This window comes from Sinohyriopsis cumingii, chromosome 6 (assembly GCF_028554795.1).
Source record: "Sinohyriopsis cumingii isolate HCF-2022 chromosome 6, ASM2855479v2, whole genome shotgun sequence".
Taxonomy (NCBI): Eukaryota; Metazoa; Mollusca; class Bivalvia; order Unionida; family Unionidae; genus Sinohyriopsis; species Sinohyriopsis cumingii.
In genome coordinates, this window is record NC_142966.1 from 108,361,242 (window position 1) to 108,649,599 (window position 288,358).

A 288,358-nucleotide genomic window follows, 5' to 3' on the forward strand; every position below is an offset into this window, starting at 1 on the left:
ACCAGTCCTAACACTAACCTCTTAATGCTGAGCGCCAAGCGAGGCAGCTGTTAGTACCATTTTTGTAAGTCTTTGGTATGACTCGGCCGGGGATCGAACCCACGACCTCCCGCATCCGAGGCAGATGCTCTAACCACTAGGCCAACGGAACGGTTTATACAGTGAAACCTCTCAACACCGAAAACCTCTGAGAACCAAACCAAATTTAGGTTTTGAGATGTTCTTCGTTTACTGAGGTTTTCACTTCACAGATTTGACAAAAGGTCATTCTCTCTTAGTCAACAATGACAGTTGTGTTTTCACAACTATTTTATTTTTGTTCTAGGATCTGTTCACAGACCTGTCAGCTGACCTGAGTCTAAACAAGTTGCAAAACTCTTAAACATAAGATATGTACTACCTCCAGAGATGGCACGGTCACTAGTATATTTGCCATGCTCTGGAACTTGGATCGTGACAGCATTGCACACAAGGTCCTGAACCACAAGGAAATTCAGGCAGAAAAGCGTACCATTAATCATCGCTTAATTATTAATGTTATTAAACAAATGAACATTTTATGTTACTAAAAAGGTATTAAATCATTATTGTCGCGGGGCCCTTAAATGGCGTGAGGCCCATAGGCTGGTGCCTACTCTAACAATCTGGTAAGGGACCATCCATTTAGTACGTACGCAAAAGTCTGGCAAAGCTTGACCCCGCCCCCTCCCTGTACACATGCATACTTTTTTGACACCCCCCCCACCGCGTATGTACGCTTGACGCACCCCCACCCCGAATTATATAGAACTGCCTATATTTAATCTACGCAGAAGCGATCAAGGAATGATAATATTAACGTGTTTAATTAAACAGATAGTCCACCGACGTTGAATGTCTGGCTGCATCAAAGCTAGTGTCTGCTAAAATTCAAACGCAGACTGAACCCATTTGAACAGGTTGCATATTAGACAAATTATTATCGAGGTCTCCCCCCCCCCCGTTTCCAATGCATACGTGCATTACTAGTAGATCCCACCCCCATATGCAAAGGTATGCATTTGGGTTAACCCCCACCCCCTCCATGCGTATGTACTAAATTTACGTCCCTTAATCCAGCACTGCTGGGCCGAGAAACCCTAGTAGATGAATAGGGACCCTACAAGAGGCCAGATAAGGATGCACTATGCATTACTCAAACTATATTTAATCAATTAAATTACAATAAAATTCAACAACCTTGTCCATTCAGATAATATATGAATATGACCTGAAACAAACACTATAAAAGCTGTTAGCACTGTATTATGTGAAATTTGTCTACTCTAATGGAAATTTATGGAACAAAAACGGAATAAATTAAGGTAACAACCTCCTCTTTCTATCAAACAAAGATGAAAATTAAGAAAATAAGAACAACACAATTACTCTGAACCTTCTCAGCTGCAAGATTACTATCTAAAGGAGATGGTATCCTTACAAGACATCAAATCTATTTTCTGTCATAAACAAAGAGAGGTAATAATAATTTTACATCTCTGGGAAACCAAACTGAACACATCTAAATGTTTCAAAATCATCTTATTTTAAAGCAGGGTGCTTTCAAATCATGCTAAAGCAAAACATTCATTTCTGCGAAAAGATTCACATGTTGGTCCTTTATTGCTTACTGCAAACTGTTCCCTCATCCAACAATGTCGATAGGAAATAGCATTATCAATCAGAATGTGGCAGTGAGGACCTTGCTATCACATTTTCAATATTGAATTTCAAGGAAAGAATAACATAGAGAGTTGATTTTAAAAGCAAAAGTACAAGAGATGTACCTTGAAATTAAAATTCTGACAAAACCCATTCTTATATAGATGGAAATGATGCTTAAAATGCTGACGTAAATCATTCTTATTTAGTTTAAAATACTGACAGAGGCCATTTTTATATAGTTAGGAATGATTCTCAAAATAATGAGAGCCCAATCTTTTATAGATAGGAATGATGCATTTTAATAATGATAGAGGGTATTCTCATATAGATGGGAACTATGTTTAAAATGTTGACAGAGGGTATCATCATAAAGATGGGAATGATGTTTAAAATGCTGACTGGGTATTCTCATATAGATGGGAACTATGTTTAAAATGCTGACAGAGGGTATTCTCATATAGATGGGAACGATGTTTAAAATGTTGACATAGGGTATCTTTATATAGATATGAACGATGTTTATAATGTTGACAGAGGGTATCCTTATATAGATAGGAATGATGTTTAAAATGCTGACAGGGTATTCTCATAAAGATGGGAACGATGTTTAAAATGCTGACAGAGGGTATTCTCATATAGATGGGAGCAATGTTTAAAATGCTGACAGGGTATTCTCATATAGATCGGAATGATATTTAAAATGTCGACAGAGGGTATTCTCATACAGATGGGAATGATGTTTAAAAGACTGACAGAAAGCCATTTTCTTATAAGACACACTTTTTAGTCAAGATATTAAGGCATACCATATTTCATGAAGATACTTAAAAAGGTTAAGGATATATGAAGCATACATGGTTCCCCACCTTCCCCTCAAATGAGATAAATAGGGAGGTAAAACTATGAGTACTAATCAGACTTAGCAATATTTAAACTCAGTTAAATTCAAATAATGATTAGTCATTTAATGAGAGGCACTAACAATAATTATATGGCATTTTAAAGAACTAAATGACTTTGTACACATCTAGTTGTTAAAAATCATTTAGACCTAAAACAGTATGAGAAAGTCAATCTTAAACAACAGAAAAACAATTCTGCCAACAGGCAAATATTTTTCGTTTTGTTTTTAATGGAAACTAAGGAAAACTCTCTCAGGCATCATTGTATATAGAGAATACCCATGATAACAGTTGGAATTTGGCAGTGATACCATATCCTGCTATTACGCTGTAATTAAGTGTAAAGAACAACACATAGTTTGGTAGCAAAAACATGTATTCATAGAATAACAGAAAGTGGTATAATAATGTATTCAATATAAGTTTCTAAAATTTGTAACAAAGAATCGTAACAGTGTAGGGGACAATTCCAGAACCTCTATCACTGGTACAGAAGTAATACATGTATCTTGTTGTCTGTTAACTCAGATAAAGCTATCAAATCTAGCACCACTTTGTTATCTATATTACACAATTACATTCAAAAAACGTGTTAACCTATTCCTTCTCATAAGGTGAAAGTATGTTATAAACTATTATATAATAATAATGTCTTTCAGTGCAAAGTATCTATATATATATATATGGTGCATTAGAAGTGTGTGGTATACCAGTTTACCATGGTATTTATTTTCTAGTGGTTCATACCATGGTAGCAGCAGGGAGGGCGAACAGACCAAGTTTATTTCTTCGAACGAAGGCTCCTACGAAAAAATCATTTGTAAAAGCCTCTATCTCCCAAATAAAAGGCTTCCTTAGGGTATTAAATTTGCCTCAGCATATATATGAGACATCACTAGGACATGGCCACGCCTGCTGCTGTACATGAAGAATTAATTTAAAATATTTTGTCAAGACCGATTCGATATCGTGTTCGTGGATCATGCAAATTTATCGTTATGAATCCATGCGGAGTTAACTGAGGACGACTAAATAAATTTCTGTATCGTTGAGTTACATAAATAAAATAGTTAAAATATATCTTTAATTGTATTATAATTAAAATTCTATATTTAATTGTATTATATATGACGTCAAAATGCAAATGGCTCCATGAAGGATCCGTCGAAATGTGTGAAAAATTGTGTTTTGATGAATATTGCGGACGGCACAGTAGATTTATCAGAAATGGATCTACCGGACCAAAGCCGTATTTGGGCTGCAAGAAAGGCCTGCGAGGTAAATCTATGATTTATAAAAGCTGCGGCGGAGATAAATACAGGTCATTGTTGATTTATTACTCGAAAAGATCTCCAAATACTCAAATTCCAAAGGTAATTAGAGATAATTTTAATATTTTGCAAACTTTACTTTTCAGAACTTTTATCTGAAGCTATATGAATATTAACAACAACAATAAAACACTATTCTAAAACGAGCAGGTTTCCTCTCTCTCTCTCTCTCTTCGGTGAAATGGCGGGTAAATTATACACTGATTGCACCTTTCCATAGAAACGCATTTTCCTGTCACGATTTGGAAAATATTTAAAAGACCAACTCCGATCTTGACGCTTAAATCACAGATACATTATAATGTATATTCCCGACCCCGGCCATATTCAAAAACTAGTTTATAACATATGTAATGTCTTATAAACAAGCAATGTGGCAACTAAGCCATGAAAGTATTATATATGGATAGTCTTTTTTCAGAAGAACCACTATGGTTCCGCTCTGCAGTTATTATCTACTTCTGAAAGTGACACTAACATAAGGTGTAGCTGTGAGCATATGCGACAGGTATAATGAACAATATGAGGGCAAGCGTCTGTGCTACTTTCATGTACTATGTACTAAAATTTATTTATATGTGGTAATTGGGGGAACAGCTCGCTGCCTATATCAGTCAGCTGATTGAAATGGCTACTTCTGTGCTAAAGAAATTAATTTGAGCTAATCCAAAATATAACTTTAGCTTTTATTGCAATAGGGAACAGGAATGTAGTCAAGATATACAATACAAAATTCTAACATGAAATAAAAATGAAAAATATTTCGGTTATTTTGTTTTCTCTTTAAATTACTCCAAAACTCGAACGCTACGGTGGCCTAATTGGTATATTATAGTTCAAGCTGCTGTTTCGCTCGGCGCTCAGCATTAAGAGGTTAGTGTTAGAACTTGTCGGCTTGGTGTCAGGATAATGTGACTGAGTAGAATAATTATGTATGTGCAAGGTCTTAATTAGGCATATTCTATCAGAAGAAGACCAAACTAGGCGACATTAGCTTTTTGTAATACGTAGCATCAATATTAACGTACCATTTTATCGAGAACATCCTATACAATGACATAAAAAAGAGAAGCAATCGCACAAAATGTCTCAGAGTTCCGTAGTTTTCACAGCGTTTTGATTTTAAAGAAAAACTGAATCGCTTCCGTGTTTTTTTCTCATTGATTATTCTGAACATTTAAATAAGACCTTGCACATATTATTCTGAACATTTATAGCAATATTATGTATGAAATGTCATTAATTATAGGGGAAATTAAGTATACTAACAAAGAAGTAAAAACAAAATCCGTTGGATCAAGTGAATGAAAAATATATCAAAAATATTTATTTTCATTCATAGTAGATTCGCATTGTTCCATATAAAGGTGTTAGCAGAATTAGCAAACTTTTCTTACGGACAAAGTTCAGAAAGCAAGTTACATAAATCCCGACGGCCACGGAACAGTGCTTGGAATAAATTCAAATAAAACTGTTTTTCATACATTTTATATTTCTTTGAACTCGTTGTCTTTTCTTCTCTGACATTCATTATATCGCATTTGTTGATCATTTATGTCTGTAGCAGTATGACTACAACATGGATGGAAAAGATTAATGTATATTTCAATATTGAAAATCGAAGTCAAAACCAATGTGTATGTGCGTGGGGGAGGAGGACTGATAGCTCAATGAACACCAGGGAGTCAATTCTAAATTATGAACATGCAGAGATAAAAAGGCCTACTTGACCTGGATAAATCATAGGCGCACCTGCAGCTCGAGGATTTGTTTTAGGCTCACAAGAAAAGAAAGATGAGGGTAGGAGGATGTAACTTATTTTAAGACTGACTAGCTCTGCTCCACCATGGAATCATGAAAATTAAAGGAAACCAGGTATAAGTGGTGACTGCTCTCCCAACAAAATGAACAATCGAAAGAACATGCCACAGATGGATGAAAATCATATTACTTACCATCAGAAAAGCGGAATAATATAGTTGTCTTAGCAGACAAATATAAACAAGTACACTCTTTTATAGAGTCACCTCCCCCCAAAAACACACTAAATCAATAAGAAGAAAGCAATACCAAAACAAAGGAAAAACAGTAATAAACCAGGACAAACATTGGGGAAAAACAACAAATAATACCACTAGAACAACAAAGACAGGTCAATATGGGTATGTGAGACAACTTGCCAGTAGCTTCTCGTGGGTCGGTGGTTCTTCCCGGGGTTTTCCCAGGTTCTTCCTCCACCATTAATACTGGCAGCCATGCATAGCCTATCATGTGCTGAAAACTGGCGCTAAACCCCACAACAACAACAACAACAACAAGAAAGACAGACCAAACAACAATGCAGATCTCATGGTTGAATATTTAGAGAAATTTGTTTTTATTCCTGTAAATTTAAATGGTTATTATTTTCATAAAGAATTTGGTTAATAAGCCTTTGAATTACTCAGGTGCATTATAAATGTCTCCCTATATTCTAAGTTATCGAATTCGGTATTCAGTAACATTGATACAAGGATTGCTTAATCAGTAAATTAGTTTCTGCTGACCTTATCAGTGAACTACATACACTTCACAGAAATTGCTATGACAGCAAATTTTTCTGTCGTGACGCGTGTAAATCCAAAGAACATGTATCAGGAAGGTTAAAATTGCACAGGTAGGTGATCATATTTGAAAAATGAAGATATAATATTATGGTTCAGAAGTTTTCCTAAACCTCAGGAAAACAAACCTTGTAATTTTTCTAAAGCTGAAATATAAGTTAGGCTCATCACTGAAACGTTTGCATTCCTTTTATTATGTACTATTAATGATATAATACATTATGTATTTGAAGTTAAATTATATTTTTTAAAAATCATATGTATGTGTAATCGTAGTATTGATTTATTCGAAAATCGATTTCGCTACCAACACCGTGCTCAGTAATTATTAACTTGGAAACAAATTACCTTTAACGCTACAGGACATAACATTTTGGCATTAAAGTCAAACATTTAATAATTCGCAACTGCTCCAATTTTGGTGTCACTCTGAAGTATATAAAATCTTAACCATTTTTGTTATTGTTAATAATTGGATATTTAATTATTTACATTATATTCTAAAGTACGATATTCACGAATTGTATGAAATTTGTAAGTTTGAAAGAATATGGTCATTATATATGTAATTTGTATATCTAAAATGTAACACTTTATGTATATATATTTATATGAGGGATTGAAATTTGCTATATCAGGTATTATGTATTTCAATATAAGTTTCTATCAGACTTTTCGCGACGAAAGTTCGCCTTGCTTAGAGTTCAAACCGAGTACCAAACTGCATCCCCAACAATGTGAAATAATATCCCTATCGGTAGGAGTGGCACTGTAGGGAGAATCCTTTTCCTAACACAGAGACTAGATCAACCAAAGCAAGCACAACAAATGGAAGAACTATAAAACCGACTCATTGACTAAATATATCAATAAAGATTTAAATAATAAATTATTCGGAAAGTTCTAACAACGAATGTTACAAAAAATGTTAATAATTTTCTAATTTTTCCAGACGAGGGACTGATTTATTTATTGACGGTTTCATTTTACAGAACTGTGCTCTTTTACAGTTAACAGCGTGCGGGATTGTCGGCAACCAGCAACAACAATTAAATGATCCAGGTCAAATAACATAGCTGCAAGTTAGTGTTTCCGTCATGAGTGAATAGATTTTGTTTTCCTGCAGTTTTATACCACTCACAAATTGCTTTCATTGTACCAGTTTATTCCAAGTGAGACATGTTTCTTTCACTCAGGTACTAAGTTCTCATATTCGTAGTTCTGCCGCCATTGCTATCATTTGGCTTTTATTAACATTAGTGTAATTCTCTCGGCATGTCCATTTCCACCAAAAATATGAAAATAGATTATGTCGACTCATTTTTGCGAATCGAAGCACATTTCTCCACTCGTAAAATTTGCCTACTGAAGCTGTTGTACGTTGAACAAAATCACACATGCTGAAGTAAGAGTGATTATTATCATTATTATTATTATTAGTTTGATTATTATTATTATCATTATTATTGTCATTATTATTATTATGATTATTATTGTTCAACTAAGAGTTAGAGAAAGCTTTGACTAGTGTCATGTATGCACCGTAAAAATAATTTCATTGTTTATTTGCTGAACAATCGCTGGTGGTTAGGTACACATTCAATGTAATATCGGTTTGTTTGCAGTCAGTCCAAGAAGGACTGACTCTAAATAATCTCACTGGCTTCTAACATGTTTAACCATGTCTAGCCATTATATAGTCTGACAGAACAAAAATATTAAAAGGGGAGCATCATGGGGATACATTACACGGAGAAAAGATGCATCCTCCGAGACATTCACGTGTATTTGACGCATTCAGGTCTCTGATAGCCCTTCAGCATTTAAGTTCATGCTGCTTACTATATTGCTCTGGTTTTGTATAGCTTATACAGTGAAGTGTGTGTGTGTGTGTGTGATTTGGATTTTTAACGTAGCTTTAACAAATGTTCAGTCATGTCGCTACGATGTCTACAATGTGGCAGTTTATAGTAATGTCTAACACTGGGGCATCATACCGCAGACATGTAGCATGATGTCCCACCCAGTCACATTATCCTGACAGCAGGCCGACCAGTCCTAACACTAACCTCTTAATGCTGAGCGCCAAGCGAGGCAGCTGTTAGTACCATTTTTGTAAGTCTTTGGTATGACTCGGCCGGGGATCGAACCCACGACCTCCCGCATCCGAGGCGGATGCTCTAACCACTAGGCCAACGGAACGGTTTATACAGTGAAACCTCTCAACACCGAAAACCTCTGAGAACCAAACCAAATTTAGGTTTTGAGATTTCTTCGTTTACTGAGGTTTTCACTTCACAGATTTGACAAAAGGTCATTCTCTCTTAGTCAACAATGACAGTTGTGTTTTCACAACTATTTTATTTTTGTTCTAGGATCTGTTCACAGACCTGTCAGCTGACCTGAGTCTAAACAAGTTGCAAAACTCTTAAACATAAGATATGTACTACCTCCAGAGATGGCACGGTCACTAGTATATTTGCCATGCTCTGGAACTTGGATCGTGACAGCATTGCACACAAGGTCCTGAACCACAAGGAAATTCAGGCAGAAAAGCGTACCATTAATCATCGCTTAATTATTAATGTTATTAAACAAATGAACATTTTATGTTACTAAAAAGGTATTAAATCATTATTGTCGCGGGGCCCTTAAATGGCGTGAGGCCCATAGGCTGGTGCCTACTCTAACAATCTGGTAAGGGACCATCCATTTAGTACGTACGCAAAAGTCTGGCAAAGCTTGACCCCGCCCCCTCCCTGTACACATGCATACTTTTTTGACACCCCCCCCCCCACCGCGTATGTACGCTTGACGCACCCCCACCCCGAATTATATAGAACTGCCTATATTTAATCTACGCAGAAGCGATCAAGGAATGATAATATTAACGTGTTTAATTAAACAGATAGTCCACCGACGTTGAATGTCTGGCTGCATCAAAGCTAGTGTCTGCTAAAATTCAAACGCAGACTGAACCCATTTGAACAGGTTGCATATTAGACAAATTATTATCGAGGTCTCCCCCCCCCCCCGTTTCCAATGCATACGTGCATTACTAGTAGATCCCACCCCCATATGCAAAGGTATGCATTTGGGTTAACCCCCACCCCCTCCATGCGTATGTACTAAATTTACGTCCCTTAATCCAGCACTGCTGGGCCGAGAAACCCTAGTAGATGAATAGGGACCCTACAAGAGGCCAGATAAGGATGCACTATGCATTACTCAAACTATATTTAATCAATTAAATTACAATAAAATTCAACAACCTTGTCCATTCAGATAATATATGAATATGACCTGAAACAAACACTATAAAAGCTGTTAGCACTGTATTATGTGAAATTTGTCTACTCTAATGGAAATTTATGGAACAAAAACGGAATAAATTAAGGTAACAACCTCCTCTTTCTATCAAACAAAGATGAAAATTAAGAAAATAAGAACAACACAATTACTCTGAACCTTCTCAGCTGCAAGATTACTATCTAAAGGAGATGGTATCCTTACAAGACATCAAATCTATTTTCTGTCATAAACAAAGAGAGGTAATAATAATTTTACATCTCTGGGAAACCAAACTGAACACATCTAAATGTTTCAAAATCATCTTATTTTAAAGCAGGGTGCTTTCAAATCATGCTAAAGCAAAACATTCATTTCTGCGAAAAGATTCACATGTTGGTCCTTTATTGCTTACTGCAAACTGTTCCCTCATCCAACAATGTCGATAGGAAATAGCATTATCAATCAGAATGTGGCAGTGAGGACCTTGCTATCACATTTTCAATATTGAATTTCAAGGAAAGAATAACATAGAGAGTTGATTTTAAAAGCAAAAGTACAAGAGATGTACCTTGAAATTAAAATTCTGACAAAACCCATTCTTATATAGATGGAAATGATGCTTAAAATGCTGACGTAAATCATTCTTATTTAGTTTAAAATACTGACAGAGGCCATTTTTATATAAATAGGAATGATTCTCAAAATAATGAGAGCCCAATCTTTTATAGATAGGAATGATGCATTTTAATAATGATAGAGGGTATTCTCATATAGATGGGAACTATGTTTAAAATGTTGACAGAGGGTATCATCATAAAGATGGGAATGATGTTTAAAATGCTGACTGGGTATTCTCATATAGATGGGAACTATGTTTAAAATGCTGACAGAGGGTATTCTCATATAGATGGGAACGATGTTTAAAATGTTGACATAGGGTATCTTTATATAGATATGAACGATGTTTATAATGTTGACAGAGGGTATCCTTATATAGATAGGAATGATGTTTAAAATGCTGACAGGGTATTCTCATAAAGATGGGAACGATGTTTAAAATGCTGACAGAGGGTATTCTCATATAGATGGGAGCAATGTTTAAAATGCTGACAGGGTATTCTCATATAGATCGGAATGATATTTAAAATGTCGACAGAGGGTATTCTCATACAGATGGGAATGATGTTTAAAAGACTGACAGAAAGCCATTTTCTTATAAGACACACTTTTTAGTCAAGATATTACACATACCATATTTCATGAAGATACTTAAAAAGGTTAAGGATATATGAAGCATACATGGTTCCCCACCTTCCCCTCAAATGAGATAAATAGGGAGGTAAAACTATGAGTACTAATCAGACTTAGCAATATTTAAACTCAGTTAAATTCAAATAATGATTAGTCATTTAATGAGAGGCACTAACAATAATTATATGGCATTTTAAAGAACTAAATGACTTTGTACACATCTAGTTGTTAAAAATCATTTAGACCTAAAACAGTATGAGAAAGTCAATCTTAAACAACAGAAAAACAATTCTGCCAACAGGCAAATATTTTTCGTTTTGTTTTTAATGGAAACTAAGGAAAACTCTCTCAGGCATCATTGTATATAGAGAATACCCATGATAACAGTTGGAATTTGGCAGTGATACCATATCCTGCTATTACGCTGTAATTAAGTGTAAAGAACAACACATAGTTTGGTAGCAAAAACATGTATTCATAGAATAACAGAAAGTGGTATAATAATGTATTCAATATAAGTTTCTAAAATTTGTAACAAAGAATCGTAACAGTGTAGGGGACAATTCCAGAACCTCTATCACTGGTACAGAAGTAATACATGTATCTTGTTGTCTGTTAACTCAGATAAAGCTATCAAATCTAGCACCACTTTGTTATCTATATTACACAATTACATTCAAAAAACGTGTTAACCTATTCCTTCTCATAAGGTGAAAGTATGTTATAAACTATTATATAATAATAATGTCTTTCAGTGCAAAGTATCTATATATATATGGTGCATTAGAAGTGTGTGGTATACCAGTTTACCATGGTATTTATTTTCCAGTGGTTCATACCATGATACTTTTTCACTGTTCTGGTAGTTTGGCATATTCTGGTCAGAAACGACTGTATTTAAATACTTAAATAATTTATTACGAATTTAAAGTATGGAAACTCCTTAATAATTTTTTTTACAAATTCAAAGATAATAAAAGCATGTTTTCATTATTTATGATATTTCTATTTACAAAACAGTTGTATTTGGCACAAATTAATTTTCAATATAACAAATATAATTATATGTATCGACATTTAATAACCTATTTGACAAATCCAAACTTTGGAAACATTTTGGATATTTAAAAAAAGCAATTCAAAAAGTAATTACTAGCTTATATTAATGTGTTTGGTACATCTATTCCTTTTCAAGGCCAAGAACCATCCATAGATTTTCAGGAGAGCAATGGTGTTTTGTTTGAATTTAAAATAATTTCTCTAGTCCACAAAACATTTTCTCGTTTGTTGTCGAGTCTGTGTGTATTAGAAGATAATTTGTTTTCTTTGAAAAATATGATGGATACAATATGGTGTTATTTGACTACCAGCTATCTGAGTAGCAAATTTACCCCAAAAATCCAAGGCCCTGCCCAGAATATAAAAGTGTTGCTCCCTGATATAACTTTATTGCAGTATGTTCAGAAATAATGTGGTACAAGACATTTTGTAGGACCCAGCACGAACTATATATACATATGCATACATATATACATACGTGTGTGTGTGTGTGTGTGACAGAATTTCCACAGTTCATTTCCTCTTCTTACAGACTTTAAGTGATACAACAGAATTAACTACTTAATTAGTTGAGTCAATCATCAAGTTCATACACGATGCCCCTATCCCACCCCCACCACCCAGTTATAATCTGCCAAAGCCCATTCATATACAGATTGGGATGCTTACATGATGGAGCTTGTTCAATTACAAGACACTGCCCAGTCTTGATGCATGGACATACCAAGATTCTTCCAAAATGAGGAGGTAACTCTGTAAGTACTCATCTGACAAAGTTGATTCTTATATGGAATACCAAACTCAACTCTTGTCATGAAAAATGCATAATTTCATTAAGAGATCTTAAATGTTCAAGAGAAATTAACCAGAGAGGATTATGACAGGAAAAGATACAATCTGAAACAAAAGCTCGAAAAGTATAAAACTTACAAGGTTGAATCTTAAATGGGTCAAACACGATTATCATGATAAAAATATATGCCAAGTTACCGCGATAAGCATGTGATAGAGAGAGAGGCTGGACAATTTTTCAATCAAAATGGGAATAACTCTTTAAATGGTACTAACAGCTGCCTTGCTTGGTGCTCAGCATTAAGAGGTTTGTGTTAGGACTGGTAGGCCAGGTGTCGGGATAATGTTACTGGGTGGGACATCATGCTACATGTCTGCTGCATGATGCCCAAGTGCTAGACATCACTATAAACTGCCACACTGCAGACATCATAGCGATATGACTGAAAAATTGTTAAAGCTACGTTAAAAATCCAAATCAGGCAAATCATGTAATTGTAGACTGAAAACATTACAAACAACTTCTGTAACCAGTCATATCCCTTAATTCATAAATGCTTTCAGGGATCAAATCAGATTAAAATGTACAAAAGTGAAACATCTAGCTATTTTGGATACAGTATATTTCTTTTTTAAAAATGGAAATGGTTTCCAAGTTCATATAGGTTCATAAGTTTTGACATAACAATGGCAATTTAATACAATCTTTCATTTCTACAATGATATGGGTGGCACGATTTTGATTTATCCTCTATATAAATGCAGAGATATATTCCCATTTCAATGTCAAAAAGGAAAGGAGATTTAAAACATTAAATTCTTAAGATCATAACATTTTATCCAACCATGTATTGTAACGTTTGAGCTCTCTGATTCAACACAAGTTTTGTTGAAAACATGCTTCCTACAGTGTTCTTAAATAACATGTGTAATGGTGAAGTCCATCAGGGAAATACTGCAGTGATGTGCTATTCATGATGTCTTTCTTATTTAGTTTTGAAGTTTTAATGCATACATTTTTTCCCTGAAGTATAATCCTTTTAAGCCACCTTTCATTTCATGATCATTCTTCGCTTTTCTTAGGTATACCAGGACAATAAGCTGAAGTAATTTTTGATTGGTCAATATCCTTATGCTTTTGTGACCAAGCAAACATGTATGTTTTCACAAAGAATAAAATCAGGCATCAAACACACACACACACACACACACACACAATAACAACCATACATACTAAGTACATGTGCTCTCCTTTTAAACTTCTAAACATCTGGTCATCATAATAATTTAATGAACAAGTTTGGTTTCTTTGCTTGCTTTCATGGCATTATTGGTTTTAAGTACATGAGACCTAAGTGCCTTTCCCAACGATATACAACAGGGTTCATACTGAACTCTGAATGATAAATTCAAAGACTTTTCCCAAACTTTCAAAGACCACAAACACAGATTTCCAAGACCTATTTTCACTAACATTTTGTATACAGGTTACATGAGAAAACAAAGAATGCAAATACTACAATATTGTTTAATGAAGAATTCAAACTATAATTAATTTCCTAAATTTGCTTTATAATGATCTGGAAGATAGGTTAACATTCATTGTTATTTCAGAAATATTATAATGTATGCATCACATTTAATACAAAATAAATTGTTCTCTTAATTGACATCAGTAATGCTTTAAATGCATTATTATAGTTGCTGCCTTTTCTCTTCAATCATTTTGGAAAGAGAAACCAAAGTTGTCATCTTTTCATCTGCTCTTCTCCTAAGAGCATTTGACTCTGTGACAAGCACAGTGAGTACTTTTAACTCTGCTTCTTCTGCCTTCTGAACAGAGGAAGCATGTAGGCTGGCAATGTCAGCTTCAAGATGCAGTCTTTTGTCTTTAAGTTCTTCCACTCCATCTATGGCTAACTCCTGTTTCTTTCCTTTTCTGATTTTCTTCTCATGCTCCTCCTCTGCTTTCTTCTTATCCACATAGGCATGGTACGTATGTCTTGCAGAGGAGGCATATGTCATCATTTTATTGCTAATGACGATTTCCAAAGGTCTGCCTGCTTTTCTCATTGTGTCAATGATTAGCCTCTGAGCTGTGAGGCTTTCCTTGCTATGGTTCTCAACATGTACCTGTTTGTTGACAGAAAATCCTCTCTCCACTGTTTCCTGCTCATGTGACAACAACAACATTTTCTGGAGAACATCCCAAAGTTCAACATATTCCTTTCTTTTGGAAAGGATGGAATAAAACACTTCATCATGGCTGTCATATTGTTCTACTGATTAGTATTTCAAGGGATAATTGTCCCATTTGATAACATCGTCCACTAATTTTCCATACAGAATCAATATTAAGTCACATCAGGACTCTACTTCTTCCTGCCTCATACATAATTCTGTGGAAATTAGAAAACAAAAAACATGCTTTAATTAGTTTCGGTGCTGACTTCCTTTGATGAAGGGTGCAGCTGGCTTGCTTTGATGAAGAGTGCACATGTTATTGAAGTCGCTGCCAAGGTTAACAGTGGATGGCCAAACAAATGCTTGTTTGTTTTTGCGGCAGCAATGAAACTGAATGGGTCATCAAAAGAAAGAAACCAGAAAAACTCGACTATGTACACCTGAATCTAACAACCTTGGACAATTTTATTTGTGATTAAAGACCTCAGGGTAATCTGCTCCATTTTCCCAAACTTTCAAGGCCTTGAAAATGCTACCTCATTTTTCCCAAACTTTCAAGGCCTTGAAAATGCTACCTCATTTATCCCAAACTCTCAATGACCTTCAAAGACCATACAAACCCTGTACAAAGATAGTTGTCCTAGTGATACTGAACCTGCAACCACTTTAATGTGAGTCACAGTCTACTGAATCTGCAACCATTGAAATGTGAGTCACAGTCTACTCAATCTGCAACCATTGAAATGTGAGTTACACTCTACTGAATCTGCAACCATTGAAATGTTGAGTCACACTCTACTGAACCTGCAACCATTGAAATGTGAGTCACACTCTACTGAACCTGCAACCATTGAAATGTCAGTCACACTCTACTGAATCTGCAACCATTGAAATGTGAGTCACACTCTACTGAATCTGCAACCACTGAAATGTGAGTCACAGTCTACTGAACCTGCAACCATTGAAATGTGTCACAGTCGACCAACTAAGCTATCATGACTTCTTATATGAATGAACAACTAACTAATGCAGGTACCACTTTGCATGTTGAGTTACACTCTACTGAACCTGCAACCATTGAAATGTGAGTCACACTGTACTGAACCTGCAACCATTGAAATGTGAGTCAGTCTACTGAACCTGCAACCACTGAAATGTGAGTCACACTCTACTGAATCTGCAACCATTGAAATGTGAGTCACACTCTACTGAATCTGCAACCATTGAAATATGAGTCACAGTCTACTGAACCTGCAACCACTGAAATGTGAGTCATAGTCGACCAACTAAGCTATCAAGACTCCTTATATGAATGAACAATTAACTAATGCAGGTACCACTTGAGCCAATCAGTTTTCAGTATAAGGTATATCTATGTAAAAAATTACACAAAAATATGTTCCAACGTTCCTTTATAAAAATGTTATTTTTTTGTGTTCTAAACTGAAAGCATCAGAGCTCAAAGGCTAATATACAAATCAAGAATGGGATCAGAAATAAATCTTACATATATTTTAAAACTGCAGTAAAACCATTTTACTGCTATATAATTGTGATACACTGCAGTTATTGTTCTGGTATCATGAAATGCCTTGAATGAATAAGTTCTTGTTCTTTCTTATATAAGTCCTCTGTCAGACGATCAATTTGATCTAAAAATAGAAAAATATTTACTGCTGTTAATTCTTATTATATGTAACATACTTCATGAAAGGCAAACTTTGAATATTTCAATGTTGAATTTAGTATCACTAAATTAATTGTAATATCCTTTATCATCAACGGAATAATTCAATATTAATTTAAAACTGTTAAGAAGTAGGAATTTTGAAACTGAGGCAGGAACTAATGTTTCTATATTTTACTCTGAAGCTTACAATTCATTTCTATGCAACCAAAATGATGGCTGATTCATAATTAAATGAGAAATCACAACAAAGTCAAGTGGTACTAGTTGTAATTTGAGTCACTACAAAGCTGCAGACGATAACAAGGCTACCACCTGACATGGGGTTAAACAATTCATTTATATATTGATACTTTGCAGTACTGAAAAATATGTCTATACAATAATTGGTGAATCAATACAAAATGATACTGTATACAAGTTAATCTACAGTCATGAATAATTATTAGTCATTTGCCTTGTTATTCTTTAAATTAAACAGATATTGCAGGCACAGAAACTCATTTTTGTTAGCAAAATTTAAAAAAAACCTATTGGCAACAGCCACCTGCCTCCCACAAATTAACACAAAGTGTTAAAGTTTATAATCTCCCCTCCCCCTTGCCAATTCCATCCTAATTATCTAATCCTAACAGCATATTCAGAATAAAAGAGATATTCCAAATGTGTTCTACATATATAATGAAGTACTTTACTTATCATATGATAACAACTTTTATGCTAAGTTTCTTTGTTGATTCATATCTTGTTTACTTGGGTTGAATTCGAAAGCTACACTACAAGTGTGTCATGCAGTGAAATATGTTACACTGAATTCTCATTGGTAGTTATTGTTTGTTTCAGTCCAGGATAAACAAAAACCACCAATCTAAACTTAAAGTAGCTTTTTCCCTGCATGATAAACACTGGATGTATTGGCAAAGCAACAAAGAAACTTCATGCAAAAGTCTTCATTAATTGACCTGTCAAGTACACAAATCATACATGGGGGACAAATTTAGAATCTCTCATTTTATGCCAAGATATCTAATCAGTGATACTAAATTTAGTATAGAAAAGGCAAACGAGGCAGATTTCACACTGCATGAATTGTTATCTCAATTTATTTATATAAAAATGGTCATCAGTTTTGGTATTAGTTTTCCTTTTTCATTAACAAACACAAGTACCACTAGCCACAGCAGTTTTTTTTTTTTATCTCAGCAGGAAGTACAATGCGATAGAATTTGTTGGTATTCATCCCTATTCCCACAGCCTTATTTGTTCAAGATGAGATTTTCCTTTCAAGATGAGACTGAATTATTTCTTCTGTTTTGATTATAACACTGTATTGTCTTCCAAGTTTAAGTGAAACAGGAAATTGGAAATAAGATATTATTAAAGTAACCATGCAGTGCAAAACAAAGGGCATGGTAACCAAAATGAGTCCTGCATCTGACTGAATGGAACAGCCATAAATGGCATAAAACTTTGAATAAAATACACTGACAACTAAGAGGCAATCTGTTTGAAACTGTTTTTGTTATCTTGTCATGGATGAAATATAATGTATGTCTGTAATTTTCATACTGAAAATGCAAGCAGCATTTCAACACAAATAAAAGATCACTACCTACCACTGACAGACCATGAAAAGATGGGAAGACCATTAAGTTCATATATTGATAATGTATCATATCATAGACTGTATTGTCAATGCATGGCATAAGTGTATCATTTCACACCTACATAGGACTATGTTTGCCAAATTACTAGCTAACAGTTTTTTTCTTCTTTACATAATAGATTGTTCAGCAATGACTAATGTTGACCAATAATCATGTTAGGCACGAATTAAACAAGCAAGCATGACAAAAAGTAAATGCATGTAGAATATTTATATTTGGAATAATTTGATCCTTTGTATTAAATATGTATTTAATGCAATATGCAAGTATATGTATGCACCAAATATAATAATTTTACTTAAATTGTTAATCAGACTATTAAAACTGTGAACTAAATGATGCTATTGAAACATTATAGCTAATTTAAAAATAACTTTTATTTATAGAATTTCAGACTGTTCATGGCTAAATTACTCAAACTGAATATGCTGTAACAGTAGGTAAGATGATTTATTGTCATATTCATTACAATATTATATGACTCATACATGGCTTGATGTCATTTGGAAAATGACTGATGCTAGTTGCCAGTAATCTGGCCAATGTACCATGCTGTCAAAAGGATTCAGTGACTGAACTGATCAATGTCAAACATGGCTAGTAACTTGTTGAAATATGCATACCAGTATTATTCTGACTTATATCATGGAAAGGGCTTCCTAATATCAACCTTCACAATAAATTTGGTTTAGATCATGCATAAACATAAATGCTTGAGTTTTCATTAGACAGCAGGATATTCTGGGTCAATCAAGGGTCACTACTCTGATAGCCATGGTCATCATTTAAGACCTGTCCAATATGAAATGTCCACACACATCCCCAGAAATCATACCTTTTTAAGATAATCAAGATGCAATACCTATGAATTATTGTGTCAATGTTTATCACTAAACCAATCCAAGACATTGTTTAGATAAAGCTTCAATCAGACATTGTCCAAAAAAGACAATATAACACAAGCTTTGGAACACCACAACTATGAGTAATTTTAATTATTCCAACCCACAATTAGCTGTTGTTGTTATAGGGTTTAATGTCATTTTTCAGCACAAGATAGGCTATACATGGTAGCCAGAATAAGTGGTGGAGGAAGAACCCAGGAAAATCCCAGAAAGAACCACCGACCCACAAGAAGCTAATGGCAAGCTTTCTCAGGAACCAATATAGGCCGAGTCTGAGTCTCAAACCCATGTAGACAGAGGTGAGATGACAGTGATCCTTAACTGTGAGCACTTTAGACCACTTGGCCCCCCCCCCCACAATTAGTACTGGAGGGCAAGAATTGAAAAGAACTTGATTCAAGTCTGACTCTGTGATTATTGCCAGCATATGCGATACTATCCTATTATCTACTTGGATCCAGAGTAAAGGGAATCTTTGAAACAGCAACATGTATGAAATATTTTAAATTACTTTACTCATCCCCCATATTTTAGTTTTAGTCATCCCCCATTTTAATTTTAGTCATCCCCCACATTTTAATTTTAGTCATCCCCCCACATTTTAATTTTATTCATCCCCCACATTTTAACTTTAGTCATCCCCCACATTTTAATTTTAGTCATCCACATTTTAATTTTAGTCATCCCCCCACATTTTAATTTTAGTCATCCAACACATTTTAATTTTAGTCATCCAACACATTTTAATTTTAGTCATCCACCACATTTTAATAGCAGTAGTATCTAACCTGTTACTGTTACAATGTGTAATTTTCCAGGCAGAAGGGAGGCTATGGCATCAACAACTCGGGGATAACAACCACTGTAGTTTCCCTTATGATAGGAGTCTTCGTTAATGAAAGTTAGCAGAAGGTTGGGCAACTTGTTGTACCAATACAATAGAAACCAATAAAATGATGGTTTCACTCTGTTGCACCAAACAACTAAGACAAAATGAGGAAAGTTAGTGTGAGACCACCATAAAGTGGTGCTCATACCATCATCTCCTCAAAAAGCAGTTCAAATAGACCCAAGACTTTTAACAATAGCCCTAATATCATGGGCTTTAATTCCAATAAAAGAAAGGTTCCTCTCAGTGTGTGACTAATAACCTCACTTGATAGTAAAAACAATCCACCTGGAAAAAGTGCATGCTGAAATATCAGAGGAACCCTTAACAAATAGGAAGAGTTGCTTCTGACCCCCTATACCCTTCAAAACAAGACGAACAGAACATTAAGGCCCTGACTAAGCAAATAAGCACTGATACTGGGGATCTAAAAGGCACAGAGATCACTCCTTCTAATCAATGAGGCTATGTAAATCAGAGGTGACTTCAGGACAAAATTCTTAAAGAAGCTGCACAGAACAGTTCATATGGGTGTTTTGACAATTCCCAAACACAAAGGATTCCATCTGAGCATAAGTGAGCAAGATACTAGTCTTTGGAACTCAAACTACCTGATGACATCAGAAAGATAGAGAACTTGAGTGTGTTAAAAAGGGCTACACTATAGCCATTAATAGCAGATGTCAAAAAGAAAGAGAAGAAAATCTGTAAGTGTCCTCTCACTGCACCAATCACTGAAGATTTTCCTTTTGCACCCAAGACTTTGGAATTGTTGAAAAGGGACTGCCCTATAGCCCCCAACAGTGGACACAAATAATCTCTCCCCATAACTGAAAGATGCAAGTCAACCACTGCAGTTATGAAAGCAGCTAGAATAATGCATTTTCTACTTTCTCAATCAAACAAGATTTTCCACCTTCAATAAAAAACTATAGAAGTGGATGCTTTTATCTCAGAGTGAGGCACACACACACACACACACACACACACACATATATATATACCTTGCTCTAAAACTGGCCTGGTTATATTTCACCAGCAATGAGCCTTATGGAGATGATGATTCTGAGGGATGATGTAAAGCAGAGCTCCCCCTTCCCTCACCTGATTCTGCAATTCTTTTCTCTGTGTTAAACTAAGATCATCGAGAGATTGCTGAACCATAACAATGGAGGCCATAAGGGAGCTATCAAAAGAAGCACTTGCAGAATAGTTGGAGGGTGTAAAGAAATAGATGATCTCCCTTTGGCTGAAGACATTCACTGCCCAGGTCCTCTGAACCTGGACTGAGATGGCATAAAAGGGGAGCCATTTGCCCAACCTCATCATAAGTTCACACACCCAAACAAACTGACTGCTACCTCCTAATGCTGAGAACATTCAGAACTGACCCACTAGACCTTTTCAACAGACTGCACCTCTTGCTGGGAACATAAACTCATCCTTAGCTGCCGTTTCTTAGCACTGATGGGTCAAAACTTTCATGCAAAGTGAAAGGAAGGCTAATACCTATTTAACCTGATGCACGTTACTAATGACATGGTGTATGATTACCGAGACCAAAACAGGGCTATAACAGTGCCCCAGTCACAAGGTGTTTGTATGAAGGAAAATCCCTGCAAAACTATACTTTCTGGTTCCAGATGTGTGCTGCAGCCCCAATCTTATGTAATTGTGCACATAGAGCAGGGCTCAGGTGTGTGGACTGCGACTGTGGTCAAACAGAAGTCATAACTGACCCACCAACACAGCCAGTAATAAAAATCAGATCACAGGGGATTTCTGTATAATGAGGGTCCTTGTGCAGTTCCTGGAAACAGAAACTAGAGAGGGCTATATAAAAGCCTCTCTAAGGGGACCAAGTCTGCTGCAGAGTACAGGATCCCCAGGAGGCAAAGGTAATGCTGGGCCAACAATTATTCTTGTCTACGACAGCCGTTATGAGGAAGGATCTTGTTGAACCTGAAAAGTGGAAATTCAACACTATAAAAAACAAAGGGATGAGATCTGACTTCTCTAAGATGGGAATAAGTCTGAGTTCGGTCACTGTGTTTCAACAAGGGGACAAGTCTTTTAGGAACTGAGCACCAAGCAGGCACTGAAGAATACTGGATGAGAATCACTGAGGACCTCAGGCCAGCTGTGATTTCCTCACCACTCTTGTAAAACTCCACAAACAAGTCCAAACAGAATTGTTCTAAATTAGGATGCCTCTTGGCTCAGGGCCTCAGGTGGAGAAATGGTCTCAGGCACTTGCCTTTAATAGATCACTGTTAGAGAAGAGAGTAATTTATTGTTGTTGTTATGGGGTTTAATGACATTTTTCAGCACAAGATAGACTTTACATGGTGGCCAGTATAAATGGTGGAGGAATAACCCAGGAAGAACCACCAACCCATGAGAAGCTACTGACAAGCTTTTTCAAGTATCCACATTATCTGAGCCCCAGACTCAAACCCAAGAAGACAGACAAGATGGTCGTGATCTGTAACCGTTAGCACCTTAGACCACTCGGGGATAATAACTTCACTTAGACAGGGTACTGCGAATTTGAAAATGTAATCAATTCAGTAGTACAAGGTGTTGTATTACTGCTATTAAATGGTTCATTATAATTATGGCCTGGTACACTTATGATGGCTGCCATATAATTTATCAATATTCTGACACCATGTAACAAAATTTGAAATGATAGACAAAATATTATCATAATTAGGCAAAAATTCTTAATTTCGAATTACAGGTATATTTGTCCTGGAATCAAACTCCACATCACTGGAAAAATATCTTAAACATAGAACAGTTATTTGAGGTTGTATTAGCCATACTTACTCAGCAATGATTTGATATTCTTATGCATCCTCTCTTTACTCTCTGCAATGACAAATAGAAAATATTTTACCAATACATCATAAATTATGCAGGAAATTTAAAGGAAGCTGCCACAATCCAAACCAAAACAAGCACATGTTTCTGATCTGGCACAATAATGCATGATTTATGCATGCATAAAGTTCCACGACTGTACAAGCAATATGTGTCAGAGAAAGATAAGTGTCGAAGAAATGGAGCTAAGAAGACGCTCAGTGTTGTTACTTCAATGTAAAAATAGGTCATATTTGGGTTATACACCACATGCCATGCATACCAAAATTTTGGTTAAAATATTTCAAAATGGTCTACAATTACACACCAGAAATGGAGATACTGGTCAAAAAACACACAACTATATGGACAGATTGCTACCTAGCAATGTATAATTCAAGTCTCTAATGGCATCAGTGGATGATGTCTTTCATGGAGATACCTGACTTGCAAAAACCCTTAACTGAATTATTTATCTTTATGTATGGTAATTATTATGTATCACCAACTCATGCAGTCTCTATTTGATATACACAAGCATTGCTGGTATTAAATGAAACTTGGTTTTGGGAAAATACTGTTGAATAGAGACAATGAATGTGGTTATCTGTAGGAATAACTTACGGTGAAATTAATCAAATTAATGACCTCAAAAAGCGAAACATTTCAATGGATTCCTATTTATGAAATATAGGCTGGCAAACACTGTTTGATGTTTAGGATAGCATAATTTCAATAGGAAAGTAGCTCTCACCTCACCCCCCCAAAAAACTGTCTTGGAATTATGCATACAAAATTGCCACTCATGTTTTACTGTAACTAATGTGGGGATCTTATACAATAGACATTATTACCTATAGTGTATATTTTTCTGTCCAGGTGAATGATACATTTCCATTTTATCTGTCTAACTGCTTTCATTACTAAAGATCTGACAGATTTGTTTTGTTATATAGCACCAGTTCTGCTGGCAGTAAGATGTGTATCCTTCCCCCAATAAGCATCTTACTGTTTAGAACTACAGAGTTGTATTCTGACAACATATAAACACAACTTCATAAAATGAATACAACAAATTAGTATCTGACATGTAAACATAATACTGCAATCCATGCTTGTTACTTGTTGTGGATATAACGTTCTATCCATAAGCAGACATAAAATGCTGTGGCAGCATATTGGATGTCAAATCAGCACCATTTTCATTTAGGACTAACAAGACATGATAACAAAATCTAGTGCAAACCCTAAGCCGGCATGAGCATCCATTTAGGAGGAGTGGTGATATGATTTCAAGATGACCAAAGTGGTGGGCATGTTGGTTGTATGAACATTCATTTAGGAGGAGTGGTGATATGATTTCAAGATGACCAATGTGGTGGGCATAATGGTTTTATGAACATCCATTCAGGAGGAGTGGTGACATGATTTCAAGATGACCAATGTGGTGGGCATAATGGCTGTATGAACATTCATTTAGGAGGAGTGGTGACATGATTTCAAGATGACCAATGTGGTGGGCATAATGGTTGTATGAACATCCATTTAGGAAGAGTGGTGATATGATTTCAAGATGACCAAAGTGGTCCATTCAGGGAGAGTGGTGATATCAAGTTGAACAATGTGGTGGCCATATTGGTTGTATGAACATCCATTCAGGAGGAGTGGTGATATCAAGTTGAACAATGTGGTGGCCATATTAGTTGTATGAACATCCATTCAGAAGGAGTGGTGATATCTTATCAAGATGACAAATGTGGAGGTCATAATAATTGTATAAGCAGCATTATATTTATTCAGGACTAACCTGACCTATTGTAAGTGTGTGTGTCAAGTTTTATGGCAATCCTCCAGTGTAGAAGAGTTGATAAAAATGTGCTGAAAGGACAAAAGAAATTTGACCAGTAGAGCTTAAAATGAAATCTTATTTTTACTGAGAGTTTTGCCAGCTTAACGTTTGATGTATACATTGTACTATCATGTTTTCTCTGGACACATATTATTGTTAAAAACATTTTGTTAAGTGCTCAAATGACCTATAAAAAACAATTCCATGATTTAATATCTTGTTCACCTGTAACTATAATGGAACTAGCTCTAATTTAACTTTAGTCCTCATTGATTATCTGCCAGTATTTAATAAAATAATTCTAAATGACTTGTCTTTGTGCACTAAATAATTTATTAATGAAAAGTCAAACTGTATTTCTGTAGACTGTTCACCTTAACAATAGTCTTGTTTGTCATTAATTTGTCATCAAGAACGGTTTGACTCTAACGACTATCAGCGACGTTACATTACTTGGCGACAAATTAACTCAAAACTTGAATGGTTTTACTGCCAAAAACATTCTAAAGTGAAAACAATTACCAACTAAAATTTATATTACTTTTATTCTTTTGACCAGCACAGAGATGGTGAGACATGCACAAAAGAAATGTAGGCAGACCATTCATCTCTCCTTTCTGAAAATGCCTATCCAGCAGTAAAGAAACATCAAAATTCAGTGGATATATCACAAAGGACTGTCTGAAGCCATCACTATTGTGCTCAAGGTGCAACATTCTGTATGTATGCCAAAGAATGTACATATACAACTATTATAATCTGACAATATAAAATGTAATGCTGAAACAAGTACTTATACAAATATTGGTATGCTGTTTGTTGTTAATTGGATGTAGAGAAATAATTAACACTGAGACTACAAAAGAGTAGCTATACTTGCCCTATGCAAGATACTGAAAAAGAAGCACCCCAAAAGACAAAAATTATTCAAATGTAACAACTGATGAAAAGGGACAAAATTCCCCAGCTAAATAAATGGTACCCTATATTTATCCTGTCACTGAATAAGACAAAAGGGATAATTCATGAGAAGAAAGTTGGGCCTATCCTTTGCACATTATATGTGTGGTTACTTACTGTTAAGTTTTGCAGCCCTCACTTGTGAATTATACACATAAAAGAAACAATTATACAAAGAAATGAGATCAAGAACTAAAATGGGTAGGCCTTACTTACCCAAGCCAGTAATATGAAGGGGCACATAGGCAAATAAGCAGACTGGTATGAGTTTCTTTTCTCATTTATAGAATCTTCCATATAGCTAGGAGAAAGAGTATGATCGTAACATGGAAAGAGATGCAATACAATATTGGCAGGTAATGTATTATTGCATTCATGAAAGAGATTTTCATGCTGGCAACTGTGGTTCGAAGAAAGGTGCTATTTTAATTTAGGACCAACATGATAACAGAAGAAGCCTATTAGTGTGCATGTGTGTGTGTGTGTGTGATTTGGATTTTCAATGTAGCTTTAACAATTTTTCAGTCATATCACTATGATGTCTGCAGTGTGACAGTTTATAATGATGTCTAGCACTGAGGCATCATGCAGCAGACATGAAGCATCACGTCCCACCCAGTCACATTATCCTGACACCAGGCCGACCAGTCCTAACACTAACCTATTAATGCTGAGTGCCAAGCGAGGCAGCTGTTAGTACCATTTTTGTAAGTCTTTGGTATGACTCAGCCAGGGATCGAACCCACAAGCTCCTGTATCCAAGGAGGATGCTCTAACAACCAGTCCACCTGAGCAGTGTGCCTATTAGCGAAAAACCCCACTGCAATATGAATATCTGTCAAAGAGTATTGATAACATTTTCAACATCGCTGCATAGTGGCCATATTGGATGTGAGATAGGCAGCAACCTCATTTAAGGTCAGCCATATATAATACCAAATCTTTTGCTGAATACCCCATGCTTGTATGACCATTCATTAAGGAGAAGTAGTGATAACAAGATTCTGAAAATGGCAGCCATAGTGGCCATACTGGATGGGATATTTTCACCCAGATGAATGTGTGTAACAAGTTTCATGGCCATACTGGACAGGATATTTTCACCAAGATGAATGTGTGTCACAAGTTTCATGGCCATACTGGATAGGATATTTTCACCCAGATGAATGTGTGTAACAAGTTTCATGGCAATCCTCCAGTACTTTAGGATAAGTAGCTATAAAAAACTTTGGCGAACATAAAAGTAAAACTGGGTCACTCAATGGACAACGCATGTGCTTTTCTGGTCTCTGATCATTAGAACTACAAAATATCATGACTAGAGGCAATCTTGCATTACCATTGGCATCTGCTAGCTCCTGCTTTAACTGTGAAACATCAGGCTTGCACCTCATCAATGACCACCACTTGTATTCTGCTACTTGTTTTATTAACTCTTGATTCTCAGATGAAGTTCTGCCTATTTCTCCTGTAAAAGAGATAAAAGGAGTAAGCTTTACAGTAAAATAAAATGGCTGCCTATGACAGTCCTCTGCATAATGTAGGTACGAAAAATGGCCACCTATGACAGTCCTCTGCGTAATGTAGGTACATAAAATCGCCACCTATGACAGTCCTCTGCATAAGGTAGGTACATAAAATGGCCACCTATGACAGTCCTCTGTGTAATGTAGGTACATAAAATCGCCACCTATGACAGTCCTCTGCGTAATGTAGGTACATAAAATGGCCACCTATGACAGTCCTCTGCATAAGGTAGGTACATAAAATGGCCACCTATGACAGTCCTCTGCATAATGTGGGTACATATAATCGCCACCTATGACAGTCCTCTGCATAATGTAGGTACATAAAATGGCCACCTACGACAGTCCTCTGCATAAGGTAGGTAAACAATAATTTGGACCATATTAAGTATCTGCTTAAGGTAGATGATTGCTTACTGGTGGAGACCTTCGCTTCAGACTTCACAAGTCTAGCTAACATCCAAGTAGATGATAAATAATGACATCATCATAAAGGGGACTTGCATAACCAGACAGTAGAGTAAGATGCATTTTTCTAGTACCGAGACAAAAGAACACATCAATGATTGTAAACAAATCAATTTTTCTCTCAGAAAAAAGTGATTTGAATATCATATTCAGGGATATGAAAATCTGAATACTGAAATCTCATATTCATCTTAATGGCCATAATATAAATACAAGTCAATAGGGTGACTCCCAAAATTTCATATACATATATTTCTCTCATACACAATTTTTTACTTGAAGGTACAAAAAGTAACGTGTAAAACATTCATTATTATCTTGTGTTAGAGATCATGGATGAATTTTAAACTAAGATGACTGTGGCTCCTGCAATTTCATAAAAATCTGTTTTTCTCATACAAGAAAATATCTTTTCTGTTAAAAGTATGAAAAATAACATGTAAAAAGTTTATACAAGGATCAAGATGGGTTCCGCCAATGTTGCAAATTGCGATTTATTTTCCTTACTGGGAACAAAATATACCATCTGGCAATTTTATTTTTTGCGACACTGTTGGCTGTATAAACTTGTATATACAACCATGGGTTTGGAGTCGAAGAAATTCAGAGGCACCATGAAAGGAAGCCGCAAACTTGAATATGAAATGCATCAAAATTTATCTATTTTGAAAAAAAAAACAAATTCTATGTTCATATTAACAAACCATCTTAATAGTGCATTATCATAATCTGCTTATTCCAACATTCGGCCTGAGTAATGTATGCTGTGAGATTCCCACATTAGATCATAATAGATCTTTTGAATGAAACAGTGTTGGACTATTTTCCACTCGCCTGTAATTAATATATTTATTTAGACTGACCTTTGTATGTAGATGGTAAGTAAAATACCTCTCCATTTCATTCACAGAATTAAATATGTCAGAACTCACATTTTCTATGGTAATCCCTGTCAGAACAGAACACCTGTATATTCATCATCTGTTGGCCTAATTTTTAAATTTCTGATGTATGTGTGGAAGGCAGCATCATTCTGCTACCAGAAATGTCGAGAATAAAACAATTGAAAAAATTGGAGGTCCACTTGTTGACCTGTCCAATAGTCATCCTACTGGGACTAGCTACAATTTACCAACTTGTGAAGGCAGGAACACTAACTGCTACAATCGACCAAACAACATCTAATTTCACTTGTTTTTAAAATGTACCCAGAAAAAATAGTTTTGACGAAACATAAAAAAAAAAACAACTACCTCTGAAGCACTGAACATTCTGTCTAAATACTAAGCAAATGTAAAACAAATTCAGTTTCAATCAATTTTCTACAATTATTTGATGTTGTTGCCACAATAAGAGACAGACATCTGTTTCATCCTCCAAAGATGTCCTTTAGCAGTAACTTCAATGATACATTCACCCTTCATCAAACTACAATCTTCAATAAAAACAAAGAACCCTTCATCGAAGGAAGTCAGCACCAAACTTAAATAAAAGCAATGGAATCTGATGGATTGTTGCATTTTCAAAAGTGACTGGAAGATAAATTACATGAGGACTAACAATGTTTATATATATATATGTTACTTGTGTTTTCTAATGGGATGCAAGTCATATACGAAGTTTATAACATGTGATCTATACTCAAATTCAGGAATTTACTGAATACATGAAGAGTATTTAATGCATTATGGATTGTATTACACAAATGTAAGTTGTTAATGTACAGGTGTTTTTCAGACTAGTTTGTCTTCATTTATCGGTAGTATGTCTCTTTGTGCCCACTTGTATTACCCCCTGGACATATTTTAGATAAATGCATCATTTTGGTTATAACACGGTTGGTTATAGCAGGGTCACACTGTATGTATATATATATATATATATATATATATATATATATATATATATATATATATATATATATATATGTATAGCATGTATGCTGTGTCAATGATAAACCACGAGATGTATACATTTTTCATTAAAAGGAAACGAGGCAATACAGCGTACATACTATACATATATTTCATTAACATCACATACAAATACACATATTTGCACTTTGAATAGAGTTACAATATGCTCTGGTAACTGTGCATTGACCGAGTGAATGAACTCCTCACATCCCTGCAAATGTGCCCACTACAAAATATAGTTCTACAATTTTTCTTGTCGTTCACAATCACATATGCAAATTGATAAGTTGATTGTTTTCTTTTTGAGTTTCTATTTTTATTCACAATTATTAAATCAACATAAGATACACTCATGATTTATACATGAAATATGGTTTTTATGACGAAAGTAGTGCACTACAAAAATGGTTAGCTTCTTGTAGACTGAACCTGAACTGTCAGGCATTCACGTACTGGCATATGGAAATTAGCGTGGACAAGAAACTAAGTGAAATGAGGGACCAACAAGAGGTCATTAAAATATTTTTTATATATTGACAGTTCATCTAAGTCATTATTCTGCTTTAATTAACATTTCTAAAGATAATAAAATTCTCTCTCTCTATGGTGTCACTAGGGTTCGTGTCACCCAGTACAGTAACTCACAGTGTCACCCCCATGGACCTCCTTCCCTGCACAAAAATTCAAAAATTTTATAGAGTCATTTTAGTGTCACCCCCCTCTGAGGGTGTTATCCGGTGCGGTCCATGCCCACTAGTGACACCACAGCTCTCTCTCTCTCTGTGGATGGTTTGACTAAACTTTACCATCCTTCATGCTCGTACTTTCATGAATTTTCGCCCGTATCTAGCTACAATAATCCAGAGAGAGAGGGGACGGGGTCGACCATTTGGACATTTTGATATTTAATAATTAATAATAGAGTTTTAGAACATTATAATAGGTTTTAGAATCAATAACAAAGCATTAAATATGCTACAGCAAGGGTCTCAAACACGTGACCCGCCAAGCAGTATCCTGTAGCCTGCAAAATGATTGGCATCAGAAGGTGTCACAAGAGATGACAAAGGTATTGCTGCCTTCATGCGGCCCTCAGGGTGCTTTGAGTTTGAGACCCCTGTACTACAGTATGTGTGCCTCATATAAGCTCGTAACCTACAAATTTAACATGTAGGCCTAGTGTTGACTGGCAACTGCAACTATGTATCATTGATATTATCAACACTGTAGATAGATCCCAAGGAAAGCATGAACATACCGTTACGATGAACCAGAATAATGTGGGTTACTTGGTACATGTTCAGTTTTATTGTTTTCGTCCAGCACCATGTTTTTTCTCTCACTCCAGATTTTTTTTTTGTCCCTCATGCATGAGAGAGGAGAGGGGGAATGGGAAAAAAAGGATTCTAATGAAATTGTGTACCATTTTAATTTCATTTAGAAAACAGGGACTATTAATACATTTTTTCTGTTATTTTCATAAGTCATTTATGATTAATGAATGAGCAGAAATTCATCATTGATCTAGAGGCTTGCAGTTGAAAAAATGTTTATATATTCGTATTGTTGTGCCAATGGCAGATCACAATTTGATATACCAACAGTATTGGTATATCAATTTGCTTTATACCAACACTTTATGTTTGTTATGTCATATAAATATAGTAACTAGACATCTAAGACAGTATCACTGAAAATGTTTTATCCTGAATGGCTTGGAATTCTATTTTACAACTATTTTTCCTGAATGACCTAATAGCTCCTAACTTATAGCTGTGTACACAGTGCAATCATTAACTGAAAATATAGATTTATTCAACAAAAATTTGGTCTGAAAAATTTTAAGAAAATTAAGGTTTCTAATTTATCTTGGGCATCAAGATGAGGAGCACACTTCATTTAATGGAGTGTTTCAGTCAATTTATAATGTAAACTGAAAATTTATTCTAAGCATTGAATTAGTTTACACTGGAATTATAATCTTTGTCATCCTCATCAAGCAAGATAAGAAAATGTTATCTTCACATGGCACGATTGCACATGACAATATAGTGCTATTGTACAAAACTGTTCAATATTCAGGCCCAACATTCTGTGTCACACAAGGGTCAAAACGCTGTCAAATTTTGCTGCACAAATGTGAAAATATAAGTTTTATGTCTTCCTAAATAAAACCTCATTTGAAATTTGGTTTAAATCCATGAAGTTCTTCTTGACTAGAAACAAAAATTATGACAGCCAACCAGATAGAATCATAGGATGGGCAGGACTGATGGGACAAGATGTAAATAAAAAATAATACCAATTAACATGACTATAAAAAAAACTTACCAGTGACATGTTTTAAGATATTCATAGTTGTTCATTCAGCTGTCTCTCATAGGGGGTAGCAGGGTTTATGAGAAAAACATACATAATGCATTTTTTGTTTGACATTCACAAAGCTTTTGTCTAACATTTTTGACACAAGACATAATAAGTGCTAATAGAGAAAAAACAAAAGAGACAAAGATTCATGCAGTGTATGTCATACTTTTTCACTATGGCCACCCACACATCAAACTTACCATGTCTGAAATTGAGATAAACCCAAGTTAGGTTTTGCTATGTACTCACTACGTATGTTGCAAGCCTATACATTACATTCCACCTATACATATACAAAGGTATGGCAGGGCCATAAACACATATAATTGTAACAAATGAAGAGTATTTTCAAATATTATATATGTAATTTACAACAGCATAAAAGTTTGCTGTCTACACACTCCCTTGATATTGCTTCCCCTGATAACCTGTGAACCCATTTATAAAAGAGGTCAGGCATGGTTCCCAATTTGTTTCCAGAAAATATCAAAAGAATTATCCCCATTTCACTGAACAATGAAGAAAATTGCATTCATATCTGGTAAATGAAACTTGACATGTCACTCATTTTTTTATATTATTGAAAATGGCATTTAGAGCCCAGAAATTTAAATCTGATCAAGAAATTCACAACTTTTAATAAGAAATCATGTTCAATCTTCTTTACAAACACTATTCTCACTACATTATAAATAACAATATTTTGATCCATGAACATGTTACCAATGCCTACTGGTGGCAGTACTTTAAGAAATAAATACCAAATAAATAAATTTTGTGAACTGAAATTCTTGTTTTAGTAATATCATTGAATTCAGTTTCAGTGTGATCATCACAAATTTATATGCCCTCTTGTATTCAAACATGAAAAGTCCCATGAGTGCTTAAGTGAACCTAATTATCCCAACTGTGTTCTGATCTCTGATTTGCGGAAGTGTTGGTAGCATTTTTACAAGCAATTAAAAGTAGACCTGCTTTGTATCATCACATTAATTATGTCTTTTGTGTCAAATCATGTATAGGGGAGAAAGCAAATTTTTAAGTAAATTCTCTGAGAATACTTACCCAATCACATTATGCTACCTGGTGAATCCAGCCCTTCAAAAAGAGGAAAATTGTCTTTTCCTTCCTATTTCCAATAAACAAAGGGCAATAACTCTTGCCAATTACCTCCCCTTGGCAGTGCCGGTTGTTGCTAGTTTTTAGCTGAGTGAGATATAAACGAGGATGCTCACATGGCAGAATGGTTGGGGCAATAACTCTTCCCAATTACCTCCTCTTGGCAGTGCCAGGTGTTGCTAGTTTTAAGCTGAGTGAGATACAAACGAGAACACTCGCATGGCAGAATGGTTGGAAGGGTTTTTAAGAAATGTGACTGGGTAAGAATTCTCAGAGAAACATAATTTACTTCCAGATTTGTTTTCTCCTTCAAATACATTCCCCAATCACATTATGTTTGGAGAATAAGTAATAGTAGGAGGGGATGCTGAGCATCTGACCTCTACCTTGGCTATTGTTCTAGGGAAGAATAGCTGGATTCTGCATGACAACGATAACCCGTTCTTCTAATCACATCAACAACATAGCCTGGGGTCACTTGATCTGTGGCCCTTATATGTGGTTAAGAAGATGAAGATTAAAATCTTTTTACCTAAAAAATTTCACTGGTGAATCAAATGAAGCTAATAGGCTGTGCTGATTGATTTGGATGGGTTTGGTGGCCGTCTGTGTTGCTGCCACAAGACCTACCCTAATAAAGGTTTGCCTCTGTGACACTAAATCTGACTCAGCCAACAGCCTCTATTATATCTTGGATTGTAATGTTGTTTTTGAACATGAGGTTCACAGCGGGTTGAATTTGCAGTCTCTGTTTTAAATTTCATAGTGACAATACACACAGTTTTCACAGATGTGAGTGTGTTGAAACCTTAATTTTTCTGAGATCACTAAGTAATGTGTGCCCTAGCTTATACTTGAGTTTGTGTTTTTAGACCCCATTACGTGTGAATCATCAATAGAGGTGTATTTGTCATTGAAACTAAAGTATTTTTAACAACTGATAAATGGGCCATATCTCTATTTTCTATATTCATTATAATGTTCAGGCATTAAAATTCATAAAGTTGAGAAATCTCTGTAATTTCTGCAAATTCTGTTTTCAGATAGAGTTCTTTTGTCAGAGACCAAAAGTCCCTATCACAAAGCTACCAACTCTACCACAATATCTTCTAGTACATGACTAAAATAGTAACTGTTTTTAATTTAAATACTTTATATGTATCATATATACCTACCAATCAGAGACCTCCTGTCTTGTTCAATTTCTGTGAATTTTCCTTCTAAAAGTCTACATGTTTTATCAACATGCTGCAGTGATTCCATCTGATCTTCTAGCGTAGCATTTTGACCTAAATAGAACAAAAAATGTTTCTCAGTAGCATTGAACTCTAAATGCTGGTTTCAAGACTAAAGGAAAACAGAAGGATGCTAAGTTAGCTTAAGTGGAAGTGATCTTGTGGTAAAGATATAACCAACCTATTTTAGCTGTCAGAAGGAAAAGCCATCATTTTGTGGTTATAATAGTGGGATTACATTGTGCCAGGTGCATTTCATTCAGAACCCATTAGTACCTTGTTAAACTGTATAATTTCTGATGTGAATATCCATGTGTAAGAAATATAATTTTTTAGGACCAAGTAGATAAATGTCCCTATAACCAGACTACCCCATGTCATGATCAATTCAACAGAATAAGCAGGAATTGGAGGATGGTGGCCTGGACATGGCAATCACAATCAATGTTAGATCAGAACCAAATCGATTTAGGACCATCTATATAGTACAGGGAGCACTTTGTTAAAATCCATGTTAATACAATCTGCCATTAGGGAATGAAACTGAACATTCAAGTAATCTCTTCATCAATTGTTTTCTCTCATTCTGGTCAATGATTATTTCCTAGATTTTGTTCATTTTATTACACTCATTTAGCCAAATGATTCAGTGATATGAACCAAATCAATGTCTTCCATGTTTAACTCATTCACACCATTTATATGCATTAGAATGCTGTAAAAAAGCATTTTTTTCTAAATAGAAACACAATTCTTACCTTTAAGAAACTCCACATATACTTCCAACATTTTGCAACTGTGCTGTGACTTCTGCAGTTCTTCCGTAAGTAGTCTTGTCTGATTCTTTTCATTTTCTGCAAGTAGAAATAATAATATAAATGAAAGGATTTACTATGCAAAAGGTCCGTCAGTCCTCTTTTGTGACTACAAAATTCCTTCACACAAATAACACCCCTACACATCCTGCTCACCTACAGCATGAGTTGCTGTCCTGGGTAACATAAAGTGCATGTTAATAAGTTTAATTATGAGAGAGACAGACAGAGACAGACAGAGAGAGATACATAATGAGGTAGTGAGTTATCTATGCAACTGTTCTCATAACTAGACATACAAAATGTTACGTATTTTTGCAAATCAAAGTTTTTTAACAACAACATAATGTCATTTAGGTATGAATAACCGGGGCCCCGAGTGGCCGAGTGGTCTAAAGCGCTCACCGTTCCGGATCACTGCCATCTCACCTCTGTCTGCGTATGTTCGAGTCCAAGGCTCGGCTAGCGTGGGTACATGGGAGAGCCTGCCAGTAGCTTCTCGTGGGTCGGTGGTTCTTTCCTGGGTTTCCAGGGTTCTTCCTCCACCAGTTATACTGGCCGCCATATATGGCCTATCTTGTGCTGAAAATGGCGTTAAACCCCAGAACAACAACAACAACAGGTATGAATAACCAATAAGTAGTTATGGAAAAACCAGAATTGTGAAATCAAAAGGGGGGTCATGTGATCATGTTTATGTCACATACACCAAAAATGACCCTGACGAGAACCAATCGTTTTTACTCCAAGGAAAAAGAATTAAAAAAATTGTTTACATCTTAAATGTAATCCCATCATGACCACGGAAACAACCAATCATTTTAAAATAAAATAGAACTTTGTTTACTAGTTTTAAATCATGGTCAGAATTTAGATCAACACCTGGTGTTTGTAAACAAACAGTCAGGGTCAAACAATTTTCTGAAAAAGTATCATCTCTAGTGAATAAATTTACATTATAACAGAATAAACAATTTAAAACTGACAAACAATTAAATTAAAAATAAACATGAATTAAATCAGATATACGTAACAAGAGAGAACATACAAATGGCATTATTTTCATTCAGAAGCAACTAGACATCATAAGTTTTCCAGTGAAAACGCCCTTGAAATACAAAGAATTTTAAGATGGAATCTATGGTCACCGTACTGGATGTCTGATCAGCACAATTAATTTTCATTTACAAGCAACTTGACATTATATGAAGTCTTTCAGTGAGATTCACATGTTGAGATAAGCATAACATTGTGTGTAGTATGATAACACGTTCAAGATGGCCACTGCAGAGGCCATAAAGGACATTAGATCAATATAATTTTGTTTTGAAACCAACCAGACAGCATTGGAAGTCTTTTGGTGAAAACCAAATGTCATGATTTTTCATGCAGGAATTGCTGTAATATTTTCAGGATGGCTGCTGAGACACAGATCAGCACTATTTTCATTTAGGAGCAACTAGACATCATAAGAAGTCTTTAGGAGAAAATACCATTTTGCTTGGACCATCCAATTAGAAGACACAGCGAGATGATTTTCAAGATGGCTGCTATGGTGGCCATATTGTATGTCTCAGTAGCACCATTTCACTCAGGATCAGCTAAACCATGACACAAATATGTGTATAGTTTCATGGCATTCCTTCAAGTATTAAGGAGAAGTAACAATAACAAACTTGTGTTAACAGATGGACAGAGGTTATGACCAGTAGAGTAAACAAAATTATATCACTGTATAAAATGAACAATCACGAAAAAATAGAATATGTTATGCATAATTAATTTGTATTGTTTTCTTTCAATGATTATGTTATCATTATTTTGTAACTGCACTTAGTCCAAAATCAGTTTAACGGTCTACCTGATTAGAGACATACATTTTGCACACAAAAAACACATAATAATTAGCTAACATCTCTCAGTGATTATAGATTAAATATTCAGATAATTATAAACTGTAAACATATTTACTTCATTATGAGTTATATAATCTTAATTCTGACCTTAGATGGTTCCAGAAACAAACTTTTTTATTAAGATGATAGAATATTTCCAGATAATAATAACTGTGACCTAGGTCAAGAGGATGGGTATATAAAATTGTTTACTGTAAAATTACTCATTCCTACCAGAACATCTTAAGTGGAATCAGTCTAATTGTTGTTTACAGTTTTTAATTTGGGTGGAGCTATTTATTTATATTGTTCACTGGAACTGAAAAAGCTCATTAATACTTCTTGGACTAAACTCATTTGGAATTGTAGTGAATTCAGTTAAGGACCTATTAGATAATGTTTACACATTGCCACATTACAGGCCATTGGCATATTAGCACATCTAAGACTAAAAGCACACCAGTAGTCAACATTGGAATTTATTTGGAACACCACTGTAATTCAACTGAAACTAGTGATAGAACTTTGAGAACTATTTGAGATTTAATTCACAATAAAGTTAAGATCTTTTTAACATTCCACTTTATATTGTTGGGAAATAAACTATTTGTTGAATTTTACAAAACTCTGATGGTCGATTGACTAGTTTTCATAAATAGCTATCTCACCATTTATATAAAAATCAGAAAGATATTTTTAGCATTATGAACATTTTCTGCAAATCCATCAGTAACAATTAATTTAAAAGTACTTAGTGGCAGACCAGCTTTTTTCACTAGCAGTCTCATCATTAATGTGAAATCAGAAAGATGTTTTTTGCAATGAATGCTTTATATGACTACTTATGTTTGATGCATCTGTTTTGTTTTTGTCTGTGTGTGCATGTGCATGCATGCTATTCCACTGCTCCATCTCAGCAAAAGTGTCCTTCATGTTGTTATCTACCATATACTGCAAGTTTCTAATAATTCTATGCAGTCTATTATATCTCTGTTTTTTTTCTCTCTTGGAATTTCAGAGTCACTGTTTATACCCAATATATCACTACACCAATTATGATATTCACTTCTTATAAAATTAAGCAATTAGGATTAACTTTCAAAATATGCTGTAGTACTAATCATATGTGACTTTTTTAATTAATAACAGGCTGACCTCAAAAAACAATTAGAATTGAAAATTAACAAGACTCCTTCGAAAGGACTGACACTCTACTTCCTAACAGAATTTCCAGGAAATCAAGATAAAACCATTTCTTCCTTTTAACTGTTGAGTGTTAAAACTATCCCTGATATCCTTCAGCGAGAACAAGATTGTCAAAATTAGCTGCTGTTCTGGCTATAGTGAATGTCAGGTTGTCATTTTCATTGAGATCCAATTGTACATCATTACAGATATTCTGGTGAAAATCTCACATCAATATGATCATCAATTTTTTGAGGAGAAGTGACATATAGATTTTCAAACCGGTTGCCATGGCAGCCAATATTGGACACACTGTTGTTATTATTTTCATTTAGGACCAACTAGGTATCATAAGAAATCAATTTCTGAAAATCCCATGCTGACACAGCCATCCATCTGGGAGAAGTAGACATAACAATCTATATACCATAAAATTCTTGTCACAATGACCTTCTATTTAAGATTATCATCAACTACAATATTTTCAAGATGACGGCTTACGATATTTTCAAGATGGCTTCCATATGGATTCTACTGGACACAGATCAGCACCATCTGATTTAAGACCCATACCTCATCTTAAGAAGTCTTCTGGTGAAAACAAAATGCTGACATATAATAAGATTTGCTAAAAGGATGTGATGTGGGCCATATTGGATATCAGATGGAGACCATTTCCATTTTGGAACAACAAAACATCATAAGAAGTCTTTTAATCAAAGCACAATGTTAATATGTCCAGCCATCTTGAAGAAGCTACAATAACATTTTCACAATGGCCATTGTGGTGGCAACACTGGAAATCACATTGGCACTTTTTTTCTTTTATCACCAACTAGATATCATGAGAAGTCCTTCAGTAAAAAATTCATGTTTACTGGAATATGACCATTTATTCAGACGAAGTGATCACAAGATCTTCAAGATGGCAACTGCAGAACCTATATTGAAGGTGCAGATGGTGCCATTTTTATCTATGACCAATTACACATCATAAGAAGTCTTCTGGTGAAAACCCCAGCTAAATGTGACATTTGTTTAGTTGTAATGATAAGATTTTCTAGATGGCTGCTGTGTTGGCCATACTGAATTAGCAGATTGGTACCATTTATAATTTTGACAAACTAGACATCATACAAAGGCTTTAGTAAAAAAACCAAGCTGACACAGCTCTCCATTTAGAATGAATAGCAATAATAATATTTGGAAAATGTCCATTAAAGCATCCATACTCACTTTCCATTCATAAGTACTGGTGAAAAGATGTACAAAATCGCTGCCATGTGCCCAAAATCAGATGACAGATTAGCACCATTTTAATCTAGAACCAACTAGACATGACCGGTCTTCTGGCAAAAACTCTATGATATGACTTTCAATTTATGAATAGTAGCAATGTTTTTTTCAAGCTAGCTGCCACTATGGTTATAATAGTGTCAGATCAGCACAATTTTCATTTAGGAACAACTAGAAATTATAAGATATCTTTCCATGAAAACACATTGTTCATATGACCTTCCATTCAAATGAGTAGGAATAACAACAATGTCAAGACAGTCTTTGTGTCAAGCACACTGGACATCAAGTGAAACCATTTTCACTTAGGAACAACTTGACATCATAAGAAGTCATCTGGTAATAACCTCATGTCGATATGACCATCTGTTAAGAAGGAGTAGTTATAACAATATTTCATATTGTAACTCTGAGCAGCACGATTCTCATTTTGGACCAACTTAAACGGCAATCCTAAAAGTAGTTTAGGAGGAGTGAAGATAGAATAACTTGTGCTATCAGATGGACAGACAATAGATAACACACCATCCCATAAGCTCTTCTGGTCCATGTCCAGTAAAGCTAAAATCCTTAAAACAAATTTGTTATGGCTGTCAAAGGGGCATGAAAGTAGGTCACATAAAGAACTGTCTTTGCTTCATAATAACTCATCACAAGTGTGAAAAAATCCAATACAGTGTTTAGGACAAATACAAAACCTTGACCTTAACTTAAAAGGGGCAAGCAAGTGCATTGCTGAATGAATTACCTTTGATAATCCTTCATGCCACGTATGATGTGAATCAATCAAAGAATTTAGGAAATATATGCTAATGAAAAACTTCAACCAAAATTCCGACCTTGCTGCTCCTCCTGACAGCAGAAAATTGGCTATTTCTCTTGTGGCACTAATTTAGGTTCAATGAAAGCTAGATACATGTGCAAGGAATATTCATGTCCTTCCATGTTAGACAAAACAAGAAATTTAGATAACATATGAACAAAGGTGACACAATATGTCCCTCCCACATTTGAGCATAGAAAGAAAAACATCCTAGTCTGATATAAAAATGGCACTTATCTTGCATCTAGATATTCTACCGTATTTCATATTATTATTTTTTTTTACACGAAAAAATAATTATTAATTTCAGTGTATGAAAAATTATATGTAAAACAAATAATTATCATTTGGTGGTTGAGAAAGCTTGCCAGTAGCTTCTCGTGGGTCGGTGGTTCTTTCCGGGGTTTTCCCGGGTTCTTCCTCCACCATTAATACTGGCCGCCATGTATAGCCTATTGTGTGCTGAAAAATGGCGTTAAACCCTACAACAACAACATCATTTGGTGGTACTGACCGTGTACAAAAAATAAAGGGATCATACTTGAACAAATACTATGGAACACACACTACTTGACAACCTAATGGTACAAACATACAAAGTAAGCATATATTTTCTGTCTCATTCTGCTCTCAACTCAAGAATCTAATTACAATAAAAATAAAAGTACTCAAAAGATTTTTGTTGTTATTAGTGAACAAGAGAGAGACAGAGAGAGAGGATTATGTCTCAGTATGCAAGCTTGTCTGCATTTAGAGCATATGTAGCTGTTATGTTGTGAAATGTTGGCAAAATGATAAGGACGTTTTGAACATGTATTAGTTATGGGTATTATTTATTGGTAAATTCTATGCAATGACATGAGATCACATTGCCAAAAAATTAAGTGTAACTTGTATTTTTACATTACCAATACACGAATAATCTCTTTATCAAATGGCAATAAAAAAATAAAGAACCTGAAATCACATTTTAGTTAATGCACACGAGTGTGAGCGGGTATGTATGTGTGTGTGTGAGGAGAGAGAGAGAGAGAGAGAGAGAGAGAGAGAGAGAGAGATGAAACAAAATTTGTTCAGTGTACAAGACCATATTTATTCAGGGTGGTTTTAAGCTAAAGCGTTTGCAAAGAGAAAAAAAAAGACTGTTACCTGATGATTGTGATAATCCTCATGTATTATGACCCTATTATATTCCATTATCAATAAACACTGATAAATGAACAATTCATTCTTGTTTTAATTATGATGTACACTGTCACAACAACCACATGGCTATGCAGTGTTATTTGCATGACAACTGAACATGCTTAGCGCTTTGGGTTATTCCAGTTGAAACCAGATTGAGTGCAAGAATCGACAGAAGAGGTCAAATCAGCGAGGTTGCCAGTAGGGAAATGAGGCTCTCTTTAGGGAAATGAAAATCTGTCAATGTGCTATTGAAGCCGTTGTCCATACAGCAGATGTTATAAGGACAAGCGATCATATGCATTACTTGTTATTCGAACTTGCCAATAAAGATAATAGTGGGATATATCGTAGATAGATTTGCAATGAAATGTTAATTGTATCCAAGTCAAAACAGAACAAATACTTAAAAGATAGTAAATGTATATGTACGAATTGATTTAACAAGTGACTTTCATATTTATGATAGAAAATGACTAGGTTTTTATATTTAATGTTTGTATGACTATAATGAAACAACAAGACTAGTTGACCAACGGTCTGTGGTCTTCACTTCAGCATGTCCTGAGATGTAATTTTTGTTGGATAAGAAAACATCAAAGGTCTTCCGAACTCATTTTAAAATGCACATTGTGTTTTTTTATGGTGATGGACTTCATAAGGAGAACTAATTAACAATAATATTTAAAGGTATGGTCTGTGAAGTCCTTTGCCCATTTGTTACTAAACACCAGTTGATATTGTAATGACAGTAAGACAGCTTATGCACATGGGTGCCTGCAGGATTTTTTTGCAGAGGTGGGTCAGTCAGTCACGGCCAGGTGAGTTAGTATAGCAAGCAGTCTGAAACTAAAGCTAATATTTACTAAGCATTTTGAACAGAATCTTGTGACATATTTTCAGCTTCATCTGCATGATTAAACTTGCCAGAATTAATATATATATATATATATATATATATATATATATATATATATATATATATATATATATATATATTTGCTGTATGATTTCCGGGAGGGGGTCATGTGACCCCCTTGACCCTTGATTTACGCCGCAGGCACCCATGCTTATGCATCAATCAATGTATTTTCTCACCAACAATTAATTATTAATTTTTGTAAAAACAAAATGGCATTACATTATTTTCAACCTTTTTGCAAATGTAAATCTTCTTAGTAGAAATTTTATGTCTGATAATTTAATGGACGTTTTCAAAAAATACAAAGTGATATCTACGAAAAATTATGATACATTTAAATAATTATTATTTTGATAACTGGATTGTGTATGAAAAATTAAAGGGTATGAAAAAATACATGAAATACGGTATTTGCTGCAATTCATAACAAGGATATACGTTGCCACTTTGTCCATGCACTTCATCATTATTAATGCTGTATTAATCACAGAAATATGTAAGAAATAAAAATATTAGTTTGATTAACAAAAGAGCAAGTGCAAGCATGCCAAGTTCACAATCAACATATTCCTGTGAAACAACTGTAATTCATTCCAAGATCAATAGGTTCAGTGAGTATATCATATTATGAACTGCCTTAGTGATTAATCCAAAATACTGAAGCAATCCATCTGGGAGTTTAGCAAAATATCAGCAAATGAAAAAACTTTTGCAAAAAAATCTTAATACAAATTTGATACGAGTGTGGGCTTGACAAAAGAGAGCAAGTACACATGTCACAAAATAATTTGTCATAGATTCATAATCATCCAACCCAAATATGAAGAAATTCATTAAGGGGTTAAGAAAATGTAAGCCAGAGATAAACTTGAAAAAGGACTTTAGGCAACTTCTGTTATGACCGTAACTCATACGAGGTCAAAGAGGCAAGTGAGTTTGCCAGGAAATGAACCAAGTTTCATAATGATTAATGCCACATGTGACGATAATCTATCAAGGACTGTAGAAATATCAGCTCAATCAAAAGACTAACCAAACTCTAAACACAAATCTTTAATCACCAGGACCTTGACTCCATGATAATAGTGGCAAGTGTGCATGTCAGTGAAATATTTTTTCTAGCTTCATAGTGATTCATACTAAATAGAATGAGAATCTATACAGAGATTTCAGGAAATATATGCAAATGAAAATCTTTAACTGAAACTGTAACAATTTATTGACAATTTCATTTACAGTGCTGGGAAAGTAACTGCTATATCTCTCTTTCCATCAATGTTAGGTACTTGAAATAATTTCCTAAAATATCCTCACAAGTTATCCTCTTCCTGCAGTTTGCCTCACTGTGACAAAACAATATAGGTGACAAGAAAAATAAAATCAGGTTAATCTTTTAACAGTATATACAGACAAATGAAATATGCAAGAAAGGTTTATATTACCAAATTTGTTCTCTGTCTCCCTCCACTGCTGATCCTTCTCTTTGATCTCTGCCTGGGCAACTGAAAGTTTCTGCAACAAGTTGTCTGTTTCTTTCTTGAAACACTGTTCTTTAAAAGCCATTTGATCTGAAAATACAAATTTAGGAAAGATAATTAAAATATACCCATGTGATTGAAAAAATATGCTGCACACTGTGAGAAATGTGGACAAGTTTACAATATGGTAAAATCAGTCGTTAATGACCTTTGCTATGTCATTTATGAAAACAAGTGTCAAGTATGGATACATTTTATTATATAAATTGCACTGTTGTGAGATACCACCTGTAGAACACAACCAGCCAACATGACTTTTAGGCAAAATAAGTTATTTGACACTGCTGAAACAACTACAGTACAAAATCAGAGATATATACACTGACCTTTTTTTAAAATCCTTTGTAGACACACACATCAATATACACACTGACCATTTTATTTAATCTTTATTTAATCCGTTGTAAACACACACCATAATATACATGGACCATATTTTAAATCCTTTCTAAACACACTAACAGGATTTGACCTGAATGGATGCCTAGATTAAATGACAACACAACACAATATGATGAAAGATGGAAGTTTATAAAATGAATTAATAAATATATGTATAGTCCCTACAACATATACAGTGTGATTCTTTCAAGCTCTAAACATACGACTCATTCAATTACTTCACACAAACAATTGTTATATGTGAATGAATTTGTGACTTTATGAAACTCTATGACATAAATAAAAAATATTCATACAATCATCAAAAAATGGGGAGAAAAAAATGTGATTCATATATTCAAAAATTGTAGACAAATGATACAGTAAAAAAAAGATGTGATTCATATAATATCATGTAATAAAGGTAAAGATTCATATAATCTCAAGTAATGAAGTGTAGCAAGGTATCTTTGCTGACTTTGTAAATAGTTCCCAAAGCTAGCATGTTAAGTGATAGAGGTCACACCAGGTCAGTGTATTTGTCTAATGGTGCCATAAAATGGAGAGACGATCTGATAAGGACAGAGGCTGGCTGGTGCGATCTTGGAAAAGATTGTAATATGTCACTGTCAGGAACAGTTATATGGAGGATGGAAAAATCTGAGAAAATCTGGAAGTTAAGTTAGTATAAGAGAGTCCATTGTAAGATCTAGACCGGGTTGCATGCTACACAAATTGGTGGCAGCGATGAGATTATTTTTTCGTAAAGTAGCTGCAAACCCTGGAAAATCTTAAGAATAAATGAAAATGGCGCAATCACAGACAGTCTCGTCAATGATGGATGCACAAAAAAGAAATAATCATGAAATTCGGCAACTGGAGCATGAAATAGAAGAAAGTACACGTAGGACTATCAGAATTGAGCATCAAATAACGTCATCAAGACCCCGAGAAAGAAATCAAGCACCCCAAAGAAGATTAGAATTTTCGGAATAAAATAAACTGAAACGACCACTTGCAATGCCACAAACCTTCGGCGGTTCCACACCACTGATGGACTTTCAAGCACATTTTAGAATGTGTGCCGGGATAAACAAATGGACTCAAGAAGAGAAAGGGCTTTATCTAGCAGTGAGTCTCAGGGGTCAGGCCCAACAGCTACTGGGATCTGGAACTCCAGATTATGACAGGCTCATGGATTCACAAGAAAGAAGGTTTGCGCCAAAAATCCAAACGGTAATTTACAACTAAAAAGCTGCCTTAGAAGGGAACATGAAACACTTCCAGAATTGGGACAAGCGATACACTGACTCGCTTCCCAAGCATATCCAAAGGTGCCAGAAGAATTACTCGAAACACTGTCAAAGGAGCAATTTATCGATTCTTTAACTGACAGCAAACTCAGGTTAAGAATACAACAGGCACGCCCTAAAACCCTTGATGAAGCCATTCAGATTGGAGTAGAACTCAAAGCCTTTAATAGAGCCGAGCTTCAGCAAAACAATTTGGGAAGATATGCACAAACTGTTACAATGTCTGATGCAGGGTTAAGTGATATCCAGGAACTTAAGAAAGAAGTTGCGGAACTCAAGACATTACTAAAGGATTTGAAGGCAAAATCTGCAGGGAAAACCGTAATGAAGGCAAGATCTTGTTACAAGTGTGGAGAAATAGGGCACTTAAAAAAAGACTGTCCAAAAAGCAAGCCCAAACTGTCGGAAAACTAGGGTGGGCCCACCCCAAGGGCCAGGGTGAGACTGTGATTCCAGGCCTAGGAATATAACTGGACAGGCAATGATGAAAGATGCTGGGATGTACCTTCCGGGATCTGTACATGGAATGGGTGTCAGCTTCTTAATAGACACAGGTACTACAGTTACCATGATAGCAAAGGATGTCTATGAGAGGATGGCGCCGGAATATCGACCTCGGTTACATGAGGTTACTGGGCACGTTCTGTGTGCAGATGGGAAACCGCTAGAAGTAGTTGGGAAAGGAAAGTTTACCTTGTCGTTCGGAGGGAAACATCACGAGCATTGCGTTATCGTTGCAACAATGGGCTTGACAGCAGAAGGAGTGTTAGGATTGGATTTCCTAGAAAAAGTAGGAAGCAAAATTGATTTTTTGAATCACAGTTTAACTATTGGGGATGCCATTTTATCATACGATGTGATCAAATCAATTTCGATGGAGTGCGCTAGAGTTGTGTTATCAGAGACAATATCGATCCCTGCAAGGCACAAAATGAACATTCCTTGCAAATTACAAACAGAAGGGGATAACCACGCGCTCGGTTCAATCGGGGTTGTGGAACCAGAGGGACGATTTGTTGAAAATAAGCAACTTCTAGTAGGAAAAGTACTTATTAGGGCTACATCCGACGATGTCATTCCTTTAAGGGTCATGAACATTACCGATGAAACAAAAGTTGTCCATGCTGGAACTATTATGGGTCTTTATGTACCGGTGGATGATGATGATGTTGGTGATGTTTCTGGAGAATTATTGGCTCAAATAGAAACCTTCCAAATGCCTGAACACCTGAAAAAGTTATCTCAAGAAACGAAAAAGGGTCTTACATTGGCCCAATGCAAGAAAGTTGACCAACTTCTATGTACGTTCTCGGGTTTATTTGCTAAATCCAAAGATGATCTTGGCAGAACCAATCAAATACGTCACAAGATAAATACAGGGGATGCAAGACCAGAAAAACAACCGCTATGTAGAATTCCGATTCACTCAAGAGATGAAATTGAAGACCATGTTGAGAGTATGTTAACTCAAGGCATTATAGAGCCATCATTAAGCCCCTGGACTTTGCCTACAGTGCTGGTGCGTAAGAAAGATGGAACGATTCGATTTTGTGTCGACTATAGAGCAGTCAATTAACTGACTGTGAAGGACGCGTATCCTCTACCACGTATAGACGACTCACTGGATCGACTTTCAGGTGTATCGTGGTTTTCTGCCCTTGATTTAATGAGTGGATATTGGCAAGTAGAAATGGAAGAGCAAGATAAACCCAAAACAGCTTTTATAACACCAAATGGCTTATATCAGTTTCGTGTAATGCCTTTTGAATTATGCAATTCAGGTTCCACCTTCGAAAGGTTGATGATGAATATTTTAGCAGGTTTACAATGGAAAACGTGTCTCATATATCTGGACGACAAAATTATTTTCGGCAAAATTTTCGACGAGGAGCTAAGCCGTCTACAGGAAGTTTTCACTCAATTGCAACAGGTGGGCCTTAAACTTAAACCCTCCAAGTGTCACTTGTTTGCACATGAAGTGGCATTCTTTGGGCATATCGTGTCTAAAGAGGGAATTAAAACCGACCCTAAAAAAATCGAGGCGGTGAAATCTTGGACTACGCCAATGAATGTGAAGGAGCCTCACAGCTTCCTGGGGCTTTGTTCCTACTATAGGAGATTCATAAAAGACTCTTCATCAATCGCTAGTTGTTTACATAAACTGACAGAGTCAGGAAGGGCGTTTAAATGGACTAAGGAGTGTGGAGAAGTGTTTGAAATGCTAAAAGCTAAGTTAACAACAGCACCAATACTCACATACCCTGACATTTCAAAACAATTCATTTTGGATACTGATGCTAGTGAAAATGGAATCAGTGCAGTAATTTCCCAGGTTCACGAAAGTTGCGAAAAAGTCGTAGCGTATGAAAGTAGGACACTGTCAAAATCAGAGCGATCCTATTGCATGACGCGGAAAGAATTACTTGCTATAGTGTACTTCGTGAAACATTTCAAGCCATACTTGTATGGAAAATGATTTCTCATTCGGACTGATCACAATGCATTGCGTTGGCTTATGACGTTAAAGGACCCAGAAGGTCAACTGGCTAGATGGTTTGAGATGCTGGCTCAGTATGACTTTGAAATCCAACACTGACCAGGACTGTGTCATGGAAATGCGGATGCATTATCAAGGAAGCCATGCCGACAATGCGGGAGACAAACGCATGTTGCAAACATTGGAAACGACGACGAGAAAAACGCACTACAGTCACTGTAAGTACGTTATGTTCCAGAACTCATAATAACGGTATGTATGCATCGGCAGATATGGTATCAAAGCTGCTGGAATCTCAGCACGCCGATAATGACCTATCCATAGTTAGACAGTGGGTGACTGGTGGCATAAGGCCATGCTGGAATGAAGTATCAGGCCAAAGCAATGAAGTTAAAAGTTTATGGGTTCAATGGGACCAACTTGAGTTTCACAATGGATTAAATGTGCCAGAGATACCAAATGTGTGATGGTAAAGCGGGACGTCATCAAGCTATTGTTCCCTATGAGCTCAGGAAAAGTGTATTAAAATTTTCTCATGATAGTAAAACTGGAGGCCATCTAGGGATTTCAAAAACCCGTAATAAAATCAGGCAAGGATATTATTGGGTTGGACTACAACATGATGTTAGGGACTGGTGTAGTAAAAAGTCGCCAGGCAAGAAGACAAGAGCCCTGATGCAACTCTGCAAATCAGGAAGTCCGATGGATAGAATAGCATTGGATATTATGGGACCGTTGCCAGAAACTTCACTTGGGAATAAATATATTCTGGTAACTGGAGACTATTTTACTAAATGGACAGAGGCATTTGCACTGCCTAATCAGGATGCCGTAGCCATAGCCAGTGTACTTGTTGAAGAGATAATCTGCAGATTTGGCGTGCCCCGACAAATTCATTCGGATAAAGGGACACAATTTGAATCTGAAATTTTCCAAGAAATGTGCAGATTACTGGGTATCGAAAAGATAAGGACAACTGCTTACCCACCCCCAGAGTGATGGAATGGTTGAAAGGTTCAACAGAACGCTCGCTGTGATGCTTTCTGCATATGTCAATGAACATCAGGATAACTGGGATGAATACTTGTCATATTTAACAATGGTGTATCGCGCAGCTGTCCAAGAGTCTACAAATTTCACTCCAAATTTCTTGATGCTTGGTAGGGAAGTGACTGTTCCACTCGATATTCAATTTGGACGGCCACCAGATACATATTCTCGAAATACCTGGGTTGAAAACCTTTTGGAAATGATGCGTTTAGCTCATCAATTTGCAAGGAACCACCTTAACCAAAGTATGTTACGCCAGAAGAGATTCTACGACAGTCGATTGAAATGGGAACAGTTCAAACCAGGTGATTTGGTTTGGGTTTACGCTCCACAAAGGAAAACAGGACTTTCAAGTAAATTGCAGTCTTGGTGGAAGGGACCATTTCAAGCTGTTAAAAAAACTCAGTGATGTGACATACCGCGTAAAGTGTGGATACAGGGGCAAATCGCAAGTGATTCACGTGGACAGGATTAAATCCTGTAAAGTCCGAGATAACAACGATAATGAGGATATGCATCAAAGTGATGATGTTATCGATGAGCATGACAATGCTAGTTAAAATAATCTCTATGATACATCCAGAAATAAGGATGTACCTTGGCTGTACCCTATGGAAAGTACCGCCTCGGAATACCCATTACCAACAATCCAGAGGGGACGCCAAAGGCGCCACCCGAGCTGGTGGAAAGAATATACATTTTAGATAGAAACTTAAATTCCAAAATTCATATGAGTTACTATGAACTTCAGTTGTGGAAATTTAAAAAGTAAAAAAAAAAGTGCTGAAAGTGAATACCATTAGGTTAAAATAGGACTTGTCTGAAATATTCAGCTGGATATACGGTGTGTGACTATACATTTAGAACTCTTGAATTATACAATAGAGCTTGCTTATGCTAAACAAAAGAACTTTAATCACAACGATTTTTCTTTTATAATATCTAGTCTTATTGAATATTTTTTGAAGCTTTAAAAAAAAAAATATATATATATATATATAAACATATTGTGGTTTTAGTGTGAGGACACACTTAATCAGAGGCATGGGTAATTTGTAGCAAGGTATCTTTGCTGACTTTGTAAATAGTTCCCAAAGGTAGCCTGTTAAGTGATAGAGGTCGCACTAGGTCAGTGTGTTTGTCTAATGGTGCCATAAAATGGAGAGACCATCTGATAAGGACAGAGGCTGGCTGGTGCATATTCTCTAGGCAGTGATATTGTTATAGGCTTGAGATGTAAGGTTAATGACCTTGTGATCTTGGAAAAGATTGTAATATGTCACTGTCAGGAACAGTTATATGAAGGATGGAAAAATCTGAGAAAATCTGGAAGTTAAGTTAGTATAAGAGAGTCCATTGTAAGATCTAGACTGGGTTGCATGCTACAGAAGGTAAGATTCATATAATCTCATGTAATGAAGGTAAAGATTCAAATAATCTCATGTAATGAAGGTAAAGATTCATATAATCTCATGTAATGAAGGTAAGATTCATATAATCTCATGTAATGAAGGTAAGATTCATATAATCTCATGTAATGAAGGTAAGATTCAAATAATCTCATGTAATAAAGGTAAAGATTCATATAATCTCATGTAATGAAGGTAAGATTCATATAATCTCATGTAATGAAGGTAAGATTCATATAATCTCATGTAATGAAGGTAAAGATTCATATAATCTCATGCAATGAAGGTAAGATTCATATAATCTCATGTAATGAAGGTAAGAGTCATATAATCTCATGTAATGAAGGTAAAGATTCATATAATCTCATGTAATAAAGGTAAGATTCATATAATCTCATGTAATGAAGGTAAGATTCAAATAATCTCATGTAATAAAGGTAAAGATTCATATAATCTCATGTAATGAAGGTAAGATTCATATAATCTCATGTAATGAAGGTAAGATTCATATAATCTCATGTAATGAAGGTAAGATTGATATAATCTCATGTAATGAAGGTAAGATTCAAATAATCTCATGTAATAAAAGTAAAGATTCATATAATCTCATGTAATGAAGGTAAAGATTTATATAATCTCATGTAATGAAGGTAAGATTGATATAATCTCATGTAATGAAGGTAAGATTCATATAATCTCATGCAAATAGGTGTAACTCAATCGTACTTAAATGTACTCAATTGAAACACAACATAATCAATTGAAACAAACATGATCAATTGTAATAAACATAACAATTGTATCAATGTTACACGGGGGGAGTGATTGTCCCTCCGTATATGGTTTTCGTTATCTAGGGGTTGACCGCCCTTGATGTTATTGCCCGATAGAGATCTGAGCAGGTATATAGAACAAACCAACACGAGCCCCCGTACATGTAAACAAACAATTTAATCAATTACATACAAACACTGTGAAAATATATTACATCAGGAATGTACTCTGCTTTTAGAAATTTAACTTTCACCGAAATACAAAGAAAATGCAAATAGATTTAAATAAAATAGCTGATCTGTTTACTGATAGATTTAGTTCATCATAGGATCGAGTGAACAATAGTAGTCAACGTCTTGTACAATTTCATAACCTGCGCGTCCTCAGTATGTTTTTGCTTCCTCTGTCGCTGCTCAGACCCTTGGATCTCAGGATGATTCTTTCTACCATCCGTCTCAGGATATTCTCAGAATACTTCTTCAGAAATTAATATGTCGCAGGGTTGCGTCATAGGATAATCCGTCTCATATGTCCCAGGAGTTATTTTCTCCCTTTTTAAATAAATATAAATAGAGACAACCCAAATTTCCCGTTATTTATGAAACAGTTAATTCTTCATTATTCTCCCTCGTTATCAGATTTCGCTATCAGTGCTAAACAGACGCGAAGGCTATCAATCGACTCCACATGTCCTATAATGACCCTAGTTAGTTAAATGGCTAATTCGTTACCCCTTGACCTTACACATTAACACATACGCGAGGCCTGGGGTTCTGAGCCAGCCTCAATTTACACAGCGAATAAATAGGATACATCACATCAATCAATTACTAGATCATTTCCGTCAATACACACTTATTCTTAATATTACGTGAAATCTTCTAAATTCGGCGAATTCACATGGATTCTTGTAATCATATTAACTAATATAATGTATTAAATTCTTAGAACATAATTCTTATGCAAACAAGACGACAAATTCAAACAATTCGTCAAACTTATCTAAAGAAGATTAATGTACAACTTCCTATGCATAAACTCAACACAGTTATACTTCATAAAGCAAATTATTACACGAATGTAGAAAAAAGATTCATGCAGATACAAGTAAATAACTTCAGCAAAGCATTATATATGGCATCAACAAATTACATGGAATTGTCACACTACCTTTGCTTTCAATGTTTCTCCCTCTAATCAGTAATTTAGTTCATCGGTTCCTTTCGACAATCGTCCCCTTTTTGGACAACAGTTGTTTTAAGGAAATTTCTTGCAAATTCCCGGAGTCGTACTTTTTTGGGTTTCCACTTGTAGGAAAAGCTTAGCCTGATTAAAATTCGATGCGGGCAATATTAAAACCTATGAAATTTTGTGTTGGAACACGCCCTCTCATTTAACGTACCAATCAGAATCAAATATCTCTGCCGCCTTTTTCCAGAGGCGCCAAAGTCTGGGTCAACTTGACCCTGGTAATTTGAGTAACAGAGTTTCTGTGTTCTCTCAATTGTGACAACTTTACCATGAAAATGAAGTTTTCCTTGTCCCAAATTGTCCGCCTGGCTGCTGTATAAACAAATGTTTAATTAGGAACAGAATTCTCCCTCTAAAGGACATTACCATACACGGTAGTACGGTGATATGATACGCGCTTGTCTCCATAAATCTAATTAATGGTTGTCTGGTCTCAACTAATGTATTCTTGTTGGATCCACATAAAATTTGCCACTTCACAATCAAACATATGACTCATGACTCATATAGTCATTTGTACAGCAGGTACGATTCATAACAATGTATGACGTCCTTGTATGGCCTTGATGGTCGCACAAGCTTCCATCCCCATACAGACAGACATACAAACAGCCAGACCGACAGCCTGATACACTCACACACACAGCCCTTAGGCTGTAGAATGAAATGGAGAGCATACACTCCTTGACAAGATCCCAAAAGACCAATGTGTCGATTAGAACATAGATTTGCCTTAAATCTACAGGAAAATGAGTACATGTATTAGCAAGGGTAAAATACCCGTGCATTCCGTGCTTTTTGTGTCTCTCGCTGCAAGCGATCTACAACGAGATGCATGGTAGCTCAGTCACTTAACTAGAAAAACAATTATCCACCCTAGGTAATGTTGTACGCATGTACGATGAAAATGATCAAATCGTTCTAAGGCGAAACCAAGTTATTTCTTGCCTTATTCTGTGACACACACCCAGAGATATACACACTGACCTTTTATTAAATACTTCTTAACCAAACAGAGATATACACACGGACCTTTTATTTAATCCTTTGCAAAAGCAAATGCACAATAGGGTTTGTTTTAAACGAAATGAAAGTGAGGTCTGGCTGCAAGTTTTCTAAAAATCTACAGGTTATGCAGGCAGTATTTTTTGCTTCTGACTGTAAACCAGACTAAAGTATATGTCATTAGTTGCCACTGTAGTGCACAAGTCAGGGTTATCCTTATCAAGCTTTCCTTCTTTAATGGAAGCAGTCAAGGATGAACACAGTCAATTCATTGGTTCTTATTCATTATTCAACTTTGGTAAAAGCAACCTGCACAATTCCAATAATGTCATAATTAGAAACCTTAAACAGTTAAATGGTCTCACTGTAGTGGATGAGTACATTCTTTGTCACTGGAGTCAATCCATAAAGCTTGGAGTGAATGAGGTAGTTGTCTTAACTATCACTGTGAAAGGTTCATGTTCTTTGCTGCTTTTTCTATGCTAAAGTTATTAAAACACATCCACCAAGATGTCATTTCTAGGTTAAAGTTATTAAAACACACCCACCAAAATGTCATTTCTATGTCAAAGTTATTAAAACACCAAGATGTCATTTCTATGTTAAAGTTATTAAAACACACCCACCAAGATGTCATTTCTATGTCAAAGTTATTAAAACACACCCACCAAGATGTCATTTCTATGTTAAAGCTATTAAAACACCAAGATGTCATTTCTATGTTAAAGTTATTAAAACACGAAGATGTCATTTCTATGTTAAAGTTATTAAAACACCAAGATGTCATTTCTATGTTAAAGTTATTAAAACACACCCATCAAGATGTCATTTCTATGTTAAAGTTATTAAAACACACCCATCAAGATGTCATTTCTATGTTAAAGTTATTAAAACACACCCATCAAGATGTCATTTCTATGTTAAAGTTATTAAAACACACCCATCAAGATGTCATTTCTATGTTAAAGTTATTAAAACACCAAGATGTCATTTCTATGTTAAAGTTATTAAAACACACCCATCAAGATGTCATTTCTATGTTAAAGTTATTAAAACACACCCATCAAGATGTCATTTCTATGTTAAAGTTATTAAAATACCAAGATGTCATTTCTATGTTAAAGTTATTAAAACGCCAAGATGTCATTTCTATGTTAAAGTTATTAAAACACCAAGATGTCATTTCTATGTTAAAGTTATTAAAACACCAAGATGTCATTTCTATGTTAAAGGTATTAAAACACACCCACCAAGATGTCATTTGTTGACCATAAATGCAGCCAGTTACACCCTTTGTTTATGGAGTTAATCTCTTAATGTCAGTGGTGAATTAAGCCTCTGACTTTTGTAGCTGAATCTTGTTTAGGGATGGGTTAATTCCATCTTTTGATGATTTCATTGATGTGTGTGTGTGTGCATATATATATATATATATATATATATATATATATATATATATATATATATATATATATATATATACAAAGACTGATCAAAACTGTTAATTCATTCGCCCAAAGATCAAATGCTATCATAGCTAATTTTAAGCTCTTATGCTACATTTGAAATAACTCTGAAATCTATGAGCATGAGAAGTTAACTTATGAACGGGATTAATAAATATTATCCTTGAGAACTTTAAAACACATATGATAACAAACATACAACTAATCTTCAAATAAAAATACCACTGTTTAATGATAGAAGTAAATCTTCCTGGCTATATAAAATTATTTCGAGATAAAGTAAATGCAATAAATTTACAAGAACTATGAACAAAAAGTAAGATGTACTGTATATAAGTAGTAAAGGGGGATACATTAGCGACAATGGGAATTAGCATTACAGACCCCCCTGGGACAGATTAGCGACAAGGGAAATTTAACATGGAGAAAAATCGTGGGTCAGATTAGCGACAAGGGAAATTAACATGGGAATAAATCGTGGGTCACTCTAGCGACAAGGGGAATTTAACATGGAACTATAGTGTGGGTCTGTCTAGCGACAAGGGGAAATTAACATGGGAATAGGGGACTGTATAGCGTCAAAGGAATTTAAACAGGGTGGGTCTGTCTAGCGACAAGGGGAAATTAACATGGGGAATACAGTTTGGGCTTTTGGGATTTTTTTTTTAAAATTTAAATTTAAATTTAAAAAAAGGGGTAGGCAATGGAAAGGCTATCTCTTTTCGAGAAATATGGGGGCCCTGAAAAGGGCCTTTGGATTTATGTTAATATGCCCTTAACATAAAAGGCATCTGTGGCATCTTCTTGTCCTCAAGCTGCGTCTTACAGCAGGGCCATACATCAGAGTCCTCTTGAGGCAACCTTGTCTCTCTATGTAGACTCTTCGTATCCACAAACTGCTGGTGGTCCTGTGGACAACGGTCCACTTGGATCGGACATACATGAGCATGTCCGTCCTGAACATCATTGAAGACACGAAGGTGGAAGATTCAACGTCAGTCCACAGTCCACATCTTGCGGCTACGAGAATAGCTGAGTGAGTGATTGCACTGAACTGCGCTTATTTATAGGTACAGGTAGGATTGAAACGGATTGAGTTCATTCACCAATCCAAACATGCGTTACAAAATTCAGTCAGCCCGCATCCAATCCGGAGAGAGCAGTCTGTGACGTCACGTAGTCTATATAGATTTGCTAGCGCTTGTGTGCAGTCAATCTATGCGACAGTGATTCAACATGACGGAAACTCAGAAAACGATCCATTGGGGTGCACCAGCAGGGGAGACTGCCCAAGGGAACCCGGACTTACTTTCAGAAGAGGTACATTGGGATTTTGTGGATTTTCTTACCTCGCAAGAATTTGTTCCGGAACCTTCGTTACCATCTTCATTACCGCAAGTGGAGAATTTTAGACAGAGACAGAAAGAAGAATTGGAGAAATTTATGCAACGACAAAAGGAAGCGGAACAAGCTTTTCTCCTACAGCAACAGCAACAGCAACAAGAAGAGGTAAGAAAAAAACAACAGCAACAACAGCAAGAAGAAGTAGCAGCAAAGAAACAAGAGGGTGAAAATCAAACGGCTACGGTACTGTTGGACATTTTAGCGGAGTTAAGAAGTCTGAAACAAATGTATCAGACTTCTTTATCACGACCGAAGAGAATACGACCTTCCCGAGCTAAACACGCCAACCCTGTGACTAAGCCTATCGTACCACCCTTAGTGATTTCAACCCAATCATCAGAAGTAGGCCTTGGCCGTGGCAAAGGCTTAAGGCAGTTAAAGTTGATTGGTTAAACTCACCCCTACACCAAAATAAAAAGGCCCTTTTCAGGGCCACCCACATTTCTCGAAAAGAAATACAATTTCAATTTGCCAATCACTCAAAAATAAACCCCACCCATTTTACCTTATAGTACGTGTCTGTGTATGAGTGCGTGAGTGTAGCTTCTTATTTTAAAATCAAAACTCAAAGACACTTACCTTATATCATTCATGTATTCTTTTATCCATTTTTTTACAATCCAATTCACAATTCACCACAGAACACTTTAATTAAAAGTTCATTGACTTCTTCTTTCTCCTTGTTTAGTCTCTCTGTTTTTTGAATTTCTTCACCGTTTTTTCCTCATTTTCTTCCCTTCTTCTTTTCTTCTCCTGTTTCTTTGCTTCTTTTAAATAGAATTGTCTTCTTTCTTCCTCTTCTTCCTCTGAAGAATCCCTCTCTTCTTTCGAAGAATCCCTCTCTTCTTCTGAAGAATCCTTCTTTTCTTCTGACTCCTCTTGTTTCTTTTTTGGGCAATCTGGAGACCAATGTCCTTTTTCTTGACAATAATAACAGGTATCTTGACTTTTGTCTTTTTTAGCCCCTGTTTTTTTTCTTTTTTGACGGTCTGGACACTCTGAAGACCAATGCCCTTTCTTCTGACAGATATAGCAAGTATCTTGACTTTTATCTCGAAAGGAAGGAGAGTAGTCCGTCGGCTGGTCTGAAGAGAATTTTCTAATGACCCCTCGCAAAGCTCTGACGAAACGTTCCATCTGGGTAGTCTCTTCCATCGTTGTGCTCGGCTTGAGAGTGAAATGAATAGTGAAAGGACAAGACACACACCCTTTTTATATACGCTGGTTTGCCAAGACTATAAATTAGTCTATGGTGTTTAAACTTGAGTCATTTGACGTTTTGCACTCAAGATGAAACGATCCCATTCATTCGAGAAGAAAGAAGAAGAAGAAGAAAGTAAGAGGCAGAAACGTGATCTATCTCCTCGTACCAGGGCTGAAATCTTGGCACAAATTCATGCCAGTGATTTTGAAGAGGACATGAGTGAACCAGAATCCGAACCCTCTAAACCAAGTTCACCACCCTTAGTCAACCCTGAAAAGTACTATTCCATTCGAGAGACGGAAAAGCGCTCCTCTAGAAAATTTAGAACCACCTACACGGTGAAGTTTAAAGATTTCAAGGCCGACGTACCCTTGGAGAAAGCAGAAGGGTTTATCACCGAGATGTGGGATTCTTTGCTCACCGCACTCAAGCGACAACGTCAAGCCAAAGAAGACGATCGCTTGACACTATCGATAGATCACGACGGTTTGAAATCCCCTGTTTGGATCGAGTTTAGCAGACCCGCAGAACTGACCCCTTCCAAAGTCATGGACAAGATTCAACACGTACAACAATCTAATGACCAGTTTGACATCACCGATGGTAAAGCCACAATGAAAATGGCCCACGTCTCTCCTCCTCAAGGAACTGGATGCAAAAAGATGTTATTGGTGGACGACCTTCGCAACACCAAAAAGAGTCTCGTCCGAATTAACAACCCTCAAGACCAGATGTGTTTAGCCCGTGCCATCGTGGTGGGACGAACCTATGCCAACAAGAACGACACGGTAGAATGGAAAAGAACCTGGAAAACTATTCAACGATGCGATCGAGCCAAACAACGAAATGAAGCAGAACTCCTGTTGCAACAAGCCGGACTGTCCAAAGACACACCCTGTGGCATTCCTGAGATGCAAAAATTGCTCCACGCTACACCTTGAAAGTGCACCCTCAAGAAATGCGCGGGTCTCTGTTGTTTCGAGGCCAAGACTTTAAGGACGGAAAATACACTCATGTCTATCATCACGATGACCATTTCGATACCATTACCAGTATCACTGGATTCCTGGGATACGGTTATTACTGTGAGAAATGTGACCATGGTTATAACAATCGAGAGCAACACAAGCATTGTGGATTGAAATGTTCAGGATGTTTGGCCTCTTCACCCTGTCTGAGCGAAGAACCAGTGCCTTGTTCAACTTGTCTGCGCACATTTGTCAGCCCTACCTGTTACCAACAACATCTGAAAACGCAAGGTTCACAGAAGAAATGTGCTTGTCAACTCCTGAGATTGTGCTCTACGTGTGAACAAGTCATACGTACCAATAATACCAAGGCACACATATGTTCAGGAAAGAAAAAATGTCACATTTGTCACCACATCGTGGACTTGGAACACCAATGCTACGTGCAAAAATACCAACCCCCACCAGAGAAAGAGGACGGTCACAAGAAGAAAGGCAATTTCATCTTTTTCGATTTCGAATGCATGCAAGAGACTGGCATTCACATTCCTAATTTCTGCGTGGCTCATCGAGCGTGCGAGAAGTGTATTCAAGAACCTATCTTCAGTCATTGCCCTCACTGCAGCAAGATTCCTGGAGGACGTGAAAAAATCTTTCGGGGACCAAACACGTTAGCCGATTTTGCCCAATGGGTCTTAGACCCCATCGACAAGACGTGGAGCCAAGAGGACATCGAACGTTACGGAGATTGTCATCGTCATGCGACGGTGATGGCTCACAATTTCTCCGGATACGATGGACAGTTTCTTCTCAGATACTATACGGAACAAGGCACCGAACGTCCTAAAGTGACTTTGAACGGAGCCAAAATCATTTTCATGCAAGTGGGACAAGTACAGTTTAAAGATTCGATGAGTTACTTGGCCATGCCTTTGAGCCGAATGCCTAAAACGTTTGGAATGACAGAAATGGCTAAAGGGTACTTTCCACACTTTTTCAATACGGAAGCCAATCAACACGCCGTTCTACCCCATTTGCCTGAGGCTCACTATTACGACCCCGACAACATGCGTACCGAACAACGAGAAGCTTTCTACGCTTGGTACCAGGCTCACGCCTCGGACCCTTTCGACTTTCAGGAAGAAATGCTAAAGTATTGTCGTTCTGACGTGGACATTTTACGGCGTTGCTGTGGAAAATTTCGAGAACTGTTCATGGAACATGGAGGGGTCGATCCTTTGAAAGAAGCTTGCACCATTGCCAAAGCGTGTTCCTTAGTGTACCGCCAACGATTCATGCCTGAAAACACCGTGGCTGTCATCAGTCCTCAAACGACCCACTATGTCAAGCGTCAATACTCGGTCAAAGCCCTACGTTGGTTACATTACTTGTGTGACAAGGAAGACAAATGGATTCAGCATGCCCGCAACGGAGGAGGCGAAAAGACCATTGGAACGTATTCGGTCGATGGCTGGGACTTAGAAAACCCCAAGATCGTGTACGAGTTTAATGGCTGCTTATTTCACGGATGTCCCGTCTGCTACCCTGACCGTGACACTAAAAATCAGTTTTTGCAACGAACCATGGAAGACTTGTACCAGGACACTTGTCAGCGACGCCTAAAGTTAGAACAGCAAGGATACCGAGTGGTGGAAATGTGGGAACACGAGTACGATCACCGTTTGAAAACCGATCCCGAGTTTAAACGCCTCGTGGAAAGTTACCAGTTCATGGACCCGCTGAACCCGAGGGATAGTTTGTACGGAGGAAGGACCAATGCCACCTGTTTGCTGTACCAAGCCAACGAAGAGAAAGGAGAAGAAATCAAATACTTGGACGTGTGTTCGCTGTATCCCTACGTGTGCAAATATTGTCGCTTTCCTGTAGGGCACCCGCAATTGTTGACGGAACATATCGACCTGAAAAACATTCGACAATACGAAGGCTTGATCAAGTGCAAAGTTTTGCCTCCCACGAACCTATACCATCCCGTCTTACCTCACCATTGTCAAGGCAAACTGATGTTTCCCTTGTGCCGTACTTGTGCCGAAACGTGCAACCAGGACCAACCTTGCCATCACAGCCAGGAAGAACGTGCCTTGACGGGAACCTGGGTCAGCGTGGAATTATTCAAAGCTCTGGACATGGGATACCAACGGTTAGAAGTGTACGAAATTTGCCACTCTCCCAAGACACAACAGTACCACAAGGGTGACCCTACTCAGAAAGGCATTTTCGCCGACTACGTGGATGCCTTTTTGAAACTGAAGCAAGAAGCCAGCGGCTATCCTTCCTGGTGTCACACTCCCGAAGACCAAATACAATTCAAAGAGAAATACTATGCACAAGAAGGCATCTCTTTAGACCACATCGAAAAAAACGAAGGCAGGCGATCGTTTGCCAAAGTGATGTTAAATTGCTTGTGGGGTAAAATGGCACAACGACCGTGTTTACCCAAGACGGAATATTTGACAGAACCTTTCCGCTACTTCCAGATGATTCACGACAAAACCAAATACATGAAACACGTGGACGTCGTTCGAGAGGATTTGATCTTGGTCAATTACGAAGAAGATCTGGACTTTGTACAAGACGACCCTTTTGGAAATGTCATCATTGCGGCTTACGTGACAGCTCATGCTCGCTTAAAATTGTACGAAGCTTTAGAACTGTTAGAAGAACGCGTCCTGTACTTTGACACGGACAGTTGCATTTACATCCATCACCCGATTCAACAGCACCCTGACATCGAAGGAGACCGTTTAGGAGCCTGGACAGACGAGCATCCCGACGACAAGATTCTAAGTTTCATCAGTGGCGGTCCCAAAAATTATGGCTACGAATACCGGGACAAACAAGGAGAAGTGCACATGACGTGCAAAGTGAAAGGACTGACTCTGAATCATCGTACCAGTCGAGTGGTCAACTTTGGGGTATTGAAAGAAGCCTTGCAATCGGGAGAGGATGGAAACTTTAAAGTGACCACCTATCAACCGAACAAGATTGTACGTTTACCCACTCACCACATCGTCAGTCGACCCTTGGAAAAAGTCTATCAAATTGTATACCAGAAGCGAGTGCGACTTCCCAATCACTTCACCTTACCGTACGGTCACGTCGGTATTGGTCTGTATATGAAAAGGAACCCTAGGCAAGATCGATAGTTCATTGTTCATTGAAGTAACTTACCATGTCGTTGACGAAGAAGAAACCAGATTGGTTAGGAGTCAAATGTTGGACATCACCGAGACCAGGGTTTTGAGGCTTGGACACAAGAGGTGGCTCAGTATGCACGAGAGTTATTCAAGGAAAAAAGTTACTTTTCAACCTGTGTTAGTGACGGTGCCAGAAGAACCCGTCACCCATGACAGGACTGTCGTGGACAGGCCTGAAAGACCCTTTCGGGAGGACACTTGTGTGACCTTACCCCTACTGTAGAACTGGTTAGAACTTTACCCAAAACATGTTGTACAGACACTTGTGTTTATTCCACGTTCATGGTTATCATGTGCCTTTTATTCTTGTACTTAAGCCTTTGGCTTTTATGCATTTTTGTCTTTCGTATTCATGTTTGAAAAAAAAAATTCAATAAACGTATTCTGAAAAAGTATATAAACTCTTGTCTTGTTTGTTTTTTTCGTGTCACAAGTGACATTTCTCACACCATGGCTACCTCTGCTGTCTCTGCTCCCTCTTCCTCTACTGTCAAAGTCATCGACGAACACTTAGATCGTGCCAGTTGGGAGGCTTTGTATCTTCGCCATCCCTTTAACATGCTCATTGCTGGACCTAGCGGTTCAGGCAAAACCGAATTCGTCAAACGTTTGATCGAACATAAACATCATTTGATCGATCGACCCCCTCAACGAATCGTGTGGTGTTACAAAGAGTGGCAATCGGCGTACAGCCTCTTGCGAGAAAGTCAAGGCGATTCCATCGTGTTTGTGGAAGGCATTCCTAAAGAAGACGACGGCATCGTCTCTGACTCCCGTCAAACCCATTTGGTCATTTTCGACGACATGTTAGGAGAAGACGAAGAAGAAATTAAACTGTGGTTCACGCGCAAAGGGCATCACCGTAATGCCAGTGTCGTTTACATCACCCAAAATTTGTTTCAACAAAGTAAAGCCCATCGCACCATCAGTCTCAATGCGCATTACGTGGTCTTGTTTAAAAGCCCTCGAGATAAATCGCAAGTGCAAGTCTTAGCCAAACAGTTAGGAACGCCTTGGCTGACTCAGGCGTATGATGATGCCACTCAAACACCACACACCTATTTACTCGTCGATTTGAAACCTACGACTCCCGAGGATTTGCGATTTCGTACCCACTTGTTTCACCACTGGTGCCAAGACGGAGGGCCTGTCCTGTACACGTCTCCGTCCTCGACTTCATTTCACTCCCCATAAAAAAATCTATAAAAACCTCAGACCCTTTTTCGTCTGTCTCACTCTCAGTGCGAACATGACGTCCCTTCAGTCGCATCTTCCCGTCAAATTGATTCGTGCCTTGTATGGCATCAGTCGAGAAAAAGATCCACAAGCACGAGCTCGTGTCTTAGAAGCTAGTCTCAAAGAAGTCTTACGATGGTTCACGGTGACGGCACGTCAATTACTCCAAGGAATCATTCAGATTCCTCATCAAACCCAACGCTTTTTCGATCGAAACAAAGTCGCTTTGGTCCAACTGGCCGATCCCCGCATCGACACTCAAACCAAAAAACAAATCATTTTGAAACCTGGAGGGAGCGGTACTCTAGGAGGGGTCATCATTCGCTCACTTTTAAGATGGGATCCTAATGCCCCCAAAGTTATCCCCAAGACAAAAGTCCAAGGAAGCCCCAAGAAGAAAAAGAAAAAGACCAGGTCCCCAAGAAGAATAACTTCTCCAGTGGCAGGACCCTCCTCTGACCAGACACCACCACCCCGGAAAAAGAAAAGAAGCCCCCAGAAAAAGAAACAGACAAAAAGTCCCCAGAAAAAGAAAAGTCCACAGAAGAAAACTAGTCGCAAGAGAGGCACCTCGGCCAGGACGCAACCTTACACTCGCAAACCACGACCTACCACAGCGGTGACTGCGTCTCCGGCATCCTCACGTTTGTCCACTTCTCCGTTAATGACACCAGGAACTAAAGAGTACTTGGAGACGTTGATCACACCAAGAACTTCTCCGTTGATGACCCCCAAAAGAACTTCCCCAGTGGCAGGACCCTCCAATTTAGCGGCAGTGGCTGCTGCTCACAAAGTACCTTCTCCCAAAATCGAAGTCCATGAAAGATTGGGCATGTTACAAAGTTTACTGGATTTGTCCAAACAAGAACTGGCTCGATTTAGTCCGTTGCGTACCCCTGCACGACGTGTCATGCCTGTCCTCAAACTAATACGACGTCAAGACAATCAGTGGCGACGTGTTCCAGTATAAAAAAGACCTGTGACCAAGTCGGATATCAGTGTTTTTTGGTGCTCCTGAAGACTCAAAGATGTCACCCTCCAGAAAACCCCAAGGAAAGAAAAGGAAAGGATTGCCACCACGTTTAGCCAAACATGGGGACATGTTATCTGTCCTGTCCAAAGCTTCTCCACCCCTACGAAAAAAACTCATTCAAACGGCCTCCAAAGAGGTCATCGATACCGTGTGCGAATGTTGTTTGAACGTTTTGAAAGGCACGATCCCTTTGTCCAAACACCAGAAACAATGCTTAAGCAAGCATCGTCACGTTCTTCGCCAAATGGTTCGAAAGAAAATTCCCATTCGTCAAAAAAAGAAGATGTTAGTGCAACGTGGAGGTATTTTACCTCTCTTGTTAGGCCCCATACTGAAAGGAGTCTTGGGAACCATGTTGGGAGGACTGGTGGGAGCAAGATAAAAAGGCCTCGGAAGTTCCAAGATCTCAGAATCGACCCCTGACAACCCCATGGAAGGACGAAAACTAGCTTTAGTACCTTACAAACGATGGATGGAATACCATCGGTGGCAAGAACAACACACCCCGCATTTACCTCCCAATCCCCATTTGAGCGAGATGTCCCAGTTACAACACGAATTGCAGTCCTTGATGGATCGCCAAGATTTGTCCGAAACAGAAAAATCGCAAAAGTACGGTCAACTCTTGCAACGACTGCAACTCTTTCACCAGAAAGCTTTAGACGAAACAGCTCTACCCACTCTGAAAGATTTTAAGACCTTGATGAAAAGTCCAGCACCATCACCAGTACCAGTACCAGTACCAGTACCACCAGTACCCGTGACCAAGACAGAAATAGGAGAAGAAGAGGAAGGGTTTCAAACTCCACCAGAAAAAGTACGCAAGTTAACAACACCACCTACCTCCAGAATTGGATGGATTAAAAAGATGATGGCCACCCCTTCTTCCTCACAAGAGAAAAAGAAAGTGAAGACAGAAGTGAAGAAGAAGTGAAACAAGAACCGATATCCCCCGCTCAGACATCCTTCTCCTCTTCGACACCTATTGCTGGCCGCACACGCAAAGCATTACAATCCAAGAAAATACCCCAAGAGAAAAAGAGTAGCATCCTCCAAGAGTGGGTGTCTTATTAACACACCAACCAACACAAAAAAATGGAAAAAGTCTTAGCCAGCATTTACTACGATCCCTCCCATCCTGCAGGTTACGCAGGAGTTCAAAAATTGTATCGTGCTGCCAAAACGCGACTGAAAAGTCTCTGTTTACCTCAAGTGCAACGATGGTTACAAGAACAAGCTACCTACACTTTACACAAACCCATTCGACGCAAGTTTGCCAGAAGTCGCACCCGAGTGGAAGGCATCGATCATCAATGGCAAGCCGATTTAGCCGATGTCTCTCATTTGGCCAGCTACAATCGTGGCTACAAATATTTGTTTTGTGTCATCGACGTCTTCTCCAAATTTGCCTGGGTCGTGCCCTTGACTTCCAAATCCAGCAGCGAGTTAGTGCGAGCCCTGCAACGGGTGTTGAAACAAAGCGGTCGTCACCCTCTTCGATGGCAAACGGACAAAGGCACCGAATTTCTGAACCAAGCTTTCCAAAAAGAATTAAAGAAACGTGACATTCATTTTTTTACCACCGAGAATCCCGAAACCAAAGCCAGCATCGTGGAACGTTTTCAACGCACTTTGAAAGAACGCATGTGGAAATATTTTACGCATCACCACACTCTGAAGTACATCGACATCTTACCGCACCTGGTGCAAGCGTACAACCAATCTTACCATCGAAGCATCGGACGTGCCCCGCAAGACGTGACTCCCGACAACGAAGTGCTGGTGTTTGAGCATCTGTTTGGTACGTCCCCAACGAGGGCTGTCCCCAAGAAAAGTGGAGAGTTGGCCGTAGGAGATTGGGTGCGCATTGGCAAAACCAAACGCACTTTCGACAAAGGTTACTTACCTAACTGGACGACCGAATTGTTTCGCGTCACTGGATGAGTGCATGGCCGTCATCCTGCCGTCTATAAATTGGAAGACATGAACGGAGAAGTGCTCAAAGGAACGTTCTATTTGCCCGAGTTACAACGTGTCACCAAAAAAGAAGACGACGTGTACGACATCGAAAGCATTCTCGAACGCAGAACCTGTAAAGTGGGCAAACGACGTGTCAAAGAAGTCAAAGTACGTTGGAAAGGATATCCACCCAGTTTCGATTCTTGAATCGACGCTTTGCAAGTCATCAACTATAAAAAGAAGTGACCATCATGCCCTTTCACACAGCAGACGCAGCTACGTCGACCACTCCTCCTTCACCTAGTTCTTCTGTGCAAGATTTACAAAAACAACCCTTGTGGGTGTGGTGTGGAGAACGTGTGCCTAAAACGCAAATCGTCTTTTTCTGCCAAATCTTCGTGGTGTATTGTGTCATCGGGGCAGCCATTGCCAATTTGAGTTTGCAACAAGGAGACAAACAATTGTGGACCATTTTATTGAGCAGTTGCATCGGTTACCTGCTTCCTAATCCCTTCCTGAAATTCACCTCGAACGGGAACCCCGGGAACCTTGTGTCCAGTGCCAGTGCCAGTCACCACTTCAATCACAACCAGAACCCCATTTTGGGCGGAGACACGCCTCTGACGTCCACTAACCCCTCGGACAGCCACAGAACTCTGGAATTATGAGTCACCAAAACCAATTTTACTTAACCTTACCCAGTGACAGTTCCATGGAGGTGTTTCCCAAGAACACGTTGTGCTGTTACACGGTCAAATTACCTCAAGCCATCCAGTTAGATCACGAAGCCCATTGGGAAGCGGCTTTAGTAGAAATGATTCACCCGACCCAAGTCCTCAATGTCCTTCCCAATCAAAATTTTTTTGATGTGGAAGTTCATGACGAGCAAATGCAACAGTGGATGGATAGCAATGTCAAATATGACAAGAAAACCCGTACACAAAAGTACACCACCTATCACTTGTTCATTCCCCCAGGCTATTATTTTAGTGGTCAACATTTGGTCAGCACCATAACCTCCAGGTTTAATGTCGTGTTTCTGAAAGCTTTGGAGCATGTCAACAAAAATGTCACCATGGAGTACCACAAAGCAGCTCGTCGCTTCTTGATGAAATTTGAACGAAGTAAAATCCTGTCCATTTTATTTTGTCCTGAATTGTTTGACATGTTGGGCGGAGACATGGACATGAGAAAGACCATGCTCAAGAAAAATGAATTACCCATCGTTTACGACAACGAGTCTTTTAGCAAGTTATTTCGTGCCCGGTAGAACTGAACCAAGGACTGAATTTGATGTTCGTGTATTCCGATGTGGTGGAGTACAACGTGGTGGGACACACCTCCGTACCGTTACTGCGTGTCATTCCTTTCAAAGTGGATTCTGCCACGAACACTGACGAGGAAGGTGGAAACACTTACCACGTCCACCGCGAATTTGTCCATCCTCACTATTTGCCTGTCAGTAAGTCGTATTTGGACACGGTCAACATTGCTATAAAAGGAGATCTGGGACAAAATATTCCATTCACCAAAGGAAAAGTCACGGTGAAACTCCATTTTCGAAAACGGTTCTCTCACGACTCTTAAGTCATGTATCCAGTGTACCGAGGGGTTGCTCGACAGCGAGGACACGGCTTAGGAGACATGTTAAAATCGGCCTTTCGTTCGGTGGCCCCGGTGTTGAAACCGATGGTGACACGCGGATTGCACGCCTTGAAAGATGCGGCACTGACGCAAGGCAAAGAATTTCTCCAAAATGTCATCATCGACAAACAAAACCCTAAAGAAGCCTTCATGAGGGCAGGCAAAAATGTCTTGCTGCAAACGGGAAAAGACATTTTAGGCCAACGAGAAACACCTATAAATGCCCTGCACGCTACCGAGTCAGGCATTCAGCAAGGACAAGGCAGAAAGAGACGACGAAGAAAACACCCTTTCACCAGACTTCAAGCGAGAAAGGCCAAGAAAAGAAGAACCGTTCGAGACTTAGACGTTTTCGATTATTGAGAAAAGAGACCAAAAAAAAATGATGCACCGAGAATCTTGCGCTTGTTCCAAGACGGAACTGAATCTGTTTGCCATGCCCCCCACGATGATGACGATGCAAGAATCCCAGTGGGTGGAATTTCACCCTGTCTCCTCACTGACCGATTCCGCTCCCATCGAGTTTGAAATCAAAGGACAGCCCGAAGATTACATCGATCTGAATAGCAGTTACTTGTACCTGAAAGTCAAAATTCTAGATAAGACTGGAGGTGCTATAGACGATGAAGCAGTAGCTCCCGTCAACAATTTCATGCATTCCTTGTTCAGTGGAGTGGACTTGTACTTGAATAACAAACTGGTCAGTAGCAGCATGGATACTTACCCTTATCGTGCCTACCTGGAAAATCTCTTGACGTACGGAATAGATGCCAAGAACACTCATCTCAATGCCTGTGTGGTATGGGAAGCTGACGAACCTACCAAGTTTGAAATATTGGAAACTGATGAAAAGAAAGACAACAATGATGGATTTGTAGAACGAAGAAAGAGAATCACGGGAGCCGACACAAGTTTAGAACTGATGGATCGTTTGCATTTGGACATGTGGTTGCAAGAAAAGTATTTGCTGAACGGGGTGGATGTCCGCCTGAGACTGAATCGTAGCAGTGCCGCTTTCCATTTGATGGCTGATAGTGACGGTTACAAAACCAAAATCCTAGAAGCCAGACTCTACGTACGCCGTGTGGAAGTGTTACCTAAAGTGGGAAACGACATCAGTCAGACGTTGAGCAGAACGACTGCCAAGTATCCCATACGACGCGTGGAAGTGAAAACCTTCACCATTCCCAAGGGACAGCGATCCATGATCGAAGATCATCTGTTCCAAGGACAGTTACCCAAACGTTTGATCGTTGGTATCGTCGAGAATACAGCCTTCAACGGAGCTGCCGAAAAAAATCCTTTCTACTTTCAACACTTTGGCGTGTCCAAAATCGAAGTCAGTCGCGATGGCAAGACCTTGTGTACCCGACCTTTCGAACCTGACTTTACCAAGAAGAATTACTTGAGATCGTACTTGTCCTTGTACGAAGCCACCGGACAGTTAGGAACCAATACCAGTCACGGTATTACGTACGAGGATTATGCAGGAGGCTACGCTTTGTGGGCTTTTGATTTCACTCCAGACCAAAGCAGCGACGAGGGACATTTCCACCCTATAAAATCCGGCCAGATTCGTGTGGAAATTCAGTTTAAAGACCGAGACCCTGATGAAACGGTGAACGTCATCCTGTATGCAGAATTCGATAATACCATAGAAATCAACAGTTTGAGAGAAGTCATCCTAGATTACTAGAAACCATGGAAGACTGTTATCCCTCTTTACCTAGTGGAGAAACGTTTAGTGTTGGATTATTGTTAAAAAATGTTAGAGTTCTTGTTGTTTAGTGTTAAGTGATTTTTGAATAAAAAAATGTTGTGTTTTGAAAAAAATTGTTTGATGTTATATTGTTGGATTATTGTTAAAAATGTTAGAGTTGTTGTTTAGTGTTAAGTGATTTTTGAATAAAAAATGTTGTGTTTTGAAAAAAATGCCTTTGTCTTTTGTTTAGCTATAAGAATGTTGGATTGATGCTCTTTCATTTCTTACTATCCCTCTCATGACACTCACTAAACGCTGCGACTCAAAAACCGTATGGGGGATGTTTTCCTTCACGTCCGCGCTTTGACTTTAAGAACCGGGTTGTTTCCAGTCTAACCATCCATTGTCGACTCATCCTCCTAAGAAGATGTGCTCCAAACTAGCTAAACTCAACGAAGCCTACGTAAATTTGCATAGGGTCAGACACAGTCTGATACCGAAGCCAGAAGAAATAGAGAATGTGAGAATGTTAAAAATCACTGAAGACCTGATAGAAGAGCTCTTCAGAGAAGAAATGAACAGGGAAAAAGAAGAATGGACAGAGAAGTACAGACTTCAGAGACAGCAGCAACAACAACAACAACAAGAGCAGCAGCAGCAGCAACCTGAACCTGACAGAGGCTTTGTCGATTGCCGTATCGACACCAAAGAGTTCTTCTTTTCTTTCCGAAGAAGCAGACCTATCGCCAGAAAGTCTATCCTCAGAGGACATCGCATTCTTAGAAACTAAAAAAAGAATGCCATAGCAAACAAAAAAAAAAAAAAACAGCCCTTTTCAGGGCTATCCCAATACTCTAGAAAAGAAATAACGATCGATTTGCCAATGTGTGTAGGTAGAATAGTGTGAAAATAAACACTAACTCTTTTTTAAAAAATGTGAGGGTATGTGTTTGTGTGTTAGTAAGTGCTTAAGTAAGTTGGTATGAATAGTAGATTAAAATCATGTTTTTTTTGGTGTTTGAGGTGTATATTTGGAGTTAGATTGGATTGCTTTGCGTATGTGGATAGTCTAATGAAGTGATTTATAAAAAATTTTAAAATAGTGATGGGTAGCATAAAAAAGTGAGTGAGTGTTTCTTTTAGGTCCGCGCGTTGTTGTTTTTGGTCATGATGTAGGTAACATCAATTTTATGTTTTTTAGGGGGATGTTTTCCTTCACGTCCGCGCTTTCACTATAAATTGAAACTCGCTGGGCAGTCTAGCTACCCTTGTTGATTGATCAACACCAAAAATGAACACGAGACTGTCTAAACTGTTGGAACTTCATGTGCATCTGGAATATGCCAGGCGCCTGTTGAATGAACTGGCCGCGGAAGCCATTGTGGAGGAGGGAAGGATAAGAGAGGAGGAGGAAAGAAGAAAAAAAGAAGAGGAGGAGAGAAGATATAAAGAAGAAGAGGAAAGAAGATACAAAGAGGAGGAGAGAAGAAAAAAAGAAGAGGAGGAGGAGGAGAAGGAAAAGAAGAGAAGAAGAATAAATTTCAGAATCCCAGAGAGCGAAAATTGGGATTCTGAAGCGACATATCCTGCCTCTGCTCTCTCCCCCAAAAAAGTAAAAAGTAACTGGGGGATAAGATGTGTATGTGGCGCCAGGCCTGGAAGGTGCCACCATTAACCAGGTGTCCATGAAGTTCCAAAAAAACAGCCCTTTTCAGGGCTACCCAATACTCTAGAAAAGAAATAACGATCGATTTGCCAATGTGTAGGTAGAGTAGCGTGAATATAAACACTAACTCTTTTCTAAGATAGTGTGAGGGTATGTGTTTGTGTGTTGGTGCTTGTAAGAGCTCAGGTATGTTTGTGTGAATAGTAGATTATGGGTTTCTTTATTGTTTCTTAGCGTATGTGGAGAGTATAGTTTGGGTTTTGTAAGCGCTCATGTACGATTGTGAGGATAGTAGATTATGGATTTTGTTTATTGTTTCTTAGCGTATGTGTTTGTGTGTTTGTGTTTGTGTGTTTGTGTTTGTACCCGCTCACGTAAGATTGTGTGGATAGTAGATTATGGATTTGTTTATTGTTTCTTAGCGTATGTGTTTGTGTGTTTGTGTTTGTGTGTTTGTGTTTGTACCCGCTGACGTAAGATTGTGTGGATAGTAGATTATGGATTTGTTTATTGTTTCTTAGCGTATGTGTTTGTGTGTTTGTGTTTGTGTGTTTGTGTTTGTACCCGCTCACGTACGATTGTGTGGATAGTAGATTATGGATTTGTTTATTGTTTCTTAGCGTATGTGGAGAGTATAGTTTGGGTTTTATTATATGAAATGAAAAAGTAGGGGATGTTTTCCTTCACGTCCGCGCGTTGTTTGGTCATGATCTAGGTAAGATCAATTTTACGTTTTAGGGGGATGTTTTCCTTCACGTACGTGCTTTAAGTATAAGAACCCACAGTATTCGTCGTTCAAACCATTCTGCAAAGAATAAAAAAAGAAGATGGCTTCTAACCAAATGGACAAAATACAAACATTACAAGACGTTTTAGACAACTTAGGAATGATGGAGCAGATGTTGATAAGACTGGTTGAAGACCATTATTCCTATAGTCCCCATTGTGTAAAGATGGAAATTAATAACTTAAAAAAGGTAAAGGACAAGATTAGTGGTGTCATGAAAGAGATAAAGGAGGAGAAGGAGGATGAAGAGGAAAGAATAAGAATAAGCAAATGGAACGAAAAGATTGAAAAAGAAGAAGAAAATGAGAAGAGGAAGAAAGAAGAGGAGGAAAAGAAGAAGAAAGAAGAGCAGGAGAAAAAGAAAGAGAAGAAGAGAAAGAGTGTTGGAGATAAAATAAGAACTTGGTGGAGAAAAAGAAGAAATTAGAAGCAGAAGAAGAAGAAGAAAACCCAAAGGCCCTTTTCAGGGCCAGCCATATTTCTCGAAAAGAGATAGCCTTTCCATTGCCTACCCCTTTTTTTAAATTTAAATTTAAATTTAAATTTAAAAAAAAAATCCCAAAAGCCCAAACTCTATTCCCCATGTTAATTTCCCCTTGTCGCTAGACAGACCCACCCTGTTTAAATTCCTTTGACGCTATACAGTCCCCTATTCCCATGTTAATTTCCCCTTGTCGCTAGACAGACCCACACTATAGTTCCATGTTAAATTCCCCTTGTCGCTAGAGTGACCCACGATTTATTCCCATGTTAATTTCCCTTGTCGCTAATCTGACCCACGATTTTTCTCCATGTTAAATTTCCCTTGTCGCTAATCTGTCCCAGGGGGGTCTGTAATGCTAATTCCCATTGTCGCTAATGTATCCCCCTTTACTACTTATATATAGCATTATTGAGTAATTTTCCTTCTTAAGCACTAAAATGAACCTTGAAAACTGATCATCTTGCACAAACCTGTCATGAGATACCACCGGTCTTGTGAGATAACTTTGTGCTGGCAGAAGAGGTGATTTCTCAAAACAGTTTCTACTGCACAGCAAACCTAATACATAATTAATTTTAAATATGACTAAATTCAACACACACAGATATATATATATATATATATATATATATATATATATATATATATATATATATATATATATATATATATATATATATATATATATATATATATGAGACTGCCCCTTCCACCAACAAAAATGGTCTCTCAAGACAGGTGGTCTCTCATAGCAGGTTTGTTGTTTTTTTTTTTTTTGTTATAGGTGTTATAGAGTTTAATGCCATTTTTCAGCACAAGATAGGATATACATGGCAGTCAGTATTAATGGTGGAGGAAGAACCCGGGAAAACCCCAGAAAGAACCACCTACACATGAGAAGCTACCGGCAAGCTTTCTGTAACGGTGAGAGCTTTAGACCACTTGGTCACTTGGGGCCCCTCATTACATGTTTGTATAAAAAGACCAGTTTCAGAACAATTTAAAGAAAAATAACCACAATCACTGTACATATATTATGTTCTTTATGACTAGTTCTTGCTAAAAATATTTTATGCATTCATTTGAAAACAAAATTATATAGCAATAAAGATATACTTCTCTCATTAAACATGAAATCACATTTATATTTGACAATTACATGTACATGTATTAGCATATGAAATTATTTCTGATTTACTCCTTTTCCTTTATAACACCCTCAATTTGTTTTACCAATGTTTAAACCACTATTTTGTGAGTGGTCTCCTCTTTTTCACTTCTTTCAGTTACAATAATTATTTTCTCCAGCTTTAAAATTTTTCACTTATTAGCTGGAGGTTCATCCATTGTTATTGAAGTACTAGGTGTTAACATTATTAATGCTCAGTTATAATACTGACCGTGAAGATTGTTTTGACTGGGCATTGGGAAAATACAAAAAATCTGTAGTGCATTGCATAACTAACAATAATTGTTAAAATTAATTAAATAAAAAGAAACAATTATCTCATCCAGAAACAGAATAATTTACTCAGAGACAAAAGTCAATAGCTTAATTCAAAGAAGAAATACAGGGATAACTCTATAAACAAAGTATGTAACCCGGTCACACCAACTTGAATAGACAGCTTGGTGATTGGAATGTAATCACTGTAACATCAGGAGAAAACACAACAAACATCACCAGCCTTTTAACACTATCAACTGAATTGCGCAAAAGATTCTCTCTTGCTGGTTTAATAGCTATAGACAAACACCTTATTCACATCCAGGCAATACGGATTAACTCTTAAAGACAAAAAATATGTGACCACTACGTCAATTTTGGCACTTCAATCCCAATTTGAGGCATGTACGTGCCTGTTTGCCAACTATAGCTTCTATCACAGGTAGCCAGAATCCTATTTTTTTGTTTTCTTTTGTTCTTTTTATCTTTGTTTTTTATCAGAAAAATCTTTACTAATCAAGCAGTCAGTGTTGTCTATGTTCTTGCAATACAGTCGTTCATAGAGCTGGATACTGGGTCCTACTTGTACATATGGGCACTAGCAACGATAAAGCCAGGAACCAGGCTAAGTGCTAGAATAATCAACATGTATTTTAGTCTGGTTTACAATAGAAACCATAAAACACTATAAACATACCTACAAAATTTTAAATATTTTATTTTAGAATGGTATAAGTGGTCATTGTTACTGGAATTTAATAAAGGTCGGTGGAGGTTTATCTCCATTTCTGCAATGCAGTCATTCATAGCAGTGCCAAAATGCATATTTTGCCAAGATATCGCGGTCTCTGGTCATGTTCAGCAGGTTCACGACAGAGCGTTTATATAATAAAATCAAACCATGCATTACATTTGTGTTTGGAAATGACAGGTGGTTGCTTATACCAGAGGTCGCTCATAACAGGTTTTACTGTATAAATATGGATGTTAGAAGTACATGCTCTTAGAATAACTAGCAGACAAAAGTGAATGACAAACAAGCTTTTTAAAATTTAACAAATAATTTATTTCCCTAGAATATAAAAGTGAAAATGAGAAAAAAGGGCTCATGGTGCTGGAATTAAATCTCAAAATAATCCAAGAATTATAGACACAAGTCCTAGTAATTTATGTCCTGAATAACTTCAGTAAAAGTCCAGAAAATATCTCAGAACTGAAGCTGATGACATGTCTGTGGTAGCTATTGAAGTGTTATGTATCAACAGTCTTGTGCTGAATCACAGTAATATAATTCCAGGTTTGAATTCAGTATAAATTCCAGTGAATGTGTTTATCCAAGAATTTTATCAGAGCACTTTTGTGTTTCCAGAGAAAATAATAACTTGAATTCAATAATTTGAAGAAAATGAAATTCAGCCCAAACTGGTCACTATATAATACACCGTGAAAGTGCCAGATTTTAAAGCATGAATGGTAAATTCCTCACAGTTACAATGTATATAGTTCTCTACTTGACCTCAGGTCACAAACCTTAGGTCACAATTAGCATTTTCTAAAAAAAAACATTACCTAATGGAAAATAACCTTCTAGAATGATCTAATGAGCCTTGTTTAAATACAACACAATAACCTGTAAAATTCACTTAGCAAACTCCAAAACCCTGATCCAAATCAACATATTTACTTCTTCTTGTTTACGTGAATAAAAATCCTGATATTAAGTTCATAAAGATAGAGAATAATGAAGCTATTATTAGTTGTTTACAAAAAATGAAATAAAAATATTTTTTTTTAAAGTCAAGCAAGTCCAGTAGAAATGAACTCAATTTTGGACAATGGCAAGTCCAGCATACAATGTTACATTACAATAGCATATAATGAAATTTTAAAAAATTTAAACCAACAAACACACAATTAAATAAAATAAAAATAACAATAGAACAGAAGTGAATGTCATAAAATAAGTGGTATGTCAGTAAGAAATGGCAACATTTCCTGAAATAGTCAATAAAACTTAAAGCTGACACTGATATATATTTCATTGACTATTAGTAAAATAAACTGAGAAAGGAAACTTTCAAGCAAAATGCTAAGAACATTCCAAAATCTTGGTAGGGAATTATAGGATTAATTTTCATTAAAGTGTTGATCGTGGTATGGAGTAATGTAAGTGTTCTAAGTGGTTAACAGTTTCATTTCAAAATCATATTAATTCTTAGCAAATCTCTCAAGTTTCTGACGGTGTCTGACCTTGCAAGGAAAGTACATGCAACTAGTCATAAAAAGACTACACCATTCAAATTTCCAGCATTGGAATATTATAAATTTTGGTGTCAGAATGTTACAACTCTGAGTCTTAAGAAATATTGGCAGCAACCGGAAAAAAGACAATATTGTCTACATGAAGTAGTATTCTTTTAACATTCCCATTTATTTTATCACCTATATATGTAGCCCATTTATTTTGCGACATATATGTTGCCCATTTATTTTATGACATGTATATGTTGCCCATCTATGTTATGATATATATATATGATGCACACTTATTTTATGACATATATATGTTACTCGTTTATTTTATGACATGTATATGTTACCCATTTATTTTATGACATGTATATGTTATCCATTTATTTTATGGCATGTATATGCTACCCATCTATTTTGACATGTATATATTACCCATCTATTTTGACATGTATATATTACTCATCTATTTTGACATGTATATATTACCCATTTATGATATGCAATCCATTTTTATGACATATATGCTACCAATCTTTTTATGACATATATGTTACCCATTTATTTTATGACATGTATATGTTACCCATTTATTTTATGACATGTATATGTTATCCATTTATTTTATGGCATGTATATGTTATCCATTTATTTTATGACATGTATATGTTACCCATTTATTTTATGACCTGTATATGTTATCCATTTATTTTATGGCATGTATATGCTACCCATCTATTTTGACATGTATATATTACCCATCTATTTTGACATGTATATATTACCCATTTATGATATGCAATCCATTTTTATGACATATATGCTACCAATCTTTTTATAACATATATGTTACCCATTTATTTTATGACATGTATATGTTACCCATTTATTTTATGACATGTATATGTTATCCATTTATTTTATGGCATGTATATGTTATCCATTTATTTTATGACATGTATATGTTACCCATTTATTTTATGACATGTATATGTTATCCATTTATTTTATGGCATGTATATGCTACCCATCTATTTTGACATGTATATTACCCATCTATTTTGACATGTATATATTACCCATTTATGATATGCAATCCATTTTTATGACATATATGCTACCAATCTTTTTATGACATATATGTTTACCCATCTATTTCATGACATCTATATGTCACCCATTTATTTTACAATATCTGTGTGCTAACCAATGATGAAAATATAACATCATACAAAAGTCACGCTACCAGTCTAAGTGGGTGAATAAGTAGCCTAAAAAATGTAAACTTTGCCTTTTTCTGTTAGGAAAGAAAAATGACTCCCCCTGTGATTTTTTTTTTGAGGTACATTGACTGACCATACTTTTTTAAATGCCCCCTTGTCTTAGCCAGGTTAATTCTAGTATTGTGTTGTAGCGAAATGTATTTCATCAAGCCATCAGTATCTAGGCCTAGTTTTGATATCAATCAAACTCTTGCACATTCATAGGCATGTGCTTTGATAGCTGATTGACCATTAACCCTTTCCTGAGTAAGTTAGCAACTATCACTGCCCGATTTCCGCATGTTATCCTTTGATGATCAAAACATACATCTTGTGTTATGAAACTCTGACAATAGTATGTAAATAGCAATTTGTGTTGTCAGACCAGAATTGGTGATCTGGATATTTTAACTGCCTCTTGTGCACTATTTCGTCATAAAATTAGTTTGAAACTGTAAGTGAACCAGTAATGGGGAAATAATGGCAGACATTGCTATGTCTGGGAAGTACCAGATTATTAGATTGTCTGTTTTTGTAAATCATCGAGCAAATATATTCAGAATAATATACAATTTATTCATAGAAAGCAAAGCCTCCTTGATTTATCTGCAGCATTTGACACAATAGACCATGATATATTACTTCGCTGTCTCCAGCATGTATTTGGCATTCATGATACAGCCTTACTGTGGTTCAAATCCTACTAATTGGTCAACAGGACACAAATTGTGTCTGCAAATGGAATACACTCCAGCCCAGTTGATCTATGTTGTGGTGTTCCACAGGGGTCTGTTCTTGGACCTGTTCTCTTCATTTTATACACTCAGCCGCTCTCAAGTGTCATAGATCATCATCCAGTGTCTCACCAATTGTACGCTGATGACACCCAAATATACAAATCTAGCCACCCAACTTAAGTTGATGCTACCATACAAGGTGTAGAGAGGTGCATTTCTGATGTGAAATCATGGATGACATGTAACAAGCTGCAGATGAATGATGATAAAACTGAGGCCATTCTGATCACAACACAAAGACTTTCTCATTCACAGCCTTTACCTCAAACAATAAATATCAGCAACACCAACATTAAATTCACACAATCAGTATGAAACCTAGGTGTTACTCTGGACAGTACTCTCACACTGCACCAACATGTCATGAACATATGCAAGGCTGCATATCTTGAGCTGAGACGCATCAGCTCAATTTGCAAATATCTTTCAGTTGATGCCACTAAAACACTTGTGTGTTCATTAGTACTTTCAAGACTGAACTATTGTAACTCAATTCTGTCTGGTTCATCTCAATATCTGTTCCAGAAACTTCAAAAAGTTCAAAACACAGCCGCTCATTACTTAGAGTACCACGATCAGAGCACACCTCCCCGCTGCTCTGTACCCTACACTGGCTATCCATTCGATCCAGAATCAAACACAAAATTTGTTCTCTGTGCTACATTTCACTCTCGGACTCTAGTCCAACATACCTATCCGACCTCACCCATGTGTACTCACCAGCAAGATATTTACGCTCCTCTTCTGACAATCGTATACTCATTATTCCCACTATGAAAACAAAGTCATATGGACAGCGTTTTTTTGCATACCAGGGCCCAGCAACATGGAATGAATTGCCCACTGAACTTAGACACAAAGACACAGTGATCACATTCAAGAGGGCTCTCAAAACTCACTTATTTTGACTGCAAGAACAAATTTAAACACCTAATAATGTTTCCTACCTTAAATATTCTCAGCATGTTTTTTAATGTTTTCTAATTTCATGGTGTTTGTTTTTGTAATCATATCATTATATGTTTTTTATCTTATAGGTGTTGTCTAATGTTGTAAAGCATTTAGATCTTCTAAAGATTAGGCGCTATACAAAGTCCTCATTATTATTATTATTATTATTATGTTATTAAAGATTTAACTTTAAAATGCAATTATATAGGTCAGACAGTGCAAGCTGTGGAATTCACATGAAGCATTGTAAGGTCAAAGTTGTTTTCTGACTTGACTCGTATTTGTGAAAATATGGAAGAAATCAGCTATGTCAATACTATTTAACCAATGCCTAAAATTACTACAAGTATGTAGACAAATAAATAAACCATAAGTTTGCAATCCTATCAATGGACAGCTGTAATAAAGCTATATAAAATGAGTGGTTACATTATGAAAAGCCTCCTTCTAAAAATAGATGCACTTACAAGTCAGTGTTGATTCAGTTGGATGAATAATAGTATGATCTGAAGACACGTGTGCATTTGCCCTCATGTACACAGTACAGGGATTGATTCAAATGTGTGTGCATTTGCCCTCATGTACACAGTACAGGGATTGATTCAAACGCGTGTGCATTTGCCCTCATGTACACAGTACAGGGATTGATTCAAACGCGTGTGCATTTGCCCTCATGTACACAGTACAGGGATTGATTCAAATGTGTGTGCATTTGCCCTCATGGACATAGTACAGGGATTGATTCAAACGCGTGTGCATTTGCCCTCATGTACATAGTACAGGGATTGGTTCAAACGTGTGTGCATTTGCCCTCATGTACACAGTACAGGAATTGATTCAAATGCGTGTGCATTTGCCCTCATGTACACAGGACAGGGATTGATTCAAACGCGTGTGCATTTGCCCTCATGTACACAGTACAGGGATTGATTCAAATGCATGTGCATTTGCCCTCATGTACACAGTACAGGGATTGATTCAAATGTGTGTGCATTTGCCCTTATGTACATAATACAGGGATTGATTCAAATGCGTGTGCATTTGCCCTCATGTACACAGTACAGGGATTGATTTAAATGCGTGTGCATTTGCCCTCATGTACATAGTACAGGGATTGATTCAAACGCGTGTGCATTTGCCTTCATGTACAAAGTACAGGGATTGATTCAAACACATGTGCATTTGCCCTAATGTACACAGTACAGGGATTGATTCAAACGCATGTGCATTTGCCCTCATGTACATAATACAGGGATTGATTCAAACACGTGTGCATTTGCCCCCATGTACACAGTACAGGGATTGATTCAAACGCATGTGCATTTGCCCTCATGTACACAGTACAGGGATTGATTCAAACACATGTGCATTTGCCCTCATGTACACAGTACAGGGATTGATTCAAATGCATTTAGAAATCTTTGAAAATGCCATTATTGTAAACTTTAGAAATGTATACAGAAAGATATAAAAAATAAAAAAATTGATTAAAGGTAGTTGATTATGGATTTTTACTAGCTTGCAATTACAATAATGTAATCTGGCTGCTCAGTTAAAATTTGTTACAATGTAATTTCTATTATTCTCTTTTAGAGTCATATGTCCTACAGCAGCAGGGAGGGCGAACCCTACAAATTTTAGAAGGTTCCAAATGTCGAAATAAGATCTCTACAATAAGGGGTTTTTCAACCGGAAATAACGTCGAATACGTTTCAAGAGGAACTCTCGGAGAGATAAGCCTCTTTGGGAGGTCCTCCTGAGTTAGTCCAAATGTGGTTTCTGGTTGAAAACCTATTAATGGTGCTTCGATTACAAAAAATGAACCAACTCGTTGTCATCGCCCTCCCTGCTGCTATGAATTAAAATTTTTTATCAAGACCAACTCGATACCATGTTCTAGGATCGTGTAAGTTTATTGTTATAAATCCATGTGGGGTTGATTGAGCACGACTAAAGAAATTTTTAAATTTATTCATGTCCATATCACCACTACAACAGGTCTGATGAATATTTCGTAACATGTGAGTATCAACTCCATTAAAGACAGTAAGAATATTAGTTATCCCTGATCACTTTAGGAATTTGTGTATACTGCTGGGTTACATAAATCACATCTGTGTTTTTGTGTCTGCCTCTGTAAAATATCCTGGCAGGATTTGATTGTCTATCCAGCATTACATCATCGTAAACAACTAAATTATTAATAAATCCATCATTATCATCAATACTTGGCACTTCATTAATGTCAGTTATAAATTCAACAACATCATCTCCGCTCTCATTTAACGATTTTGCACTTTCATTAAAATCTTTTAACACTTCGTAGCATCGTTGATCATCAACTGAAGGTGCTACCAAATACAACTTGTCCCACTTCATCCACTTCATTATTAAATTAAGTAACAACTGCGCCTTACCACTCCTAGATGGACCTATAATAATCATACGAACAGAATTTGGTAGCGCTGCGTGATGTTTAACTGGTTCTCATTTCCTTGTAGCAGAAAAGTCAGTGATTTCCATTAGAATAATATAAAATAAATATGGATTTATATTGTGTGAAATGCAGGGCGCGCACGCCAACAAGTGATCTAACAACCATTACAACAAAAAATAACAGATCTGTGGTTACGGGCAAGTGCGAACGATGCGGTACAAAGAAATTTAAATTTATCTCCACGCAGTCAGGTGAAAAACCAAAGCAAAAGCCAAAACCAAAGCCAAAGCCAAAGTCAAGTGAAAAAAAAGCAACACTGAGGTGATATTGCAGCAAAATTAACAAAACTACCTGGAACTCCATGGGCTAAATATCCAGGAGAAAAACACCTCCTAGGATATAATTACTGCGGTCCTGGAACCAGACTTGATATCAGACTTGATGACCAAGATCAACCAAAACCAGGTGAGTATCCGATAAACGCTATTGATAAGGCGTGTCATGCACATGATGTAGCTTATAAAAGTAAAAATCTACAAGATAGGCATCTCGCGGATGTGAAATTAATTCACGCGTTAAATTCCATCACTGATAAATTTTTCGAGGAAAGGTTAGCTAGTTAGTTGGTTAGATCCACAATGAAAGGTAAATTAGCGCTAGGTGCTGGTAATTGATTATAATGGAGTCAATTTATTCTTCCCCAAGAGGATACTGGAGAGGTAGCGCAGCAATTAGTAAACTCACTGAAGCAGCAAAAGTTACACGCGTTACTGCTAAAAAGTGGTTATCCAAACAGGCAATATGGCAAATTTACCAACCACCACCTAAACAAATTCACTTTGCACATTTTGATGTTAGTGTTCCTAATGAAGTTCACCAAGCTGATATATTATTTCTGCCACATGATACTATTAAAATCCGAAGACGTCAAATTACATACAAGTACGCGCTAACTGTAGTTGATATTGCAAGTAGATACAAAGATGCAGAACCATTAACGACTAAAACAGCATCTTAGGTTGCTTCTGCGTTTGAACGAATTTATCAACGAGGTGGTCTACGATGGCCACATCTATTGCAGGTTGATCCTGGCAAAGAATTTCAGGGTGCAGTATCATCGCTGATGAAGCAACATAATGTCAACGTCAGATGAGGACATACTGAAATTCACCATCATCAGGCAATTGTTATGCGATTTAATTGAAACACTCGCTGAGCGGTTATTTGGATATCAATACGCAAAGGAATTCATTCAGGACAAGAGACCACACGAATGTGTTGCAAGATTACCAGGTGTGATAACTGCATTAAATCATGAAATTACTCGAACAACCAACATGAAACCTATTAACGCAATTACCAAAAAAATATACCCGTACAGCGACGTGATTTTTCAGCACAACCAATACTGGGCAATGTCACTGTGAGATATTTATATGAACCAGGTGAACTTGAAGGTGGTAAAAAAAGAGCGACTGATCCTATCTGGAGCATCATGACACAAGATATCTAACATAACTAGATCTACTGGTAATGGATGTCACACACTGCATCCCAGATGACATATGCCTGGCACAGGGTCACTCTATAGGCTCACTTTGCCTTGATGAATGTCACACACTGCATCCCAGATGAGAAATGCCCAGTACAGGGTCACTCTATAGGCTAACTTTGCTTTGATGGATGTCACATACTGCATCCCAGATGAGAAATGCCTGGTACAGGGCCACTCCAGAGGCTCAATGTGCCTTGATGGATGTTACATGCTGCATTCCAGATGCAAAATGCCTGGTACAGAATCATACTATAAGCTCATTTTACATAGTCTCATAATTCTAAAAAGATAACAATGAAAGCAGATACATACCTTTAAGTAATTTTATTTCTTTTTGACATGTGTCAACAGTCATCTCCAAATGTTTCTTTACAGTCTGGGCATGTCTAGGAAGAAATTCTGAAAGCAAATATTGAAAAATGCAATTTTTTATAGTCCATTCTAACCTACTCTAATAGGTGTACCATTCCAGTTCCCTGAAAAATAAACCTTCACCAAAAAAAATTAAAACAAAACCACAAAACCTTGACAACACAAGATTTAGTTAGTTCATGGAGGTTACAACTGAATGTTATATTATTTAGAAGTAAAATTTATATCAGACAATAGAAAATTGGCTATTTCTTCTAATCTATATGTATCATGTTCTGCAATAAATCTGGCATTATTAGAATTATACCAATTCACTCATTATATCAAAATATAACATTAAAAAAATACTGATAATCTAATAAAGAACAATACACCGAGGAACATTAAATATGATGACTTGTAAAGATGGAACCTACTACACTGAAATTTCCATGGTATAGAAAATCATTCCACAAAAATCATAATTCAAACTGAAATCCAAAAAGTATATTAAGACTTCTTGCTACTGAAAGCAAATTATTAAACTGAAAACATAATATTTAAAACTTCACAGCAATATATTCCCCCAACAATTTACTGAATTATTTTTCAGTTTATGTTTTTAACAATTTCAGTCACATCACTAAGATGTCGGCAGTATAGCAGTCTATAATTATGTCTAGCACAGGGGCATCATGCTGTAGACATGTAGCTTCTGTCCCACCCAGTCACATTATCCTGACACCAGGTGGACCAGTCTTAACACAAACCTCTTCATGCTGAGCAACAAGTGAGGCAGCTATCAGTGCTACTTGTCTAAGTCTTTGGTATGACTCAACCAGGTTCAAATCCATGACCTCCCTCATCCGAGGCAGACACTCTAACCACTTAGGCCATCATAACTGTGAATTCTATTGATATTATCAAAACACTAGTATTTTTCAGAACTTAGTAGTCCTAAGTTGCCCCAGTGCTAGACATCGCTATAAACTGCCACACTCAAGACATTGTAGCAATATGACTGCAAAGTTGTTAAAGCTACGTTAATAATCCAAATCACACATGCACATCAATGAACTGTAGAATGATACTTGAACATATATGAGTGTGTGTGTGCATGTGTTTGTGTGAGAGATCTTAATACCACTTTATTTGGTGGACATGTCGAGTAAATCAAAGGATCAGACTGGCATATAAAATGAGCAACTGGAGATTGGTCATAGGGGTTCTTAGATATTATAATCACTGTATCTTTGATTATTTAATCCATTTAACTGCCAAATAAACACCTTTAAGTTAATAAAGAAAAATTTCAAGTTCACTAAGTCTAGTTTACAGATTGTTTCTTTGTTGGATGATCAAGAATGATGTTGCCAACTAGGATTAATTTTAAAAAAAGTGGCTAGGTCTAATTTAGTTTCTTTTTTTCAGACAATCGATAGTGATGTCATCAACAAAACTTGTTTGGTCAGCATGTTTTGCCAACTGTTTAAATGCTCTGTAACCATAAAACACAGGACAAAGAGGGGTCAGAGCTTATCTCCTTGATTTATGAAGAACTATTTAACTGAAGGATTGCCCATAGTTCAATTCTAATAGACACTACATCCCTTACACCATGTGGTTTATGTTTAGTTTTTTGTCAGTACATGACATCTTTAAAGCAAAACATACAATAATAATGAGGACTTTGTATAGCACCTAATCTTTAGAAGCTCTAAGCGCTTTACAACATAAGACAACACCTATAAGATAAAAAACATAATAATGATATGATTACAAAAACAAACACCATGAAATTAGAAAACATTAAAAAACATGCTGAGAATATTTAAGGTAGGAAACATTATTGGGTCTTTAAGTTTGTTCTTGCAGTCAAAATAAGTGAGTTTTAAGAGCCCTCTTGAATGTGATCACTGTGTCTTTGTGTCTAAGTTCAGTGGGCAATTCATTCCACGTTGCTCGACCTTGGTATGCAAAAGAACGCTGTCCATATGACTTTGTTTTCATAGTGGGAATAATGAGTATACGATTGTCAGAAGAGGAGCGTAAGTATCTTGTTTGTGTGTACACATAGGTGAGGTCGGATAGGTATGTTGGACTAGAGTCCGACAGTGAAACGTAGCACAGAGAACAAATTTTGTGTTTGATTCTGGATTGAATGGATAGTCAGTGTAAGGTACAGAGCAGCGGGGAGGTGTGCTCTGATCGTGGTACTCTAAGTATGATCTGAGTGGCTGTGTTTTGAACTTTTTGAAGCTTCTGGAGCAGAAATATAAAGTCTAGAATCAAATTTTAAAAAAAAGAAATACTAGCACCAACAACTAACTTTTATTACCATGCTCTAAGACTTATTTGGGGACAAATGAACTTCAACATCTAACTTTATTGGAAATGCATGTTAATTAGATGTCATGTACTTTCAAAGCAGCAAGTCAGCTTCTTGTCAATTATACATTTTCAAAACAGTAGAATAAAATAAAATACTGCTGCTGGGTGAAATTCTAAAGTAAAGATTTCGGAGAAGAAAAAAAAGAGTTAATAAATAATTAGTTCAATAGCTGCAGCAAATCCAAAACCGAACTGAAACAGATTTTCCATTACATAAAATAATCAGGTATAAAAAATATATCCTTTAAAAACTTTTTAAAAATATTTTCTTTGAATGTTTCTATATTAAATTTTACAATTGTGTTTGTGTAAAGAATAACTCTGACAGTGTTTCTGGCTGGAAATGTTTTATAATATACAGATGTACACAAAACTAAAAGGGGCGATGGATGCATTCATGGCTGCATGGACAGATAAGGGTAACACCATTTGCCCTGTCACTGTCATAGTAGAGCATGATAACTGTCCATTGCCCTTGCCAACAAAAACTATGTGTATGAGCAGATGCCACATACTGACATCAAATCTTTGGCACACTACACCAGTAGAAAATGAGGGGCCCTGGGTGGCCAAGTGGTCTAAATGCTCTCACCTTTACAGATCACTGACATCTCACTTCTGTCCATGTAGGTTCAACTCTCAGGCTCAGCCAATGTGGGTATATGAGAAAGCTTGCCAGGACCTTCTTGTGGGTCAGTGGTTCTTCCTGGGCTTTTACTCCACTAAATATTCTGCCCACTATGTATAACCTATCATGTGCTTGAAAATGGCATTAAATCCATAACAAAAAGAAGCATGAAGTGACATTACATTCATAATGACATCACAGTATGATACAGTAACAAAACTGATAGTACCAGAAAATTCCAGTAGATAATTCTTCAAAAACATTTACAATGAACCCTTTGTGGACTTCCTCCAAAACAAAGCAATAAGCACTGATGTTATGACTCAATCGTATTAAAATAACAGAAACAAGCAAAATCAGAAGGAACTTTAATATTAATCCATTGACTTACAACCTAATGCTGTCTGAATCATACATAAATACACTTCTGGTTATGTGTCATCAGACAGTGTGAAAAATCATTGAAACATTTCACAGATGCACACAAAAAACACCTGGTGGTCAGGACACAGCCAAAACTTTACAGAGAACAAAGCAAAGTCAAATCTCATTTTGATTATTTGTGGATTATGGATTTCTCTTTGTGGATGTTCTGCTTACATTGCACAAGTTCATGCACATAGCTTATTTCTAATTGCATAACAGGTGGTATTTGTGTGTGATTATCATACTCATGTGGCCTGGCTGCATCGCTGTGTTCCATAGTTTTGAAAGATTTAACAGGGAAATATAAGCCCAGAACCCCATCAAGTCAGGCAAATAGCCTCTGAGGCAGAAGTCGAAGACCAGGGTCCACAGCATAGTATAGGGACAGAGAGCCCCTTTTGCTGTCTGGCTGCCTCTTAGTTTGTGGGGGCATAACAGAAGGTCCATTTTAATCTGTTACCTACCAGCCGCTTCAAACTGGAGAGGATTCTGGTCTTTGGAGACCCCAAATTCCTTGAACATACATATACATCTGGTGGATCTGACTCAGTGAACACTGTCTAATATACGAACTCCATCTTTTAACTAGGCCATACAGTGTGATGGAGATCGAGTCCACAAAGGAGAAGGACCATACACAACCTATCCTCCTGTCAACCAAAAGTGAGATTTTATTGTCATGTTTTCACTCAATGTCTCAAGTTTGTTTTGGACATAGCGGATATCATGTTCATTCATTTGCTTGGTTGATAATTTCTTTTGCAACTCAGTGAACTCATCTATGTCATCAACTTTATCTTTTCTACATCCTAATCAACCAAACAGCTTTAGTTCATCACAGACAAATCTAATAAATCAAAAGCTGCAGCACCTGCTACATGAGCACAGACTGTTTTACAATCAAAGGTAATTCCTAACACTCAATACTATTTCTAGACACACGTGTCATGAAGTATGAAGCAGTGCAGTATGGGTAAATACTGCATGATTCTCACAACATGAAGTTAATGGAGAAACAAATGAGCATATAATAAGTTCAGGTCCATCATGGTGCCACATTGACAAAGGGGTACATTGCAGATGTACCACAAGATGGTGCAAGCCCACAACATAGACAAAGTGAGGTCAGTGGATGGGGTGGGGGGTTTGATTCCATCCCAGTGATCAATGTCTGGTGCCTGGTGATACACACTCAGTGACCGGTACTTGTCATTAGTGACTGGTGGCAGATGAGCTGCTGATTACTGGTCAGTCAACAAAAACCTGATTACACAGTTCCTATCATGGGAACTTGACTCTGATGAACGAGATGCCTGTGCTTTCATTGCACCAGAGAAGTGGGATTAAAACAATAGTGTTGGCAACTTCCTTACACTGGAAAATGTTATGGATCACTCCTTAATGGGAGGTGAAAACTTACTTAAACTTAAAAGTACCAAGGACCCATCATGGGAATGTAAGGAGTCCTCCTTTGAAAAAGATGAGAATGCAACTCCCTTCCTCCAGCCTCTATTGGAGTGGAAACTTTCTGCTAGATTCATATCTCATCTGATCATGAGACACAAAAAGTACATCTGTCCATGTCAGCATACATCACATGGTAAGCATGTGGGGTGAGTGATTCAAGCTGCCTTCTAATGGTAGCATTTGCCAACATCTTGTTACATAATTCATTTATGGTGAGTAATTTAGAAAATCTAAAATACTGAAAACTTAAAAAAACATGCTCTATTTTTAATAAAAAAAAGAATGAAACAGAGTGTCAAAAAAAACATTGATTCATCTGATTTAACATAGTTACGTAGGATTTAAGGACCTATACCGACTTGAAGCAAATGAACCACAAACTATCTGTATTGGTCATTACTAATATGTATTGTCAACTATCCATAGAGCAAGCCAACAAAAATGTTTCTAATTAAGGAAGAGATAAATATATATCAGCATAACAATGAATGAGCGGTCTGCTTGCTTTTCAGCTATTTCATGGCTCACACATGCTGGGAGTATTGATATTTACTATGTCCACACTTGGGGGCAATTCTGGCAAATCAGTCTCCGAAGAGTCTGCCATATTGCCTAAATTGATTCAAAAAGAAAAGTTCACTTCACCCTGTGCTGATTTCACAATGTCCCCACCCCCTCCCAGTATGACCCTATTTTTGCTGATATTAATATAAAGTTTTTGCCAATATTAATATAAAGTAGTACTGTTCTTGATAAGAACTGAAGAGTGACAGCAATGTGATCATACAAGCTTCATGAAAACAAATGTAAATCAAACTTCTGGTACAAATTACAGACCCTTGAGTTGGCAATATTCTTAATGAAACATCTTTGTCATTAAAGATAACCACCAAACAGCCCTGAATTGGCATTCGCTGCATAATCTGTTAATAGAACATTCACTATAATGCCAGAAATTTTAATTCTATATTCAAACCGAGCAAGTGAATTTTAAATGGATACTCACTCAACAAGACAGCAGACTGATATAAGATATACAGAGTGGTTTTCCACAAAACTACCTTACCAGTAAAGGAATAAAACAGCTGATCCTGGAACATACTGTTTTGAAGCAGTTGGTTGGTGCAGCATGGACAAGTCATATTATCTAGCCATTGCCTAATACAACTTGAACAGTAGCTGTGTCCACAACTTGTTGGAGCTGTGTCCTGCAAATTGCCAAGGCAATTAGAACAAATAAGGATAACTGGAATTGCCTCTGCTGGCTGCATCTGAAATATGTCAAAACAGAATGATCTTAGCAACCAAGGTTTTGGAGGAAGGATTGAAGCAGAGGTTGCCACTAAGAGATAGAACTGACCCACCATAGCATTTGAGATTTTTATTTCCTACTACTTCATAAAAATATTAAAAAGATACCTATTATATTTGTTAGAATTTGTTTATTCAAGTCTTTATATTTTGTGAAACCTGGTCCTTCTTTTAGAGAAGGATGATTAAAGTTACTAAATAATTTGACAACAATAGTCTTAATTGCTTGACTTGAGCCCCTGTGATCGTTTTCAGCCTTACTTGTCCAACAATGTAAAATGTCAATAATAACTTGCATGGTACAAGTGGGGCTGTTGGACATAATCCTAATACATATGAGTTGAGTGGGGTGAAAGACACAACCCTAATAGGTATGATAAGAGTGGGGCAGTTGGACATAATCTTAATATGTCTAAAAAGAGTGGGGCAGTTGGACACAATCCTAATACATATGATAAGAGTGGGGCAGTTGGACACAATCCTAATACATATGATAGGAGTGGGGCAATTGGACACAATCCTAATACATATGATAGGAGTGTGGCAGTTGGACACAATCCTAATATGTCTAATAAGAGTAGGGCGATTGGACACAATCCTAATACATATGATAGGAGTGGGGCAATTGGACACAATCCTAATACATATGATAGGAGTGTGGTAGTTGGACACAATCCTAATATGTCTAATAAGAGCAGGACAATTGGACACAATCCTAATACATATGATAGGAGTGGGGCAATTGGACACAATCCTAATACATATGATAGGAGTGGGGCAGTTGGACACAATCCTAATATGTCTAATAAGAGTAGGGCGATTGGACACAATCCTAATACATATAATAGGAGTGAGGCAGTTGGACACAATCCTAATACATATGATAGGAGTGGGGCAGTTGGACACAATCCTAATACATATGATAGGAGTGGAGTGGGGCAGTTGGACACAATCCTAATATGTCTAATAAAAGTAGGGCGATTGGACACAATCCTAATACATATAATAGGAGTGAGGCAGTTGGACACAATCCTGATACATATAACAGGAGTGGGGCAGATGGACACAATCCTAATACATATGATAAGAGTGGGGCAGTTGGACACAATCCTAATACATATAGTAGGAGTGGGGCAGCTGGACACAATCCTAAGACATATAATAGGAATGAGGCAGTTGGACACAATCGAAAAACATATAATAGGAGTGGGGCAGATTGACACAATCCTAATACATATGATAGGAGTGGGGCAGATGGACACAATCCTAATACATATGATAGCAGTGGGGCAGTTGGACACAATCCTAATATGTATGATAGGAGTGGGGCAATAGGACACAAGCCTAATATGTCTAATAAGAGTGGGGCGATTGGACACAATCCTCATATGTATGATAGAGTGGGGCAGTTTTACGTTTTTTTTATATCATTAGCTACTGACATACTGTTTTAAAGAGAGAAGAAAGTTCTATATTTAGTTTTTTTAGTTTAATATTTATATTTGTTGTCATATTGTAGGGCAAGCTCAAATCCACCAATACGTAGGGCAAATTCAATTCTCCAGTCAGCTGACTGACTGATCTTACATTAGAGATGTGTTCAGCCATTCTGCCATTTACATTTACTAGATGGGTAGGAAAGAAACACTGAGCTGACTTTTATTCTACCTGTGTATACTCTCCAACCCAAATACACCCATCAATAATACACTAAACAACAGGAATCAAAAGTTCTTTTAACAATAGCTTTGATATACAAGAATGTTTATAAAAAGCTAGGATTACTAGCAAGGAAATTCTTGAAAATTCTTTTTGCTTTAAATATCATACCCTATGCAAATTATACAACTGTAGAGTGGTTCACAAACTGTGAGGAAATGGCCAAATTGTCATGAATCTATGCTAACTACCAACTGCAATACAATATGTATTTTAATCTTTTTGAAAATCCGAATAATATTGGTCCATAACACTCAACACACTGGCAATACTACATGTTTTATCCTTTTCAATTTCCTCTTGTGTCTGTAGCTTGGCACTTCTACAGCAAGATGAACACAACTAAACTTGAAATATACAAAAGCAAACTCTGAAACTTCTATATGATGATTATACCAGCATCTAATATGAACTCTTACATTGAGGTGAAAATGCCAGCACTGTAAGTACATATACTTTATTACGGGCAAATGATTTGACATAGATTATAATCAATGACTTGACAGACATTTAAAATTCAGATTGACATAAAAGATGCCAATTATACTCACTAAAATTAAACGGTCAGTCTTTGTGGAATGCTTAATTATCATATGTGCTTCCATTAGGATACATACATTACACATTTAACATTCTTTTAAAAAACTATTAACCTTTTAAAGTGTTTTGCTAACTTAAATTTAAAGTTCTCTGCTATATGATTTGTCTTTAATTGTTAAACTATATCACGATTCGTCCTACAATGTAAGACATCGACCATAATATGCATGACACCCCCTGGGTAGAATGGAGGGTGTAATGCATGTTATGGTCGACGTCTTTCAATGTAGGACCGGCTCACATGCACTTGATTCTGGGGAAACTAATGTGTACACTCACCATATAACATTAGTTTTCCTTGAAGCCCACAACATAAATATCAGCCTCAGGTCTTAGATGTGGACTGGTTATATATGTATGCAAATCATGTATATATGTTAATGACTCGTCTTGGTTGATTATGTGGTGTCAGCGAAACGTTCAATTCAACTTATATATTGTTTTAAGTAAAATACACCGTCAGAAGTGTATATATTTCTATGGCATGGTGATCGTGGCCTAAACAACTCAATAACTTACCGTCGTATCACTGATACTATCAGTAGCCTCTGCCATTATAAAGCCTTGTTTTCTTTCACAGCTTTATGGTTTCTCTACAGATACATAAAGCAAAGAAGTGTCAGAGTTCCCCGAAGAACGCTTTTTCTTCTCGAATTAAAAAGCAACAACTTTCTTTTTAGCAGTTACCTTTCTTGAGGACGAGTTGTATCCGTGCTTAGAATCACCGGAACGGCCCTGGACAGAAGTGGCAAAATTCAGTTTAATTCATATTTGTGATTTACAGTATACAAAAATGATATGACGCTTATATCGTCCATTCTAACAGACTGAATGAATACAAATGCGTACCACATAAGTGAACTGAACGCAGAATGTTTATACTGAAAATCGAGTGTACTTTCTTGATCCTAATACATCATATTAATTTTGTTTCCATACATTCTGATATCTGGATTATCTATCAAGTTAGCTAGACAGAAATTGTGTCCAGCAGCTAGGACAAAATATTCTCGAGAGGTTCTCCCTGAAAGCTAGAAAATTTCTGATGGTGTGATCTATGACCCTTCATCGGTAACCACTAGGAAGGATGTGGACTTATGCCTTGGTGCGTTGTTTGTTTGTTTTTTTTTTCTTCTTTTTTTCTTTTTTCTTCTTTGTTTTGTTTTGTTTTGTTTTCGTTTTGCTTGCTTTGGGGTAGGGGGATGTTTTTTTTTTTTTTTCTTTTTCTTTCTTCAATTTCTACAGAGGGTTTGTTGAGAGACTTGGTAACCCAAAACAGTCACCTGTATTTTTTAAAAAAATGTTATTTCAACAAGCTTTTTGTCTCATGCACTATCTAATGTAGTCCGATAAATCAGGCCCCCCAAATCTGTGTTGATACTAATGGACGATAGGTGGGTCTGAAGTCAGTTATTTATTAAAATTTGCCATTTTGCTGCATGCAAATCTTTCCGGAACAAATCTGGGTATTGTTAAGACACTTTCCGGTATTTGATAATAGCCATATCTAGCGCGAAATACAAAATGGCCACAGGACAGAGGAAACTTCACTTCCCGTCAACGTAATTGATACAGAGTTGAAAAGGCAGTGGCCATCGCCAGTAGATAGCGCAGGTACACCGAAAGAAGACAAATCACATTTGTTCATAATTTCTTGTGCGTTTCGATCTATTTCCACCAAATCGGACGGGATGACCTGTTTTCCACAGAACTGAAAGGACTCAAGGAAATGTCCCTCTCTTGTTGCTGCGAAGCAGAGACTGTCAACACCGTAACAAGACACCTGTGCTAAGCGGCATAAGCCTTGAGTGTAGTTGTTAGTTGAAGTCCCCATCTCTAACGTTAAGCAGTTCTTGCATACATATGGTACTTTATCATTTTGATAAAAGATATTAAATTGTTCTGCAAATAACTGCTCACATTTGGAATGATTCCATTTTTGCAAGAGTCGTAAAGTATGTAGTCAGACGCAAAATTTAAACAAGAACCACAGGGCCAAATGCTGATCTTTTTGTAGCGATAATATTGCGCTTTTTCGAAGGCATTGTAGATTTCAAAATCGAGACTGAACTGATAAATTTATTGGTGCGGTCCCTCTCAGGCTTGCATCATAGAGTAGACCCCCTAGTGTCTAAAGTTAAAGGGTTTATGTGTTTGTTTTTCCCCAATATGTCTTTTATTGTATCAGTTTTAATAAATTTGGATTTTGTTGAATTTTGTTCTAGGGTTTGTACACCTCCCTAACTAGTGTTTAGATACTCTTGGACCCTGACTGGTCTTAAGATTTTTGTTTACAGAAGTGATACGTGCCAGGGATCAGTTTTGTCTGGTGTCTGCTATTTATTTTGTGTTATATTGTTTTGTATGTTAGCCCTTGTATTTTGTACGGACTGGCTGGTAGAAATAAAACAAACTGAGTTATTTAATTATGCAAGATTTATGTAGAAGCAGTTTAATGTAAGTAAAAGAGAGGGAAGTAAATGTAATTATTTGGTGCAAAAGAGGAATAAGGAAATTGCTTGACGCACTAGTTCAAATTCTTGTCGCTTAGTTATAAGTTATTCTAGTCTGGCAATTGGTAGCAAATCTGGTGAAATCATTCGGTAACTCTGGTAATTAGTATAAATGAGTATGCCGAATATAAATTCATGAATCTTTACCAATTACCAAGTTACCTTCTTTTGAAGACCGCTCCGGTGGCCTAGTGGTTAGAGCATCCGCCTCGGATGCGGGAGGTCGTGGGTTCAATCCCCGGCTGAGTCATACCAAAGACTTACAAAAATGGTACTAACAACTGCCTCGCTTGGCGCTCAGCATTACGAGGTTAGTGTTAGGACTGGTTGGCCTGGTGAACCTAGTCCTAGCACTAATCTCTTAATGCTGAGCACCAAGCGAGGCAGCTGCTAGTATCTTTTTTCGTATGGTATAACTCAGTCGTGGTTCCAACCCGCGACCTTCCGCATACGAGGCTGGCACTCTAACCACTTAGGCCACCGGAGCTGTCCTGATTTTATTGTAATTATTTGTCTCACGCATAGGTAAAATAGGATTTACAACAGAAAATGACTTTTTGGAGACGACAATGTTTTTTAATAGATCCTATTGACATGTTAGATGAATGTTTAGAATGCATTTTTCTTATAAATGATTATGCGAGTCAAAATGTTGGAAAAGATAAAGGGACCAACATATCAAAGTCAGCTTTTGGTGGGAGGCATGATGGAATCTCTATATTAATAACAGTACTTCCGTATAATTCTGTCTAAAGGAAACGTTCGCGATTTGTACCGTCGTTTACTCATAATATACAATATACATGGAAACATATTTAAAGGAAAACAGTGAAATATGAGTTCCTGTAGACGAAATAGTTCAATACCACAAAGTAAACAAAATAAATAAATTGTAATGAGGTTTGAGTATCCTTATGGCTTCAAGGATTTCGATGTTGTATTGTTGAGATTAAGGTTAGATGTCTAGTCGATCGAATATATATATGGCATGTAGCTATGTTATCCACTAAATAACTGTTAGCGTCATATGTTGACAGAGCTATCAGTAGTGAATAGGGAGACATTTCGAGAAATGTGGGTGGCCCTGAAAAGGGCCTTTGGGTTTATGTTAATATGCCCTTAACATAAAGGGCATCTGCAACATCTTCTTCGTCTTAGGCTTCGTCTAATGGTACGTCCATAGACTAACACTCTTTTCAGGCATCCTTGCCTCTCCACGTAAATCCTACGTATCCAAAGACTGGTGTCTGTCCTATGGATAACTGTCCATTTGGATTGGACATACATGGGTATATCCGTCCTGAACATCATCGTTGACACAAGGGTGGAAGAGTGTACGTCGGTCCACATGTTGAGGCGCCGAGAACAGGTGAATCAATGCAGTGAATTGCGCTTATTTATAGGGGCAGGAAGGATTGAAACGGATTGAGTTCATTCACCAATCCAAACACGCGTTACAAAATTCAGTCAGCCCGCATCCAATCCGAAGAGAGCAGTCTGTGACGTCACGTGGTCTATATAGATTCGCTAGCGCCTGTGTGCATTCAATCTATGCGACAGTGATTCAACATGACGGAAACTCAGAAAACGATCAGTTGGGGTACCATTAGTGGAGACCACCCAAGGGAACCCGGACTTACTTTCAGAAGAGGTAAATTGGGATTTTGTGGATTTTCTTACCTCGCAAGAATTTGTTCCGGAACCTTCGTCTCCTTCTTCATTACCGCACGTGGAGAATTTTAGACAGAGACAGAAAGAAGAATTGGAGAAATTTATACAACGACAAAAAGGAAGCGGAACAAGCTTTTCTCCTACAGCAACAACATCAAGAAGAAGAGGTAAGAAAAAAACAAGAAGAAGAAGAAGTAGCAGCAAAGAAACAAGAGGGTGAAAGTCAAATGGTCACGGTACTGTTAGACATTTTAGCAGAGTTAAGAAATCTGAAACAAATGTATCAGACTTCTTTATTACGACCGAAGAGAATACGACCTTCCCGACCTAAACACGCCAACCCTGTGACTAAGCCTACCGTACCACCCTTAGTGATCTCAACCAAATCATCATCATCAGAAGTAGGCCTCGGCCGTGGCAAAGGCTTAAGGCAGTTAAAGTTGATTGCTTAAACTCACCCCTACACCAAAAACCAAAGGTCCTTTTCAGGGCCACCCACATTCCTCGAAAAGAGATAAACTTTCAATTGCCCAATAACTCAAAAAAAAAACCATTTTACCCCTATAGTACGTGTTTGTGTATGAGTGCGTGAGTGTACGTTCTTATTTTAAAACCAAAACCCAAAGACACTTACCTTTTTATGCCTAATTTATTCTTTTATAACTATTTACAATGCAATTCACAATTCACAACAGAGCACTTTAAAAAGTTCATACACTTCTTCTGTCTCATTGTTTAGTCTCTCTGTTTTTTAAATTTCTTCACCGTCACAGTCTTTTCCTCCTCTTCCTCCTCACTTTCTTCCCTTCTTCTTTTCTTCTCCTGTTTCTTTTTCTTTACCTGGCTACTTTCTTCCTCTGAAGAATCCCTCTCTTCTTCTGAAGAATCCCTCTTTTCTTCTGACTCCTCTTGTTTCTTTTGTGGGCAATCTGGAGACCAATGTCCTTTTTCTTGACAATAATAACAGGTATCTTGACTTTTGTCTTTTCTAGCCCCTTTTTTTCTTTTTTGACGGTCTGGACACTCTGAAGACCAATGCCCTTTCTCCTGACAGATATAGCAAGTATCTTGACTTTTATCTCGAAAGGAAGGAGAGTAGTCCGTCGGCTGGTCTGAAGAGAATTTTCTAATGACCCCTCGCAAAGCTCTGATTGTGTAGTCTCTTCCATCGTTGTGCTCGGTTTGAGAGTGAAATGAATAGTGAAAGGACAAGACAAACACCCTTTTATATACGCTGGTCTGCCATGACTATAAATTAGTCTATGGTGTTTAAACTTGAGTCATTTGACGTTTTGCACTCAAGATGAAACGATCGAATTCATTTGAGAAGAAAAGAAGAAGAAAGTAAGAGGCAGAAACGTGATCTATCGCCTCGTACCAGGGCTGAAGTCTTGGCACAAATTCATGCCAGTGATTTTGAAGAGGACATGAGTGAACCAGAATCCAAACCCTCTAAACGAAGTTCACCACCCTTAGTCAACCCTGAAAAGTACTATTCCATTCGAGAGACGGAAAAGCGCTCCTCTAGAAAATTTAGAACCACGGCTTGCAAATACACAATGAAGTTTAAAGATTTCAAGGCTGAAGTACCGTTAGAGAAAGCAGAAGGGTTCATCACCGGGGTGTGGGATTCTTTGCTCACCACACTCAAGCGACAATGTCAACCCAAAGAAGACGATGGCTTGAGACTTTCCATACAACACGACGGTTTGAAATCCCCTGTTTGGATCGAGTTTAGCGCCCCTGCAGAATTGACTGCTTCCAAGTCATGGACAAGATTCAACACGTGCAACAATCCAATGACCAGTTTGACATCACTGATGGAAAAGCCACACTGGACATGACCACGTCTCTCCTCCTCAAGGGACTGGACGCAAAAAGAAGTTATTGGTGGACGAGCTTCGCAGCACCAAAACAAGTCTCGTCCGAATTCACAACCCTCAAGACCAGATGTGTTTAGCCAGGGCCATCGTGGTGGGACGAACCTATGTCAACAAGAACGACACGGTAGAATGGAAAAGAGCCTGGAAAACTATTCGACAATCGGACCGAGCCCAACAACGAAACGAAGCAGAACTCCTGTTACGACAAGCTGGCTTGCCCAAAGACAAACCCTGTGGCATTCCTAAAATGCAAACATTGCAATATACCCTAGCTCCACGCTACACCTTGAAAGTGCATCCTCAAGAAATGCGTGGGCCTCTGTTGTTTCGAGGGAAAGACTTTAAGGATGGAAAATACATTCACGTCTATCATCACGATGACCATTTCGATACCATTACCAGTATCACTGGATTCCTGGGATACGGTTATTACTGTGAGAAATGTGACCATGTTTATAATAATCGAGAGCAACACAAACATTGCGGATTGAAATGCTCAGGATGTTTGGCCTCTCCACCCTGTTAGAGCGAAGGACAAGAACCAGTGCATTGTTTCACTTGTATGCGCACGTTTGTCAGCCCTGCCTGTTACCAACGACATTTGAAGACGCAAGGTTCACAGAAGAAATGCGCTTGTCAACTGCTGAGATTGTGCCCCACGTGTGGACAAGGCCTATGTACCAATAGTGCCAAGGGACACGTATGTTCAGGAAAGAAAAAATGTCACATTTGTCACCACATCGTGGACTTGGAACACGAATGCTACGTGCAAAAATACCAACCCCAACCAGAGAAAGAGGATGGACACAAGAAGAAAGGCAATTTCATCTTTTTCGATTTCGAATGCATGCAAGAGACTGGCATTCACATTCCTAATTTCTGCTTGGCTCATCGAGCGTGCGAGTAGTACATTCAAGAACCTATCTTCAGTCATTGCCCTCACTGCAGCAAGATTCCTGGAGGGCGTGAAAAAATCTTTCGGGGACCGAACACGCTAGCCGATTTCGCACAATGGGTCTTAGACCCCATCGACAAGACGTGGAGTCAAAAGGACATCGAACGTTACGGAGATTGTCATCGGCATGCCACAGTAATGGCTCACAATTTCTCCGGATACGATGGACAGTTTCTTTTGAGGTACTATACGGAACATGGCACCGAACGTCCTAAAGTCACTTTGAACGGAGCCAAAATCATTTTCATGCAAGTGGGACAAGTACAGTTTAAAGATTCGATGAGCTACTTGGCTATGCCTTTGAGCCGAATGCCTAAAACGTTTGGAATGACAGAAATGGCTAAAGGGTACTTTCCACACTTTTTCAATACGGAAGCCAATCAACACGCCGTTCTACCCCATTTGCCTGAGGCTCACTATTACGACCCTGACAACATGCGTACCGAAGAACGAGAAGCTTTCTACGCTTGGTACCAGGCTCACGCCTCAGACCCTTTCGACTTTCAGGAAGAAATGCTAAAGTATTGTCGTTCCGACGTGGACATTTTACGGCGATGCTGTGGAAAATTTCGAGAACTGTTCATGGAACACGGAGGGGTCGATCCTTTGAAAGAAGCTTGCACCATTGCCAAAGCGTGTTCCTTAGTGTACCGGCAACGAGTCATGCCCGAAAACACCGTGGCTGTCATCAGTCCTCAAACGACCAACTATGTCAAACGTCAATACTCGGTCAAAGCCCTACGCTGGTTACATTACTTGTGCGACAAGGAAGACAAATGGATTCAGCATGCCCGCAACGGAGGAGGTGAAAAGACCATCGGAAGGCATTCGGTCGATGGCTGGGACTTAGAAAACCCCAAGATCGTGTACGAGTTTAGCGGTTGCTTATTTCACGGATGTCCCGTCTGTTACCCTGATCGCGACACTAAAAATCAGTTTTTGCAACGAACCATGGAAGACTTGTACCAGGCCACTTGTCAGCGACGCCTAAAGTTAGAACAGGAATGATACCAAGTGGTGGAAATGTGGGAACACGAGTACGATCACCGTTTGAAAACCGATCCCGAGTTTAAACGCCTTGTGGAAAGTTACCAGTTCATGGACCCGCTGAACCCGAGGGATAGTTTGTACGGAGGAAGGACCAATGCCACCTGTTTGCTGTACCAAGCCGACGAAGAGAAAGGAGAAGAAATGAAATACTTGGACATGTGTTCGCTGTATCCCTACGTGTGCAAATATTGTCGCTTTCCTGTAGGGCACCCACAATTGTTGACGGAACACATCGACCTGAAAAACATTCGACAATACGAAGGTCTGATCAAGTGTAAAGTTTTGCCTCCCACGGACTTGTACCATCCCGTCTTACCTCACCATTGCCAAGGCAAACTGATGTTTCCTTTGTGCCGTACTTGTGCCGAAACGTGCAACCAAGACCAACCTTGTCAGCACACCCAGGAAGAACGGGCCTTGACGGGGACGTGGGTTAGCGTGGAATTGTTCAAAGCTCTGGACATGGGATACCAACTGTTAGAAGTGTACGAAATTTGCCACTTTCCCAAGACACAACAATACCACAAGAGTGACCCCACGCAGAAAGGCATTTTCGCAGACTACGTGGATGCCTTTTTGAAACTGAAGCAAGAAGCCAGCGGCTATCCGTCCTGGTGTCACACTCCCGAAGACGAAAAGACATTCAAAGAGAAATACTATGAACAAGAAGGCATCACTTTAGATCACATCGAGAAAATCGAAGGCAGGCGATCGTTTGCCAAAGTGATGTTAAATTGCTTGTGGGGTAAAATGGCACAACGACCGTGTTTACCCAAGACGGAATATTTGACAGAACCTTCCCGCTACTTCCAGATGATTCACGACAAAACCAAATTCATGAAAGACGTGGACGTCGTTCGCGAGGATTTGATCTTGGTCAATTACAAAGAAGATCTGGACTTTGTACAAGACGACCCTTTTGGAAATGTCATCATTGCGGCTTACGTGACAGCTCATGCTCGCTTAAAATTGTACGAAGCTTTAGAACTGTTAGGGGAACGTGTCCTGTACTTTGACACGGACAGTTGCATTTACATTCATCACCCGAGTCAACAGCACCCTGACATCGAAGGAGACCGTTTAGGAGCTGGACAGACGAGCACCCAGACGACAAGATTCTAAGTTTCGCCAGTGGTGGTCCTAAAAATTACGGTTACGAATACCGGGACAAACAAGGAGAAGTGCACACGAAGTGCAAAGTGAAAGGATTGACTCTGAATTATCGTACCAGTCGAGTGGTGAACTTTGGCGTATTGAAAGAAGATTTGCAGTCTAAAGAAGATGAACACTTTAAAGTGACCACCTATCAGCCCAACAAGATTGTACGTTTACCCACTCACCACATCGTCGACCCTTGGAAAAAGTCTATCAAATCGTGTACCAGAAGCGAGTGCGACTGCCCAACCACTTTACTTTGCCTTATGGACATGTTGGTATAAAACATTGGTTGTAAGAGGATAGCCACCCACCAGAAGGATGACTTCGCCACAGCAAGAATCGAGTGAGAAACCCGATGAGAACTCCAAGTTCAAACCCTACCCTTTTCCGGTTTTCTTGCCTGACTATTGTGATTGTGCCCGTCGATTGGACACGTTTCAAGCATGGCCTACGGATAGGAAAGGATTACCTTCTTCGCATGTTTTAGCTAGAACAGGATTTCTCTACTTGGGACCTGAGTCAGGATTGGGATACGAAGTACAGTGTTTCGCTTGCGGACTGAAGTTACGAATGGATCTATGTATCTATAAAGATTCAGCTATTCTGGAACATACTCGATGGTCTCCGCACTGCCCTTACTTTTCTATAGCCTTTCCACCCATGACATTACGGTACAATATTGGCGGTACCTTAGAAACGGTACCTTCCAAAACAAGACATAAAAAAGGAACGATGTACAAGCTTGAGACTGCATTGCGACTAGTATAAAAAGGGGCTATGGTCAAGATCGATAGTTCATTGTGACTACCAATACCAAGCGAACAAAATGAATACTTTCAGAGAAACACAAAACAAGTTCAGACAGGTACACTTCAAGTGTGGGACTTCTGAAGTGGAATGCGATTGTGAGCCTTGCGATGGCAACGATGCTGTACGCTGTGACCTTAGCGATGCCGTAAAGCATCATAGGAACTTTGTTCTCACTACCGCTATCCTGGAAAGTGATGATGTGCGTGCCAAACCTGAGGGATGCGAAAGCGATGCCGCTCGTCCTCTTGGACACTTTACTGGGTTTCATTTTAAAGGGGAATGTTCACCTTCACGTCTACACCCCTACGGATGTCATCCAGCCCTGAGCAAACTCCTGTCCATGTCACCCAACCCTCATCGAAACGAACCTGTGAAAGACGAATATTCGTTCCCTGTGCGTTTGTCGGAATACTGCGACTTTGAAAATCGTCTTCAATCGTTCAAAGGAAAATGGCCTAAGTATCTGGGAGGACCGACCCCCGAAGAATTAGCCAGAGCCGGATTGTTCTACTTGGGCGAAGGAGATAAAGTCAAGTGCTTCAGTTGCGGTGTGTCACTTCACCACTGGGAACCACAAGATTCGTAGAACATGCTCGATGGTCACCGAATTGTCATTACTTACCCTTAGTGGGACCGAGACATTGAAGTAACTTACCATAACCTGTTTATGGATACTTTACAAGAGAACATTCGTGCTTTGCCTGTGGAGTTGAGAGAAAGGATTTACCGAGAGCTGGTCAAAATACAAGTCAAACGTAAAGAACAATTGCATCCGTTACGTCACCGGTGTTTGAACCACTGGTACCTGAATGCTATACAAGGACTGATTCAGTTGAAAGTGTTCCATTGGACAGACATTGATCAACGATCCCCTAGTTTTAAAAAGGATTGGTTTGCTATTGATGATTCTATCTACTACATTGTAAACTTACTGCATCGAATTCCACAGGAAGATTTAACTAATTACCAACATCTTGTACACAATGTCAGCTTAGTGAAACAGGAAACTTCTGAACGAATTGTAATGTGTAAATTAGTGATTAAACGATTTAGATTCGACAATGAATTAAAACCATGTCTGTGCAAACAGTACATTTATTGTGTCAGACAAAAGAGGATTTAGTATGACCTATTCATGGATACTTTACAAGAGAACATTCGTGCTTTGCCTGTGGAGTTGAGAGAACGCATTTACCGAGAGCTGGTCAAAATACAAGTGAAACGTAAAGAACAGTTGCATCCGTTACGTCACCAGATCTTTAACCACTGGTACCTGAATGGTATAAGAGGACTGATTCATCAGAAATTGTTTCAGTGGTCAGACCTTGTTGAACACTTTCAGTTAGTGAATGAACTAAACGTTCGTAATTTTGGTTACTTCGAGATTCACCTAGTGCAACGTATTGAGGAAGACGAGTTAAAGGATTACCAACATATTTTACGTGGAACCTGCTTAGCGAAAGACGAAACATCTAGACAAACTCTGACGTTTCGGTTACAGTATGCAAGATTTAGATTCCCTACTGGAGAACGAAGATGTCTAGTTAGAAAGTACCTTTATTGCTTCCGAAACAAAGAGACTATAAAATCAGGAATCCATGCCACGGCTTATGTCACATGTAATTGAACAGATTCCGTGGAAGGAACTCAATGACCATATTCAAACCGTGGATCATTACCATCGATTATTACAAGAACTGTATCCATTCAATTTGGGTCGACAAGTGGTGTGTGTCTTAGTGACTTGTTTTCTGGGATTTCGTTTGCCAGCCGATTCCTTGTGGACTCTTTACGAACAGTACTTACCACCCCAATGGCCTTAAATGGTCACGAAAGACTCCTTTTGCTCAAAGCCTTGCGTTTTCATCTGGATACTTCTCGACCTCTACGGGAAAAAAAGATTCGTCAACTTTTAGCTACCGAAGACGTGTATGACGATGTGTGTGTAGCTTGTGACTTACACCCCCATTGGACAGATGTCCGTGACTGGAAAAAAGGGTGTTTTGAGGCTTGGACCCAAGAAGTGGTCCAGTATGCACGAGAGTTGTTCAGGGAAAAAAGTTACTTTTCAACCTGTGTTAGTGACAGTGCCAGAAGAACCCGTCACCCAGGATAGGACTGTCGTGGACATGCCTGAAAGACCCTTTCGGGAGGACACTTGTGTGACCTTACCCCCTATAGAACTGGTCAGAACATTACCCAAAACATGTTGTACAGACACTTGTGTTTATTCCACGTTGATGGTTATCATGTGCCTTTTATCGTTGTACTTAAGCCTTTGGCTTTTATGTATTTTTGTCTTTCGTGTTCATGTTTTAAACATTCAATAAACGTGTCCAGAAAAAAGCATATAAATTCTTGTCTTGTCTGTTTTCGTGTCACAAGTGATATTTCCTAACACTATGGCTACTTCTGCTGTCTCTGCTCCCTCTTCCTCCACTGTCTAAGTCATCGACGAACACTTAGATCGTGCCAGTTGGGAGGCTTTGTATCTTCGCCATCCCTTTAACATGCTCATTGCTGGACTTAGCGGTTCAGGCAAAACCGAATTCGTCAAACGTTTGATCAAACATAAACATCATTTGATCGATCGACCACCTCAACGTATCGTGTGGTATTACAAAGAGTGGCAAGCGGCGTACAGCCTCTTGCGAGAAAGTCAAGGCGATTCCATCGTGTTTGTGGAAGGCATTCGTAAAGAAGACGACGGCATCGTCTCTGACTCCCGTCAAACCCATTTGGTCATTTTTGACGACATGTTAGGAGAAGACGAAGAAGAAATTAAATTGTGGTTCACGCGCAAAGGACATCATCGTAATGCCAGTGTCGTTTATATCACCCAAAATTTGTTTCAACAAAGTAAAGCCCATCGCACCATCAGTCTCAATGCACATTACGTGGTCTTGTTTAAAAGCCCTCGAGATAAATCGCAAGTGCAAGTCTTAGCCAAACAGTTAGGGACGCCTTGGCTGACTCAGGCGTACGACGATGCCACTCAAACTCCACACGACTATTTACTCGTCGATTTGAAACCTACGACCCCCGATGATTTGCGATTTTGTACCCACTTGTTTCACCACTGGTGCCAAGACGGAGGGCCTGTCCTGTACACGTCTCCGTCCTGGACTTAACTTCACTCCACAAAAAATCTATAAAAACCTCAGACACGTTTCGTCTGTCTCACACAGTTTGAACATGACGTCCCTTCAGTCGCATCTTTCCGTCAAATTAATTCGTGCCTTGTTTGGCATCAGTCGAGAAAAAAATCCACAAATACGAGCTCGTGTCTTAGAAGCTAGTCTCAAAGAAGTCTTACGATGGTTCACGGTGACAGCACGTCAATTACTCCAAGGCATCATTCAGATTCCTCATCTAACCAAACGCTTTTTTGATCGAAACAAAGTCGCTTTGACCCAACTGGCCGATCGCCGCATCGAATTTCAAACCAAAAAACAAATCATTTTGAAACCTGGAGGGAGCGGTACTCTAGGAGGGGTCATCATTCGCTCTCTCTTAAGATGGGATCCTAATGCCCCCAAAGTTCTCCCCAAGAAAAAAGTCAAACGAAGCTCCAAGAAGAAGAAAAAGACCAGGTCCCCAAGGAGACCCGTGTCTCCAAGAACTTCTCCAGTGGCGGGACCCTCCTCTTACCAGACACCACCCCGGAAAAAGAAAAGAAGCCCCCAGAAAAAGAAACAGAGAAAAAGTCCCCAGAAAAAGAAAAGTACACAAAAGAATAGTCGCAAGAGAGGCACTTCGGTCAGGACGCAACCTTACACTCGCAAACCACGACCTGCCACGGCGGTGACCGCGTCTCCGGCAGCCTCACGTTCATCCACTTCCCCGTTGATGTCACCAAGAACTAAGAGTACTTGGAGACGTTGATCACACCAAGAACTTCTCCGTTGATGACCCCAAGAACTTCCCCAGTGGCAGGACCCTCCAATTTAGTGACAGTGGCCACTGCTTACAAAGTACCTGCTACCAAAATCAAAGTTCAAGAAAGATCGGGCATGTTACAAAGTTTACTGGATTTGTCCAAGCAAGAACTGGCTCGATTTAGTCCGTTGCGTACCCCTGCACGACGTGTCATGCCTGTCCTCAAATGGATACGACGTAAAGACAATCAGTGGCGACGCGTTCCAGTATAAAAAAGCTCTGTGACCAAGTAGGGTATCAGTGTTTTGGTGCTCCTGAAGATGTCACCCTCCAGAAAACATCCCTCTTCTAAACAGCCCCAAGGAAAGAAAACGAAAGGACTACCTCCTCGTTTAGCAAACATGGGGACATGTTATCTGTCGTGTCCAAAGCTTCTCCACCCCTACGAAAAAAACTCATTCAATCAGCCTCCAAAGAGGTCATCGATACCGTGTGCGAATGTTGTTTGAACGTCTTGAAAGGCACGATCCCTTTGTCCAAACACCAGAAACAATGTTTAGGCAAACATCGTCACGTTCTTCGCCAAATGGTTCAAAAGAAAATTCCCCTTCGTCAAAAGAAGATGATGTTGGTCCAACGTGGAGGCATTTTACCCCTCTTGTTAGGTCCCTTACTGAAAGGAGTCCTCGGAACCATGTTGGGAGGACTGATGGGAGCAAGATAAAAAGGCTCTCTGGAGACCCAAGATCTCAGAATCGACCCCTGACAACCCCACGGAAAGACGAAAACTAGCTTTAGTGCCTTACAAACGATGGATGGAATACCATCGGTGGCAAGAACAACACACCCCGCATTTACCTCCCAATCCCCATTTGAGCGAGATGTCCCAGTTACAACACGAATTGCAGTCCTTGATGGATCGCCAAGATTTGTCCGAAACAGAAAAATCGCAAAAGTACGGTCAGCTCTTGCAACGACTGCAACTCTTTCACCAGAAAGCTTTAGACGAAACAGCTCTACCCACTCTGAAAGATTTTAAGACCTTGATGAAAAGTCCAGCACCATTACCAGTACCACTACCACCACTACCGGTGACCAAGAGAGAAAAAGGAGAAGAAGAGGAAGGGTTTCAAACTCCACCAGAAAAAGTACGCAAGTTAACAACACCACCTACCTCCAGAATTGGATGGATTAAAAAGATGATGACCACCCCTTCTTCATCACAAGAGAAAAAGAAAGTGAAGACAGAAGTGAAACAAGAAAAAATATCCCCTGTTCCGACATCCTCCTCCTCCTCCTCCTCCTCGACACCTATTGCCGGTCGCACACGCAAGGCATTGCAATCCAGGAAAGTACCCCAAGTGAAAAAGAGTAGTATCTTCCAAGAGTGGGTGCCTTATTAACACACAAACCAACAAATGGAAAAAGTCTTAGCCAGCATTTACTACGATCCCTCCCATCCTGCAGGTTACGCAGGAGTACAAAAATTGTATCGTGCTGCCAAAACTCGACTGAAAAGTCTCCGTTTACCTCAAGTGCAACGATGGCTACAAGAACAAGCTACTTACACTTTATACAAACCCATTCGGCGCAAGTTTTCCAGAAGTCGCACCCGAGTGGAAGGCATCGATCATCAATGGCAAGCAGACTTAGCCGATGTCTCTCATTTGGCCAGCTACAATCGCGGCTACAAATATTTGTTTTGTGTCATCGACGTCTTTTCCAAATTTTCCTGCGTCGTGCCCTTGACTTCCAAATGCAGCAGCGAGTTAGTGCGAGCCCTGTAACGGGTGTTGAAACAAAGCGGTCGTCACTCTCTTCGATGGCAAACGGACAAAGGCACCGAATTTCTGAACCAAGCTTTCCAAAAAGAATTAAAGAAACGTGACATTCATTTTTTTACCACCGAGAATCCAGAAACCAAAGCCAGCATCGTGGAACGTTTTCAACGCACTTTGAAAGAACGCATGTGGAAATATTTTACGCATCACCACACTCTGAAGTACATCGACATCTTACCGCACCTGGTGCAAGCGTACAACCAATCTTACCATCGAAGCATCGGACGTGCCCCGCAAGAAGTGACTCCCGACAACGAAGTGCTGGTGTTTGAGCGCCTGTTTGGTACGTCCCCGACGAGGGCTGTCCCCAAGAAAAGTGGAGTGTTGGCCGTAGGAGATTGGGTACGCATTGGCAAAACCAAACGCACTTTCGACAAAGGTTACTTACCTAACTGGACGACCGAATTGTTTCGTGTCACTGGACGAGTGCATGGTCGTGATCCTGCCGTCTATAAATTAGAAGACATGAACGGAGAAGTGCTCAAAGGAACGTTTTATTTGCCCGAGTTACAACGTATCACCAAAAAAGAAAACGACGTGTACGACATCGAAAGCATTCTCGAACGCAGAACCCGTAAAGTGGGCAAACGACGTGTCAAAGAAGTCAAAGTACGCTGCAAAGGATATCCACCCAGTTTTGATTCTTGGATCGACGCTTCGCAAGTCATCGACTATAAAAAGAAGTGACCATCATGCCCTTTCACACAGACGCAGCTACGTCGACCACTCCTTCACCCAGTTCTTCTCTGCAAGATTTACAAAAACAACCCTTGTGGGTGTGGTGTGGAGAACGTGTGCCTAAAACGCAAATCGTCTTTTTCTGCCAAATCTTCGTGGTGTATTGCCAATCTGAGTTTGCAACAAGGAGACAAACAACTGTGGACCGTTTTATTGAGATATTGCATCGGTTACCTGCTTCCCAATCCCTCCCTGAAATTCTCCTCGAACGGAAACAACGGGAACCTTGTGTCCAGTGCCAGTGTCAATCACCACTCCAACCACAACAGTAACCCCTCGGACAGCCACAGAACTCTGGAATTATGAGTCACCAAAACCAATTTTACTTAACCTTACCCAGTGACAGTTCCATGGAAGTGTTTCCCCACAACACGTTGTGCTGTTACACGGCCAAATTACCCCAGGCGATCCCATTAGATCACGAAGCCCATTGGGAAGTGGCTTTGATAGAAATGATTTACCCAACACAAATCAAAAACATCACTGAAACTCAAAACTTTTTTTACGTCGAAATTCTGGACCAAACAGTGCAGCAAACCATGATGACCACTCATCAACATAAATCACTTGCGAAGACCCCAATACCCCGTAGCAGCAGTGACCCTTCTCCTCCTTTTTACGTTTATGAATTTAAAATTAACCCAGGCCATTATTTTAGTGGTGAACATTTGGTGGAGGCAATCGCTGACAAATTCCATGCAGCATTTGACAAAGTTCTGACCGCACTAAAAAAACGTGTCACCATTGAGTACCACAAAGTGTCTCACCGTCTACTCATTAAATTTGAAAGTGAGGAAAAAAGTATACGTATTAACTTTTGCCCTGAATTGAATGACATTTTGGGTGGAGACCTCAATATGGTCACGGATAAAAAGACCAAAAAAATTCACATGACAGACTTTGAAAACAACGGGCATTTTGCGAGGTATTTTCGTTTCCCGGTAGAACTGAACCAGAGACTGAATTTGTACATCCTCATTATTTGCCTGTCAGCAAGTCTTATTTGGACACGGTCAACATTGTTATAAAAGGAGATTTGGGACAAAATATTCCATTCACCAAAGGAAAAGTCACGGTGAAACTCCATTTTCGAAAACGGTTCTCTCACGATTCGTAAGTCATGTATCCAGTGTACCGAGGGGTTGCTCGACAGCGAGGACACGGTTTAGGAGATATGTTAAAATCGGCTTTTCGTTCGGTGGCTCCGTTGTTGAAACCGATGGTGACACGCGGATTGCACGCCTTGAAAGATGCGGCATTGACACAAGGCAAAGAATTTCTCCAAAATGTCATCATCGATAAACAAAACCCTAAAGAAGCCTTCATGAGGGCAGGCAAAAATGTCTTGCTGCAAACGGGCAAAGACCTTTTGGGCCGACGAGAAACACCTATAAATGCCCTGCACGCTACCGAGTCAAGCATTCAGCAAGGACAAGGCAGAAAGAGACGACGAAGAAAACACCCTTTCACCAGACTTCACACGTCTAAAGCTAGAAAGACTAAGAAAAGAAGAACCGTTCGAGACTTAGACGTTTTCGATTATTGAGAAAGAGAAAAAAAATGATGCACCGAGAATCTTGCGCTTGTTCCAAGTCGGAACTGGAACTGTTTGCCATGCCACCTACCATGATGACCATGCAAAAATCCCAGTGGGTGGAATTTCACCCTGTCTCCTCATTGACAGATTCCGCTCCCATCGAGTTTGAAATCAAAGGACAGCCCGAAGATTATATCGATCTGAACAGCAGTTACTTGTACTTGAAAGTCAAAGTTCTAGACAAGGGAGGAGATTCTATAAGCGGCGAAGAGAAAGTAGCTCCCGTCAACAATTTCATGCATTCCTTGTTCAGCTCAGTGGACTTGTACTTGAATAACAGACTGGTCAGTAGCGGCATGGATACTTATCCTTACCGTGCCTACCTGGAAAATCTCTTGACGTACGGAATAGATGCCAAGAACACCCATCTCAATGCTTGCGTGCTATGGGAACCTGACGAAGCGGGCGATTTTGATAAAACAGGTCTTAGTGATGAACCCCCAAAAAAGCAGACACCAATGAGGGATTTGTAGAACGAAGAGACAAAATCAAAGATGGAAAGAGTTTAGAACTGATGGATCGTTTGCATTTGGACATGTGGTTGCAAGAGAAATATTTGCTGAACGGTGTAAATGTTCGCTTGAGACTGAATCGTAGCAGTACCGCTTTCCATTTGTTGGCTGATACTGATGCTACTACTGGTGGCAATCCCAAAAGCAAAATCGAGGAGGCCAAACTCTACGTACGACGCGTGGAAGTGTTACCTAAAGTGGGAAACGACATCAGTAACACGTTGAGCAGAACGACCGCCATGTATCCGATACGACGCGTGGAAGTGAAAACGTTCACCATTCCCCGTAACCATCATTCCATGATCGAAGATCATCTGTTTCAAGGACAGTTACCCAAACGTTTAATCCTTGGTATGGTCGACAATGAAGCCTTCAACGGACCCTTCGATAAAAATCCTTTCCGCTTTCAACACTTCAAGGTGAAGAAAATCGAAGTCAGTCGCGATGGCAAGACCTTGTGTACCAGACCTTTCGAACCTGACTTTGAGAAGATGAATTACTTGAGATCGTATTTGTCCCTGTACGAAGCCACCGGCCAGTTAGGAACCAACACCAGTCACGGTATTACGTACGACGATTACGCTGGAGGCTCTGCTTTGTGGGCTTTCGATTTCACTCCAGACCAAGGCAACGACGAGGGACATTTCCACCCTATAAAATCTGGCCAGATTCGTGTGGAACTTCAGTTAGCTACAAATCTACTAGAGACGGTGAACGTCATCCTGTATACAGAATTTGACAATACGATAGAAATCAACAGTTTGAGAGAAGTCATTCTAGATTATTAGAAGCCATGGAAGACTGTTATCCCTCTTTACCTAGTGGAGAAAATTTGGAGATGGAATGTGAGGAGACCGTGGAAGGAGAATCCCAAGACAAAGACGAAGAAGTTATCATGTTGAAGTCGAGATGGCCAGAACAAGAAGCCCATTTAGTCTCCTGTTTTGCCAAACACTTGGTCGAAAAAATGACGGAATTGATCAAGAAAGATTGCTATGGATGTCAAAACGATCATCCCAGTCAAATTCAACACGATAAATGCCTAATGCTGAGTCAAGAAGAAAAATTGGACGAGTATCTGGACGATGCTTGGAGTCTCATCTCGGACGAAGTCGTGTTGCATCAGTGGTATAAAGACTTGCGTGAACATTCTTGTCCACCATTAACCACTCAAGAGATCCATCGTATCGAAGCTCTCCTGAATCAGAGTGAGGAGACGAAACGAAGAAACGGTTATTTGTCAGACATTTTCAAGCAAAAAGCCAGGATCGAATTGATCACTTATTATTACCTGTGAAGAAGAAAAAAACAAAACATGGATACCTGGGAACTTTATTACCTTTTGAACCACAGTTCGTATAAGGCTTCTTGGAATCCTGTCGTCTGTGCTAAAGATGAACTGCCTCATCGCAAACCTCAAGACCATCTAGCTTATGTGATCAACACGGACGACAGTCATCTCCCAGGAACCCACTGGGTAGCCGTTTACTTTCCTCAAGAAGGATGTGTGGAATATTTCGATTCGTACGGATTGCCCCCTTTGGAAGACGATATCATTGACTTTATGAGAAGAAATGCTCAGACCACCCGATTCAATAATGTGAAATTACAAGGCACATATTCCTTGGTGTGTGGACAATATTGTGTGTATTTTCTGCATCATCGCAGCCTGGGCTATTCCTTAGAACATTTAGTGACTCGTTTTGATCCTCGTTCTTCTTCTAGAAATGATGTGAAAGTACATCAATGGTTTTGTGACCATTATGCTTATCTTTTGTCTCAAGCTAGGAAACGTAGTGTCCATCAATGGCCTAATGACTTCCAACAGTGGAAATCACAATTTCATTCACAACGTTGTCAGCCCTGTTTAAAGTAGAGTGTTAATTGAAAAAAAATGTTTGAGATTTGAAAAAATGTTTGATGTTATATTGTTGGATTATTGTTAAAAATGTTATAGTTGTTTGTTAGTGTTAAGTGATTTTGAATAAAAAAATGTTGTGTTTTGAAAAAAATGCCTTTGTCTTTTGTTTGGCTATAGGAATCTTGATTCATGCTCTTTGACTTCTTACTATCCCTCTCATGACACTCATTGAGCGTTGCGGCTCGAAAACCGTGGAGGGATGTTTTCCTTCACGTCCGCGCTTTGACTTTAAAGCCTGGGGTAGCCTCCAGTCTAACCATCCATTGTCGACTCATCCTCCTACGAAGATGTGCTCCAAACTAGCTAAGCTAAACGAAGCCTACGTGAATTTGCATAGGGTCAGACACAGTCTGATACCGAAGCCAGAAGAGATAGAGAATGTGAGAATGTTAAAAGTCACTGAAGACCTGATAGAAGAGCTCTTCAGAGAAGAAGTGGACAGGGAGAAAGAAGAATGGACAGAGAAGTACAGACTTCAGAAACAGCAGAGAGAGCAGCAACAGCAGCAGCAGCAGCAACCTGAACCTGAAAGAGGCTTTGTCGATTGTCGTATCGACACCAAAGAATTCTTCTCTTTCCGAAGAAGCAGACCTATCGCCAGAAAGTCTATCGTCAGAGGACATCGCATTCTTAGAAACTATATGATTGCCATAGCAAACAAAAATAATAGCCCTATTCAGGGCTACCCAATACTCTAGAAAAGAAATAACAATCCATTTGCCAATGTGTGTATGTAGAGTAGTGTGAATATAAACACTGACTCTTTTGTGGTGTGAGTGTATGTGTTTGTGTATATGATTGTGTGTTTGTAAGCACTCACGTACGTTTCTGTGGATAGTAGATTATGATCATGTTTTTTTTGCTGTTTGACGTGTGGGGAGAGTAGATTTGGGGTTTGTTTATTGCTGCTCAGCGCATGTGGATAGTATATTATTTTTAATGAAAATTTTTAAAATAGTAATGGGTAGTAAAAAAGTGAGTGAGTGTTTCTTTTAGGTCCGCGCGTTTGTTTGGTCATGATCTAGGTAAGATCAATTTTGTTTTAGGGGGATGTTTTCCTTCACGTCCGCACTTTTAGTATAAATTGAAACTCGCTCGGCAGTCTAGCTACCCTTGTTGATTGATCAACACTTGAGAATCAGCAGAAGGCTAGCAAAACTGTTGGAACTTCATGTGCACCTGGAATATGCCAGGCACATGCTAAATGAACTGGCCGCGGAAGCCATTGTAGAAGAGGGAAGGATGAAAGAGGAGGAGAGAAGAAACAAAGAAGAGGAGGAGAGAAGAAAAAAAGAAGAGGAGGAAAAGGAGAGAGGAATGGCTGTACCACAACCACAAGAAGAAAATTTCAGAATCCCAGAGACAGAAAATTGGGATTCTGAAGCCACTTATCCCGCCTCTGCTCTCCCCCAAAAAAGAGTGAAAAGAGACTGGGGAAGAAGATGTGTGTGTGGTGCCAGGCCTGGAAGGTGCCATCATTAACCAGGTGATATGAGTTCAAAAAAAAACAGCCCTTATCAGGGCTACCCAAACCTTTAGAAAAGAAATAGTAATCGATTTGCCAATGTGTGTAGGTAGAGTAGTGTGAATATAAACACTGACTCTTTTTTCCGTGTGTGTGTGTGTGTGTGTGTGTGTGTGTGCGTGTTTGTTTGTAAGTTCTCATGTAAGTTTGTGTGGATAGTAGATTTGGGGTTTCATTTTAATGCTTTGCGTGTGTGGATAGTAGATTTTGGGTTTGTTAATTGCTGCTTCACGTATGTGGATAGTAGATCATATGAAATGAGAAAAGTAGGGGATGTTTTCCTTCACGTACGCGCGTTGTTTGGTTATGATCTAGGTAATATAACTTTTGTCTTAGGGGCATGTTCTCCATCACGTCCGCGCTTTTTGTATAAGAACCCACAGTGTTCGTCGTTCGCACCATTCTAAGGAATAAAGACAAGGAAGATGGTGGCTGTAACAGAATTGTTTAACCAGTTGAAGGATATTTGGTATTGGATGGAGGTTTGGAGGCTATGTAGTGGAAAGGATTGAACGTGAATGGAAGCATGAAGTTACCAGAGATTTTGTCAGAAGGCAAGTGACAAACCTGTAATTAGCTATGGATCTGGTCAAAGAGATGATAGAAGAAGAAGTAAAAAGACTAAGAGGCTTTATAAATCCAGAGTATGTAAAGATTGGTCACTTGAAAGAAGCCATGGATAATGTGCTAGAAGTAAAGTGTTTTTTGGAAGACATACTGGAATGGACAGAGTGGTCATTTGTCAAAAAAGGCCTGGACCAGCTTAAGAAATCGGAAGAACTAATGAGAAAAGTAATGGATGAAGAAGTAAAGAAAATAGAGGAGAAATGGAGTAAAGAAAGAAAGAATAAGGAAAATTTAAAGAAAAAGGAAGAGTTTGAGAGGCTCAATCAGAATGGGATCAAAATCCAGGAAAAGTTTAGAGCATTGGGCCATCCAGACTGGATGCCAGAGGAGAAAAAGAAGAAGAAAGGAATGATGGAAAAAGTGAGAACTTGGTGGAAGAAGTGGAGGAAATAAAAGAAGAAGATGATGATGAACCAAATGCCCTTTTCAGGGCCACCCACATTTCTCGAAAAGAGATCTACTTTCAATTACCTACCCCATTTTTTTATTTATTTTTTTTTTGTTTAAAAAAAATAGATACTCCTCCCTGTTTCAATTTTCATATGTTCCCTTTCCATAGACCCCTCAGGTCGGGACCCTATTAAAATAGGGTCCCGACCCTGTTCCATTTTCAATTCCCCTTGAGGCTAGAGTGACCCAAGACTTTTTCCCATGTTCAATTCCCGTTGAGGCTAGATTGTCCCATGATTTTTTCCCATGATAACTTCCCCTTGAGGCTAGATTGTCCCACGATTTTTTCCCATGTTAAATTTCCATTGAGGCTAGATTGTCCCAGGGGGGTCCTGTAATGCTAATTCCCATTGAGGCTAGGGTATCCCTATTCACTACTGCTATCGTATTATTGTGGCGTATATTGCGTTACGGTTGTATTTAATTAAATTCATCTCTCAGGGCTCTATATACATTCAGTTAATAATTTTGGAAATTAGGGTATAAGTTGTTAAGGTTTTAAGCTAAGAAGTAGAAGTCTAGCAGTGCAATCTGTAACAGAGCATTTCAAATTTTTCCCAACACCTGCCAGATAAAATAAAACAAAGCAAAGCAGCTGGGATAAAAAGTCAAGTGATCCGGGATTATGCCATTCTATGTTACTAACCTCAGAAAGTTGGTAGCTTTATTTAGAAACTAATTATGTGACTCAGTTGTTCAGTTGGAAATAAAAGTCAAATGCATTAAATCTACTTTGCACATCATATATTATTGCTAATTTTAAGATAACAACTAGGAGGTAACCATCAGACACCAATATGGATCCGATTGACGTTATTTTATTACTGTTATTGTTATTAGTAGTATTAATATTAGTAGTAGTAGTAGTAGGTTTGTTTTGTGGGTCTATCGCCATTTTTCAGCACATGGTAGGCTGTACATGACAGCCAGTATACATGGTGGAAGAAGCATCCAGGAAAATACTATATGAACCACCAACAAACTCAAAGCTACTGGAAAGCTTTGTCTCATTTTTTAGCACATGGTAGGCTGTACATGACAGCCAGTATACATGGTGGAAGAAGCATCCAAGAAAATACAATATGAACCACCAACAAACTCAAAGCTACTGGAAAGCTTTGTCTCATACCCATGTTGGTCGAGCCGAAACTCGAATCCAGACGGGCAGAAGTAAGATGTCAGTGATCTGTAAAGTCGAGATCCTTGGACCACTCGGACACCCGGGACTCCATTATTATCAGCTGTAGTAATATTGTTTTGTTGTAGTATTACTTGTAGCTCTTTTTCACATTTTAGAAAATGTTTTTGGCATTGTCAACATTATCATCATATGTACTATTTGTGTTTTATTTATTGTCGCCTTAATAAAGGAAACAGCACAACCAACATCGGATTTTATTTTGATGACAGTTTATATTCAGGTTATATTAAATACTATTTGTCTGATATTTTAATCAGAGTTATGATGACATAAATATATTAGCATTTGAACCAGGCTGGAGATTTGACATAAAACCTACTGATTGCGAACCCATCTAACTAAATACCAAACTAATGCAGCTGGCCAAAACAAAATCTCCTGCATCATAACATGACATACAAAAACTTTACAAGATAAACTCTGATGCCTTGAAGGCATCTGATCAAATCCCTGGTAACAGTGGCCACTGTCAATGCATTAGTACCGATCACTGCTGTCTTAAAACCATCGACTAATGCAGAATTTTGCAGTTTCCTTATGAGAGCACTTCAAATGAGACGTGAAATGCTACCACTTTCTAAACATCTACTCGGTGGGCGATGAGTAATCAATGCTCAACCCTTTTATCGTTACTTGCTTATAGTCATTAGAACAATCAAAAATACAGGTATTATGTCGAGTCTGAAGTGGAGATACAAAAGATTTGTTTAATGAAAATTAACTTCAAGTTTTGTGGTTGAATTTGTGAATGAAAATTAACTTCAAGATTTGAGGTTGAATTTGTGAATGAAAATTAACTTCAAGTTCTGTGGTTGAATTTGTGAATGAAAATTAACTTCAAGTTTTGTGGTTGAATTTGTGATGGGTTTGTCTCATTATAAGGACACTATATTTTACTTTCATGGCAACTGAATTTACTATCAGGTCAACTGGGTGCACGGTAATGAAGGCATAGTGCACGTCCGGTCCACTTGCTAATTTGGAAATCACAAAGTTAGACAGTAGTGGAGAAAGAGTGTTGCATTAATATTGAGTTTGGTTGCAGATGTGGTAACAATAGATGTATTAGTATATTGTCACCATTGTAATTAATGATGTGATCATCATCAATGTTAACATCACCAAATCATGATAACGATTACATGGTTGTTGCGATGAATATACAACATTGTATGCCTTCATTTATGAAATAAAACAATGCGTACAGTTATTAAAGTTCATCTTTCATAATAAACGTGATCAGTGCTTCAAACATGATGCAAAGTATATATTGATTTACTAGTTTACTTACTCCCACCCATAAAAATATATAAAAAATAATATCATGGTCAAATGTTCACTTAAATGCCATATTACTAATATTTTATATATATTTTTTTTAATTTAAAAACATGCAATGTTAGTTACCGAGAATATAGAGAACACCAAGGAGAAAAGTGTAATAAAATTGTTTTGTTTTCTTACATCATAGAATAAAATGTTCCTATAATAAGATTCTTGTTTTCGTTTTTTGTTTTTTGTTTTGTTATGATAATTCATTGGGTTTACCTGCATATATGCAAGAGTGGTTGCCTTATTGGATTCTTCTTCCAGTCTACTAGTGTGAACTTCCAAGTAATCTGATTTACCCACAGTAGGAAAATCAGAGGGGCTGTATCGATGTAATGATTCTCAAAATAAGCTACCGCATTGTTAATAGAATCAATTCGGTATCATTGTTTTGTTTTTTTTACATAACTTTAACTATATAAATTAACAAGTGAATGCTTGATGCGGGATTTTATATCAAGGGTATATAAGATTTTCAGAGTTAATATTCTGAGATACCGTTCAATAAGACAGTTCTATGATTTTCCAGATTTGGAGTGTTGCTTGTTCTGATTTTTCATTTTCAGTTAACAAAGTGTACTGGAAACATGTATTCATAAAATATATATCAGTTTTATAATGAGAGGAAATATGATATGTCCTGACAAAGAAATCTGTTAAATAATGTACCAGGTTTTCAGGAATGCATGTTCAAATTTCAAATGAAAAATGCTCCATATTAAAAGTTTACATTAGGCAAAAGATTCCAACCGTTTATGACATAAATTAACAGCGATAATGCTGGACGCTTGTCACTAAATGTAAAGCTCCATTGTGACACGGTGATTTTTATTCTTACCTGTTGCATACTGTGACTTTCCTGACTAGGAACGTGCGAGTGGAGTGAATGACTATCGCACTTGCTTCGTGTGTGTGTGTGTGTGTGCGTCTTGATGATATGGGTAAGCACACTGGTTATGCAGAGGGTAAGCACATCGGTTATGCAGAGGAGCATCAGAGAAAATATGTTCACGAGAAGCAGATCCACGGATGGGAACATATATTAGAAGAAAGGGATATGGGATGGGAAGGGAAAAAGAGAACGAAAAGTTATAGATAGAGTGGCAGACAGAGCGAGAGAGAAGCGAAGAAGATACATAAGAAACTCAAGCCAAGAAAAGAAAGACAACATATATATAGGAAAAGAAAATTAAGTATGGACACTATAGAAAGAAAGATAACATCTGAGAAGATATAAAATAGGAAGAGATGGAAATAATAGGTTTGGAAATGGAAATAGAGAAACATTATAGAGGGATATACAAGCAAATTTAGAAGCAATAGTGTCAGAGGACAGAAATATGGAGTCGGGGCGCGAAAGAAAATTTAAAACACTATAGGCTAGGAAGGAAGGGGAACAAGTCAATAACTCGGACAAGTTAAAATGTCCCAAATTACGCACATCTAATAAACTTGCAGATACTTCGGCGAACTATTTGCTCACATGTGAACGAAATGCCACTGTTCAGAATTGGTGAAAAAAGAACTGTTTGTTATATGTCAGCGCATTTCTAAATGAAAGCGCTGGACGTGTATTGATGTCTCCCAGCGATTGACTTTGTATTCGACTATGATGCGCTCAGATAGGCAATCCTAAAGTGATCTGAAATCACTGCGCAAGTCTGCCAGAAAAATTAAATATAGTAACGCCAGAAAGGGGAAACATTCAGTCAGTTTGTCAGTAGGACTGAGAGTTATTTACATCTATGAGTTGAGTACGGAAACAATACCATAATTCATTTTGCGTGGTATGGGCTTATGATACAATAGAAGTAACTGTATTCATCAGAAAGCAAATGCTAATGGAATGACCCAACTCCACAAGTAATAATCTGACAAAAGCCAATCTTATATAGCACGGATAGCTCTTAAAAGCTGGTCTGACAAAGCTCATTGGTCTTCAAGACAGATTACCTATACTGGATACATAAGCATTTCACATTTCATGAAGATGCCTCAGATAATTAAGGAGATTAATGTGTACAAGTACAATTTTCAAATATGCGATGATGACTCTAGCTGTAATAATATAGCAAATCGGATTCTTACATGTTGCAAATGCCTATGGAGTTTCATCAAGATATTTAACAATGTTCAGGACCTCTTAACTGAAGATGAGTTCCACAGACACAACATTTAATAAAAACGTGGATATCGCTTAAAATGCAATCAGAGAGACACATTATATTTTCTAAAGGACACAGTTTCTACTGAAGATACAAAGCATAAATAAGTTCATGAAGATGTCTTGAAGAGTTAAGGATACCCCCGCTCACAGGTTAGTTTGCAGGGGAAATAAAAAACAAAAGAATCGTGTTTAATGACACTTCGATTTCAAAATGCTAACTTAAGGGTTTGTCAAATCGGAAGAAGCCTAATAATGTGGTAGTGATATGGGTCTGACATGCCACACCTGATGTGATTATATGATATTCCAAAATTGTAACATCATACCATGTGACCATTATTAATAGTCCCAACAACAATCACTATCTAGGTTGAGTTACTTCCCTCTAGTTGCATATGCTTGTGTTTGGGTCCAAACAGAATGTATTTATTGTAGAAAAAGGGGTATATGGTCATAACGTTAAATTCGTATTCAGTGAATGAAATGATTTGCATGTTCTTGAAAATAAAATCCTCTGTACTTCCGTATAATACAAGACACTTGAGCGATGACATTCCCTACCAATGCAGTATATAAAAGTCTGCAATACAGATCATAATCTGGATATAACAATATGAATGCTTCATATCTTTATTAAATATTGTAAATACATCATTTTCCTTATTGTTTCTGAAAAGAAACGTGCCCTCAAAGTCTTCTTGCAAGCCTAGTAACAAGCAAGAGTCCATCAAAATGACTGTAAAAACGTGCTATATGTCCAGTGTTTCCTAATTCTGTATCCAGGTTTGAATTTCTGTAGTGCACGATTTTTCATTTTGTTTAAAATCCTTGTCCGTTGCTTTTCTGCTTTTCTAATAATCGTTGTCTAATTGCCTCAGTAAGTCAGATCATCTTGCTGAAGTCTCTCTATAGTCACTGCAAATATACACACGTTGTTTGCAATTAATTCTTATTATATGACTTGTAAGGTTATACATGATACATTAGTGGAATGTTTTCATACTAATATTTTAAAGTTGAAGTTTATAATCTCCAACTTAGTTTGTATATTCTTTGTATTATCTGAAATAAGTCACTATTTCTTTTTACGAAATAGCATTTTGTAATTAAGAGAGGGATCAATAGGTTAAATGCTACTGTTTGTATTTTGTACTCCTTTCATTATCATTAATTTGCATCCACCATTAGTGCTGATTCATATTACAGTGAGACGTCACAACAAAGCCATGTAGTATTAATTGCAATTTTAGTCACAATGAAGTCACGTGATGTTAACAGAGCCATTTGGAACAAATTGTAATTTTAGTCACAACAGAGCCTTGTGGTATTGTAATTTTAGTCACAATGAAGTCACGTGGTATTAATTGTAATTTTAGTCACAATGGAGTCACGTGGTATTAATTGTAATATTAGTCTCAACTGAGCCGTGTGGTATTAATTGTAAATTTAGTCACTGCAAAGGCATGCTGTACGATTGTAAATAGGTCACAACAAAGCCATGTAGTGTTAATTGTAATTTTAGTCTCACCAAATCTGTGGACAAAGAGCACTCTATTACATGCATTGCTCAAGCGGTTTGCTACAATTGTTGACAGAAGAGGAAAATAGCATCTGAAAGTTGTAATAACAATGTGGTATAATTTTGATACAAATACTTGTTAATGATGCACATTATATACTATGGATATGCAAGTAAATGTTTCCATCGGAGACCATTTCGTCCTTCACATTAGATGTAGGTAAAACAGAATTCACGCATATGTATGTATATGTATGTACCAAAGGTAATATTATTAGTTACACTGTTTATGTCAACATTGTTCACGTTTAATATGTAATAACAGAGACAAGGTCAGGCATTTATTTGTCATACTAAGTACAATTTTATATGACTCAAAAGTGGTTCGATGTTATCGAGAAAATGACTATACCGACATATTCTTAGATATTGCCAATAACAACTACCATGCCGTTCATAGGCTTCAGTAACTAGAAGGTATATAAAATCACTTTTAGACAATAACTCGGCAAACCAAGTTTAGCATCTTTATTCCAGTCAATATTATGCAAGATTTCCCTAATACCAACTTTCACAACTATATTGATTGAACTAAATGTAGTCATAAGAAAAACGTTTGTAGCAACCGGAGCATTTGCTGCATGACAATTGCAAAGAAGAATGGTACCGCAAAAAACTAAGACAAAATGAACACCACAGTTTTCGGAAACCATAGGCATATTCTGAGTCATTTAAGAACCAAATCGGATAAAACAGGGTACTCATCCAACTGTTATGATCATTATCATCGATCACATCTTTTTCAGCATGAAACGTATGAAAACACGCTAGAGTGTTGCCATGGTTATCCTCCAAGGTTTATGGAGCACTGTTGAACTTCAGTGTTGGCACAGGGCAAGGCTGGTTGCTCAAATTCATGACGTGGAGAAAGTGAGCACACACTTTTTTGTCTATTTGGATAGACATTTAGTTGTAATCATTATCAGAAACCCAATGCGCTGTCTACAGTGGATGATTACTCGTGTGCAGGGTAAATGTACTTGAAAAAAACAACACAATGTACAGTAACCTTACATGTCATTAAAATACAGAAAGCAATTTTTACATGATAGCTATTAATAATTTCTAAATGTGCACCTATGCTGTTTTGAAAGATCAAAATCCTATAAAATACTTTTTGGGTTTCTTATAATTAATCCCTGAATATTTTATTTTACAAAAGAAGACATACAGAGTGAGCGATAATGCACGAGATGTACAACAGGAGCATTACCTAGCTGAACAATCTCAAAACCATGTCTACACCAATCATAATGATATCAACATAACGAAATTTGTAGATTGTTTAAACCTGCCATACTATCTGCAGATTTATTTTGTATTTTTGCTTGCTTTCTTTTTATAGCAAGGATCATTAGCTATAAAAATGAAAGGAATAGTGTCTTTAAACTTCAACATGAGCAAAACCATGCAACACAGGAGGTGAACCATGAGGGATGCCTCTTCTAAGTTGTGTATACGTAACATATCTTTAAAATAATAGGTATATCATCCAAGATGCATAAGACTTAGATTTATATCCATTTTTCAAGCACGTTCAAGAATCTTTGTTTGATCTTTTTAGACGAAGTCTCAAACACGTTCAAGAATGTTTGTTTAGATAAAGTTTCAAATTGTTCACAAGCCTTGTATGCCTAGTCTGAGTCAATGAAGGAATACAAATATTAGTTTTGCAAGAAAATGGGTTTATCATCAAATTCACCCCACCCAAAATGAGACGAACCTTTTCCATAACTTTGATTAAATACAAAGTTTGAAATATAAGTAGCAGTGATTACTAGGATGAATGCAAGCAGATGAATATATCTGGACTATTTTTTTTATGTCCCATCACCTTCGCAGCTGGCTAAATGTAGTCATAAGAAACACCTTTGTAGCAACCGGAGCATTTGCTGCTTGACAATTGCAAAGAAGAATGGTATCGCAAATTTACAGGCATCTCGGAATGCAGCCATAATGTTTCGACTGAATGAAGTTGATTGGATGAAATTAGCTTGCAATGTAATTTTCTACTAATTCTTAAGTTATGTTGTCTTTGCTACTTCACCTTGGTCTACCTCAATAAAAACGACCTGGAGCCGTGAGTATTGTACATGTACATCATTATTGTCATTTCCATTATGGAAGTTATCAGTATAGATAATTTACCTCTAGCGCTTAAAATAACAAAGATGGATAAAATATTATGATCGTAGTTGGTACGTTTAGAATTACATTTTACATGTAATAAAATTCAATATGTTTTGAAAAAGAAAATATGATATCTTGTAAGTTGAAAACCTGTCCAATGTCATCTTCACCATACTCACTGTGTAAATGCTTATTTTCCTCTCGAATCCTTTTTAATCTCTCTGCAAGGATTAATAATTAATTTTTCACCAACAATTCATAAATTAAGCAGTCAATGAAAATATGCAATTAACATGCAAGAAAGAAAGGCAACAGTGACAGAGAAATTAAGCTACTAGGAGAAATTCACAGTTTCGGTGCAAAATAATAGCCCACAGTAAACTCAGTGCTAGTCATAATTTGAGAGAATTGTAATGTTTGTAGATTTTGAATCCTTGAGTCTGGTACAATTATCATTTATATGTTATTGAGCTGAAATATTGAAATACTGGCATGCGGGCTGTGTGTCGTATTTGTTTCATTTTAGTATTGTATCTTTATGTATTTGTCCTGTTTTGTTTAAGCATTGTATATTAACTATTCATTCTGTTGTGTTATCCTGTATGTTTCCTGTTGGTTAATAAACCCCACGACCAGCGAGTGTTGTAGTTATTTCTATTTATAAAATGACCGGCTCACAAAAGATATGGTAAAAGTGTCATTAAAACAATAAAATACCAGACCAAATGAAACTTGCACATGACATTGTCAGGGTGTATATAAACAAGTCGAAAATTTTCATAGTGTAGCACACAAACATCTGAATAAATCAAAGTCATTCCACTATGCTAAGTAGGTTACAATGACCTAGTTTTGAATGATTGAGCTACAGTCACCTAGATGCATCCAGAAACAGATTTTTTTAAATGCTGGTGAAATGGTATTAAAGTCCTTGAGGACGCAACAAAAAAACAAACAAACAAATGAATGAACTAACAATATTTGATAACCGCCCATGTTTTGAAATGGGGTTATAATTCACGAGTGCATAACAACATGCAACTAAAATGAAAACAGGGAAGGAGCAGTATTCTTATTCTTAAAACATTACAAGTATTATTAAAATAACTTATATGCAGGCATTATTCTTGAAACTATGATATCTGCAATAGTCATCGACACGTGTCTTTCAAACCAGAAACTTAACTATAAGTTGTTTAGGTTTCTTCATTGCTCAGCAGATGGATACACATCACCAACTTTAATATATAATCATTTGACTGATACTTTCCTGGGGGAAACTTATATGTGGTAATTTAAGGATTACAACTAAGAGAATGAAAGTAGGAGATTTTCACTTAAATTGGAATATGCAAGATGAAAGGAAATAAATAAAAGGAAAATCAGGACTTAAATTGAAGTGGATTCAGCCTATCGTTACCTTTTGCTTCTCCTAGTTCCATCCTTAACTGCAAAACTGTATTATTGCTCCTTGTCAACGCTCCCTTGAATTCCCCTTCTCTGTACAGTAACATGTTATATCCAGATGATATTTTGCCCATTTCCTCTGTAAGAAGATGAGGCAAGAGTGGTAAGACTTATATCTGTAGCGTGAAACCTGTTCTAAACAACCACCTCTAAAAAATGAAGAATAATACATTTTATTGCTTAATGCAGGTTATTTTATACAGTTATATGGCAGCTAATAATATTCAAGCCAATAACAGATACTTGCAGCATCACAGAGGGAACTGCATGGGCAGGTGGCAAAGAAACATTCTTAATATAGTTCTGAAGTAAAAAAGAACAAAAGTTTATAGCAACGAAATTAGGCTCTTGCTTGTGCCAATCACTGCCATGTCACCTGTCCGCGTAGGTTCGAGTCTTGGGCTCGGTCAGCTTGGGTATGTGAGAAAGCTTCCTAGTAGGTTCCCGTGGTACAGTGGTTCCTTTCAGGGGTTTTCTAGGGTTTTACTGCTACCTATTATACTTGCTGCCATGTATAGCAGCATGTCATGTGTTGACAATGCTGCTAATGCCACAGAAAAAACGAGCCAGCCAATGTTAAAGTTGTGAATTTATACTCAAATTTTGATTTTATGGTTAACATGTTGATCAAAATATGAATCGCATGGTTTCAATTGATCTTTGGTATATGTATCATTGATTTTGATGAAGACACCATATTCAATGGACAGATTTAATCAGTTCATAACTTAAAATGGAAACATCTTCAGATTATTCGCATAAAACTATTTTCATTTTAAACATATCACCCTTCTGCAGTAGAATTAATATTTCTCGGTTATTCTCACCAAAATTGGAATAACAATTTATTAGAAAATTTCATATGGCTCAAATGTCTATATCAGTGTTGTCAAATTGTAAAATGCTTTGCTCAACATGAAATGACAAATAAAGTCAAACAGGGGCCATAACCCTCTCAGGTTCTGTAGATTGATGTAAAATCAAAGTTGTTTTGAGATCATAATAAGAAACTTGGCTAAATCCTTGAAGTTTTTCAACCATAATTAAGAAGAAAGAAGCTTAAAGATAGAATGTCTGATGGTATACTCATTACAGAGAATTGGGTCTTACTGTAACGCTACTCGTGATATGATATACATACATATATATGGTATGGTCATAACAACACCAAGCTATGCCGTTTCTTTAAATTAGATCCATTAGGACTAAACAGCATAAACTCATAGTCTATTGAATTATTCAATTAGAACTAAATAGCATAAACTCATAGCCTTTTCTATGAATTAGATCCATTAGGACTAAACAGCATAAACTCATAGTCTATTGAATTATTCAATTAGAACTAAATAGCATAAACTCATAGCCTTTTCTATGAATTAGATCCATTTGAACTAAACAGCATCAACTCACAGCCTGTTCTAATGAATTATTCCATTAGGACTAGATGCCATCAACTCATAGTCTTTTCTAAAAATTAGATCCATTTGGACTAAATAGCATAAACTCATAGTCGTTTCTGTGAATTAGATCCATATGAAATAAATAGCATCAATTCGTAGCCTTTTCTATGAATTAGATCCATTTGGACTAAATAGCATCAACTCACAACCTGTTCTAATGAATTATTCCATTAGGACTAGATACCATCAACTCATAGTCTTTTTTATAAATTAGATCCATTTGGACTAAATAGCATCAACTCATAGTCGTTTCTGTGAATTAGATCCATATGAAATAAATAGCATCAATTCATAGCCTTTTCTGCATATTAGATCCATTTGGACTACCTCGTAGCCTTTGCCATGACTTAGATCCAAATGGAACATATAACATCGACTAATAGGCTTCTCTATCGAATTATTCCATTAGGACTAATTCGCATCAACTCATCTCTATCAAATTATTCCATTAGGAATAAATTTCATCAACTTGTAATCTTCTCTAATTATTCCATTAAAAAAAATAGCATCAGCTTATAACATTCTCTATCAGATTATTATATTAGGACTAAAAACAATCAACTCACAGCCTTTTCTATCGAATTATTCCATTCGTACCAAATAGCATTAACTTAATGCCTTCTCTAAGGAATTATTCCATTAGGGCTAAATAACATCAACTCACCACCTTCTCTATCGAATTATTCCATTAAGATTGTATATTTTAGGAATTAAGAGCTCAATTTGAGACATCTTTGTAAGTGTTGCATATTCTGTCTTAGAATAGTACTTTACCATCAACGACTGAGGGCGATTAGAACCCAGTTCTCTCTCTCTCTCTCTCTCTCTCTCTCTCTCTCTCTCTCTCTCTCTTGTAGCACATATGTACTACGAGTTAAAAAAATAACTGCTTTTTATGTAACTACCTTATGCACACTTACCATTCAGACACTTTTTCTCTTCTTCAATTTCTCTATTTTCTTGAATTAAAAGTCTGCAGTTCTCATCGACTTGGTTTAGCGATTCCAGCTGATTTTGTAGCATAGTGTTTTCACCTAAAAAGAAACAAACATGTTTCTTAATAGCATTTTCCAATTTACCGTATGTTGGGGATGTCATTGAATCATCAAATATCAACCACTCCTAGCGTTTCCTCAAAGAAGATGAATACTTAGCTAATAGAAGAAAAATCCAGCATTTTTTACCATGAAAAGTGGAATTGAATTGTGAGATGTGTAATTATTTCTATACCGATTCGTACCTCCTAATATTGCATATATATTGCGTGTGTACAAGAATTTAGTTACTTAGGACCAATAACATTAAATGACTGTTGTTCCCATAGCATAAAGGGGATCGTGGGATTTTAATATGCAGTCACATTGACTATCGGGTTAGCACCATAATCATTTGGAACATTTAAATATTGCAAAAAATACTGTTGTCAAGACATATGTCCATATTAACCAGTTTTTAGGGACCACAAGAAAAAATATGCATTCAACTGTCATTCAGTCTTCTCACTCATCTATACAAATCATTACTTCATACAGTTTATTCTTTAGATTGTGTACTAGTGTTATTTAGCCAGATGGTCCAATTATTTGCCCGAAAGTCACGTCATCTATGTCTGATACAGTCATTATATGCCACCAGTACCCATTCATATGCATTATATAATAGCAGCATTCTCTTTATTCTAGAAATAAAAATAATATTACGTTCAAAAAACTCAACACGTTCAGTCAATATTTTACAACTGTTTTGTGACTCTTCTAGTTCTTCCCGGAGCTGTCTTGTCAGTGCCTGCTCACTCTCTGCAAGTAGAAATATGCGATAAAATGTGTTACTATACCAAAGATAAACTATTTCTCACTGGAGGCTAGTTTAATGTATTGCATTATAGCTCACACGACATTTTGTTTCTCCATCGTAGATGGGCATGAGAGAGCATGGATAAAAGAAAAATATCTTCACCGTTTGTCCAAGTGGTCCGATGGAGTGGCTACAGGTTTCATGCCAAGAATTTATGAGTAGTTCTACAAACGATGCTTTCTCATGGATTTTCAACCACTGATCACCATGTGGTTAAGATAGTACTGATGTGTGCTTGGTTCACTGTTTATGACCCCAGCAAGCAGACACTATATAATTTCATTGTGAAATAGAGACACGGAAAGGTGTATGTTAAGGTGCATAAATTAATATACATGGTTTTCTATTTTTTTTCAAATAAAATGTTATATAACATTAACATATTGCCGATGATGCACACATTTTGTCAGTGTCAGATATTATTAAGTACACATAAATTTCAGGTTTTCAAAATCCTTTGATAGTATATCCTAAACATACGCAGTTATACGTTGCAGTTTGTGCGGCTGTGTTATTTTTTAACAATTGTAAGACTGTTAGCGTGCTACAAAGGCAAATAAACTTATAAACAAGAGTCAAGAAACGATGCTCTACCGACCAAATACATTTCCGGGATTCCGGCGAAGACCATTTTGTCCTTTTTAACTGCCTAATATGTAAACCATCTCGGATATTCTTTAGCGATAAAACATTTTCAAATTAGTGGCTGTGGTTGTTTGTTAGACTTGAACCATCTTCATTCAGGACAGACTAGACATTGCAAGAAGTACCACGAAGGAACCCCCGTGTTTATATGACTTTCTGTTTTGGACGGGTAACAATAACAAGATTTTTGATATGGTTACCATGGTGACCATATTGGATATCTGATCGGCACCGTTTCTGTTTAGTCGTTTGGCGAAGGCACCATGTCAATATACCAGTCATCAAAGAGAGGTAGCAATAAGAAAACTTTCAAAATGGTCATTATGGCAGTTATACTGGAAGTTAAATCAGAACCATTATCGTTAATAATAAGTAGACTTGATCAAACGTCTTCTGGTGAAAACCACACAATATGACTTTCCGTTCAGGAGTAGTACTGATACTGAGATTTACTGTGCAAGCAGTGCTATTTTCTTTAAAGATTAAGTAGACAGCCTAGAACATTCTTTGTTCAGATAGAGCAGCGATGACAAGCATTTTATGATGGCCACTTCCGATGGTCATCATTTTCATTTAGAAGCAACTAGACATCATAACATGGCTTTTAGTGGAAACCTTATGCTGATATAACCATCCACTCAGGAGTAGCAAAACCAGATTTTCAAGATGACCGACATAATGGCCATATGGGACATAGATCAGCATCATTTAGGCCAACTTCTTTTTGAAAAGTCACATGTCAGTGTGATTCTTAATCAGGAGGAGTAGCGCTAACAAAATATTTAAGATGGGCGATGAGGCGGACATATTGGATGTCCAAGCGGAACCATTTTCATTTAAGACCAGAAACAATGGGATGAATATGTGTATAAAGGTTAATGGCAATCCTCCAAGTATTTAGTAGCAGATGCAATAACAAACTTGTCCTAATGGATGACTGACAGACAACGAATAATACACCATCCGATAAATTCTCCTATGCAATGACCAGGAGAGGTAAAACTCACACTTACACCTAAACGAAAGTAAAACAAACTTAAACCAGTTGCGATATTTATATTTCAGCAGGAAACTATATGAATGTACAATTCCACCTAAAAGAATTTGACATACATACATACTTCATAACGAATGTACTATCCATCAATGACACCTTTTCTACAACTTCTTTCAGGCCTTCTCATCTAGCACCAAAGGTGACATCAAATAGTCAAATAGTCACATTTTCCTAGACAATAGCCCTTTTTATTCATTTCTGTGAGTGTGACCAATCACATCTATCTTGCTAATTAACAATAAGCATTCATTGAAATTCGTGTTTTACTTCTTCATTTTCATTTCTGCATATCCGAATCAATGTTTCCTTTTAGTCTTTATATATAAATATATATGTGTGTGTCTGTATGTATGTATAAATTTATTCTTTTAATTAATTCTCGCTGATAGGAGTATCTACATTATATTATTATAATTTTCTAAAGATTTTAACAATATTTGTTCAGCTACCACTATTGCAAACAATTTATTTTCTTTTTTATGTTTCCCCAACTTTAGCAAAATTTACTAAGAGCAAAATATCAACGTTAACGTGTAGCTATGAAGATAAAGTTATTTTCACGTTATGTCAACGTTATTTATCATTATGACAAAAATTATATGAGTGAATAAAATCCATGAACATGTAAAATGTGAAATCGAAATCACCGACACATAATTCTCGTAATCAGCTGAATGTACCACTTCAAGCATTTTCCACATACGCATCAATACCAATTTAAGTATTTCCTGATTAGGTAGCTTTCATTAAATAGTGCCTCAACATTTACATAAAATCAAAGAAGCATTTGCCATAACAGCATTCATGATGCTTCTTACGTTTGAGGAACCTTTCACCAATGCTTGTGTGTTTTTATGTTTGTGTGTGCACGCTGATGTGCATCGTTATTCTACTGTTCTATCTTGGTAAAACTGAAATTCAAGCCGTTAGATATCTTTTGCTCCAAATTTTATTCAATATGTATAGGTCTGTGCATGATTTTTCTCTCATTAACATTAGTTAATTGATTATGCATAATATGTTACTGAATCAGACACGATATCCTTTTCTCATAAAATTAAGCAATTAGTATTAACATTACTGGTAGCGGTAGCCACTTTCGACATTTCTGTTTGACATGGTGACATTTTAGAGTCTTTTGAATCAAATACTATACATAGAGTTATATATTGGTTTTCTTTGATATATATATATATATATATATATATATATATATATATATATATATATATATAAAATTTCATTGTATAACATTGTGGGGGAGAAACAAACATGCCTACTCTGGTGTGCAACCTTAAGACCTCCAAATACATAGACAACAGTTGTATCCAATCACCCATCATCTAAGAACATGTGGAATAGGCAAATATTAATGTTCCTCCCAACCGTTTGACAACACATTCACGACATGGGATTCTGGCTGCGGGACAGGGGAGAAAAGGTCTATCATCAGACACTCAAAAAATGCACAAATCAGATAAAAGATTGATTAATGAATGTACCACTAGGAATGAAGGATTTAATCATTATTTCACAAATAGTCTACCAAGACAATGAACCTGTCAGGAATGTGTTTCATGTGTACGGTTATATTTAGCTGGATGCATCAGCATATAATCTCCCAAGCCAGAATGGAAAGGTCAGGTGATTTGGTCCCCCATTTCTGGTGGTAGATCAGTACAATCAAGTTGTCTGACATGACAAGGACTACTGTTTTGTTGGTCCATCCTGACATCAAAATCATTGATTATACTCTTTATTTCCAAAATGTTGATTGAAGAGGAGATTCCTCTGGACCACACTTGACCTTCTCAGTTGAAGCATGGCAACAGGTGGACTCCCTAAACTTTCGTAATTTGCGACCGTACATACCGCAATATCGGTTGGGCTTTTCCAGAGGAATTCCTGCCATAAACCTAATTTTGTTTAGCCAAGCCCAATCAAATCAGCTGCATCATGAGCAAACCGGGGAGTTGCAGGAACTCTCGCTGTAATCCATCCCTTGTTAGAAATCCACTCTGCAAGATCGATAATCCATAACATGCAAATGTGAGAGAGACGAACATAGTCGAGATTGGTGATAAATCCCATGTGCAAACCAACAAATAGCTACAATGTGTCAAGGTCCGACTTAACCCAGGTCGCTAAAAAGTGTAATCGTTCCTGACCAGAACAGAACTTTCTATTGTGTATTTTGAGGACATTGTTCATATAAGCTGCAGTCGTTGCTGACGGTATCAGCTGTAACAGGTCAACGACGCAGTTGATACTTTTGACTGAATGGCCATAGTCGTATTTTGAGGTCATGTCATGTTGGAGGACAAGATCAAAATAAGTACTGTCCACCATTGTGAAAAACACAAACAAAAGTTTATCAAAAGTCAAAAATAATAATTATCACATTTAGTAAAATTCTTGCTACACTCCGGATAGATGGATTCAAATCGCAAAAATATTCATAGGAATTTGGGAGGTCTTATATTACTATATTGATAGTGATGAGAAAAAGCTTAAAACTGACGTCACACTACGTTGATAAAATGGCGGTGATGAGTAAGAGTTTGTACCCTTGGTGTAGATGGTACATAGATAGAAAAGAGAAAATTGTCCTCTTTTCGGTAAGGCTGGATTCAGTAGGTAGCGGAGTGCATTTTTTCTAATGTCAATGTGATCGCATAATGCATTAAAAGGAGAGGTTAAACATGCAAGTCTTTTGGATTCTGGCAGAAAAAATCTTGATCTTCCAAAAGATAAACATATTCCATCGATTATCATAAATCATACACTTAAACATGATAAAACTGTAAAACATCCCAGTGTGTGTGATTTGGACTTTTAATGTAGCTTTATCAATTTTTCAGTCATATCACTATGATGGCTGCAGTGTGGCGGTTTATAGTGATGTCTTGCACTGGGGCATCATGCTACATGTCTGTGTCCCACCCAGTCACATTATCCTGACACCAGGCCGACCAGTCCTAACACTAACCTCTTAATACTGAGCGCCAAGCGAGGCAGATGTTAGTACCATTTTTATAAGTCTTTGGTATAACTTGGCCGGGGATAGAATCCACGACCTCCTGCATCCGAGGCAGATGCTCTAACCACTAGGCCACCGGAGTGGTCTCAAACATTGTGGGTTATAGTGGTTATTCACCTCTCGATCAAACATCAAATGACTTCTTCAAAGAGCACGAAATCACACTGACAGATATATATTAATTTAATAGAAGACTCAATGTAGAGGAAATAAGAAGTCAGCTTATTGCATAACCATGATGAGCAGAAAGGGAGCTAAAAGATCGGAGAGCCCAACACCCGTGGCCCTTCTAAGCATAAATAGGGCCCTTTTTGTATTAAAAGCAAATTGCAGGTCCAGCCTATCATGAAATGTATTATCTTCTGTGCCTGAAAGAAACATTTAGCTGGCCAAGGAAATGTAGAATTCTATTTTGATTTCCTGAAAGACACCTGTACATTAGTGATATTCATCACCTGCTGGGGTACCATTTGTAGGTCTCTCCAATTTATGAAGATCACCTGTCTAATTGCATCGAAAGCCATACACTTTGTGGACAAAGTGAAGCACGTGTCATGTGAACAAAACAAAACATTTTATTTCTGTTCTCCATATTTCATTGGTGACCTAATTAGCACTTACGTGTCCTTCAATCAATTACAATGAGCTATCCTTGCTCACACTGGGGAGGTACCTTTATTCAGAGTTATAATTCATGCTACACCAACGTGAGTGGTATAACATAAAAGGGATAGACAAAGCTTTACAATGACCAACGTAATGTAGACCTTCTACTCATGTCACAAAGTACAAACATGAAACAAATTTCGGAGCCCAAATATTTTAGGTAAAAAATTGCTGGTTCTGGATCGGGAGTGTGGTCCCAGATTTATGACTTCCTGCTGTTAGATCTAAAGCAAACCTTTTCGAGCTTCACACCGACTGATGAACCTTTGCAAAATGAAGGGTGCGTTTAAGATTTGGAGAAAATAGGGTCATTTGCACGAAAAACATAGTTACAATAACAAAAAGAATGAAGTGTATTTTCAATTCACGTGAAGGCAAAATATTCAGTGAAAACACTGTCTTTTATACTATAATTACCCGTTAAAATGAAATGATTCTGAAAGAGATGTGGCTGGAAGCAGCCAGAGGTAGTCAACATGAAACCATGATTCCTACCCGCATTTCGGTCGAAAGTAAAATTAATCTTCAAGCAAGCGTGTTGAAGAAATAAATAAAGGACTTAAGGAAATAAAAATCAATGTAACAATGCTTAACTATGATACTTATACAAATAAGCTATGACATCAACCTAAACCAAAACCCAGAGTAGTGAACGAATATTTCATTCAAAATAATTTGTTTCAAGTATGAACGAAATGCATCAATGGCTATAGGAAACATGAGGAAATGGGTGTGCCCTTCACCCTAAGGTCAACGGAATAATTGAATGCATTGCAGAATGAACTTAAATTTATAACGATTCATGCCAAGTGCAATGGGAGTCTATAACCCTAATAATTTTTTGAAGCTACAGCTGCTACTGTCAGAATAAAAGTGACTACTGTTTCTCAATTACCATTAATGTGTGGTCAACAAATACTATACAGATGTTCATGGATCATAATTACCTCTCCACAGTGATCCTTAACAAGAAGGTTAAATATATGGACAAGACCGACAGTATGTGCTTCTGTAATTAATATCCATAAAGGAAAGGGACAATATCCTGTTCTGATATCAAGATGATACTGTCTTTGGATGGCTTTCCATCCATATTAATTCATAAAGATGATAAATTGCCATTTTTATTATCGCACTTCAATGTATTGTACTTAGAAATATGTATGAAATTGAAGTCTCCTAAAATGTCTGCTCAGCCCAATTTATGGTCTTCTATATTTTAACCTGACCGTAATCCAACGAATATGTAACATTTTACGATTACGGAAAACATGACAGATGTGAGCAATGGTTCAATGTTTATGGTTAAAGGAATTACCAAATTTGCTCTCAGTCTGTTTTAAGAACTGCTGTTCCTCTCTAATACGTTCATGCGCATTGGAAAGTGTCTGCATGAGGTTGTCGTTTTCATTCTTGAATCTCTCTTCTTTACAAACACTTTCATCTGAAATTGCAAATTTTGGAACGATGATTAACATATTCCTGAATCCATTGCTGCATATTGCGAGAAAGGTGGAATTCTTTTATATAATAATAAACTTGGTACACAATCCATTCTAGATATGACAACATTTAAATTATTTCATCATTATATGGTAAATATACACTGAAAAGTGTTCCTACAGGTAAGTTGTGTTATTCAGTTTGCTTCATATATATATCATAACTGCATGATATGTGTCATAAAATTATTCCGTTGTATCTTAGCAAATATATCGACATGACCTTATCTAACTGGACCAGGGAAATATAAAAAAACAAAATGTGCTTCAGACAACATACATAACAACCATATCTATGAACAATTTTCTATGAATATTTGGTTAGCATGGTGATCTGTTGTAAGCTCTAACATGTTCTTGAATGAATATGTTGAGAAATATATTGTTTCAAAGTTCCTCTATTGTGGGAATCTTTATTCATATTTAATGGTAAATAAGGAACAGTTGCTAATATTTTAAGGCATTTTTACTTTCTGTCAAAATTGTCAGGTTTTCTAAGATAATGTCATTATCAATAATGGCTGAAGCATTTAATTGTGGATCACCAAACATAATAAACAAAATGAAACCCTTCATGTCAGGATAATGTCCATCAAACTTAGTCGAATTTTGTTGAGGGAATATTGAAAAGTTCTATCACGGTTTTTCTATTTTATTTTGAAAATTGATCTCATATTTGACGGATCACTTCTACTAGTTCTGAACAAAGTTAAAAGCTTTTCCTACCTGAACGCTTTAAGTCAGCTAGGGCCAAATTCTTTTTCTCTTTTTGTAGTAACAAACGGCAGCTTTGAACCATTTGTACAAAATTAATAGCCCTCCTCGAGCCAGAATTCTTTTTTTCAAGTTTGACCAAGTTTTGCCCAGAACTTTGTTTAGAAACAGTTTTGTATCTTTTGTATCTAGTTTTAGTTATGGTGGTCATATCGGGTGGAAGATCATCTTTACTTTTTGTACATAACGGAAAGCCCTATATGCAGTAATATTTTCAGTGAAATATGGCTGATGACTGCGACAGTCTTTGAGAAGCCATTTAAATTGTTATTCTTTACTATAGTAACATTATTCACATTTACGTTGGATCGCTACAATGTGTGCAATGTTAAAAGCCCTTTAGATCACCTCCCTCCCCCTCAGGCAATGTTGGTAGAATTTAGTCCCACTTAAAACAGCAAATCAAGATAGATACCAGATGGTGTACACTGGACGCAAGGTCACACACACACACACACACACACACAGATATATATATATATATATATATATATATATATATATATATATATATATATATATATATATATATATATATATATATATATATTGATAAATACCTTTAAGACATTGGTTTTCTCGCTGTAGAGTGTTAACTGAATCCTCCAGTACTTCCAGTTGAGCTTCCGATTGCTTAATGAGAGTTTCTGTAATCACAGACACAAATGTGCAGTCTGTTATGATTCATTTCAACACGGTAAAAATTGTATAAACAAAACACTCTGGCAAAATAGATAACAACATGCCTTGTGATAAATTTTCCTGCTTGAAGGTTTAAGACGTTTCATTTTCATTAGGTGTGTGTGTGTGTGTTTGTTTTGGATTTTTAATATAGCTTTTACAATTTTCCAGTCATATCACTACAATGTCTACAGCATGACAGCTTATAGTGATGTCTAGCATTGGGACATTGCCGCAGACATGTAGCATGATGTCCAGCCCAGTCACATTATGTTGACACCAAGCTCACCAGTCCTAACACTAGCCTCTTAATGCTGAACACCTAGTGAGACAGCTGTTAGTACCATTTTTATAAATCTTTGGTAATACTCGGCCGAGTTCGAAACCACGACCTCTAGCATCCAATGCAAACGCTTTAACTGCTAGGCCATCGGAGCGGTCAACTGTCATTAGGCAAAAAATTAAAATAGATAATTGGAAGTGGTTTGCTCTTTGATTAAATCACTTGTTTCTTGTGTTAAGCCTCTAAATAAAACCAATGTGTAGTTTGTCCATCTTTAAACTGTTTTGTGCTCAATATCTTTTGAGTGGAGGAAGGGGTATTTGTGTGCATGTGATAATAACTGTACAATAAATCTTCTTTTATTGTCGAAATAATAAATCATATGCATAACAATATCGATATAACATCTAAATATACAAAAGAGATATAGTGCTTGATATTGCAGTTCAATTAAATACAGGTAAAAGTCATACAATAAAATACAAACATACAATTTAATACTTTAAAGCGATTTATTTGAAGTGGTGCTATCTGTAGCTGGTTGTAATGAACTATAGGTGATCTAAAGGCTAAACCTAGCACTGTAAAGCTTGGGCCTGCATGTTGAATAGACAACCAAAGTATTCGTATAAAGTACATGATCATGACCAGAAGATCCAACCGTTAAGCTAACATACTGCAGCTTGATTTGTCTTATCTTTGTAGTGGTGTATTCAGTAGATGAACAAAATTCAAACTATACGAAACCGTTACTGAACATTTTCTATGACTGAATCATAGATCCATGGACAACAGTGGCAGAGTGCATCCCGTACAGAAATTTCTCATGGATTCCATATGGAATACTTCAGGAATCTGTATGGAATAGAAATGGACTGAAAAACTTATGGAATCAGACAATTTATTTCATATCAATTCTATAAGTACTTCACAGCAAGTGAAAATTCCATATGGAATAAAGTTGTAACTTTAATCCATAAGCACTTTTTTCCATATGGAAAGCAGGCACATGTATTATAGCATCATGGAAAATACTCTCTGAAGAATTAATAACCTAAACTATATGATTCAAATCGAAATGTTGGTGGGAGTTAGAGTGCATGTAAATGTCAGTGTAGCTGATATGGAAGGATGAATATATACTCATATAAATTTGAAGAAAACACATGCATGTCAGTTTTCTTTAATTTATTTCCAGATGTTTAAAAACAGGCAAAGCGTAGATGAATCTTTGGACTTAGACTGTTTGGTGCAAGGTGTATTTTGAGCTTGATCTGATGTTTACTCTGAAAAATAATGTTTTTGCTTCTTATTAAAATATGCCCTACAAAAATCATACCCTAGTGAAAATGTGACTGAAATTTCAGCAAAATCACAGTGAATATTTTTTGACAGTCACTCTAATGTCCTTTTTCACTAAAATTATGGTATTTTAGTAAATTTTACCAAAATTTCTGAAAATATCAGTGACATTTTGTGATTGAAATTTCCCTGACTCTGCCAACATTTCTGAAAATATCAGTGGGAATTTGTGATTGAAATTTCACTGAGAATTTGTCAACAATTCTGAAAATATAGTGATATTTTGTGATTGTAATATCACTGACATTTCAATAAAAAGTATCAATAAGATATAATAAATTTGCTTTTTGTTTCTTGTACAATTTGAATGATTTTCAGCAGCATTTATATTTCCTGTTTCTGATAGCTGTAATTTTGTTGTTTATTTTGGGCACAATAACTTCTTTCCACATATTTCCTTCTTATATTTCTTTTTCAAATTTGTTCTTGTTGTTGTTGTTGTTGTTGTATTTTTGTTTAACTTCAACTGGATTTTACTGCCATCAGACAAGTTTTCTTGTTTTCCGTTTTAAACAGAATTTCGCTTTTACCCTGACCTTAATATGATTTTCCTCGAAACGGACCCTTTTTTAAATATCGTTTTCGAAATTTTGTTTTTAATAATGCTCTATCCGGTCCCATTCCGCAACGAGCTTTCTAATAAGTATTTGTTCCATTTATTATTTAAAAGATGATCGCTGTAAAGAGCTTTCTGATTGGTCAAAATTTTGTACTTGCCCAATGACTCGTTGCGTAATGGAAACTGATGGGATGAGCATGCTTGCTATAAATGGCGATTCGAATTTTCGATCGGGATACGAGATTGAATAACCATTTGAAAAATGTGCGGCAATGAGAATTGTTTGAATGCAAAGTCGATGGGAATGTAGATGGTCAATTTGTATGAAAACTGAACGCCAAGACTAGCATTTTGCTTTTTGTGCCATAAAGAGCTTTACAGTTGCAGCTAATGTGCCAAATAGGACAAGGAATTAAACCAGGATGATTTCAAAGTTGTACAACTCAAAACTGATTAACTTTCAGGATGAATTTAAGGAGGGACAACGTATAGCTCACTTGTGGGCATTGTTGCCAAATACCCATTTCTTGGCCCACAAGTAGAATCATCTTTCAATATCGTGAGACATTATTGTGTATTTATCAAGATATTCTTGGTGTGTTAGAATTCAGTGGAAAATAAGAGTAAGTATACCATGATAAACGTTTGTCACGGCTGCTTATGGAACAAGGACTAATTCAAGAGACCACAACAACATCATAGTTTGTACATTAATCAAAAATCAAGTCTGCAGTACAAGCGACATAAGGCAGGCTCCTAGCATTTATTCTTTTCATAATCAATGTCTCAAATGGATTCTTTTCTGTAATTTTTTTGCATTATTTTCACAGTTGAATTTTTCAAAGCAGATTAATATTTTATACTTTATATATGTTTATGTGTTCACAGATGCCTGTGCATATGCTACAGGCTTGATACTTTGATTTTTAAAATCAATTATTTAGTGTCAAGCCAGATTCTTCACATCATATACTGTATATATTGTACATAACAGATAGAAGGCCTCAAGGTAGATTAGTTCTGTAACTAACTGAGTTACCTTCTCTAAATAGTCGTTATTATTATTATTATTATTACTATTATTAACTCCCATATCTCTTACCTTGGATGTCATATTATTACACCATCTGTATATTTGTTTTCATGCACACTTAATATCACCTTGGTTAATAAATTCCTGTTTAATTCATATCCATTATTAATTTGAAACTTTCTGAAATGTTTGAAAAACTACTGAAACTTCAGTAAAATACTGTATAATGATCAAAAGTTTAGTGAAATCTCACAAAAGTGTTAGTCAAATATTTGGTGAAACCTCACAAATATTTCAGTGAAATTTTAGTGAGATCTCACCACAATCTCAATGAAAGTTTTTGGTCGAAATATTTGTGAAATCTCATAACACTTTTTAGTGAAATGAAAAAGACTTAAGTGATGCCATCATGGATTAGGTCTTGTATGCAAGAAAGAAAATGAGGACAAGAAAAATCTAAATCTTATTTGATAATGTCTGTCAAAATAATCCATTTTAAAAATTATTGTGAATATTTATCATTGATTCCCAATAATGTATAAGAATCATTAGGCAGTTTAATAGAAATATGAAGCAAATTATTTATGGTTTAAGCAGAAAGCACTTCAAAACCCATCTGAAATCCGCCTTAAGTACGATAGGAAAATGTCTTACAGGATGGACTATTACCAAATTCCATATGAACTATTTACAAATTCCATATGGTATATTTCCCAATTCCATATGGACTATTGCCAAATTCCATATGGATTATTCACAAAGTCCAAAGATTCATCTATGCTTGTACTACCAAATATTAATTTTCTGATCATGTTTAAATTTTCTCTATTTTTTGGTCATGTCTTTGTCTGTTTTTAAACATCTGTGGAAATAAACTAAAGAAAACTGACATGCATGTGTTTCTTCAAATTTATATGATTATATATTCGTCCTTCCACATCAGCTACACTGACATATACATGTACTCTAACTCCCACCAATATTTCTATTTGAATCAGATAGTTTAGATTATTAATTCTTCAGAGAGTATTTTCCATGATTATTAATTCTTCAGAGAGTATTTTCCATGATGCTATAATACATGTGCCTGCTTTCCATATGAAAAAAGTGCTTATCGATTAAAGTTGCAACTTTATTTCATATGGAATTTTCACTTGCTGTGAAATACTTATGGAATTGATATGGAATAAATTGTCTGATTCCGTAAGTTTTTCAGTCCATATCTCTTCCATACGAATTCCTCAAGTATTCCATATGGAATCCATGAAAAATTTCTGTACGGGTAGTACAGGAACAGTGAAAATTGTAAGCATTGTTTCTATCGTTAGGACTGAGACAACTACCCAATGCCTTACATGGAACAATGAAAATTGTAAGCAATGTTTCTATCGTTAGGACTGAGACAACTACCCAATGCCTTACAGGAACAATGAAAATTGTAAGCAATGTTTCTATCTTTAGACAACTTACCCAAAGCCTCTTCATTCTCTCTTAAGTGCCGCTCTTTCTCTGCAGTTTTTGCCTCGGCCTTTAAAAATTCTTCCTTGAGCATTCTTTTCTCGTTCTCAAAAGCCTGTTGTTTAAGAACTATTTCATCTGAAAATGCAAATGTTTGACAAATGATAAAATATTACATTATAAAGTCAGGTGTGAAGCAAATAATGTATAATTTGGGACATTTGGAGATCTGCAATAATAACAGTCTTATTACGTATATAATTTTAAATATGACAAAATTCAAGATTATATCAGTATAAGGGCTGTTCCATTTAAACATACGTGGTACCAATGTATGGCAGCCCTGAACAAGGATAGATGCCAGGTACTCTGATCTCTCAAATAGTTCATATAAAAATTTACAAAATTCTAAGGTTCCCAATTATGCTTCACTGGAGCAGCCGTGAGAATTGGAAAATTAATATTTAAGCAATTTCGTTTATGTATCATAATTATCAATATATTTAAAACATAACTGTGATTTGAACCATAAACGTAGACACTTTAATTCAAGATATGTTTCAAATTCAAGATGTGGACATGACCTGATCCAAGGACAATGCTGGATAAGAATCAAATGTTTAGCCTTTAAATAGCAATGAAAATGTGTTTGCAAGAGCATTTTTTATGTTTGTACCACTGTCACTAAATGTCCCCTGTAACATGCATTCGTATAATATAATGAAGAACTGCTCTTGAAAAAAGTGTTAGTTTGGTTCCTGAATAGGCGTGCGTTTGCTGACATCAATTTGCACCATATTATTGTATCTTCAAAGTCCTTCAATGCAATCGAAACGAAGTTAATTTATTGACAGAATGCACTAACTACAACCATCTAACGCATATTTACATTTAGAACGTGTTCTGGTTTGTACTCACCTCTGACAGGCAAATGCAGACAAACTGTATTCTTAGCTCACTTGTTGTTATTTCCATAGGCTGTGTTTTGCGTTTTTATTTTACTTTCCTTTGAAGATTGTATTTTTGTAGGGTTTATTCTGATTATGTTTAGGTATTCGTTGGCTCAAAGCAATACTAGTCTGAATATTGGGACGAAGATAACTAAATTTGGAAGAGGCGTATGAATAATGTCAACCCACAATAACAAGAAACCTATGTTGTTATTTTACAAAACGATAATGAGAAATAATGATTACCATGTCGTTTATGCTTGTCTTTATCATACGAAATGGCATGTATTATTTTAATTTGTTTTGTAGATTATATTTTACCATTGTATGCATTCACAAGTTGATCTCTGCCAAGCATGCTCAGAATATGAGATACTAATGCGTATCAAACAATATAAGCTGTGAAAGTATTAAAATAAGCAATGTACCTAACTGACAAGCAATGGACTTAGCTGACATGCAATGGACCCAGCTGACATGCAATGGACCTAGCTGACAGGCAATGGACCTAGCTGACATGCAATGGACCTAGCTGACAAGCAATGGACATAGCTGACATGCAATGGGCCTAGATGACAAACATTGGACCTAGCTGACATGCAGCTGACCTAGCTGACAAGCAATGGACTAGCTGACAAGCAAATGACCTAGCTGACAAGCAATGGACCTAGGTGACATGCAATGGACCTAGTTGACAGGCAATGGACCTAGATGACATGCAATGGACCTAGCTGACAAGCAATGGACCTAGTTGACATGCAATGAACCTATATGACATACAAGATACCTAGCTGGCAAGCAATGGACCTAGCTGACATGCAATGGGCCTAGCTGGCAAGCAATGGATCTAGCTGACATGCAAAATCTTGCTCGTTTCATTATTCGTTTGTTTCTTTTATAATAATTACTTCAGAATTACTTCAAAGTAATCTATGCAATAGAAAAACTAAAGACAGATCTTTGTCCTCAGCAAGCTACAAAAAAATTAAACTTAGTTCAATAATCCTAGAAGAAAAATTTATTGAAGAGGGGATTATATAATTATATTTTACAGTTGCAGTTCTGCGTGTGTTTATGTTTTTAAAAGGATTATTTAATTTTGGGAAAATAATTTATGTTACATTGCCTAATCGCATGAAGTCTCATGCTATTTATAGCCAGTAATGTGCCTTGTATCTTGCAATACACTCAGTGGTGTATCGGTGTCATGCGGCATGCCTGTCTGCTAATCATAACTAAATACTATAGCTTTGACTCGTGGTTACCTCTAAGCGTTCTTTTGGGATTTTATTCATATAAATAAATTTGCTTTTATATCTTTCCTTAGGTGATTCATTCTTATCTCTCCTGAACTATTTATTTTTCTTCTGTTTGTATTTGAAATCAACATAAAATTAACCCCGAACACAATTCATTTTTAAATACAGTTCCAACTCGTTGCTTACATGATTGATGTTGTTTATTTGCAAGTACATGTGTATATGGCTCTTTTCTTGTTTATCACTCTACTGCTATCTGAAGATGTTTAGTATAATTTTTTGCTCATGGCGATTTGTGCATGTGTATGTGCGTGTGCGAGAGAGAGACTACTATAACTGCCAAACAGAAAATGCTTGAGGTGTCAGAGCCTTTTGGAGAATCTTCTTCACATGTTTGCCCCAGTTTTCAATTCCTGGAGTTAAAAGTCATACATGTATTCATCTGTGTATACATTTATCCTTTGTATGGACTCCACATTGATGCAAACGCAAAATGTTTCTAACATTTTCCTTACTGAAAATTTGAGAAGCGATGCTATAATTATTTTTGGTTCACAAATTTCTCTCAAATAACTTGGTTGATAAGCTCCCGGAGAGTGGTAAATTGGTTCCGAAGTAGCACTAGTAAATCTTTGGTTAAATGGAGTCCTTTGAGTTCCCCTTCCTTAGCTGCAAATTATGTTTGTGTGGTTTTCTTAGCTCACTGAAGTTGGCGGTATTATTTAAAAGTGCACCTTTGTACGTTTGAACTGCATTGCTTTAACCAAAAACCTCTCACTTGTGTCCAATAAGTGTTTCAAACTGCTATAGACTGCACAAGGATGAAAGTGTATGAATGCTGCGTGATTTTGCCAAAGCACGACATGACGATAGGAATGTCGATACCGCATCTGCTACGTGCATGGGGATGTGGAGAGGTTCATCCGTTCTCATGCCAATCGACTGTTGGTCATAAAAAGTTGCTTTCTGAGACTCTGCAAATACATAGGACAAAGTGCGTGAGATGGCTACTTCCTCTTCTGATGGTTTCAGATAACAAGTTTAAAAGTCTCACCGGTAAAAATGTATAGTGATATCATTCGTGCTACGGTTATACAGACTATGCCTGCTGCATCAAAGACATGACCAGTTGGTCTGGAAGAGAAACATCTGCTCTCATATATGGTACCCACATGAACCGGGAAAGTTGGAAGGAGGACAACGTCCTACAACCGATCCTGTATGGTTCACACATGTATACATGCAAGATAATAACACCTGATGGCCTAAAGTATAGTATATGCATGTTGCCAACAGAGCAGAAGATAAGTGAGTGCTTGTCCGTGAAGAACTTGTGTCTCCTGACACAAAACAGCCACCGTGCCGGGTCCTTGGTAGTCTTTCTCCACCTCTTCGTAGTAGCCCAAGCGTTCCGTAATTGCACGATACAGTAATGAGTCGGCTCTCAGATGCTTGTTCATGGCCACCATATCAAATGACCCATGAGCCCTGTAGCTACAGCCACCTCAGAAAGATTTTGCATGTGGCTTGGCACTGTGCTGGTCTCCTATCATATGATGACATGAGCAAAGAATTTCAGTCTAATGTGTTGTGCGGTAGGGTCCACTACCATTAGCTATTCAAACGAAAGAATAGATCATAGTTTTATGTACAGGCTTTGCTCGCACGTCCTTCTATTACCAGCCAGTTGGCTTTTTGATGAGGAAAAGAGCGAAGTGCGCGTAACATTTTCGAAGCCGTCTACGCCGTTGATATGAACTGAAGTGCCTTGCTATGGGTCGGTGGCACTAGAGGCTCTACAATCTGGCGTTTCGCCCATGTCATTTGCATTGCTGTGTGGCATCGGTATGAAGGTGGTGCCTGACAAACTAATGCCCTTAGTTGCTGTCTCGTTTCATTGACTTTACTTTGTAGGGTGTCGCAGTCTCAGCAGAAGCGATTCTGTAGGTTGTAGACATTCACAAGGTCAGTCCATGGGCTTGATGTTGATGGATCTGATCGTGACCCACATAGCCTCGGTAGGGAACATCTGCCGCATGCTACTAAGACAATTGCCCAATTATCCTTCCATGGATGTTCATACATCCATGTAATGTGGCTGCAAACTAACATAGTATGAGATAGCTTGCCTCGGTGGCTCCTTGTCATAACTGACCAGAACGTTGGTCTATCTGCAGGTGCGCACCAGATAGTCCAAATTCCCAGAAATTATTGTTTGTAATGACAACAGATTGTGCATCTGTTGTCATGCTTCATCATGGCCAGTGGCAAGTGAAACTGTTCCAATATTTTTGAGAATATGTATTAAATAGCAAATATTGACAGACTCTGGACGTTGGATGATATACCCCGGACACAGGGCTAAAATTCATTAAAAAAGACACTCCTTATGGTCATGTTGGATAAACATTTTCATATGAGATAGAGTACATCTTCAAAGTTATCGCTAAATAGATAAAAACCTTCCAGCTTTTTTTTCTCTTGTAGTTCACTGCTAATAATATTCTCCAGTTTTTTCTGTCTTGCTTCGGCATGGCTAGTACGCTCTTCTGCAAGAAATCAAGAAAGTGCAGTCAGAGTTCATTACAGCATGTTATAAAAAATATACCGTTCCATACTTCTAGAGGAAATGAAAAACTTCATAAAATAAAATGCAGTAAATATAATCTTTACATTACTTTGAGCAGGTAAATAAATTTCAGCTTCAATTAGAATACAATATAGTTTATAGTAATCGATGGTAACCATGCAATCCCTGCCAATGGGCCACCTTTAAATATCATTGTGGTTAACTGTCGATTGCAACTTACTGGCACAATGTAATAGTTTCTTTCTGAATTGGCTGAAGTATGTTTGTCTCGGAAAGATTGGCAAATATCTTAATGTATTGAAATAGAATTTACATGATATTAATTTATCTTATTGACATATAAATACAGTGGAAATCTGTAGGAAACAGTGAGAATCCTACAACAGAGACAATTTACAGTAAATAGTCAAAATACAGTTACATGGACAAATGTGTAGAAAACAGTCAAAATACCGCTACAGTGAGAAATGTGTACGAAATAGTGCAAATGCAGGACACACGGTACTACGAAATAGTGCAAATGCAGGACACACGGTACTAATTATACGGAAGAACTGTGAACCAGTCTAGAAATGGGTGAAGAAATAATAGAATATTTACAGGTTTGGTGGTCCATAATTGGTTAATAATGAAGATTAAAATTTTAGGAAAAATATCTTTTGAGAGCTTATCCTATATGTAATGTAAAAAAAATATTGACAAATTTCTACTGATGCAATTTTAGCATTTTTACAGGCTTGACTCAGGAGTACTCAATACTGAAAGTAGCACCTGATTCATTTGGTGCAGAATCAATAACACGTGTTTCATGCACACGTATGTAAACAAATTGCCGCGGGTCATACGGTGTTCTCCACACATAAGCTTGCACCAAGGTTAGATGTGCACGAAAAATTATAGGTGTCATTATCAGCACCCATAAATTTTAAGTTATTGAATTTTGAATATGACAGTGTTTCCATATGTTTACCATTGGAGTGGAATTAGTACCGTGAGTCCTGCAGACACAATTGACAAATGTAGAAGTAGCGCTTTTAGAATTCCCTGCTGATTTCGTACTTTTTAAGTGTTTTGTGTTTTTACCAATCTTGAACTTGTACAAGAAGATTTCATGCTCTTGTGATCCACATTTTATTAAAATATAACATATGTCTTTATCATGCACACACGACAAGTTATTGAATATCTACTGGCTCACTGCAAACGTTCAACGTAAGTTAATTTTTTGTGGATACCAATTCAAATGATAGTAAAAGAAGTGAAAGTTTGTCGAAACTTGTTTGTAAGTTAGTGAAATGTGCCATATTGTTCCTTTGAAAAAGCATTTGATATTATCCTAAAACAATTCAATGGCCCAACGATCGGCACCCATCTATTTTCAGCTCGGAGCCTTATTGTATTCTAAGTGAAGCGCACGTGCGGCGTATCGAACATATGCCTCTGAAATCCTCGAGCGAATTGACAAAATGTGGAAATTTATTTTGTAGATATTGAAACAATAATAAATTTTAATATTTATCCGCATGTATGCCTTAATCCTTTTTGCAGATCGTGTACTTTGTGTTTAAAGCAAAGCATAAATAGAGAACATATTGCCTGGGTTACCTATCATTAGTACATACATGTCATTCTACCAGCAGTATGACAACAAAAAATGTTTTCAAGTCCGTCAACCACACATACCGATAAATAGTTTACGATCCTCCGCTTTTGAAATTTATGGATTTTTTTTAAATTTTAAACGCATCGAAGAAAAAATACACAGTATTTGTACGAATTCTATCCATGCATAATGTAAACTAGCCAGAATCAGTCCACTAGGTACATGAACTGTTCCAGTATTCATTGAAACAGGTGCATTGCTGCGTGGCTGAGTAATGGTATTAAGTCTAACATATGTACACAACCAGCTGTTAACATATTACGTTACTGTTGTACTATGAAGAGTTTATGCTCAATAGGCTTTATTTTATGTATTATAAGTAATAGAGGGATGAAATGTAGTTCATGATGGTTTGGGGGATTTTGAGTAAAGTCCATTGTCCTATGGAGAAAGTGAGGTAAAATGGAAAAACTGATCAAAATATTTTTTTTAGGCAGAAACACTTGAGTGAGTACTTTGATTTTATGTCGCCCAGTTTAATTCCTCTAAGACCATCCAACGTCTAAAAAGAAACTAAATAAAGGACAATCAGCTTCAGATAATAATTTACATCAAGAATGCTAATCCAATGAGTGAGAGTAAGACTGATAGAGCAAATTGGACAATGGCTGCCATCAGGACTTGGAGTAAAATATTACTTGAAATATGAATAAACACAGTCAAGTTTATATAATTTTGTTGATATTTGAAGTACAACAGCTACAACGTTGTGTGACAAGAAATAGTAAAATAATTGGGCACATGGACATTGGGATGAGGAGTTGTGGAATTTGAGTCAAGTCTAGTGATTTTTTTTAAAGATCCCGCCATGGGCCTGTCTCTAAAAAAATTCTTTGAGCATTGATAAATATATATATATATATATATATATATATATATATATATATATAGAGAGAGAGAGAGAGAGAGAGAGAGAGAGAGAGAGAGAGAGAGAGAGAGAGAGAAAGGGGGGAGCAAGTACTTCCTGAACAGAAGGAAATCAACAAATGTATTATATTTGAAACCATAAATATATTATCGAACAGGGATACCCTACCAGTGAAACAAACTACCTAAGCTCAAAATGGAATGAAAGTAAAATAATAGATGGACGGGTTGATAGATGGACAAACAAGTGTAACATTTATTATCGTTAACATTGTTGTGGTGGGGAATGAAAGGCATGTATCACCATTGCGAATGAAAACTATACCTTACAACCTCCACCAGGAATTGATGTAATATAGTTAGACAAAGTATTAAAATGTTGATACAGTGACATTACAAAATAGTGAAAGCATTATGGAAATATAAAATGATGTTATAGTGACATTACAAACCCATGTACATCAGGGTACAATGCAAATGCATCTTTATACAGTGATATATTGTCATAGTGCCATTACACACCCATGGGCATCAGGATACAATGCAGCAGCATTTTTATACAGTAATATATTGTTATAGTGACATTTCAAACCCATGGACATCAGGGTACAATGCAGCATCATCTTTATACAGTAATATATTTGTATAGTGACATTTCAAACCTATGGACATCAGGATACAATGCAGCAACATCTTTATAAATTAATATATTTGTATAGTGACATTTTAAACCCATGGACATCAGGATACAATGCAGCAGCATCTTTATACAGTGATATATTGTTATAGTGCCATTAAAAACCCACATATATCAGGATACAATGCAGAAGCGTATTTATATAGTAATATATTGTTATAGTGACATTACAAACCCATGGACATCAGGGTACAATTGTTACGTGTTTAGGCTCGGATAAACAGTAACAAAGAAAGTGTGAAAAGAACAAGCTTTTTAAAATTTAACAAATAATTTATTTTCTTGGAAAAATTCTGTAAAATTAAAAATGGAGAAGAACTTATGGTTTCAAGTATCAAATCCGACAATAATCTAAGAATAATCCACGAATTAAATTGCAAAAGTTCTAGTAATAAATGTTATAATAATTTCAAGTTGGAATCCTGATAGAAAATCCAAGATGAATGACTATGACGTATGCTGTAGTCAGTACTGTGCTTATCCACAGTTCTCTGTAGAAATGCAAATAATGGCACTCCGGTGTTGGAAATCCAAATTAAATTTGTAAGCAATGTCTTTCCAAAATTTCTGTGTGAGCACTCCTCGAAATATTTCCAGAGAAAAAAGAATTAATTCTTTTGAAATCCAACTGATCTAAAGAAAATTAGAACTATAAATCTGGCTACAACAAAATAACTTGACATCAGTATAAAAAGCCCAAAACTGAGAAATCGCTCTCAAAGCATTTCTATTAAAATTAACAAATGCGCGTAATGGAAAAACCGGAATTGCATAATCGAAAGGCGGGTCACGTGATCGTGTTTATATCACGTACACCAAAAATGACCTTGACGACAACCAATCATTCTACTCCAAGAAATAAAAAATAAAAAAATGGTTACCATGTAGTCCCATCATGACCTTAGAAACAACCAATCATTTTAAAATAAAATAGAACTTGCTTATGAAAGTAGCTATAAGTTCTGAAACAAGGTCAGAATTTAGATCAACACCTGGTGTTTACAAATTAATAGTCAAGGTCAAACAATTTTCTGAAATAAATATCATATGCAGTGAATAAATTTAATAGAATAAAATATTTAAAACTGACAAACAATTAAATTAAAATAAATATAAATTAAATCAGATATTCGTAACACAATGCGGCAGCATCTTTATGCAGTAATATCCTGTTATAGTGCCATTATAAACCCATGGACGTCAGGATACAATGCAGAAGCATGCTTATACAGTAATATACTATTATAGTGACATTACAAATCCATGAACATCAGGATACAATGCAGCAGCATCTTTATACAGTAATATATTGTTATAGTGACATTAAAAACCCATGGACATCAGAATACAATGCAGCAGCATCTTTATACATTACTATATTGGTATAGTGACATTACAAACCCATGGACACCAGGATACAATGCAGCAGCATCTTTATACAGTAATATATTTGGAAATGCAGCACCACACGATTAAAGTAGACGAGTCGTCTAAGTATCTATATGTGAATATGTCAAAGGGTATGTCCGAAACAGCCATAAGCACTAAGATTTATGGAGTAATGAAAATAAATGTTTTCAGTATAACATGATACTTACCTTGTTCTTTCAGAAGATATTTTAGCTCTGTTCTCTCACCTTCGAAAGATTCTGAAAAGTTACAGGCATGTTTGAAAACATCTTAACCGTGTAAACAATTCTGTAAAAGTACGCGCTAGTGCATTGCAACAATCATGGTTGTTGAATTTTGTATTGTAATATATATGTATATATATATATATATATATATATATATATATATATATATATATATATATATATATATGTGTGTGTGTGTGTGTGTGTGTGTGTGTGTGTGTGTGTGTGTGTGTGTTGGTAAACGTTGGGTCTTGCAATCTGTTTGTTGGGAACAGCATTGCTGTGATCACGTGACCGTGGCCAAAAGTTAAAACTCTCAACGAGATCTTGCATACTTTTTTTATTTTAGACTCTTAAAAGGTTCTGTAACTGAAAACAATGATGAGCGAGCAAGCGAACGAGTGTTTCCCAAGAGGCAATAACCTAGCTTCATAACGGCTTGTGTCAAAGAAGAACAAAATTTATAAAAGGGGTTAGGGAACATAAATAGATGAATGACTATAAATGAAGAGTTTGTACAATGTATTTTTATTTGGTAACCTTGATCCCAAGGTCAATGGGGCAAGTAAGAGTGTTTCATAATTAAATGTTATATATTTATTATCATTATGAGTATCTATCCAGTTGTAAAGAAAATAAATGCTAATAAAAAATGTTAACCACAACCTTAAGAAGTTGTAACAGCTGCCGTGAAAACAATATTGCTATTCTCACTACCCACCGACATGAGCTCGACAATAATTATACGCAAGCTCATGAGCATTAATTCCTGTTCACTGTGACCTGAACAATGACGTTATGTAGATGGACAAGAGAGACGCTATATGATCCTTCCTCATGAGGGAAGAGAAAGCACATTCTGGTCCGATATAGAACAGCATCGTCCTTGCATGTGCACCATGCTCAATCACTTATTGCCACTTTTATCCCTGCCCTCGATAACTTTAAGAACGTATACCTAATAGTGTGCTAATTATAGAAACATTGACCTGATGAATGTGTGTGTGTGATTTAGGTTTTTTAACGTAGCTTTAGGAATTTTTCAGTCATATCGCTACGATGTCCGAAGTGTGACAATTTATAGTGATGTCTAGCACTGGGGCATCATGCTGCAAACATGTAGCATGATGTCCCACCCAGTCACATTATCCTGACACCAGGCCGACCAGCCCTAACACTAATCTCTTAATGCTGAGCACCAAGCGAGGCTGCTGTTAGTACCATTTTTGTAAGTCTTTGGTATCACTCGACCAGGGTTCGAACCCACGACCTCCCGCATCCAAGGCGGACCCTCTAACCAATAGGCCACCGGAGCGGTTACTGATGAATGTATTACTTAAATTGAAAAATCTCCCACGCTTACTTTTATTGTCATTGTCAAGTATTAACCTTTCTGTGAGAAACAATATTTGAGGCAACATGAAAATGAGGTTAATCCTATAATTTCAGAAGAATGAAAATAGAGCAAGGTATCCACGTTTTAAGTATTACCAATTACTTTCGCAGTCTCTTCCAACTGCTGATCTTTCTGTCGGAGCTGCTCCTCGAAATATAAATGTTTCTTATAGAAATCCTCTTGCTCTTTCTTAAAATTCTGTTCTTTATGAACCATTTCGTCTGAAAATTCAAGTTAGGGAAGATGGTTAAAGTACTCCCGTAAATATTGTGCTTCAAACGGATTGCTGCATATGGTACGAAAGCTGTAAAATACTTCAATAATTATTAACTTCCTAGATAACGAATTCCAAATATGGTCAACTTCATAATCAATACTCTTTAGATGCAAAATGAACGCTTACACATTATAATACATGCATCATATATATCATTATAAACTCAAGCATTATCATATATGTATCATATTTAAAATAATGCTATATATTTCAAATTTATCTGGATGATGTGCATAATGAAATTATTATGGCCGCAATCAGTACACATTCACACACAAATTATATGTATAATAATAAACGTTCTGAATAAACTTTAGTGGTAATTTAAGTGAAATACAATGCTGAAAGTGTTGGTGTGTCTGTGGTGGCCTATATCGTCGTGTTATACCAAAAGTCTCTTGTTGAATCACAGTAATATAATTCCACGTTTGAACTCACTATAAATCCTGCTGAATGTCTCTGCCCAAGAATATTACATTTTTATCAGCAATCTGTATTTCCAGATAAAAATCACTTGAATTAAAAAATTTGAACAATTAATTCCAGCCCAAAAGAATATTGCACTTACAAATAATACAATTTGATTCTGCTATATCGTGAAGCTCTAATAACATTCAGGAAAACGTAACTTCTATGACATACTAAGACGCAAAGCAGAAGGAACAGAAAGTTTGTTACCATAAGGCACTCGACGGAAATCATGTAGTCAGATATAGCTATAAAAAATGAAATGTCCTTGACTGAGTTTACGATAATGATCCCCACTTAGAGATACAGGTTGCTTACAGAAATGTCATTGATCCTGGACAAGGTTAGCAACTAGATATAACGCCACAATACAACAGCATATAATGAAATGAGAAAAATCTATAAAAAAACCAATACATATTAAATATACATTATATATATATATATATATATATATATATATATATATATATATATATATATATATATATATATATATATATATATATATATATATATATATATATATATATATATATACATTATATTTATATATGACAGCATTCATTTCTAAATCAAGATATATGACCATGACCTCAACCAATACATCTATAACATCATCAGGAAAAAGATGTAGATTGGCTTCATATTGCTCAGCTGGAAGACAACTACTTAAAATATACTTAAAATACAAAATGAATGAGCTGACCGGGATCAGTGGTACAAATTTCTTTCATACAGCTGATTGTAAATGTTAGTAATATTGTTTTAAAATTTCCTTGTTTCTTGTATCTTCATCATTATTTGATATTACATAAGGATCATTTGTCTGATATCGAAAGATATTTATACAGGGCAAGTTTTGTTAAACCGGGAGAAATTAGTTACACGGATTGTTTTGATGATGTTATTGTAATTTATCAATAGTAACGGCTGGCACATTTAATGTCTTATTGGCATCATGTTGTAAGTAATCAAAAGCCCTTCAGTCCATAATATTTTATGTCAATGTTTGGGTGAAATTATCTTGATTGTTTTCCAAAAGTCATTTTACGGTTTTAATTTATTTAGTAATGACTGACAGATTTGAAGGACAACGTATATAATGTTTGCATCTTTCAAAAACCTTCATGCCTTTATGCTCATTTCAATTTAGTCAAATGCATGTGAGTATTTACACCATTTATGTATAATGTAAAGCCTTTTGCACTAGTTTGCATTGTTTACATTCGGTGAAATTCTCTTCAGCCGTGTTTGAAAAGCAATCATTTAGAAGTATTTTGTTTTTAGTAATTGTGGCAATATTTATTTGTACAATATATGATGAGACAGAATTATTTATGTCAATTTCTGATAAGCTGTGTTTGAAAAATAAACTCAAGGCTTTTATATATTTTGTAACGTTGGCTATATTTGACGATGGATTGGCCTAACTTGAGCACAGTGTGCACTGTACCTATTTCGGTTAAAACAAGGACAGTGGATACTGAGATGTTAAAAATAGCCTGTGTTGAAAGATGTCTGATGAGCCATGATGGATGACACAAGATGAAAGCAGGATCAGAAGATACTTTCACTAGCCGTATGGCCATGGAAGCTAAGAGAGGTCAGCAACCATTGTAAGGTACTCAATATATAAATAAATACCGTTAAGTCCTTGTATCTCTTCTTGCAAAATGTTCACTTTATTCTCCCATTCTTTCTGTCGAGCTTCAGCTGGTGTAGTTAGATGTTCTGCAAGCATTGATATAAGTAATTTATATGTATTGTCAATTCAACACAGTCTACACTATATACCGTTCCAGGCTTTTGAAGGAAAAAATCTACTTCACCAATTAAAATGGTAATTACAGATATTGATAATACCAGGTCTCGGATATTTTGAGCAGGTGAATGAATGTCAGATTTAGTCTGATTTATAATTTATAACATGCAATGATAGACGAGGATAGTTCTGTACAAATAAACCATTTCTGCCTGCATGACCCGATATGTTCCAGCCCTTTCAAAGTTAACGCTTGTGACAGGTCAGGTCGTCATGTCTCTCTCTCTCTCTCTCTCTCTCTCTCTCTCGTGTCCAGCCTCCTTTCAGATCGTCAACCATAATTTGGTTGCCTGCTTTCCTTTTTCACTGTATGGTACATATATGGAGCTATTTTCCCCTCTAAGATAAACAAAGAACTACGCAACCTAAATAAATGCCAGGCTTATTACGTCTGGCATCAAACAATAATCATCAGTCTTGTTACGTCAAATACAGACTTATTGTAACTTAATTGAAACTAAAGGACGGGTACAAATCTGCTTCACTTGAACGCGATTGTAGACATTTCTTCAGATTCAGTCAGTTTTGGAATGGTCAAGCTCTAAAAGTTTATGTTCTTTCTTTCAAATGCAACTATTTCCAGAAAATGCAACATACCATTCCATTAGTTTTCTTGATATGATGTGTCCACTTTAGACCCTAATATAAGAAACTTTGTTTTCGGCACATCAGAACCTATAATTAATATACTGGATTTCATTTTTTATGTGGAATGATAAAGAAGATATACAATGACCCAAGACTAATGAAAGCGTGAAATGTTTTAACTTGGCCTTCAAAGAAAACTTCTGTGTTGCTAATTTTCAGCATCATTTTGCAACACTGCACCAGTTTAGATGACCTACTTGAATTGTAGATCCTAATATATTAGTAACTTTGTCCAGAGAAGTATTCTTCGATAAGATTGTATTCACATTAAGTGTATATTATGAATTTATACTGCATTTGCTACAAGCATCAAAGTCTATCAGGACGACGTATGATACTATTCCTGGGGTGGGTGTGGATATAAGCTGTTTCCGTTTTGTAAGAGCCATTTGATGCCATCGAGTTAAACTGTCTGCATAATTCATTTACTGTTTGATAATCACATTGTTTTGGATTAAAGCAATCCCGATTATTACTGATGTTGATGATATTATTAATAACACATTTCCCCAATTTATTAAGGTAACTAAAACGAATCACAATTATTCTCTCCAGCTTCTTAAGCAGAAAAAAATAAAATACTGTTTTCTCTTACACGCAAGTTGTTTTATTATATTTTTCACAGTCTGCTCTGTATCCGTTTTAAGTTTACAATTACATTATAAGCATGTGGTTTAGTACTTACCAATGATCCAGCAAAAATCTTGTTTTTCTGATATTTAAAATTATCACGTATATTAAGATTGATGAAGAAAAAACGGAAAACCAAACCTCGAATAAAAACATAACATATCTATTTTAACAGCATGACCCTCGATATAACTATATATTATGTGACGTATTCAGTAAAATCTGATGGGGCATAGTCAAATTCAGAACTAGTACATAAACTTTTTGTGATGTGAAAAAGCAGAAAACCATATAATTTGCTTGAGGCATTTGTTTTAACAAGAGATAATTGTAGATAATTAGTTCAGTATTTCTGTAATTGTCCTAAAAGTGTTGGTAAAATTCTACGGCCTCCTTTTCATTTTTTTTTTGGTATTTCCATATAATGTTCCAATGTGCGCGAACACACACACACATATGACTTAATGTTTTGTTCAGCTAGCTGGGAATATTTGTCAAATATCACTCCCATTTGGTATTTTGTTATCTCGCATAGTTTGAAATACTTGTATAGCAGCATTCGACATGATACCAAAAGTAAATGTAAACAGGCATATACATCTAAAAAATCTTCTTGCTTTTAGGTATTTTATTTTAACTGTGTTTGATTTGGTAGATGTATGCATAGATATCATGCTATTTTATCCTGGTAATATAGAGTTATTGTTTGCTATATAGACTGAAAAAGTGTCTATCGGAACGTTTACAAAATTAGAGATATGCTTCTGGCATTCAGTTCGTATGTGTTCTTCGTTGTTCTTATTAGGAGTTACTTCCTCTTTGACTTTTATATTTGCATTGCAAGATATATAAAAAAAAACAGGTATTGATATGGTGTTAGTTTTATTCTTTTCTGTAGTATAAGAGCATGTATATTATTTTCTCTAGTTAGTTTATGTTTGTACATTTGAAATATTGTCATAATTAACTACCAGACCTGTTCACTGAAACAAAATGTAAAGTTCATGATCTCTGTTAACAAAGTCATTTTTAAAAAAAATTCTTAGGCTGTCCTTCCATAGAAAGTAACTATCCGTTTGCTTTGTGACGTTATGTATAACAGGCTCAGGAGTTAAGTTCTGTCATACTTCAATGTAAGTAACTTTAAATGATTCTTCTTTGGCTTATTTATCTATACATACCTGCAAACATTTGTTCGTCTTTGCTAAGTATCATATTAATTCATCCTAACTTATTTTAACATTTTTGTTTGCTCAACAGCTTATTGATGGTATCCATCTTACTTGAAACAGTGGTTACAGTCACATCAGTTTTTAAAGAATGAAGACACATTGGTCACTCCTTAGAAAAACCCTCAGGGGAAAAATACTTATTGAAAAATATTAATGATTTTCGTCAGAACTATACTAGGACTAAAAAAAAAAATGACTGATGTAGTAATACCTTCCACCACGAGATTCCAAATGGCGACAAGAAGGAAGGAATTAGCTGAACCACTTTAATGCGCGTAGAAACTAATAATTGGAAGTTGTACTATATATATATATATATATATATATATATATATATATATATATATATATATATATATATATATATATATACATATATATATATATATACATATATATATATATATATATATATATATATATATATATATATATATATATATATATATATATATATATATATATATATATATATATATATATATTATAGCACGTAGAGGACCAGATGCCGAATCCGTTTTTAATATCGGTTTGAGCTTAAAAGGGGAATTCCTTTAAACATTTGCTGGCAGAATTATTCGTTTATGCAGTAGAAAGGATGGCAACACATGTGCTTTGTTGTTGTTGTTGTAGGGTTATTACCATTTTTCAGCACACGATAGGCTATGCATGGCGGCCAGTATTAATGGTGGAGGAAGAACCCGGGAAAACCCTAGAAAGAACCACCGACCCACGAGAAGCTACTGGCAAGCTTTCTCACATGTGCACTAATTCATTTAGTTTATTGCCTGTATATATGTGTAAAACACTCAATGACGCAGGAACTACCCGTTTGGTTGGTATGATGTACTTACATATCTTTGATTAAAAGGACCGCTTAGTGGGATATTTCAGTTAAAGCGTTTTTTAAAAGGATTTAAGTTATTTCAAACTTAGCATCGCTAGGGAATGCCGATGCTTGTGTGAAGTTACTGCAGCTCACGTTTCATATCAGGTAGAGTTACATAGATCATACAAACAAATTTATTGTGCATGCCAACACAATATGTATAGATGCAGTCATTTATTGATTTTTTTATAATGTACATGAACACGTATGTAGTACCAGGAAACAATATCAAGAGGATCTAGTCTACCTTTCAATTACATTTTCAAAGATATACAGCAAAGTTATATCTTTCATGCTGTAGGCATTAGTAATAAGAAATTAAAGACATACAGCAAATGAAACAATCACAACGTGAACGAGGCATTTTGTATAAATTATAATAACAGCCGGCTGTTCAGTAAACTTAATGGGTAAATATGGGGAATGTTTTATTTCTAATCGTTTTAATTCAATGGCGTCTTTTCAGATATTGTAAAGCACGTAAACATTTACAAATGTTGGCGAGCACCTCAGCCTTACTGACAAAAACATACTTTGAATGGATGGGCAAGAGTGAACTGAGCAGGAGATTAGGAAAAATAGATGAATAAAAAATATCTAATCAAACCCTTAGCACCCATGGTATTTGACTGTAAGGTTGATCCCAGAGTCCAAATGGTACGTAAGTGTACTAGACTAAAATAATTAAATGACAAAAGATTGTTAATCATGTATTCCAAGCACGAGGAGAATATATCAAAGGAGTTAGAGAATATGTCCTAATAAAATGCTTTAACCAACCAACAAATAAACTATTGGCTGAATGTGACTACTATTGATCACTTCCCACTAAAGTTGTCGAAGAGAAAAAGAAAAACCTCAAGTGTTCATGGAACATGAACGGCCCGCCTCATTGACCTTTACAAGAAACATAGTACATCAACGAACAAAGGTGAGACTATATGCCCCTTCCACATTGAAGTAGGGAACGAAAAGCATTTTGGCCAGAGTAAAACTCCCACTGCACATGGATAATTCATATACACAAATTTTTAAATAGGATGGCATTGTTATTTTCTTGATGTGCTTTAAAACAGGCAATGTTGAGTACTTAATAATGTGTCAATCATTTAACTATGTACTAAATAAGCTAATAATTTAAATTAAAATCTAAAAAATTTTCTTCATAAAATGTATTATCCTGAAGCACATTGCCTATGTGAGTTAGTAATATAGTTTGTCAGATAAATGATGTTAACCTCTTCACAGAATTCACAGAAAATTTGAAACCTGTAACTCAGGTCTCTAAATTTAGACCAGATAATATTACCTAATTTCTTCTGAACCTTTTTCAAGGCTAGTTCTAGTTCTCTGATCTGTGAATGGGCACTTGCAAGCTTCCTTCCGAGACTGTCTTTTTCTTTCTCAAAATTCTCTTCGTTACAAACATTAGTTTCTAAAAATGCAACTACATGAATTATAAATATATTTCGTTATATGTAGTTGTTAATCAACTACGGCATATTGTGGAAAAGGTGGAATATTTTGTAGTAATTGTTTATTTATAGTATCACATAGTCAATAAACTATACATTTAGACTATGATTATATACACACACACACACACACACACACACACACACACACACACACATATATATATATATATATATATATATATATATATATATATATATATATATATATATATATAACGCTAAGGTCATAAATCCTGTCCAGTTTAAATAGGAAAATGAATACATATTTCTCGGGCTTGCAATCGCTCACCAGGCTGACAAATGTCTAACAATACAACTTCATTGAAATAAAGATCTATTTATATTCAAAAGATTATAAGCTGATATTAATGTTGGAAGGCATACTTGTCCGGATAGTTTTAGTCAAAGGTAGTCAAATTTGATAAATGGCTTCTTAAAACAATATTGTTAAAATATATAATTTTTCTTTCTAATAGTAACGGCGGATACGTTAGGCGGAGACTTGGCACCAATTGCAAATAAATTGAAACCCCTACATGCCAGTCTGTTTTCGTGAGAATAGTTCAATTTCTATTGATTGATCAAAGCCATATATATATCAAAACACTATCTGGAAAATTCGGTCACTTTTTCAGGATTTTTTTTGTTACAAAACATATGGAGATTTATTATATTTCAGAAAATGCTGGTTACATTTGGTGGGATCCATAAATTTCACAAACCCAAAAGCCCTTTAGTACATTACTGCTCACTGTAAATGTTGATTGAAACAGGTTCAGAGACTTTTGAGAGGTTTAAAATAGGAAGCACCGAAATGTTAGACGCCATGCTCTTGACAACACACGGAAGTAGTAGGGTCACCTTAGAAGTTCACGTTGCCTTATCTCAAGCAGACGAAACAATTTAGTACGAGGTCTTGAACTTTAAAAATGATGTAAATAATGGATTAATATATTCATGTGGTTTTTTTCTTCTTCTTGATCAAATATTAACTTTTTTAGCCAATTCTGGATGCCAAGCTTCTGCTTCTCCAGTAAGACATGTATACCGTGCAAGATATCAGCACATCATCAAATAAACAATATACCATAACTTCTTAATAGCACGAAATAACTTTTATTTCGAACAGATAAATGAATGTCAATTTAAGTTAAAAGTGTATAGCAAACGGCCATACATATGTAAATACATTTTGGAATTGGTCATTGCCTTAAGTCATTAATATTAACGTACTGCAATGTGTTGTCAGTGCAACTGGTACAATGTTACAGTTTTTCTAATTCGTCCGGTATATCAATTTTTTTATATGAGAACATAATACCAATCATGCCCATAATTAATTGTAAAGAATTAGAAGCACCACTTTTATAGTCCAAAATTTTCTTAAATTAAATTTCCATTGCACAGGTTCATGTCTACCAAAAGTCAGATTTTAACAGAAATTGACACTAACTTCGGTGCTACACAAAGCTGAGCTCTCCTATTATCAACGTTTAAGGATAATTTAATTTGGTGTAGTATTGTTTTCTAATTAGGGTGTAAATATTTAAAAGTAATGATATGAGCTTTACATAACATTTTTATCCCTATGAATACATTACAGTCTTTGAGAAATATAGAGAACATAAAGCCAAAAGAAAACATTTGCATCCAGTAATCTTATAAATCGGTGTTGCTGTTTTTTTACTTAAATTTGTTATTCTTCTATAATCTATAGCAATTCTGAAGCTGAAAACAACCAGTTTATTTGATGAATGATTGAATCAAACCTCTGTGCTGTAAAATCCTACGAGAAAACGAAGAGATTGGGCCCTGAGTCAACATATTTTTGAGAAGCTTTCATTTTTCTTTCTTTTGAATGCAAGTAACATTTTTCACGGCTTATCTAATCCAACTCATGGTTAGAAAATTATCTTAGAGACTACAATACGATACATCACCAGATGATTGGATCAAATAGCGTAGTAATACCTTAGATAAAGGTCAATGTGAAGGTAATGCGGAATGGATTAAATATACCGCTACGATGTACAATGAAACGGATATCCGTGAGTTGTACAATGTTACTCTTCTGAAATTTTTTTTTTTTTTTAAAAATAGATTCTGTACTGGTGCGGTTGCAAGATGATTTTTCTAAGAGGTTTTCAATTTATGGCTGAAATATCTTCATTTCTATGTTGACAAGTATTAGTTTGACCAGAAGATGCTTGAGATTAGTTGTTAGAATTCCCTTTAATTCCATATATGTACTCCATTATTTCTGCAAAGGTTCACTCAGTTGAGTTTGCTATCATATTTCTAGAATTTCATTCTACCATGCGGTAATATTATATGCGACTACAATTGAAAATTAACTTTATCATTTCCAAGGATTTTCAGATAAAAGACACCTGAAAGTAACATTTAATATATTGCGACCGAAAACAAATTACCCAATTTCTGTTTAGTCTCTTTCAATAGCTTCTCTTTTTCTGTGATATCTGACCGGACACTTAAAAGTTGCTGCCTGAGGTCGTCTTTTTCTCTCTCGATATTCTGTTCTTTTAATACAAGTTTATCTGAAAATGCAAATTTAGGTAAACTCAAAGCAACAGTTCCTTCTTCAGTTGTGGCACAATGACTGTGTAGTATGAAACATGTGTAACACTTTGTGATAATAATAACCTATCTGAATGGTCAATTCTAAATATTGTTATGACCGTACTTATTAACATAAGTAACAGAAAGAAAGTGTAATCGGCAATTAAGGTAACATTCAATAAACAATTTATATACGTATAATGCAAATTGAAATTCAAAAGACACGTGTTAATTAAACCCTAAATAATTCTAAAGGTTATATGACAAGTCCAAAAGTACAGAATGTTCTGAATGAATTCCAATAATTCTGAGTGTCCCAATGTAATAGAAAGATGGATTCCAAAATATCTTTGAGTTCTAAATAAACCCAATGTATGTTCAGTCCAAAAGTCGATTTGAATGAATAAATTAAATAAATAATAACATTTCTAGAAATATATCTTAACACAGCTATAAACACTTATCAAATATTCTCAAAGACTGATATAAAACAGGAATGAAGACTTTATTTACAAACGTTTGTTTATATACTAACTGTTACCTGGCCTAAGACGCAAGAGGATGTTTGGAAACTCCACTAAATCGTAAACAAGATCAGGTCTTGAACTTAAATTAAATTAAATATCTTGCTCACGTCTTATAATAATGACAAAAATCATTGCTAACTTATGAAAAAAATAGTTTTACACCACCCTCAAGCATGCCAAAAGTCAGGTATACGATATAAGTAAAATATATATTAGAATTTGACTGTAAGCTACTTTAGGAAAAAAATTGCATTATTCAGTATCTAAATGCGTCATCATCTTATATGTACTATATTTATCTATAATAATAATAATAATAATAATAATAATAATAATAATAATAATAATAATAATTAAAGAGGGTAACATAATTAGCTAAGAACTAATCTACACTGAGGCTCTCATACAAAGGAATTTATTTATTTTAGCTGGATCTCTGAAGCCACAGGATATATTGGGTTTGGAAGAAGTAAATAGAGTGGTCATTTCTAGTCTCAACTGGAATAATATTCAAGAGCAAAGCTCCACAGAATTGGAAACTATTTTAAATAAATCCATATTTGGTTTGGGATTTTTACACTATTTGGTAGACATGGATCGCAAGTGGAGAGTATTGCCAGGTAGCCTATACTGAAATAGTGATGGTAAATATTCAGAAGCAATATTATTAGATATCCTGTATGTTAATTTGGCTTTTATCAAAAGGATTCTGTCTCTAATAGGTAATATTTTTAACTTATCAGCTAAATTTTCCTTGCTTTCACTAAACTGATATTAGCCCAAATTCTGTTTTTTTGAAGATGTGTCAGCTTTTCTATGTTTGTATCATTTGAATTACCCGTTAAAGAAATGCCGTTTGGGATGAAAGGGTCACCAAATACATTTCAACGTCTCATAAATATGATTAACTCTGGTCTAGACAATTGTGATGCTTATCTCGATGATGTCATCATCAACAACGACACCTCGAAAGCACATTTAGCAACAATTCGGAAATTCTTTGACAGACTCACACATGCAATTTGACAATTAATTTATCGAAAAGTGAGTTCTGCCGTGCTAGTGTCACTTTTCTAGGACATATCAATAGATGCTAAGGTCAAGGCTATCTCTGAATTTCCCGTGCCTGTTAATAAAAAGCAGCTTTTGCGATTTTTAGGTATGGCCGGATAATATCGGAAATTTTGTTCCAATTTTTCTATAACTGCTGAACCCCTGACAAATTTATTGAGTAAGAAAACCAAGTTCCTTCGGACTGAAAAAAAGTCAGGAGGATTTTGACAAGTTAAAAGTCATACTTAAAAGCACGCCTGTTCTTACAGCTCCAAATATCAGCCAATCATTTAAACTGTATGTTGATGCCAGTGATGTTGAGGTTGGAGCAGTTTTGATTCAAGAAGATGAAAATGGAATTGATCATTCAGTGTGTTACTTTTTTATATAATTATATAAGCATCAAAGAAATTACTCAACAATCGAGAAGAAATGTTTGGCTTTAATAATGGCATTACAACATTTTGACGTTGACCTTACTTCAGCTCTTTCTTCGATTATTGTGTTTAGTAACCACAACCCTCTTACTTTCATCGGCAGGATGAAAAATAAGAATCAAAGACTACTAAGATCGAGTTTCTTGTTACAGGAATATAGTCTTGACATCAGGCACATCACGGGAAAAGATAATTTTATAGCAGATGCACTTTCCCGTGTATAACAATGTATTATTTCAGGTACGCTGTGTATAAGAGCTCTTCTTACGTTTTTCTTGAACCTCATGTATAATTAATATACGGTAAAAAGAAAGCTTGATCATATAAATCTTTCTTTTTCTGTATGGGGGAAGTGTTACAAATATCTGATTTAATTTATATTTATTTTTATTCTTTGTCATCTTTGAAATTTTTTTATTATATTAAATGCTATTATAAAATAATCTTGTTTACGTGATTTGGACAATATTTCCAGAAAATAGTTTGACCTTGTCTATTCATTTGGTAAACACTGACCTAGTTCCCTTTTTTATTTATTTTTTATGGTGGAAATAATAAGGATCAGATCGAGGCTGTATTGGATACGAGACTTTAGGCTGGTAAATAGTTTTTAGTGAAGTAAACAACATTTTTATTTTATTCTTGGAGTAAAATGATTGGTTTTTGTCAGGGTCATATACGTGACCTTAAGATGTAAACATGATCACGTGACCCTCTATTTCTAAATTCAGGTATTTCCAAAATTGCGCATTAGTTAGTTTTAATAAGTGATGCTGAGAGAGAGAGAGAGCGAGAGAGAGAGAGAGAGAGAGAGAGAGAGAGAGAGAGAGAGAGAGAGAGAGATCAGTCTAGGCTTAAAAACGTTTGATGTCAAGTCGTGTCTTTCTGTTGTAGCCAGTTTTCGGCTTTTATGTTAATTTTTCTTCAGATTATTTGGATTCAAAAAGATTAATTCGTTTCTCTGAAACTATTTTTGTGCTTATACAGAATTCTTGAACAAAGACATTTCTTAATAATTTTATTTGGATTTCCAAAACCGGAGGATTATTTACTGTGTTTCTACAATGAACTATGGACAACAACATTGATAAGGATACAGCATACGTCATCGCCTTCCATCTTGGATTCTTCGTTGGGACTCGAACTTGAAATCAATAGAATATTTCATTATTAGGACTTTAAAATTTTATACGTGGATTATTCTTGGATTATTTTTGGATTTGATTCTTAAAACCGTCAGTTCTTTTTTTTTTCTTCTTCTTCATTTTTACAGTAATTTTCCAGTGAAATAAATAATTAGTTATATTTTTCAAAGCTTGTTATTTTCACTCTTTCTTGTGTTGCTGTTTATTCGAGCCCTAACACGTAACATAAGACTAACGACTTTAGGATGCATAAGCAAATGTGAAGAAAGAAAAAAAATTGGAATAAAATAACTGATTGAAAGGATCATGTTGCTGTACTTTAGATCAGATTTCAAATATTTAATGGAATGAATTTACTTTAATTGAAAGTATTCGTTTGAAGTGTGGGTAAAATCTTTCCAATAATTTAGGATATACAAGGAAGTAAACACAAACAAAATCCTATCATTATTTTTGTATAACGGTTAATTTGACAGTAAGATCAAATGAGAAAGCAAGTATCATGCAGTATTGTCTTCGATTCATAATAAGTTATGATATAAAGATTGAAAATCAATCAAGGGGTTTATATAAAGTATGCGCATTCACATTTAACCAGAACGTTAACCATATTTTGACCGTGGCGTCACTCGGGTTGGTGTCACCCAGTGCGGTAGCTCATGTTGTCACCCCCATGGTCCTCCTTCCGTAACAGACCATACAGAATCCTTAGTAATGTCATTTTGGTGTCACTTCCTCTGATGGTGTCACCCTGTGCAGTCCGCACCCCCCGCATCCCCCTAGCGACGCCACTGCTGTGCCTGCTAGTCATGTATTTAGCTATGATCGGTTATCCGCTTATGAAATCCGACTAGACCGAGCAGTGTGTGCTCTGTAAAATTTGCAATTTTTCATTTTGGTGTCACCCCTCTGAGATGGTGTCACCCGGTGTGGTCCGCACCCCCCTAGCGACGCCACTGTCTTTTGACACAGTTCCTGCTGACGTCAGTGACTGCTATTTTTCACATTACAAAACCACGATACATATCCATGGAGCGTTGATGCTCCTTTACATTATACTGAAGAGGAAAATTAGACGGGACAAAAGTGATATTATATGCTACTTCCATACTCTTGGAATGAAAAAGACGCATCCTGGTCTTATAAAAACATCACTCTCCTACCATGTGGATATTCCATACACGGATATTTGAAAACAGGGTGTGTTCTCTTTGATGCACTTTAACATTTTTAAGGTCTGTACCTCATACTGTTTTAATCACATACATATTACGGGATGATAGTATTGATTCTATAAAATATCTCTTAACATTTCACCTCATTTAATTATATTATCCTTTTCCTAACATTTTGTACCACAGTGAGGCTATATCATATATACCAAGATTAAAATTCGGTTAATTTTTCTGTATTCTTTGCTGATTTAGGAGTGACAGATTTTACAATGTTTTGCGAAACTGCATAATGCAGAATAGATATTGAGACTCAGAAAGTGTACGATATCTGGCTGTCAGGTGATGCAGACCAGGAAATAAAAGTTTTAGTCGATTCAGGTAAAGTTTGTGATATGTTGTGCTACAACTGGTTGTGGAGTTTGCATGCATGACCACCTAAAGCCCAATGTTTGAACCCTGAAAATGATAGTTCGTGCATTTTACAGCATTCACCATTACTATGAAATAAGAAGAATTATCCAGGAAGAAATGTATCCCGTGCCCAGCGATGCGTGTGGAAAAGCTTTAAATAGCGGGATAGACAATACAAGTATGAGTCCATCTACAGCGAAATTAAAGTGAGCATAAAAAGACTGGAGAATGCAAAATGTTGAAAACTACATCCATGTACTAAGTTCTGTGTATCTTTGCCACCTACCAGGAGGATCGTTTCATAAATATGGTCCTGTTAGTTTGGAGAGATTGCCAGCCAATTTGTCAAATCCAGCTGTGTTTGAATCTGACCACTACACGTGAGTTAAGCCTCCAGAATGAAAACAGCACCTTCCGCAATTTGCGCAAGTGGAAGAATCCTTCTCAGCATTACACTCAACAAAAGTGTCACCACATGGTACATAAATATGAACACCATTGCAAATGACATCAAAGCCATAGTGAATTTGTTTGAGGATACAACTGCAAACCCATAATCTGAGTTTGATACCAACATTTTTTATAACCCCTGATCAAATAAAGTACTATTCAGTATTGGGGAGAAATGAGCACCAGACCATTCATGGTTCTAGGCGGTTCATTGATAGTGTTGGTAAGGCTATAACACTGTCGGTCGAGGGAACTGCAGAGTCAGTGGGTTAAATGAACAAGTATGTATATCCGCTCATGGATGTCCAGTTAGATATACTCAGTGGCAAGTCTGTCTCGTCATGTTCTAGCACACAAACTGATCCTGTGGGATAATTTTGTAAGGATCTTCCAACTCACGGTGCTTGGGCGGCGTTTATGCGGTAAGAGATTATTTACTTGCGAATGTGTGTAAAGGCTCAGCGAACACTGTGTTTAAATTGTCATCATTCGACCTACAGTTGATCTAAACCGGGCATATGATATGTTGTGGACAAATTAAAAAGACAAGCAAGTATGTATAATTAATGTTGCAAGATACTATCCCGATGAGGTAGCATAGTTAAGTTCCAACAGGTCTGAAGGAAAGAAACATTTATTTCTACCTGGTGAATGCACCTTTCTCACCAGCATCAGTCAGCGTCCCGCAAATAAACGACCATTACAACGTAGCTTTCACTAGTCCTCATGTGGATACTAGCGTGTGGGTAAAAGCAATGGTACTGTATAGGACTTTCGTGAACAGACCTTCTGGAAAGCTTCATTTAAAGACGTGTTCCATTAAAGCAATACCATGCCGGTAGAACGCAGAGATAAGGTGCAAGACTTTAAAACTTAAGAGAAAATGCAAATTTGAGTGTTTTTGAAAGAGTTGCTGTATAGTCCTTGGCAGTAGACATCAATCATTTCTCTCTTTCAAAATGAGGAGAAGAAAATCAGTTACCTGTAAACAATATTCAGTTTATAGTCAATGATTTTCGTTTATAATTTTAACATTAGTATTTTATATAAATAACAAACATTGATAGTCAAGTGTTTTACTCCCCTTAATGTATATTCCACTTTCATTGTGCATCCTCAGTTAATGTATTCGTGTGAGATATTCCCCACAATGTATAACACGTCACATAGGCTATTTAAGGATAACTAAACATCCAAAGTCTTAAATCACATGGAAATAAACAATCATTGTTTTCAGGAGTCAGGACTATACAAAAGATAATGAGATACGAAAGGGCCAGATGGTACCTATCTTTTTGTAAACTGTTAATTTAATATTGCGTATGCTTGCGAATAAAACATCTTTGGTAATGTTATTGATTCCTGGATCGAAATACTTAGAATTCGCTTCTCGATCTTGCTTCCAGAGTAACAACACTACATTTAGACTTCTTCTGGGCGAACCAAGTATTATATTTGCTATGGTCGTTTTAGCAGTCATAACAATGGTTCTTTTTCTCAGTATATACTATAAAAGAAACAAATAAATATCGGCAGATTGAAATGTGTCGTTCTGGAGACAAATATTATCCAGGCATACTCCTGATTTAAGCTCTCTATCACCTCGAATAGTGGGTGAGAGGGAGAGAGAGAGAAAGAGAGAGAAAAAAAGAAATGCTTATTTTGTTAATCAGCAGTCTTCCAATATTGTTTACAGCTGAAATATTTGCTTCTTCTTTTTAAAGTTTAGATCAGAAAGATAAGAAAAAGGCTCCCAGGTACAAGAAGTACATCATGTCTTAGCAATGGTATCAAACGTGCAATCAATACTACATCAAGTCCAAGCTAGGCATTACAAGTACAATCAATCCATCATTTCCCGGCCTAGGTGTTACAGGTTGTGATAGTGCAAACGTTTGCATTCTGTCGTGGTCAGCGTTACAGGTAACCATTAAGAATGATGTATTGGCAAAGCTCTCTATAGTTTGGCAACTTGTAATAATTAAACTTCCTTGTTTGGAAGCATGAGCTGACTTTAATTAGGACTCGCTCGATTAACGGTTAGAGCCAGATTAAAGTGCCATATTAACTCAAGGTCAATAACGGTAAATATTAAGAGCTGAGACGAACAAGGGAAATTTTTAGATAGTCGTGGGCCATTTAGCGGTTAAAGTAGTAATCTTGGTTGGCTAATCTAAACGACGAGTATGGTGATTTCAGACTGAATTCAGGCTTGAAATAATCTCCCTCACGATATTAGTCAGCCAGAATTTTTCTGCAGGAAAGATAAGCTGGCTACGAGATTAGAAGAAAGTTCCCTTTTCGCGTTATATAACTCGTTCAATGGAAAAGGGCTCTGAAAATTTGGAAGACTCGGAGCGAGAGAAGAGCCTAAGGGAATCCTCTGATAAGAAGCGAGCGAGAGCTCGGAAGACCGCAAAGGTATTTTCTCGGTTGCATACAATGTACGTTCTATGATGTACGTTTGTAATTAATCGCTGAGTTTATTTATTTGAAATACACTTCAATTTTTCCCTGAGTTCATATTTCTTGCATGCATCTTGTCTCAAATATTACATGATTCATGTATTTGATGAATGAGTTCGGATTCAATTATTCTGTATGTAATAAAAATCATGTAGTGTAAGATTTCATGCATTTCTTTTGACACGAATTGTGAGGAGTAAATTATCTGTCTTAAATATATTGTATCATAAATAGTTCATGCTTTTCATTAAGGCATAAAAAGAATATATTTTTCTACGACTGGAAATTTATGTCAATGAATCGCTAATTAGCAAAATAATTTAGTTAGGATAGGAGCGAGGTCCATTAATTCGAGCGTAACTAAGTTGTGAATTCTCTTGAACAGACAACTGAGCAATGTGTGCCGACTGGAATAGCTCAGCTGGTAATTTATAGCTACATCGGGGCAGTAATAGCATCGGTGAGGGTTAATTATGACATGGTCTCAATTAGAATGCGACACGACATACATTCATGTTATTATGGTGTGTATTATTCTGCGAATGACCATAGCTAGTTCTGCTGAAGTTGGAAAGACGATATCTGGACAACAGTGAGTGGGAATATTGTTTGAACCCAGGAGGAAAAAAAACTAACACGTATTTAGGCTGGGTCCTATCTTTTTAGTTTTTAATGGAAAATAACTTCATACTGTACTGCTCTGTGTGAAAAGAGCAGTCTGCAACCAAGAGGTTGATGAACCGAACAGGCTAGGAAGAGAGAGAGAAGGAAGAAACTACTGAAACGCCGACCAATCATTAATTATTAAGAACGATTTGGAAAGCACCAGATGATGCGGACTTGCCGGCAATTTGAGCTTGATCAGTCACTAGATCACACTAGATCACATGATGAAATATGTCAACACGTACGTAAACATCTATTTATAAATTCTACGCAATTTGCGTTCTTAGCAAAGTCATGTCAAGTACAATTAATAACATATATTCTATACAGTTTACAACTATGAATAAAAATTACGAAAACGAAATAAAATTCATGTACTTTGAGTTACAAAAAATATAAATATACATAACATATGTGTTCAACGGCGGCTTTGAACACATGTTAAAAACCTGAGGGAGCATGTCATAATATGATTTCTCTAACTTTTATACCGATTTATCCGAAGTATAAACAAATTCCAACATGGTGTTTGTGACATATAAGCACAAGAAAAATGGATAAAACAAAACTTCGCAAAATCCGAAACTTTAGGAATACATTGTCTGCGCCGTCGCTACTGCTGACGGCTGAGAAGTGATTGCAAATTTTCAGTTCCAGCTAACATGGACTAGGTAAAGTTAAAAATATATTCATGGAACATTAACACCACGCAATTTAGTTTTACTAACAACAGTGACACTCTATGCCGCTTCTACATTAGTGGAGAGAAAGAGAAAATTCCCGGCATGATATCAAAGTAAAAGTGTCAGCGCATGCGTATATTCCATACAAAGCAACTCGTAATTAAGATGTAATCCTATTCATATTCCTGTACTTGTAATATCTTGTACGATATTCAACTTAATGTTGCGTTAACTACATAAATATGTATAAAGGAAAATATGAATTCCATTAAAATTATCCTACAGCGTTTGTTAAAGCTGTCTTTTATCTAGAATTTCGCCTCACTTTGAGTACCAAGATGACGGCTATGCTAAACTCTTTTTACGGTATTTATAAAAATAATGAACATTGTAAGCAACATCTAAATTTCCAGGATTCAAACCAATTACCTAATTTATTCTTTGTCTCTTTCAAGAGTTGATCTTTCTTTCTGATCTCTGCTTGTGCACTTGAAAGTTTCTGGCTCAAATCGCTTTTTTCTTTCTTGAAACACCGTTCTTTCGAGAACATGTCATCTGAGTTGAAGTAAGAAGAAATTATTCAAATATTCTTTAATATATGTTAGTTTGAAGCAAGTCCTACATATTGTGAAATAAGTGTAAAACATTGCAAAAATCATTACCTTTTTATTTGATGAATTCCAGATATGACAAAATTTAAATTCTCTCCTTACAAATGGAAATTATACAGTTAAGAATTACCGTATGTGAATAATGTATCATTGTTAGTGTAATATATTTGAACATATATAGATGATGTGCATTTTAAAATTATTATTTTTTTCATACTTTACACACAAACACACCTACCCCATATATATATATATATATATATATATATATATATACATTAAAAATTACATGACATTTAAAGTGTTGGTATAAAGCAAATTGATATACCAATGTGATTCGCCCATGGCGCAATAATACGAATATATAAAGATTCCTTCAACCGCAGGCCTATAGATCAATGACGAATTTCTACTCATTCATTAATCATAAATGACATATCAAAATAACGATAAAAAGTATTAATAGTCCCTGTTTCTAAATGATATTAAAATAGTACACAATTTCATCGGAATCCTTTCTTTTTTCCATTTCCCTCTTATGTAATAAGCAGAAATCTGGAGTGAGAGAGAAAAATATATTGTGCTGGACGAAAACATTAAAACTGAACTTGTACCAAGTAACCTACATTAATCTGGTACGTGGTAACGGTATGTTTATGCTTTCCTTGGGATCTATCTACAGTGTTCATAATATAAATGATACATAGTTGCAACCGCCAGTCGATACACACTGGGCCTCATGTTAAATTTGTCGGTTACGAGGCGCACATACTGTATTGTGTTTTAATCATTTGTTGTTGTTTCTTAAACCTATAATAATGTTCTAAATATCGATTATTAATTATTAAATATAAAAATGGCCAAATGGTCTCTCTCTCTCTCTCTCTGGATTATCGTAGCTAGATAAAATCCATGAAAATACGAGGTGGGGATTTTCGCTTGTGTATCTGGCCCTATGAATAGGGATATGTGGGATTTCATTCACAATACTGTACGTTCTTTTTAAATTTTCACATTGAATTGTGGGGAATAACTTATCTGTAGAATTTTACAAAACTTGTTGGTTTTCGGTCTTTACTGTTATTTAGCTGAAGATCATAGATTTTTCATATATATATATATATATATATATATATATATATATATATATATATATATAGAGAGAGAGAGAGAGAGAGAGAGAGAGAGAGAGAGAGAGAATTGTATAGTCGTTAGAAATGTTAATTAAAGCAGAAAAATGACTTAGATGAACTGTCAATATATTAAAATATTTTAATAACCTCTTATTGGTTCGTCATTTCACTTCGTTTCTATTCCACGCTAATTTTCATACGCCAGTACGCGAGTGCCTTACAGTACAATTTAGTGTATAAGAATCTAACAGTGTTTACAGTGCACTATTTTCTTCATTAAAAAAACCCAACATATTTCAGGTTTAAATCATTGGTGTATCGTATATTGATTTAATAAATGTGAATAAAATTAGAAACTGAAAAAGAAAACAATCAACTCATCAATTTGCATATGTGATTGTGAATAACTCGGTCAATACACAGTTGCCAGGAGCACTTCGTAACTCCATTCAAAGTGCAAATATGTGTATTTGTATGTGATATAAATAAAATATATGTATGGAATGTACGCCATATCAATGATACACCTAGAGTCGGCAGTATATAAGTATTGACATTATTTTCAAACAATAAGAATGTTTCAGGAGTTAGCAACGCACTGCGCAACAATGTAAGCAGCAATCAGCACCAAATTTACCAAAATCAATATTTGATTTTGTCACCAAAATTAAAACCCATCACAGTGTACAATAACGATATATAATGCGGACTCTATGTTGTTCGGATCTTACCTTTCGGTCAATGTTGAAATCCGCGACTATCCGAATGCAAAACGGCACATCTAGCCGGCATTTGTCCAAACGTCCAAATCGGCGAACAATTATTGCATTTTCTCCATTATGTCACAAACTGAACGAAGTGTGTCGAGCTGTTTTGAAAACTGAACTATTCTTGATTACGACTGGCTTAAGTTGGAAATTAGAAGACGCAATTAGGGTAAACTAGCAGTGTTGGAACTACCGATGGGTGCGGATCGGTGTCTTCCCTTGTGCTGTATTGGTACAGGCTAGACCCCCGCCCCCCATCCCTTGAATCATGGACGGATACTCCAAATTTTCTTTGTAACGAGCCCCTGGGGCTACGATGAGAGAGAGAGAGAGAGAGAGAGAGAGAGAGAGAGAGAGAGAGCTTGAGCTTTGGACATTTTCATATTTAATTAATAATACTCGATTTTTAGAGCATTATAGTATGTTTAAGAAACAGCAACAAAAGCAAAACATTAAACACATGGCAGTCTGTGTACAGCGTAACCGAGGAATTTACTGTATAATGTCGACGTGGTTTGCAACTTCGTATCATTGATAAACACTGTAGATAAATCCCAAGGAAAGTGCACACGTATCGTTACGACGAACCATATATTCTTGTAGGCTACTTGGTGTAATTTCTATTTCAAGGTTTAAATCCAGCCCAAATTTCTTTTGTCTCTCACTCCACATTTCTGCGTAGTTTCTCCGTTATGATGAGAGGAGAGGGGGAACAGAAATCAGAAAGGATTGTGATGAAAATGTGTACCACAATAAATTAATTTAGAAAACGAGGATTATTAATACTTTTTATCGTTATTTTCATACGTCACTAATGATCAATGTGTGAAAATTCATCATTGATCTAGAATCAACTGCAGACGTCCCTTAGAATGTTTACACATGCTGATTATTACGCCATGGGCGGATCACAATTTGATATACCAAATGCAGGAGCAGTTCGTGACCAGTATGAGGCTTTTGTATAATTTTTTTCATGCTATTGTTGGCATATGATAAAAAAATATTATTTTAAGATTTATTCATCTTTTGCATCTTCGTTCAAAAGTTGATGTCACCCAGAGATATTTTATTTTTCTAAGATTTAAAAACATTTATATCAGGATACTCCTTTTGTCAAAATTGTCCAAATATGTCGAGTTTGGAAATAAGGCTGCTTGAATCAATGTTAGTTTTTACTTCTTTCTATTATTAATAATACATACGTAATAGCGTATCATGAAAAATTTACAAACAACTGAAATTTCTTCACCACATAATGATTTTGGTCATAATTAGTTAAATTATCTTGATTGGTTGTCTAGATTCGTTACAATGGTTTTCATATTTCATTGATAGTTTGTATAATGTTGCACAATCTTGAATGCGCTTCGTGTCTGAATGCTTTCTATCAAATTTGGTTCAGCTCTCTGAGCAGTTTTGAAGCAGTAGGAATTTTATTGTATTTCTCGATAGCATATTTTTTACACTATGTAAAATTTACTGTCAGCCCTTCAGATCATGATGCTCTCTTCCATTTGGTTGAGTCCAGCAGTTTGTGAGAAGAATTCGTTTAAAGTGTATCCAAATGGCTTCTGTCAAAGGTAGTCGAATTGTTCTGAAGTTAATGAGTGGCCATTTAAATATTTTTCTTTTTTCCTAATTTAAGTAGTGGTGGCTATAATTTACAGTGGAACAGTATGCTCAGGGCCGGCGCTACCATATAGGCAAACTAGGCAGCCGCCTAGGGCGCTGATTTCAGGGGGCGCATTTTTAATTTTTTTTTTTTTTATTGTTTATAAATTTGGAAATTGATATTTTCCGGGGCGGGGGGGGGGGGGGGGGGCGCCAGAATCTAACCTTGCCTAGGGCGCCAGATAGTCTGGCCGGATCTGGCGCCGGCCCTGAGTATACTTTGTACCAAATTGAAAGTCTTTAATGCCAGTATGCTCCCTGCTGATTTCGGATGAATCTTGTTTAGTGCATTTTAGAAGTTTTAAATATCAAATGTTGACAGGTGCCAGTTGACATATGTTAAACAACACATGCCTGGTGCAGAGTCATACGATAAGATCATTTTGCCTTATGGTAATCTACTTCTAAAATGGTATCCAAAATATGTATAAATACCATGAAGTCGTTTAATTTCGTCCTGCAAAATGTTAACATTATTCTCCAAATCTTTCTGTCTATCATCGGCTTCTCTAGCATGCTGTTCTGTAAGTAAGAATAAATATGTGCCATCTACTATAGTCGATTTGAACATATTCAAATAAGTATGCCGTACTAGTTTTCTGACTATGAAACAAAAAAGAAAAACGCTTCAAAAGATATTTTTAAAAAAAATGGGAACTGCAAACGTTCATAACAAACGAGTTAACTTATTTTTGATACAGAATATGATTTCAGCTAGAGATATAGTTTATAGTAGACAGCAGTAAACATGGTAATTCCTGTAGAAATCTGAAATTTTTGGAGTCATTCTCGCATATTCTGTAAAGAACACTTATGGTAGACCTAGTACAATGCTATATATTCATTAATTCACCTGGCATAGCAATGAACGCGATTTAAAATGAGAATTAAATGTCATATATATATATATATATATATATATATATATATATATATATATATATATATATATATATATATATATATATATAATGCGCTGGAGAAATATTACCCGCAATGACGTTAAAATGTAGCCTATTGGTCGTCACGGATTGCATACTTCGATCGTACAACCTTTGTGGACCATCTCAGTCAAACTCAGGCAACTCTCGTATTATGAGTGAGTTGCCGATCTGGCCTGTTAAAAAGTGTAATCTTATTTGCCACAAAGAAACCTTGACCTTTTCCAATACGATACGCTGTTGTTTGATTTTGACGTTTGCGAAATATATTGATAACTTGTTCATACTAAACTCCCAGCTGGACCCCCAGCTGTAAATCACTCCATATTATAAACATCGTCTGCTTAATTATATCAAAAGGTACAAAGCGAAGCACGTGACATACGAATGGGGAACGGTACTATTTCTGTTTTCCGTAGTTCATTGATTACACAGTGCTGGCACTTGTTTGTGCAGTCCGATTAGTAATAAGTACTTGTTCACCCTGAGATAGTAATGCAATGCAGGTTAAACATATTGTGCGGTACCTATGACGTTATCTGACAATTAAGCGAACCTGGCGACTTGTAAATTCAGAATTTGCCATTACTCACGCAGATATTGTGAATGTTATGTTTTGCTAAATAACACAAAACACAGGTTTGGTCTAACTACTTTAACGGCTAGATTACAACTGCCTAATACAAAGAAAACACATGCACACTGGTTTCTCACTCTAATGTTATCATAAGATATATAGGGTTCCAACTATGTGTGTGTGTGTGTGTGTGTGTGTGTGTGATTTGGATTTTTAAGGTAGATTTAACAATTGTTCAGTCATATCGCTCCGATATTTGCAGTGACTGATGATAGTGGTGTCTTGCAAAGGGCATCATGCTGCAGACGTCTAGCATCGTGTCCCACTAGACCAACAAATTGTTTTCCACCTTTTTTCTTTGGTTTTTTTTTTTTTTTTTTTTTTTTTTCCACTGTCGGCGGAGACTAACGGTGTTATGCACTAATTGTGCTGAAGCCTCCGCCGGTGTATCGGCGGATGATCGGACCGCGCGCTATTAATTAATAAATTTATTTAGACTAACCTTTGTATCCAGACGGTAAGAATAATCACTCTTCTAATGATCCACTGCGTTAAATCCTTTAGAACACTCAATTTTTTTAGCATAAATCCCTGTCAGAACAGAACACCTGTGTATTCATTCAGCTGTTGACCTCAGATTTGAACTGCCTACGCATGCGTGTAAAGCAGCATCACCACATGGTAATAGTAACGCGTGGAAACCGTCTAGCGAGGCATATATCACTGAGTACTGACTAATGTTTGGGCTGGAGCTGTGCAGTTACGGCAGAAATTTAGGAGAGAGAGAGATGTCAGAAATGTGAGATAGAGTGAATGATAAAAGTAGTTAAGTGGGCCACCATAGGGACAATGGGACTTAGCATTAAAAACACCCCTGGGCAACTCTAGGGACAATGGAAATTTAACATGGAGAAAAACGCTGGGCCACTTTAGGGACAATGGGAATTTAACATAGAGTTTGGGTCTGTCTAGGGACAAGGGAAATTAACATCGGAATATAGTTTGGGTTTGTCTAGGGACAAGGGGAATTGAATATGGGATTTTTTTTTTTTAAAAGTTTTTTTAAATTTAAATTTAAATTTAAATTTAGAAAAGGGGTAGGCAATGGAAAGGCTATCTCTTTTCGAGAAATATGGCTGGCCCTGAAAAGGGCCTTTGGGTTTATGTTAATGTATTCATTAACATAAATGGTACCGCATTGGTCTTCTTCTTGTCCTTAGGCTACGTCTCACTGTTGGTCCGTAAATCAGCACTTTTTTCAGGCATCCTTGTCTTTCTACGTAGATCCTACGTATCCACAGGCTGGTGTTTGTCCTGTGGACAACGGCCCACTTGGATCGGACATACATGGGTATGTCCGTCCGGAACATCATGGAAGACACAAGCGTAGAAGATTGCACATCGGTCCACATCTTGAAGCGACGAGAACAGGTGAATCAATGCACTGAACTGCGCTTATTTATAGGTAGAGGCAGGATTGAAACGGATTGAGTTCATTCACCAATCCAAACACGCGTTACAAAATTCAGTCAGCCCGCATCCAATCCGAAGAGAGTAGTCTGTGACGTCAGTTGGTCTATATAGATTCGCTAGCGCTTGTGTGCAGTCAATCTATGCGACAGTGATTCAGCATGACGGAAACTCAGAAAACGATCCATTGGGGTGCACCAGCAGGGGAGACTGCCCAAGGGAACCCGGACTTACTTTCAGAAGAGGTACATTGGGATTTTGTGGATTTTCTTACCTCGCAAGAATTTGTTCCGGAACCTTCGTTACCTTCTTCATTACCGCAAGTGGAGAATTTTAGACAGAGACAGAAAGAAGAATTGGAGAAATTTATGCAACGACAAAAGGAAGCGGAACAAGCTTTTCTCCTACAGCAACAGCAACAGCAACAAGAAGAGGTAAGAAAAAAAACAACAGCAACAACAGCAAGAAGAAGTAGCAGCAAAGAAACAAGAGGGTGAAAATCAAACGGCTACGGTACTGTTGGACATTTTAGCGGAGTTAAGAAGTCTGAAACAAATGTATCAGACTTCTTTATCACGACCGAAGAGAATACGACCTTCCCGAGCTAAACACGCCAACCCTGTGACTAAGCCTGTCGTACCACCCTTAGTGATTTCAACCCAATCATCAGAAGTAGGCCTTGGCCGTGGCAAAGGCTTAAGGCAGTTAAAGTTGATTGGTTAAACTCACTCCTACACCATAAAGAAAAAAGGCCCTTTTCAGGGCCACCCACATTTCTCGAAAAGAAATACAATTTCAATTTGCCAATAACTCAAAAATAAACCCACCCATTTTACCCTTATAGTACGTGTCTGTGTATGAGTGCGTGAGTGTAGCTTCTTATTTTAAAATCAAAACTCAAAGACACTTACCTTATATCATTCATGTATTCTTTTATCCATTTTTTTACAATCCAATTCACAATTCACCACAGAACACTTTAAAAAGTTCGTACACTTCTTCTTTTTCATTATTTAGTCTCTCTGTTTTTTGAATTTCTTCACCGTTTTTTCCTCATTTTCTTCCCTTTTTCTTTTCTTCTCCTGTTTCTTTGCCTCTTTTAAATAGAATTGTCTTCTTTCTTCCTCTTCTTCCTCTGAAGAATCCCTCTCTTCTTCCGAAGAATCCCTCTCTTCTTTTGAAGAATCCTTCTTTTCTTCTGACTCCTCTTGTTTCTTTTTTGGGCAATCTGGAGACCAATGTCCTTTTTCTTTACAATAATAACAGGTATCTTGACTTTTGTCTTTTTTAGCCCCTGTTTTTGTTCTTTTTTGACGGTCTGGACACTCTGAAGACCAATGCCCTTTCTTCTGACAGATATAGCAAGTATCTTGACTTTTATCTCGAAAGGAAGGAGAGTAGTCCGTCGGCTGGTCTGAAGAGAATTTTCTAATGACCCCTCGCAAAGCTCTGACGAAACGTTCCATCTGGGTAGTCTCTTCCATCGTTGTGCTCAGCTTGAGAGTGAAATGAATAGTGAAAGGACAAGACACACACCCTTTTTATATACGCTGGTTTGCCAAGACTATAAATTAGTCTATGGTGCTTAAACTTGAGTCATTTGACGTTTTGCACTCAAGATGAAACGATCCCATTCATTCGAGAAGAAAGAAGAAGAAGAAAGTAAGAGGCAGAAACGTGATCTATCGCCTCGTACCAGGGCTGAAATCTTGGCACAGATTCATGCCAGTGATTTTGAAGAGGACATGAGTGAACCAGAATTTGAAACCTCTAAACCAAGTTCGTCACCCTTAGTCAACCCTGAAAAATACTATTCCATTCGAGAGACGGAAAAGCGCTCCTCTAGAAAATTTAGAACCACGGCTTACACCTACACGGTGAAGTTTAAAGATTTCAAGGCCGACGTACCCTTGGAGAAAGCAGAAGGGTTCATCACCGAGATGTGGGATTCTTTGCTCACCGCACTCAAGCGACAATGTCAACCCAAAGAAGACGATCGCTTGACACTATCCATAGATCACGACGGTTTGAAATCCCCTGTTTGGATCGAGTTTAGCAGACCTGCAGAACTAACCCCTTCCAAAATCATGGACAAGATTCAACACGTACAACAATCTAATTACCAGTTTGACATCACCGATGGTAAAGCCACACTGAAAATGGCCCACGTCTCTCTTCCTCAAGGGACAGGACGCAAAAAGATGTCATTGGTGAACGAGCTTCGCAGCATTAAGCGTAGTCTTGTCCAAATTCACAATCCTCATGACCAGATGTGCTTAGCCCGTGCCATCGTGGTGGGACGAACCTATGCCAACAAGAACGACACGACAGAATGGAAAAGAACCTGGGAGAACATTCGAAAATCGAACCGAACCAAACAACGAAACGAAGCAGAACTCCTGTTGCAACAAGCTGGCCTGTCCAAAGACACACCCTGTGGCATTCCTGAGATGCAAAAATTGCAAGATGCCCTAGCTCCACGCTACACCTTGAAAGTGCACCCTCAAGAAATGCGCGGACCTCTGTTGTTTCGAGGCCAAGACTTTAAGGACGGAAAATACATTCATGTTTATCATCACGATGACCATTTCGATACCATTACCAGTATCACTGGATTCCTGGGATACAGATATTACTGTGAGAAATGTGACTATGGTTATAATAATCGAGAGCAACACAAGCATTGTGGATGGAAATGCCCAGGATGTTTGGCCTCTCCACCCTGTCTGAGCGAAGAACCAGTGCCTTGTTCGACTTGTCTGCGCACGTTTGTCAGCCCTACCTGTTACCAACAACATTTGAAAACACAAGGTTCACAGAAGAAATGTGCTTGTCAACTCCTGAGATTGTGCCCTACGTGTAGACAAGGCATACGTACCAACAATGCCAAGGCACACGTATGTCGAGGAAAGAAAAAATGTCACATTTGTCACCACATCGTGGACTTGGAACACGAATGTTACGTGCAAAAATACCAACCCCCACCAGAGAAAGAGGACGGTCACAAGAAGAAAGGCAATTTCATCTTTTTCGATTTCGAATGCATGCAAGAGACTGGCATTCACATCCCTAATTTCTGCGTGGCTCATCGAGCGTGCGAGAAGTGCATTCAAGAACCTATCTTCAGTCATTGCCCTCACTGCAGCAAGATTCCTGGAGGACGTGAAAAAATCTTTCGGGGACCAAACACGTTAGCCGATTTTGCCCAATGGGTCTTAGACCCCATCGACAAGACGTGGAGCCAAGAGGACATCGAACGTTACGGAGATTGTCATCGTCATGCCACGGTGATGGCGCACAATTTCTCCGGATACGATGGATAGTTTCTTTTGAGGTACTATACGGAACATGGCACCGAACGTCCTAAAGTGATTTTGAACGGAGCCAAAATCATTTTCATGCAAGTGGGACAAGTACAGTTTAAAGATTCGATGAGTTACTTGGCCATGCCTTTGAGCCGAATGCCTAAAACGTTTGGAATGACAGAAATGGCTAAAGGGTACTTTCCACACTTTTTCAATACGGAAGCCAATCAACATGCTGTTCTACCCCATTTGCCTGAGGCTCACTATTACGACCCCGACAACACGCGTACCGAACAACGAGAAGCTTTCTACGCTTGGTACCAAGCTCACGCCTCGGACCCTTTCGACTTTCAGGAAGAAATGTTAAAGTATTGTCGTTCCGACGTGGACATTTTACGGCGTTGCTGTGGAAAATTTCGAGAACTGTTCATGGAACACGGAGGGGTCGATCCTTTGAAAGAAGCTTGCACCATTGCCAAAGCGTGTTCCTTAGTGTACCGCCAACGATTCATGCCTGAAAACACCGTGGCTGTCATCAGTCCTCAAACGACCCACTATGTCAAGCGTCAATACTCGGTCAAAGCCCTACGTTGGTTACATTACTTGTGCGACAAGGAAGACAAATGGATTCAGCATGCCCGCAACGGAGGAGGCGAAAAGACCATCGGAACGTATTCGGTAGATGGCTGGGACTTAGAAAACCCCAAGATCGTGTACGAGTTTAACGGTTGCTTATTTCACGGATGTGGCACTAAAAATCAGTTTTTGCAACGAACCATGGAAGACTTGTACCAGGACACTTGTCAGCGACGCCTAAAGTTAGAACAGCAAGGATACCAAGTGGTGGAAATGTGGGAACACGAGTACGATCACCGTATGAAAACCGATCCCGAGTTTAAACGCCTCGTGGAAAGTTACCAGTTCATGGACCCGCTGAACCCGAGGGATAGTTTGTACGGAGGAAGGACCAATGCCACCTGTTTGCTGTACCAAGCCGACGAAGAGAAAGGAGAAGAAATCAAATACTTGGACGTGTGTTCGCTGTATCCCTACGTGTGCAAATATTGTCGCTTTCCTGTAGGGCACCCGCAATTGTTCACGGAACACATCGACCTGAAAAACATTCGACAATACGAAGGCTTGATCAAGTGTAAAGTTTTGCCTCCCACGAACCTATACCATCCCGTCTTACCTCACCATTGTCAAGGCAAACTGATGTTTCCCTTGTGCCGTACTTGTGCCGAAACGTGCAACCAGGACCAACCTTGCCATCACAGCCAGGAAGAACGTGCCTTGACGGGAACCTGGGTCAGCGTGGAATTGTTCAAAGCTCTGGACATGGGATACCAACTGTTAGAAGTGTACGAAATTTGCCACTCTCCCAAGACACAACAGTACCACAAGGGTGACCCTACTCAGAAAGGCATTTTCGCCGACTACGTGGATGCCTTTTTGAAACTGAAACAAGAAGCCAGCGGCTATCCTTCCTGGTGTCACACTCCCGAAGACCAAATACAATTCAAAGAGAAATACTACGCACAAGAAGGCATCTCTTTAGACCACATCGAAAAAAACGAAGGCAGGCGATCGTTTGCCAAAGTGATGTTAAATTGCTTGTGGGGTAAAATGGCACAACGACCGTGTTTACCCAAGACGGAATATTTGACAGAACCTTCCCGCTACTTCCAGATGATTCACGACAAAACCAAATACATGAAACACGTGGACGTCGTTCGCGAGGATTTGATCTTGGTCAATTACGAAGAAGATCTGGACTTTGTACAAGACGACCCTTTTGGAAACGTCATCATTGCGGCTTACGTGACAGCTCATGCTCGCTTAAAATTGTACGAAGCTTTAGAACTGTTAGAAGAACGCGTCCTGTACTTTGACACGGACAGTTGCATTTACATCCATCACCCGATTCAACAGCACCCTGACATCGAAGGAGACCGTTTAGGAGCCTGGACAGACGAGCATCCCGACGACAAGATTCTAAGTTTCGTCAGTGGTGGTCCCAAAAATTACGGCTACGAATACCGGGACAAACAAGGAGAGGTGCACACGACGTGCAAAGTGAAAGGACTGACTCTGAATCATCGTACCAGTCGAGTGGTCAACTTTGGGGTATTGAAAGAAGCCTTGCAATCGGGAGAGGATGGAAACTTTAAAGTGACCACTTATCAACCGAACAAGATTGTACGTTTACCCACTCACCACATCGTCAGTCGACCCTTGGAAAAAGTCTATCAAATTGTATACCAGAAGCGAGTGCGACTTCCCAATCACTTCACCTTACCGTACGGTCACGTCGGTATTGGTCTGTATATGAAAAGGAACCCTAGGCAAGATCGATAGTTCATTGTTCATTGAAGTAACTTACCATGTCGTTGACGAAGAAGAAACCAGATTGGTTAGGAGTCAAATGTTGGACATCACCGAGACCAGGGTTTTGAGGCTTGGACACAAGAGGTGGCCCAGTATGCACGAGAGTTATTCAAGGAAAAAAGTTACTTTTCAACCTGTGTTAGTGACGGTGCCAGAAGAACCCGTCACCCAGGACAGGACTGTCGTGGACAGGCCTGAAAGACCCTTTCGGGAGGACACTTGTGTGACCTTACCCCTACTATAGAACTGGTTAGAACTTTACCCAAAACATGTTGTACAGACACTTGTCTTTATTCCACGTTCATGGTTATCATGTGCCTTTTATTCTTGTACTTAAGCCTTTGGCTTTTATGCATTTTTGTCTTTCGTATTCATGTTTGAAACATTCAATAAACGTGTTCTGAAAAAGTATATAAACTCTTGTCTTGTTTGTTTTTCGTGTCACAAGTGACATTTCTCACACCATGGCTACCTCTGCTGTCTCTGCTCCCTCTTCCTCTACTGTCAAAGTCATCGACGAACACTTAGATCGTGCCAGTTGGGAGGCTTTGTATCTTCGCCATCCCTTTAACATGCTCATTGCTGGACCTAGCGGTTCTGGCAAAACCGAATTCGTCAAACGTTTGATCGAACATAAACATCATTTGATCGATCGACCCCCTCAACGAATCGTGTGGTGTTACAAAGAGTGGCAATCGGCTTACAGCCTCTTGCGAGAAAGTCAAGGCGATTCCATCGTGTTTGTGGAAGGCATTCCTAAAGAAGACGACGGCATCGTCTCTGACTCCCGTCAAACCCATTTGGTCATTTTCGACGACCTGTTAGGAGAAGACGAAGAAGAAATTAAACTGTGGTTCACGCGCAAAGGGCATCACCGTAATGCCAGTGTCGTTTACATCACTCAAAATTTGTTTCAACAAAGTAAAGCCCATAGCACCATCAGTCTCAATGCGCATTACGTGGTCTTGTTTAAAAGCACTCGAGATAAATCGCAAGTGCAAGTCTTAGCCAAACAGTTAGGAACGCCTTGGCTGACTCAGGCGTACGACGATGCCACTCAAACGCCACACGCCTATTTACTCGTCGATTTGAAACCTACGACTCCCGAGGATTTGCGATTTCGTACCCACTTGTTTCACCACTGGTGCCAAGACGGAGGGCCTGTCCTGTACACGTCTCCGTCCTCGACTTCATTTCACTCCCCATAAAAAATCTATAAAAACCTCAGACCCTTTTTCGTCTGTCTCACACAGTGTGAACATGACGTCCCTTCAGTCGCATCTTCCCGTCAAATTGATTCGTGCCTTGTATGGCATCAGTCGAGAAAAAGATCCACAAACACGAGCTCGTGTCTTAGAAGCTAGTCTCAAAGAAGTCTTACGATGGTTCACGGTGACGGCACGTCAATTACTCCAAGGAATCATTCAGATTCCTCATCAAACCAAACGCTTTTTTGATCGAAACAAAGTCGCTTTGGTCCAACTGGCCGATCCCCGCATCGACACTCAAACCAAAAAACAAATCATTTTGAAACCTGGAGGGAGCGGTACTCTAGGAGGGGTCATCATTCGCTCACTCTTAAGATGGGATCCTAATGCCCCCAAAGTTATACCCAAGACAAAAGTCCAACGAAGCCCCAAGAAGAAAAAGACCAGGTCCCCAAGGAGAACTTCTCCAGTGGCAGGGCCCTCCTCTGACCAGACACCACCACCACCACCCCGGAAAAAGAAAAGAAGCCCCCAGAAAAAGAAACAGAGAAAAAGTCCCCAGAAAAAGAAAAGTCCACAGAAAACTAGTCGCAAGAGAGGCACTTCGGCCAGGACGCAACCTTACACTCGCAAACCACGACCTGCCACGGCGGTGACTGCGTCTCCGGCAGCCTCACGTTTGTCCACTTCTCCGTTAATGACACCCAGAACTGAAGAGTACTTGGAGACGTTGATCACACCAAGAACTTCTCCGTTGATGACCCCCAAAAGAACTTCCCCAGTGGCAGGACCTTCCAATTTAGTGGCAGTGGCTGCTGCTCACAAAGTACCTTCTCCCAAAATCAAAGTCCAAGAAAGATCGGGCATGTTACAAGGTCTACTGGATTTGTCCAAGCAAGAACTGGCTCGATTTAGTCCGTTACGTACCCCTGCACGACGTGTCATGCCTGTCCTCAAACTAATACGACGTCAAGACAATCAGTGGCGACGCGTTCCAGTATAAAAAAGGCCTGTGACCAAGTCGGGTATCAGTGTTTTTTGGTGCTCCTGAAGACTCAAAGATGTCACCCTCCAGAAAACCCCAAGGAAAGAAAAGGAAAGGACTGCCACCACGTTTAGCCAAACATGGGGACATGTTATCTGTCCTGTCCAAAGCTTCTCCACCCCTACGAAAAAAACTCATTCAAACGGCCTCCAAAGAGGTCATCGATACCGTGTGCGAATGTTGTTTGAACGTTTTGAAAGGCACGATCCCTTTGTCCAAACACCAGAAACAATGCTTAGGCAAACATCGTCACGTTCTTCGCCAAATGGTTCAAAAGAAAATTCCCATTCGTCAAAAAAAGAAGATGTTAGTGCAACGTGGAGGTATTTTACCTCTCTTGTTAGGCCCCATACTGAAAGGAGTCTTGGGAACCATGTTGGGAGGACTGGTGGGAGCAAGATAAAAAGGCCTCGGAAGTTCCAAGATCTCAGAATCGACCCCTGACAACCCCATGGAAGGACGAAAACTACCTTTAGTGCCTTACAAACGATGGATGGAATACCATCGGTGGCAAGAACAACACACCCCGCATTTACCTCCCAATCCCCATTTGAGCGAGATGTCCCAGTTACAACACGAATTGCAGTCCTTGATGGATCGCCAAGATTTGTCCGAAACAGAAAAATCGCAAAAGTACGGTCAACTCTTGCAACGACTGCAACTCTTTCACCAGAAAGCTATAGACGAAACAGCTCTACCCACTCTGAAAGATTTTAAGACCTTGATGAAAAAGTCCAGCACCATCACCAGTACCAGTACCAGTACCACCAGTACCAGTGACCAAGACAGAAAAAGGAAAAGAAGAAGAAGAAGAAGGGTTTCAAACTCCACCAGAAAAAGTACGCAAGTTAACAACACCACCTACCTCCAGAATTGGATGGATTAAAAAGATGATGGCCACCCCTTCTTCATCACAAGAGAAAAAGAAAGTGAAGACAGAAGTGAAGACAGAAGTGAAACAAGAACCGATATCCCCCGCTCAGACATCCTCCTCCTCTTCAACAAATATTGCCGGTCGCACACGCAAAGCATTGCAATCCAAGAAAATACCCCAAGAGAAAAAGAGTAGCCTCCTCCAAGAGTGGGTGCCTTATTAACACACCAACCAACACAAAAAAATGGAAAAAGTCTTAGCCAGCATTTACTACGATCCCTCCCATCCTGCAGGTTACGCAGGAGTTCAAAAATTGTATCGTGCTGCCAAAACGCGACTGAAAAGTCTCCGTTTACCTCAAGTGCAACGATGGTTACAAGAACAAGCTACCTACACTTTACACAAACCCATTCGACGCAAGTTTGCCAGAAGTCGCACCCGAGTGGAAGGCATCGATCATCAATGGCAAGCCGATTTAGCCGATGTCTCTCATTTGGCCAGCTACAATCGTGGCTACAAATATTTGTTTTGTGTCATAGACGTCTTTTCCAAATTTGCTTGGGTCGTACCCTTGACTTCCAAATCGAGCAGCGAGTTAGTGCGAGCCCTGCAACGGGTGTTGAAACAAAGCGGTCGTCACCCTCTTCGATGGCAAACGGACAAAGGTACCGAATTTCTGAACCAAGCTTTCCAAAAAGAATTAAAGAAACGTGACATTCATTTTTTTACCACCGAGAATCCCGAAACCAAAGCCAGCATCGTGGAACGTTTTCAACGCACTTTGAAAGAACGCATGTGGAAATATTTTACGCATCACCACACTCTGAAGTACATCGACATCTTACCGCACCTGGTGCAAGCGTACAACCAATCTTACCATCGAAGCATTGGACGTGCCCCGCAAGACGTGACTCCCGACAACGAAGTGCTTGTGTTTGAGCGTCTGTTTGGTACGTCCCGACGAGGGCTGTCCCCAAGAAAAGTGGAGAGTTGGCCGTAGGAGATTGGGTGCACATTGGCAAAACCAAACGCACTTTTGACAAAGGTTACTTACCTAACTGGACGACCGAACTGTTTCGCGTCACTGGACGAGTGCATGGCCGTCATCCTGCCGTCTATAAATTGGAAGACATGAACGGAGAAGTGCTCAAAGGAACGTTTTATTTGCCCGAGTTACAACGTGTCACCAAAAAAGAAGACGACGTGTACGACACCGAAAGCATTCTCGAACGCAGAACCCGTAAAGTGGGCAAACGACGTGTCAAAGAAGTCAAAGTACGTTGGAAAGGATATCCGCCCAGTTTTGATTCTTGGATCGACGCTTCGCAAGTCATCAACTATAAAAAGAAGTGACCATCATGCCTTTTCACACAGACGCAGCTACGTCGACCACTCCTCCTTCACCCAGTTCTTCTGTGCAAGATTTACAAAAACAACCCTTGTGGGTGTGGTGTGGAGAACGTGTGCCTAAAACGCAAATCGTCTTTTTCTGCCAAATCTTCGTGGTGTATTGTGTCATCGGGGCAGCCATCGCCAATTTGAGTTTGCAACAAGGAGACAAACAATTGTGGACCATTTTATTGAGCAGTTGCATCGGTTACCTGCTTCCTAATCCCTCCCTGAAATTCACCTCGAACGGGAACCACGGGAACCTTGTGTCCAGTGCCAGTGCCAGTCACCACTCCAACCACAACCAGAACCCCATTTTGGGCGGAGACACGCCTCTGACGTCCACTAACCCCTCGGACAGCCACAGAACTCTGGAATTATGAGTCACCAAAACCAATTTTACTTAACCTTACCCAGTGACAGTTCCATGGAGGTGTTTCCCAAGAACACGTTGTGCTGTTACACGGCCAAATTACCTCAAGCCATCCCCTTAGATCACGAAGCCCATTGGGAAGTGGCTTTAGTAGAAATGATTCACCCGACCCAAGTCCTCAATGTCCTTCCCAATCAAAAGTTTTTTGATGTGGAAGTTCATGACGAACAATTGCAACAGTGGATGGATAGCAATGTCAAATATGACAAGAAAACCCGTACACAAAAGTACACCACCTATCACTTGTTCATTTCCCCAGGCTATTATTTTAGTGGTCAACATTTGGTCAGCACCATAGCCTCCAGGTTTAATGCCGTGTTTCTGAAAGCTTTGGAGCATGTTAACAAAAGTGTCACCTTGGAGTACACAAAACAGCTCGTCGCTTCTTGATGAAATTTGAACGGAGTAAAATCCTGTCCATTTTATTTTGTCCTGAATTGTATGACATGTTGGGCGGAGACATGAACCTGAGAATGAGCATGATGAAGAAAAGCGAATTACCCATCGTTTACGACAACGAGTCTCTTAGCAAGTTATTTCGTGCCCCGGTAGAACTGAACCAAGGACTGAATTTGATGTTTGTGTACTCCGATGTGGTGGAGTATAACGTGGTGGGACACACCTCCGTACCGTTACTGCGTGTCATTCCTTTCAAAGTGGATTCTGCCACGAACACTGACGAGGAAGGTGGAAACACTTACCACGTCCACCGCGAATTTGTACATCCTCACTATTTGCCTGTCAGTAAGTCGTATTTGGACACGGTCAACATTACTATAAAAGGAGATTTGGGACAAAATATTCCATTCACCAAAGGAAAAGTCACGGTGAAACTCCATTTTCGAAAACGGTTTTCTCACGATTCGTAAGTCATGTATCCAGTGTACCGAGGGGTTGCTCGACAGCGAGGACACGGTTTAGGAGATATGTTAAAATCGGCCTTTCGTTCGGTGGCCCCGGTGTTGAAACCGATGGTGACACGCGGATTGCACGCCTTGAAAGATGCGGCACTGACGCAAGGCAAAGAATTTCTCCAAAATGTCATCATCGACAAACAAAACCCTAAAGAAGCCTTCATGAGGGCAGGCAAAAATGTCTTGCTGCAAACGGGCAAAGACATTTTGGGTCACCGAGAAACACCTATAAATGCCCTGCACGCTACCGAGTCAGGCATTCAGCAAGGACAAGGCACAAAGAGACGACGAAGAAAACACCCTTTCACCAGACTTCAAGGTAGAAAGGCCAAGAAAAGAAGAACCGTTCGAGACTTAGACGTTTTCGATTATTGAGAAAATAGACAAAAAAATGATGCACCGAGAATCTTGCGCTTGTTCCAAGACGGAACTGGATCTGTTTGCCATGCTCCCCACGATGATGACGATGCAAGAATCCCAGTGGGTGGAATTTCACCCCGTCTCCTCACTGACCGATTCCGGTCCCATCGAGTTTGAAATCAAAGGACAGCCCGAAGATTACATCGATCTGAATAGCAGTTACTTGTACCTGAAAGTCAAAATTCTAGATAAGACTGGAGGTGCTATAGACGATGAAGCAGTAGCTCCCGTCAACAATTTCATGCATTCCTTGTTCAGTGGAGTGGACTTGTACTTGAATAACAAACTGGTCAGTAGCAGCATGGATACTTACCCTTATCGTGCCTACCTGGAAAATCTCTTGACGTACGGAATAGATGCCAAGAACACTCATCTCAATGCCTGTGTGGTATGGGAAGCTGACGAACCTACCAAGTTTGAAATATTGGAAACTGATGAAAAGAAAGACAACAATGATGGATTTGTAGAACGAAGAAAGAGAATCACGGGAGCCGACACAAGTTTAGAACTGATGGATCGTTTGCATTTGGACATGTGGTTGCAAGAAAAGTATTTGCTGAACGGGGTGGATGTCCGCCTGAGACTGAATCGTAGCAGTGCCGCTTTCCATTTGATGGCTGATAGTGACGGTTACAAAACCAAAATCCTAGAAGCCAGACTCTACGTACGCCGTGTGGAAGTGTTACCTAAAGTGGGTCAGTCAGACGTTGAGCAGAACGACCGCCAAGTATCCCATACGACGCGTGGAAGTGAAAACCTTCACCATTCCCAAGGGACAGCGATCCATGATCGAAGATCATCTGTTCCAAGGACAGTTACCCAAACGTTTGATCGTTGGTATCGTCGAGAATACAGCCTTCAACGGAGCTGCCAAAAAAAATCCTTTCTACTTTCAACACTTTGGCGTGTCCAAAATCGAAGTCAGTCGCGATGGCAAGACCTTGTGTACCCGACCTTTCGAACCTGACTTTACCAAGAAGAATTACTTGAGATCGTACTTGTCCCTGTACGAAGCCACCGGACAGTTAGGAACCAATACCAGTCACGGCATTACGTACGAGGATTATGCAGGAGGCTACGCTTTGTGGGCTTTCGATTTCACTCCAGACCAAGGCAGCGACGAGGGACATTTCCACCCTATAAAATCCGGCCAGATTCGTGTGGAAATTCAGTTTAAAGACCGAGACCCTGATGAAACGGTGAGCGTCATCCTGTATGCAGAATTCGATAATACCATAGAAATCAACAGTTTGAGAGAAGTCATCCTAGATTACTAGAAACCATGGAAGACTGTTATCCCTCTTTACCTAGTGGAGAAACTTTAAAGATGGAATGTGATGAGACTGTGGAAAAAATGTTGTGTTTTGAAAAAAATTGTTTGATGTTATGATGTTGGATTATTGTTAAAAATGTTAGAGTTGTTGTTTAGTGTTAAGTGATTTTTGAATAAAAAATGTTGTGTTTTGAAAAAAAATGCCTTTGTCTTTTGTTTAGCTATAAGAATGTTGGATTGATGCTCTTTCATTTCTTACTATCCCTCTCATGACACTCACTAAACGTTGCGACTCAAAAACCGTGTGGGGGATGTTTTCCTTCACGTCCGTGCTTTGACTTTAAGAACCGGGTTGTTTCCAGTCTAACCATCCATTGTCGACTCATCCTCCTAAGAAGATGTGCTCCAAACTGGCTAAACTCAACGAAGCCTACGTGAATTTGCATAGGGTCAGACACAGTCTGATACCGAAGCCAGAAGAAATAGAGAATGTGAGAATGTTAAAAATCACTGAAGACCTGATAGAAGAGCTCTTCAGAGAAGAAATGAACAGGGAGAAAGAAGAATGGACAGAGAAGTACAGACTTCAGAGACAGCAGCAACAGCAGCAACAACATCAGCAGCAGCAGCAACCTGAACCTGACAGAGGCTTTGTCGATTGCCGTATCGACACCAAAGAGTTCTTCTTTTCTTTCCGAAGAAGCAGACCTATCGCCAGAAAGTCAATCCTCAGAGGACATCGCATTCTTAGAAACTAAAAAAGAATGCCATAGCAAACAAAAAAAAAAAAACAGCCCTTTTCAGGGCTACCCCAATACTCTAGAAAAGAAATAACGATCGATTTGCCAATGTGTGTAGGTAGAGTAGTGTGAAAATAAACACTAACTCTTTTTTAAAAAATGTGAGGGTATGTGTTTGTGTGTTAGTAAGTGCTTAAGTAAGTTGGTATGAATAGTAGATTAAAATCATGTTTTTTTTTTGGTGTTTGAGGTGTATATTTGGAGTTAGATTGGATTGCTTTGCGTATGTGGATAGTCTATTGAAGTGATTTATAAAAAATTTTAAAATAGTGATGGGTAGCATAAAAAAGTGAGTGAGTGTTTCTTTTAGGTCCGCGCGTTGTTGTTTTTGGTCATGATGTAGGTAACATCAATTTTGTGTTTTTATAGGGGAAGGTTTTCCTTCACGTCCGCGCTTTCACTATAAATTGAAACTAGCTGGGCAGTCTAGCTACCCTTGTTGATTGATCAACACCAAAAATGAACACGAGACTGTCTAAACTGTTGGAACTTCATGTGCATCTGGAATATGCCAGGCGCCTGTTGAATGAACTGGCCGCGGAAGCCATTGTGGAGGAGGGAAGGATAAGAGAGGAGGTGGAAAGAAGAAAAAAAGAAGAGGAGGAGAGAAGATATAAAGAAGAAGAAGAAGAGGAAAGAAGATACAAAGAGGAGGAGAGAAGAAACAAAGAAGAGGAGGAGGAGAAGGAAAAGAAGAGAAGAAGAATAAATTTCAGAATCCCAGAGAGCGAAAATTGGGATTCTGAAGCGACATATCCTGCCTCTGCTCTCTCCCCCAAAAAAGTAAAAAGTAACTGGGGGATAAGATGTGTATGTGGCGCCAGGCCTGGAAGGTGCCACCATTAACCAGGTGTCCATGAAGTTCCAAAAAAACAGCCCTTTTCAGGGCTACCCAATACTCTAGAAAAGAAATAACCATCAATTTGCCAATGTGTAGGTAGAGTAGTGTGAATATAAACACTAACTCTTTTTTAAGATAGTGTGAGGGTATGTGTTTGTGTGTTTGTGTTTGTGTATTTGTGTTTGTAGCCGCTCACGTACGATTGTGTGGATAGTAGATTATGGATTTGTTTATCGTTTCTTAGCGTATGTGTTTGTGTGTTTGTGTTTGTGTGTTTGTGTTTGTACCCGCTCACGTAAGATTGTGTGGATAGTAGATTATGGATTTGTTTATTGTTTCTTAGCGTATGTGTTTGTGTGTTTGTGTTTGTGTGTTTGTGTTTGTACCCGCTCACGTACGATTGTGTGGATAGTAGATTATGGATTTGTTTATTGTTTCTTAGCGTATGTGTTTGTGTGTTTGTGTTTGTGTGTTTGTGTTTGTACCCGCTCACGTACGATTGTGTGGATAGTAGATTATGGATTTGTTTATTGTTTCTTAGCGTATGTGTGTGTGTATTTGTGTTTGTGTGTTTGTGTTTGTGTGTTTGTGTTTGTGTGTTTGTGTTTGTACCCGCTCACGTACGATTGTGTGGATAGTAGATTATGGATTTGTTTATTGTTTCTTAGCGTATGTGTTTGTGTATTTGTGTTTGTGTGTTTGTGTTTGTGTGTTTGTGTTTGTACCCGCTCATTGAGTCATCCACCCTTGTGTCTTCCATGATGTTTAGGACGGACATGCTCATGTATGTCAGGTCCAAGTGGACTGTTGTTGATAGGACAGATACTAGTCAATGGATGAGGAGAGTTTACATAGAAAGACAAGGATGTCTCAAGAGGGTACTTGTGTATGGACCGGTAGTTAGAAGGAGTTTAAGAAGAAGAAGAAGAAGATGTGACAGATGCCATCTATGTTAATATTAATATTAACATAAACCCAAAGGCCCTTTTCAGGGCCAGCCATATTTCTCGAAAAGAGATAGCCTTTCCATTGCCTACCCCTTTTCTAAATTTAAATTTAAATTTAAATTTAAAAAAACTTTAAAAAAAAAAATCCCATATTCAATTCCCCTTGTCCCTAGACAAACCCAAACTCTATTCCCATGTTAATTTCCCTGGTCCCTAGACAGACCCAAACTCTATGTTAAATTCCCATTGTCCCTAAAGTGGCCCAGCGTTTTTCTCCATGTTAAATTTCCATTGTCCCTAGAGTTGCCCAGGGGTGTTTTTAATGCTAAGTCCCATTGTCCCTATGGTGGCCCACTTAACTACTGATAAACAAATTGTTAAAAGGCCACAAACTGTATTCAGATGTGAAAATATGCTACACAATAATAATAATAATATTACCATTAATTTATTGTTATTACTAGTGGTAGTATTTTCAGTCATATTCAATAACATTTACAATGGTAAAAATGGACATATCTACATATTAATAATTACGTTACTTATAAGAAGAACATGATTATTATGATGAACATTATTAATAACATTTACAATGGTATTTATGAATACATGCATAAATACACACATACGTCTGTTATAATTTTACACCATAACTTATGACATATGGATAATGTTATATTTTGATCAAAAACAATATTTTCTTCTTCCCACTGCATTGACAAGTTTTAGAACAATTTACACAACAATTAAATTTGCCTCAAGAGCATATATTGCAACTTCCCGCGGAACGTTCTTTTAGGCCAGCGGGAAGTTTATCCATTTCGGGGATCCACAATGCCTCAAGAATTTTTCTTCTTAAACAGAGTTGACGATTTTTGGCAACTTCTATCATGTTTTCGTCTGTTGTCGTCTTCATCATGCTTGTCCTGTAATTTAGGAGACAAGCATAACCTTTTCTCCCATCTGTGGCACATCTCCCAATCTCTTCCCAATAGCACATAATGCTCTTTGGGCATCCCCAGTGAATAACAATATCTACATCGCTGATTTGGATCCCCATTCCGAATGCTACCGTAGCAACGAGACAAAGAATTATGCTTTTTTGTATTGTTGCTGTTCATGTTGAGTGGTGTTGCTGTTGTTGTTGTTGTTTCTTTTTGTTTTGTATTTTGCTAGTGTTTTCAACCGGTCTTCAATTATTGTACGTATTCGTTATATCACCAATTTTTTTTCTCTCTCTCTCTCTCTCTCTCTCTCTCTCACAGACACACACACACATACACATAGTACGTAAATTCATATCTTATCATTTCGCGGCTAAAAACACATGTCATCATTGTAGGGGTGAAAATTTCAGACCAGAATTTCGAGAGATTTCAGTCCTGAGAACTTTGATTGTTCTTGGATTGCACTCACAGCTACAGCTACCTCAAAAGTGAAAGAAGATATATTTAAGTATCTTTTGTTTGACCCAAGGAGAACAATCACAATCGCAGTCTTACCAGATAGGTATTTACCCCCCCCCCCCCTTTATCTGTGGTCGTCTCGGGGACTTCTAGCTACGTTAAGCTAAGACGCCTTTGAGCCAACCCCCTCTGTTCTAAAATTTTATAAAGGATTTTACATCTGTAACTTTTTCCCCATCGCCTGTTGTTGTGAGTATTGCATAAGTAGTGAAGTGGGATACTATAGGGTCTATGGGACTTACCATTAAAAACACCCCTGGGACGATATAGGGTCTATGTAAATTTAACATGGACAAAACCCCTGGGACAATATAGGGTCTATGGGAATTAACATGGACAAAAACCCTGGGACTGTATAGGATCTATGTAAATTTAACATTAACCACCCTGGAACTGTATAGGGTCTATGTAAATTTAACATGGACAAAAACCCCTGGGACTGGATAGGGTCTATGTAAAATTGAAACAGGGAGGGTCTCTATTTTATAAAAAAAAAAAAAAAAAGGGGTAGACAATGAAAGTCAAGGTCTTTTCGAGATATTGGAGTGGCCCTGAAAAGGGCCTTTGGTTTTCTTCTTCTAATTTCTTCTATTTCTCCACCAGCTTCTTATTTTCTGTCCTACACTTTTTCTATTCTTTTCTTTCTTTTCTTCCTCCTTTTTCTTCTTTTTCTCTTCTTTCTGCTTCTCCTTTTTATCTTTCTTCCTCTTCTCATTTTCTTCTTCCTTTCCAATTTGTTCGTTCCATACTCTCATCCTTATCCTTTCCTCTTCATCCTCCTTCTCCTCCTTTATTTCTTTCAACAGATCACTAATAATTTCCTTTACTTTTCTTAAATTATTGATCTCCATCTTCATTAGATGGGAGTTATAAGAATAGTGATCCTCGTTTAGGTTAACTAACATTTGCTCCATCATACCCAAATTGTCCAGGACGTCTTGCCATTTTTTCATTTTATCAAGTTGGTTCGAAGCCATCTTCTTTTTTATTCTTTGTAGAATGGTTTGAACGACGAATAGTGTGGATTCTTATGCGAAAAGCGCGGACGTGAAGGAAAACATCCCCTACTTTTCTCATTTCATATTATCTACTATCCACATACGTGAAGCAGCAATAAACAAACCCAAAATCTAGTATTCACACACGCAAAGCATTAAAATGAAACCCAAATCTACTATTCACACAAACCAACTTAAGCGCTTACAAAACCCAATAATCTACTATCCACACAAATGTACTTGAGCGCTTACAATCAAAACACATACAATCACACCAGAAAAGAGTGAGTGTTTATATTCACACTACTCTACATACACACATTGGCAAATCGATTGTTATTTCTTTTCTAAAGGTTTGGGTAGCCCTGAAAAGGGCTGTTTGCTTTGAACTCGAGGGCACCTGGTTAATGGTTGCACCTTCCAGGCCTGGCACCACACACACATCTCCTACTCCAATCTCCTTTCACTCTTTTTTAGGGGAGAGCAGAGGCGGAATGAGTGGCTTCAGAATCCCAATCTTCTGTCTCTGGGATTCTGAAATTTCCTTCTTGTGTCTGTGTTACAGCCATTCCTCTCTCCTTTTCCTCCTCTTCTTTTTTTCTTCTCTCCTCCTCTTCTTTCTTTCTTTCTTCTCTCATCCTCTTTCATTCTTCCCTCTTCAACGATGGCCTCCGCGGCCAGTTCATTTAGTATGAGCCTGGCATATTCCAGGTGCACATGAAGTTCCAACAGTTTCGCTAGCCTTCTGCTCATTATCTAGTGTTGATCAATCAACAAGGGTAGCTAGACTTTGTTTGTTTGTTTGTTTAGTTGAATTATAGAGGTGTTCGTCTGCAATAGACATGTACCTCTGGTTTATGTGCACACGGTGCACTAGTTGATTACTCCTTGAGGTTAGGAATGGTGCCACACCCCTCAGGCATTTATGTACTCACAGAGTACTAATTGATTGGGCCGTTAGTTCGTAGAAACGATACTAAATGTAAGGCCTAAATTAAATGATATGATATGAGTAGGAATAGTGCAAACCCACACTCATGTATTCAGTTAGCTATTAAAGTGCCCCAGGTGTCAACCCAAGCAGTATGTAACGTCAGCTGCCATTGGCCAGCTTTTGACGTCACATTAGGACACCTGGGCTTGTGGCAAGTGGAGATCGTTCCACATCTTGCCACTTTTGTACGAAATCCGAGCGTGGTAAAGGAGGTAAGGTGCTCAGCAAGCCAGCCTGGATGTTGTGTACTTCCCGAAACGCCAGCCCGTACTTATTTCAAATTAAGTCCAGTTGTACTAATGGACAAAGATAATACCAATAATGTGTAAGCCACCTCTGTAATTAATCGAATTTTGAGAGTTGTCAATTTTGTATAACTTTTGATCGAACAGTTTGAATTTTGTGTACGTAGTGTACATACTTGTAAAAAATAGAATAAAATACCAATCGGTAAGTCAGTGTGACTTATTGTATCAGTTTCTTCACGCATAGGTAAAAATTTTAGTCTTGCGTTTTGACGGCGGTACCAATGTAATCAATTTGTTTGTTGAAAGAGTTAACCAAAAAGGGACCCTAGTCAAAATGGGTCCCTATGTATTAATTATAGGCAATCTTTGGAGCCCTTAGAAGGGCTTTGTTTTTTTACTCCCGGAAGGTGCCACGCCGCTCTTCCCATCGTACGATTTGTTCCGCTGTTCTCTTTTCATGTTTGATGATATCCGGAAACAGGTATCCGTGGTGGGAGGCGATGTATGCAGCGGCTTCAGTCAGTTGGCCGAGTGGGTATCCGGTATAGGCTCGTCTGTAGTGCTGAGGGAGTACTCTGATTCCGAAGCCCCATTGTGATGGTCTGGGTTGAAAAGAGTCCAGGGATCGAAACGCTACATATTGGACTGCTCTGACAAACTGTCCGGCAATTTTCGTACTATGTAGCGGTAGATCAAGCCCCATTTCAGTATACTTTTCAACTAGGGGGTCGATATCGTCTTCCTTTGTTTCTGCTACCTCCGCTGCCCATTCTTCGATCGGTGAGCTTTGTTCATCTTCGGTCGATGTTGATACCTCTAGGTCGGCTGCAATTTCGTCGGCCGTTGTAGTGGTTTCTTCAGGTATTGTTGCCTGGGGGGTCGGGGTTGATGGGCCTAACAAATTGTTAAGCCTTGCCAACATATCCGACAAGGTTATAGTTGAGCTTGCAGCTGGGTCAGAGTCCTGGGCCCTATTAATGTTGACCGTAGGTTGTACATTCAGGACTGTCGGCTGCTGTCTTGTGTTGGTTGTGGTACTCGTTGTGGTAGGGCTGCTAACATACTGGGTCTGCAATTTGTACTCCCTCTGTTGTTGCTGCTGTTTTTTCCCTCCACGTCAAGACCTGGGCCTAATTCTTCGTTCTTCTATTTATTTCTTTTTCTTCCCATATCAGTAAGAGTGTTGTTCTCTTATGTTGAGCTCGTAAGCTCCAGCCGGAGGCTATCTTCAGACATAGTCCGTGGATTGCGCTCAACGCCTGTTGTGGGATTAGTATCTCCGTCGCTAGCTCCATTGTTAGGTGTTACTCCTTCTGTGTTCGCTGCAGACTGTAGCTAGACTTCCGAGCGATTTTCAATTTGTAGTTAAAGCGCGACGTGAAGGAAAACATACCCCTAAGACAAACGTTATATTACCTAGATCATGACCAAAAAACGCGCGGACCTAAAAGAAACACTCACTCACTTTTTTTACTACCCATTACTAATTTAAAAATTTTTATTAATCACTTCAATATACTATTCACATACGCAAAGCAATCAAATCAAACCCCAAATCTACTCTCCACGCACGTCAAACAGCAAAAACCATTATCATTATCTACTATCCACACAAACACAAACACTCACACCACAAAAGAGTCAGTGTTTATATTCACACTACTCTACATACATACATTGGCAAATCGATTGTTATTTCTTTTCTAGAGTATTGGGTATCCTTGAAAAGGGCTGTTTTTTTTTGTGTTCGAAGTTGAAGCTAGGGCGATCTTTTAGTTTCTAAGAATGCGACGTCCTCTGAGGATAGACTTTCTGACGATAGGTCTGCTTCTTCGGAAAGAGAAGAAGAACTGATTGGTGTCGTGTCGATACGAGAGTCGACAAAGCCTCTGTCAGGTTCAGGTTTCTGTTGCTGCTGCTGTTCTTGCTGTTGCTGCTCTCTCTGCTGTTTCCGAAGTCTGTAGTTATCTGTCCATTCTTCTTTCTCCCTGTTCATTTCTTCTCTAAAGTGCTCTTCTATCATGTCTTCAGTGACTTTTAACATTCTCACATTCTCTATCTCTTCTGGCTTCGGTATCAGACTGTGTCTGACCCTGTGCAAATTCACGTAGGCTTCGTTTAGCTTAGCTAGTCTGGAGCACATCTTCGTAGGAGGATGACTCGACAATGGATGGTTAGACTGGAAACTACCCCGGTTTTTAAAGTCAAAGCGCGGACGTGAAGGAAAACATCCCCACACGGTTTTCGAGTCGGAACGTTTAATGAGTGTCATGAGAGGGATAGTAAGAAGTCAAAGAGCATGAATCAAGATACATATAGCCAAACAAACCACAAAGGCATTTTTTTCCTCAAAACACAACATTTTTTATTCAAAATCACTTAACACTAACAAACAACTCTAACATTTTAAACAATAACCCAACAATATAACATCAAACATTTTTTTTCAAATGACAAACATTTTTTAACTAACACTTTATTTTGGACAGGGCTGACAACGTTGTGAATGAAATTGTGATTTCCACTGTTGGAAGTCATTAGGCCATTGATGGACACTACGTTTCCTAGCTTGAGACAAAAGATAAGCATAATGGTCACAAAACCATCGATCTACTTTCACATCGTTTCTTGAAGAAGAACGAGGATCAAAATGAGTGACTAAATGTTCTAAGGATTAGCCCAGGCTGCGATGATGCAGAAAATACACACAATATTGTCCACACACTAAGGAATCTGTGCCTTGTAATTTCACATTATTGAATCGGGTGGTCTGAGCATTTCTTCTCATAAAGTCAATGATATCGTTTTCCAAAGGAGGCAATCCATAGGAATCAAAATATTCCACACATCCTTCTTGAGAAAAGTAGACGGCTACCCAGTGGGTTCTGGGAGATGACTGTCGTCCGTGTTGATCACATAAGCTAGATGGTCTTGAGGTTTGCGATGAGGGAGTTCATCTTTAGCACAGACGACAGGATTCCAAGAAGCCGTGTAAGAACTGTGGTTCAAAAGGTAATAAAGTTCCCAGGTATCCATTGATTTGTGTGGTTTTTTTCTTCTTCACAGGTAATAATAAGTGATCAATTCGATCCTGACTTTTTGCTTGAAAATGTCTAACAAGTAAAAGGCATTTAGCTTCGTCTCCCCACTCTGATTCAGGACAGCTTCGATACGATGAATCTCTTGAATGGTTAATGGTGGACAAGAATGTTCACGCAAATCTTTATACCACTGATGTAACACGACTTCGTCCGAGATCAGACTCCAAGCTTCGTCAAGATACTCGTCCAGTTTTTCTTCTTGACTCAGCATCAGGCATTTATCGTGTTGAATTTGACTGGGATGATCGTTTTGACATCCATAGCAATCTTTTTTGATCAATTCCGTAATTTTTTCGACCAAGTGTTTGGCACAACAGGAGACTAAATGGGCTTCTTGTTCTGGCCATCTCGACTTCATCATGATAACTTCTTCTCCTCACATTTCATGTCCAAAGTTTTTCCACTAGGTAAAGAGGGATAACAGTCTTCCATGGTTTCTAATAGTCTAGAATGACTTCTCTCAAACAGTTGATTTCTATCATATTATCAAATTCTGCATACAGGAGGACGTTCACTGTGTTCCCTGCGTCCAGTGCACTCGCAAACTGAATTTCCACACGAATCTCACCGGATTTTATAGGGTGGAAATGTCCTTCGTCGCCGCCTTGGTCTGGAGTGAAATCAAAAGCCCACAAAGCGTAGCCTCCTACGTAATCGTCGTACGAAATACCGTGACTAGTGTTGGTTCCTAACTGTCCCGTGGCTTCGTACAGCGACAAGTACAACCTCAAGTAATTCATCTTATTCACGTCTTTACCAAACTTAGGTTCAAAGGGTCGAGTACACAAGGTCTTGCCATCGCGACTGACTTCGATTTTGGACACGTCGTAATGTTGAAACTGGAAAGGATTTTCGTTGTAGGCTCCGTTAAAGGCTGAATTCTTGACGATACCAAGGATTAAACGTTTGGGTAGCTGTCCTTGGAACAGATGATCTTGGATCATAGATCGCTGTCCAGCAGGAATAGTGAACGTTTTCACTTCCACGCAACGTATCGGATACTTTGTATCGTTCGCAGCAAGTTCAATGCTCTCGAACTTAGTCGCTTCGTCAGGTTTCCATACCACGCAAGCAACCAGATGTGTGTTCTTGGCCTCTTTTTCGTACGTCAAGAGATTTTCCAGGTAGGCTCGATAAGGGTAAGTATCCATGCTGCTGCTGACCAATTTGTTATTCAAGCACAAGTCCACTTCGCTGAACAAGGAATGCATGAAATTGTCGACGGGAGCTACTGCTTCATCAGCGTCTAGGTTAGTGTTGGGTGGTTCGATCACTTTCACTTTCAAGTACAGGTAACTGCTATTCAGATCGATGTAATCTTCGGGCTGTCCTTTGATTTCAAACTCGATGGGAGCGGAATCCGTCAAAGAGGAGACGGGATGAAATTCCACCCATTGGGATTCTTGCATCGTCATCATGGGGGGGGGGCATGGCAAACAGATCCAGTTCCGACTTGGAACATGCGCAAGATTCTCGGTGCATCATTTTTTCTGTTTCTCAATAATCGAAAACGTCTAAGTCTCGAACGGTTCTTCTTTTCTTTGTCTTTCTAGCTTTAGAAGTGTGAAGTCTGGTGAAAGGGTGTTTTCTTCGTCGTCTCTTTCTGCCTTGTCCTTGCTAAATGCCTGACTCGGTAGCGTGCAGGGCATTTATAGGAGTTTCTCGTCGGCCTAAAAGGTCTTTACCCGTTTGCAACAAGACATTTTTGCCTGCCCTTAAGAAAGCTTCTTTGGGGTTTTGTTTGTCGATGATGACATTTTGGAGAAATTCTTTACCGTGTGTCAGTGCCGCATCTTTCAAGGCGTGCAATCCGCGTGTCACCATCGGTTTCAACACCGGGACCACTGAACGAAAAGCCGATTTTAGCATATCTCCTAAACCGTGTCATCGCTGTCGAGCAACCCCTCGGTACACTGGATACATGACTTACGAGTCGTGAGAGAACCGTTTTCGAAAATGGAGTTTCACCGTGACTTTTCCTTTGGTGAATGGAATATTTTGTCCCAGATCTCCTTTTATAGCAATGTTAACCGTGTCCAAATACGACTTGCTGACAGGCAAATAATGAGGATGTACAAATTCGCGATGGACGTGATAAGTGTTTCCACCTTCCTCGTCAGCGGCCGTGGCAGAATCCACTTTGAAAGGAATGACACGCAGTAACGGTACGGAGGTGTGTCCCACCACGTTGTACTCCACCACATCGGAGTACACAAAGATCAAATTCAGTCCTTGGTTCAGTTCTACTGGGGTACGAAAATACTTGGCAAACGTATCGTTGTCGGAAATGACTACTAATTCGCCTTTTTATTGTTCTACTTTCTTCTTCATCTCCATGTCCCCGCCTAACATGGCAAACAATTCAGGACAAAATAAGAAAGACATGATTTTACCCCCCTCAGGAAATTTCATCAGGAAGCGACGAGCTACTTTGTGGTACTCCGGGGTGATACTTTTTTTGACACTCTCCAAAGCTTTCCCAAACATGAAGTTAAACCTGGAAGCTATGGTGCTGACCAAATGTTGACCACTAAAATAATAGCCTGGGGGAATGGACAAGTGATAGTCAATCCACTTTTGATTTTTTGTGTTGGGGCTTTCTTGTCATATTTGACATGGGCATCCAAGTAAAGTTGCAATGACTCGTCATGAACTTCCACCGTAAAAATATTTCGACTAGGAAGGACAGTAAGGACTTGGGTCGGGTGAATCATTTCTACTAAAGCCACTTCCCAATGGGCTTCGTGATCTAATGGGATGGCCTGAGGTAATTTGGCCGTGTAACAGCACAACGTGTTGTGGGGAAACACCTCCATGGAACTGTCACTGGGTAAGGTTAAGTAAAATTGGTTGTTAGTGTGACTCATACTTCTAGAGTTCTGTGGCTGTCCGAGGGGTTACTGGACGTCAGAGGAGTGTCTCCGCCCAAAATGGGGTTGTTATTGTTATTGGACTGGTGACTGACACTGGCACTGGACACAAGGTTCCCGTTCTTCCCGTTCGAGGAGAATTTCAGGGAGGGATTGGGAAGCAGATAACCGATGCAACTGCTCAATAAAATGGTCCACAATTGTTTGTCTCCTTGTTGCAAACTCAAATTGGCAATGGCTGCCCCGATGACACAATACATCACGAAGATTTGACAGAAAAAGACGATTTGCGTTTTAGGCACACGTTCTCCACACCACATCCACAAGGGTTGTAAATCTTGCAGAGAAGAACTGGGTGAAGGAGTGGTCGACGTAGCTGCGTCTGTGTGAAAGGGCATGATGGTCACTTCTTTTTATAGTCGATGACTTGCGAAGCGTCGATCCAAGAATCAAAACTAGGTGGATATCCTTTCCAACGTACTTTGACTTCTTTCACACGTCGTTTGCCTACTTTACGGGTTCCGCGTTCGAGAATGCTTTCGATGTCGTACAGGTCTTCTTTTTTGGTGACACGTTGTAACTCGCGAAAATATAACGTTCCTTTGAGCACTTCTCCGTTCATGTCTTCTAATTTATAGACGACAGGATCACGACCATGCACTCGTCCAGTGACACGAAACAATTCGGTAGTCCAGTTAGGTAAGTAACCTTTGTCGAAAGTGGGTTTGGTTTTGCCAATGCGCACCCAATCTCCTATGGCAAACACTCCACTTTTCTTGGGGACAGCCCTCGTCGGGGACGTACCAAACAGGCGCTCAAACACCAGCACTTCGTTGTCGGGAGTCACTTCTTGCGAGGCACGTCCAATGCTTCGATGGTAAGATTGGTTGTACGCTTGCACCAGGCGCGGTAAGATGTCAATGTACTTCAGAGTGTGGTGATGCGTAAAATATTTCCACATGCGTTCTTTCAAAGTGCGTTGAAAACGTTCCGCGATGCTGGCTTTGGTTTCGGGATTCTCGGTGATAAAAAAATGAATGTCACGTTTCTTTAATTCTTTTTGGAAAGCTTGGTTCAGAAATTAGGTGCCTTTGTCCGTTTGCCATCGAAGAGGGTGACGACCGCTTTGTTTCAACACTCGTTGCTGGGCTCGAACTAACTCACTGCTCGATTTGGAAGTCAAGGGTACGACCCAAGCAAATTTGGAAAAGACGTCTATGACACAAAACAAATATTTGTAGCCACGATTGTAGCTGGCCAAATGAGAGACATCGGATTAATCGGCTGGCCATTGATGATCGATGCCTTCCACTAGGGTGCGATTTCTGGCAAACTTGCGTCGAATGGGTTTGTGTAAAGTGTAGGTAGCTTGTTCTTGTAACCATCGTTGCACTTGAGGTAAACAGAGACTTTTCAGTCGCGTTTTGGCAGCACGATACAATTTTTGAACTCCTGTGTAACCTGCGGGATGGGAGGGATCGTAGTAAATGCTGGCTAATACTTTTTCCATTTTTTTTTGTTTGTGTGCGACCGGCAATAGGTGTCGAGGAGGAGGATGTTTGAACAGGGGATATCGGTTCTTGTTTCACTTCTGTCTTCACCTTCTTTTTCTCTTGTGATGAAGAAGGGGTGGTCATCATCTTTTTAATCCATCCAATTCTGGAGGTAGGTGGTGTTGTTAGTTTGCGTACTTTTTCTGGTGGAGTTTCAAACCCTTCTTCTTCTTCTCCTTTTTCTGTCTTCATCACTGGTAGTAGTGGTGGTAGTGGTGATGGTGCTGGACTTTTCATCAAGGTCTTAAAATCTTTCAGAGTGGGAAGAGCTGTTTCGTCTGAGGCTTTCTGGTGAAAGAGTTGCAGTCGTTGCAAGAGTTGACCGTACTTTTGCGATTTTTCTGTTTCGGACAAATCTTGGCGATCCATCAAGGACTGCAATTCGTGTTGTAACTGGGACATCTCGCTCAAATGGGGATTGGGAGGTAAATGCGGGGTGCATTGTTCTGGCCAACGATGGTATTCCATCCATCGTTTGTAAGGCACTAAAGCTAGTTTTCGTCCTTCCATGGGATGTCAGGAGTCAATTCTGAGATCTTGGGACTTCAGAGGACCTTTTTACCTTGCTCCCACCAGTCCTCCCAACACGGTTAACAAGATTCCTTTCAGTAATGGGCCTAACAAGAGGGGTAAAATTCCTCCACGTTGGACCAACATCTTCTTCTTTTGGCGAAGGGGGATTTTCTTTTGAACCATTTGGCGAAGAACGTGACGATGTTTGCCTAAGTATTGTTTCTGGTGTTTGGAGAAAGGGATCGTGCCTTTCAAGACGTTCAAATAACATTCGCACACGGTATCGATGACCTCTTTGGAGGGTGATTGAATGAGTTTTTTTTCGCACGGATGGAGAAGCTTTGGACAGGACAGATAACATGTCCCCATGTTTGACTAAACGTGGAGGCAGTCCTTTCCTTTTCTTTCCTTGGGGTTTAGAAGAGGAATGTTTTCTGGAGGGGGACATCTTTGCTTGTGGGTTCCGGGACATTCACCAAACAGACACTAACGTCGATGACTTAACACACGCCCTTTTATCTTTTTTTTTGGGACTATCGCTTTGTCATAAAGGTGACAACGTTTTTTCCAAAATCGCCAATGAATCCTCCCCTTTGTTGACGCCTCATTTTCTTGGAACGACTGTATCTTTTCTTAGGGTAACGTCGATGCTTTGCTAAGCGCTTTGTCCGATGACGAGTCTGCCTTTGTCTCTTTCTTTTTTGACTTCTTGAAGGTGACATCTTTTGGAAGTTCACTGATACCCCTACTTGGTCGCAGGCCTTTTTTAATACTGGAACGCGTCGCCACTGATTGTCTTTACGTCGTATCAACTTGAGGACAGGCATGACACGTCGTGCAGGGGTACGCAACGGATTAAATCGAGCCAGTTCTTGCTTGGACAAATCCAGTAAACTCTGTAACATGCCCGATCTTTCTTGAACTTTCATTTTGGGAGCAGGTACTTTGTGAGCAGAGGCCACTGCCACTAAATTGGAGGGTCCTGCCACTGGGGAAGTTCTTGGTGTCATCAACGGAGAAGTTCTTGGTGTGATCAATGTCTCCAAGTACTTTTCAGTTCTTGGTGTCATCAACGGAGAAGTGACTGAACCTGAGGCTACCGGAGACGCGGTCACCGTCGTGGCAGGTCGTGGTTTGCGAGTGTAAGGTTGCGTCCTGGCCGAAGTGCCTCTCTTGCGACTAGTTTTCTTCTGTGGACTTTTCTTTTCTGGGGACTTTTTCTCTGTTTCTTTTTCTGGGGGCTTCTTTTCTTTTTCCGGGGTGGTGTCTGGTAAGAGGAGGGTCCCGCCACTGGAGAAATTCTTGGAGACACGGGTCTCCTTGGGGACCTGGTCTTTTTCTTCTTCTTGGAGCTTCGTTTGACTTTTTTCTTGGGGAGAACTTTGGGGGCATTAGGATCCCATCTTAAGAGAGGGCGAATGATGACCCCTCCTAGAGTACCACTCCATCCAGGTTTCAAAATGATTTGTTTTTTGGTTTGAGTGTCGATGCGGGGATCGGCCAGTTGGGTCAAAGCGACTTTGTTTCGATCAGAAAAGCGTTTGGTTTGATGAGGAATCTGAATGATCCCTTGCTGTCACCGTGAACCATCGTAAGACTTCTTTGGGACTAGCTTCTAAGACACGAGCCCGTATTTGTGGATTTTTTTCTCGACTGATACCATACAAGGCACGAATCAATTTAACGGGGAGATGTGATTGAAGGGACGTCATGTTGACGTTGTGTGAGACAGACGAAAAGTGTTTTGAGGTTTTTATAGATTTTTTTGGTGCGGTTAAGTAGAGGACGGAGACGTGTACAGGACAGGCCCTCCGTCTTGGCCCCAGTGGTGAAACAATTGGGTACGAAATCGCAAATCATCGGGGGTCGTAGGTTTCAAATCGACGAGTAAATAAGCGTGTGGAGTTTGAGTGGCATCGTCGTACGCCTGAGTCAGCCAAGGCGTTCCTAATTGTCTAGCTAAGACTTGCACTTGCGATTTATCTCGAGGGCTTTTAAACAAGACCACGTAATGCGCATTGAGACTGATGGTGCGATGGGCTTTACTTTGTTGAAACAAATTTTGAGTGATGTAAATGACACTGGCATTACGATGATGTCCTTTGCGCGTGAACCACAGTTTAATTTCTTCTTCGTCTTCTCCTAACATGTCGTCGAAAATGACCAAATGGGTTTGACGGGAGTCAGAGACGATGTCATCGTCTTCTTTAGGAATGCCTTCCACAAACACGATGGAATCGCCTTGACTTTCTCGCAAGAGGCTGCACGCCGATTGCCACTCTTTGTAACACCACACGATGCGTTGAGGTGGTCGATCGATCAAATGATGTTTATGTTCGATCAAACGTTTGACGAATTCGGTTTTGCCTGAACCGCTAGGTCCAGCAATGAGCATGTTAAAGGGATGGCGAAGATACAAAGCCTCCCAACTGGCACGATCTAAGTGTTCGTCGATGACTTTGACAGTGGAGGAAGAGGGAGCAGAGACAGCAGAGGTAGCCATAGTGTCAGGAATGTCACTTGTGACACGAAAACAAACAAGACAAGAGTTTATATACTTTTTCAGAACACGTTTATTGAATGTTTTAAACATGAATACGAAAGACAAAAATACATAAAAGCCAAAGGCTTAAGTACAACGATAAAAGGTACATGAAAACCATTAACGTGGAATAAAAACAAGTGTCTGTACAACATGTTTTGGGTAAGGTTCTGACCAGTTCTATAGGGGGTAAGGTCACACAAGTGTCCTCCCGAAAGGGTCTTTCAGGCATGTCCACGACAGTCCTGTCCTGGGTAACGGGTTCTTTTGGCACTGTCACTAACACAGGTTGAAAAGTAACTTTTTTCCTTGAACAACTCTTGTGCATACTGGGCCACTTCTTGGGTCCATGCCTCAAAACCCCCATTTTTCCAGTAATGCGGTAATACTGGTAATGGTATCGAAATGGTCATCGTGATGATACAGGTGAATGTATTTTCCATCTTTATAGTCTTGGCCTCGAAACAACAGAGGCCCTAGTACTCCCCTCCTTAGGCATTACACCTTTCGGCTAGTTTCCTTGCCATGTTTGAAAGTAATATTTCTAGTGATCCTTGCCATGGATCTATTGTATAATGTGTGCTATAGGTGTGTGTTGGTATACTGTTCTGTATTTACTATAAACCTTTTGTATTTTTGTTTGGACTGGCTGCATGTTTCTAATCGTTATAGTTATATACTCTGCTCTTCACCAACCTCGATTTTTATTGGTGTTGAATTTCGAAAACCCGAAAGCATAATTCGTTATCTCGTTGCTATGGTAGCATTCGGAATGGGGATCCAAATCAGCGATGTAGATATTGTTATTCACTGGGGATGCCCAAAGAGCATTCTGAGCTATTGGCAAGAGATTGGAAGATGTACCACAGATGGGAGTAAAGGTTATGCTTGTCTCCTACCTTACAGGACAAGCATGATGAAGACGACAACAGACGAAAACATGATATAAGTTGCCAAAAATCGTTAAGTCTGTTTAAGAAGAAAAATTATTGAGGCAGTGTGGATCTCCGAAATGGATAAACTTCCCGCTGGCCTAAAAGAATGTTCCGTGGGAAGCTGTAATATATGCTTTTGCGGCAAATGTAATTGTTGTGTAAATTGTTGTAAAACTTGTCAATGCAGTGGGAAGAAGAAAATATTGCTTTTGATTAAAATATAACATTATTCATATGTTATAAGTTATGGTGTAAAACTATAATAGACGTATGTATGTATGTATTCATAAATACCATTGTAAATGTTATTAATAAAGTTCATCATACTCATCATAAGTAATGTTAAGTATTAACATGTATGTATGTATGTATTCATAAATACCATTGCAAATGTTATTATTAATGTTCATCATTATAATCATGTTCTTCTTATAAGTAATGTAAAGTATTAATATGTAGATTTGTATGTATGTGAACTTTCCATTTGAACCATTGTAAATGTTATTAAATATGATTGAAAATACTACCACTAGTAATAATAGTAAATTATTATTATTATTATTATTATTATTATTACTATTATTATTATTATTATTATTATTATTATTATTATTGTGTAGCATATTTTCACATCTGAATACAGTTTGTGGACTTTGTACAATGTATTTATCATTCACTCTATCTCACATTTCTGACATGACGTCTCTCTCTCTCCTAAATTTCGGGGCCCTGAGTGGCCGAGTGGTCTAAAGCGCTCTCCGTTACGGATCACTGCCATCTCACCTCTGTCTGCGTGGGTTCGAGTCTCGGATTCGGCTAATGTAGGTATGTGAGAAAGCTTGCCAGTAGCTTCTTGTGGGTCGGTGGTTCTTTGCGGGGTTTTCCCGGGTTCTTCCTCCACCATTAATACTGGCCGCCATGTATAGCCTATCTTGTGCTGAAAAATGGCGTTAAACCCTACAACAACAACAACAACTCTCCTAAATTTCTGCCGTAACGGCACAGCTCCCACCCAAGTGTTAGTCAGTTCCCAGTGATATATGCCTCGCTTGACGATTTCCACGCGTTACCTTTACCATGTGGTGATGCTGCTTTACACGCATGGGTGGGTAATTCAAATCTAAGGTCAACAGCCGATGAATACACAGGTGTTCTGTTCTGACAGGGATTTATACTAAAAAAGTGAGTGTTCTAAAGGATTTAACGCAGTGGATCATTAGAAGAGGGGATTTTACTTACCGTCTGGATACAAAGGTTAGTCAAATAAATTCATTAATTAATAGCGTGAAGTCCGATCATCCGCCAAAACACCGGCGGACGCTTCAGCACAATTAGTGCACAACACCGTTGTCTCTGCCGCCAGTCAAACAACAACAAATAAAAGGTGGTGAACAACTTGTTGGTCTACGTGTCCGTCCCAATCACATTATCCTGGCACCCGGCCGACCACTCACAGCACTAAGTAGGTTACAACTGAGTGTGGAGCCTAAAGCTGATCTTATGTGACATGTAACTGTCAGATCATTTGTAACAACAGAATGTTACAAAAATATAATACCATAACTGCCCACACAAATGAGCTTTGTGGTGTTTTTAATTATAAATTTTTTTTACATAGACATTTCTCTTTCTTGTTTCTCTTATGAATTTTGTAAACATATTCAAGCTTGACAAATTTCTATTTCACATTTGAATATGCATTTTAAGTAGTTTGAGTTGAAAAAGTTCTACTAAATGTCGTTAATATATAAGGTCTAGACCTATAGTATTCACAATCATCATTACACTCATGAAAACAAACACATGGTGATAGATTGGCATTGTCACTAAAATCTGAAGTCCAAGTTTGTTTTTCTTTCTCTTCAAAATCCAGATGTTATCACTGCAAATAAGCTAATTTGATATAACAGAGATAGTATCATGCTATTTACCACTTCCAGCTTCTAATATTCACAAAACACAACGTAATTCAGGAATATTATCTAAGTTCACGTACCAAATACTCTGTATCTTGCACGCTTTTTTATTAGATGCCCTCTTCCTATTCGAATCACCCCTGTCTGGTTTGGCTAATTCACAACTAATGGTGTCTTGTCATTCAGATATATGACTTTCTTGTTAGTATTTTCGTATGTATCATACATATCTGGTAACGTCTCTTTTGAAGTAACAAATGTCGGTTTTTTCCTGTATGTAGTACCGCTCTGAGTTTGCACATCATGCGACCTGGAGTACTACTTTATCTAACGATTGCAGCTCGTTCCTAAAGATCTTGTCTTATGGTTCTTACTTCGTCTCCAGAAGTTAGGTTTGGAAACCCTTTGGCTGCTCTGTCATATTGTTTCCTTCGCTCATATTTCTTTTCATCCAGTTTCCTATTTAGGTTTCTTGATTAAATAACTCGGGGACGCAGCTGTAAGTTGGTAGTAACCGAAGTCGATGGAAGTCGTCGACTCATCAGTATTTGTGCCGGAGATCCTAGATCATCAATTTTTGTATTTCGATACTCCAATATAAATCAATATGGTTCTTTTCCATCTCTATTTGTCTTAATGAGAATTACTTTGATAGTTTGAATGGTTCTTCATTAGAATGTGGATCCTTGGGACTTGTCGTAGTGTGTTTGATTCCCTGGGTTTTATACACTGGCCATATTCATTTGAGGAGAACTGTGGGTCATTATCGCTGCTTACTTCTTGTGGTATTCCATGTCTTGCGAAAACTTACTTTGAGTGTGTGATTACGGTGTGCTTGTTCTTTTATTTTATAACTAAAAAACTTGAAAGTATCTTGAGTAATTGTCTATTATCAATTAACATAGCTGTAATTATTACACATAAAAAACCTGTTCCAACCATCTCCCACGATGTAGTAGTTGTGTGGACAACAATGGCTCTTTTTTGTTGACTTTTTGTATACCTGGTAAGTATGACGGTTCGATAACACTGGACAACAAATTTTTACAAAAGTCATGTTACTGAAATAAAATTAGTCAATTCTTATCAATTTTTATGTGCTGAACACGAATATGACAGTCAAATTGCAAAATTGGCTCTAGTTTTTTTGTAATCTGCAAGAAATTAATGTTTACATAACGAAATGCATTCCAATAGTAAAAGGTCAACTGTAATAGCCTACCTATAAAAAATCAAGTCATTGACTACATCTTAGATTTCTTCGCCTGTCTCTTGTACAGCTGTTCGGGAGCATCTCTGAGGAGTGTCCAGCAGTAGTCAGCCAGCATTGTAGTGGACCATTTTCCCTGGTATCTTTGTTCCATTGTTGCGATATCTTGATGAAAACGTTCGCTGTGTTCATCACTAACAATACCACAGTTGCTAGGAAAGAAATCCAAATGGGAATGAAGGAAGTGAATCTTTAGAGACATATTGCAGCCAAGTTTCTTATACTTCATCAACATGTCTTCTACTAGTTCCTTATAGTTTTCTGCCCTAACATTTCCGAGGAAGTTTGTAGAAACTAGGCGAAAAGCATTCCATGCTTGTTTCGCGTCACCTTCCAGCAAGTTGTTGAACCGGTCATCTTTGAAAAGCTCTCGAATCTGAGGACCCACAAAAACTCCCTCTTTAATCTTTGCTTCGCTGAGTCGAGGGAATTTTTCATGCAGGTATCGGAATGCTGGCAAAGTCCGGTCAATGGCTTTCACGAAGTTCTTCATCAAACCTAGTTTGATGTGAAGGGGTGGTAGCAAGATTTTCTGAGCCTCAACCAGAGCTGGGTGTTGGATATTCTTCTCTCCAATGGCTACATTCTGCCTGTGAGTCCATTCCTTCCTCATGTAGTGCATTTCCCTTGCTCGGCTATCCCACTCGCATAAGAAACACATGTATTTTGTATATCCTTGCTGCAGTCCCATTAAAAGGGCAACTACCTTCAAATCACCACAGAGGTGCCAGCTCTACTTGTTATACTCAATGGAATTCAGTAGCTGCCTTAAGTCATCGTATGTCTCTTTCATGTGGACAGCATACGCTACTGGAATAGATGGAAGAATGTTTCCATTGTGCAAAAGCACAGCCTTGAGACTCAGTTTCGAAGAGTCCACAAATAGTCTCCATTCTTGTGGGTCATGAGTGATTTTTAAAGCATTCATGAGGCCCTCAATATCGGAACAGAATATCAGATTACTTTCCTTTCTGAAGAAAGGCTCCAATTGCTGGTGGCGTTTTCGATATGCAGTAATTGTGACATCTTCTTCTAGAAGATTCCATTGTTGGAGTCTTGATCCTAGCAATTCTGCCTTGTTCTTTGATAAGTCCAAATCACGAATCAGGTCATTTAGTTCTTCCTGTGTTATTCTGTGTGGGGTTGATGATGCACCACAGTGAAAATCTGGATCACTGCATGCTGATGGACCAGGAGAAGAACAGGTCGACTCACCTTTGTCTTCGTCAGATGAATCAAGAGAATATTCTGCTGGAGGTTCTGGAATAGGAAGTCCCTCACCATGTGGAACTGGTCTCAATGCAGACGGAATGTTTGGGTAGACTATTCTCGACTTCTTTCGCTTCGTTATTCCGCCGGAAAGAGGAGGAACCAAGCAGAAGTAACAGTCATTTAGGTGGTTGCTTGGCTCTCCCCACACCATTGGGACTGCAAACGGCATTGATGACCTTTTGCAATTCAACCACTGTGAAAGCTGTGTTGTACATGTAGCACAGCATATATGCGGAGCCCAAGGCTTGTCTTGGTCACCAACCTTGCATCCGAAGTAAAGATGATATGCCTTCTTCACTTGAGAATTGATACTTTTCTTCTGGTTGGCAAATGTCACTTCCCCACAAATATAGCAAAAATTGTCCGCGGTATTAACACACTTTCGAGGCATTACTGTTCTTTATTGTACGTAAATGGATAAAATAATAAGTTTTATGTAACAGTAGCTTGAACTGTCTCGCACAACGTCTAAAATATTTTAAATGCTGAACCTATCTGATTGGGCTTTATATAGTACACTGCTTACGTCAGCTTCAGCAGCCGCCTGGCATTAGTATAATAGGCCTACACATGTATAGTACACTGCTGACGTCAACTTACTTCAGCAGCCGCATGGCATTAGTATTGCATTGCATCAGAAAATGATGCAATCAACTGTGGATGATGTGAGCATGATGGTATTATGCAATGTTACATCATTATTCCGGATGTTGCTGCAGTCCTACTGGAGAAATTTACACAGTGAAACATAGAAAATGAGGTATATGAATATCTTCAAAACGAGAGCCAATACAAATTTTTCACGGTTATATTCGTGTTCGGCACACCAAAATACTACAGATTAGGGCCTTTTCAAGTCAGTAATGATTTCACTGTTGACCAGTGTAATGTGAGTAGTGTAGGGGGATACAATACGGACAATGGGAAAATACATTACATAACACACACACCCCGACACTATACGGACAAGATTTTTCAGACCCCCCCCCCGCCTCCGGGACACTACACGGACACAAGGTTGGGACTACATACGAACAAAAGGTTGGAACTGTATACGGACAATATGAATGGAACAGGTAGGGTGACGTCACGGTACTGGAGTCGGGCGACAAAGTGGCAAGGGATTGACCTGAATAAACGCTACTTTAGGTAAAGACAAATACAGTAGAGACATAGAGATAGGCACATACATACATACATACATACATACATACATACATACATACATACATACATACATACATACATACATACATTGATGAACATCAATCTATCTCACCTAAAATATAAAATCGACTAAAAAAAAATTTAGGCAAGAGAACAAATCTTTTGGAGACAGTGGAGTGGCCTTGAAACGGGCCTTTTGTTTTCTTCTTTGTCTTCTAATTCCTTCTTTTCCTCCAGCAGCTTCTTATTTTCTGTCCTACACTTTTTGTCTTCTTCTTCTCATTCTTTTCCTCCTCCTCATGTTTCTCTTTTTCCTTTCTCCACCTTTTCCTCCTTTATCATTTCGTTCAATATGCCTTTCCCTTTCTTTACATTGCTGGTCTCCATAACTAATCTGTGCGGGCGAAAATACCTAAACTGCATTGCCACCAACATCTCGTCCACCATACCTAGGGTATCTAATACCTCCTGCAACTTCATCATTTGCTGCAAATGTTTGTTAGTCGCCACGGCTGACTATCAATGTTGAATGGCGCTAATTTAGTTAATTTAGATTTAAGTGGTTTTCGCACAGTCGTGCATGTACCACTGTTGATTAGTTAGTTGATGTACGTGTTTCCCTGCAGGTACGTTGGGTACTAATTTTGTACTGAATGGTTTATTACAATTATTGATGGCTACCCTGGTGGGGTGTGAATTGGGGTGGGTTGATAATCTAGCTGCGTATCTTAAGGTTAACTGATGCCTTCTTAAATGCAGTGGTAATTCTCCAGTTAGAATTTGGAGCTCAGCTACAGACGGTAGAGTGCCGGTGCATATTATTAGTGCTTTTCTTTGAATCGAGCCTAATTTTGCTTAAGCTGTTTATGTGGTTATCTGGTTGGATCCCCATGTGGTTACTTTAAGGTTTTTAAGTAAGTTTAGATCCTTATTATAACTGTTAACTCGTTGGTCTATATGATGTCCCCAGTTTAGATGTTTGTCATAGTACATACCCAGAAATCTAGCAACTTTAACAAATTGAATGGTTTTATTTTGTATGGTAAGTTTAGGGTATTTTAATTCGATTTGACGTTTGGGGGAGAATAGGACTGCAATGGTGTTTTCGTGAGATAGTTTGAACCCCCATTTATCTGCCCATTTCCGTATTTTGTTTAGACTATTTTGGATTTCACTGATAACTGTGTGACTTTCAGGGTTTCCTGATCGCCAGAGTCCACAATCGTACGCAAATTGTGACATTTCAATTCGGTTAGAAGTTCGATTTAGGTCGAGGTCATTTATCATGATGTTGAAGAGTGTAGGGCTGAGTACGTTCCCTTGCGGAATGCCATTTTCTAGTGAACATAGTTCAGAACAAGTGTCCCCCACTCTAGTTATTATTTTTGCGGTTGGTTAGAAAGTTTTCGATAAAGTTGAACATTCGTCCGGTGATTCCAAAATGATTTAGTCTGGCTATCAATCCTTTAGTCCAGACGAGGTCAAAAGCTTTTTCAAGATCTAGGAATACTGCTATTAAATTTCTGTCTGCTTTGCGGTGGGAGGTTAGTGCTACTTTGATTGCCGCTTCTAATCTTATGAGTTGATCCGTAGTGGACTTTCTATTTCTAAAAAAACATTGATTTTCAGAGAGTAGATTGTTACTTTCCAAGTGGTATTTAAGGCGATTTGTTTTAATTGTCTCCATAATTTTACAGATGTTGCTAGTTAGGGAAATGGATCTATAAGAATTAATATCATTTGGGTCTTTTCCGTGTTTTGGGATTGAGATTACTATGGCGCGTTTCCATTTATCAGGTAGTTTGCCTACAGCCCAAATTTTATTAAATAGCTTTAGTATAGAGTTGGTAATATTTTCAGGCAGGTGTTTGTATATAATATAACCTATTTGATCTTCCCCTGGCGATGTTTCCTTTTTAGATCCTAAGGCTATTTCCCACTCATATAAGGATATTTCACAATTTAGGTTGGATTCCTTTGTACCTACGTCTTTAAAGAGGTGTGAGTGGTTTAATTTTGTTGAAAGGCTGGGGTGTGGTTAAGGTTACTACTCATTGCAGTAAAGTGGTTGGCGAGTTTGTCTGCCTTTTCCTTGTTTGTGGTGGTACCTGCTATTTTGGGGGAGGTGTTTACTGTTTTTCCTTTAATCGATTTTATTTTGTCCCATACTTGCTTGGAGCTAGTTTTTGATATTTTTGATATTAATTTTAGAGCAGAAATTTTGCCAAGATCTTTCCTTTTCCTGATTATTTGTTTTAGGTTTTTTTCCCCTATCTTTATATGTTGAGAAATCTAAAGAGTTTCCTGATCGTTTGAATTTTTAAGGGTCTTTCGTTTTTACTTATTCGCCAGCTTGCGTAGTGATTCAACCATGATACAGTTTGTTTGGCTTGAGTACCACTGGTTTTAGGGATGTTGGATGTGGCAGCTGCTTGGATTGTGTTAATTAAATTTTCATAAAATGTATCTACGTCCTCATTTTCTAGGTTTTTTATGTTAATTTTGGTTATTTGTATTGTAAAGGTTTCTCAATCAGCTTGGTCATATTTCCATCCAGGGTGTTTGTTGGCGGGGTTATTTTGAACCGCCATCTGCAGAGTGATGATGATTGGAAAGTGGTCACTTCCTAGCGAGTCGGTTTGTTCCACTCTCCAGTCTGTCATCCGTGCTAGTTTGGGTGAGCATATGGTTAGGTCGATAGCAGACAGAGATCCATCCTCCGGGTTTAAGCGAGTTTTTGTCCCATCATTAAGGATGGTCAGGTTGGATTCGGCAGCCTATGTCTCAAACAACCTGCCTCTCTTGTCCGTTCTATCCCCCTCCCCCACAGCTCGTTGTGTGCATTGAAATCTCCGCAGATGATGTTATTTTCGACTTTATTTTTCGTTATTTGCCTAAGGGTTGCCAACTTAGAGGCGTTGGTGTTTCCGCCCGGGTAGTATATGTTGAAAATTTGAAGGATTCCCCTCCCTGAATAGATTATTAGGGATTGTATTTCAAAGTTTTCAGTTGTATTTCAAAGTTTTCAGTACTACCTGGGGTGTGATTTATAATAATTGGTGTGATATTAGGTAGGTTTTCTAGCATAAAAATGACTAGACCCCCTCCCTGTCCTATGTTACGATTTTTAAAGTGTCCTGGGGAGTAGCCAGGGAGTTTGGGTAGTTGATTAGTTTTTTCTGAGATCTTACTTTCTTCTATACAAATAATGTCTGGCTTAGGAACTTGGTCTTGCAATTTGATTTTTAATTCATTGATATTACTTGTTATACCCCTACAGTTTCATTGCCATATTATTAATTTATTCTTGATTGTGTTGTTATTCATAGTCGTGTGTGGTCATTTAATTTGGTTATATATTTAGGGGGAGGGGACTTATGATAGCATGGCTAATATTAGTATGAGTTTGCCTATATATTGCTATATGTTGATTTTACATGGAGTTAGGCCATTCATGACTAATGTCATTATTTCATGAATAACCTGTTCAATTGGGGGAGCTGCGGTTTTCCTTATTTGTGTTTGATTTTCTTTAACTGCTGCTGGTGGGGTGGGTGTTTATACTTTTCCTGATTGGGTGGTTCTGTTATTTTTTCCCTTGGTTTTTTATTTGCTTGTATAGTTGGTTTATTTTGGTTTGAATTTCGACTTACTGTTTTGATTTGAGTGGTGTGTTTCTTGCTTTCTCTAGGTTGGTGTTAATTAAATGTGTGATATTTTTGGCTGCATAATAAGACATTTGCTTGCTGTTCATGCGGTCTATTGTTCTAGTTTCTCTATCTGTATAAGGGCATTCAGGGGATTGAGGTATGTGTTCTCCCCTGCAGTTAGTGCATTTAGGTGCCGTCCTTCTTGAAGGTCCCTTATGTTGGCCCCCACATTGATTGCATTGGGTGTTGAATTTGCAATTGGCCGCATAGTGCCCCCAGTGCTGGCAGATGCTACAGAACCTGGCTTTATTTACGTATGGTTCCAGGCGATGGCGAACTCCATATGGTGCTAATTTTCCCATGGACGTAAGGGGTGTTATGGACTCAATGACTACTGTATTGCTTAACTGCCCTTTATAATTCTGTAGTCTGTACGACCTTTCAATTGGCGCCCCATTTTAGTTTTTGGGTTAGAGTTTTGTTGTCCATCCTTTGATTTGGGCCTTTTAATTTAAGTACTGCTTTAAATTTGGTGTTCCCTACTTGGGGGGTGGGGTGGTTTGACAGTTACTGGTTGGTTGTTATGGACAGGTGGGGTGTTGGTCCTGTGTTGGGGTTTGGGATGTTTTGGTGTTTTTCCTATATTGTGGTGTCTTTGCACTTTTATCTTAATGTTGTTAACTGATTCAATTCCAAAGAATTTAGCTACATGGTTTATTGTGCTGCAGTGCACAATTATGTAGCTGGTGTTGGGTCGAAATACTGTAAATTGGCCCTTGTGTACCCTTTGTAGGTCCTCTGTTTATGCTTAGATTGATTAATTTGGTAGAAGTGCTACTTATGTATAATGTGTGCTCTATTGAGTGGTAGGGGAACTTGGTTTGTTTGGAATTACTTTGTTTACATGGGTTTGGTTGTTTATTTTTTGGTGACTGGTTCCTTATTTCAGTTGTTGTTTGGTTTGTTGTTTTGAGTCATTTAACATTTTTGCTTTTCATGGGTTGCTTCCCTTTACCATTGGCTTGATTACTGTTAATAGGGGTGGGGTGGTTTCCCTGTTTCGCGTGTTGTTTTCCCTAGTTATAAATATTTCCTGGGAGTTGTGAAGAATATCCCTTTCGGTTATTATTCTGCAGGGTCCTGGGGTTTGGCTGTTATGGTATCTACCTTTGTTAGGTTTTACTGGATTTTTGCAGGGTGGGGTTTGAGTGTTACTTGACACTACTGTTTTTGGTGTTGTTTTCCCTTGTTTACTGTCAATTGCTGGGGATGATATTTTTATGTCCCTGGGGGCTGTAGCTTGTTTTATCTTTGGGGGGGTTGTGAGTTTGCTTGGTAGGTGGCGCTGCTGGTGTTTTTGTTGTTGTTGTTGATGTTAACCCCCCTTACTTATTGTTGGTTGTTTGGTCACTTAGGTTGGTACAGTTTGTGGTTCAGGTTGTTTTTGTTTTAAATGGCTTGTTGGATAGCTCAACTGTGATTCCAATAGGTTTTCTAGTTGGGGATTGTGTTAACTGCATATAGGTGGGGGTAGGTGGTTCGTCCTGAATTACTTTGCTTGCTGGGTTGGGGGATTGTATTTCTAGGTCCAGCATAGGAATGGTTGAATCCAAATCCTCAATTTCTAATGATTTGGTTATGTCTCTAAATTCCACAGGGGATGATTTATTTAATATGCTGGCTTGCGATTGAGTGAGATTGTTCCTTTCTGGTGTAGATGTGTAGTTAAAAAATACTTTTGGCGCATATCTCCCTACAGTCTGGTTTAGGTATGAGATCAAGATGTCCAATATTGGTAATGGTTGGTGTTTTCTGAACTTGTGTGTTTGCATTGCAAGCTGCCATTATTTTTTTTTAAAGCTGCTTGTTTACTTTTTTGTCTCTTCCTATTGCTTCTGGCTTTATTGGCTATTTTGTTGGTGTGTGGTTGGGACATTTATGTTATTTGTCTGTATTGTGGTCTACTTAAATTAGTATGATTACTAGATTATTCGAGATTGGTTAGTTTTAAGATTATTTAATGAAATAAATATTGGTTGATGAGCAAGAGAGGGGGTTAAAAAGTTCAAAGTTAAAAGGAAAACATCCCTTACAATAACTTCACATATTATCTATTATCAACACAGACCATTTAATTAAATATGTTAAGGTGGCAAGGTTCCTAGGAATGTCTTTTGACAACCACTTAACATGGAACCACCACATAGACCAGCGTATACAAAGTTGCAACAAGGATATAAACCTACTAAGAAATCCATGGCCAGCTCATCTAAAGTGCGCCTGGCATACTCCAGATGCAATTGGAGTTCCAACAGTTTCGCAATTCTGCCACTAATTTTTATGTTGACTAGTCAGTGCTGGGTAACCAGACTGACGAACGCTTTCGCTTTATATCTGTCCAGTGAGTCACAAGCTACACACACATCATCGTACACCTCTTAGTACCGAAACGTTGACGAATCTTTCTTCCCCGTAGAGGTCGAGAAGTATGCAGATGAACGCGTAAGGCTTTTAACAGAATGTGTCTTTCGTGGACATTTAAAGGTACCACTTTCATGTTTATTTGACGGTACATCACTCTACAGATCCCACACGGAATAGGCTGGCAGACGAAATCCCAGAAAGCAAGTCACTAAGATACAAACTACACGACGACACCAAATTCATGGGATACAGTGTTGGTAATCCTCCACAGTTTAAATACTGTCACTGATTTCCTTCCACGGCAATCGTTCTATCATGACTAATAATGGTCGTGGCATGGTAGTCCGTTTTTATACCTCTTTTCGTTTGAAGTAATGAGTGTACTTTTCGCACAAAACTGATCCTACTCCGTCGTCGTAATCAAATCGTTTAGTCACTGGTTCGCACGTCAAACACCTCACATAATTTTCCTCAACAGACAAAATTTGATAATTTTGGGTAATCATTTAACTGTTCCGCTGGAATTCGATGTAGTATGGTCACATTGTAAGTATTTATGAACGGTATCAACCGAAGTCCTCTGGTCCTCGTCCACTTCAACAATGTCAGAGCGCTGGAACGTTTTTAAATGAATCAGTCCTCTTATACCATTCAGGAACCAGTGGTTCCAACATTGGTGACGTAATGGATGCAATTGTTCTTTGCGTCGAACTTGTATTTTGACCAACTCTCGAGAAATGCGTTCTCTAAACTCCACAGGGAAACAACGAATTTTCTCTTGTAAAGTATCCATCTGTTGGGTGTTTTTTTTAATTACAAATAAACTCAGGAACAGGTAGCAATCAGCTTTAACTGCTTCAAGCCTTTGCCACGGCCAAGGCCTACTTCTGGACTTGCTCCTGTCGATGATGATTTGGCAGAAATTACTAGGGCTGCTATCTCAGGTGTAGTGGCAGGATTGGGCTGTTTGTCTCGGGAAGGTCTTTTTCTCTTGGGTCGTATTAATGATGTCTGATACATTTGTTTCAGACTCCTTAACTCTGCCAAAATGTCTAAGAGTACAATCACTGTTTGACTTTCACTGTCCTCCTTCTCTCCTAGACCTTGTTTCTTCTCCGCTGCTTTTTCTTCTTCCTGTCATTTCCTTCTTCTTGCCTCTTATTCTTTTTGCTGTTGCTGTTGAAGAAGAAAAGCTTGTTCTGCATCTTTTTGCTGCTGTAAAAATTTCTCAAATTCTTCTTTCTGTCTCTTTTTAAAATTATCGACGTGCGGTAAGGGAGGAGAAGGTGGCGAGGGTGCTTGTATCGAAACAAATTCTTGTGAAGAGAGAAAATCCACTAGATCCCAATTAAAATCTGTCTCTTCTGGAAGCAGGACTGTGTTGACTTTGGTAGCCGCTGCTATGCCGTCGTTTCTCGTCTCCACGGCCGGTGCACCCCAATTCATCGTCTTATTAGTTTCCGTCATGTTCGAAAACTCTATCGCATTGATTCACTGCGCACAGAGGCTACCGCATCTATATAGAGCATGTGACGCCAAAGTCATCTCTATTCGGATTGGAAGACAGACTCCACACTGTAACTGAAGTTTGTAACGCGTATTGGGATTGGTTAAAAATCTCAATCCGTTTCGATCCGCTCTTCCACTAGAAGTAACAGCGGTTCATTTCATTCTCTTCACCTGTTCTCGTCACAAGAGGTGGACAAACGTTAAATTATCTACTCTCGCATCGTCGATGCTGTTCCGTGCGGACTTACCCTAATTTGTCAGATCATCATGAATAATCATCCGGATCACCGATACGAGCGTTTGAAAAAAAAAAGGATCTATGTGGAGATACAAGGCTGTCTGAAGAGAGTCCTCATTAATGATCCAGAAGCCACAAGAAGTTTGTTGAAGAGAAGAAGACGTATGCGATGCACTCTATATTTACGGAATGATGTTTAAAGAAAAAACAAAAAACAATCCTGTTCTGGGCCACTCCACTGTCTCGAAAAGAATTGCTCTCTTGTCTACAAATTTCTTTTAGTCGATTTTATATTTTATATTTGCCTCCAAAAGCATTTATTATTTTGCCTACATTTTTTTAGTCGATTTTATATTTTAGGTGTGATATACTGATGTTCATCAATGTATGTATGTATGTAGGTAGGTAGGTAGGTAGGTAGGTATACTTTTATAAGGCCAAAAACTGGCATTTTTTCAAAATCAGTATCAGGTGTATTCCCTGACATCTCTTTAAAACCTTTTATTTTCAGTTTTCCATCGTGATCTTCCTTTGATGTTCCCCAAACAGTTATGTCATCTACATCATTCTCCACCCCAGGCAGATCTTCAACACACTATGCTATATATTTTCGGATCACTTCTTGAGCGGAGTTTGTAACAAAAGGCACTCCTAGGTAGCAATATCTACCAAACGGAATGTTGAGTGCTATCAATAACTGGCTGTCATATCCAGTGGTATTTTCCAGTAACCGAGATTGGCCTCTAGTGTGGAGAAAACTTTAGTTCCAGTCATCCGTGTGACTATATCTTCAATTGTAGGAATTAGAAAATGCCCCTGTTTGATAGTTTGATTCAAATTTATTGGATCTAGACAAATTTCTTTCTTTTAACGACTTGGGTTTTCCAACAATTACTAACCATTCTGCCGGTTCAGTTAATTTCCGTATTACATTTTTCAGTACCATCTCTTCCAAATTTCTTGGTGAATTAATAACAGATTTCACACTTTTGTCAATTGCTATTTTATATTTTTGTTTTAGGCATCCTAGACCTTTTAATACACTTGGAAATTCTTTCAGGATATGATTGTCCTTATTCCTGTGCACGTCGCAATCTACTTGTATTAAGTGCAAATCTTGAGAAGCCTGGATCCCAAGAATAGGCGGTTCGTTTGTCTGTGTGTTAAAATATTCAAGTTCTTGATTAATACAATTTAATTTGCATTTGCCTTTGACAATTAGTTTGTCATCCGAGTAGCTTGACTTTGATTTGGTTTAACCTCAACATTGGCAACATTTATTGTCTCAAAAATGTGTATTGGAATGATGTATACTTGCGAACCGGTATAAATTTTAAATTTGACGTCAGTAGCATGAAGAATCAGTGACATATATTCTATATCACTGATGTTAGTGTTTGCCTTTGTCATAGTTCCTACAAAATATGTTTCTTAATCTGCACCTAAGTATTCTTGCACAACGTGAACCCGCTTTGTCTTACAGCATTTCAGAAAATGATGCTATTTTCTACACCTTTAGCAGCATTTTCCATAGGCTAGACACCCTTTTGCATTTTCCAGGGGCTAGACATCCTTTTGCATTTTCCATGGGCTAAACACCCTTTTGCATTTTCCGTGGGCTAGACACCCTTTTGCATTTTCCATAGGCTAGACACCCTTTTGCATTTAATTTGCCACATTTACCACAGTTGAATAATCTGAAGTTTGATTTCATGCTTGTCTTTTCAACTTTCTTGGTTGTGCCCCTTCCCTTTCTATTTTCTTGATGTTCACACCATAAACTTCAGATATAGCTTTGTTTTGAATCTGCTTTTTAGATTCTTTTTTTGCTCTGCACGTAGTCAATGCTTTTTGTAGTGTCAGCTGGTGGTCTCGTAAGAGTCTTACCTTTACGTTTTCACAACTGGTCCCACAGCCAATTCTGACTCTAATCATTTCATCCAGTAGATTTTAGATTTTGCTGTTCTTTGTAATCAGTTTAAGTTCAGAACTTTAAACCAGACTTACATATAGATATGCATATACTTTCATGATGTATAGGTTTACGAGGGGAAAATGCCTATATATATATATATATATATATATATATATATATATATATATATATATATATATATGTAAGACAAGTACCAGCATGCCCACTCTACTAAAACTGCATAGTCCCAAAAAAAAATGCATACAAAATAATGTGATGTGATGTGATTTGGATTTTTAACGTAGCTTTAACAATTTTCCAGTCATATCGCTACGATGTCTGCAATGTGGCAGTTTATAGTGATGTCTAGCACTGGGGCATCATGCCGCAGACATGTAGAATGATGTCCCACCCAGTCACATTATCCTGACACCGGGCCGACCAGTCCTAACACTAACCACTTAATGCTGAGCGCCAAGCGAAGCAGCTGTTAGTACCATTTTTGTAAGTCTTTGGTATGACTCGGCCGGGGATCGAACCCACAACCTCCCGCATCCGAGGCGGACGCTCTAACCACTAGGCCATCGGAGCGGTCATACAAAATAACAGAACATTATGTTAGAATGCAAGGAAACAACAATACAAAGTGGTAAACACAGTTATAACGAAACAGGGAGCTGAAACCAATAAACAACTTTTATAAACAAGTGAGATACAATATAAGAGTGTATATGAGGAATTAATATGATACATTTTATACGCAATGAAATTATGTAACCAAAAGACAAAAACTGGCAATACCACTGACAGAAAACGGAAACACAAAAGAAAGAAAGAAACAAACAAACAAACAAAAATTGTACAACTAACATGGTGAAACTGTCTGCCTAGAAGAGTCTTGTTTCCCCACACGCTAACAAATGAGTTCGCTAAGAATCTAACCAAATAGGTACACTAACACAAAAAATGGGCTTGATGCTCATCATAGTAAGGCACAAATGCAGGTGCTATGCCAAAGCTACCGTGACTAACACGAGGTAATACAGGTCATACCTTCTCCCCAAAAGAGGGCACAACAAAGCAAAAACATAACACAACAAAAATACAATTGGGAACAAAAAAGACTTACTAACGTCTGCAAAAAAATGCAACAGGCGAACAAGCAACAAATACACAAATATATTTTTCTTCTGGTTCGGTTTTGTGTTTGTTTAAAATTTTCCTTTCGGTATATATAACAATGTAAGTTTAGATGGGGGGGGGGAGAAGTGCATGGGGAATAAGAATAAGGCCCCTGAGATAGAAACAGATGGGGAAAACGGACCTTTTAAGGGAGCGGTAGCTAGAGGGTAACCATCTGTCACAGCCACATGTCAAAATCAGACACCCGTAGCTCGTAATCTTTTATTTTTTACGTAAAGCCAGTCTAATTAGGAATACAACTAAAACGAATGTGACTTATTATACGCCAGTCCATGCAAATACACGGGAAATAGCACAACAGTACATTATAGCTTGAAACACATACAGCATATACTGGACTACAAGAAGATCCCTCACAAGGATCACAATTATTAAACAAACACATCAAGGAAACCAGCCGAAACGCTAATGCTTTAAGGAGTGAAGCAAAAGCCGTAAATAAATTTTGCCCAGGGTGCGGAAAGAAAGGTGACCTTGAGAAAGGACTCCAAATGAGTACGCAATTACTCTATTGCGTCAAAACTTGGGTTGAAGAAGATGAAAAATAAATAAAATAAAAAATAAACCGCATTCAAAAATTTAAAAAAAATTCCCAGTCAAAACTTTGTTGTATTTTTTTACATGTGCGTGCAACAAGAGACGAAGTGGGAGATCAAACAGACATACAATCCTTTGACAATTTTGCAATCAAAATGGAGCTTTCCTCAACGCTCTTCAGTTAAACATATCTGGAGAACGGAGAGGAATCCACAAATAAATTTAAAATGTGTCAAATGCTCATAAAACATTTGGAAAAATAACAAATAATTGTACATCATCAATTTTAGGGGGAAAATAAACCAACAAATGTTGTTGGCCGATATTTAAAAGCGACATTTAAAAACATGGCCACTCAATCACAGCGTATGTTTTCTGTTAGGTCTAATAATACAACTAAACACATTTGCCGCTTTAACACATAAGCAAACGCATAAAACAGAGCAAATGCAATGAAATCACTGGGATAACGTGTTATTACATATTTATTAACAGGGCAGTGGACAGGATTTTTTGGACTCGAGGAAAAATTCTCCAGTAGCCCCTTTGAATTACGGCGGTGAACCCCATGACCGTTGTGGCCCGGGAATTTGGTCCTAGCTGTCCGCGGTCCTGCTTATTTATGACATAAACATTTTACCTTTCGCATCTGCTGCATCTCTATGTTTCTGGAATGTAAAGAATAAGAATGATTTTAGGAGCAGATGACTAGGATGCCGGAATATAACATAATTCACCATTACCAACTACACCACATATCCTATTTGTTTTTTTTCAATGGCCAGTTGCCACTTTTGAGAGAAGGAGTCCGTCACAAGGACATCATTAATCACACCGCAGATTATCCTGATCTCTTTAAATTTTATTAATATGTCCATTTTTATATTTATGAAAATGTTTATGATTAGATTTTTAATTATCATAATGCTGTTAACACTCAGCGTAAGAGAATTTAGTAAATCATCTTCGCCCTTTCTGTGAATATTTATGTTGACAGTTACTATATGAACCAGCTAAGATACGTTTGGTTGTCTGAGTGTAGAATGTCTGTGCAGGTAAGCATGTGTAATATGCAATTACTCTATAGACGTAAATGGAAAGTTTTGGGGTGTCCCAGACCAGCGGATAGAGTGGTGGTAATGCCAAATGACAGCATGTTCATCTAATTCTATTATTAAAATGTTGCTAACGTGTTAACAAATATGCAGGGGTGATCTTGCTTGTAGAATGGGCCTAGGTGAGAAACACTGCAACAGTGTTTTGTCATATGTACATGTAAGTTTTTTCAACGACATAATTTGTCACATGATCTTACATACTCATACCGCAACAAACTATAGCTGGTCAAAAAGGAGTGGAGAACGGGCCACAATTGTTTTGTTTGTTTTTTTTGTTGTTTTTTTTAAACGAGATGCCATTAAATTTGCGTAATTCTTGGATTCAAATGAATGTGTTGCTTTATAATTTCTTCTTTAGCGTTATTTTCAGAGATAAATACTTGCAAAATAAAATAATGTTTTTAAAACTACATATTGTACATGTATTGCTAGAGTGACCTCAGCAGCATCAAAACGTCGATACTGTCAGACTTCGGGTAAAATATGCAATTACAGTAAAGTTGTCCTACAGTTATTTATTACATTAATTGATAACCTAGATCCGAAATCTACAGTGAGATAGAACTCAAAAACAATTTATTACATTAATTGATAACCTAGATCCGAAATCTACAGTGAGATAGAACTCAAAAACAATGTATACTTAATTTTCTCCATAACATGATTCGTTTGACTGAATAAGTCCTACCCTACCTTCCTAATTATCCCACCCACTGACCCCTTATTTTAGTTTATTTTATGCAAAGGTGGATAAGATAAATAATAATACAATGATCAATATCAATGCAACCACATAAAGTGGTACCAGTAAATTCATCTAATTGCCAAATCGTTCCATACGGTTGAATAGGTCACGTGGGGTTCATCTATCGAAGAACAGTTTACATCTGGCTTCTAGTTGGGAACCTAATCGAGTTGAAAAAATGCTTGCCACGATGTAAGAATCATTTTAACACATGGCAATCACACTGGATAAGAAATAGAAACAAAATATAAAAAAGTAATAAAAAATCAACTAAACGATACCGAAATAAAAATAAAAAGATACCGAAGGAAGCGCAAACTGGGTGGTACATTGAAATCAAATGATTTCATATTTCTTATTTTCAGCTTATGCAGATCATATAAACAAAAATACTACCAGATGTCAGAAAGAAAGTTACTCAAGTGTTAAAGGTCTTCCAGTGAATGCAGTTGAGCAGGGCTACATAAAATTGTTTGTTTATGACGTCAATACCAACATACTCATTACTATGGAGGGGGGATTACCGCCATAATTCTATGCGTGTGTTTTCTAATCTTGCTTGATGGATTACTGTAAATGGCTGCTTGCAAGTGCTACTTTCATAATTCTATCCATGTATATTGTCTTCTTCAAAGATGCAAATCGTACGTGGGAGTTTGCAAGTGCTACTTTCCTTCTGCATTATTGTCAATGGCTGCTTGCAAGTGCTACATTCATAATTCTAGACATGAATTTTCTATTCTTCATTGATGCAAGCTGTAAATGGCTGCTTGCAAGTGATTAGATCTACTTTCCTTCTGCGTCATTGTATCTTGCAGTTTGCCAACTACTGAATTGGTTCTGTAGTTTGTCGTATGGTAAATGCTATCTCAGTTTATACAAGTTTTTTATATTCTGTTTATAAACTTGGCATATTACAATTACATCATTCAAACTGTTATTTCCATACAGATTTGGCCTTAAAACAATATAAATGCTAACTTTTATCAGTATCATCTTTGTTGTCCAACTCGTGTCGCCATCTGTTGTCATAATGGCATACTAGAGATCAGCATGGCATTATGACAACAGACGGCGCTCTAAATTTCTGAAGTTTTTCCTTCACCAGAAATAATTAATGCTCCCCATGGATCTTTACGGCATTCATTTTGTGTCGATAAACATTGTACTCCTTTCAGCTTCTTTTTTAAGATGTACGCTAGCAACGAAGTTTTAACCGTTCTCTAAAACCATGTACGTTCTCGAAGATCTAAGTGATTTATAGCACCATACCAAAACAAAAACGCATACTATTACAGCAGTGTGGTCCATCTTCTTCAACCCCAGTTTTGACGCACTTAAGTATTTATTTTCACCGTTTAAGAAATCTACTTCTTACTGATATCTCTCATTACATTTGAAAACATTAGTAATTTTAGCAAAGTAAGGATCAGAAACGACAATGATATATTCCCTCGTTCTCTTCTTAACGAGCTTTCATCAGACGACCCCTGGTTGTACTGATCCAATTGTACGTCACCAATTTTGACGCATCTCACAGACGTCCATCATTTCCTGTGATACTGTTGTACATAAGCCAGGCGAAAATAATATACTTCATAACAACATCAATAGCACATAAAAGAAGTTCATAGGTAAAATTACATTTAAAAGAAATTAAGAATTCCAAAGGTTTTCTTTTTCTTATCGCAATCTTCATTTTGCAAGATATTTTGCCGCAAATGCCGAAATAATCTAATTGATGAAACTCATGTTCGTATCGTGATAACAGTGTATACTTACGATTAGAAGTATTAAATTTAGTGTACTGTTATTTTTGAATACTTTATTTGCATTGTTAATGTACAGAACCTCGACCTTTAAACACTGAATGTATTTTTTAAATATAAAAACATCCTTAAAACCGGTTTGCATCCTTTAAATCTTGTGTCTCTAAAAGTGGAAGTAAATAGAGACAAAATACATCATGTTACAGGAAATCTTACTTTTATTTATTGTAATTCTTACCATCATAAAACCAATTAAAATTAATAAATTGGTTCAAGAATGTTAAAAATATAAATATAGCACCCTAAGTCTCTAATTATTCAGCTGCTCTTTGTCACATTGAAGATTATTATTTAAAAAAAAACACTTTAAAAGAACTTTTGAAATATAAATGTAGCGATGCATGATTCCGACTTTGCAATATAAAAATAGTTTAGTGAATTATCGATGATGATGATGATGATGATGATGATGATGATGATAGAGAGAGAGAGAGAGAGAGAGAGAGAGAGAGAGAAAGAGAGAGAGAGATGGAGAATGCATCAAAAACTGCATATTTCATTAAGTTATTGTAATTGTATATATGTATCCTGGGTCGATGAGCTTGTTTTGGGACAGTCTTATGGTCTTTCCTTCAGCAAGTATCAACAAGAGAAGAAACTCTACTCATATCACTTGATAATTATACTGGGTAAAATTTTAATGATCACTGTCTTTTTATTTGGTTTGATTGTATTTAATTGCCTACATGTATCCTGGGTAGTTGAGGGTGTTTTTGGACAGTCTTTGCTGTTTTAGGGTAATCATGGAGTCTTTCATATGGTGATAATTAATAACATGGGGAAAAACTCTCCTGATCTTAATCGATAATTATGCAAGGCAGGATTTTACTGATCACTGTCCTTTTTAAGGTTTGATTCAATATAACTGTATACATGTATCCTGGGTAGGTGAGAGCGTTTTCGAACAGTCTTGTGCTAGCCCCATGACTTTCAGAGTGATAGACAGAAAAATTAAACTGTTGGATGTCTAATCCATGCATAACTTGTTGGAAATAATCAAGCATAAAAATACTGGACATACTTGGGGAGGCAAACAAGTGTTAAGAAACATCGCCTAAACTTTTAGAAGTCTTTGCTTTAATATTCAAAAAGGAATAGCCTATATAAATATTGAGGACGCACACATTATGGTCAACAAGTATTGGTTGCTTGACTTGATATTAGGTAAGGAACCAACAGTCTACCATAGTTCTGCTAAATGGCTTGTCAAATGGTCAAATGCAGGAATAGGTTGCAGATTAGCCTTAGATATCTTCTGGCTGGGATTTCGTATCATTTGACAAGTGTGACAAAATCTTTGGTACTTATAAACATAATTTTTCATTTTCGGCAAATAAAATGATTCAGGATCTTGAGATCAGTCTTACTGACACCAAACTGATCAGCTAGACTATGAATTTCCTTTTTATACAACTTAGGAACAACAATTTGATTGCTCACTGACCACACGTCAACAGCAGGTACATCAGGTGGTCTCCCCAAAGTAAAAAACTGGTACTTGTGTGGCTTCAAGACAAGTCAGTCCAGGTATTTGTTCCTTATGATTGCCTACCTGAATGATATAGTTTTGTTTTAGACTAATTTCTCTAACAATATTGTTTTTATTAATGCCGGTTTACATCAAATTGGAGATTTAAAATGAAATTGGAGAAATGACATATTTGTCACAGACAACTAGCGACAATACTTGCTGGCTATTGCGTAATCATCGATGCCATACATATATAAGAATTTTGTATAACTTGAATATTACCTTATATATCGAATTAAACTACCACTGTAAACTACAGATTAACAGTAAAAATGTATTTTATAGGGATGAGAGAATAAACAGAATCTTCATCTCTGTAATGTAATCTCTCTCTCTCTCTCTCTCTCTCTCTCTCCTGCGAGCGAATGAACAAGAAAGAGGAAGTATGTCCTTGAGGTGCAGTTATCTGCAATTTGCTCAAACCTTTTGAAGTCTTTACTGATAAAAAAGCAGAATTTGCACTGCACTCTAAAAAAAATATGCTCTAAACTGGTATAACTGTAAATAAGAACATATTAACAAATTAGGACCATAAACCTTGTTTGTAAGCGGCTACGCTATTCTGCCACCGTGCGATAGCGGTAAATTACACCCAGATGTCCAAATAAAAATGGGGTGGTAAGGGTCAGCGGAAATATAGCATTGTGTAAATACATATAATTGTATACAATTTGATACATTTAATTCGTTTTGTGCTTCTTGTAAGCCACCTCTCTTCCGAATGTTAATACTCTGGGAAATCAGCTGACTGTAATACGGTAATATAATTCGAATGATATTTTAGATAAGACGCCAAAACATGCCGTAAAGTGGTATAACCTCTTGTTGCTAGGGTCAGGGGAGTTTTCGTATTGTAAGAAATTGACGTGTCACAGCGCCATTTATTGTTATAATGAGGCATTAATTTATCCTAACTTCCGTGATGCTAACTTGCAACGTGCTTGATGCGACATTATAATCATGATTTTAGAAGGTGTGATCTATGTAACTTGTGATATAGCAAGTTTATAATTAGAATATTAAAAACTTGTAATAACTGATATAGAATTTCCCATACGACAAACTACGGAATGAATTCAGCATTTGGAAAAATGCAAGATAGAATGACGCAGAAGAAAAATATATCTAAGCGCTTGCAAGCAGCCATTTACAGCTTGCATTAATAAAGAATAGAAAATTCATGACTAGCATTATGAATGTAGCACTTGCAAGCAGCCATTGACATTAATGCAGAAGAAAATTAAAACTTGCAAACTGCCACGTACAATTTGCATCAATGAAGAATACAATATACCAGGGACATCATGGGGGTGGGGCTGAATTTGCATGTGCACTAAAATTGATGTCGCCTATATACGAAAATGAACAAGCCCGTCAAGTTTTGCCCCCCCCCCAAAAAAAAAAAAAGTTGAAATGACGTCACGTCGTTGCAATATATTATACATGGACAGAATTATGAAAGTAGCACTTGCAAGCAGTCACTTACAATAATGCATGCATATAATTATGGCGATATTACACCTCCATACATTACAGTGTTTGTTCTGCCAATCTGTATGCACTCATTTTCGCCTGTATAAGATGTTGCCCTGTACCCATACAATAGGAAAAAAAGGTCACATTAAAGTTAAACAACTAAATATATCCCAAGTGGATTGATTCCCTTCACCGTTAGACCTAGTGTCCTGTATTATATAAGAACTCACCGTCTTTCTTGCCTGTGCCATTTTGAGAGTATTGCTAACGCAAACAAAAGTGTCGTCAGATCAGGAAGTTCCCTGTTGAAACAAAGATTACACGAGGTCTCTCTTGTCCTGCCTACAAATGGCAGGAATTGGCGGAAACTCGGTGATTTCGAAACAGGATGTTAAATATTCTCAACACAATAACAAATAACACATGGCGTTTCAGATTTCGATTTCTCAGTAATACAGTTACCTTTCCTGGATATGAAGTGACCTACTTTCGTCCTTTCTACGTTCAATTTCAACTCCGTAGTACTCCATCAATGCATTATTAGAAATTCAATATCACAATCGGGAAGCTCAAACACACATTTGCACTTTTAAATATCGACTTATCAATACTGCAGTTAGTTCCCTGATATGGCTGACCTACCTTCATCTCATACAGGACTTCTCTCTCTCTCTCTCTCTCTCTCTCTCTCTCTCTCTCTCTCTATATATATATATATATATATATATATATATATATAATGACAAATCTATGATCTTCATCTAAGTAACAGTAAAGACCGAAAACCAACAAGTTTTGTAAAATTCTACAAATAATTTATTCCCCACAATTCAATGTCAAAATTTAAAAAAAAAACGTAATGTATTGTGAATGAAATCCCAAATATCCCTAAAAGTTCTATCACAAATCTAAATGTATAAAGCTCCAGTTGACTTCCAGTGGTATTTCAAATAAATTCCGATATTTAATGTGTTGATGTGCCTGTAGTCTCGAACGTGCCAATGGCCTGGAGTGTGACGATGAGCTACGTCTTTGATAATTCACAATAATATAATCCAACGTGTCATTGTCTGAATTCACTTTAATTCCAAATTAATGGCCCAGTTTACGAATAGTATTGAAGACTTTGTAATTCCAGTGAATAATAATTTAAATCATTAAATCCACCCAGAGTAAAAAGTGAACACATCAATAAGACTGATTCTGCTTCAGACGTTAAGGTACGAATTACTAATGTTTCAAGTAAACAACATTGTATAAAAGCTAATACAAGTAGTATAGTGGGGCGATATAGCGACAATGGAAAATCCAGGCAAAAAGGTCCTGGGCCTGTATAGCGACAAGATTTATAGCGACAAGGGAGAATCCAGTCAAAAAGGTCGTGGGCCTGTATAGTGACAATGGGACTTACCATTAATATAGGGACAATATGAATGGAACAGGTAAAGTGACGTCACGGTACTGGAGATTGGCAGCAATGTAGCAAAGGCTGACCTCAATCGGACGAAACAGCGGAGAGAGGTAAACGTAGAACGCTTGGCGGGAACGCGACAGGCGGGACAGAGACAGATATAACACAGACATTATACAAACAACTATACAACTAAAAAAATTAGGCGAGAAAGCAAATGTTTTCGAGGCATATCTACAACAGAAAAAATTATTTAACAACTATACAACACACTAAAAAGAATTAGGCAAGAAAGCAAATCTCTTCGAGGCATATGAGTGGCCCTGAAAAGGGCCTTTGGATTTATGTTAACATCATTCCTTTAACACAGAGGGCATCACATAGGTCTTCTTCTCTTCCTCAAACTTCTTCTGACTTCTGGTCCGTAGATAAGGACTCTCTTCAAACAGCCTTGTCTCTCCACATAAATTCTTCTCTTCCAAACACTCGTATCCTGATAATTGTCCATTATGATTTCACATACATGGGTAAGTCCGTACGGAACAGCATCGACGAAACGAGAGTAGATGATTCTACGTTTGTCCACATATTGCTACGGGAACAAGTGAAGGGAATTAATTGAACGCGGTTATTTATAGTCGAAGAGCGGATCGAAACGGATTGAGTTTATTCACCAATCCAAACACGCGTTACAAAATTCAGTCACAACAAAGAGTCTGTCTTCCAATCCGAAGAGAGCGGTCTGTGACGTCACATTCACTATATAGATGCGCTAGCGCCTGTGCGCAGTCAATCCATGCTACGCAGTTTTCAAACATGACGGAAACTATGAAGACGGTGACTTGGGGTGCACCGGCCGTGGAGACGGGAAGCGATGGAATATCAACGGCTACCAAAGTCAACACAGGCTTACTTCCAGAACAGGTCGATTTTAATTGGGATTTAGTCGATTTTCTTTCTTCTTCGCAATAATTTGTTCCGGTACCAGTACCTTCGCCACCTTCTACTTCTTTACCACACGTCGAGGATTTTAAACAGAGACAGAAAGAAGAATTGGAGAAATTTTTACAACAGCAGAAAGAAAAAGCAGAACAAGCTTATCTCTTTCAACAGCAACAGCGAGAAGAAGAAGAGGCAAGAAGGAAACAACAGGAAGAAGCAGCAGAGAAGAAACAAGGTCTAGGAGAGAAGGAGAATACTGAAAGCCAAACGGTGACTGTACCTTTAGACATGTTAGCAGAGTTAAGGAGTCTGAAACAAATATGTCAGACTTCTTTATTACGAGCCAAGAGAAAAAGACCTTCCCGAACCAAACAACCCAACCATGTTAATACGCCTGAGATACCACCCCTAGTGATTTCTACCAAATCATCATCAACAGGAGCCAGTCCAAAAGTAGGCCTTGGCCGTGACAAAAGCTTAAAGCAGTTAACGATGATTGCGACCCGTTTTGGGGTTTGTTTTTTAAAGAAACAAATACCCAACGGTCCTTTTTAGGGCCACCCACTTCTCTCGAAAAGAGATAGTATTTCAATTGCCAAAATCAATTAAAACTCTAAAAGCTCTTTTATAGCCTTTATATTCGTGGGTGAATGTTTGAGTGGGTGCGTGAGTGTAGGTTCTTATTCTAAAAATCAAAACCAAGAGACAATAAAATTTTCTGTCTGGTCTATTCTGGTACAAATTTTACAATCCAATTCACAGCACAACACAACACTTTAAAAAGTTCATAGATTCTTTGTTCACTCTCTCATTTTTGGGTTGAATTTCTTCACTTTAACATGCTTTTCCTCCTATTTTTCCTCACTTTCTCCTCGTCGTCTTTTCTTCTCGTTTTATTTTTCTCTCTGCACGTGTCTGGGTTCTTCCTTTGAGGAGGGTACCTCTACTTCTTCCCACTCGGAACCCCTCACTTCTTCTTGCTCATGTTGCTTCATGGGGCATTCTGAAGACCAATGTCCTTTTTCTTGACAATGATAACAGGTGTCTTGACTTTTGTCTCTTCTAGCACCTCTCTTGCTTTTTTGACGGTCTGGACACTCTGTGGTCCAATGCCCTTTCTTCTTACAGATATAGCAAGTATCTTGACTTTTATCTGGAAAGGAGGGTGAGCATGTCTGAAGGAAATGTTCTTATGACACCTCGCAATGCACTGATCAAAAGTTCGATCTGTGTGGGCTCTTCCATCGTTCTGCTCGGTTTGAGAGTGAAATAAATATTGGAAGGCAAGTTGCGCACCCTTTATATATACGCTGGTTTGACATGGATATAAAGTGACCCATGGCGTTTAAAATGTAGTCATTTGACTTTTCACAGTCAAGATGAAACGATCGCATCATTTCGTGGAGAAAGGAGAAGAAAGTAAGAGGCAGAAACGTGATTTATAGCCTCGTACAGTAGCTTCATTCTTGGCACAAATTCATGCCAGTGATTTTGAAGATGACATGAGTGAGCCAGAATCCAGACCCAGAGAGTCTACACCCAGCCAATGTTCACCACCATTAGTAAACCCTGAAAAAGTACTATCACATTCGAGAGACGGTAAAGCGCTCCTCTAGAAAATTTAGAACTACGGCTTACACGTACACGGTGAAGTTTAAATATTTCAAGTCCAACGTACCACTGAAAAAAGCAATGGGCTTCATCACCGAGGTTTGTGATTCTTTGTTAACCACTTTGAAACGGCAATGTCGAGCCAAAGAAGACGATCGCTTGAGATTTTCCATTCATCACGGCGGTCTGAAGTCCCCCGTTTGGATTGAGTTTAGCAGCCCAACAGAATTGACACCTTACAAAGTCGTCGACAAGATTCAACACGTGCAGCAATCCAACGACAAATTTCATCGATGGAAAAGCCACACTGTTCATAACCCACGTCTCTCTCACCAAGAGAACGGACAACGCGGAAAAGTGTTATTGGTGGACGACCATCGTAGCATCAAGCGTAGCCTCGTCCAAATTAACAACCCTCAAGACCATTAGTGTTTAGCGCGTGCCGACAATAACGATACGGTAGAATGGAAAAGAGCCTGGAAAACTATTCAACGATCAGACCGAGCCAAGCAACGAAGTGAAGCAGAACTCCTGTTACAACAAGCAGGGCTATCCAAAGACACACCTTGTGGCATTCATGAAATGCAAAAATTGCAAGACGTTTTGGCTCCACGCTACGACTAGAAAAGAACACCAGCAAGAATTGCGCGGTCCTCTGTTGTTTCGATGGAAAGATTTCCATGACGGAAAATACATTTGAGTCTATTATCGCGATGAACATTTATATGTCATCACCAGTATCACCGCATTCTTGGGATGCAGTTATTACTATGAGAAATGTGACTATGGCTATAACAACCGAGAGCAACACAAGCATTGTGGATCGAGATGTTCAGGTTGTTTGGCCTCTTAATCCTGTCTGGACGAAGGGCAAGAACAAGTGCATTTCCCAGCTTGTAAATGCACTTTTGTCACCTCTGTATGTTACCAACAACATCTGAAGACGCAAGGTTCACAGCAGAAAAGTAAATGTCAACTCCTGAGATTGTGCCCTACTTGTGGACAAGGCATACGTACCAATAATGTCAAAGCACTAGTATGTTCAGAAAAGAAACGATGTCACATTAGTCGCCAAATCGTGGACTTGGAACACTAATGCTACATTCCAAAATACCATTCCAAACATCAAGAGGAGGAAGACGACCAGAAGAAAGGCAATTTAATCATTTTAGATTTCGAATGCATGCAGGAGACTGGCATTCACATTCCTAACTTATGCGTGGCTCATTCAGCGTGCAAGGACGTGAAAAAATCTTTCGGAGATCAAACACGGTGGCCGATTTCGCTTAATGGATCTTAGACCCCATCGACGAGACGTGGAGCCAAGAGGACATCGAACGTTACGGAGATTGTCATCGCCATGCCACGGTGATGGCTCACAATTTCTCGGGATACGATGGGCAGTTTCTTTTGAGATACTATACGGAACAAAGTACCGAACGTATAGAGTGACTTTGAATGGAGCCAAAATCATTTTCATGCAAGTAGGTCAAGTACAGTTTAAAGATTTGATGAGCTACTTGGAATTACAGAAATGGTCAAAAGTTACTTTCCTCACTTTTTCAATGCCGTTCTACCCCATGTGCCTGGGGCTCACGCCTACGACCCAGACAACATGCGTATCAAACAACGAGAAGATTTCTACGCTTGGTATCAGGCTCACGCCTCGGACCCCTTCGACTTTCAGGAAGAAATGTTAATGTATTGTCGTTCCGACGTGGACATTTTACGACGTTGCTGTGGAAAACTACGAGAACTGTTCATGGAACACGGAGGGATCGATCCTTTGAAAGAATCCTGCTCCATTACCAAAGAGTCTTCTTTAGTATACAGTCAAGGATTCATGCCTGAAAACACCGTGGCTGTCATCAGCCCTCAAACGACGAACTTTGTCAAACGTCACTACTCAGTCAAAGCCCTGCGCTGCCTACATTACTTGTGCGACAAGGAAGACAAATGGATCCAACATGACCTCAACGGAGGAGGCGAAAAGCCATCGGAACGGTGGTTCGGTGGGACTTACAAAACCCCAAGATCGTATACGAGTTTAACAGTTGCTTATTTCACGGATGCCCCCTCTGTTACCCTGAACGTGACACTAAACATCAGTTTTTACAACGGACCATGGAAGACTTGTACCAGGCCACATGTCAGCGGCGCTTGAAGTTAGAACAGCAAGGATACCAAGTGGTGGAAATGTGATAACCGTTTGAAAACCGATCCCGAGTTTAAACGCATCGAGGAAAGTTGCAAGCTGGTAGACCCGCTGAACACCCGAGACAGTTTGTACGGAGAAAAGACAAATGCGACCTGTTTGCTGTGCCAAGCCGACGAAGAGAATGGAGAAGAAATCAAATACTTGAACTTGTGTTCGCTGTATCCTTACGTGTTCATATATTGTCACTTTCCCGCAATGCACCCGTAATTGTTGACCGAACACATCGATCAGGACAACATTCGACAAAACGAGTGCTTGATCAAATGCAAAGTCTTGCCTCCAACCCATTTGTACCATCCCATGTTACCCCACCATTGCGAAGGAAAACTGATGTTTCCCTTGTGCCGTACTTGTGCCGAAACGTCTAACCAAGACCAACCTTGTCTTCACACCAAGGAAGAACGCTCCTTCACGGGAACGTTGGCCAGCGTGGAATTGTTCAAAGCTCTTGACCTGGGCTACCAACTGTTAGAAGTGTAGAAAAATTACCACTTTCCCAAGACACAAAAATACCACACAGGCGACGAAACTCAGAAAGGCATTTTCGCAGACTACGTGGATGCCTTTTTGAAACTGAAACAAGAAGCCGGCAGATATCGTTCCTGATGTCACTCTCCGAAAGACCAAACGAAATTCAAAGAGAAATACTTGGAGCAGGAAGGCATCCCTTTAGACAACATCGAGAAAAACGAAGGTAGGCGATCATTTGCCAAAGTGATGTTAAATTGCTTGTGGGGCAAAATGACACAACGACCGTGTTTACCTAAGACGGAGTATTTGACAGAACCTTCCAGGTACTTCCAGATGATTCACGACAAAACCAAATACATGAAACAGGTGGACGTCGTTCGAGAGGATTTGATCTTAGTTAATTATGAAGAAGAACTGGACTTTGTACAAGCCGACGAATTTGGAAATGTCATCATTGCGGCTTACGTGACAGCCCATGCTCGCTTAAAATTGGTCGAAGCTTTAGAACTGGTAGGTGATCGCGTCCTGTACTTTAACACGGACAGCTGCATCTAAATCGATCTCCCGGGTCAACGTCACTCTGACATCGAAGGAGACCGTTTAGGAGCCTGGTCAGACGAACACCCCGACGAGAAGATTCTAAGTTTTGCTAGTGGTTGTCCTAAAAACTACGGCTTCGAATACCGGGACAAACAAGGAAAAGTGCACACTGAGTGATAAGTGAAAGGACTGACTCTCAATTATCACAACAGTCAAGTGGTGAACTTTGGCGTATTGAAAGAAGCCTTGCAGTCTGGAGAGGATGGAAACTTTAAAGTGACCACCTACGAACCGCACAAGATTGTACGTTTAGCCACTCACCAAATTGTCAGTCGACCCTTGGAAAAGTTGTATCAAATCGTGTACCACAAGCAAGTGCGACTTCCCAACCACTTCACTTTACGTCGATATTGGTCAGTATATAATACGGGACAACGTCGAAGATCTATATTTCATTGTCACTATCAGAGCCAAGCGAGAAAGATGAATCCTTTTAAACAGCCATCATTCAAGTTCGGTGATTCTCAAGTGGATTGCGCTGTGACCTCAGCGATGCAGTAAAGCATCATGGGAACTTTGCTATAACTACTATTACTACCATACCTGCCATGAAAGCTTGATCAAATGCAAAGTCTTGCCTCCAACCGATTTGTACCATCCCATGTTACCTCACCATTGCGAAGGAAAACTGATGTTTCCCTTGCGTCAGTCCTAACGAATGCGAAAACGATGCCATTCGTTATCGTGAACTCTTTACTGGTTTTCATTGTGGATGTCAACCTTCACGTGGCACAATGCAGTTACCACCTACGGATGTCATCCAAAACTGAGCAAACCCCTGCGGATTTCACCCTACCCTCATCAAAATGAACATGTGAAAGACGAATATTCGTTCCCTGTGCGTTTGCCTGAATACAGCAGCTTTGAAAGGCGATTCCGAACCTTCCAAGGAAGATGGCCTAAATATCTAGGAGGACCTACCCCCAAAGAATTAGCCAGAGCTGGATTTTTCTACTTGGGAGAAGGGGATAAGGTCAAGTTCTTCAGTTGTCGTGTGTCACTACACCAGTGGGAGCAGAAAGATTCGGCTTATCTGGAACATGGTTGATGGTCTACGGATTGTCACTACCTGCCTTTAGTGGGACGGAGTCATTGAAGTGGCATACCATGTCGTTTAAGAAACCAGTTTGGCTAGGAGTCAAACGTTGGACAACACAGAGACAAGTATTTAAACCCAATTTAAAAAATAATTTTCTGCGATTACCAAACGAACTGCAGGATAAGAACTACAAGGAAGTTTGGCAGGGACTTGCCTGAGCAAAATCTCAATGGGTGACTGTTGAACGTTTGTGTCGAGAAATTCACAAGAGGAAAGTGAACAAAGTCAAAAACCGTTTCAGATTTCTCTGGATCAAATGTGCGTTCATCATATTATTCCTCTTTAGCCGTTTACATCAGAAGATTTTACTGACTACCTTGACTGTTACCCTGAATAGCAGTGGGCAGAAATTACTCACTATGTTCATTATTTTCGCTCTAGGGGAAGATTTTAAATAAAATAATACTGACTGACATGATCATGGATAATTTACAAGAGAACATTCGTGGTTTGCCTGTGGAGTTGAGAGAACGCATTTACCGAGAGCTGGTCAAAATACAAGTGAAACGCAAAGAACAATTGCATCCGTTACGTGACCGGTGTTTAAACCACTGGTAGCTGAATAGTATAAGAGGACTGATTCATTTGAAAACCTTCCAACGGTCAGACATTGTTCAACTGGACGAGGATCAGAAGACTTTGGTGTCTACTCATCCTACTTGTTACATGTCGGTCATACTACAACGAGTTAAAGAGGAAGAGTTAGAGGATTACCAAAATATGTTACGTTATCGAATTTTGTCTTTATAGGAAAATTCTATGCAATGTCTTGTGGGTGAACTTGTGACGAAACCATTTATATTCGTCACTGGATCATCTCTGAGCATACGATCATCTCTGTGCAGAAAGTACACTTATTATCTTCGACAAAAGAGGGTATAAAACGGGATACACAACCTTTATCAGAAGTGATACAACATATTCCGTGGAAGGAAACCAATGAGACTATTAAAACAGTGGAAGATTACCAACATTTATTACAAGAACTGTGTCCACTGAATTGGGGTTACCGTGTTGTGTGTGTCTTAGTGACTTGCTTTCTGGGATTTCGTTTACGAGCCGATTCCCTGTGGACTCTATACGAACAGTACTTACCAATTTGTCAAGCGTTTGATCGAACATAAGCATCATTTGATCGATCGTCCACCTCAACGGACCGTGTGGTGTTACACAGACTGGCAATCAGCGTCCAGGCTCTTGCGAGAAAGTCAAGGTGATTCCATCGTGTACGTGGAAGGCATTCCTAGCGAAGACGACGAAATCGTGCCTGACTCCAGTCAAACCCATCTTGTCATTTTCGACGACATGTTAAGAGAAGACGAAGAAGAAATTAAACTGTTGTTTACGCGCAAAAGCCATCAACGTAATGCCAGCGTCATTTACATTACTCAAAATCTGTTTCAAGAAAGTAAAGCCTATCGCACCATCATTCTCAATGCTCATTACGTGGTCTTTTTTAAAAGCCCCAGAGATAAATCGCAAGTGAAAATCTTAGCCAAACAGTTAGGAACGCCTTGGCTGACTCATGCGTACGACGATGCCACTCAAACCCCACATGCCTATTTGCTCGTGGATTTAAAACCCACCCACCCCGATTATTTGCGATTTCGTACCCATCTGTTTCATCTATAAAAGCCTCGGACACGTTGGGTCTGTCTCACACAGCGTCAACATGACATCCCTTCAGTCTCATCTTCCTGTCAAATTGATTCCTGCCTTGTACGGCATCAGTCGCGAAAAAAATCCACGTTGTCGTGTCTTATAAGCCAGCCTCAAGAAGTCTTACGATGGATTTACGGTAATAGCTCGTCAATAACTGCAAGGCATCATTTACATTGTTCATCAAACCAAACGCTATTTTGACAAAAATCATTTTGAAACCTGGAGATAGCGGTTGTCTAGGATGTGTCATAATTCGCTCCCTCTTAAAATGGGATCCTAATGCCCGCAAAGTTCACCCCAAGAAAGAAACCACTCCCGAAAAGGTCAAACAAAGCCCAAAGAAGAAAAAGAGCAACGGTGTCAAGACCAGGTAACAACCCCAGAAAAAGTAAAGTCCACAAAAAAAAAAAAGAAAAAAAGTCTCCAGGAAAAGAAAAGGCACCAGAAAACAACTTCTACCCCCAAGAGAGACACTTCAGCCAGAACGCAACCTTACATTCGCAAATCACAACCTGCAGCTACGGTGACCTTGTCTCCGGTAGCCTCAGGATCTGCCGCTTCTCTGTTGCTGGTGATGTCAGCCAAACCCAATTTGACACCCATTCTTCTTAATTTGACGACACAGTAGAAACCCTCGTCTCAAAAAACCTTCCCAGCCGTGACAGCCTCCTCCTCTTTAGCTGCAGTGCCAGCTTCTCACAAAGTACCTGTTCCCAAAATCAAAGTCCAAGAGAGATCGGGCATGTTACAAAGTTAACTGGATTTGTCCAAGCAAGAACTTTCCCGATTTAGTCCATTGCGAACCCTTCCACGACGCATGATGCTTATCATCAAGTTGATACGACGTAAAGACAATCAGTGGCGACGTGTTCCAGTATAAAAAAGGCCTGATGAAAAGAATGGGCATCAGTGTTTTTGTGCTCCTGAAGACCCAAAGATGTCACCCGCCAAAGGTCATCCCTCGTCTAAACCCAAAGGAAAGAAAAGGACAGGACTGCCTCCTCGTTTAGTCAAACATAAGTACATGTTGTCCGTCCTGTCCAAATCGTCTCCACCCATGCGAAAATACTCATTCAAACCACCTCCAAAGATGTCATTGATGCTGTGTGCGAATTTTGTTTGAACGTCTTGAAAGGCACGATACCTTTGTCTAAACACCAGAAACAATGCTTAGCCAAAATCATCATGTTCTTCGCCAAATGGTTCAAAAGAAAATCCCCATTCGTCAAAAGAAAAAGATGTTGGTAAAACGCGGAGGAATTTTTCCCCTGTTTTTAGGACCCTTGCTGAAAGAAGAATTGGAAATCATACTGGGAGAACTCCTGGAAGCAAGCGAAAAGGGACCAAGAAGATAAAAGGGACCACTGGAGTCCGAAAATCTCAGACGTGACCCTTGAAATCGAATGGAAGGATGAAAACTAGCTTTAGTGCCTTACAAGCGATGGATGGAATACTATCGTTGGCAAGAACAACGGACCCAACATTTGCCTCCCAATCTGAATTCGACCGAGATGTCCCAGTTACAACACGAATTGCAATCGTTGATGGATCGCAACGATTTGTCCGAAACAGAAAAATCGCAAAAGTACCGTCAACTCTTGCAACGATTGCAACTATTTCACTAGAAAGCTTTAGACGAAACAGCTCTGCCCACTCTGAAAGATTTTAAGGTCTTGATGAAAAGTCCATCACCCACACCACCTCTACCCCCACCCACACCCCGAAACAGTCAAGACAGATGCAGTCTCACGAATGTCTGAGGTTGAAGAGGTACAAGAAGTCTTTCAAACACCGTCAGCAGCTCCCATTCCTAGCAAGATTGCAACGTCCTTGTTGACCCCTTCCCCACACCCCAACGAGAAGAACTGAAAGCTTGGGTTAAAAAGATGATGTACACTCCTCCTTCGACATAATTGAAAAAGAAAGAAAGGAAACCAAAAGTGAAAAAAGAAAAGAAGACCAAAGACATTTCATTACCACCTCCACCACTACCTTCGACTTCTACTCCCGTGGCACATCGGACACGTAAAACCGTTTCCAAACCACCATCTCGCCCCGTCCAAAGTAGCATCAGCGAAGAGTGGGTGACTTATTAAAAAATTGAGGAGGTGTTAGCCAGCATTTACTACGGTCCATCCCATCCTGCAGGTTACGGAGGAGTTCAGAAATTGCATCGTGCTGCCAAAACTCGACTGAAAAGTCTCCGTTTACCTCAAGTGCAAGAACAAGCCACGAACACTTTACACAAACCCCTTCGACGAAAGTTTTCCAGAAGTCGCACTCGAGTGGAGGGCATCCATCATCAATGGCAAGCCAATTTAGCCGATGTCTCTCATTTGGTCACCTACAATCGTGGCATCAAATATTCGTTTTGTGTCATCGACGTCTTTTCCAAATTTGCCTGATCTGTGCCATTGACTTCCAAATTGAGCAGTGAATTAGTGCGAGCCCTCCAACTGGTGCTGAAACAAAGTGGTCGTTACCTTCTTCGATGGCAGACGGACAAAGGCACCGAATTTCTGAATCAAGCTTTCCAAAAAGAAATAAAGAAACGTGACATTCATTTTTTCACTACCGAGAATCGCGAAACCATAGCCAGCATCGTGGAACGTTTTCAACGTAGCTTGAAAGAACGTATGTGGAAATATTTTACACATCAATACACTCTCAAGAGTATTGACATCCTACCACAATTGGTTCAAGCATACAACCAATCTTACCATCAAAGCATTGGACGTGCCCACAAAGAAGTGACTCCCGACAACGAAGTCACCGTTTCTGAATGCATGTTTGGTACGTTCCCAATAGTGGCTGTCTCAAAGAAAAGTGGAGTGTTGGCAGTATGAGATCGGATGCGCATAGGCAAAACAAAACGCACTTTCGACAAAGGTTACTTACCCAATTGGACCACCGAAATATTCCGTGTCGCTGGATGAGTGCATGGTCGTTATCCTGTCGTCTATAAATTGGAAGACATGAACTAAGGAGTGTTGAAAGGCACATTTTACTTGCCCGAGTTATAGCGCGTGACCAAAACAGAAGAAGACGTGTACGACATCGAAAGCATTCTCGAACGAAGAACCCATAAAATGGGAAAACGACGTGTCAAAGAAGTCAATGTGCGTTGGAAAGGATATCCTCCCAGTTTTGATTCTTGAATTGGCACTTTTCAAGTCATCGACTATATAAAGAAATTACCATCATACCCTTCCACACAACCTGAGCTACCGCTACCACTGCACTGACCAATCCTCCACCCAGTTCTTCTCTGCTACATCTACAAAAGCAACCCTTATGGATGTGTGTGGAGAACGTGTGCCTAAAAAGCAAATCGTCTTTTTTCTGCCAAATCTGGTGTGGTGTACTGTGTCATCGGTGCAGTCATTCCCAGTTTGAGCTTTCAACAAGGAGACAAACAATTGTGGACCATTTTACTGAGCAGTTGCATTGGTTACCTTCTTCCCAATCCTTCCCTGAAATACTCCTCGAACGGGAACAACGGGAATATTGTGTCCAGCGTTAGTCTCCACTCCAACAACAACAACAACCATTGAGTATCATAAAGTAGCTCGTCGCCTACTCATGAAATTTCCGGAGGGTAGAGTGTTGTCCATTTTATTTTGTCCTGAACTGTTTGACATTTTGGGTGGAGACATGGAGATGAGGATGACAATGATCAAGCAAAACAAATTACCAGTCATTTCCGACAACGATTCTTTAACAAAGTTATTTCGTTCCCTGGCAGAAATGAGCCAAGCACTGAATTTTATCTTTGTGTACTCCGATGTTGTGGAGTATAACGTGGTGGGACACACCTTCCTACCGTTACTGCGTGTCATTCCTTTCAAAGTGGATTCTGCCACGAAGGTGGAAACACCTATCACGTTCACCGCGAATTTGTACATCCTCACTATTTACCAGTCAGCAAGTCGTATTTGACACTGTCAACATTGCTATAACATGAGATCTGGGAAAAATATTCGATTCACCAAAGGGAAAGTCACAGTGAAACTCCATTTTCGAAAACGATTCTCTAACGACCCGTAAGTCATGTATCCAGTGTACCGAGGCATCGCTCGACAGCGAGGACATGGTTTAGGAGATATATTCAAATCAGCCTTTCGTTCGGTGGCCCCAGTGTTGAAACCGATGATGATACGAGGATTGCATGCCTTGAAAGACGCGGCATTGACGCAAGGCAAAGAATTTCTCCAAAATGTCATCATCGACAAACAAAACCCTAAAGAAGCATTCTTGAGAGCAGGCAAAAATGTCTTGCTGCAAACAGGCAAAGCATTTTGAGTCGACGAGAAACACCTATAAACCCAGTGGACGCTGCCGAGTCAAGCATTCCTGATTCCTTCCCTGACGCGACAGCAAGGACAAGGCAGAAAGAGACGACGAAGAAAACACCCCTTCAGAAGTCTTCATGCTCATAAAGCTAGAAAGAATAAGAAAAGAAGAACCGCCCGAGACTTAGAAGGTTTTTGATTATTAAAAATCATAGAGACAACAAAATCCTGTACCGAGAGTCTTGCACCTGTTCCAAGTCGGAAGTGGATCTATTTGCTATGCCACCCACCATAATGACGATGCAAAAATCCCAAATGGGTCGAATTTCAACTCGTCTCCTCTTTGACGGATGAGTTTGACATCAAAGGACACCCTGAAGATTACATCGATCTGAATAGCAGTTACTTGTATTTGAAAGTCCAAGTGAAAAAAGTGGCAGACAATGTCAATCCGGGAGAGAATGACAGAGTAGCTCCCGTCACCAATTTCATGCATTCCTTGTTTAGCGTAGTAGATTTGTACTTGAATAACTAACTCGTCTGCAGCAGCATGGATACTTACCCTTACCTAGCGTACCTGGAAAATCTCTTGACGTACAGAAAAGAGGCCAAGAACACACATCTGGATGCTTCCGTGGTATGGAAACCTGACGCAGCAGGCGAGCTCTTGTTTAACGACACATCAATTTCAGCAGAAGATGACAATCCTCACAATACGTGATATATCGCACGACGACAGAAAATCAAGCAAGGACGTATTTTAGAACTGATGGATTGTTTGCATTTGGACATGTGGATGCAAGACAAGAATTTGCTAAACGGTGTTGATATCCGCCTGAGACTGAATCGTTGCAGTACCGTTTTCCCTTTGATGGCTCATGCCAACGAGTACAAAACCATATAAGAGGCCAGACTCTACGAGCGATGCGTGGAAGTGTTACCTAAAGTGGGAAAGGACATCAGCCACACTTTGAGCAGGACGAACGCTAAGTCTCCGATACCACTTTATGAGAAGAAATGCTCAGACAACACGATTCAATAATGTGAAATTATAGGCACAGGTTCAATGGTGTGTGGACAATATTGTGTGTATTTTCCTCATCAAAGCAGTCTTGGATATTCTTTAGAACATTTAGTGACTTATTTTGATCATCACTCATCTAGAAATGATGAGAAAGTAGATCGATGATTTTGTGAACATTATGGTTATCTTTTGTCTTTAGCTAGGAAACGTAGTGTTCATCAATGGCCCAATGACTTCCAACAATGGAAGTCTAACTTCAGTTTTACAACGTTGTCAACCTTGTCCAAAATAGTTTGTTAAATAAAGATGTTTGTTAGTTTATTGGATTGCTTATTTAAATATTTGTTGATTGTTCATTGTTGATTATTAGCTATTTGAATAAAAATGTTGTGTTTTTAAAAAAATGCGTCTGTCGTTTGTTTTCCACTTTTATCATGAACCATACTCTTTGACTTCTCTCTGTCCCTCAAATTAAACTAAGCTTGTGTTCCGACTCTAAACAGTGTAGGAAAGTTTTCTATCACGTCCGCGCTTGAACCATACAAGGCGGGTTAGTGTCCAGTCATTCATGTTCATCATTGTCAACGAACAGAGCAAGAGGTAAGACATACAATGGAGCTAGTGACGGAATTAATACCCACCAGGCGCTGAACGCAATAAAAGGCTTAGGCCTATTTGTTGCTTCCGGCTGGAGGTTAAGAGCCCAACAAAGTAGAACAACGCTTCTCTTAATCTGGGAGAATAAAGAAGATAAAAGAATAAGGCCCATGAGTCGCCCTGGTGGAAGGAATATGCAACAGCAGAGGGAGCAGTCAGTGGAGACCCAGTCAATATGCAGCCCACCTAGGTCGATTCAGCAGACAATTAGCAATAAACAGCCGACAGTACCAACTAAAATAACTACTCCGGAAAGAATGGTACAACAACATGGGGCCCGGACTAATGTCGTAGCTGGACTGCAACAAACATCACAGGAGACTTTTGCCAGTATTGTAGCACATACTCCTTTAATACGGGCAACTCCACTAGAGCAAGAAACCACGACCGAAACAGAGGACACAGCTGCAGCTTACCTGGACATGTCTTCAACTTCCAACGAAAGTCCAGAAGAATCTTGCGTAAACGATGAGAGCGACTAGGACATAGAAGCGGCAGAAGAAGAAGAGGAAACTGACCCCCTAATCAGTAAGTACAAACAAATGGGCCTAGTACCAGCGATGGAAGATGTAAAGAAAGCAGGACATTTCACTAACGCTGTGAAATACATTGCATATCAATCTTTGGAAACCTACAAGCCGAATCCTGCCCAATGGTGTTACGGGGTCGGTATACTCACGCAGTACTACCACCACGCCTATTCCAATTATCCTCTCTGGCAACTAGTAGACGCTGCAGAATTCGTGTCCACCCTGCACCTATACACCTTCCCTCAAATCAAAGGACAAGATAGATGAAGTGCGGAAAAGGTCAAGATTGCAGAGGACCCCGTGGCACCTTCTAGCTACAAAAATAGCCCTTGTTACAACTATATTTACACAAACCTGATCCATTTTATTGCCACATCAAAACTTAAAACCCTTTATGACCTAATAGTGACTAAACTTTTTATATGTCGCTTAGACATATTAGTTAAATAGTACAATTAGGGCATTTTCATTACGTACACCATGTACAAGAATTAGAAAGATTTGCTAAGAAGTATGAATATTTTTTAGACTTGCTGGATTTGATCTAATTGCACAGGTGGCTAACACATTACTGGCATTCTTTTATTGTCCATTAGCAAAGCTGGACTAGATTTGAAATAAGTACGGGTTGGCGTTTTTTGGGAGTACACAACATCCATGGATGGCTTCCCGAGACCCTTCTTCCTGACCTCACTCGGACATCGTACCATTGACGGAATGTGGAACCATTTCCACCCGTCGAAAAACCAGGTGTCCTAATGTGACGTCATCGCTGCCGACCAATCGTAGCGGACGTTACATACTGCTTGGATTGACACCTGGTGCGTTCAATCACAGCTGAATTCCAACTTTTCAATCATGAGTGCGTGTTGGGTTCATTCCCACTCACGACAGCCCTATATTCAGGTCGTTAGGGATTAATTAGTCCCACGATCTGATGGCCAAATTAATCAGTATTCTTTGAACACATAAAAGCCTGGGGGATGAGTCACTAACTCCTTCCCCCAGGAGTAATTAAACATCCAGCTGTGCTGGAATAAAGATGGAACATGCCCTAACGGGCGCAATCGACGTTAATTCAACTTACTTACTTACTTACTAGTCTAACCATCCATTGCTGACTCATCCTCCTATGAAGATGTGCTCTAGACTAGCCAAGTTGAACGAAGCTTACGTGAATTTGCATAGTGTCTATCAAAGCCTGATACCGAAGCCTAAAGAGATATAGAATGTCAGAATGTTGAAAGTGACTGAAGATCTGAAAGAAGAGCTCTTCAGAGAGGAAATCAAGAAGGAGAAAGAAGAATGGACGGAGAAGTACAGACTTCAGAAACAGCAGAGAGAGAGAGACAGCAGCAGTAGCAACAGCAGCAGCAGGAACCTGACAGAGGTTTTGTCGACTGCCGTGTAGACATCAAAGAGTTCTCATTCTCTTTCCGTAGAAGCAGACCCTATCCTTTGGGAAAGCCTGCTGCCAGACGGGGACGCAATCTTAGACAAAACAAGATTGCCATACCTCCTTGTCCACAAAAAACAGCCCTTTTCAGGGCTACCCAGTACTCTAGAAAAGAGATACTAATTAAATTGCCAATGGTATGTTAGTAAGTTCGAAAAAATAGAAGTGTGTCTATCAGCACTTCGTTTATTTAACCTTGGTAGAAGTGTTTCTATAAGCACTTTGTTTCCGTACCTTGTCAAACAGTCAGTGAGTTTTGATAGTAGTTAGGGTTTGTAAGTAAAAAGTGAATTATTGTTTCTTTTAAGTCCGCGCGATTCATGTTTAATGGGGTAATGTAAGTTTTGGTGACGGGATATTTTCATTCACGTTCGTGCTTGACAATTATAAAGGAAACGCTCGTTAGTCTGGCTACCCATTGTTGATTGATCAACTGAAAGAAGATGAGCAGACTCACCAAGCTTCTTGATCTCCTGATACATCTTGAATATTCCAGGCGTCTCCTGGACGATCTGGCTATGGAGGCGATTGCAGAGGAATCTAGGATAGAAGAGGAGGAGAGAAAAAAGAAGAAAGAGAAGGAAGATAGAATCCTATCTCACCTCATGCTGAGACTTGTGTGTGAGGTCAAGCCTGAGTTGAGGATACCTTCACAGGTAGCACCACAACCACATGAGCTACAGCCACTGCCACAGCCATTACCACCAGTAGCAAGATCCTTAATCCCACAGATGGAAAACTGGGAGGAGTTGCGAGAGCGACCACGTCAACAACAACAACATCAGCCTCGGGTCTGGCGTAGGAAAAGACAGACGGAAGTTTTCACTATCCCAGAGGCAGAAGATTGGGGTGCTGTGGCCACTCAAGCTGCCTCCGCCTTCCCAGAAGCTACAGTCAATTGGGATAATGACTGGAGCCGACGTTGTGTCTGTGGCACAAGACCATTAACCCGGTGCACCTGGAGTTCAAAAACAAACAGCCCTTCTCATTACTAACTAAATCTCTCGAGAAAAGACTATTCAAGTTGCCAATATGTGTGAGTGTGGAGTAGTGTGATTATAAACACTCACTCCTTTACTGATGTGTGTGTGTGTGTGTGTGTGAGAGAGAGAGAGAGAGAGAGAGAGAGTTCACGTACGTTTGTGTGGATAGTAGAATATGTGTTTGCATAAGTGAGCATACGCTTGTGTTGATAGTAGATTTTGGGGGTTTGTAAGCGTTCGCGTACGTTTGTGTGGATAGTACAGTGTGTGGTTTGTTCCTTACCTTCTGTGTGAATGGTATAACTTGGGTTTCTTTTCTCCTTCCCCTGTGTGGGTAATAGTAGTGTGGTTATTGAGAGTATAATTGGTTTTTTTTTTCTCCTTCCCGTGAGTGTATAGTATAATATGGTTTCGAGGATAGTATATTAAGGGTTTGTCTTTGTTCTTCTCGTGGGTGGATAGTATAATATGGTTTTGAGGATAGTATAGTAAGGGAATGTTTTTCTCCTTCTCGTGTGTGGATAGTATAATCTGGTTTTAAGGATAGTATAGTAAGGTTGTTTTTCTTTTGTTTGTTCTTCCCATGTGTGGATAGTATATCATTGTTTTGTGGATAGTATAGTAAGGATTTGTTTTTTCTTCTTCCCGTGTGTGGATAGTAGATATTGGGGTTTTGATAGTATATTTTGGGTTTGTTTTTTCTCCTTCTCGTGTGTATGGATAGTAGATAATATATGAAGTATGTGTAGGGGATGCTTTCCTTCACGTCCATGCTTAATAAATATAAAGTCAACACGTTCGTCCTTCGCGCCATTCTACACAGAATAAACTACGATGACCATAGAGCTGGTTAACCAGTTTAAGGACAGTTGGTACTGGATGATGAATGCCGCCTATGTCGCGGAAAGGCTAGAGAAAGAATGGAGGTATCCAGTTACCACGTGTTACATATATCTGATTTAATTCTTATTTTTTTAATTTCATTGTTTTTCAGTTTTAATTTTTGTATTCTATTATATGCTATTATAATGTAAATGTATTCAATGGAGATGATATTTTTTCAGAAAATCAGTTGACCTGAATCATTCTTTCATAAACACCAGGTGTTGATCTAAATACCGACCTTGTTTCAGAATTTGTAGCAACCTTCGTAACAAGTTCTATTTTATTTTAAAATGATTGGTTGTCCTCAGGGTCATTTTTTGTGTACGTGACATAAACACGATCACGTGCCCCCCCCCCCCCTTTCGATTTCGCAATTCCGGTTTTTCTTTTACTAAGCATTTGTTAGTTTTAATAGAGATGCTTCGAGAGAGATTTCTTAGTTTTGGACATTTTACACTGATGTCAAGTTATTTTGTTGTAGCCAGATTTTGAGTTATAATTTTCTTCCGATCAGTTCGATTTCAAAAGGATGATTTTTTAATTTTTTTTTATTTTTTATTTTTTGTTGAAATATTTTGAGAAGTGCATACACAGAAATTTTGGAAAGACATTGCTTACAAATTTAATTTGTATTTCCAACACCGGAGTGTCATTATTTGTGTTTCTACAAGGAACTGTAGATAAGCACACTACTGAATACATCATACGTCATCGTCATCCATCTTGGATTTTCCATCAGGATTCGATCTTGAAATTATTAGAACATTTATTACTAGGACTTTTGCAATTTAATTCGTGGATTATCCTTGGATTATTCTTGGATTTGATTCTATAAAACCGAAAGTTCAGATTATTTTTATTTTTACAGAATTTTTCCAGGGAAATAAATTATTTGTTAAATTTTTAAAAGCTTGTTGTTTTCACTCTTTATGTGTTACTGTTTATTCGAGCCTAAACACGTAATACAAGAACTTTGTGAAAGTAGCCAGGGATCTGGTTCAGGGCATCTGGTTCAGGGCATGATCGAAAAGGAAGTCAAAAAGTTACGAGGCTTCATTTAACTTCCGTAAAAGTGTTGAAAGAAGAAGTGAAGAAGATAAAAGCAGGGTGGTCTAAGGAAAGAAAGGAAAGAGAAATCAGAAAGAAAAAAGAAGAGTTTGACAGACTAAATGATAAATCTTTAGCTATGTGTTATGTTGTTTACAAAAAATATGTTACTGGTCAGGTACACTATGACCTTACTTCTGAACAAAGTCAAGTTCAAAAGCCAGCAAATAATACAAATTAAATATACGTATATATTTACATATATATGTATAGGTATGTATGTATGTATGCATGCATGTATGTATGTATGTATGTATGTATGTATGTATGTATGTATGTATGTATGTATGTATGCGTGTGTGTGTGTGTGTGTGTATGTGTGTGGGTGTGTGGGTGTGTAACCTTATTCACTCCTTTAAGTGAATCATCCTTTATTTGCATTAGGCACCTCAAAATGTAAAAAGTAAAGAACATGTTTGTGTTACATGGTTTCAGAGCTACGTCATACCGGCCATAATACGACGAGTAACACTAAAACTCTGTTGCTCCCAAATCCCCTGACACGGTCGTGCTTCGAAAAATAACTATTTTCATTATTGTTCGAGCAAAACGAATCCCCCACTACTTCAGTATATGCCCGTAACAGGTAGCATGTATAAACGGCAAACATTCGTTAAGAGTTCATGCCTAATTATCTTTGTGGCAGTTTATAAGGCATGTTGGCCTTGAGGCAATTAAAAGACAAAGAAGTCTTATCCATTTTACGTATTACTTTATTGCTGACAGTATCTAAGGTGATGTGTTAAGTCCTATGAAGACTGATGTGGGGTAGCCCATTGCTCTAATTTGCATAGGTACAGTTCCCAAAGTTGAATAATCCATTGCACCGGCAGATCTGGGTCTGTGCGGGTTGTTTTTGTTAGGCCTAATTAGCAGAACAATCAATACAGAGCTTGATCTACAGGCGCATTATGCTACAGCATATTAGGATCTTTGTTGTTTGCAATTTGACTGGACATGACGCCCCAGTACTAGACATCACTATAAACTGTCACACTGCGGACATCGTTGCGATATGACTGAAAAATTGTTAAAGCTACGTTAAAAATCCAAATCACACACACACACACACACACGCACACGCACGCGCGCTCGCACACACACACACACACACACACTTTCCTTTAATACATGCCAAATATACGCATGCATATCCTAAATGAAAACCCCCTGCGGGTCCGGGGTTGTAGAATTGGCCCGACGTGCCTCGCTACGTGTCGTAAAAGGCGACTAAGTAGAGGCAACCTGTTTGCCGTGGGTTGCGTCCCGTGTCGGGGGAGGAAAGGATCCTGGTAGTTGAGCAGAGGCTTTCCCTGCAATACACTGCTTTGGCCTCTACTTCTCTTAGACGGGTGGTCGGGATGGGCCCGGTTCCGACAAATCGGCTGGTCACGCCGAGCTCTAGGAGGTCTTTATTAACTTTCTCACCTTCTTTCTCTTTCTCCTTGTATCTCTCTTGATACCACCGTTGCCCCTATATTCTATTCCCCTATCTTGCCCTTTTCCAAGTCTTAGAAGGCTTCCTAGAAGGCGGTGGCTTAACGGGTCAATCGGGGGGTAATTTTACCGACCTTAGAAATTGGCGACTTCAAGGTCAATCAAAGGTAATTTTATCAACAGAGTATGGCATTTGTGTATCCCTGGCACTTTAAAAGTGTCCCCTTGTTGGGCTCCTTGGTGGGTGGGGAGCACGGGTGCTGAATTTTTAATCTAGCCATCATGGATAATTCCAAAAAAAATCAAAATAAAAGATCGAAACCCTTATCAGAGTCTGACGATGAACCATGCAGTGTGGAGTCATTTCCACGCTTCATGGTCATACAGTCAAAAGATGCCACGAAACCGCTTGCCGCACTATCTCCATTTGTCATCGAAAAGACTATCACAGGATCGATTGGCACACCTAAAAGTGTTAAAAAGTTGAAATCGGGTTGTCTTCTTATTGAGTGTGAGCGACGAGGTCAATCAGACAATATGAGGAAAATGAAAACGTTCTTTGATATCCCAGTAACCTCATTCGCTCACACCACACTGAATACGTCCAAAGGCGTGATTCGCTGCCGTGACTTGGCTGGAGTCACCGACGCTGACATCATCGAAGGAATGAAAGGTGAAGTTGTCACTGCAGTCCAACGAATACGTATTAAACGTAATAACAATCTGCAGGACACCAACACCATTGTACTCACCTTCAACAGGCCAACTGTACCCAAAGTGGTAAAAGTTGGCTTTTTGCAAGTAAAGGTAGAGATTTACATTCCCAACCCCCTTCGGTGTTATAAGTGTCAAACATACGGCCATCACGAAGACCGCTGCTCCAAGAGCCAAATTGTGGCCGATGTGGAGACAATGCTCATCAGGGATCTGATTGTAGAGCAACTCCGCATTGTGTCAACTGTGGAAAAGAGCACCACGCAAATTCCAAGGATTGCGATACCTGGAAACAGGAGAAGGAAATTCAGAGGGTAAAATACACAAATAATATTCCCTATCCAGAAGCCAGAAAAATTGTACAGGCAAAAACAGCCCATCCTGGCCCATCCTTCTCCACTGTAGTGAAGAGCAATCCTAAAACAACGAAGGACGCTCAAACACAAACAGAAGCACCCGATTCAACACCAAATTCAAACATCCCCCATTACCAAGCACAGAAAAACACGGCATCTACTCAGACTACATATAATAATACCCAAACACCAAAATCACCAAAGAGTAAAAAATCTCACGGAAACAGGCAACAAAAGGGGTCAGATGACCCCATCAAACTATATAACAGGTTTGGAGACATTGACAGCATGGATGCAGAAGAATCTGCTCTTTGCGCTCAAGGTAGCTCCAGACCTAACAACAAAAAATTCACCCCCGTACTTCCTCCAGAGAAATAACCAAACAAATTCCCTCTGCGAAAGGTCTAACCTAGCTCCACAATCTTTAATTTAAATTTATAATGAAAAACACTATCATACAATGGAATTGTCGAGGACTTAAAGCAAATTACAATGATCTTCTCCTGCTTTTAAACGAACATGATCCTGCGGTACTATGCCTTCAAGAAACATTCTTGAAAGATACGGACAACATCACATTTAAAAACTACTCCCTGTTTAACACCTGCTCTCCAAATGTTGATAGGGCATCAGGAGGAGTTTCTGTTATTGTGAACAACAGAGCTCCTCATAGCTTCATTCATTTAAACACCAATTTACAAGCCATTGCTGTAAGCGTCACTCTACATCGAGTGATTACATTTTGCTCTATTTATTTACCACCAAACACTAACCTTAGTACCAAACGAACTCGACAATCTTGTTCAACAGCTTCCCGCACCCTTTGTTTTACTCGGGGATTTTAATGCCCATAATGTTTTATGGGGATCAAATCATATAAGTGACAGAGGTCACAAAGTTGAAGACTTTATTTCTAGACACGATCTGTGTCTATATAATACCAAAACACCTACATATTTACACCCAGGCACGGGTACATACACAAGCATCGATTTGACAATTTGTTCTCCTTCGCTGCTTTTGGACTATGAATGGAAGGTCGCTGATGACCTTCACAGCAGCGATCACTTCCCAATCTTTCTTGTAAATCTTAACTCTACAGTCGATGAAGTAATTCCACAATGGAATTTAAAGAAGGCCGACTGGGCCAAGTTTGAAACACTCCGTAAAGCTAGGCTGAATGAGGATACAGTTTTCAATGTTGACGACACAATTCAGCATTTTACATCTATTTTAATAGAGATTGCAGAAGAATCCGTTCCCAAGTCCTCGCCGTATTGTAAAAGAACCCAAAAACCTTGGGTCACTAAGGAATGTAAGGAAGCCATTAAACTACGCCGAGAAGCATTAAGGAAATTTAATAATCAACCGACGCCCGAAAACTTAAATATATATCGCATTGCCCGGGCCAAAGCTCGCCGCATAATCAAAGAAAGTAAAAGAGCATCATGGAAGAAGTATGTTTCTTCTTTAAACTCTCGTTCCTCTGTTTAGAATGTTTGGGACACTATACGCAAAATAAACGGAAAGAGAAAGCAAAACCCTTTCCGACATCTGACACTGAACAATAACAACTTTAGTTCAAAACATGACATTGCAAATATTCTTGCTGACAGTTTCTCAAAAAATTCCTCATCATCTAATTATTCAGAAGCCTTCCGAAAACTTAAAACTCAAAAAGAAAAGTCACGTTTAAAATTCACATCCAACAACTCGGAAAGTTATAATCAATTGTTCTCACTATCGGAGCTCAGGGAGGCTTTAGATAAGGCCCATGATACTTCCGCTGGGCCTGACGAAACACATTACCACTTTTTGAAACACCTTCCAGAATCATCTTTAACATCTCTTTTGAAACTCTTCAATGATTTATGGATTACTGGTAATGTACCAAAAATCTGGAAAGAAGCAACTGTAATACCAGTCCCCAAACCCGGTAAAGATAGCCAAGACCCCAACAGCTATCGATCAATTGCACTCACAAGCTGTGTGTGCAAAACAATGGAACGAATGATCAATTCTCGGCTTGTCTGGTATTTGGAAACTAACAATTTAATATCTCCTTTCCAAAGTGGCTTTCGATATGGCCGGAGCACCAATGATCATCTGGTTAGACTGGAAACATTTATTCGCGATGCATTTATTAAGAAAGAACATTTAGTAGCGGTTTTCTTTGATTTAGAAAAGGCCTATGACACGACATGGAAGTACGGGATACTAAATGACCTGAACGATCTAGGTCTAAAAGGCCGTCTGCCCTCTTTCATATCCAATTTTCTCTCTGACAGAGAATTCAAAGTATGAGTGGGCTCTACCCTGTCAGATCTGCACGAGCAAGAGATGGGTGTGCCCCAGGGCAGTATTTTGTCTGTGACGCTCTTTAACATCAAAATTAATAGCATCACCAAGTGTTTGACTCCTGGTGTGGATTGCTCGTTATACGTTGATGATTTTCTAATATGTTATCGGTCAAAGCACATGCATACAATTGAAAGACAACTGCAGCAAAATGTAAACAAAATTCAATATTAGGCCAATGCAAACGGTTTCAAATTCTCGAAATCAAAAACGGTATGCATGTATTTCTGTCAGTTACGAAAACATCACGATGAACCGAACCTCACACTGGATGGAACACCTATTCCAGTTGCTGAGGAAACCAAATTTTTAGGTATAATCTTTGACAGAAAACTGACCTTTATTCCACACCTAAAGAACTTAAAAGCTAAATGCTTAAAAGCACTTAACCTACTTAAAGTAGTAGCGCACACTGACTGGGGTGCTGATAGAAAAGTCATCCTAAATTTATACAGAACGTTTATTCGCTCCAAACTAGACTATGGTTGCGTTGTGTATGGTTCAGCCAGAAAATCGTATCTTAAAATGCTTGATCCAATTCATCATCAGGGAATAAGACTGGCTCTGGGAGCATTTAAAACATCCCCGTGTGAAAGCCTTCTAGCTGAGGCGAATGAACCACCGTTATCGCATCGCAGAGAAATGCTTTCCGCACAGTATGCTCTCAAATTAAAATCAAACCCTCTGAATCCTGCTTTTTCAGCTGTTTTTCAACCCAAATACAAAACTTTATACGAAAATAAACCAAACGCCATACCTTCCTTTGGCATTAGAATATCATCCAGCCTTGACACTACAAATATAGATCTTTCTAAAATTCAGAAAACATCCATCTCCGAAACACCACCCTGGCTAATTAAACAACCAAAAGTACGTTTTACGCTACACGATGGGAAAAAATCAGAAATAAACCCTTCTGTCTTACACAACTCTTACCATGAACTCCTCACCGAATTTAAAAACTACACCAGAATTTACACTGATGGATCAAAGGATGAGGAAAAGGCTGCTGCAGCCTTTGTTTGTGGAAATCACACAACGCAAGTTCGCTTACCAAATGGAGCATCAGTTTTTACAGCCGAAATCAGAGCAATAGACCTTGCTCTGCAACATATAGAAAAGAAACATATTTTAAACAGTATCATCTTCTCCAACTCGCTATCAGTACTCCAGTCACTACACAATAGAAAACTGGAGAACCCATTATTAAAAAACATACTCTTCAAAGATACCGAGCTGAGTGTCTCCCACAATATAATATACTGTTGGTTACCTAGCCACATTGGCATTAAAGGTAACGAAAAGGCAGATCGCGCTGCTAAAATGGCCCTTACTCAAGAACCATCTGATTTTAAAATATCATATACTGATTTTAAACCTTGTATCAGAAAGTTCTTTCGTCAGAAGTGGCAGGCATCATGGAATGATGCCGTGAATAACAAACTTCATGCAATCAAGCCAACTCTAGGAGAATGGACTCCTTCCTACAGAACCATTCGCAGGGAGGAGATAGTCATTGCAAGAATCCGAATTGGTCATACTTATATCACCCACACCCACATACTAAAAGGTGAAGACCCACCAGAGTGCGTTTCTTGCAACGAACCATTCACTGTCAAGCACTTTATGATAGAGTGCTTTGACCTACAACCTATTCGCGATCGTTATTACACTGTGCATGACATGAAAGAACTTTTTGATACTGTAAACATCACTCGTATTATAGAGTTCCTGAAAGCCGTAAATATTTACTCTAAACTCTGACTTTTATGCTATCACCTTGTGCAGTTTTATGCAATATATATACCGTCCCATTTTAATACCTATTCATCTTTTTTACATCTCCCGTTGATCGGGAAGCTTTATTTTGCACCGTTACCATCTTACCGTTTTTAATTTCAACCATTTGTTCTTTTATATCGCTGGTCGATATAGGACCTTTTATAAGTTTTCAAAGATTATACATATAACACTTTGTTTGGCGCTAAATAGCCTAACAGTGCTGATGCGCCGTTAAAAATCAACCAATCAATCAATCAATCAACCTAAATGAAAAATTGGAATGGGATCCATTATGAACATCTCTATCACTACACCCATATACATTTCCTCCCTGGCTGTCCACCCAAGTCCTTGGCTGCATCCAAGATCGGAAACCATTAATTGTTATTACAGCTCCGGTGGCCTCGGATACTGGAGGTCGCCGGTTCGAACCCAAGCCGGGTCATACCAAAGACCTATAAAACATGGTGCTCAGCATTGAGAGGTTAGTGTTAGGACTGGTTGACCTGGTGTCAGAATAATGTGACTGGGTGGGACAGGATGGTACATATCTGCGGCAACTATGTGAAATGCCACAGTGCAGACAGTATACGTATGACTGAAAAAGTGTTAAGGCGATGTTAAAAATCCAAATATCACACACACTAATCGTTCTTTACTTATTCATACCAAAATAGTATCACCCACCCTCAGTTACAGTGGACTGAGTCCATGCTACAAGCAAGGTTGTATATTACCTATTAAAATATGAATCTTGGCCGCACACCTCTACCCCACATAGGATTGCATTCAGAGTCAAAAATCTGTGTTGTCATATATGTACCATAGTGAATTAACATTGCGAATTTTGCTTACATGTCTCAGTCCACGTAGAGTTCAGGGAAAAAGCAGAAATACAAATTTGATATGAAAATGTGACACCCAATCTAACCTGGTTTCCATCCAGGATCCAAATCATCATTAGCTTGGGTGAAACATCGCACAAAATAACGCTGCTTTCTCTCCAAATCAAGTGATTTGAGAAAAACGCTTTTGTGTGTGTGTGTGTGTGTGTGTTTATTTGGTTGAAATTTATGGAAGATTTCCCAATTTCAAGGAATTTTTTTGCAACAATTCAAGGACGGTCCAAGAACAAACACAACCTTAACAAAATAAAGTAGTTGCCAAGGGAACTCACATCAATAGTAAGGATTTTTACAAATTCTTTGGACCATTCATAATCAGTTTCTAAAATTTCAAACTTTAACATACATTAACCAAATTGAACTAGCCATTAAATATATGCCATACTGAGCTCGTTTCATGGTGATGGCGCAATGTTCTCTGAAATTAACTGATTCAAAAGTTTCATAACTCTAGCATAATCAGAACCTTAGAAATGCACTTGGTCAACAATTTCAAACAGTCAGTGGAGTATTAAATACATATCACAGTGACTTTATTAGGTGATATAATATACTAACAGGTGTAGATCCCACGAAACACTGTCATTACTCTATCATGATTAATGACCAAAAGATGCATTTGCCAAAAACGTAATCAGTGAAGCATATAATATAGATCGTGATGGCATACTTTTAACAGTGGCGTATTACTCACAGGTATGTATCGTCTTAGCCAAATTTCATAACTCTACCATGCCCATTTTCAGGAGTACACTGCCCCAAAACTTCAACCATGCAGGACATTACGGGTGTCTGACTACATGAGCCCTTTCAGACGGTATTCATCAATTAACTGAGCAAATAAAAGAAAATTCTTTTAAATCAGTCTCACTTCACTTTTTGCATATGAATTGAATGGTATAAATGTACTTGTAGCATATATGTATTCTTTCACAAGACGACATTCCTGGAACCACACACACACGCGAGCGCGCGCTCGTGTGTGTGTGTGTGTGTGTGTGTGTGTGTGTGTGTGTGTGTTTTCAAATTTTGATAGCTAACACCCATGATAAACAACCCGACAAATTTCCTTAAAGCTCTCGGTACGTGCAAGAAGTCGTATATGCCATATTATCTGAATAATACTGAGTCTTGAAAGATATCGGTCCTAAACATTGTTGCGTTCCATTAAAAGCAGATAATAACAATGTTTCATCACATTATGAGCCATGCAATTTCCACCTCGAACGGTGAAACTCTGTCATTTTTCACATTTGCACTAATTAATCCGATGTTGATCGGCGACATCTCTGAGTCAAGCGATTTCAGTTGAAAGCTTGACATCAGGAGTAAAACACTGCTTGAAATATTTTTGACAGGCAACTGAATAAACGAATATATTGAATATGACTTTTGTTTATTTCTTTTCATATTTCAATCACTATAATGTCAACGTTATGCGAACATATTAGCAAAAATGATAAAAAAAGATAGGCCCATTTTGGTCACATGTAACCTGAGTCCGAGTTAATTGAATCTGAGCCAGGGTTTGCGATTTTGGTAATGTCACTGTCACGGTATTTACATAAATGTAGAATCAACAGAGTCTGTTTCTATAGCAAACTGAAATGTACATCACGGACAAAAAAATGTACATGTGAACAATTTGAAATTGTATTTGGAAATGATAATGATTTACCAGCATCTGGAACAATGATTACCTTTTCACAGGCCAATAATTTAGAGTAAATTTCTTTGCAACCAGAGGAACAAGTAGACATGGAAATTAAAACTTCCTGCCAAGTCTTCACTAGTTATTAACACAAAATATTTAATTCAGAAATAGGTAGATGGGAGGGTGTAATTGCTTAAAGAAAGATCTAAGTAGTAGTTGTGGATGAATATCATGAACTGACGCTCGTACAAATTACCAAGATCTTAGAGTAAAATCTTTAGATAAAATTTGGAAGTCTCAACAACCTTTAGAACAATTCTATTTCTTTTTAACATCAAAAAGTTGATTTATTATTCTATGTTGCGTTTATTTATGTTATAATTTTGGGAGGCAAGAAACTCTACTAACTGACAGGCATTTTAGTAAACGAAATGTACTACACTCCATACAGTTATTTAAATTATGCCTTGTTTATACTGGAATTAGCACAGTAGCATAATGGGTAACCAGCATGGTGGCAGTACCAGTTGCCTACCAATGCATTATCCTGCTGTAACCATAATGGACATCTAAATACACACAAAACATAGGTGTTCCAAGATAGTGGCAGATGTATTTAGCGGCGAATAAGTGTATAATCGAGAAAATAATATATGACTAACATTAAAAACACTTGTTTGTCTTTCTTTATTTTGTAGTGGAGTTTCTGCAAACACTGGAAGATAATGACAGAGAATACACCCACTTCCAGTCACTCCGTTTTCAGCTAATATGGCTGTACCTTAAGTTATCTTGATATAATATGCACAATTTCTAAAGAATTCCTTACATGTGCTTCAGTTTTGCTTGCTATTAATCACGCAGCTTTACTGAGACCGCTAAAATCTATAAATATATCAAAGGAAACAAAGTGGAATGAATGAATGAATGAATGAATGAATGAATGAATGCCAGTTCATTACTGGATGAAACAGTAGGCCTATTTATCATAATTGTTTCAGACAGTATTTGTCACAATTGCTTCACACAATATGTATATCAAGTCGATGTCATTTAAAAGTTATTTAAAACGAAACTTCTCAACTAAGTCACTTTCTCCAATACGAGAGAAAATTTTCACATTTCTACTTTCGTTCGGTTCTAGTATCTTTTACCTGGGGTGGGTGGGTACCAAATGGTTCATTTCCCCGTTCTCCATCTGTTATAATAGCACACATTTAGGTGGCAAAGCAAATATGTTTGCCACCTGAAGTACAATCGAACGCCGCATCAAAATAAATCATATCAGAATATAAACCTGCATCCTCGTTTGCATCTTGTATGGGAACAGTACCATCCGCTGAGATGGATTACAGTAATATGCACTATGTAACCTGGACACAATGCATGCTATTTACCTCTTTGACCAAACAATGTAGGCATTTAATTTAGTCAATCATTACAAAATTACGTCACAAGTTTTAGAAACATATCTTATGGCTATTCGTGACCAAGAGATTCTACATGATAGTTTTTCCATCAATTTGGAAGGTCTCAGACAAATCTGTCAAACGTTCAGTACTGTACGTCTTTCTCTAAAACAAAATAATCACTTAAAATCTTTCCTTACGAACTTGAAACAGAGTAGTCACTGCCTTTTGGGCGTGAGGGAGGAAAACGAATATAACAATTAAAAGAATGCCTTCATGTACACAGCAAATGAATTGGATTCAGCTAAAACTCGCTGCATTCAGGCAATTGAATATTTGATGAGTGAAAGGAAAATACGTCCTAAGAAAAATTGGAATGGGATTAATAAGCTTGTATATAACGTGCTAATCGTGTGGTGGTTAGCAGCACTAGAGTCGATCAAACGGACTATAACGGAATGTAAAGGTCGTTTTAATTCATCTTTTAAGTCACGTAATTCATTTTTAATTGCTGCACAGCCTTTATTATCCTCGTATTGATCCCATCACATTCAAACAGAGAAATTATGTCACTTACAATAAAGAATCGGCACCATTTTTCTAATCGTACTCATTATTCTTTAATTCCGCATTTAAATAAATCACACATGACTGTGTTTACGCACACATATCATAACGAAGTAAAGTTTTCTTGCAAAAGGTTTATAAAGTATTTATATTATCACAATGACATATACGTACAACACTGTTGGGTCAATAACCATGTGATATTTGTTCAGGCGAATTTATATTTTATACAACAGGTTCACAGTGGTTTCGTTCCAATGATTACCGTAGACATACAGTTTTAACCCGGCAATTATTTGGTGTTTCTTTGCAGCTAAATACCAACAATGTACTGATGATCTAACCTATATATTAAGGCACTACTTCAAGAACTCAGCGGGTCCAAATTAAAATTCAATCACGCCCCAAACAGAGCATATCCCATCCTTCGTAGGCAGAAATATGTTGCGAGCTTAGCCCATACGTCATTATTAATCTTGACATGTCACGCTGACAACGAGACAATGTACTGCGAATATATCTATACAATGTTGCACCGTTACAATGGTTTTAGTTTTGATTTTGGCCAAAAGACCAATGTACCTATCCCATTTTGCGTTATTCTCTTTTCAGTATCCTGTGAACACTTGTGCTCTCCGCGGATGGCTACCATATTATGAAAGGTCTACCATATCTGAGTAAGGCGTTCCCGGTAAATTTCGTATTTCAGGTTGTTGTTTTTTTTTTTTTTTTGCACGATAATCCTTGACACTCCTGTTGTTTTGAAGCTTTCCTATCATCTGCTCGTAAGTGAATTTTGCTATGGACTGTCCTTTGCATTCGTCTTTATATTTGACTATGACTGTTATGTATGTCTATATTGTGTACTTAGTTTTCGTCCATGATTGTGGTTTAGGCTAATGGTCATTTGCAGTTGTCTTTAAATTAGATGTAGAAGAAAGTGATATATGTGTCTTGCCATTCACTTCCATGGATAAAAGTGCATCCTTTGGCCAGAGGAAAGTAACTTGGCAACAATCAATCGTGTCACAGTGTTTTTTGTTGTTGTTGTTGTTTTTTTGTTTTTTTTTGTTTTTGTTTTTTTTTTTGTATTTTGTTTGTTCCTTGACAGTATCTTTGATGAAACCACTGAAATGCCAAAGGAGAAACAAAATAATGAATTAGTTGTAGTGTTATGAAACAAATGAATTAGTTACAGTATTATTAGACAACAGACCACTCCGACGGCCTAAGTCGTTAGATGCCGGAGGTCGTAGGTTTGAACCCAGGCCGATTCATAGCAAAGACATATAAAAATGGTACTAGCAGCTGCCTCACTTGGCCCTCAGCATTAAGAGTTTAGTGTTAGGACTGTTGAGTGTAGTATCTGGATAATGTAACTGAGTGGGACATGATGCTACATGTATGTGGCATGATTCCCCAGTTCTTGAAATCACTATAAACTGTCACTACAGACATCGTAGCGATATAACTGAAAACTTGCTAAAGCTACGCTAAAAAATCTAATTCACACACACACACACACACACGATATTAAATACAGTTTTAATTGGTATGGAATTAAAATGGCGTCATTAAGGTATAATCCATCTTTTGGGTCATTCATATACGTTGCAAATAATAGGGAGACAACTGCATAATCCATAATCTGCCTCAGGGCAAACTGCAGTTATTTCCCTCTTATCCAAGAATACGATGTTGGGCCTCAAAGTAAGAATTTGAGTTAGTAATGTTTTCAACGTTCTCGAAAAAATATTTTATGCTTGAAAACTTATTTCCTGATTATGCTGCCTTCTAGGTTACAATGCCTCGTATGGCACGCTTCTGGATTACAACAATCAACGAAACGCGTACGGCACCAATACCTACACAGTCACGTCATCAGGCTCCTCTTTGTACGCTTCAGTGGGGGTGCTCACCAGTTATTATGTACTTTTGATGAGAGTGACGTATGTAAGGTGAAGTTGTTTGCATTTAAAACATGAACAGTGGAGAGAATGTTGGCATACCTCTATGCTACATTAATGTAATGTGGATGATATTCCTTTGGATATTGTACTTTTGGAAATTGTATATGATCTAAGCACACTGCTAGCTAAAATGACTGCTCCTTTGTGCTAAAAAATCAGCATGAATTAGTCTGAAGTACACTATCTATAGCAGCTATTAAAATCGGGAAAAATGAATTTTGCCAGACTAGACAATACCAGCTTCTGAAAGTGCAATGAATGAATTACCAAATATATAAAAAGTACAAAAAAGTTATTGGCTCTTTTTTATACAATTAACCTCTGAAGTTCAGGAAGTGAGAATGACCAAGTGGAGCTAGCACTTTTTTTGAAAGATGCACATCTGGAGTAAGGCAAAGCTGTATACTCTATAACCCATATTACACACATCAATCATACACCAGAATAATAGGAATTAAAGGTTCTTTGAATTATACCTAAGATTTACAAGGTCTTTTTAAATAGCCAGTATAATCAGTGAGGAAAGGCGGGAAAATTACTTGTCTTTAAAATTCTAACCCTATACAAAGTACAAAACTGTAGAGCACCACCAGTATTGATGGCAGTAATAATGACACTTATGGCATGCTACTCACTTACAAAATAGTGCAATGTAAGTATATAAAGTGCTTTATTTAGAATATCTTTTTTTCTCCAATATGTTGTATCTCCTTTAACATTTTAAAAATTAATAATGAACAGGTCCTCAAAGAAAATGCGCACTTCGTGTCCTATTTGCATAATGCCAAACAATAACTTTGCAAATATTGCAACGAGAAAGTAACAAATTCTACCGGGCGGCAAATTCTGCAAGTCAATGACAGAACAAAGTAGCTTAGCTAATACTAATTAAGTTTTATGAGATTATTTACTAAAGGAATTAGTACCTTACAAAGTAAAGGCTGTTTAAAAGTTAGAACTGCAGCAACACGGAAAGCCACCAACGCAAATATGTAAATTAGGTACTATTTACGTCAGTTTTTGGCACATGCTAGCACATTTCGTCCCCGTAAATATCACAATATGACAGTAACGTTATAACTATATGACGACGGGGGTGATCCGATCAAGCGAAAAAGCTTAACACAATTACGTAATCGATATATTTTTTTTTTATAATGCAAATGAACGATGAATGAATCTGACTACTTATATATAGGAATAAAGTCCAATAAATGATATAACAAAATATATTATTCCTAAATGGAACCAATTAAAACAAGGACTTTCAGCGTTTCCGTATGTCGGTGACATGATCTACATGTAAAACATATAAACACATACAGGTGTTGTATGGACCTATCGCAGGGTGGGATCAATATATGGAATTCAACAACACGTTTGATCAACGTATTGAATTTATTATCAGAATTCATTGATATATGGAGAGATTAAGAAGCATGATCACTGTATGGTTCACCAAGAAGTACAATGGACATATGACTGATTTTCATGCATATAGTGACATTGAATTTCAAAACTCGAAAACTCGAAAACTGGTCACAGACACTTTCCAGTGTAAAGTACAAGTCCAAAATTGAGAATATCTTTCCAAAACAGAGGTTATATCGTATTCTAAAACGCAAAGGGTGGGTCACGTGATCATGTTCCAGAACCTCGTCGAAATTATTTACTTGTTAAAAATCACGTACACCCATTTGGCCATGACGAAAACTAATCATTTACTCTAAGAAATAAAATTTTAAAAAATAGTTTACATCTTTAACCAAGTAGTCTTTTCATGATCTCGACAACAATCAATCATTTTAGAATAAAAATAGAAATTATTTACGTGGTTGGATCAAGGTCAGGATATAGGTCAACACCTGGTGTTTACTAAAATGAACAGTCAAGTTCAAACTACTTAATGGAAAAGGTATCTTCTTCAGTGAATAAATTTACATTACAGTAGCATGTAAAGAAAAATAATAAAAAAATTAAAACTGACAAACAAACAACAAAATTGAAATAAACATATATTAAATCAGATATAATTAAATCAAATATACATAACAATGCATTAACACGGCGTTATGTAACATTGGTCTTACTTTCCTGGTTCTGTTCAAATCCACAACCAGAAAACTCAAGGTAATTAGTTCTCTTTGTGCGCGGAACAGTGGGCTAACAGAATTCAGTGTTTGGAAATAGATAAGACTGAAATTATACCTGTCCCCATAATGCTGTAGGAAGTCCACGTCCATTTAAGTTCATGTATTCTAGAAAGGTATTTCAAAAACTTCAAAAAGTTAAAAACACAGCTGCCTGGATCATCCTTAGTGTACCATGATCTGAGCACACCTCCCGCTACTCTGTACCCTACACTGGTTATCAGTTCGATCCAGAATCAAACACAAAATGTGTTCTCTGTGTTACGTTTCACTGACGGGCTCCAGTCTAACATACATATCCGACCTCATCCATGTGTCCACACCAGCAAGACACTTACGCTCCTCTTCTGAGAATCTTATACTCATTGTTTCCACTATGAAAACGAAGTCATATGGACAACGTTCTTATGCATAACATGGCCCACCAACGTGGAACGAATTGTCCAATGAACTTAGACACAAAGACACACCAATCTCATTTAAATAGCGCTCTTAATACTCACATATTTCGACTGTACGTACAAACTTAAAGACATAACGTTTCCTCCTTTAAATATTTTCAGCTAGTTTTATGTTTTCTAATGTCATGGTGTTATTTTTTGTAATCATATCATATATATGTTTTTTTTAATGTTTTTAGGTCTTGTCAAATGTTGTAAAGCTCTTAGAGCTTCTTAAGGGTAGGCGCTATACTAATTCCTCATTATTATTATTATATTTTATTATTATTATTATTATTATTATTATTATTATTATGTTGCATTTGATTGCACCAGCCTGTTACCTCTTTAGATCTTATTTCTTAATATACATATTATAAAATTGTCCATTTAAATAATTCTTTATAGCACATATAAATTATCATGTGATTCAAGTCCGGTACATATAATGTCATGTTGAAACCATATATATTTGTAACTGCTTGTCATTTGTTTAATGTTAGCGAGCAAGGTAATTAACCCGTGATACGTAATATTTAGAGTCACATGTTTGGACTTAAGCAGGATTCTTCAGATTGCTCACATACGTTACAAAGGCATAAAGATAGGCATTTTCGCACATTATGTACAAACGTGTCAGCAAAAAAGCATACAACATCAATAACTAAAACATTTTACCTATTGTAATAAATTTGTTGTAATTTAGACCAAAGAAACATATTTAACAGAATATCACAAGCAGTATTTTAAGTCTTTAAGAGTATGAAATTTTACATACTCGTGAAACGGACATTCTAATTAATTACTACTAATTAATTGTTACTAATGATGCAAATTTATCTTTATGCTGAAGAACTAAACATGACACTGCAAAGGTATCTAGATGTAACTGTCAGTTCGTATTTAATTATCTTCAAGGAAAAGGTTTTACTTTCATACAAATATATTTGATGCGAAAACCTCGTCTTATTATATAAAGTGTTTATTCGAGAATTGTTGTTAACAACTTGATCAGACTGAGAATTCTTAACCAGGCTTGAAATATTTGATTAAACCGAGGTTAACCTTGACTCGTACTGTTATATTAAGGTCACTGAAGAATACATATTGTATAAGTGATCACACGTTTAGTTAATTACATATATTTAGTGTTACTATACAATAATTATGTTAAATGTATATTTTGTATCTCTGCTTTTACTATAAAACAATGCAAAATTAAAAAGTATCCTTTCCTATTGAAATACGACCAGATTTAATTAGTAACGGTAAACGAGACCCACAATCTTGCAATGCAGGGCGATTGATTATATATATATATATATAAACCAAGAACTAAGCTTATGTTTGCTGGCTTTGTTTCTAACACAAGAAATATAACATTCTGAAACCCAAAAAGCACATTCTAAATGCATATATATTGGATAGGAAGTTAGAAATAGATAGATAGAAAGAATACAAATCCATTTATCTTGTTGTACCACACTATTTTATATATCAAGAACCATAACATACAACCTTTCACCACTACATTCGAGGTAGAGCAATTGGGCTGGAACTTTAAAGGTAGTTCAAGTGGAACTTGAATAGGCAGCTGGACTGGACCGTGATTAGACAGTTGGATAGACAGTTGGACAGACAGTTGGATAGACAGTTGGATATACAGTTGGATAGACAGTTTGATAGACAGCTGGATAGACTGTTGGATATACAGTTGGATAAACAGTTGGATAAGAACTTACATAGGCAGATGTATAAGAACATGGACAAGTAGATGGAACTTTGAAAAGGCAGAAGAATAAGATAGCTGGTAGGGCGTTGGATAGGAAGTTAGAAATGGATAGAGAGTTAGTTAAACCTTTAAGACACTTAAAAAATTCATGCAATTGCATTAGCAAAAACATCTGTTTTGTCTTGTATTTTTATAAAAAAATTTCATCATATTCTAATTGCATAGGCGTCTTTATGGGGAACAATGAGAAAACTAATATTTGCTGTCATACTCGCTCATCCCTTATTTAAACACAGTTGTAGATAGAATCATTTTCTGAACAAATAAAACTGCTGCAAAATTTTCATTGTCCTGGTATTGTCGCAAAATGTTTTATTATAGTCAAGAAGTTTCACCTATCGAATCTTAAAATAATATCTAAATGTTGCATGTGATGAATTATTTCAGATTAGATGCATATATCTATTTATTTCGCTTTAGCTGAAGTTTTGTAAGAAGCGTTTCTATTCATTAAGTTTACAAGGTTCCAGTATAAACTCTAATATCAAGACAGTATAGCTGTATGATAGTATATACGTGTATTTTAAAACAAACTTTGTTTCTGAAAGATCTCAACAGTAGCAGCTTTTTCCAAGGCAGCACAGTCACTATTTAAATATACTGGTACACTTTGAGCACCTCGGCCTCATTCTCAAATGCCTTCACCTATTTTTCTACCTATTCAGGTTCGTAGGCACAAATAGTCCACGCTGATCATACATAGATTCAATTTCACCAATTTTCAAATTACATGAAAATCATAACAGACGACTGTGACATATCATGCATGTTTCCCATAATATTACCTCTAATATTTTTAGTCTATTTAATTTTTAGAACATACTACATTAGTGTAATTAACAAATCGTTGACTGCGTCAGTTTTGTTCCCTTTATTGTTCGCGTTCAAGGATTTTGTACATGACATTACGAGATAGTGTCTACAAGAAACTGGCATCTTTCAGTAAAGAATCATCACAATAATGGTAAACGTTAACCGCTTTAACTACACAGCAGCGAATGTTATTTTTATGCCAATAGTCAATACACAACATAGAGGGTATTTTGAGATCGTTAGGATCTTATTATGGATTTTGAAACGTCATTAATATAAATTCTGCATAATATGGCATTATCAAATTTCTAACTCCAACCTTTACCTTTACAATTGTACCAATTATCGTCAACTGCGTAAATTATTTCAGTAACTTAATTTCATGTATTACGTAAAAAACAGATTAAATCCTTGACTTAATGTATTCCTTTTAATATAAATTCTGCATAATATGGCATTGTCAGATTTCCATCTCCAACCGTTCCTTTTACAATTGCACCAATTATCGTCAACTGCGTAAATTATATCAGTAACCAAATTTCATGTATTACGTAAAAAACCAGGTTAAATCCTTGACTATATAATTTTATTTTATCACCATACACAATGTGATATTTAAGTCACAAATGTCTTTTTAAGGATTTTAAAATGTCATTTATATATGATCATATATTAATATAATATTCTTGTCGAAGTACTTAACATAGTATGTATTCCTTTGAATATATAAATATACAAAATACAAAAACTGCATGCGCTAAATCTTTAAAAAAATAAAACTACGAAATCGCACCAATGAGAACTTCGTCACATTTAGTAGCGTAAACTGTCTGTGATCAGTCTTATTTTTCAGATCCTTGATTAAGCCGGGTTGAAATAAGATACGTTATAGCATTCGGATATGTGAAAGACATTTTAGTTTTAGTAGATAATATCATGTACTATATCAAAGTTTGAAAACTATCTCTCAACTTGCTTGATTTTTTACTGTGTAAAACCGGCTTGGTGTATAATTTTAAAAGTTCTACTGAGTGCGGCAGCCACCATCACCAATTAAAATAGAATAAAGGAACAGGAAAACAAGAGCAAAGAAATAATACCAAGAAGAGGAAACGATTAGCAAACCGCCAAGCCGTGAACAAAGGAACTGCACAGAACAAAGGAACTCTCAAACAAAGGAACGATAGGAACACGGAACAGAAAACAAAGAAACAAAGGAGAGACTTCTAGCGGAGGAGCAGACTGGGTTAGGACAAAAACAAAAGATAAGTCATCATTCAGTGCTATACGCAATTTAAGTAGAAGAATGCAAACTAGGTCTTAACAAATGGCTCTATTTAGTCCAAACATGCAAACACACAAACCACCAAACAACCCTATCAATAAATCAGTAAAAATATTGGATGTATTACAACTCCAAACAGCACCAATAAAGCATGTAAAACAAGCAAGATTAACGCAAGTCGTACCAACCACAGCAAACTCGAATTCAACCAACATCACACTGGGACCCCAAATTCTGGTCACAAACACAGACCAAACAAACCGCAAACCAGCAGACATAACTAACACACCCCCACCCCACCAACAGAAACTACTAGAAATACAAAAGTACACTCCAGGGAACAATATAAATACAATGTCAATAATATCGCCAATCCTCTTCAAGGAAGCGGAAAAACCAAACAAAAATGAAGATATAGACACCACTATTCCAAACCTAACAAATGAATTTGACAGTAACCTAGATACCTTAAACTCCCCACAATTAGACCACATAACCATAACCAGCACCCCAAAATTCACCAGAAATGAAATAACCAATTCTAGAAACATGCAAACAAACCAACAACAGGAAATCAAACAAACAACAATAAATCAAAAGATTAGGAAAGAAACTATACACTCAAGCCAAACTCCTGGACCATCAGGGATAATAACAGCAAGGGAACCACCAACCTATGGGAACAAATCCAATGAATTAGACACTACAAAACTACCCAGCAGCATCACTAATATGGCAACCCAAAGACCCCAAACAACCCAAAACACCCAAAACACATACCCAGGTAATGACAAGGGCCCTCTAAAACCCCAAAACAACCAACCCCCAACCCCCACAACTAAGGTTAACTCAAAACAGGAAATAAAACAACAACATAACCCCCAAAACAAAATTTACAATTATCATTCCATCAAACACACCATATACATAAGCAGCAGGTGCAACATAATTACTAGTCTAAGTACCAATATTATTATGACAGCACTGGCCAAAATTCACACTGGACAATTCAAACTGATAAGACCAAGGCGAAACTACCTGATTGTCCAATGCAGCACAATTCAACAGGTGGAAAAATTCATGAAAATTGAAACTATAGGCCCAATAAAGATCAAAGTAGAGAGACACCATAGCACTCAGAGGAAAACACGAGTCACTTCGAACTCCAAACACAGTGAAACCATAACTAATCTGGCTGAACCCACTAAAACAACTATCTTTAAAAAAGTAATAGCACTAAACAGATACAACAAAGACATAAGCAATGAACTCCTACTTCATAAACTCACATCAAATGGAACACAGACCACCAAAGTATATCGTCTTAAAAATCACAAGGGAAAAGGAACAAACAAAGTAGTTATAGAGGCTGCCGAGCCAATACCCTCAATAATAAAACTAGGACAGTCAGGAGTGTGCCATAAGCTGGAAAACTACATAAATAGGCCAAGATTTTGCACCAAATGCCTGCACTGGGGACACTATGCCATCAGATGTAGATTCAAACCAAGATGTAAGTACTGCGGGGGTCAACACAAAGGAAAATGCCACACAATTAAACAAAAATGTGCTAACTGTAAAGAAAACCATTATCCCCAAACCTAACACACACCCCAACACAGAATTAATACAGAAGCAATGAACCTAACAACAGGAACCCTAATGCAAGATCTCAGTAGCATAATGAGAACCCTCAAAACCATTTTCACCATACAAGCTGATTGGACCACAAGACTAACAGATAAAGACAACGTCAAAAATGAATAGTACAAAAAATAATAAAATCACCATCTGGCAATGGAACTGCAGAGGAATCTTTAAAAACCTATCAGAACTGCAGAATAAACTGAATAATACGGCCGTAAAACCAGACGTAATCTGCCTACAGGAAACCCTCATAACACAAGAACACAAACGCCTGCATAACTACAAGGCTATACCCAGGGAATCTTTAAAAACAGACCCATGGGGCAGAAAGGGGGTGGACTAGCAATTTTTTTAATAGATACACTAGTCTACTATGAAGTAATAGAAGTACCCCCTAACCTAAACATCAATAATATCATCGAAATAATGTCAGTAATGATAAATATAGGAACCACAAACATTCAAAAAATAAATGCATACGACCCAGGGGGTACCTTCTGCCCTACCAACCTAATCTCACTAAAGGCAATCACTAATAACAACAACAACAATCTAATGATCTGTGGCGACTTCAACGCACACAGTGAATTATGGGGAGGTAAAAAGAAACATCAAAGTGGGAAAATGGTTGAAAAATGGATAACTGAGAACAATCTGGTCATCTTAAATGACGGGTCGAACACTAGATTAAACCCTGAGGATGGCACTCTCTCAGCCATAGACCTAACCATCACTACCCCAAAATTGGCTCAAATCACAAATTGGTGGGTGGATCAGGAAGATACGTTAGGAAGTGACCATTTTCCCATACACAATCAATATTCAAACAAAAACTCAACACATTCCAAACTAAACCCCACCTAAATGGAGGTACCAACAGGCAGACTGGGACCAATTCCAATTATTACTAGCTAGAGTAAATCCAGATAACTTAGAAAGCCCAAGTATTGACATGTACTATGATAACATAACAGACACAATTATAGAAGCAGCTAACCGATGCATACCAAAGACAACTAATATCCAAAATAAAAACCCTGTACCATGGTGGACTAAACAGTGCACTATAGCACATAAAGACAACAAAAGGGCCTTAAATAAAAATTCTATCTACTTCCAGCAATATAAAGGTAAAGAAAAAGCACTAAAACAAACTATAAAAACTGCCAAAATTAATCTATGGCAAACCTTTTGCTCTAAACTGAGTCTAAAATCAAACTCAAAACAAATATGGGACAAGATAAAAGCCATAAAAGGGAAAGCAACTACCTCAGCCCCAAAAATTGAAAATGCCATAACAAATAAAGATAAGGCAGACCTCCTAGCGAAGCATTTTTCGAACATGAGTAGCAACAATAATCACACCAGAAACTTTCAAGAACACAAAAAAGTAATGAAGGGAACCCAACCTCAAATGTTTCAAGACCAAGGAACAAAAGATTCTCACCTAAATAGCGACATCACAGTACATGAATGGAAGATAGCCCTACGATCCAAAAACGAAATATCCCCATGTAAGGATCAGTTAGGTTACATTATCTACAAAAAAATTACCTATCAATATAACAATAGCCATAATCAAACTCTTTAATAGGATATGGGAGAAAGGCCAACTACCCACCAAATGGAAACAGGTCATAGTAATACCAATCCCCAAGCTAGGTAAAGATCCCAACAACATAAATTCGTACCGACCCATCTGCCTTACAAACAATATTTGCAAAATAATGGAGACAATAATCGCAAATAGGTTAAAACACCACCTAGAAACCAATAACCTACTCTCCATAAATCAATGTGGCTTTCGGAACAAACGGTTCACCACTGACCAACTTCTCAGATTGGAAACAGACATCAAACTCGCTTTTAACGCACATAGGAAAACCGATCGCAACCTCATAGCGGTTTTTCTAGACCTAGAAAAAGCGTTCGATCTAGTTTGGACCACTGGACTAATGGCCACATTAAACCAATTTGGAATAACTGGATTGGCGATTTCCTCACAGGCCGGAAAATTCCCACAAGAATAGGCAACACCCATTCGGAAGAATTTTCACTTGAAAATGGAACAAAGCAAGGCAGTGTAATAAGTCCCTTACTATTTAACCTAATGGTAAACGACCTTGACCTCAATGCACCCTCCGCAAAAATAAACTTGTCACAATTTGCAGATGATAGTGGCATATGGAGGAATGGAAATCATGCCAATAACACAGTAGTTAAAGAAATCCACAGAGCCTAGACAACATAGGGAGACGGGCGGACAAATGGGGTTTCAAAATATCTCATGAAAAAACTGTGGCAATCATATTCACCCCCAAACGAAATAACAACCTAGTCTATTCAAACTTCTATATACAAAATCAATTAATCAAATACGTAACAGTAGTAAAATTCCTAGGAATGTTCTTTGACAACCACCTCACATGGAAACAGCACATTGAAAAACTCACCCAGAATTGTAACAAAGATCTCAATTTACTCAGGAACATCACAGGGACTGACTGGGGATCCAACCAGGAAACCCTCCTCACGATATATAAAAGCCTAATTAGATCAAAACTGGATTACGGTTGCCAAGCATATAACTCGGCTAAGCAACCTGTACTACAAAACCTTGACACCATCCAGAGAAAAGCCTTACTATTATGCACAGGAACACTTCCCTCAACATCATTAGAAGAACTACAAACACTAACAGGAGAACTACCCATACAATTACGTAGGCAAGAACTGCTCCTCCGATACTCCATTCGATTAGATACCCACCCAGACAACCATCCCACCAAAATAACTATAAATAAGTGTAAAGTTGTCTTCAAACCCAAAATCATACCTATCACACCAAGTGGCAAAGTAATCCTTGAACTAAGAGAAAAGATACCTCTACTAAAAAAACAGGTAACAAACAATACAGACCAGAACGAATCACCATGGTTACAAAAACCACGAAGGATTAACATTGAAGCTACCAAATTAGGCAATAAAGAAAGACAAGAAAACTTACTAAAACCTGTACTGGTAAACGAAATCAACCAAAAATACCCGGACTATGTTAAAATATATACCGATGGATCAAAAACAAACAACCCACCAAGAACAGCAGCAGCAATAGTCATCCCTGAATTCAATACAAACGGGATCCAGATTACCTGACTATTGCTCCATTTACACCACTGAATTCTGGGCTATACTTGAATCACTACAATGGATCAAAGACAACCAAATACCTAAAGCAGTCATTATAAGCGATTCCCTGAGCGTTATCAAATCGATCCAAAATCGCAATACACTCTAGGAAACAATTCCTCCACAGAGCATGCCAATTAATCGACGATATCACCACAGCACATCAATTAGTCGAGCTCATGTGGATACGGTCGCACATTGGAATCTCTGGCAACGAAACAGCAAACAAAGTTGCAAAAACCAAAGTAGGAGATCAAAACTCTATCAAGCTTAAATATTGCTCTACAGAAGCAATAAGCTTCGCACAAACATATATATACCAAACATGGCAAGATTTTTGGAATTCCTCCACAAAAGGTAAAAAGCACCATGAAACCCAGAAAAACGTAGATAGGAACATACAGCTACCCAAGGGTACCTATTTAGAACAGAAAACCATAAACAGGATAATAACTGGAAAAACTAAACTAACAAGCAGTTTTGGAAGGTTTATAGGACCCAAACCAGCAACCACTAACTACTTTAACTGCCACACCACCGAAGATCTACACCACGTATTCAATATATGCCCAAAATATCAACCCGCTCGGAAAATATTTATCAAAAACCAAAATGATATTGGATCACCACACACATACCCAGAGTTACATATGGACTCTAATAAAAATAAACAATCAGCATATAAAAATATAAATCAATTCATAGACTCAGCAGGACTTAGGAATAAAATATAATTAATATCCCCACAAAACCAAAAGACCCAGTAACTAGCTAAATAAATTTAGAAGCCACCACATAAAAACCCACAACATATCATTCAATTTTATAAAAGTATTAATAAATAATTCACTTATGAAGCACCTATAAAAACTAAGGAAACCGCAAAATCGGATGTCCTAGATGTCCTTAACGAACCGAGTAATCAGCTAGGATTCCGGTCCTAGATGTCCTTAACGAACCGTGTAATCGGCTAGGAATCCGGTCTCTTGCTAAATAAAGTATAAATAACATTCAATCTCTAAAAACATTAATTAATAAATAACTTAAAGAGGTAATATCTAAAAACTTATAAATAACATAATGTAGGAAACACACCCTAAACACCTCGACTAGTAATACCATAATAACCTTGAAAATCTCTCTTCATACATGATTTCTACTAAGAACCTCTATAAACAGCATAGAACATCCCCCCCCCCCTTTTAGAACATTTTGAAGAAGAAAAAAGAATCGAAAAAAAAAAATTCGCAAGAAACACCAGGCAAATGCAACAAGAAACCAGCGATGTAAAGCAAGCAGGACCGTTCCCGAGCTCTCCTTCCCACTAATGACAGCCAACCATTCAACTGTAAAACCTCGTGCACTGCAAACGAAGGTTTAACTGCCTCAAGAACAGAATACAGATATAGGGCGTCACCTGGATATAACTTGGGATGGTACTGGCACACAGAGTATGTAATATCGTCTGGACTTTTCGTCTTGACATATAGTTCAATATGTTATGAAGTCCTAATAGAAAAGGACTCTCTCACAATTAATGAAAACTGTCTTCGTCAACTCTCTGATGTATTTCACATTGAAAGTTCCTCATATACCCAATTTTCTTTTCAAATTATCCATGTAGTAAATACAGCTTCATCATTTAATGAATATAAGGAATGTAAATTTATTTTTTAAAAAAGTTAAAGATATTAAGGAACTGACAAAGTAAGTGTGAAATGTATAATAGTTTTAATAAATGAATAAAAACAAAACTATTCTTTCTCAATGACATGTATTTATTGTCATCGAAAATGTATATAATTGAATTGCTAGGGTCTATTAATATATCGCTTTAAGCTCTATAAAATTATATATTCACTATGGACCTAATGGACAACCTAAATGCCGCGACTATCTACAACGGATGTTTTAAGTGTAACTTCAGCAAAGAATTTAAATTTATTCTGGCAAGATAGAATGGGCCAATTTATAATAGTTTTTTGTGTAAATTATGAGATAGATGTATGTCGAGGTAGTAAGCTCTGCTGTCATTTGTGATAGCTAGCTGGCTTCAAAGTAGTTTTCGTCTAATAACAAAACTATGCCTTCTTTTTCATCAAAACAGGCAGATAGAACGAATGTTCTGCAACTCAATAATTATTGAATTATTAAACTTTATTCCAATTGTGATTATGATTTCCTTCATTTGCAATAACCTGTACTACTTTAAACTGATCAATTAAACACATTCCTTGGAATGTCCATATGCCTATAAAGGCATTCATATGCCATTTTCTCATTTCGTTGTTTTGTTCAAGAAAAGCGCATCACTAAACTTATTACGATTCGCGGTGCCAATCCTAAAAAAGATGGCATCACTATCAAACTATTATTACAGTACTGCTCAAATCCCAGTGACTTATAATATTCGGGTGTAAGGTCAAACCGGAAGATCATGTTAATCACTATATATCATTACAACACACATTATCAGTTTTGATTATTCATCACTAAGAATTTCGGAATTTTGCTGTACCTTCACCGTAAATGTTGACCCACAATACTCCAATGACACAATTCTCTCTCTCTCTCTCTCTCTCTCTCTCTCACACACACACACACACACACACACACACACACACAAATATATCAAAAGGAGGTCAGTACACGCCGACATGTAGACAGACACAATGCATATACTTAATAATTGACTTAAAAGAAGGAAACTGTAATTTCTCTTTGTAACTCCGGTGGGCTAAATACGTTGGATAACACTAATATTACACCAATCCCGGTATTATAAGAGTCTTTTCTCGAATTTCACGCTCTATATCAGGGTTAGACAACCTACTGCACGCGTACGTCAAGACATGTTGTGTGGCACGCGAAGAGCAGCCAAAATATCGATTTTAACAGAGTTACTCTTTTACTTGAAATGAGATTAAAGCTCGTACTGACATTTAGGGTAAATAACTGTTTTGTGTGAGAGAAATATTACTGTCCTGCTATCTTTTCTGGTTTTTCAAGTATATTTTCGCGTGCTTCTGTATATGCATGCTATCTAATTGACATATATTTGATGATTCTTTCATTTTTAAAAAGCTTAAATTTCCTGTTTTGTGGTAATATAATGCATACCTCTCGACTCTCAAAAGTCAATATCATTGGAATCAAAGAAATTGTGAATAAACTTTACTCCCTTTAAATACCAAGCTTTATGAAATGTAGACTTTTTGATATTTTTCCACATACTATGTTTAATGCGTCTGTGTATTCAAGTGTAACTAAAGATTTTCTCCATGAAACTAATAAATCTTTCCGATACTGGTTCTATAGAGAATTCGCTATATGCCTTCGCCTTTAATTCCTTGTTGATGGATAAATCCTTACCGAATTCGTATTACATCCGCTGGGCTGCCAAACGAACTGAAGAATTATTGGTTTTATCAGAGGAGGGGAAGTAGTACAAGGAGAAGAATAAAGCAGAATTTCGTCAGAGATTATAACAGCTATCTAACTATCGAAATTCCAGAGGAATAAAATATATTTTACCAGATTTTAAATGTCATTTTATTGCCAAAAACCAGAAACCCTTGTATGACTAATGGTCCATATCATTTAGTAAAACTGACGTAACCAGTAGTACCATTCATCTCATCGTGGTATATACATGTGACCAAGAAGAGAACTAAAACTGTATATGTTCACTTAAGCAGAGTTCATTCATAATAATGTGGCTGTAAGCTCGTGTTGTTGCTTTTTTCACAGTAGTTTTAACTATTTTGACACGCTGTGCTATTTTATCCGTCATTGTTTTGCTTGTTAATGTTTTGTTCGAGCGCTTTTGTTTGTAAGATGATTCTTCTTTTCATGCTTTGTGCAGTTTTACTTGATGCTTTTCTGTTGTTGTTAGCTTCTTTAGTTCGTTTTCATTTGCCTACGATCTCGTACAATGGTGTTATATATCCTCATCAGCCATGTGTCCCTCAATGTTATAATCCGCCATGTTACTTATGAAATATAAAGACGAAAATGATCTTGACAAATATGTTGATCACTTCAGGTTTTAATTTGAAAACTGTGTATCCATTTTGCAACATTATAACCAAATAAGTATTTACCGGGCATATAGATTTCGATGTAAAGCCCGAAGAGGATTATTCCAGACAAGGTGGGCATTTTGTCGAAATGTGACACAAAAAATAACAACACTTTGTGTTTCAAAAATTGATTTGTTTAGAAATGGATATATATATATATATATATATATATATATATATATATATATATATATATATATATATATATCTGTGTGTGTGTGTTTGTGTGTCTTTGTGTGTGTGTGTGTGTGTGTGTTTCTTCAGGTTTATGCTTCCTATACTATTTGCTTACAATTCACTATCTTTCTTTCAACTGTAAATGCATTTTTTATATGTGTCTTTTCTTTTTTCTTATTTGGATGTATTATTATTAGTATTATTATTATTATTGATAAACAATTTTTACTCAAAACTGTCCATTGTTTCCGTGAATATTGTCAAAGAAAGGTTGGAAAAATCACGCATTTCTGAAATTTCATTCAAACTGAAACTGTATCAAATATACTTTGATACTCCGACATTTAGTGTTTTATTAACTGAATTATTTCAACTATTGACTTTTTAGTTTTGGATTGTTGGACCTGTGGATAATTTTTCACGGCAATGATTTGTGCACATCTGTCTTTGTTTGCAAAATAAACAATTTGTTCGCTTTGCATGTCAATAATTTCTTCAGATGCGCGACAATTTCGCCTGCCTGATACAGCTTCACTCTGCTCTATTCTATCGTGTTCTTTTATTTTCTTGCATTTTCCATTTCATTATTTTAGTTGTGTTATATTGTAGAGCATATATTTTCAATACATTCGTGCATCAGATTGATAATTCCGTATATACTATTGCCAAAATATCAGCAGAACAATGTTTAGTCTTTAGAATTAATATTGGTTTTTAAAAAATTTCATTTGTCACATCAATCGGACGGGATCGGGCTGTAAGTTCTCAGAACATTAGATAATCCTTTCCCCATGTAAATACAGTGATACAAATAAATCAAACATGACTAGCGCAAAAGTAAAGGGTACAAAAGCAACAGCAACAAATTAGGCATGGTGATAGCTGACGGATAAAGCTACGAAGAAAACAACGAAGAGGAATGATATCTAAGGCAAGTAACAATGACGTTACCAAACTTCAGAAGGAATTGCACGTAGTATGTAATGAAATTAAGTCCCTATCACGTGGTCATTATACAGTCAGAAGAGGAGTAATATTAATAATAGCCTTTATATTTATAACCACACGTAGAAACATTAGTAGTTAAGTGGGATACCCTAGCGTCAATGGGAATTAGCATTACAGACCCCCCTTGGGACAATCTAGCGTCAATGGAAAATTAACATGGAGAAAAATCGTGGGACAATCTAGCGTCAAGGGGAATTTAACATGGGAATAAATCGTGGGACTGTCTAGCGTCAAGGGGAATTGAACATGGAGAAAAATCGTGGGACTGTCTAGCGTCAAGGGGAATTGAACATGGAGAAAAATCGTGGGACTGTATAGCATCAAGGGAAATTGAACATGGGAAAAATTGCTGGGTCACTCTAGGGACAAGGGGAATTGAACATATGGAAATTGAACATGGTGGGTCTGTATAGCGTCAAGGGGAATTGAACATGGTGGGATTGTCTAGGGACAATGATGGTAGAGGGTCAAACACAACAGAGACAGAGACATACATACACTAGTACAAGCGTGAGATTTATGTATAAAGCATTACCAAGACCTGAAATCTTGATGGGGTGTTCAAAAATTTGCATAATTGTAATGATGCTATAAACAGCTATAATCAAGGAAATGCTCAACGACAAAATGGATGTGACTAAAAGTAACGCTAAAATGACGAAATTGTCCCAGAATTTAAAGGAAAATAAACATATCCCCGAAAATTAAGTTACAACGGTTTAGAATAAAATGGATAAAATTAGTAACTACTTACAAAATCAACTTGTGTGACGATCGTCGATAAACACTCATGTATATATTTATAGCTATAATCAGCTAAAATTCCTATGAAATTCCACTATCTATTTATAGCTCCAACTTGTGGGTTTTTCCTTTGGAAAATCCCACTATCTTTTTATAGCCTCAGCTTGAGTGACGTTCCTGTTTATGAATTCTAGTATATATGTATAGCTACAAAATGTGGAAATCCCCAAGTCGATATTTATAGTCTCAAAATTTCCAGCGTCAGTGACGTCACTGTACTGAACACTAGGGGATAAATGGCAACAGTGTTGCAAGTGGCTGACCTGAATACGCGCTACTGTAGGTAGGTAGGTAGAGTGTATCTGATAGGGATAAAGTGAGTTTTATAGGGACAAACAGAGACCAATACACACACACACACACACACAACATACGCGCGCAGACACACTCACACACACACACACACACACACACACACACACACAGAGGGAAGAGGAAAAAACAAACCCCAAAATATACTATTCACACTTGGGAGGAAAAAAAAAACAACCAAATATACGATCTACACAACGTACGCGAACACACACACACACACACTATAAAATAGATAAAATTAGTAACTACTTACAATATCAACTTCTGTGACGATCGTGGATAAATACCTATGTATCTATAATCAGCTGAAATTCCTATGAAATCCCACTATCTATTTATAGCTCCAACTTGTGGGTTTTTCCTTTGGAAAATCCCACTATCTTTTTATAGCCTCAGCTTGAGTGACGTTCCTGTTTATGAATTCTAGTATATATGTATAGCTACAAAATGTGGAAATCCCCAAGTCGATATTTATAGTCTCAAAATTTCCAGCGTCAGTGACGTCACTGTACTGAACACTAGGGGATAAATGGCAACAGTGTTGCAAGTGGCTGACCTGAATACGCGCTACTGTAGGTAGGTAGGTAGAGTGTATCTGATAGGGATAAAGTGAGTTTTATAGGGACAAACAGAGACCACTACACACACAGACACACACACACACACACACACAACATACGCACGCAGACACACACACACACACACACACACACACAGAGGGAAGAGGAAAAAACAAACCCCAAATATACTATCCACATTCGGGAGGAAGGAAAAAAACAACCAAATATACGATCTACACAAAGTACGCTAACACACACACACACACACACACACACACCACACGCGCGCACACACGCACACACACACACACGCGCGCGCGCACCACAGAGGGAAGAAGAATAAAACCGTTATACACTATCCACACGGAGTGAAGAAATAACCCTTTACATATACTATCAACAGAGAGTGAAGAAAATAACCCATTATATTCCATCAACAAAGAGTGAAGAAGAAAACGTTTTTTGAAAGCACCTAAGCCCTCACCTGCAATGACCAACTCTGCCAAACACCTACACCCCACCCCACCCCCACTCCCAACACTACAAAACCCATTTAACCCGTTATTTTATGGCATCAGTGTGTGCTTTAGGAAACATCAAGACACAAAAATGATGGATGAATAGACTGACTATTGTTTACGGACTTGCATGCCTAAAGAGCGTGCGTGAAGGAAAACATCCTTCCATTTCAATTCTAACTAAAACATGATCTAGAGGGATAGAGAGAGGTGAAAGAGCACAATTTCATAAAGTGTGAGTAAAAACAAAACACGACATCCTTATTATACAATGTCAAGACCAAGAGACACTTACGTTTTCTTTCTGGTCTATTCTCTTTTAGAAGGTAGTATGAAATTTCACATCAGGGCCAACGCATCGGCTCACATTGTCAATTTTTCCATTTCCATGTCTTTACTGGCACAAGTTCTTCATCATCTTCAATTTCTTCTTCTTCTTCTTCTGATTCCCTCTTCTCTGTTTCGTCTTGTGTTTTGTTTCTTCTCTTTTCTCGTAGGGCACTCTGAATTCCAGTGTCCTTTCCCCTGACAACGATATTAGGTATCTTGACTTTTGTCTCTCTTTCTTAGACGAAGCAGGTATTTTGGAGACAAATACCCATTTACCTTTGCAGATATAGCAAACTTCATTAGCACACACTTTCGTATGACTCTCATCAAATCAACGACCAAAAGAATAAGTTTTGTTGCCACTTTCGCCTGTGAATTATGCTTTCGTATGACTTTTAGCAAATATTTGACCAGCAGGTCGATCTGTGCTGACTCTTCCATCTTCGTGATCGTTTGAGAGCGGAATGAATACTCTGACGCTAAGACACTCTCCTTATATACAGGGACCTGCTGCGTATGAAACCTAGTCAAATGTAATTTTGCAATAAGATGAAACGATTTCATTGAGGAAGTAAAAGGCAATGATGTACCGTATCGCCTCACACAAAACTTGAAGTGTTAGCTCAGATCCGTGTCAGCAATTTCGAAGACGACATAACTGAGCTTTCATCAATGTTCTCCAATTATGCCACAAAACCACGAGTCCTGATTCACGCCAAAAGAAATTTCGTTCAGTCCATAAAAATTAGTATCACATCTGAGAAACGCAAAAACGAACTTCCAGAAAACTGAGAACGACGGCTTACACCTACAACGTAAATGTATGAGTTCAAGTAGTGCGTAAAACTTAGTCAAATTAAATTTTTATAGTCAAGACGAAACGATCTCTTTTCGAACAAGAAAGCAGACACCAAGCGACAATGGCAATCCGTGTCACACAACACTTTTCAAAATGTATATGATCAGAGGTTTGTTCTAGCGATCTGCACGGTTAAATTAAATGTTGATGTATTTTGCAATAAGACGGACACAATTTCCATGGGATCGCCATTGGTACGATTGTTCGTGCATTAGTTTAATTTTTAAAAATATTTTTTATATAAATCGCCTATAGGATAGACCCAGTAAAGCATGGCCATTCTCGTCACTGTCTGAATAGCTACTCAAGTCAATTCGAAGTGAACGCGGTAAGAAAATAAGTATAGCCAATGAAATGGCTTACAACGGGTGATGCATTGTTTTGTTCTAGGACTGTGTGGCATAATAATCCCTATGTTCTTGCGTTGTTACCATTACATTACAGACAGACTGAAATGTGAACTTACAAGCCCTCTTTGTCTGTGTTGTACCATTTCTTCTTACCACATCAAAATACTGAGCGTCACAGTATTGGT

The 288,358-nt window shown here is 37.9% G+C and overlaps 2 protein-coding genes across 8 annotated transcripts; both read right to left on the reverse strand.

The window, feature by feature from the left end:
- Positions 1–14,426: 14,426 nt before the first annotated feature.
- On the reverse strand, positions 14,427–94,178 carry LOC149797683 (uncharacterized). 3 transcript variants are annotated; one of them, XR_016421860.1, is made up of 10 exons: positions 92,768–92,929; positions 89,685–89,889; positions 83,668–83,754; positions 44,113–44,238; positions 35,308–35,403; positions 34,490–34,603; positions 27,258–27,386; positions 23,077–23,118; positions 16,202–16,748; positions 14,427–15,900 (listed from the first exon to the last, which is right to left on the reverse strand). XR_016421860.1 is itself a non-coding variant. In XM_089962599.1 (9 exons), the coding sequence occupies exons 2-9, from the start codon at positions 89,887–89,889 to the stop codon at positions 16,663–16,665; spliced, it is 885 nt and encodes a 294-aa protein (XP_089818725.1). In that variant the 5' UTR covers positions 92,936–94,178; the 3' UTR covers positions 14,427–16,662. The 3 variants fall into 3 exon arrangements, 2 of the variants coding, with proteins under 2 accessions (XP_089818725.1, XP_089818724.1); XM_089962599.1 differs by lacking the exon at positions 92,768–92,929 and adding an exon at positions 92,936–94,178 and having other exon boundaries at positions 14,427–16,748; XM_089962598.1 differs by having other exon boundaries at positions 14,427–16,748.
- A 26,513-nt stretch (positions 94,179–120,691) lies between these two features.
- LOC149797684 (uncharacterized) lies at positions 120,692–234,267 on the reverse strand. 5 transcript variants are annotated; one of them, XM_089962600.1, is made up of 18 exons: positions 233,985–234,257; positions 227,696–227,723; positions 176,345–176,431; positions 172,154–172,279; positions 162,564–162,689; positions 159,963–160,088; positions 155,077–155,163; positions 152,780–152,905; positions 151,250–151,300; positions 146,297–146,383; positions 141,638–141,763; positions 136,810–136,896; positions 135,292–135,417; positions 128,412–128,507; positions 127,632–127,745; positions 125,205–125,330; positions 123,964–124,005; positions 120,692–120,990 (listed from the first exon to the last, which is right to left on the reverse strand). In XM_089962600.1, exons 1-18 carry the CDS (start codon positions 234,003–234,005, stop codon positions 120,950–120,952), a joined length of 1,623 nt encoding a protein of 540 aa, XP_089818726.1. In that variant the 5' UTR covers positions 234,006–234,257; the 3' UTR covers positions 120,692–120,949. The 5 variants fall into 5 exon arrangements, with proteins under 5 accessions (XP_089818726.1, XP_089818728.1, XP_089818729.1 ...); XM_089962602.1 differs by lacking the exon at positions 123,964–124,005 and having other exon boundaries at positions 233,985–234,267; XM_089962603.1 differs by lacking the exon at positions 176,345–176,431 and having other exon boundaries at positions 233,985–234,260.
- Positions 234,268–288,358: the final 54,091 nt, after the last annotated feature.

Coding starts and splice junctions, on each gene's coding strand:
- LOC149797683 (XM_089962598.1), bottom strand. CDS start 92,803: ATGGCAGAGGCTACTGATAGTATCAGTGATACGACG. Junction 83,755..89,684: donor GCTGTTTTATTCCTTTACTG/GTAAGGTAGTTT, acceptor ATTTGCTTTCAG/AATTTCTTCCTAGACATGCC. Junction 35,404..44,112: donor GGAGACAGAGAACAAATTTG/GTAATATAAACC, acceptor TTCTACTTGCAG/AAAATGAAAAGAATCAGACA.
- LOC149797684 (XM_089962600.1), bottom strand. CDS start 234,005: ATGGCACAGGCAAGAAAGACG. Junction 172,280..176,344: donor CGAAATTAAACGACTTCATG/GTATTTATACAT, acceptor ACTTCAACTCAG/ATGACATGTTCTCGAAAGAA. Junction 124,006..125,204: donor GGAACTAGGAGAAGCAAAAG/GTAACGATAGGC, acceptor TAATCCTTGCAG/AGAGATTAAAAAGGATTCGA.